This window comes from Thamnophis sirtalis, unplaced genomic scaffold, assembly GCF_051295495.1.
Source record: "Thamnophis sirtalis isolate CommonGarterSnake01/CBP01778 unplaced genomic scaffold, rThaSir2_p1.2 scaffold_2, whole genome shotgun sequence".
NCBI lineage: Eukaryota > Metazoa > Chordata > Lepidosauria > Squamata > Natricidae > Thamnophis > Thamnophis sirtalis.
The window spans coordinates 151,954,474-152,242,831 of NW_028261382.1; the positions used below are offsets into that span (position 1 = coordinate 151,954,474).

Consider the following 288,358-nt stretch of genomic DNA (forward strand, 5'->3'; position numbering starts at 1 on the left):
ATGAAAAAACTTCCACACAGCTTCTTCTTACATGCCCCCGGAAGTGCCCTTCCACTAGTTATCCAATATCTTAATGAGTTGACAACGATCCCTACAGTCTGCAAATTGGGAAGCCCATAAAGTAGCACTTCAGTCAGCACCTCACATGCACCTCCATATTTCAGATTCACTGTACAAGAAAATTCTGCCAGTGTTTCTGAGCTTTTACTGCTGAAAGATAATTTGTCAAATGTCTTACCTTGGAAAGGTCAAATTTAATAATATTTTTTAAACCCTGATTTCTCTTGCATTGCAATTATATTATGAAAAAGATTACTGGTTTGACTTCTCTGAAGGTATAATTTTCAAATACTAACATTATCCTAAATTAAAGAACTTAATAGTGGGAAATTACAGCTCCACTTAGTGATTCTGAGAAGTATATTGATTTTCAGTGATACAATGGTGTACCACTGTAAAGTGGTATAGAATTGAGGTAAAACGACTAGATTCAGTGCTACATTGGGTCAAAGTATTAAGTGTGCGTTTATATTAAATTAGGAAAAATGCATTGACAATAGTCCTGGAAATCAGCAACGGTATTCTGCTCTAGATGTGCCTAAATTCTTTTAGATTGATCTTTCCAATCCATTCTGATTTAATGATTGATGAAAATAGCTCTGAGGCTGTCTACAGAAATTTACACCTATGAATAAGCACAGACTGGGCACTTTCTTTCAGGAGGAAGCCAACAGTATGGGAGAAGACATAAAGGAAGTGGCCTATAGTCACCAAGATTGCTTTGGCAAAGCAATTTTAGTGATTCTACTTCAATGAAAAAAAGTTATCTCCCATGTTCTGAATTACTCTATCAAACCAAATCTGTATTGCTTCTCACACACCTACTAGAGCAGGGTGTCAAACTATTTCATTGAGGGCCGCATCAGAGTTTGTGTTTGACCTTGGGGGGGGGGGGCGGGATGGGCATGGCCAGATTGACGTCACTCCTGTTGGGAGCGCCTGTGGTGGCCCAAGTGCTCTGACAGCGAAAACGGGCTCCTGAGCTCCTTTTTTAGCTGCCACCGCCTCCTGCAACCCTCTGCCAGTGAAAACGGAACTCGTGTGCGGCCCATCCCGAGCTCCATTTTTACTAGCAGAGGGTTGTAGGAGACTGAGGCAGCCGTAAAAGGAGCTCGGGGGCCCATTTTAGTTGGCAGAAGCATCTCTGGTCAGTCCTTCACTGTTTCTAGGGTGACCCTGCAAGCCATATCTATACCCCATGGGCTAGGCCCCACCCACGGGCCTTGAGTTTGACACCCCTTACTAGAGACTGAAATCCCCTACTGGAAACTTAAATTTGCATTCCTACACTGAGCAGGAAGATGTCTAAATTATCCCTTCCAACTCTATGAATCTTTGAGTCCATAAATAATTGAAATAAATGTTCATTTGTTTCATAAAATATTTGCTATTTTATATAAACAGAATGATTATAATTGTAAAAAAAAAACCTAAAGATACATATACATATACATATATACATATATATATACATACATACATACATACATACATACATACATACATACATCATACATACATACTACTAAATAATCATAAAACAGTTCACAAAATCTGGTTGTGAAGCATTCTCATCACAGAATCTTATGTGAAGAAGTTATCTTTTTACCATCTGTTACCAAAAAAGGAAACTGCTCTTAAAAGTTGCAGCTGTTTTATTTAAAGGCTGAAATTGCAGTATTAAACAAAAAAACCCCGCTTAATTACATACTTTTTGTTGTCTGTTTGTTTACTCTATGAAGACTACCTTTGGGCCATGCTTGTTATTTCATTTTTTTTTTTCATTTTTCCTTTATTTGTATGCCGCCCTTTTCCCTGGGGGGACTCAGGGCAGCTCACAGTTCAGAAAAGGGGGGGGGGAGGACAAACAATTTCCAACATACAGACAATACAACATATTAAAAAAACACAACAGCCACACAAATTCAAGTGGGGTTAGAGTCTTAACCCCAGGCCAGCCGGGACAGCCAGATCTTTAGGGCGGCACGGAAGGACTGGAGGGTGGTGAGGGTCCAAATCTCCATGGGGAGTTCGTTCCAGAGGGTCGGAGCAGCCACCGAGAAGGCTCTCCTCCGGGTAGTTGCCAGTCTACACTGGCTAGATGATGGAATTCGGAGGAGGCCTAATCTATGCGATCGTATCGGTCTCGTGGAGGTAATTGGCAGTAGGCAGTCTCTCAAGTACCCAGGTCCACTACCATGAAGGGCTTTGTAGGTGATAAGTAGCACCTTGAATCGCACCCGGAGATCAACAGGTAGCCAGTGCAGCTCGCGGAGGATAGGTATTACGTGGGTGAACCGAGGTGCACCCACGATCGCTCGCGCGGCCGCATTCTGGACCAGCTGAAGTCGCCGAATGCTCTTCAAGGGCAGCCCCATGTAGAGCACATTGCAGTATTCCAGCCTAGAGGTCACAAGGGCATGAGTGACTGTTGTGAGGGCCTACCGGTTCAGGTAGGGATGCAACTGGTGCACCAGGCGAACCTGGGCAAATGCCCCCCTGGTCACAGCTGACAAATGATGTTCGAAAGTCAGCTGTGGGTCCAGGAGGACTCCCAAGTTGCGAACCCTGTCTGAGGGGCGTACAATTTGACCCCCCAGCCTGAGAGATGGAACACTTGGCCAATTCGCGGGAGGGAAACACAGCAGCCACTCGGTCTTTTCTGGATTGAGCACAAGTTTGTTGACCCCCATCCAGTCTTTAACAGCCTCAAGACCCTGGCTCATCACATCCATCGCTTCGTTGAGTTGGCACGGGGCGGACAGATACAACTGTGTATCGTCCGCATACTGGTGGTATTTTATCCCGTGCCGTCGAATGATCTCACCCAGCGGTTTCATGTAGATGTTGAAAAGAAGGGGGGACAGGACCGAACCCTGCGGCACCCCATACGTTAGGGGCCTAGGGGTCGATCTCTGTCCCCCGACTAACACCGACTGCGACCTGTCCGAGAGGTAAGAGGAGAACCACTGTAAAACAGCGCCTCCCACCCCCACCTCCCGCAGTCGTCGCAGAAGGATACCATGGTCGATGGTATCGAAAGCCGCCGAGAGGTCAAGGAGCACCAGGATGGAGGCGTGGCCTCCATCCCTGGCTCTCCAGAGATCATCGGTCAACGCGACCAAAGCGGTTTCTGTGCTGCAGCCGGGTCTGAAGCCTGACTGGAATGGATCGAGATAGTTGGCTTCCTCCAAGGACCGCTGGAGCTGAAAGGCCACTACCTTCTCTTACATGCCATCCTTCTCATTAAGGCAACAGCTTAAGATTATTATTTTTTACATCAAGGAAGGATTCTGGTTTAATTTAAAGGAAGAATGAATTTATATCATTCACCTGGCTGCATTCTGCAATAAAATCTTTTATAGTTTTACAGTTTGTGGCCTGGCATTATGCACTTAAAATGGCAGAATATATGAGTGCGCACGCAGAAAGTGTGGTATGAGTTTTGACTTTGAAATAATTTTTATCCTACCAAGACCATCTATCTAGAATCGTGTCTTTGAATTCAAGGGATCTTATTTTTTAGGCTTGTGAACTATGATCCATTAAGTATGCTAGAATCAAGCAAAGATTATAGGTCAGTGATGGCTAACATTTTGTCCTCACGTGCTGACCACACGTGCATGCCCACACCCAATGCACCCACGTGTATGCACACGCAACCCCCTGCATTCCCCTGCCCCCCTTGTGTGTGTGTGTGTGTGACCCTCCTCTGCGGCCGTTTTGAAGCCTCTCTGAAGCCTCCAGGGACCAAAAATGGGTCATACCCCCCTGTGCTCCCCCCACCCCCTGTGCATGCACATGCAACCCCCGACCCCCACATGCACATCTCCTGCATGTGCGGCAGGGACCTGAAAATCAACTGCCTGTCAGATGACACCTGCACATGTGCGGTGGAGCTGAGCTGGGGCGATGGCTCACGTGTCCATAGAGAGGGTTCCGTGTGCCACCTGTGGCACGCCTGCCATAGGTTAGCTATCACGATTATAGGTTAATCATTTCTACTGCCAAATCAGAGATTACAGGAAAGGACCAATTTTACTGGAAAACTCTTTAAGAGGGAACTATTTATACATATTAGTTTTCTATCTATAATATTGCATTGTAATTATTCCTCATGAAATGTATTTAATTTTTTTAGACAGGCATGTTAAATGTGAATTTAGAGGGACATTTCTCAAAAGGAAAAACCTAAAGAATTCTGAACACTCATACATTTCAATGTGTTGAGTAATGAAGTCCATATGATTGTCTTCCAAAGATAGTTTGCCATTTAAGGCTGCAATCCACACTTCAGACTTCTACCCAATAAGACATAATTATTTTAGCCTTGCTACTGCCAATGGATGCATTTTCCTTTACAATGCAGTTAGAAATTTTGCAGCTACATAAATATGTAGGCCACTCTCAAAGAGACTCAGGGCGGCTTACAAGTAAAAAAAGGGAAAGGGAAGGACATACAAAAACAAGACATTAAAAGATCCACAATATTCACAACTTAGGATGGGGCTGGACAAAGTCAACAGCCCCAGGCCTGCCGGAACAGCCAGGTCTTGGTCACTTTGCGGAAGGCCGGAAGGGTAGTAAGGGTCCGGATCTCCATGGGGAGATTGTTCCATAGGGCCGGAGCAGCAACAGAGAAGGCCCTCCCCCGGGGAGTCGCCAGCCGACATTGACCGGCAGATGGAATCCGGAGGACGCCTAATCTGTGCGATCTTACAGGCCTCAGGGAGGTAATTGGCAGGAGGCGGTCTCTCAAGTAGCCAGGAAACTTAGAATGTTTGGGTAAATACATCACATTAAGTCATAATATGATTTGTTTGTTTAGCACATTGTGTCAACCCAATCATTCTGATTTGTAAGTAACAGGCAATGGCTTAAAAATTGCACAAGCAGATAATAGGTTTAATAAAAGTTTAAAACAATGTTTTAGCGTTATGACAAAGTGGCAAGATGCAACGCAACCATCTTATTTTTTTATTATTATTTCACAGAAAATGGAGGCTGTAGCTAATATAACCCAAAAAGCAAGAGAACCATTTTCTGCACACATCAGTCATTCTGCTGCAACTAGTTACATATTGGTTTTGTATTCTGGGAACTACACTAGCAATCTATTCTGCAACTTAACAAAGTTATGAAGAGTGCTCTATTAAAGTGTTTAACAGAACAACAAAGTTGGAAGGGACCTAGGAGATCTTCTAGTCCAATCCCCATTTAAGCAGGAAATTTCGGACAAATGGTTATCTTCTCTTCTTAAAAAGCTCCAGTGTTGGAGCATTCACAACTTCTGGAAGCAAGTCATTCCACTGATTAATTATTCTAACTGTCAGGAAATTTCTCCTTAGTTCTAGTTTCCATCCATTGCTTCTTGTCCTGCCTTTAGGTGCGTTTTAAACTTTTTCTTTCAAAACCACTTCTCATTTTAAAAAATTATGGAGGTTCCCCTCCAAAGAGGTTATATTTATCAATATTTACCCTATTTAAAATTAAAATTCTGGCATTTGCTATTACTACTGCTTCTCACAGGATTGTTGTTGAGGGGAAAATAGGAGGAGGAAGTAGAATTGTGTGCATTCATCATGCTGAGTTATTTATATTAAAAAATGGCAGTATAAAACAAAATTGTGATCATGTGATTACAGGATGCCGCAATCGTGTGAGCCAATTCCCAAGTGCCCAGATGGTGATCATGTGACTGCAAGGGAGCTGGTATGGCCAGATCTTGAGGACTGGTGATAACTATCACTCCTTCATCACCATTGTAACGTTGAACAATGGCTGAACAAATATTTTAAGAAAATGCTTATTCAAGCTAGTAACATCAGCATTAACTCCTCATTCCTTTCCTCCTCCTTCATATTTATTAAAGATATATAATTTTAAAAACATATTTATACTATAATGCAGTTCTATTCTTGCCATCAAGTAAGCTCCATTGAAAAATGTACTGGATTGTATTATTAATTATATACATGCCATTCAATTTACCAGACTTCACACATTTGTGCTTTTTTTTAAATTTCAAAACAAAAACACATGCACATTCTGCAATTTGTTATAGCCTGTGCTGCCACTATTTTTCTCATCAAAACGTCTAGCTCTGTTAAAGGCATACACATGCCTTTCAAATGATTTGGTAGAACTCTCAAGTTCTTTCTTCAAGGTGGATAAAAAGTAGCTTTTAAATTACTAATATAAACAAGTAACTATTGAGATGGAGCCTACTTGTAATTGCTATTCATGGAATAAATATTTCCTTACTTTACAAATGTGTCCTAATTTTTGTTCAAAATATCTTCTGCATCTGAAAGAGTAATTTTCATGCCACCAAGGACATTGTTATACTTGAAATTATGACTTATTTCAAGTTCTGAACAGCTGTGGTGGCACAGTGGTTAGGAATGCAGTATTTCAGGCTAATTCTGCCAACCACCAGGAGTTCAATTCTCATCAGCTCAAGGTTGACCCATCTTTCCAAGGTCGGTAAAATAAGGATCCCAGATTGTTGGGGTCAATATGCTCTCTTGTGAGCCACTTAGAGAGGGCTGCAAAGCACTATGAAGCAGTATATCAATCTAAGTGCTATTGCTATTGAAAATTATTGTCAACAAGCATATATTGTAAGCTTTTTCAGCTAGACAAGTTTGTTTGCTTTTGTGCATAACTTTGTATTTGTTGTAAAAGCAGATTAATGAGATTTCTTCAAGCGAGAGGTCTTGTGACTGCAAATGTTTGCAGATTATTACAATTAGACTTTTTTTAAAAAAAGAAATGTGTCCTACTCAGATCTCAAAAATGAACCATGATGTATCTTCAAGGTATGACAATAAAATAAATTGTGCAGTGCATGCATGCCTTTAAAGGATAAAGAATTTTCTTGACCTGCCTATTTACTTCCAAAACTGTTATTGTCCTGATCTTTAAATGGGAAAACAGGGCATCACAGGGCAACAATTTTTGAAGCCAGGTTTCTCGATTGCCTTTCTTACAGCATATGCCCAACATCCTAAAACCATGTCCCAAGGAGGCAGGGGTTGTTTAGTTGCTTACTAAAGTGCCTAACAATACTGAGCGCTTGTTTTGGATGTGCTTGCTGCGTTGTGTAAGAGCATTCTTGGAAAAGAAAAAGGTTCAACCAGTCCCCAGTTGAATGGAAAGAAATGGGCCAGGGAGGGGACGGTTTGGAAGCTAAAACTCCTTCTGGTCGGAAACTCGCGAAGCCTTGCCCAGCAGAGAGAGAGGGGGAGATTAAAGAGGCCTCCGGATAAAGGCTCCGTGAGCGAGGGGATGAAGGCGAAAACACCCGAGGCGCTTGCATGAGTGCTCGCAGAGCCAGGAATACCAGTCTCAAGCCCTTCACTGCCACTTAGTTTCTAACGGCCACCACATGCTGTTTCTCCTCAATTCTCCGCACGCTCTCCCCGAGGAATGCCGAGAGCAATTTGTGCCTTGCTCCTTAGCAAGAATGAGAAAGGGTTGCACGCTGCTTGGTCAGAGAAGAAAAGCGGGGGAGGAGAGGGGGAGGAGGAGGCTAGCCACCCTTCGGGTAGGATGCGCGAACCGGAGGGCGGAAACTTTGGAAGAAGAAGGAAAGAAGCGAGCGAGCCGGAGGGAGAGTCGGTGGGATTTCTTGCGCCGGTGGAAAAACTCAGCGGGAGAACTCTAGGGAAGGCAACCCGAAGGGAAGCAAAAAATTAAAAATAAAAATTGGCGGGAGAAGAGAAAAGGCGTGTAAGAAGCGGCGAAGCAACGAGTAGAGTAGCCAGCGGGCAGGCGAATCCCATCGCAGCGGCTCTTCGTCTTCACGCCTCGCCGCTTCCCACGCGAGTCAAGTGAGCTGGTGGCGCGCCACTTCGGGCGGAAATGGAGCTGCTCGCGAAGCCCTTCGGCTGCGTGGTGGCGCTGGTCCTGTCTCTCGGGGGCTGCCTCAGCCTGGTCTCCCCCTACTCGGGTCCGGGTCGTTCGGGCGCCAGAAACAAGTAAGGCTCTCTCCACCCGCGCGACTCAGCTTCTCTCCAAAGCCACCTTTCTTTCTCCGGGCCTTTGGGGAGGGAGGGTTATTTGAGCATTTCAGCTCTCTCTCAGAGCACCGTACAGAGAGTTTCGTGGTGTGTGTGTGTGTGTGTGTGTGTGTGTGTGTGTACCAATTTCGTTGTATTTAAGTACAATGACAATAAAGATTATACTTATATATATTATTCTGCCATTTGTTAATGTTGCCGTGTGAACAATTTAAAAACCCCAAATCGCCTGGGTGGAGTCCCCATCTCTTGGATAGGCGACGGATGCCGGCTTTCCTTCCCTGGTGTTGACAGCTGGGAAGAGACGAAGGTTTGAAATACTCAAACTCCGATTCTCAAACCGGCCATTTGGAGCAAACGGCGGTCTGGAGGCAAAACGGGGCATGGGTGGACTCGAGGGCCTTGGGAAGCTCTTCCCTGATCCGTGGGGTCAATTTACACCTTCAGGGCTGGGAAGCCGGGCTTGCTGGAGTTGCCACCTTCTGAAAGAACCGAGGCAGAGTTCACGGGTGCCGGATTTTTTTCCTTCCAGGAGTCTCTCAGCGCCAACTAAATAGAAACGTGTGCGACTTGAATTGGTGGGTTCCTTCTAGTCTATTTTGTGATTCATTTCTTCCTTTTGAATGTTGTTAGGGCATCCTGCCTTTGAATTACTTTAGAGCTCTTGTTCTTTTTTAGCCAGAACAAAACAGTTTGCCTACCAGTTAACTCCAGTCCCAGTCTGGAATTTGCTTATTTTGATAGGGTTGTAATTCCCCCCCCCCCGCATTTGTTAAGTCTAACAAATGACTTAAAGTTAGGGATATTGATTGACCGCTGACAGTTAGTCCAATGAATTTGTGTATAATTTAATCCCAATAAGAGTTTTATACCAATATATGGCAGGTAAAAACTTTTTCGATAAATGATTTTAGCCCTAGTGGCTAACAACTTGGGAGTCCTCCTGGATCCACAGCTGACTTTCGAACACCATTTGTCAGCTGTGACCAGGGGGGCATTTGCCCAGGTTCGCCTGGTGCACCAGTTGCGCCACTACCTGAACCGGGAGGCTCTCACAACAGTCACTCGTGCCCTTGTGACCTCTAGGCTGGAGTACTGCAATGTGCTCTACATGGGGCTGCTCTTGAAGAGTATTCGGCGACTTCAGCTAGTCCAGAATGCGGCCGTGCGAACGATTGTGGGTGCACCTCGCTTCACCCACATAACACCTATCTTCCGCGAGCTGCACTGGCTACCTGTCGATCTCCGGGTACGCTTCAAGGTGCTACTTGTCACCCATAAAGCCCTACATGGTAGTGGATCTGGGTACTTGAGAGACCGCCTACTGCCAATTACCTCCACGTGACCTATTAGATCTCATCGATTAGGCCTCCTCCGAGTTCCATCTGCCGGTCAATGCCGACTGGCAACTACGCGGAGGAGAGCCTTCTCGGTGGTAGCTCCGACCCTATGGAACGATCTCCCCGTGGAGATTCGTACCCTTACCACCCTCCAGACCTTCCGCACAGCCCTCAGAATCTGGCTATCCCGTCAGGCCTGGGGCTAAGACTGTAACCCGCCCGAATGGTATGAATGTTGTGTTTTTAATTATGTATTGTCTTATATGTTAAAAGTTTGTCTCCCCCTCCCTTTTGGGTTGTGAGCTGCCCTGAGTCCCCCCAGGGAAAAGGGCGGCATACAAATAAATTTCTACATTCTACATTCTACAAAAAAAGAACAGGACTTGAACCAATTGCAATGAATGTAGTGTATGCACCTTGAGCACACAATCTGCTAGTTATTAATTTTCTACGGGATATCTAAGTCCAGGTTGTGCTTCTTTATAGTTGGAGATTATTATTTCTGACAGCAAAAGAATATTCTCTGCTGTTTCCATAGCCTATGAATACTACCAGGCTGGTCTTAACTATTTCTGCCTTTAGTCCATTCCTCAGCTGCAAGACAGCATTGCAATGCTGAGGGGGCACTTAATATCATAGTTGTTTTCTGATAAACACATATGGAGTGGGTGATGGTCTGGAACATGAGAGGTCACTTGCCCTCCGCAGTGGCTGAGGAATGTTCCCCATGCTCAGACTGCGGTGCTATCCATTCATCTTTGAATTGGTAGAAAACTACCAACATTAAGTCTGATGCACTCCCTTATGATCCCTATCTCCCTAAGGTATAAGGGTAGAGGGAGGTGGCCGAGGGATGGTGCAGGTGCTGCCCTGCCACAGACAGCAAAGGCCCGGCGGGAGGGGAGGGGAGGGGGAGGCCGAAGGGCTTCGGCTCCCCTTGGCGGAAATGGCTAAAGCTCGTCGGAAAGGGGAATGGGTGCAGACGCAGCCCAGCCACACATATAAAGGGACTGTTGGGACGAAGGTGGAGAGTGGCCGAACTGTTCCAAATATACTATACTCACAAAATGAATGCTATGGTAAATGACACAATTCAATTCCAATGCAATGTCACACGAAATAATTAAAATGAAAATAAATCAAAATCTATGAACATTCAATATAACAATGCAATCAGAAACATTGAAATGGAATCGTGAAATATTTAGTATAGCGTGTGTTGCTTTTACGTCCAACAGATGGCGCTGGTTTTCAAAAAAGCATGTTTTTACCTGTCACAGGTGTGACATCTATATAATATAGGTATATAAAAACACATGTGTATTCGAATGTAATGTTGTGTCAAAATTTCAAAGCAATCGGTGAAGAACTTTCATAGATTTAAGATTTTGAACAAAAGAACATCAATTGATACCAGTAATACTTGAGTTCTTTTGAACATGATTTTAGTGCTATTCCCAAACAGCACTAAACTTGCATTCCAAACTAGGATGAGCACCCTTGATGAAATATTTATCACACTTGGAATATTGCAGCCAGTTTGGTCACCACAATAGAAAAAAGATGTTGACACTCTAGAAAGAGTGCAGAGAAGAGCAACAAAGATGAGGGGACTGGATGATAAAACAACAGTTGCAGGAATTGGGTAAGAGTAGTTTAATGAAAAGAAGAACTAGGGGTGATACAATATTTGAGAGGCTGTCAAAAAGAGGGAGTCAGGCTACTCTCCAAAACACCTGAAGGCAGGACAAGAACCAATGGATGGAAACTAATCAAGGAGAGGATCAACCTAGAACTAAGGAGAAATTTCCAATAGTTAGAACAGTTAATCAGTGGGACAACTTGTGTCCAGAGGTTGTGGGTGCTCCAACACTGGAGGTTTTTAAGAAGAGATTGGACAACCATTTGTCTGAAATGGTATAGGGTATCCTGCTTGAGCAGTCAGTTGGATTAGAAGACCTCCAAGGTCCCTACAAACTCTGTTATTCTGTTATTCCCTCTTTGCAGTCTGAACTGGAAACAATCATGGAACAAGAATCCAAGAGCTCTAATAGTATTCATTATAAATAATATAAAAGTTAAAATACAATTCCAGCAAGTACCATATCTATTCTCAGATGAAACAAGTATAGGTAGTTTTAGGGCAGCAAAGTTCTTGTCTGCTTCCTTCCACTCTTTCTATGCAGAGTGCTAGACACAGTCTTACCATTTAGCAACAACAATAGCATTTAGGCTTATATACCACTCCATAGCACTTTGTAGCACTTTCTGAGCAGTTAATCAAGTCATCATATTGCCTCTAACAATATGGGTCGTATTTTTTATCAATCTCAGAAGGATGGAAGTGCTGAGTATCCATCAGGATTGAACTCCAGATGGTGGACAGAGTTTGCCTGTAATACTGCATTATAACCACTGCACCACCAGGGCTCTTCTTTTGTAATAGGCAAAAAAATAGCAGAATAAAGAGTGTCAGAACATGTTTTTGCTATGGTTACATGCAAACGGGGAATAGTCCTGAGTACAGTAGAATACCTCTTGCTGGTGGGAGTTGTAGAATGAGGATAAAGCAGTTGAAAATGACACTGTGCAATTGTATAAAATAAAAAAAATACACAGATACACTGTACACTAAGATATCTTTTATCTATCCATGCTTACATGAAGAAGCCATGATTTATTGGGTTCCTCTGTTTTGCTAATATCCCACAGTTTCATGAAAAATTATATGTTCCACATTTTGGTATTCTCCAGATATGAAACTCTAGCTTCCATAATCCTCATCTTGTTTGGCTAAGAATTCAAGTAATTTTTAGGCATATAGAGACCACCTTAGATCACTTTATTAAGTGTTCTGTTCACTTTCATTTTATCACATTTTTGTCATTCCATCTGGATAGTGTTGACATCTGAAGTTTTGATTTCAATAGAAACCATTGATGATCAGCTATAGCTTATAAAACATAAAATTTTGGATTACATAATACATTAGACCTTAAGTAAAACCATATTACGATTTAGCGATTTTGGAATGAGGATTTCTGTCTCCAGATCTCAAAATACAAAAACACAAATCCTGTATCTACTTATCTTGAAGTATGGCCTTGCATCTGAGTAGATATACATTGAAATGAGCTGTTACCCTCATACATTCTCTTATTCTCTACACCGCTGCATTTTATTTAACTTCTTTATTTGCATCTATAAAGAACACATGTGCTAGAGCTTCTGCTACAAGATCTTCTGTGTTCTTCATGTGTTGGGCCAGTGGTAGGAAGTGGAAGAAAATAATTGCTTCTCTGCTTTAAATCTCTCTTGGGTAAAACATTGGACCAATATTCCATATTTGTTCCGACCAACAGCTTAATAATATTAAACTATTTTAATATTATTGTTTATTACAATATTATGATTGTAACACATGCCTTTTGTTTTCTCACCCTCTCTACAGAAACTGGTGTGCCTATGTAGTGAACAAAAATGTGAGTTGCTCTGTGCTGGGTGGCACTGAAAGCTTTGTTGAAGTTCAGTATATATGCCTTTGGAACCAAGAACCCTGCCCACATGTTCCCATGTAAGTAAGAATACTTCAATCTAGAATGGGAAAATATTTGTTTATCTTTTTCAGCAAAGCAGCATGGCCATGTGCAGCATATCCTGTGGATCTGTACCATTTTTTAAAGTAAAGCTACAGCGTAAAATATTTATATTATAGTCCAAGACAGCTGAAGCTAATTAGAAAAGTTGACTCTTCTTCAATAAATCATGCAACAATTTATTGTTATGTTATTCAAACCAGAGAAGGAAATTGCAAAAATATTATAATTACATAACTAATTTAAGACTAATATCAGATAAGAGGTTTTTTTTATAATACTTTATTAGTGTTAGCACAATTAGTACCTGGAGTTTTGTTCAATCTACTGTTCAATCTGTGTGTATGCTTGCTGGTTAATTCTTTGTTAATTCTTTGGCTTAGTTGTTTTTCATTTCAAAGTTGCAGGCATCCTGAGCAATCGTAAAGTTTGCTGTAAATCAGCAGCGGTCTTTGAAATAATTGGAGTGAAGCCAAAATGTACTCCTAATTTTGAATCTCTGTGTTTGAAATGTGTGTTGTCCTGACATCTAGAATACACATTTTGGAATGTAAAGAGTTACACTTTTATTAAATACAAACCAGAAAATCATTGAAGGAGTTGTTAAAATAGAAATCTTAGCTAACCATTTAGTGGTAGAGGCAGGGAAGGGGTATCTGACTGATGTGAACAGCATAATAACACAAGCCTCACCCCCTTTTTTGCATGTGTCACAGCATATGCTCAAAACCGGAAGAACGTATAGTGAAACTTCATGGTATTGTTTTCATCAGAATATTCCTGTGGGTGCCATTGCATCTGTTCAAGTGGATCTTCCTTGAAATATGGCATCAGAAGCCATTCCATTACTTTGTTCTCAAACTGAGAAGTACCGAGAAGATACTTTATTCCCATATTTGAGAAAGTCTAGCAAGTAAATCTCACTGTTTCAATGCCAAGAGCAATTTACATAGTCTTGGTCTGCCTCTCAATCTATCAAACCCAATTTTTGTAATATTCTGAATTTCAAATATAAAATTATATCTAAAATGACAGCAAAACTGCAAATGTGATTGTAACTAGCTTGTTGCTGACAAGGGAAATGGCAATATGAAGAATGGAGGGCACAGGATTCCTCTGTCTTTTCTTTATGTCAGTTGTCTTTCTTCTAATTAGGGATGTGGGGATTTGTTTGCCAAATAAGGCAAAGTGTCTTGAGTTGTTCCTGGGAAAAGATAGGATGGAAAGGTTAACTGTCCTCTCTCTGCTTCTCTTCTGCAAGTGTCTTCTCTAACTGCCTCCTGGCACAACAGTGTCAGCTATGTTTGATGAATCCCATGAACTTACCATAGGTGCATTTTCACCCTGAGTTCTTACGAAAATATGTGTCCAACTACGGCTTGAGTATTCTAAAGGAATGTAAGAAGAGTATATATTAGCCAGCAGTGTGCAGCAGCTGCCAAAAAAGCCAACATAGTTCTAGGCTGCATAAAAATAGGAATAGAATCAAGATCACATGAAGTGTTAATAACACTTTATAAAGCCTTAATAAGGCTGCACTTGGAATACTGCATCCAGTTTGGTCACCACGATGTAAAAAAGACTCTGCAGAGAAGAGCAACAAAGATGATTAGGGGACTGCAGGCTAAAACATATGGAGAATGTTTGCAGGAACTGGATATGTCTAGTTTAATGGAAAGGAGGACTAGGGGAGACATGATAGCAGTGTTCCAATATCTCAGGGGTTGCCACAAAGAAGAAGGAGTCAAGCTATTCTCCAAAGCATCTGAGGACAGGACAAGAAGCAATGGGTGGAAACTAATTAAGAAGAGAAGCAACCTAGAACTAAGGAGAAATTTCCTGACAGTTAGAACAATTAATCAGTGGAACAACTTGCCTCCAGAAGTTGTGAATTATCCAACACTGGAAGTTTTTAAGAAGATGTTGGATAACCATTTGTCTGAAGTGGTGTAGGGTTTCCTGCCTAAGCAGGGGGTTGCACTAGAAGACCTCCAAGATCCCTTCCAACTCTGTTATTCTATTCTATTCTATATTATACATTCTTTCCCTAAAGGCTCTGTGGTTTTTTTCCCCTTTGTGCCTTTTTCTCTGTAGATTATATTTCCCATAATCAGTACCACTTAAAAGAAACTTTCTGTTGACTGGGTTGAAACAATGTAAAGCTAGATACTCAGAAGTGGAAATAAAACTCTTCTGTTTCCTTTTAGCTTATAAAAGGGAAAGAAGGGGAGGGAGAAATAAATTAGGCTAAGATGTTACCTTACATGAACAAACTTGGATAATTCCTCACTTAGGGTTACATCTGAACAAACAATATTATATATGTATCAATCTCTAACCTATGTCTGCCTTTTTAGGTGAAGTATTATATCATTTTAATAATGTATTCAAATGGCCCAATATTTAAAATAAATACAAGAAAATATTGTTGGATGAAGTACCAGAATGAACCAGGAATAGATTTTTAAAAATATATTCTAGCTTATTAGTTGCATTGGGTATGTAACTAAGATATAAAGATATTGAAAAGACAGAAAATGTTAAGTGTTTAAAACTTTATTTAAATAAAGTTTAAATAAAATATTTTATTTCAGTCTTTTGGCATGTTTGTTTGTAAATCCCAGATTGCTGGGTGGAATGAACTTTTTGATTTTACATCCTATGACCTAATATTACTTATCTCTGTCAAAAAAAAGAACAATACATTCCTTTTATCGTATTTGCACAGATGTTTATTCTCTCATGCATCATTCACAACTTCCTGGAAGTTCACACTAGCTTCCTCTTTATCCAAATGAAATATAGACATCTGTATTCGAGCTTTATTTGATGTTTTAAAGAAGAGGCTAATGCTCTATTAATGTTTAAAACGATAATGGAATACAATGAAAAACTTCATGTAGCAGTATAATTGAATGAGTGTTGCTGGCTTAATATTCTCTCCATCATAGTGACCCATAATCTTTTTATATGACTTTATATGCTGCACAGTCATTGTGATCAGCTTTGAAAAATGGACCATACTTGCTAGATGTAATATATACCAGACCCTGCTTTGTTATAGCATATTTATGACTTTCTTGCTATGGTCCCTCTTTCTCATGTAGTAGATGGTGTCCTTTTGAGTAATGGGTTAACTTGCCCAAAAGAACTTCGGTGCATGCAAAGAAGAGGAAGAGGTTCATTGCTCTGCTTCTAATTCATGATTATTTTGGAAGAAAGAAAGAATAATTCACTAACAGACAGCATTACTTGCACAGGCAGAAAGTTGGTTGAACACATTGCATGCAGCTGGAAGAGAGAATAACATCACATTCAGTTTTACTTTGCTCACTTCCTGCTTTAAAATTATAAGCTAAGAATTGTAGTTTAGAAATTAGCTGGGAGAAGCCACTTATAAATCTGACATTATTTAATTGGCTTATTTAACTATTTTGCAGAAAGAATAGAAAAAATTGAGCCCAGTTTTTTCCCCCCATAAGTTCTTTTTGTTCGGGCACATGTATTTTACTAACAATACTGTGCAATGTGGTAAACACCATCTGAAAAATTTAAAGGTACATTTTTCTGCGAAGAAGGTTTATACAGTATAATTTATAATACTGTACTATCAAAATTGGGACACGGTGGCTCAGTGGCTAAGACGCTGAACTTGTTGATCAGAAGGTTGGCAGTTCAGCGGTTTGAATCCCTAGTGCTGTGTAACGAAGTGAGCTCCCGTTACTTGTCCCAGCTTCTGCCAACCTAGCAGTTGGAAAGCATGTAAAAATGCGAGTAGAAAAAATAGGAACCACTTTTGTTGAGAAGGTAACAACATTCCATGTGCCTTCGGCATTTAGGCATGCCAGCCATATGACCACGGAGACTTCTTTGGACAGCACTGGCTCTTTAAACGGAGATGAGCACCATCCCCTAGAGCCGGGAATGACTAGCACATATGTGCAAGGGGAATCTTTAACTTTACCTAGTATCAAAATTAATAAAAATAGAGAATACAAATTCATTATACTACAGAATGGCTGGAAAGCCAATTTGGTGTAGTGATTAAGGTACCAGGCTAGAAACTGAAGAACTGCATTCTAGTTCTGCCTTAAGCACAAAGCCAACTGGGTGACTTTAGGCCAGTCACTCTCTCTCAGCTCTAGGAAAGAGACAATGGCAAGCCACTTTTCAAAAATCTTGGTAAGAAAACTTCAGGGACCATCCCACAAACTGATTTCCACCAACAACTTGATTTCTAGCAATTCTCTGCTAGTGTATATATTGCAATTTTTTAAAAAATGAACAAAGAAAGCAATACATTAGAAAACAAAGCCAGAACTTTCTGTTCATATGGTAAGTTCTAAAGATAAGTAATGTATTATCACACATCTTGATGTGACTAGGAGTTTGTTCGTATATTTGATTTCAGGAAGGCAGTGCATCATTTCAAAACAAACTTTAGATCTCAATGAAAAACACAGGTGGTAGATTTTATAACTTCAAACACTCCTGTGAGCTCTCACAGTATGTTTCTAAAGGAAATTAATAATTAAGAAGCCACAATATGTTTCTAAAGGAAACAGTTAGGAAATCCCCAATAGACTTTAAAGGCAATTTTTTAACTCTTGTGAAAAAAAAAGCTTTGGGAAGTACCCCTGATCCTCTGGATAATTGGAACATTTTAAATAGTACAATGTTTGCCTTTGTGTGATTTTAGTTTCTCATGACTTATAGTTAAAAACACAGTGAGTTTGTTAAATCTCATGGGAAATATGATTCCATGGTTTGGGAATGTTTAACTGCTGTGGATTCAGCAATAAGGGAGTGGTTCTGTTTTCAGCAGTTATATAACACTTCACATTTCTGTTCTGCAATAAGCCCTTTTGTGAAAAAAACTCTCTTCTCTATAAAGCGTAGAACTCTTTGGCTGAATGCAAGAAAATAATGTTTGTGTGTGTGTACACTAGAAAGCACATGGCTCATTGGGTCATTCTTCTTTCCAATATAATAGAGGCACCATTTCCCCTCCCCTCATGACCTCCAAGAGAGTCCCAGTGAAGCCGCCGCCTCTGCCTTCTCCTCAACTGACTTGTAGAACTGCCTGCCACTTTGCTGGGTCAAGGGGGAACAGAAGACTGAGGAAAACTGACCCTTACTCCCCATTTCAATGTATCCCAAGGACACCCTCTCTCCACTAAGGAAGAGAGTCTTCCCATTATCGGCACCCCTAGCCAGCCCTGCCTCATAACAAAAGAGGAACAGCCATTCCTTTTTTCACATAAAATATAGGCTTTGCCATTTTCTCTCCCATCACAACCCACAGGAGAGCCCCAGGTGAAGTTTCTGTCTCTTCCTCCTCCTGACACCGCATGCCGCTTTCTGGTGAGAGGGGGAACCAAGGGAGCTGCGTACCATGAGGAAAACTGTACCACTACTCCCCATTCCAGCATGTTCCCAAGGGGTCCCTCCTTCCATGGAAAAATAGATTTCGCCCTTTGATCCCCAGAGCCCCCCCCCCCAGCTATGGCTACCTCTCTAGTAGACATCTGAATTTATCTTTCATTCTTCCTTTTTCCACATATAATATAGGCTTATGCAGTTTTCCCTCCCCTAACGGCTTTCATGAGAGCCCAGGAAGCTGCCTCCTCCTCCTCCATTTCAGCTGACCTGTGGAACTGCCTACCACTTTCTTGTGGGAATGAGATACAAAGGGAGGTGCAGACTCTTGAGAAAACACACACTAAGCTTACGTTGGGGGAATAATGTTTCAGCCAATGAAGGCTAAAGCAGAAAAGGCATGTTATATGGATCCTGCCAGGTGGAACTTCACTGGGGACAGGACCTGCAGCATACCCCTCCTGCCTGACCTGGTGAGATAAGTAGATATAATTGGGAAGAGACAGTCCCTCAATAACCTGACCCCATGCCATGTTAAAGGTCAGCTTGAATTGTGCCCAGAAAAAAATCGGCAACCAATTGGCAATCGATGCAGTTTATGGAACAGACATGTAACACCTACCCTCTACATCACTGCAGCATTCTAATCAGCTGCAGTCTTTTCAAAGGCAGCCCTATATACCATGTAGAGGTGTTAAAGTAATTCCCTCTGGGAGTGTGATTTGGAATGATGGATTTTAAAGTTCAAAACCAGAACTTTGAATTGCACTCAGAAACAGATAGAAAACCAAAACATGGGTCTGGAATACTGGTGTTAATGCTCAGACCACCATATCCTACCTAACAACTAAGCTGCTACATCCTTGACTAATTGAAGCTTTCAAAGCAGGGGTGGGTTCCTGCCAGTTCTAACCTCTTCTATAGGAGAGGTTCCACAAATCTACAGTGCCGTTTAGAACCAGTTCCAGCTCCTTCCCGCTGCCCGTCCGCACATCAAGATGAAGAGCGAGATGAGGAATTCTGGGAGTTGAAGTTCACAAGTCTTAAAGCTGTCAAATTTGAACACCCCTGGGATTTTTTTCTAAAGGGTTGGGGGTGCAAGGGTCTTGTAACTTGACAGCTTTAAGACTTGCGTGCTTCAAATGCCAGAGTTTCTGAGCCAACATTTTGGTTGCTAAGCAAAAGTGTTGTTAAGTGAGTTTCACCACATTTTACAAGTTGGCCATGCCCACCCAGTCACATGGCTGGCAAGCCACTTCTACTCGGTCACATGGCTGGCAAGCCACTCCCACCCGGTCACATGGCTGGCAAGCCACTCCCACAAAGCAGGCCACACCTACAGAAGAGGTTCTAAAAAAATTTGAAACCCACCACTGTTTCAAACATAGCCCCAGATGCAGCACAATGAAGTAGGTTGAAAACATGTGTCATTGTTGTGCAATCCTCGTATTCTAGGTAAGACTACAATTAGATCAAAACAAAAATAGCAGGGAATGTCTAGAAGTCTAACACCCTGATAAATTAGCCATCAATAGACACACAGACATAAACAATATCTATAGACTACAATATCTAGAGAGACAATCGATGAACCAAAGAGGGAACAAAAAGACCTAAGCACCTTTTCCACCAGTAATCAGTATCCAGATGAGAATAGATTAAATCCAAGATTAACATCAGACTAACAACCAATATATCCCAATTAAGAAACTGCCAAATAAACCAATAGTAAACAGCCTAACCAAAAGACCACCCCAACCAATTTTGATGGGGCAAGCCACTAGAACATAAACTGAGAGAGAAGCCCCACTCTTTAGTAGCACTGATGATATTACATATTTTGAAATGTCTGCAAGAAAACAACTAAGCTCAGAAAGCAAAAGGACCCTTTAGAGCCGTGATGGTGAACCAATGGCATGCGTGCCACAGGTGGCACACAGAGCCCTCTCTGTGAGCCATCTACCAGCTCAGCTCCACTCCCACCGGCCAGCTGGTTTTCGGGTCTCTGTCATGTATGCATGGGGGGGTGCATGTGGGGAGGGTACATGGGGCGCATGTGGGAGGCACACGCACATGCACAGGGGTGTACGGTGAACATGCGGGGATCTCACATGCACATGCAGGGGGAAGGGCGCATGCGGTGGTTGGGTATTATATGCTAAAACTGCAGTATAAATGCTGCAGTTGTAAAAACAATAACACCCATGTGGGTGCTATAGAGCTAATTTTTGAGTGTTTACAATTACATATTGAAACTAGATATGATTTTTAAAATATATGATCAGTCATAATTTTTCAGATATATATTTAAAACATTCCTTTTTTATTTCAGTTTGAAAATAGTGGCATTGGGCACCAGGCTTAACACTGAATTATATTTTCCTTGTACTGTAGATATGATTTTCTTCATGATCAAATAATTTTCTATACCTTTTAATGCCACAATCTATTTTTATCAAGAAATGATTCAGAAAGGTCAGACTTCAATATCTTGCAGATGATTCATCAAATTAATGATGAACATGGGTAATAAGTTAGGAATGAAATTTTCACTTCTGTGGTATAATAAAATTTGTAGTTCTAATATTAAGTAACTATTTTTACTATGTATAAATTGGTAGACTAAGTATTGAGTGAAGCATTGTCCTTAAGAAAAATAAGCTGAGATTGTTTTGTTAGGATAGTGATTTTCATGTAGTTGTGTGTTAAGGACATAAAAAGACAGACTTTAAAATCATCATAGTTTTACTGCTATTTTTAAACTTGGATCAAAATATAAGTGTTTGGGAAACATTATATTTACTTTCCACTGCTAAAGCAAGTTGTACAGTGGATTTCATAGCATTTTAATCATGTAAAGTTCAATTTCCATCATCTGCTTTAACTGATATAGCATATTAAAAGGAAATTCCTAATACTATTAAGACATCAATTTTCGATAGATGCTTGTATAGTCATGTCAAAAATAGAAATCATTTAAAGCAATTGCAAATATACATTTTTTTTAATTTTGTAAAAGCCTTATTTAAAATTTTACTCAATTTTCTCATCCCTTATATTGAAGTCTTAATATAGAAACAGGTTTATGTATATGAAGCCCATGAAGTTTGATGCAAGCTTAAACAGTGTTATGGTAGAGATATCCTTCTAAACCTCTAAATCAAACATCATATTCCATTTACTTCAGAGAGTTTTAAAGAGAGCCTAAACTACTTGTGCAATAATAAGTGGGTATATGTTGTGGGTAAGAACAGAACACAGGGAAAGCTGTGGGTGGTCAGGATATTAGGTTTTCTACCATCGCAAGTATTGTTTACATATTTCTACATTTCAGCTAAAAGTTAGTCCTTTATGTATCAGACACTGGAATTTATTTCTGAATGAAAGTACTCTATACATAATTGCCCCCATCTGTTTATTTAATTAATAATACATTTGTTTTTCAGATGTCTTAGCGATGATTATAACATAATATTTTATATAATTGGAATTTATTTTTGTTTTATGCACTAAAGACTTGTGCTTAGTGTACATAAACAGAATTTCCCTGTTTTCAAATAATATAGAAAAGTCAGGAAAAAATGATGCAACTTTCAAAACTAGAAATCACATCGTTTCAAAGCTGTTTCTAAAATGGTGCAAAGATTTGTGTAGGATCCTTTAGTTTTCAAAAGGAATTGCAGCTTCATTTGATTTTGAAGGAAACTTTAAATATTATATTTTAGAAGATAACATGCATAGGTCATGTAAACATTAACATTTGTGAGACAGTATACAGGTAGTCCTCAGCTTACAACAGTTTGTTTAGTCACCGTTCAAAGTTAAACAGCACTGAAAAAGTGACTTATGATTGTTTTTCACAGTTATGACCATTGCAGGATTCCCATGGTCACATGATCAAAATTCAGATTCGTGGCAACTGACTCATACTTATAATGGCTGCAATGCCTGGGGGTGGTGGTGGTCATGTGATCACTTTTTATGACCTTCTGACAAGCAAAGTCAATGGAAATGGCAGATTCACTTAACAACGGTGTAACTAGCTTAACAACTGTAGTGATTCACTTAAGAACTGAAGCAGGAAAGGTTGCAGAAAGAGGCAAAACTCACTTAACAAATGTTTCACTTAGCAACAGAAATGTTGGGCTCAATTCTGGTCATAAGTCAAGGACTACCTGTATGTGCAAGTGTGTGCTAGTCTGATAATCCAGCTATGAATTCAGTATTCTGAGAACAACTGTGTGATTTAATTCCATACAAATAATTCAAACAGGTGCTTTGCAACATGTGGGGACATGAATGAAGCAACTCTTTTAACAATCAAGGTAGTTATACCCTTTGAAAGGTTCACATTGCTGTTTCCAGATATCCCTGTAAGCTTGTTCATGCACAATATGTGATGTATTATCAGCATCCCAATGTATTTGCTATTTTCTATTGTGAGTCACTTCAAATATTTTGGAATGCTGCTGCTACTATCTCTAATCTAATTAGCACATCTATGAATCTGTGTATGTGTCTTTCTCTGTGTACCATTGCGTCTGAAGAAAACCAATATTTTATTATGTTCCCCATGTTCTTCATACATACTGTATCTGTGGTAAAATTCAAATTTTCATTTCACTCAAAGAAAGAAAGAATGGATTTATTATTGTTATAGGCCAGAGTTCACCTGAAATAATTATAGAGATTGAAGAGCCATTTAGTTCAGAGCTGTCAAACTGGCGGCCCGTGGGCTGGATGTGTCATGTGCAGGCCACGCCCATCCCAGCTCCGCGAATGAGAAAAACGTCACGTGATGGCAATGTGATGCCACGAGCTTGATACTTGTGATTTAGATAATCAAGTCCAACATCTGATGAATAAAGGGATCCAGATTAAAGCATCCTTGACAGATGGCTATAAGGGCCTTGCATGAACACAGTCAGCAAAGGATAATCCATCAGCTCTCTGGTACAGTAGTTGGTTCCATAATCAATCTACATTAAGGAATGATAGATACATCTTGGTATGCCTAAAAGATAATTAATTTTAATTATTATATTTGTTCTACTTACATGGTTTGCTGAAAGGATAAAACAATAAAATAGTTCAATGTGCTACTTTTAATTCATTACAGGTATCGAACAAGTTTGAGGCCTAAATATATTTTGACATACAAGATGGTAACCGAATTAGAGTGGAGGTGTTGTCCTGGATACATGGGTGTAGATTGCAAAGAGGCTGTAGCAGAAAAGCCAAGATCAATAGCTTACCCAGCAGAACTTCCACCCAATGATATGAAGCCACGCTTGGGTAAATGTTTCTTTAGCTCTTCATATGCATGGTCTTTTTTGCTTAATTTTACACCACCCTTTTATTGTTTAATGTTCTTTGCTTTGCTAGCTAGATTTCTTAGTCCTGTTAACTCTGAGAAGTAGGTTATTCCTACATTATTTTATGTGTTATTTTCTACATCATTTCTACTTTATGTGTAAGAAAATTATTTCCCATGGCAATTCACCTGAAGTTTTGTAGCTATGTGTTTAAATCTATAGCGAACAATGAAATTGGTTCATAATTAGCACTTGGCATATAATTTTTACGATTTTGGCATAACTGCAATATATGTTTCATTAAATGAAGAAGATAAAAATTCATTTTCAAAGTTCATATTATAGAGTTTGATTATAGAGCTTATAGAGTTTAGGAGCATGTGTATTAATATATATTTTACACCATTCCACAGAAAAGCCATTCCATTACTCATATTCAAAAGCATCTTTTGATCTTATTCATAGTCAAAAGAAAGAGTAATAACTGTTGTGAGTTATCAATAGTGAAAGGTCATTTTCAGCTTTTAAAATCTCTAGAATTTTCATCAATTTACTATATAAATATGAGTAATATTTTAAAAATGGAAAGTATATGTCCTTTGGGGATTATACATAGGTAGTTTCAGGTTAATGACTGCAACATTCAGCAACTGTTTTAATTTGTGGCAATGCTAGAACAATAGTTTTATGACCAATTTTTAAACTTATAACAGTTGCAAGATACCCACTGTCAATTGATTGTCATTTGCGGCTTCCTACAGGCAAGCCAGCAGTAATTTGCAAGTCACAAGCACATGATGTCACACTTAATGACTGCAGGTGCTTTACATAATGACTAGCACAGCTAATGTAAGTTGAATAGGGTCAATGATCTTTCACTTTATAATGTAGCATTTAGTGACGGAGCTGCTTATCCTAATTGTAGTCATAAAGTCAGGAGTATAAGAAGCACCTTTTTCCCTCAAAAAGGAGGCTGAAAATCTGGGTGCGTCTTATACACAGAACACAGCATTTTTGCCTCCCGAAACCCCGCCCCCTTCACCAAAATGGCCATGCAGAGCCTCTAGGAAGCTTTTAGAGAGTCCCTGGGGGCTGGGGAGGGCAGAAATGAGCAAAAAACGGTCCATTGTTTGCTCAGTTTTACCCCCCTCCAAGCACTCTATAAGCTTCCTAAAGGCTATGCATGCCTGTTTTTAAAAAACAAAAAAACGGGCCATTTTTTGCTCATTTTGCACCTTGCCCCTTAGGAGCACTCTGCAAGCTCCCTAAAGACTATTTATCCCTTTTTTGGGGGAAAATCGGGCCCGTGTTTGCGAAAAACAAGCCATTTTGGGGAGGTTTGCAGAGTGCAAAAACTTTTTTAAAAAATTTTCCTCTTCAAAACCTTGGTGTGTCTTATACTCTGGTGCGTCTTATACTCTGAAAAATATGGTATATCTTAGTGTTCTTATTTTTAATGGCTATAACTATTTTGCCTTTTTTATTTCAGTCAGTCTGCTAAAATTCTACTGGGTCTTTTATAATTATAACCATCTTACAAAAATTCCATTTGCTATGATAAGACATTATTCAACGTATATTTTTCCATATCTCCATTAATAAGCTGTTAGTCAGTTTATCTGGCCATCTGGTCTAGAAAATTTCCCTTTTGCCTTTTGAATTAGTCTCTTAGTTGGTTTTGAGTTTTTTACATGATAGGTATTTATGTATTCTATGACTCCTTTCTTTATGTGTTTTCTTAGTAATGAAATGTTTCAAGCTGCAAAAATGTGACTAAGTCATTTTTTTTCATGTGCTCATTTTTTATTGTTTAGTACTGAAAAAGATAATTAAAAGAGTGCCACACTTTTCCTCTACAGATTCTAGACCAAAGCAAAAACAAGAAGATTCACAAGATAAAAAAATACAGTTTCTGGAGGATGAATTATTCCGGCTTACACAGACTGTGCTAGAACTTCAGTCTGCTATAACCAATGTGGATAAAAATCCAAAAGTTACTGTGCAAGAAGATGCAAGTCAGAGAGAAATATCTTGGTTGAACAACCTTCATGATCATCCAGGATTGGACAGTACTTCGGAGGAAAAAACAGAGAATAAATATCCATTGAACACTAATGACTCATACAAACCTGAAACAGAAAGACTAACATCTGAAGAAGATAAAATAGAGGATGGCCTGAAAGCCAAAATTAATAGGTTGGAACAACTGAATGGGAAAGTAAATGACTATGAAGGGCAATTAAAGCAGCTCCAAGAAGCAGCCCAAGGACCAACAATAACAATGCCCAACAGTCAGTTGTACCAGGAATACATAGATGCTAAATTTGAAGCCCTGAGACAGGATATGTTGGAAGGATTTGAAAAGAAAATGGCAGATGTGAAAAATTCCTGTGAATATAAGTTGACAGATATTCAACAATATTGTAATGATCATGAGGCCAATTTCTTAGGACTTAGAGAATCTGTTGCAGAAAAAGAAAATGACCTAAGAAAACAAATTCAAAATCTACAGAATGTTATCGAAGTACCATTAAACCATTCATGTTGCAGTGACGATATTAGAGAACAGATGAGTACTTTGGATAAAAAGATAGAGAAAATTGCAGAAGCAAATAAAATTTTAAATGCCAGGATAGATAATGAAATAAAACATATTTCCACTCCATATTCAGAAGACAACTTTGATGAAAAATGGGAGGAAATAGAAGCAAGGATTAATGTTACTGAGAAAAATGCTGAAGAACATTGCTTTTACATTGAGGAAACTCTCCGTAATGTTATAGCTACTAAAACAGATGAAGTAAGGGACTTATTTGACAAAAAGTTCCAAGTAATAGAAAGCAAACTAGGTTCTACTATTCTTGATATTGCTAATGTTACCAGTCCAGATGATATATATATTACTCAAGGATCAACACTGCAGAACAACTCAGAATCTGAAAATAAGCGCATTGTATTGGAGATTAATCTTATGAAGAACAAATTACAACACACTGAAGAAGTTTGCCAATCTTTATCACAGTATTTGGAAAGTCTTCAGAAAGGAATAGAAAACACTAACAGTAAATATGATCAATTATTTTTGAAAACAAAAGACAATTCTGATATTTTAAAATCTTTCAATAGCTCTTTGAGTGAAAAGTTCAGTTTAATTAAAGGCACTCAGCGTGACATTCATAAACTTCATAAGGATCTGAGAATAGTTCGGTTTGGTCTGCATGCTATTGATAAAGATGTAAAACTCCTTCAGAATGATTTAAACGGCTGTAAAGAACAACTTTTAGGTATTAATTCTACGTGTGGAAAGACACAGCTTGAGTTACTCAGAAAAACAGATGAAATACAGAAAATGATGAACAATCAAACAATTCACCAAAACAATAATTGTTGCAATCACTTGAACAAAAAGATAAATCAACTGAATAGGGAAGAATTGTTTAACTTGACCAAATGTAAGGATAAAATATCTGGCATCTCAGACTTGGAAGATAAAGTATCAAATGTTGAGAAAACTTGCAATAAACTAGATTCTGTCTCTAGCAGCCTTCAAAAGATAAAGGAGGGAGTAAACAGACACATCTCCAGTCTCTGGAACTGTTTTGATCAGATGAACATAACTGTAATATCCCATTCAAAAGATATTCTTAGCCTCAAAAATTTTACCCAACAGTTTAATAGCCAGTTTCACAAATTTGCCATTGATCTTCAGAACCCGAAGAAAATTCAGCCTTCTATATGTAAGTTGCCTTGCCTTTTCTATAGATTATTTTTAAAATTAAAAATACAATTAATAGTGTTAAATAAAGTAGCAGTTTTATTAGACAACAAGGGAAATAGAACAAAATGTCAAATTTTCCCTTATGTTTTGCACTAATGCTCTTTACTTAAGTCCAGACATTCAATGTTGTGTCAGTTTGTGCCAGATATCATATTATTGCTTTACATGCACTATTAACGTAAAAGTAGTCACCATTGAGTCAAGCTGGACTGTTGCATTGACAAGTAGTTTGCCATTGGCTTCTTGGAGACTTTTATGTTCCCCACACCCGCAACTTTGGCTTCCTGAGTAGTTCAAATAATCCAGTAATGACTCTGCTTAATCAGCCAATATTAGGTGAATGCAGTCACTATGTTTTCATAACTTTAAATGTATTACAAAATGCAAATATCTGGAGCTGCAAAATCCCAGTTGACTTTGATATGGCAGCAGAGATACAGAATACTCTTTGCTGCCATCTAATAGCTTCACAGATTTTTGCAACCCAGAATTATAAATATTCTTTAAAATTTAGAAAAAACTTGGAAAAGCAGTAGCAGTTAGCTGTTCAGTCAGGTAAATATCAATACCATTGTGCAGATTTCTCACAAAAATTATTGTGAGCACTAAAGAAGAAAATAATATCTATTTAGGCATTTGCCACATGTAATTTTTTTGGTGCTTTCAAATTGATCTTGAGCATGATGACTACATAAAGAGATGTATGCAATTTTCTTGCTAATATTTTAATAACATTTTTGAAAGAGGTTTACCATTGCCTTCTTGCTAGGGCTGATAGCATGATACTGGCCTAAAATCACTCTGTTGGCTTTCATACGTAAGGCAGGACTAGAACTCAGTGTCCTGGCTTTTATCAAGTGCTTTGAATCACTAAAACAAACTGACTCTCACCACATAATATACTCAATATAAAAAAAATTGTATTTCAGAAATCTACCATGTTTTCCTGAAAATAAGACTGGGTCTTACATTAATTTTTGCTCCAAAAGACATATTAGAGCTTATTTTCCTGCTAAGTCTTATTTGGGGGAAAATATGGTACTAAATGTGTCTGTCTGGCTGACGATCTTAACTGGGGCTTATTTGGGGGGTAGGACTTATATTATGAGCATCCTGAAAAATGCTAGGGCTTATTTTACGGTTGGGTCTTATTTTTGGGGAAACACAGTACATATACTTTTTATATTATAGCAGAAGTTATCTTACTCAAAACTGAGCATACAACATTTTAAATTTTATTTGTTGTCTTTATTAAACATTTCTATCACTTGCTTCTTTGCCCGGATTTTTTGCAGTGCTTTTCTCTAGGCTGCAAAATATATTGATTTCATGTAATAGTTTATTTTATTTACTTCAAGCACAATGGAGCCAAGGACATTTTAAATGACTCAACTCAAATATATGTTGACAGCTTAATGAATATTGTTGAATAGACTGTATGTATGAAACATGAACCAAAGTCTTATTTGGTTGCTTAATCAACACTTCCATTTAAGGTAGTAAGATGCTTGGTCACATAAAGATGATTCAGCTATTATGGAGATCATCCTTAAAATGACAAAAACTGCTCAAAATGTGAAAATGTAGATTGAGAGCAAATTTATTTTCCATGAAAATGGAATATCAGGTCAAAAGTGCTAGGCAAACCACTAAAATAGGATTAATTAATGGCAAGGATTCACAGTACCATACATGCCTATTTTGTACATGGAAACTCATGTTCAATATATCAGAAGAAAAGGATTAAATAATGTCAGTTTTCAACTAAACAATATTAGAAAATATAGAATAGAGATGTAGATAAAAATGGTTATTTTGCCAATCGCTCCCATTGTAGACAAATATACAAAACAGCTCTATAAATATAAATTCCCTGCCTAGAAAAACAAGTGCAGCTCAATATTTATTTCTGTCAGTAAGAATCTGTATCAGAGCTTATATACAAGCTGTGTTCACACAGTACATTTACAGATACTTAAGTGTTCTGACCCCCTTCCTCCGTCCAGGCATGAAAGCCGAAACCAACGTAAATGAGAAGGTTTCTTTTAATCAGTCAAGACGCTCGTTGGCTGCAAGCCACATAAACAAAGAGATAAGCACTCTGGCAGCAAGTCCTACAAAACTTGGCAGCAATGCAAACAAACTCTGGCAGCAATCCAGCCTGCCAAGTTTGTTTCTTGTTAGTCCTTAACGTTGACTTCTGCAGAACGGCGTGGCACAAGCAGTCTCTTTTATAATCAGGAGAGGATCTTAATGAGCATCAGCTGAGCGTAATCACCTCTTGTAATTATGCCGTTGTTCTTGACAGCGAGTAGCCCTTCGATGGTGTGCATCCCAGAACAACTCACAGGTGTTTTCTGGATCACTCACTCTTGTCTCCTCCCCACTGATCCAAGGCTCCGGCATCACCTGGTGTCCAACCAGTCTCTCCTCGCCCTGCTCGGAGTCGGAACCCTGTCCAGGGTCCTCCCCCTCCTCCAGGGCCGACTTATAAGATCCCTCGCTGTTGGAGTCTGGTGGCAGCTCCAACGGCTCCTGCCGGGCCACAACACTTAAGTATGATTTATTGAATTATTTCAGTTCCCAGTTCCTAACAAATACCTTGCATTTAAATTATCAGTCACTTTATGAGATAGCATATCCTGATAGTTGATAAGATTTTTCAGAATTGCGGTCACAAATCAGGCTTTTCTATATTTTGTATAAATAGAATTGCTAACTGTTTAGTCAATGTTATTTTGCATTAATTGGCAAAGGATGACAGCTATTAATCAACTTATCAGTGAAAACAAAGCATTTTGTGTTGTGACTCAGCAGCAGTCTTCTGTGAGTCTTTTTGGAATGCAAGATTAGCGATGCAGCTGGGGCTTGTTAGTGGGGTTTTGGAGATAAAAGGACGGATGCTGCCACACCTTAGTTGCAGGAGTCAACGTTCCTTTGTGCGTTCCTTGGTTCGTACAACATTGCTTGATCGTGGTTTATGTAAGATACACTTGGATAAGTGCTTTGTGTTTCCTGTAACCCGGATTCAAGGCTACACTTGGAGAAGTGCATTACGTTTAAGAGTTTTTGTTTGGTATTTGGTTATCTCGTTAGAGACTTTATTTATGTTATTTTTGGGCTCGCAGCCAGTTTGAGCCGAGAACTGATAAAAAGACTTCCTTTTAAGTTTGTCTGCTTGCTGTTTGTTAAGAGCTGTGAAGGGGGGACAGAACAATTTTGTATATAAGTACTGCTTACCTTTCTAGCTTTACATAGAGATGTGTGCTTGTTTATAGACCGTTTAACACCACACAAGAATGAGGTTGATATGAATATGGTTTGAAATAAGTTTTGGCCTGTTTAGATTATTAACCATTTTTTTGTCTATAAATGGTGACCTGCTTTACCATTTGGCCTTTCAATGGAGCTGTGTGTGATATCAGCGATCCAAAAGGCCAAAATAGCATTTAGTGCAGTGTTATCACATGGATGGGTGTATATATACCTGTTTTTCAATGTTGTTTGGTAGTAGCAATCTTTGCTGGAGAGGTAAATATATATTTAAATTTAATCTCTAAATATAATATTTGATCTTTACATTTCTGCATATTTGTGCTTATTTGGTAAGAGTTGTTATTACTGACCAGAGAACATGATTCATGGTGTTTTGTCATTATCCTTGGAACAAAAGAATGTGCAGTTCCTTTTACTTATTTTCTTATTTCTCCCTTGCTGAAGAAAATATATTTCAAAAATTCATAAAAAGGATTTAATACAAACCAGAAAACATAATGTACATGCTAAGTAAAAAAGCAAAATGGAAATCTGGGTAACTTTGGGCCAGTCACTCTCCATTAACCCACCTCATAGGGCTGTTGTTTTTAAGGAGAAAATAGGAGGGGGAAGAAATGTAATGTATGTTTGTATCTTGGGTTACTTATAAAATAATAATATAGGGATAAAAATTAATAATGTTAAGAAGTACTTTAACCTCCAGGATTATATATTTTTATCACTTAAAAAGAAACCAGTTTTCTTTAGTTTCCTTTCCTGGCATCACATGTGTCTTTTCTTTCCATCCTCTTATCAGTAACATGCATCTCTCTTTTATTCTAGACTCTGGGAGGTTTTCTCCCTACTTCAATAAGTCTTACATTTCTTTTCAGAAACTGTACTGGGGGAAGCAGGATTTGACCTCTTGTTCTTGTACACAGCTATGAATTACATCATTCCTTCCATCAGATGTGAAAGTAACATGGATGCATTATTTTTCTTGGCACATTAAATAGCAACTCATCCCATTACTATCCCTTTCTTATATTAGACAAATAAGAACTAATTTCCAATCATAACTTCCAACACAAAAGACGCACGTACAGTTTTAAATTTGTATCTCTTTCAAAGTGTGCAGTGGAAGTATATAGTGAAGATTGAAGTAGATCTTTAGAATTACTACTTAAAAGTTGTCCTTCAATTCGGTGCAAATATAATCAAATAAAAATATGTGACAGAGACAGAATAGAGGCACAGATCTATAAAATTTTCCTTGATGTCTCTTCCTTTTAAAAATCATTTAAATGGAGGCAGGACAAACAGTAATTTAAAAAGGAAATAATTTGTAATTATGTGTTGCCTTAATAATTAATGCATCTTCATTCTTGGTGGAACTACAAGATTTGGGCTGTCAAAATTTGGATGATCAATCGATGACAGCAGAGAGACCGAGAAACTAATTAATTTCTGCCATCTAGTGTTAATTTTGCCACTCTGATCCAGTAGACCTGCTCATTCATACCCTTTATGAACTTTTGGTCATTACCCAAATGCTATTTAGGAAGGTTTCTCCAGTCCTCAGAGAAGATTTGATGGATGATTGTAAGATGAGTTCAGGAACCATTCTGCTAAAGATACTTTTCTGTTAGCATTTTGACAGTGTATAGGTCTGGGATGGCGAACTGGCGAACCTATGGCACCCGTGCCACAAGTGGCACGTGGAGCCATTTGTCAGGGCATGCAAGGTGTTGCCCTGTAAACTGGCCAGCGCGCATGCACGCACTGGCCAACTGAGTTCAGCCTTTTTTAAAGCCATTTTCCCCCTCCCCAGGCTCCAGAGGCTTTATAGGAGCCTGGGGAGGGCGAAAACAGCCCCCCCTATCCCCCAGAGGTCCTCCGGAGGCTTCAGGACCTTCCCTAAAGCCTTCAGAGCACAAAAAAACAGCTCTATGGGCAAACTGGAAGTTTGGGAATGGACTTCCGGTTTGCTCATAGGGCCAGTTTAAGCCCTCCAGAGCCTTCAGGGTCCTTCCGTAGGCTTCCTTGAATGCTCCAGAGGACTAAAAATGGCCCAACGGACAAACCAGAATGGGGGGGGGGAGTTCCTGTCATGCGCGCATGCATGCATGCACACTGGGAGGGGTGTCGCATGTTGCATTATGGGTGCGGCACGCCCATGCACGACCCCCCCCTGCGCTCCCCCCACTTATGGCACATGAGCCAAAAAGGTTTGCCATCGCTGGTATAGGTAGTCCTTGCTCAGAACAATAATTCACATGACCACAACTGGACTTGCAACCTTACTTCTACTTTAGTCATTAAGTAAAGTGACATAGTTAAGTGAAAAATCATGTGACTACCATTTATGATTTTATTTACATATAGTACAATATTAACTTCATTGCAAGTAAAAATGTGCCCCAGTTATAAAGCATCTGGATGATCTTGTGATTGACAGATTTCCTACACCTGCATTCCTACCATGCACCCATTCACCTCCACTTACTAGCATCCACTAACTCACTAGCATCTGCCTTTGGCATCCATCTGCCCATTCACATTCCTTGCCATCTGCCCTTAGCTCTCACCCACAAGACTGTTTGTCTGCGACTCCTGCCTTTTCTCATATCATGGCCATGGAGTGCCCTTGCATAAAGACAAGCATGGTCCTGGGATTATGATGGCAACCAAGACTGCCAGAATTGCTGTTGGTGTAGTCATGTGTCATCTTGCTTTACCAGTGTATCACCTACTGATATAAATTCTGCCCCCAGTTGTCATCATAAGCCGAGGACTACTTGTATCTGGTTTCTCTTTTGAAAAGAATTTAGGTCTCTTGCTTAATAACTATGGTTCATTGGTTGCTTGATGTGATCCTTTCATTATAAAAGAGAAGCATATGATCATCAGCCTTGCACTTCGGTGTTATATTTTTAATGTTACAGATGTCATAAATATGTTAATTCTGATATTTTATTGTATCTAACTGGAGGATTTTCTATTCTCTATATATCTTTAGATGAAAAACCATCAGTGCTGTTAGCAAAGGAACAGGAGAAAGAACAAGGAGAAATTCCTCAGCCACATTCAGATCCAACAAAACCATTACAGTCATCTCAGCCAGGCAAATTTCCAGCACCATCACAGCCAAGGATTCCTGCACAGTCACAAACAGAAGTGCATCTGCATCCCTCCCGAGTTCAAACACCTGTACAAATTCCAGAATTAAGAATACCTCTGCAGCCATCGCGTCCACAAATAATTATACAGCCCCCATTGCAAGGAATACCTCTTCAGTCATCAGATTCCAGAATCCCGATGGAGCCATCAAAACCAGGGGTCTCTTCTTTGCCTGGATCTAGTGGGTTACTGATGGAAGCTGGACAGGCAGGCCCTCCTGGTACTCTTCTAAGGTCAAGAAAAGGACTGCCAAAAAGAATAAATGGGAAGGACGGCCAGAATAATATGCTTATATCTGAAGGATACGCAGGGGCACCAGGTGAGGAAATCAGCATTTTGAACTGTGATCAGTTCTTTTAAGTCACTGATGAAATCAAGTTAATGCTCATTCTGCATTGAATGTCATCAGTGTTGATTAGGCATAGGTAAATATGAACAATATCATCATGAAAAAGATGTCAAATGGGAAGCCATATTTGGTGTGTGTGTGTGTGTGTGTGTGTGTGTGTGAGTGAGAGAGAGAGAGAGAGAGAGAGAGAGAGAGAGAGAGAGAGAGAGAGAGAGAGAGAGAGAGATTGATTCCCAGTATAAGTGCTTTTACTCAGGTTTTCAGCCAGCTCGCTTTGCATTCTTTTTTATTTTTATATATATCAAATTATTTTTAACATTCCATAGCTCAGCCCTCATGATATTTTGAATAAATTTACCTTATTATTTTAAAGAATTTGTCTTTGAATATATATGAAAATCTCAAGATCCTTAAGGGCAATTATATCCTCCCTTTAGTTTTCCAGTGATCATTTGGGAGCCCAGTTCTGTAAGCTTTACCTGCTAAGTTCACTGTCAGAGAAGATTGTCACTGCAGTCCATTGTTGGAATGAATCATAGATGCAAATGGAATACAGAGGAAGTGGGACTAAATATTATTAAGGTTTTTGAAATACCACTTTGGAGCTTGTCTAAATCCATTAAGAAGGAAGTTAATTCTTCCGGTACATCAAAAGGGATGGTTACTTGGGGTTAATCAACAGTAAGAAGAAGTGCTGTGTGATTTCAGCACAATCTACTATTAACTGCTGCTAGTTCAGGATAAATACAAGTCTCTAATGATGATATTAATGTTTTATAATTTATTTATTTTTCCATTCATGACTGAAACCCGCTAAATTTAACCAGCTTTCACAGAGTATCAAATATTATTATCTGAATTCCTTAACAAAATGACCAGACTTGAAACTCAGTACTCAGAAGTCAACCCCTCCTTGGAAATTTCTCCAACAGTTCAGCATCCGTTTCTCTTGGAATTATAGTGAGAGGTGTTAAGATAGTAGCTGCTAACTATATCCTTAATTGTTTTTTTTGCTGAGAAACAATGTAACTTTTCTTACTCTGTCTCCATGCTTGACTTCTCTTAGTCTTTGTCTCTCACTTTAGAGCAAGAATGTCCAAGCTTGGCAACTTTAATGGCTGGGTGGAGAATTCTGGGAGTTGAAGTCCACAGGTCTTAAAATTGCCATGATTGGCAATTGGCACCTCTGCTCTAGAGCAAAAGGGAAAGTTCTTGCTACACTATACAAATTCTTCATTTCAGATAGCAGTTCTCAAATCACTGAGCTTGAAAAGACCACTCCACAAAATTATTTGAAGGCTGCACTTGTAAAAAGGGACAGAGAGATGAGAATAATTATTTTTAAAATATGTTTTCCATATATGTTCTTACAGGTTATCCAAACCCACCCAAATCGCCATCTCCACAAGGTAATGCTATTGCTTCTCTTAATTTCTTGAAGCTAATTTCCACATTATACTTGCTGATAATTTGAAACAATTTATACCATAAATACTATTTCTAGAAATCTTATCTGATGAAATCTTGTTCAGAAAATACATCTCTTAACATAATTTCAAAATATGAAATGATCTCAAACTGTACTTAAGGATAATGGAAGCAAGTCGAGAGAGAAATAAATACCCATTTATTGCTTTCTTTTTGTTTACAAAGAAAGTTTGTGATTTTCTTTTTTATCCTGTAGTTCAGTGAGTAATGCTAAAAATGGATATATGGCACAGTGGCATAGGAAATAATGAATGAAAAAAACGAAATGTGATTTTTTTTGTATGGGTAAAATATGTATGTCATATATTTTGCACATGGATAAAATGGTGAATGTGAGTTTAAGCAAGCAAAAATGGTGAGTAGGATTTTTAAAAGAAGAGAAACATAAAATCAGTATCTTGAAAGTATTCAAGTACTCAAGTTTCATATAGTTAAGGACTTTCTAATTTAAGGAGAAAAATAGGTATAAGATTTATAAATAAATAAATTCAGCACTCTTTGTATAGTATTAATATTTTAATACCATACAATATTTTAACGATATTAATATTTGTCTTAAACACATTTAAATACAATTAAACACACTTAAACCAATTTTGTTGTATTTAAGTACAATAACAATAAAGATTATACTTATACTTAAATTATATATTTTTTCTCCAATTTAGTAGGAGCTTTTACTTCTTTGGTGTCTTTTTCTGCTGGCCTTACAAAGAAGCCTTTCCCTGAAGATGTGGGTGTGATACATTTTAACAAAGTCCTTGTGAATGATGGAAATTATTATAACCCTAACACAGGTAAGGTGCAAGGTGGGGCTATAACTTGAAATTTGCTTGAGAATATTAATAAATTACAACAGCAGACTTCAATTACTCAGATTAAAGATTCACATTTAATTTTCTGATACTTTATATTTTCCCATCTTTCTAAATGCTACTCAAAATAGAAAGAAACAAGGCAGTCTAGTTGCAGCCTGAATCTGACTTGGTTTCATTGTCAGTTGACTCTGAAAACCATCTCATTATCTGCTCTGACTGCAGTTTTTTTATATCATTACACACAGAATTTATCCTGTTGCAAATGGCGGGTACAGATTGAAGGATAGGGAGGTGTAGCTATTCCATAAATTGATATAACTTTGCTCCATGGAAAAAGATCAATAGCAGACCTTGGGCAGGTTTGCAAAAATATTTCCTGGGGGGAGGGGAGAATAGCTTTTTGCGTTTTCTGTTCTCATTTTATTTGTGCTATTAAAATGCAATCGGTTATTGTACAGACTTTCAACTGCTTCAGTTTCTTCAAGCTGTATATTTTCTATTTCTGTCTGCAGTTTATATAGTATAACACAAGCAAGTAATGCAGAAATAGCTTGATTTAAACCAGTTCATTTGAATGAAGTATGAGAAACAGTGCAGTATGGAGATTTCTTTTTGCCTCATCAGATTGATACGTATGGTATTGTTTCATTGGCTTAAATTGTTTAAACCATAAACAAATCAAGTTAATTTAGAGCAGAGGTGGGTTACTCCTGGTTCGGCCTGGATCGGGCGAACCAGTAGTGGTGGTGGTGGGAGGCACTGCCCACCCACCCGGATGCTTCTGCACATGCGTGTGAACACAAGTGAACTGGTAGCACCGGGATTTGCAACCCACCTCTGATTTAGAGCCTATAAATCCTGTAAATTAAGTCAAGGTTATAATTTTAAATTCTGGAGTAGCCAGAATGTCCAATATTCAGGACTTGTGGTTCTGTTTAGTACGTGGGTGACCATTTTCCACCCTGCATCTCTAAGGAAGGGTCCTTGGTGCTCTCTGAGCTTAGTTATTTTCTTGCCTTAGCATTTTGTTAGCTAAACTAGGTAACATCATCAGTGCACATCGTCTTTCAACTTTCAGAGATGCCGCGCTGCAGGACACTGTATGTGAGACCTGTTCATTCAGAGTTTGAATGGTGAACAATAGACTTTAACTGAATCCTGACAAGACTGAATGGCTTTGGTTTGGGGGCAATCTGGTTTTAAGATTAGATCATATCTGATGCTGAATGGAATCACATTGCCCCAAATATAACCTGTGTGCAATCAGGAGGACTTCTGGACTCACAATTCCTGCTCACGAAACAGGTGGCTATCATGGTTAAGAGGACTCTTACACTTTTGCATTATACATCAGGCATATATATTCCTGGATTAAGGGGCCCTACTCACAATCATTCATGCCAAGTCAACTCTCAGTTTGACAGTTGCAATATGTTGCACATGGGGCTACCCTTAAAGTGGGCACCTGGTGTGAGAAGTTATGTGAATTTCTGGTAGATTGCATGTTATACCTCTGCTGTGCAAACTGTATTGGTTATCAGTTTGTGTCTGGGTCTGGTATTTTAAAGATTTAAATAGCATGAGATCAGTTTTTGAGAGACCACTTCTTCCCAATTTTATCTGCCCATCCCGTCGGATGCAACAGGTTCTGTTATCTAAGGAGTTACATTTTGTGAGCTCTAGGCAAGAGCAACTTTTTGGTGCCTGCATCATGGAATCTTTTCACCTCAGAGTTGAGGTCAGCCTCACCCATCCCTTTGAAGGTCTCTCAAGACCTGATTATGTCAGCAGGCATGGGGACACCAGGGGATGGATGAACTTGTGAGACGGCTCATCATTTTTAACATCCCTCCATTTTATTATTTTGTTATTCTTAGTTCTTCTTTTAGAGTTTTTAGTGTTGTTTTAATAATAATTATATCATGTTTTAAGTAATGATTGTTTTATATATCTACTCTTTTATTGGACTGTTGCATTCCACCCAATCATTTCTGTGAGAGAGAGACAATAAATAAATAATAAATAAGAAAGGAAAGAAAGAAAGAAAGAAAGAAAGAAAGAAAGAAAGAAAGAAAGGAACCAACCTGTTGTTGCCCAGCAGGTGCTGTTGGAGCTGCCATCAGACTCCAACAGCGAGGGGCCCTCTGAGTCGGCTCTGGAGGATGTGGAGGACCCTGGACAGGGTTCCGACTCCGAGCAGGGCGCAGAGAGGCTGGTTGGCCACCAGGAGGCACCTGAGCTTTGGACCAGTGGGGAGGAGACAAGTGAGTTGTTCCTGGATGCATGCCATCGAAGAGCTACTAGGCGTCAGGAACAACTACGCAATAACAGGAGGTGATTGTACTCAGCTGGTGGTCATTAGGCTCCTCTCCAGACTATAAAAAGCTATTTGTGCACATGGCCCTCTTTGGAGAAGTCAACGCAGGATTGAATGTTGGAGGACAGTAGTAGGAGCTTGGCAGGCTGGATTGCTGCCAAGCCTTATCTGTGTTTATTGCTGCCTGGGTTTGTCTGAGTTGCTACCAAGGTCCTTATCTGTTTGTTTTGCTTGGGTTTCAGCCACCAAGGTTTTGGTGTTTTGCTATTAGCAATAGCAATAGCAGTTAGACTTATATACCGCTTCATAGGGCTTTCAGCCCTCTCTAAGCGGTTTACAGAGTCAGCATATCGCCCCCACAGTCTGGGTCCTCATTTCACCCACCTCGGAAGGATGGAAGGCTGGTGTCAACCTTGAGCCGGTGAGATTAGAACTGCTGAACTGCAGATAACAGTCAGCTGAAGTGGCCTGCAGTACTGCACCCTAACCACTGCGCCACCTCGGCTCATGGGTTTCAGCCACCAAGGTTTTGCTTGAGTTTCAGCCAAGCCTTATCTGTGTTTATTGCTGCCTGAGTTTGTCTGAGTTGCTGCCAAGATCCTTATCTGTTTGTTTCGCTTGGGTTTCAGCCGCCAAGGTTTTGGTGTTTTGCTATTAAAGGACATTCCAGTTAAACTTGTGTCAGCATTCGTTACTGAACGGAGGAGGGGGTCAGAACAGAAACCCTAACTATTCTGTGAAGAATTCTGCTTTACTAGTTCTAATAAAATAGAAAACTTTCACAGTAAAACTGTAATGTTTCATCTCTTCGTCTGGAAACCCCCCCCCTCAAATATGCACTTGTCCTGTTGTAAGAATTAGAGGGTATGTGTTATTTACTGATACATCTTTTTTGCAGGTTTCTTTACAACTCCATATGAAGGTCGTTACCTAATCACAGCTGTTCTAGTTCCTGAGAGAGGTGAATATATTGAAGCAATGCTGTCAGTCTCCAATTCAAGTGTTGCTCAGCTTCACACAGCTGGCTATAAGAAAGACCAACCTGAACATCGCAAGCCAAGATCAGGGAAACGGATTTGTGGTGGAACTGGGGCTTTTCAACTTGTTCTCCATCTCAAAACAGGTGCAGAAGTAGGTGTCGTAGTTACTGGGGGCAAGCTAGCCTATGCAGACTCTGATGAAATATATTCTACATTCAGCGGAGTATTTCTGTATCCTGAGCAGAAAATAAAACCTGAATTAAATATCTAGAAATTGAACCTGAACAAATAATGAATGAATTGGAAAGTGTTAATGTTCCTTTTTCCATTTTTCTACATTTTGATAATTTGGCTTAAATGCTGCTCTTATCTGTTTCTTCTCCTATTTGCCTTTTATTTATAAAGTATGGTTATTTATGTATAGACCTAATTTGGTATAGTAATTAAGGCATCTGGCTAGAAATCAGAAGACCATGAGTTCTAGTCCTACCTTAGACCCAAAGCCAGCTGGATGACCTTGGGCCAGTCACTTTCTCTCAATCCTAGGAAAGAGGAAATGGCAAACCACTTTTGAAAAATCTTATCAAGAAAACTGCAGGGACTTGTCCAAGCAATCTCTGAGAACTAGACACAACTGAATGTAAGAAAAGCAATATGCATACCAAGAAAAGCTATGGTTGCATTATAAAATGTTCAAAATATGTTTTGCAACATTTGCGAATATCTAAGAGAGCTGCGATGATATATAATGGGACTTTATTCAGATTTCTATATACAATATATTTGATATCTTTTTATTGTCTCAATCAACTCATGCATTCTTTTTATTAGCTTCCTTTAGCTAGAGGGAGTTCACACTAGTAATATTGATCACAGGGATACTTTGCATGTGATTTAAAAGGTATTTCATTCCCAAACAGATATCATGGCCCTTGATTATCTCACAAAAGCTGAAAATCTAGTGAAGAAGCACTATCTTCCAAAATTAAAAGTGGTTGAGATTTTGAGTGATAGCCACATTTCATGAAATCTTTATGTATGCACCTGAACTCTCATGAAGGTTTGGTCATTTGCATATTAAAATGTATGAGCATTCTGTTGCTTGAAGGCTGCTTATTTCATTCAAGGATGGGAACTTCATTTCTGTTCCAAGGACAACACTTCATCTTGAGTAATTTGTCATGGTCCATAGTCCAATGCTGAACACTGTAAGAGCTAGAACTGCACAAGGCTGTCTTTTTTTCTACCTCTTATCTCTTTTTAAATATATTTTGTCAGAAAGTGAACAGAATACTTCCAGATGGCTTTTAAAATTCAGCTTACACCCATTTTAGTTAGCTGTTGAGATCATTGCAACAACTATGTAATGAGTCTTATTGTCCCTCATGCGAGACTAAAATTGAGAAGTTGGCATGCATGACTTCATAAGTCATACAATTTGCAAATTATAGTTTACAGCTATGTAATGTGAAAATCGCCATTATTAGGTGATGGCAACTGGCTTACTAGCTTGTCTGACTCTGATCAATTGTGCTTTATTTAACACACAACATTAAATAAAACAACACAATTTTGAATCTTACATGTATATTGCCTATATCTAGTGTGTGTAACACAAGAAAGAATAAAATTAATTCATAGCTTTATCAGCTCTATAATAGTTATTTTCTACAGAATTGTTTTAATTTTTTCAAAATTCTCATTTCCTTCTGTCAATTTTCTACTAATTCTACATTATCTGAATCCATTTTTTAAAAAAAACCACATATCCAATATTTGCACCAGCTTATACAATTATTATAGCAATGTTTTATTTTTTTCCAGAACTTATTTAATGTTTTAGTAATTTACAAGTTCACAAGAGAACACTAAACTGTATTATTCGTTCATATGAATTACTTTTAGAGCAGACTATAAGAGAAGCCTGCCAAATAACACTTTTCTTCTACTTTGTAAGTTACAAATAATGCTAAGAGCTAGATTTATTAAGTATTTCTCATTAATCTTTTCTCTTGGGGTCTCAGAAATAGTTATGTCTTTCATTGTTCCATGAGCCATCCCTGAAGGATTGTTCCTAAGCAACATAAAGCAAACTTCCTCCTGAAAGATGAGCTCATTTTTAAACTGATACATATGTAGAAAAATGTTTTCTGTCTTCAAACTAGAAGCATTATTTTCTTCAGAATTTTATGAAAACGTGCAAGTATGAAATTGTTCATTTGTTGCAGTTCACTCAAATGAAGCAAAATTATCACCACCCCATAATCAGTAAGTTTATTGCTTTCTGTTTTATCATTTCACCTGGATCTACTTGAATGCAAAACTGGTAATTTTAATTTCTAAAAAAAAATGTTAATCTATTCAGATATATTGAAAAATAACACAATGCTGTGAGATAATCATAAGGGCTGAAGAGGGCCACAGAGCTATATTTTAGAAATATTTGTGTTACAATTAATCATTGTGAACAGCTGCTTTAACATTTGAAAGCAATAAGCAGCTTTTAGAATTAGAAAAAATCCTCTGGGAATCACAACATTTAGAAACAATATTATATTTCAAGCATTTTAGGACTAGTTGAATAAAACTCAAAAGTATATTGTTTGTCCAGACTGCTAATATCATTGCTTTCAATAGCAGGGTCTATACACACCCTGTAGAAGGGATGGCAGAACCTGGGACGGAGTGAAAAGGGCAATTAGCCTAGAAACTCTAGATAGCCACAAGAAAAGTCCACCCCACTCCCCCTAAATGCTGTTGAACCTTAACTAACTAAACAGGTGTCAACCCTTAGTTGACAAGATTCTTGTGCACTGGCTTTTTGCACTAAATCAGTTTAATTGAACCTTCATGTATGGACTTGGTCTTTCATGCCTGATATATTGCTATTCACCACATACTATATATCATTTTCAAATTTGGTTTTGCATGTTTTCAAATTGTATAAGCTATTTCAGAAAAATGGGTACATATCCATTTTAACTTGTCTTTATTTTGCATACGATTGTTCAGTTCTTCCTTTACAATGAGCGTATTCAAAAGTACAACGATGTCTTAAGTATTTAATGGTATCAAGTGTGTATTTTCAACTGGAAATTTGCTGCTGGTTAGACAACATACTTTAATAAAGAAATAGTTCCCATCTCCTTTCACCATCTACTTTTGTCCAGTTCAGTCGCTTCACATTTTCTCCATTAACTGGCTTCATCTTTGAGTTTATCTTCATATTATAGGGGATTTATGCAGTTCACATTCCATATTTCTAGGAAATGTCAAAGGCAAATCACTTTATATTGTTTCCTTCATACTTTTCAAACATTTGCATATAATAGCTGAATTCTTACTGATCCTTGTTGGACTCATTCCTTGGCTAGCCAAAAACATTCTAAATATTTATTGCACATGCAATAAGACAATCCAAGTGGGAGAACAGTAGAAATAGTGGAGTATTTTTGTTCCAATTTCTAGTCCTTCCATCCTATTTTATATCCTGAGTATGCACCATACTGTTTGGATTCTTCTCAGTACCCCCCCCCCCCCCCCGCAATGCCTTCTTCCAGTAGTTTTACTATCAAAGGATTAAATTACTTTAATTTATCCTGAGTTTCCAGTGTTTCTATTTCCATTGCACTGACAAATTTGATGATGCTACTATAACTGCCGAATAACTACAGCACCCAGCCATAAGTGCAACCACTACAATGTGAACTATTTGTATACAATGGCAGTAGCTGTATTGTTCTTATTTGGTTCTTATTTGGTTCTTCAGCAGAACAAAATTAACATGAAATTGGGTTTTAACACATTCATTTTTCATTCTCTTGTCTTGTCCAAAATACATGGTACTATAGAGTTCTTCCTCCTGAATTAAATTTTAATTCTATAATATCTATAAATATTTATTATGCTATAAACATTTCTATGGAAACAGACACAGGTGTAATTTTACTATAAATTTTATTAAACAATATGATATGACATTTTTCCAAATACATCCAGTTTGTACCAAAAATCACTGTTCTGGAATGTTGTTTGATTAATAAGTAAACAAAGTTATATCAAAGGAAAAATCCAATCACAGTTAACAATGTTTCAAGAGTTTTCTTCTTTCTCACAATCTGAACTATTCAAGTGTAAAGCTTGTTTTTAAGGTTTCAAAATTTTGCTGCTTACGAAACCAACTTTATTAGTTGCAAGGTGAGAAAAGACATATTTCATGTATTTTGATTGTAATTGGCATTTTAAGACCTCTTAGCAATACTTTACACATTCTAATAGTCTATATATGATATAGCATACTAATTGAATACATTTAGAGTTAACCAATTCTGAGTCATGAAATTTAGTGAAATATTAATTTTCCAAATGAAGATATATTTTTCAACCAATATATTAACAGTAACTTTTTTTTAAAAAAAGAATATATATTCATTTTTTACTGAAATATATTCTATCTTCTGGACAACTTGAACAGAAAGAAATAAGAAATCTGAACTTTGGCAATACAAAACACCAATATTTTGGGTCCTGTTTTATGTTTTTTTTAAAAATCTGCAGATTCAGATCAAGATTTTCAGCTCATTTAGATTGCAGTATTTATTTATTCCAATTAAATAATTTAACCGGTACAGCAATTCATTATATTTCTAAAGTAAAAGTAACTATACTTTGAAAAAAGAGACTGACATAGTAAATAAACATAAATGTCCATTTCTTTCACAGAAAGAATTAGCTTACATTTACCTCTCCAAAACAGGTATAGTACAAGCATTGTTTTCCAACTTATCAGTATTTGCTACCAGGAAATAGGTTAAAGGTGAGCTCTATCAGAAAGTGAATACTGAGACAAAGTTCATCACTGGCCAGCTCTAGAGTTACTGAAGCAAAATCCAAACTTAATATATAATTACCCAATAACAGTATCCAGAAAGATTTAAATAGATAATAAACAATCCCCAGGTTAAGACTTGTATATTTGTTGCAATGAAAAGTAATGTTTGGATCAGGATGACTCAAGCACTTTTCCAATTTAGCAAAGAACAGAATTCTGAGTGCATACAAGTGTGTAATGGAATTCTTCCTTGGAAAGCAATTTGGAAATTCTCAACATTCAAAAAATAAGCCATAGGTTTTCTCAATTCCAACCACTTTATCACAAAACAAATTAACTCCAGATGACTTCATGGTGTTAGGGATTCAATTTATCGAAATAAAAGCATAAAGCATTACTAAAATGCAAACTAAATAACACTGCAATATAGAACAAATATCACAACTTTTGAGGATGCTAATGGATTTTTTTTTACTAAATTTTAATCTATGAAAGTGCTTTATCAAATATCAACATAATTACATAATACACTAATGAATTTGATACAGTACAATTGGCAGTGACTAATCAAAATTGTATACTTTGAGCGTACAGAGAATATTGGTTGGGATGTAGATTTGTTTCAAATGTACTACATTGCAGCCCAAACACTGTTTATTTCATTGGTGTTAAGAATCTGTACACTTAAAATAGTGTAAAGAATTTCTAAATTTTCTCAGATATATTTTCTATACAAATTCAATAGAAAATAGGCCATTCTTCCTAACACTCTGAAACATTCTTTCTAAACACTACTGCAACATGAACTCAAATCAATAGCTGACCTTATCTTTTGATATATTTACAGCCATTCACAAGTGTTGCCTGCATTTATGCCTATCCATTCTTAAAATTTGAGATAAAATTTAAGATAATCTTTAAAATTATTTTGTTAGGACATAAGGGTAAAAACCTGCTAAATTTGCTGCATTATCTATAATTTCCATTAACAGATTGTGCAGCAGTGGAAAACAAATGAAATAATGTGGGACAACTGCTACTTAATCCAGAACTTTCATTATTTTTTTAGAGTTACTGTGCAGCTAATACAAAATATTTAATCAGAACTGACATTTATAGCTGTTTCAAAATAATTCACTGACCTGCACCTTTTTTTATCAAATTGATAAACCAATTCAGAGGTCCTGAAAAGCAAAACAGTTGTCCCAGTTTTAAAAATTGGCTATATGCATTGCCATTTACTTAGAAAGTAAGTTTATCCCTGAATATTTTCTGCGTATGTTGCTAGTAACTTTCCCATCATATATAAACTAAATGTAATTAGGAAACGGCAACAATCTCCTGTTTTGCAGCAAAGAAGTTCTTATCATTCTGTGGACTTTCAATTTCACCTAGTAGTTTACCAAAGAAAAAAGGGTGCTGCAAGTAAAAAGCTCAGGAAAGTCTATCATACTGGGTAGGATTTAAACTACTAAAGGCAAACCTGAATAAATGCATAATTTAAAATAGCATTTTTACTTTGATTTCATTATTCTAGATTTACCCATTAACCACTACATTCTTAAGACACACATAGAGAATTGCATGTTTTCAGTTGTTGCATCTAAAACACCTTAAAAGCTATTTTGATTACCATCCAGAATAGCAGACCAAACAGAAATGCTCTACGAGTTCCACACTTTTTTTCATATACTGTACACTTGAAGATGAAAAGCTAAATTCATCCATTTTCCTTCATTTGAAAATTTGCTACTTCAGAAGATTATTTTTCCAGTATCTTTAAAAAAAAAACAGGCTTGAGTAAAGAACAAAGGAAATAGTTTTGCATTTCATTGGTTTGTATCAACGAATGGTTCTTCCTGCGTTTAATAAGACATATGGTACCAAAACAGTAAATGACCTCTCCAGAAAGAAGCTCTGTGTGTGAGTAATGCTATTAAGCTAAATCTTCCATATTCACTTCAGGAAGCAGTTTTCTCCAGTAGCAAAAGGAACTGAATTCTGGGCACACAAAAGCAGAACTCTGTTCTTTATTAATTAGTGGAAACAAATGTTCCACTAGTTCATTTAATCTGTAATACCTGTATAGAAAATAAATTAGAAAAAACATTAATGCATTATCCTTATTTTATAGCACAATATTACATATACTTACTCTAAAGAAGCATGTCCTACTGTTTAATTGTACTTATGCAAAGGTTAATAGTGACGTTCAAGTCTTAACAAATGCTAAATTCATAAATATATATTTGAAGATTTTAATTACAATTGTAAAAATATACAAAACTCAGAAAAAGAAAAAAAGTGCAAAGAAAAGAAGAGAACAGTAAGCAAAGAAATATATAGAAAAAAAACAAAAACAGAAAAAGTTGCAAAGAACTGCTTGCAATCTTCTTAACAGAAGTTTTAAATGCATATATATTTATCTGTCTCTAAGGGTACAAAATTTCTTTCTTTCCATATCACAAGTCTGCAACTAAAAAGCTGTTTGATTATTTTCATCTAATTTCCATGTATTTTGGTGTGCTGAAAACAAATAAAATATTGAAAAAACTCCTAGAATATTGAAAAAACTCCATGATTTGCCACAACATGCAAAATTGTCTTCAAATTTATCATTTTTTTTAATTTTTGGTATTCTTTTTATATTATGGGTTTTTAATCAAATTTAAAGTCCAAATTACTATTAATTAATTCACGTAAGTGCATTTAAGATATAAAATGCCAAAAAAACCTTAAAGGATTTGTTCGAGTTATGTAAAAAAAATATAGCACTGTAAATCTGATGGTCAGCAATATATACATAAGCTAAGCAAATTTTACGTCTGTGCTTCTAATGGTAGAAAGGGTTAATCTTTCCTGAAGAATCCAGTGGGAGTTCGTTCCTTACTTCGCCCAGGAAGACAAGTTGGTTTATTGCACCAATGTCGAAGGTCTGATGGGTCAATTTAAAATCCAATATGATTCAGAGCAATGGCATCTTTTTATAGATTCTTCAAAAAGCAGTTTTACCTCACAACGGTTTTTACGTTTCCATACCTGTAGATCGTTTGGTACACTTGAAAGAAACCTACGAGAACTTGGAATTGGTTCTTTGTAAACTTAAATATGAAGACCATGGTTGGCAAGTGTGTGGGGACTTGAAGGTCTTGTGCATGCTGCTCGAGCAACAAGCTGGGTATACCAAATACCCTTGTTTTCTGTGTCTATGGGACAGTCGAGACCGACAAAATCACTGGACCAAGAAGAGTTGGCAGCCGAGGGTGCTAACAGTCGGTGAAAAAAATATCCTCTGAGAAACTTTGGTACCTTCCCATAAAGTTCTTCTATCACCTCTCCACATAAAATTGGGATTGATGAAGCAGTTCGTAAAATTACTTCCAAGAGATGGAGAATGCTTCAAATACTTGGTCACCAAGTTTCCATGCCTGTTGGAGGCAAAATTGAAGGAAGGTGTGTTCGTCGGACCAGATCAAGACTTTGTCAATACCATGACGGATCCTCAAAAAGTCATACAGAAATTTTTAGGCAATAACAAAGATCCTCACTACAAAAAGATAGTCGGAAGAATGCTGAAAGCATTTCAAGCTTTAGGTTGCCTGATGAGTTTGAAAGTGCATTTCGTCCAGTCCCACCTTGACTACTTTCCTGAAAATTTGGGAGCTGTGAATGAGGAACAAGGTGGACGATTCCACCAAGACATTAAAGAGATGGAAAGGAGATACCAGGGAAAATGGAGCATTACAATGATGGCAGACTACTATTGAATGCTTCAGAGAGACATTCCAGGTGCTACTCACAAGCGTAAATGCACCAAGAGGAGCCTCACAAAGAAGAAGAATTGAGTTTAGTGTTTGTAGGTGAGCCCATTTCAGTTCAAAAAAGGATTTTCATGAAAATATTGTAATAAAACTTTAATTTTATAAGTCTATTTCCATTTATTTTGAGGTATTGCCTTATTTAACATAGTTACGTAAATTGTCAGGAAACGTGATGTCCTATGACAAAATGGAGGTCATTTTCAGATTCAGCACACCAAAAAACATAAAGATTATGTGGAATAACCAAAACAGCTCTTGAAAAAAATTTTTTTGCAGACCTGTGAATTTACTCTTTCTAATCATCAAATCCAAAAATCACAAATTTGTTTTTTTCTTTTTGTCAGCAAAAAGCCCATATTAGCCATTTGCTAATAAAAATAGTAGTTGATTTTCTCTAACCAAGTTTCTTTTGCCTTATCTGCTAGTTCCATTATTTAGCCAACCATTTCTCCACTGTAGGTATAGCTAGTCCTCAACTTATGATTAATCGTTTAGCGATTGTTCAAAGTTACAACAGGTGTACCTTGGGGATACTTATGATGTGGATTCAAAGTTCTGACAGTCTGACCCCCTCCTGCAGACATGTGACCAAACTTCAGGTGCTCAGTAATACAGCCACTATCTGCAGCATCACATGATCATGTGACCATGTTTTACAATGGTTTTTCTAAAAACCAGCAATTATTTCCAGTTTTTGGCAAAACCATGCCCATAGCAAACCAATGGTTTGCTTTATCAACCGTAACATTCTCTTAACCAACACAAAATAGGTCATAGACCAACCAGTTTTATGACAGAACCTTGATGGGCAAATTAGTTGTAAGTTGAAGACTGCCTATATTTCAAATCATTTCATTTTTGTGCATGTATGGACTTATAGCAGTACTCATATAAAATAATATTCTCTAATATTCTCTAGTTGTTTGTCTAGTTGTTAATCCCAGCAAAAATAGTTCTGATTTCAATTTGTAAAATTCTTGTATCATCATCAATCCTACATTTTCTGTTTTTTTACAAGACTTACCGGGCATAATAAAATGAGACTAACAAATGTTAAATTTTATTGTCTGTTTGCACATATGTGAACACAGGATGACAAATCCAAAGTTGGAAATGCTCACAATCACACAGCTCAAGCTAGGTTCCCCAGTGCTCCATGAGGTACATATATACAAATTTATCACAGGTACTTGTGAATTTAGAGAAAACATCTGAAAAAGTTCTGACATGAGTTAAGGGAAAGCAATATTCTAAGTGGTGGGCAGAGAGAATAAAAACCCTGGAAAAAACAGACACCAAAGCCATCAGAAGCAAGAAAATCCTTCTTTCCTCGGCTATTGAAAAGGGAGAGGGTTAAATCTAATTTGTCTTTGGTCTGAACTTTTCTCTCACTGGTGAAAGCATGTCTTTTGGTTCAAAGTCATGTAGGCAATATCCTAATTTTCACCAATCTGGGATTTCGAAATCCAGGAAATATTAACCAATTTAGGAACCATTAGATGATTCATGCAAATTAGAATATTTATACTAAGCAATGTGAACGGAGTTAACAGATGCAAAGACTATTAAAATTAACGTCTGGGTCCACTGTTCAGAAATATCCTTCAACATATTCAATGATAGAATATTTTCTTCACTCTTTAATTGTAGGTCAAATTTAAGAGTTCTTCTCCTTTAATTGTAATCTTTTAATTCCCTGTAGTGACTGGTTTTTAAAATCTCATCTTATTTTTCAAAATAAAATCATTTCCCCAGGAGATAATAATTGTAGTATTTAATTCTAAAATCATTTTTAAAATACACCTGGACAATTAGTCTGTTTGTAATTTTCCAAAATTAAAATTATAATCCTTCCTTTTGCACTACATTAAAGAAATGCAGTTCTTTGACTATTAGTCAATTTACAGTTACACATTTTAAATTAATAACAACCATGACTTCACACAATATTGTAATCTTTCCCAATCTATTTTAAAAATCCCATACTTACGAAGATTTGTTTCCTTTTGTTTGTTCCTGGATAAGTTCACCCTTTGGGTTAACTGTGAATATTCTGCAGGCTGGAACGCCAACTTGCATATAGGCATAGACATCCTGCAGAAAAACAAAACTTAATTGTATGTCAGTCTATAGAGATGATGCCAATTTTACTATTTATCAATATATTTATCAATCACAGAGGCACTCAAATAATTTTGACATAGTTCTAAATTTGATTAATTTAGAAAAGTTAGTTATATAATTAAATTAAAGCTTCCTAAGGATATCTCAGAAAATACTGGATAGATATTAACTTCTAACATTTCTATTCTTCCTAATCTTCTGACAATAGATTAAATATTATTGCTCAGCCTTGAAAAAATGAGTTGACTGGGAAAGCAACCTTCAGCTAAAGACCTGAACCCAAGCAAGGAAGTGATTAGAAAAATTTACTTTTATTTGGCAGAGGGAGGAATTTGAGCTAAAAACCCAAATTAAATCTAATAAATTTCTCAATTTTTGGAGGAGATCATTAACTGCACATCCAGTCCTGGATCGACTGAGTCTAAAGCTGGGAGGAGCTACACAAGGGGTGTGGACAGTCCCATTGGATGCTTGACAGAATTAACCCACTCTGACTGCTAGCTTCACCAATTGTGGAGAAACTAAATGTAATGATTGAAATAAAATAAGCATGACAAAAGGGAAATGTATTTAACAGGGAAAAAAAACCATATAGTACTATAGATTTAAAATATCTGAAGATTCTTCAGCTCATATGATTAGGTTTTGTTTTTAAAGCCATTTTTCACCCACCCCAGGGTCCTTTTTAGTCCTCAGGAGGCTTCAGGGAAGCCTCTTGAAGGTTACTGAAGTCTCTGGAGGGCCTTCCGGGGAGGGGAGGCTGTTTTTGCCCTCCCCAGGCTCCTATAAAGCCTCTGGAACCTGGGGAGAGCGAAAAAAGCATGGGAAAATGGGGGCGAGTGCCTCTCATGCGTGCATGCACATGGGGGGGCGGGGGTGTCGCGTGTTGCATTATGGGTGCAGCATGCTTATACACCCCCCCTGCGCTTCCCCCCTTATGGCCCGTGAGCCAAAAATGGTTCGCCATCTCTAACATATACCATTACATTTTTGGAAGGAAATAATATATTTAAGGAATTCACTGTGATGTTGAATTATATTTTCAAGCATGGAATTTGTCAGATTAGAAAAACCTTTTGCTCTATTAAGCTTACGTAACTTACAGCAAAGAATAATTTTACGTAACTGAGAATACATTTATGCTCGGTCTTCAGAAATGGATCCAGGATATGAGTTTGTTATGTACTTTTTTTAAAAAAGACTGTTCCAATTCATTGCTATAGAATTTAGATTTAATGGTAAAATTAAGACCAAATTAACTTCACGCGTAGTCTTCACTTAATAAGTCTAATTGTGACCGGCAACGCATTAAATGAAGCAGTTGTTAAGCAAAACATCACAGTAAGCCCCACTTAGCAACAGCCATCCTGACAGCAATCCCCAAACAAATACACCCATCTGACTGAGACTTGTGACATTCTGCTAGCTTTCCCATTGATTTTTCTTGTCAGTAGCTGGCTGGGAAAGTCTCAAATAACAGTCTTAAGATCATGGAAAGCTGTGATAGTCATAAGTACAAAAAGTCATAAATCAGTTTTTTCAACACCGCCGTAATTTCAAAGAATTTTTAAACAATGGTTGTTAAGTGAGAACTATTTCTCTATTATTTGTAGAATGGAGGAAAGTCACTGGATACAGAATGGAAATTGACCAACTTTGCTAGGTATTTATATGGATCCTTCGATAGTAGGCTTGTAACATACTGTCTTGTAACAATAATTTCATTTCAATCATAGAGTTCAGAAAAAAAGGAAACAAATGGTAAATTCATTGTAGGATGATGCAACTTACATTAGATCTGTTCCCAAAGGCTGCATAAAAAGGCTGTTCACATGGCCCAAATAAGTTCTTAATATCATTTAAACATTCAATTTTGAATTTCTCTGGCTTTTTTTCTATAACTTCCCTGCAAGGAGAAATACGAATTGCTGTCAGAATTTCTTGTGAAATGTAGAAACAATTTTCTTTATTTTAAATAAGTTATACATATTCTGTTGGTGATATTAGGACCACTTTACATTTTTGAAAATTTAGAAAAAAAATAATGTAACCTAAAAAGATGGCAAATGAACAGGCATGTTTTTCACATGTAATAGCCAACAGCATTAAACATATGGCAGAAACAATGGAAACGTTGGTAGAATTGCTATCCATCAAAACAGTTCAGGTTGATACTGTTTTAAGTTTATATTATTTATAAGCTGCTCAGAGCTTCTAGAAATAGAGTGGCATACAAATGAATTAATAAATATGTACACTGAGTATGCCTCTGAATAAATTTTATTCTGTCTTACCAATATATTCTCTAGTTTAGATATGTGAGCTTGGAGAGACTACTTACAAGCATGTTTAGCATTGAACTTTGATCCTTGTTTGTGCATACTGGCTAAAAGTGATTGGTACTGTTATTAGAATGAAATGTTACAAGTAGCAACGTGAGGATTAAGCCTTGAAATCTATTCTACATCTAATTAATATCAATATTAACCATAATGCAAAAAACTGAAACCATGGTAATCAGTGGAACTCAAAACATCTGTGGTAACACCCATAACATATGAACAGCTGCAAAGCTTCTATTACGTCAGCTACTGGCAAGAATTAGAAGGAAGGTAGCTTGGTTCACAAATTAAGAGAAAAGAGAAAGGATGTAACTGATCTGATAAATGGTGATTTGGTCTTGTAGAATGGAATTGATGGGTCATGGAATTACAAAACAAAGAGCTAAAATTACATCAGAAATTATGAACTTATGTCAGTGGGATAGCCTACTGAATGTTATTTTCCTTTGAATGGTAATAAGGGAAGAATTAGTCACATGTTTAGGAAAAACCATGGAACATTCTAAATAAATGCAATTCATGAAAAAAATTGTAAGTAAAATAAATAGATATGGGAATAAAATAAAAGTATATGGAAAAAGCTATTGAGCCATTCAAAGACCCTGGAATGAATGAGAACGGTGATTGCTGAAAAAAATAAGTATGTTTCAAGCACATGATTTAAAACATACATTTTTATAAGACATCAATTGTAAGTAAGTGAGGCAAAGGAATGAATATATAGGTAGTCCCTAACTTCCACTTGGACTGGAATCTTGATCACTGAGTGAAGCAATAATTAAGAGAGATCATGTGATTGTTTTACACAACGACTGCAATCCTGGCATTTCCAGTTTTTCAGGTTGTTAAGTAGACAGAGTCCCAGATAAAGAATGTTGGGTACCTCAGGGGGTGGGGGAACCCCTAGGAGGCCTGGCAGAGGTCACATGTAAATTGAGGGGCTGCTGCAGTACAGTGCAAAGCTGAAGCCAGTCCTGGAAGCCTCAGTCATCCCAACCTGGACCTTCAGCGTGGTAATCTGTGGTGGCTTTGGGGTGCGCAGCTTGGAAAAAGTACAGAACCTACAGCTTGGACAAAGATGCAAGGCTGAAAAGGTCAGTGATATGGGGTGGGCACTTCTCAGGAATAGCAGTGGTGCTCAATGTTCCCTCTAATTTTTTTTCAGTGTGGGCGGAAAAGTATAGTGTTTGAGCGGCACATTTTCATGCCTGAGTCCCAACCATTGTAGTTTAAACTTCCAGCTGCACTTTTTCTTCGTAACATCATTTACTCCAGCTTTACGTTTTGACATCAGCACTGACTGATGATGTACCTATAGGATTAGGGTTTATCAATTATTACAATTATCTTTTCAAATTCATTTTGGATTAAATAAAAAAGAGCTTTGAAATGAATATATAAATGGCACTTAATACCACTAATATTAAAATAGTAAATGTTTGATATACTTCATTTTAATGAATTTCACTTGATATACTTCATTTTAATGAGTTAACATTCAATTGCAAAAGTTGTCTATACACTGTATGCTTCTGTGAATGTATTATATGCAATTTGCTATTTTAAATGAGTAAAATTATTAAAATCACCATAATTAAAGTCTCATTCACATCTAAGAGTTTTCTTCCATCATTAATTTGTAAACTCAAGGATTTATTGCCTGCATGTTCAACAATGCTTGCTGATTGTTTAAAAATTTGTGGGAATTTGCTCCTCTCTGTACAGAGGGTTTCAGTAACCTACTACTACTGCAAAACTAATTTCTAAACTGCATACTACTTGCAAATATAAATAGATTGTTAAAATGGCTCTACCATAACCAAATAAGAGAAAAAAACACCTTCCTTTTGTTTATAAAGTAGTGATTTTAGTTTGCTCTATGGAAGTCACTATTTTAAACTGACAGATAGGAAGTTTAATTAGATTAAAAGCAAAAATATTCTCAATGACTTTGAAAATCCCAATGAGTTATCAAATATAGGTACTCCTTCGTTACAACGTGGGACTGGAATTTTTATTACTCAGCAATGTGGTCACAAAGCTGATGTCGTGTTATGACTCATGTGACCGGGCTCTCTCACCTCTTTCCGAGGGCAGCAATCATGTTAGCCAAGGGATCTGCAAAGTTGGCTCTTTTAAGACTGGTGGACTTCAACTTCCAGAATTTTGAGAGTTGAAGTCCACCAGTCTTAAAACAGCCAACTTTGCAGACCCCTGTGTTAGCCCAAAGCCTGGCGCTGGGCTTTGCTCCCCCATTGGTGGAGCCCCGAGAAGCGAGGAGGGAGAAAAAGAGCTCAAAAGAGCTACATTGTTGCTAAATGTAACCGGGGAGAGCCAGCCAGCTCAGGCAATAGCAAATTAGCCGATCTCGCAGCAGGTCTGAAGTGGGGGGGGGGGAGCAAAACTCCAGGCAGGGCTCTCTGACTGTTCTAATTCCCCGTGAAAACTGTTGCCTCTGAAGCATTTGCTCCAGTGTTTAAAATCTTTAAGCTTCCCTTTCCCTTTTTTCTTTTCAACCTACACTGATTAGAGAATCCTGAAGTCGGGCGGCAAAGTACTGCAGTAGAAAAGGTTTAGCTGGAGGAGGTTTTGATTGCAATCGCTCTGTAGTTCGTGTCCAGATACCTGCCCCACGTGCCTCTGCGCGGCAATTAGAAACTACTGCGCGCGGTATTGCAGCCATGTGAGCGGCCGCGCAGGCGCGCACCTTAGAGGAAACAGTGGTGGTGCTGGGGCTGAAGTCCAGGCCTGAGGGGCAGTGGCAGCTGGTTGAGGCTGCTGAAGATCCCAGATCTCCAGCTGCCAATTAGTGATGTGCTACACTGCAGGATGGGAAAATGGCATAGAAATGGGAAAGCCCTATGGCCATAAATGCAGGAGCTGCCATGCAGCTTACTTTTGATAGCAGGGGTGATGCAATAGCTGTAACTTCAAGCACAGATTGTAAGTCTCTTCATACAGTGCTGTTATAATTTCAAACAGTCACTGAATGAATAAGTCAAGGACTACCTGTAAACCTTAAAAGCATGATTGACTAAATGGTTTTTAATATACAGTATATGTAACTGAAACCACAGATTAAAATAATGCCCCTATGATCATGCCATGATAAATGAGAAAAGCAATTCTTGCAGTTCCTGAAGTTGTATTGCACAACACACTAAATGATCAAAAATAAGATGTACCTATGGAAGGCAGAAAACAGGCTGCTGGGTGACAACATCAAAGGACCTTTGGGTAAAATTGTTCCTTTATCGTTAACCCAATGTAAGTATCCTCTTGTCATATCTGCCATTCCAATTGCACGAGCAGAACAATACAGAAACTTGTAGCCATTCCTAGAAAAAAGGGGTGGTTAATAATATGGCCATCTGCCTGATTAAGTAGACCAGAAAACAATGATGAGTAATGATTGTGCAGTTGCAACACTAAAGCAAACTTTTTTTTAATCCTTTAAATACCTTTGAATAACTTGTATGCTTTATTTTACTCTAAAATAACATGTTTATTCTGAAATGCTGCAAGACACTGAGCCCGTTATTGTTCAGGTTGCCTTTTCTTTCAAATTTCTACAGAAGGCACTTTCTCATCAAACATCATGTTGCTTCTCAGTTAACTCAAAAAGAAAAAGGAATTTAAAAGTCTTCTCTTTTTCATTTTTGCTATAAATTCTTGCATACAGAATTCATAGCAAGGCTACATAACGCAGTTCTTGAAACTCTACAATATGCATTCAAAACATACTGATAATCCCAACTTAGAATTTTGGGGTGAGGAAAGAATAAATTGAATGAGACTGCATGCTGAAGTCTGGATCAGAAAAGTCTGATAACCTCAGCATATAGCGATACTGTTGTGATATATGATATTCATAGCAGCATTTACTTGTTCATATATTATAAATGTATCATATGTAATCTTCAGATTCCATGTTAGCACACAGAAATTGAATAGAAATGGTTATAAACACAACTCAAACATACAAATTATTTTGCAAAGAATGATAACTTACTCATTAATAGAATGATAGAGTTTTGCAATACCCTGATGAGTCCAATCTTTGCCAAGCTGTGGTAAAATCTGCCCTAAAGCATCAGACCTATCCAGAAACAAATACAAACAATTAATGGTCTTAACTCATATATTACCAATTCTTAACAGAATTTATTTTTGATTAAATCAGCAGGTCAAGTAACTTCAAATGCTTGAATAGAACTAAAAAAATGAGGGCATGCAAAATAGGTTTTAGGGAAAGTTCTTTTCAGTAACAATTATTCAAAGCATATCTATTGGAAACAATTGAATTTTAACATCATTGTAGAATTTCATTTAAAAAAGTGTATTTTAGCATACTTAGTTATTGTCCCATCAATATCAGAAATGATTATTTTGTCATTCCAGTTCCATAAATATATTGTCCCAGCACAACGGCAAGTTCCTTGATACTGAGTTGTAATGCTGAACACAACATCATTTGGTCCATCTCTAAGCTTCAGTTTCTCCTTTAACATGAAAAGATGTAAAAATAATAAGTAATAATAACTAAAAATAAGTTTCTTTCTAAATTATTTTACATTTCAGGTAGTCCTCAACTTATGACCACAACTGAGCTCAAAATCTTTTGCTAAACAAGGAAGTTTGTTAAGCGAGCTTTGCCCCATTTTATGACTTTTTTTGCCATAGTTAAGGACTACATGTACCCAACATTTAAAGATCTTAGAGTTATGTTAACATTATTTTTCAAACAGTGCAGGCCTTAATAATAGAACAACAATTAAATGTAAGGCAGTCTTAACTCTAAAAAAAGCATTAAAAGTGGATTGATGTGCAAGGAATGTTTTTTAAAGTCTGTTTCTAGTTATGTACTTGTTTCACTCATCATAACATTGAGATAAAATTGAGATACTAGTACAACTTACAGTACTAATTAAGTAATTATTAATAGCATTAAAATATTGTAAAATAATCCATAATAAAGGTTTCCCCTATCTAGTTGTTTCTGACTCTAGGGGGCGATGTTCATCTGCATTCCTTAGCCAAGAAAGACAGTATTATTCGAAGAATTTCCATGGCCAGCATGACTATATACCGAAAAGTATGGAACGTTGTTAACTTCCCACTGAAGTGGTTCCTATTTATTTACTCGCATTTGCATGTGTTCAAATTGCTAGGTGGGCAGGAGGTGGGGCAAGTAATGGGAGCTTACCCCATCATGTGGTGCTTGGATCTCAAACCTAGCTGTCAGCTTTTCAGATGACAAACTCAGTGTCTTTAGCCATTAAGCCATTGCACCCCTTAAAATAATCCATACATTATGTATTAATATCCCAAATACATTTAAATTCTTATCAATGTTATTATTATTAATTTTCCAATTAAAAACAAATTGGGAGATGCTTGAAATATACTTCCTATAAAATCTTTCTAAGGACAAAAACCCAAATAGATCTTAATACTCTCAATTGCATTCTGAGAAAAACAATAACCTCTTCACTGATCTGATTGTTTAATCAAAAATACATTAGCTAAGTTTATACTAGGTTCGTAAGTATTTAATGTTGGAATAAAATAACACTTACAATTTGATCTGAAGACAATCTAAGTGACTTTCTATAAGAAGTTGTGTTCCCAGAGCTTGAATGTTCACGTGGAGCAGGATCTGTCATTAAGGATTGTTTCAATTCCTGTGAAGTTTCATCATCACTAGAAGATTCATCATCTGGAGGCCTGAAATGACATAGACATACCAAGATGTATCGGACTTTCAGAGATTTATTTAAATATAGCATCTGGTAGCTTGTAATATGTAACAGCATATTTGGATCAAATATTGCAAAAGGAAGACTATTTTTTACTAATTCAAAGCTGGTTTTATAACATTGATTGAATTAAGCCTAGTTAAGATATCGTATAGTCACAAGTATTCTAGAACTAGTGCAGCTATTTAAGCTGCTTGACTAGGACCCAAGAGATCCAAATTCAAGTTATCTTTAGTCATGGAAGTTAACCTCTGGTAACTGTTTCTCAACCAGTTTTTTTTACATTCTGAATTTTAGAAAAATAAAAAATGCCACAGTGGTCATAGCATTCTAGCACTTTTTTTGAAATGAAAAAATTAAAATGGAATATTATGATGATTTTTTCTTACTTTATGCAGCTCAGAATTGAATACTGCATTTCAGAGTTCAGGCCAGGGATTTTAAAAGTGTTACCAAGAGATTCCACAGAGGGAGGGTAAAATCTTTTTTATGAAAGGTTCTATCAATGGTGTACAATACTTCCAAAAACTTCAAAACATTATGTATTTTAAAAAATTCAATTTTCTAGAAAGGCATACATTGATTTTTAAAGTAACATACCGGCTTTCAACTTGTTCTTTTATAGTTGTTGATTGGTCATTTTTTGGAGCCTCAAATTTCCCATCCTTTGTTTCTGGAAGCTACCATCAGAACAATATGTTAAGACCACCTAATTTTGCATTCCTCAACAAAAAGATAACTATTGCATTCCAGAATTACATATCAATCTAGCTGCAAAAATTTGTAATAGCATCAATATTATATTTAATCATTTTTTAACATCACTACTAAACCAAGAACAGGATGCAACTTTATTCAGCAGACTCCAAAGTTATAAATAACATACATGTGAATACAGCAAAATTCTAATTACACTTACACATACAAAAAAGTTTTTGATACGAAAAATAGAGCAATATGGGAGACTAAATTTCATTACTAAAACCGAATTATTACCAACATCATTCTTACAGTATTGGTTGTAGGGCTAATAATTACATTTAAATAAAATGTTCTAATCAAAATCAAAGCCATGTGATTGATGAATAAGACCAAGCTAGAAACTTTAGAAAATAATGCCTGCAATTGCTTATGCATTTTCAAAATATATTACTTTTTGTGGTATTGTGTTGAAAGTTTCCTTCTTCACAGTTTTAGACTGTTTATAACATCAAAGGAAAAAATTCAAGATGTGAAATGTGGAGTGAAGATGTGGAGTAAACAGTGTTGATAACAAATGGGAGAATATGATAAAGATGCATTGTAGCATTTCTGATGTTGAGTTAATTTGCAATTGTCAGCTTTAGTTAAACCTGACATAGATTTTAACATTGTCAGACACATTGTCAGCAGTTTGAAGTGACTAATAAAATCACTATCTTCTAACTCCTCCCCAAACCCAGCACAGATCTTTGCAGCCAATATAGTTAATGACAAATAGTTTAACATTAAATATAAACTGCATTAAATATTAGAGTATGTGATGCAAGTGACACAAAGTGAATTATATAAATAAAAATTCATTTCATACCTGAATGTGTTTAACCCACATTTCTGAACTATGAACTATAAAGCTTAGGATATGACCTCTAAACTAGTCCAGATTTACAGCTGATGTGTTGTTTTTCTTACCTGTTTAATCAAGCTGTCCTTTTTTCGCCAGAACCACCACCTTCCAGATTTCTTTGGCATCTTATCTTTAATCCAGGATTCAATTGTTGTCTAAAGAGTTAATTTTGAATGTATATTTGCAATGTCATCTTTTTTGCAACATAAATAACATGGTACCATGCAGATATATATTTTAATGTCATTATTTGATTATATTAAACTTCCTACTTCCCATGTTTAAATTTGGAGACAATTGCATAACCTTCATGGACTTCTCCTCCCTAAAAAAAGAGAAACAGCTCCCTCTGCCTGACTAACATTTCAGTATTACATATTGCAGGATTCTGCCAAATCAATCCACCCTAATTTCTCATGTTTTCTGACTTGCAGGTTATTCTTGCAGCTCACTGGAAAAAATGAAAATAAAAAATTCTTCCACAAATAAGAAATTTTAATCATTTTGGAAAAAATGATTCAACCACATAAAAATAATGGGCAAAGATATATCAATGAACATAGCAATACCAAAACTGGTTCTCATTTAAATATATCATACACCGTCCACAACTTATCCCTTAATGTGTGCGCATATACAAACACAATTCCAATTTACAAGTAAAGCTGTTTTCTAAATTAACTATTATATCAGAGAAGAAATTGGCAATTTTGAGGATGATAATATTTCAGTGGCAACAGCAGCTCAAAGCAGGTTAGATGAGGCCACCTTATATTTTTATACTCACAACACTGTCTCAAGTGGTCCAGACTGAGAACAACTCATATTGTGGGTTTCACAGATAAATATGGATCTGAACATGGGTCTCTTGGTAATCTTTCATATATTGTTTGCATGGGCAGTCAATGCAAACTGCATTGTTGAACAATGACAAAATGTGCAGGACAATGTCATGATGCAAACCCTTGCCTTTGCCTTTGCATCTCAACATTTCATCCCCACCTTGTCTATCTCTAATCACATCATGCACACCAGTAACTACTCAGTTGGCATTTTTACATTCACAGAATATCTATTTGAGTGTGTTTTCTGTCAGAGATTATCCCTCCTGAACACTTTCTTGTCACAGAACTTTGATATGTCTCCGCACCTATGGCTTAATGTGAATAGTCATAGAATATTTACTGTTGTTTAATTACCTGTGGTAAGCTTTTCTGGAACACCTGCAAGCTGAGAATCATGGGAGCAGCCAATGCCCAATTATAATACCTATTGTAAACATAACAGTTTATCATTATGAATATAGTACACATTCTTTGTTGCAAACAAAATGTTTTATTTCTTTTAGACTGTTCTCAGATTCCCGGCACGTATAATAAAGACTGCTGCAATTCCTCATTATCTTTTCAGAATAAAGTTAAACTTTAATTTTGAGTAATTTTAAGTATCAAATAAAATGACAGACACATTATTTGTCAATACAGAAAAAGTAGAATAAAATAATTAGGAACAGAAGACTTAGATACCATTACCTGTTGTATATCTTTATTACCAAGTTAGGATTATCTATAAGACTTGGATTTTCAGCAAATTCATGATAAGTAATTATATGTTCCATGAATTTTTCTGCAATGCAAAGATATTTCATCAGTTGACTGAAACATGTTTCATCATCTTTACAAACAATATATTCATTTGACTCCTTTTATATAATTATGCTCTGCTTGCCATAATTTTGCTGTTGAATATATTTCCAATCATTTATTATGCTCTGTCTATACCTGCTGCATGCACTTTCTAAGACAGGGAGAAGCATGCATGTTCATATATTATAGCATACATTATAGCATTATATATTTCAACTACTCAAAGGAGGTAGTAGGGAATACGTGCATATAAATCTAAAAAGTGCCTAAAATAATTTAATAATATTTTTAAAATCTATGCCATGCTTTTAAAACATTAATAAATAAAAATAATGAAGACAGTTATAAGAAAAAGAAAGGCTGATAGATGGTATATTACAGAAGTGAGTACACATTTTGTAAATATTTAAGTATATTTTTTCATATGTGTGTTGCGTTATTTTGAGAAAACAGTACATTTACACTCTTATACAAGTTGAATACCTCACTACTTTACATTGTAGCCAAGTGTCATTTCTTCCATGTTATCACATGAAAAGATATACTTAAATATTTACAAAATGTGAGGGGGTGTACTCAGTTCTGTAATATACTGTATCTGTTGCAACTGTATGCAACTATTTACATTAGGTGTTCGCAAACACCGGTCCATGGACTGGTACTGGTCCACGGCCCGTTGGGAACCAGGCCATGCAAGTGGCAGGCGAGCATGCAAAGCTCCATTTGCACAAATATCATGCGTGCACATGAAAACATCTCCTCCCCCCACTGGTCCACAGAGTTGGAAAGGCTGGGGACTGCTGATTTACATGGCCTTACTATGTTTCAAAATTAGGCAGCAAACAGACACAACTTTTGTCCATGTATGGCAAAGCCTGTTTATATTAATCCACCAATTCATTGCACTAACTATAGGAAAATAAATCCATAAGACATTAATTTCTATTATAAAGATTAAAACATTCAAGTTAAAAGAACAAGGATAATGTGTTAGGAGGATTCTCCTGAACATTAGTGATAAACATATTATTAAACTGAATAAAAGTAAATGTGATGCCTATTTCTATATACTGTATGTTTCTATCACAGAAAATGAACAATACAAAAAACTTCCAATGGTAGATACAATTAGACATTTTACACATTGTGCATCTACATAGAACTTATCTTCAGAAAGAAAGTTTCTATCTTACACGTAGCACACTTTTGTAGCTTCATACTGCAGATTCTTGTATTCATTTCACCCTGCCAAGTTATATAAGTAGTAATAGGATAAAAATATACCTTTCGATATCTCTCCATTTTCACTAAGACCTCCACAAAGAGATAATGTAACATCAGGCAAGTCCATGGCAGAATCAGACATACAGTCAGTACCACTGTCTGCAGCAGCACTTCCAACTGATTGTGGAGACTGGGACCCAGAGAAAGTGTCAGACTCCAACCACTGTCTAGTACCCGGATCAGAATCACTAAAGAGCATAAAAGAAGCCTTTTACAACAATAACAATGGTAATAATAATTCATTAAACTTTCATACTGCCTGACTCTCAACAATGAAAGTAATTAAAATAAAATCAATGAAAGATAAAATTAAAATTAAAATTATTTATATATAAATGTACAAAACAGTCATAAAAATACGGGCTCTAAAACGAAAAATTTAAATATTATTTATACAGCCATTTTAGATCATTTAGATGTTCATTACATTGTAAGTTTGTAGAAATTATTTTATACAATTAAATCAAAGGCTGATCTGTTCAAACTCTTCTTGCAATGAGTAACATTCACTTATCAAGTATGGTACAAAGACTGCCATTGCATTTTATTTTCTGTTACTTGAGTTGTATATTATAAATAATCTTAATTGGGACTGAAGCATTAGCAGTGTTGCTAACTGATGTGATTCTAAGGCATGACATGTGTCAACTTGTCATCATGACAATCCCAGCATCCCAGTTGCCACTGTTAACAGAATCCTGCATGGTTTCAGCCTCTCAGCTATGTGATTACCATTAGCAACCTCTTCCAGCTTCCCCATTGACTTTTCTTGTTGAAATCCAGCAATGAAGGTCATAAATGGTGGTCTTGTGACCAACACACGACACTGGAATGTTGTAATTGCAGGCTTGTTGCCTAGTGGCCAAATCATAATCATCTGACCACAGGGAAGCTGCAATGAATACAACTACAAGGATCCATCATAAGTCTTCCTCATTTATCACCAACCTAACTATGGACAGTCACTGAACAAGTGGATGTGTAAGATCACTTATATCTGAACAGGAGAGTCTCATAGTCAGCTATGCAATTATTAAAAAGTCAGGGAGGATATTTCTATCCTTCATATCTGAGGAACTTTGATGAATTAAAAACTTATTTTTCAAAGTAGCCTAAGGTTTATTCATCTGTATCAGGGTAATTATAAAAAGGATGTATATTATTGAAAAGAAAATAATATGGTAAAATATGCAGCTGTTACTTAAAGAGAGCAGTTAAGCAGTTTAAGATAAGACATCAGAGTTCAAGAATGCTTTTGGCAGCTTCTCTTTGATTCCATACATATTCTTAAAACAGATATTAAACATACAACATTTCCGAAATGTTTGCTGCAATATTTAAATTTTTGTTAAATACCTTTTGGGAAAATAAAGAGCAGCAACCTCAGGTTCTAGAGCTTTCAGATCATCCAAATATATGTCATCAGGTCCTTGGTGCTGACTTCTTTTATGTATCCCTAAAAAGTAAAAGTGTTATATTGATCAAGTGAGGAATCTAAAAAATACAGTAGGAAAAGAAACTTCAAGGGAAATGCTTCTGTATGGGGGGAAAAAGCCCTTTACCATTACATTTTGCCAATAAAATGTAAACCAGCAAGCTAAACAACATAGTTCTATGTGATCTGGGGTATTTTCTCTCTGAAAATCCTCTTATATGGAATTCTTTGAGTTTGATTATTTGCTTGCAGATATTTAAAGATGTCCCGTAATGAAACAACTGCAAGCAAAAGACCGTTGGCTTACCTGAATGGTCGTTCTCTAGGCGCTGAGGAGTGTCCAAGCAAGGGTTAACTTCAGCTTGCTGCCCAAGGAACTGAATTTTAAAATTGATTCTAGCTCCGCCTCTTGGTTGCCTCAGAGGCTCAGTTTCGAAAAAACAAAGAAGATCAATAGTCCATAAGTCAAACCAGTCAAAGCCCAAGTTCAGACACCTAAAAACACACCTCGCGGCCCCACCTTAAGGGTGGGTTTGGACACTCCGCAGCGTCTAGAGAACGACTATTCAGGTAAGCCAACGGTCTTTCTCCTAGGCGCTGATTGGAGTGTCGAAGCACGGGACATGCCAAAGCTATGTCGAAGTCGGGAGGGAAGAATTGTCTGGGGGCACGGTGCTTGCCACGACTCTCTGCAAGACCCTTCTCCCAAATGACCCCTCAGCGGAGGCGAACGTGTCAAGTCTGTAGTTACGGATGAATGGAGACGGCCCACACCACGTTGCAGCACGGCAAATTTCTTCAATTGGCGCTTGAGTAGCCCAAGCGGCCGAAGTCGCTGCACTCCTCGTAGAGTGTGAGGTAATACGAGGAGGAACTGGTCTGGCCTGAGTCTCGTAGGCCATCTTGATGCTTGCCCTAAGCCAGCATCCGATGGTGGAGGACGTGACCTTCTTTCCCATAGAAGCAGGTTGGAAAGAAACAAATAAGGCTTCCGACTTACGGAAAGGAGCAGTCTGCTTTATGTAAATGCGCACTGCCCACCGCACGTCCAACTTGTGCCATGTTACTTCTCTCTGGTGCCTGGGACGAGGACAAAAGTCCAGAAGTATCACCTCATGCGCCCTGTGGAAGACGGTGTTAATCTTCGGGACGAAGGCGGGATCCAACCGTAAGATGACTCTATCGGAGTGGAAGATGCAGAGGTCACCTCTAACTGACAAGGTGGCCAACTCCTATATCCTGCAGGCCGAGGTGATGGCAACCAGAAAGGCAGTCTTAAGGGTCAGGTGGCGTAGGCCCACTGTCCGCAATGGTTCAAAGGGTGGCGCGGCAAGCGCCTGCAGTACAACAGCCAAGTCCCAGGTAGGGTACCTATGGATGGGGGGGCGGACAGATGTTGGACGCCCCTTTTAGGAAACCCTTGACCTGGGGATGTCTGAAAAGCCGTAGCTGAGAGTCAGAAGACAGAATGGTGCTCAGGGCAGCCACTTGTCTACGAAGTGTGTTGGGCGCAAGCCCTTTGTCCAAACCATTCTGCAGAAAGTCGAGGACCTGCGGGATGGTCGCGGATGAGGCCACTAGGTGACAGTTGAGGCACCAACGGGAGAAGGCCGACCAGGTTGCCTCATAAATTCTGACGGTGGAAGTTCGTCTAGAAGCTTGAATCATCTGGATGACTCTGTCAGAAAAACAGTGAAGCCTCAGGAGGTCCCTCTCAAGTGCCAGACGGCCAACTGCAGCCACTGGGGGTTCGGATGTTGGACAGCCCCCTGACTGAGGGAGATTTGCTCCTGAGGTATGCGCCATGGCCAGGATACCGACAGGCTGACCAGGTCGGCGAACCAAGTCCTCCTCGGCCAGTGAGAAGCTACCAGAAGCACCTCCGCCCCCTCCTCCAGTATTTTCCAGATGACTTGCGGAATCAGAGGAAGAGGAGGGAAGGCGTACAGCCGACCCGGAGGCCAGCGGGATCTTAAAGCGTCTGTGCCTTCCGCCCCGGGGCAGTGGAACCAGGTGAAAAACCGGGGGAGGTGCGTGTTGGCTGGCGAGGTGAACAGGTCGACCACTAGGTGGCCGAACCTCTGGGACAGCTGGTAGAACAGTCTCGGGTGCAGCCACCATTCCAAGTTCTGGATGGTGGTCCTGCTGAGTCAGTCCACCGTCACATTGTCCACGCCGGAGATGTGGTTTGCTCAAATTGAGGCCAGATGTCTCTCTGCCCAGCGACCCAGGGCCTCTGCTTCCGACATCAGGGCCAGGGACCGCATGCCGCCCTGGTGGTTGATGTAGGCTTTGGAGGCTATGTTGTCCATCAGAATCAGTACATCATGGCCCCTGACCTGACCGAGGAAGTGGCGCAGGGTGAGTTTTGCCACCCGGAGCTCCAGCCAGTTGATGTTGTGGGCAAGCTCCGCCTGCGACCATCTGCCCTGGACCACCGAGGTCCCTAGATGAGCGCCCCAGCCGAAGAGACTGGTGTCTGTGGTTATTATCAGGCGCTCCGGTTCCCTGAAATGACTGCCCATGAGGAGGGCATCCGACAGCCACCACCGGAGGGATTGGAGGACCTTCGAGGGGACCCGTATCATGCATCTGGAGTTGCTGGCCTTCCTCCTTTGGAGAGGGAGCAGGAACCACTGCAGTTCTCGCATGTGCAACCGCGCCCACGGGATCACCGAGATGCACGATACCATCTTCCCCATCAGCTGCGAGAGGGAGACGACTGATGCAGACCCAGTCGAGCGGATGCTCCTCACCAGGGTCCAGATGCTGTCTACTCTCTCCTGAGTGAGGAAGACCTGGCAGGTCTCGGAATCGATGATCGTTCTGAGGTGCTGGATTCTGCAGGTCGGGTTCAGGTGGCTCTTGGCGAGGTTGACTGAGAACCTGTGGAGCTGCAGGACCTTGATGGTGGTGGTTAGGTCTGCGCAGGCCTGCCCCCTGGACGACGAGTGGATAAGGGTATCATCCAGGTAGCATTCCAATCTCACGGGAAGAGACCAGAGCCGTGCAGCCACAGCGGCCAGCAGCTTGGTGAACGTCCGCAGGGCCAACTAGAGTCCGAAGGGGAGGGCCTTGTACTGGTAATGGCGATCGGCGAACTGGAACCTCAAGAACTTGCCATGCGCCAGGTGGATCGGAACATGCAGGTATGCTTATTTCAGGTCGATCGAAGTCAGCCGATTGCCCCGTCTGACGCAGCCCAGGATGGTCTGGAGGGACTGCATCTTGAAGCGCTTGTACACTAGATGTTTGTTCAGCTTCTTGAGGTCCAGGATCGCCCTCACCCCCCTGATGACTTGGGGACCAGGAAGAGGATGGAATAAAAAACCCTGCCTTCTTGACCCCTGGGGACCTCCTCTATGGCCGCTATCTCCAGGAGGTGGTCTATCTCCGCCCTCATCAGTTGGAGCTTGTGGGCGGACCTGGGGATGGGGCAACGGAGGAAGGTTCTCGGGGGAAAGGACAGGAACTCCAGAGTCAGCCCGTGGCGGACCGTGTTCCTGACCCAACTGTCCATCGTTGTTTCCTCCCACAGGGCGGCATAGAGCTGGGGCCGGCCGCCTATGGGGGGAGACCTGTGACGGTCACTTGGATTTCCAAAAGGGTTTATTTGAATAACCCCCTCGGAAAGGCTTGCGGAACCCTTGCTGCCTGCCTCTGTCCCTAAACGAGGACCTATCCTGGGAGAGATCCTGAAGGGGGACGTAGGCACGACTGGGTCCGCCGGAGGAGGTGGAGGGCTTGCTGTTCCGAAAGAAATTCTTACGAAAGGGCTGGCCCTTCCGTTCCTGCTTGTTGGTGACTGGAGGGAGCACTTTGTGTTTGTCCTTGGACTCAGTTAGGAATGGGTCCAAGGCCTCCCCAAAGAGCTTATCCCCTTTGAAGGGAGCGGAAGCCATCTTCCATTTCACCTTCACGTCAGCCTGCCAGTGGCGAAGCCACAGCAGGCGCCTCGAGGTGACATTCGAGGCCAGGGCCCTGGAGGAAAATTTTGTGGCCACAAGGGAGGCGTCGGCAGAGTATTTCACGGCAGCAATAATCTTAGTGATGTCCTGCCTAGTTCTGGAGTTCCGGCCAGAAGCCCCTCCCGCAACTTGTGACGCCAGAACAGGGCTGCCCTGCCAAAATAAGAGGAGCTGGCGGAAGCGCGCATGGCCCAGGCAGTAGCCTGGTGGGTCTTAAGAGCCGCTGATTCTGCCCTCTTGTCCTCTGCCTTAAGCCCTTCCAGTAATTCCGCGGGAAGAGGGGGAGGTTAGGGTCATGATAGGGTCGTCCACCTGGGGAAGCTTTAGGAGCTCCTCCAGTGGGGCCTGAGGTATTAGGCCTTGAATGACAGATGAGGCCTTAGTGGAGCTGGCTGCTGAATCAGCCAAGCGCCTGCAGATACCTTGAGGAAGGTAGTAAGGCTGGCTAGGCCCAAGTTCCCAGCGGCCGCTGGTCCAAGATAGAGGAGGGCAAGAGTCTGTCTGGCCACCCAGTGCAAGACCCTAGGCTTAGGACGGCCCTCCGTGGCGATCCGCAAGATGGGACAGGCTGCGCAGCAAGGCAGAGAGCCAAAAGGAACAGAATGCGCCAAATTCGGCAATCCAAAATGGCAGCTGTTCTCGCACGCGCGAATTGAGCGGCGACGGGGCTTTGGGGAGCCTAGTGCTCCTCATGAGGGGATCTCTGGCTGCCTAGCTCGCCCCTCAGGCTCAAGGGGCTGCTGCCCCGAGCACCCCGACCTTACATTCACCCAGAACAGCGCCTGGGCTGTCAGTGCTGCAAATAGCCTGTCCTGGTTCTGCGGAGGCAATCAGATCGATCGGAGGCTTGATAAGCAACAGAAGAACTGCAAAGTAAATACAGCTAAATACTAAGCTAAAAATGAAGAAATAAAATAAAAGGAGCTACACTAACTCTAGGATCAGGGGTCCAGCTTGCTGTACAAGGACTGGAGACTCAGAAATACGTCCTATAGGGCGACTGAGTTTTTTGAAACTGAGCCTCTGAGGCAACCAAGAGGTAGAGCTACAATCAATTTTAAAACTCAGTTCCTTGGGCAGCAAGCTGAAGTTAATCCGTGCTTGGACACTCCAAGCAGCGCCTAGGAGAACAACCAAATTCAAACAATAGCATCAACTGCAGTTCAAACATGAACTGTATATATTTTATTCTATTGGCAAAACTGTTATATTAAGTGGTGGTATCCTCCCGGTTTAACAACCGGTTTGGTGATCGTGCAATTTGCACACGCAGTATGAAGAAATCTTCACTTCCAGGGTTCTTCGGAGGAGTAACACAGCTGATTTGCATGGCTATCCACTTTGCCGCGCTAATCAGTTGAGAAAAAAAAGGTAGGAAAATGGCACAGGCGGGCAGGTGGGCCAATCTGATCGTCAGAGCTACTGGTTCACCCAAACCGGTAGAATCCCACCCTTGGTTACATTCTATCCAATACTGTTCAAAAAGAACATGACTTCCTTCTATTTAGGCTTCTTAAGAAGGGGGAAAAGAGGAGATAAGGCAAATAAAGAAAATTCTAAAATTTGTAGTTTTAAGCGCACATATTATATAAGTAGTCCTTGATTTATGACCCTTCATTTAACAACCATCTTATGAGTTATTTATGAACAATCTTCACACTGTTGCAGTATCTCTGCAGTGACATTTAAAATTCAGGCACTTAGCAACTGGAATGTATTTATGATGCTTGCAGCATCCTGGGGTCATATGATCACCATTTACAACATTCCCAGGGAGTTTCCGACAAAGTAAATGGGGAAAACCAGATTTACTTAATGACTCTGGCAAAAAGTTGTAAAATCTGGCATGATTAACTTGACAATTGCATTGTTAGCAGTTCCAGTTCCAATTTTGATCGTAAGTTGAGGATTACCTATACTACTAAAATCGGTATAGTGGTAACTAAAAAATGGCTGCCATTACCAGTCACAAAAGGTTCATTTACTGAAAAGCAAAACAGCTTGTTATGATTTTCTCTACCATCCCAATCAGAACTTTGAGGCTCATAGGCATTACTCTAAAGATAATATTATCTACTAGGTGGAGCTTTGTAGTAGGTTTGCTTCCTATTTGGATTTTTATAATTACAAATATGTTAAAACATATGTACAGGGCCACTAATGAATATTTGTGAGGACAATAGTGCAACTAGCACTAAGCTGGCTACCAGGATTAAGGAGATGAATATTTTCTTCTGTAATTTTTATAGAAAAACAATTACACTATGTAAAATCAAAACGCTCATGTCTGAGATACAAATTATTCTTTATCCTAGATTAAAAGAATGGTTGCGAGCAAAACTACTGTATACATTTGTTGCTTACCTCTCAAAACTGGTTAAATATCTGAAAGCTAGTAAAAACAGAAAAGTATTTCAAAATGTAACTAAGAAATTAGATTAGAAGTGTATACCTTTTTTCTTCGATGGAGAATCAAGTTTTGTTGGTGGCTTAATTTCTGATGATGACTCCACTAGCGGGCTGGGGAGTATATCCGAATCCAAGACAGGAGAATGTTCAAGAATGTCCAGAATAGGCTCTGTTACTGCAGAAGCAAGTCTGTCTTTGATATCTAGCTCTTTAAGTAGCGGGTGTGTTCTTGGTTCCGGTTTTAAAACTGTACAGACTGAATCATTCATCAGAACATCATCTTCAATTGTATCACAGCTAGATATAACCCTAAAATGAGTCTTCTCTGATGGAGTGATGGTAGCTGTTCTAAGATGTTCCAGTTTTTCCTTCTTGCTTATCTAAAAAGGAAAGCATCCTTTTTCTAAAAGTCATTCATCATCTGTGTTGTTCAGTTCAGATCTGTGTGAACTGATCAAGCCTATATATTAGCAAACACTGAAAGATGTTTGACAATGATGATCTATCATAAATTAAATTATAGAAAATATACTTTGTTTGTCCCAGTTTGGATATGATTTTTATTCCCACACTCCTTCAATGTATTTTTCAGTAAAGTTTTCTCCCTCTTCATGATTCTGAAATAGGTCCTATAGAAATAGATGTATTGGCTCAATCAGAAAAAAACTCATATTAAGAATCAAATCACTGATAAAAGTATAGCTGTTTTTCCCATACTGTCAATTTAGTCAGTGGAAAACTTAATACACAAGTTCCTTGTCATTTAACTCAGCCTCATGAATCTTACAAGCCATTATTTCTTTCATCTATAATCTATATTCATATTTTAAAAAGATTGTTCCTAATCAAGCTTAAAGATTGTTTTAATCAATATTAATTAAAATATTAATTTTATTTCAATATTAATTTAATAATGAATTAAAATATTTAATATTGGTTACATAAGTCAGTTTGAATTTTAAAAACCCTTTCTATAATTTGAATTAGAAAAGGCCAAATGCAAGAAAAGTTCAACAATTATGGGTCTATGCAGTTAGCCCAAACTTAAATGGTTAAATTTATCCTTACTAATCCCATATAAATATTTTAATGTTTACATGAATGTTTTATTGTTTTTATATAATATCTATATATCATCAATTTACATGAGAAAAAAATCAATTTCACAAAACAAAAAATGATTTAGTCATTAATATTCACATCAAAAATATGAAGTAAAATATTGAATCTTGGTCCTTTACTGATTTATAAACTATTCTGTACCTTAAAATTCACTATTTCTATATGATGCTCAAATATGTTTATTGTTTATACCACATGCAACAAATTTTCATGATCCCAAATTTCTTTCTATTTTCACAAAACTTTAATTATGAAAACATAGTGAGAGAAAATGTGTGGCCCAAGACCATCTTGTTACACTATAGTTGGTTACCTTTTATCCTATCCTTCCTGTAAGAAGGCCATGGTACATTATCAACAAGTAAGTAATAAAACAGAGAAGCAGCTGCATGCAATATATTTTAAGTAAGATGTAAAATACAGATAAATAATGTAGAATTATCTAGGTGGCTCACACTTGTGTACTGTAGCATTCTAATTCAAGATAAACTCAAGCCTTTCCTAATGCTTGCTGCATAGGCTTTAATGTTGACAGTACTTCAATAACTTTTAAACCACTGTTTAGAGCTTCACTAAGCAAAATAATTCCTGCAAGCATAAATAAAATTCTCAAATTTGAAACCTGCATATATTATGTCTGTACAAAAGTGGGAGCTAAACAAATCAGCCCAACTTTTAGCACTATTTTACTTGCTGAGCTTATGCCAATTTATTTTAAACATTTGCAAAGTTTACTTACAAACATAGATCAGTGATATCAAATGTCAAGGTTCAAATCAACGAGAGTCATTACAATAGCCAGTAGAATTTCCCAAATTGCTCACAAAGGCAAAAGTTGGGGAGGGGGTGGTTTTGTTGCATTGACCTTAACTAATATTTTTTAGATGCTTCCTTTAAATGTTTTGACTATTGTATAAAATGACCTATACTGAACCACAAGAGGCAGCTCCTTTCATTTATTTCTTTAGAAAATGATTCATAACATACTGATAAACACATGCCTACTGTATTATCAAAAGTTTTCTGAAAACAGAATGATTTGCAAAGAGGTTTACCTTGGTAGATGCAGGAAAGCCTCCCCAGGTCCATTCTATGTGAGATTCTCCTCTAATAAGTAAGTTCTCTGTAGGCTTAACTTCCAGTTCTGAATCACTTTTAGGGCAAGTGGGCTGGCTAAAAGGACTGTTAAAACAAAGGAAAGTCATTTCTTGTACAAGGTTACACAAAGAATGTTCTCTAATTAACATTCAGTGGTAAAGCAGAAAGCCAAGCTGGTGTTCAGACTGATCTAGAAATTAAAATAAAACCATAGCAGTGTGAACATTTATCTTCTCCAATTTTTGTTATGTTTTCCTGCTTTTCAGATTAAATGCTATAAAAGTATGCTACAATTCCAAAACAGGTTTACCTACAATCTCTTGCCAATATCGTTGTGTAACAGATTTAAATAGAAACAAAGCAGTATATTCAAAAGAAATTTAGCAAAATCTGCAGAAGCCAAAATTCTCTCAAACCAAGCGCTACTGTACTATTAATTCAATTAAGGGAAATCAATGTTAAATGAAATGTTAAAAACCAGTATGCATCTTTTTATCAGCACAACTAATATGTCTGGCCAGATAAGCCTCATTTCAGTTTACAGGTAGTTACTTCCGATGCATGTAGAACTCTCTTTTCATACATAAAACAGATTCAAAAGCTATGAAAAAACCCCCACTGATTTGATTGCTGTGACTGAAGATTACACATAATTTACACTGAAATATAATTTATTTTGGGAAAAAGAGATGAGATTGCCTAAATTCCTTTATTCTTCTGATCACTTTCTCTTTCAGTCTCAACACTAATATTTTTTTGCTTTTACTACTGTAAAAGCAAATACTTGGAATATACTTGGAAAAGGCAGTAAAAAGAGATCAATGGGTCTTGAGATGTGCCCTACACTACCAATTTTGAATATAATCATATTCAAAAATAATGATCTTGACATCACAACACATGCTCTGTCCTTTCATATTTGCATTGCAATATAACACATACGGAGCAGAATTTGCATCACAATGTTACCATATATGTTTTCTCCTATTTCTCCACATCCCCAGACACCTATGCTGCTTTCTGAGTTAACAAGAAAGGGGAAGTTGAATTGAAAGAGAATTTAAGGATATATGAAAAGTGCCCACCCACATTTTTTAAAAAACAATCCTACGCTTAAAAGAGCTGCTCTGTCAGAGAAGTTTGTTTCAAAATGCATGATCCCTAACAATACCAAAAAGTAGAGGCAGCCCACAGTTGCTAACCTAATGATTTTCCTTCTGCAGACTTTATGTGAAAAATACTGATAATGATACATGAAGATGACTTACTTCTCTGAAACAGACCAGTCTCCATCTGATAAAGGGTAATCATCCTTTGAAGGGTAAATCAACATATCTTTATATTCTTCAACCTTTGGTGGAGAATCCGCAGGGCTTCTGTAACATAGAATTGATATATTAAATGAACTTTAATTTAATATTAAATGACAGCATTGAAGTAACAAAGAATTCACATGGGAAAAAGGGTAAGCTGGTAGGCACTTTCATCCCAATATCAGCAATTCAGTTAACAATTCTATGTTTTAGCTACATTTTTTAATAGATCAAAGTTTGAAAGATCAGTAATTATCTTTGTTCCTTGATACACTTTTAAGTCTATACAGCAAAGATCTCTATAGAATGATGCATATTTGGGGCTTTATAATACTTGTGTTTAACCATGTGTTTTGTTAGTAGATCTTGAAAAATAGCCTATATATACACCTACTTTTAAGTATGTATTAATATACCCTAACATTTCTTCAGAAAAGATCTACCTTAATTGTTGTAAATATAACGATCTTTATAGAAATTTTTGATTTCAATTGCAATTCTTACAAAGTTCCACAAATGGTTACTTAATATTAACTAGATATTTAAAATTGTATCCCTATGGGAAGATTACTTTTTCATTTTTCTAATTTGCTAGTAAAAATCATAAATTTTTACTTGTTATAGCACTTACAAGATCTGTTTTTGTAGCAAACATACCTATTGTATCTAATCTTGCTCATTACTTATTCCATTAGCTACTTTTAAAGTTATTATTACATAACTTTGAATATGAATTTTGAAAGATAAATTAAACTTATTTTTCTAATGAGTTGAATTAATAAAATAAAAACTATACTTTTAATTTAGGACTTTATATAATATAAATGAAATATTCTTACTGAACTTTTTACAATGTGACAGTCTAACCAAACAGAACTTTAAAAAATATTACCTCAAAGGCTGAATACACCTGTCATCATCTGAACTTATTTCCATTTCAAAGATTTCCTCAGCTCCAAGAGAAGAGAATTGTTCTTCTTTTTTCACATCTTGTTTACATTTTCTTTTTCTTCGTTTTTTTTTCTTCACTGACCCAGTGGGGAAAAAAGGCTCTGTTTCTACAATTTGTGGAATTTCTGAGCTTAAATCTATTGTTTCATTTTCACCTGACTCCATCAAATTGTCATCATTTCCTTTGAAGAACTGATCGTCTGTTGGTATCGGTGATGTTGCCAAATAGGCTGGAACTTTTTCCTAAAAATCATTTAGGTGATCATGAATTTTACATGTTACATATATTTTATGAAATTATTACATTATTTAACCCAGAAATTAACACTAATGACAATAGAAACAGAAATAGAAGAATACATTATGATGTCCAGAAAAAAAAGTATGTTTGAGCTGTGATATTCATTTAAAATTATTATTCACATATATAAATAGATGGAAAAGTTAACTTTTCATGCCCACATTCAAATGAAGATGTTTGTATTGACATTCACTAAGATTTGGACACCAACTGCCTTTTTTCTCACCATGAAAGGCATACTTGCCTAATAGACCTACGGGACATGTTTTTCTAACCACTGTTTAGTTTTATATACAAATCCTCAATAATTGGTAATTATTATGGTCTGGTAAAACAAGCCAGTTTTATAACATTTGGACTGAAATAGGTTTGTTAAAAACAAAGGATAAAAATTAGAATATGGAATTCACAATAAAAAATTAATGAAAACAGAAGAAATATTTTCAAAATTCTTACCTCAATTCCACAACAGGAAAATGGTTGATAATGCATATACCACATCTATATACACTGTCACATTTCATACTCTATCACCCTTATTTACTTAAGACAATTACAAAGTCAGCAATTTTGCATCCCCACAACTATAATTAGCTTTGATGATCCAAAGAGATCCTTTTTGTTTTATTTGGAAGTGCATTTTTTTTAAAAAATGCACTTTAAAATTTTTTTTGTCAGTCCAAAATTATTTGTAAATTGTAATTTGTAATTATAAGTAAATCAGAAATACTTGAAAAAAGCTGTAGTGTTTAATAGATAAATGCTGATAAAAAGATTTGAAAAAGTGGAAAGACTGAAATAATTGTAAACAAGTTTATAAATCTCTTAATGAGGGTCATATGGAAGTTAAGGAGCTCAGAACTGAGGGCTGGTGGTTTTACTAAGATTGTCACCTGTGTAGAGTGAGATGATATTTTTCATCTGCAATCCAATTAATGTTGAGAAACAGATACTGAGACAGATTTATCCCTATGTGATAAAAACAAGGACTCCTTAGCTTCGATGGTCTCATTTTTGGCAAAAAGCTAAAGCATTCCAAAATAAGACATACTAGTTTTTCTTTTTTTGTAAATCTCCAGTGAGATGACACCATTGAAAAGCAGATGTACTTAACCAGGGTTCAAAATTTATGTAAGCTAGTAAAAAACCTCCATAGGATGGAACTTCAATGCAGACCTAATTGGGAATGTTTACTAGCTTTGAAGGGATATATCTACTATTATCTCATAAGGTTCCCTAAATAGCAAAAGCGACATAATGTCTTTCTTCATTATATTGTTTACTTGTATTCATGAATATTTTAAGTTGCTGTCTCATGTTAATATTTTAATTACTGTTTTGAGTTACATTCTTTAGTATTCCTGAATAGTCTTTGATTGGTATTTCCTGTTATGTGTGAAAGAGAGGGAATGTATAGGAGAACAAAAGTATCCAGGAACAAAAATAAATAAGAGAAAGGGAAAATAAAATAAAAGTTGTGAGAGATGGAATTAAAAGGAAAGAAAATGATAAAATATAAAAACTATTTGCAAAAAAACTATTTTTTCTAAATAAAAAGCAAACATCTGCCCAAATATTAAAATTGGAATAAAGTTACATTTGTTAGATGACTTACAAATTTTTCTTCTGTTTCCTGTACAAAGAAGGCCTCTCCATTATCACCCAGTTTCATGTGAAGATCAACTGCTTCTCCATTGATTTCAATATCAATCTGTAAAAAAAATACAACAGAACACTTGCTGCAATAAAAATATAGCTGAAAATGTATGTTTATATTTAATCAATATATTATTCTTTTAACCCAAACCATTGAAACAAAAGAATTACCAATATACTATGTTTGTTTGTTTGTTTGTTTGGTAATTTTATAGAACTGCTCAATTCACTCTGTGTGGTGCACAAAGTTAAAACACAAATAATACAACAAAAATAACCAAAACTAACCACAATAGTGATTTTAAAATATTAAAATAAAAAAAAACTATTTGTAAATGAACACAAAGAAAAGGAGCATTAAAAGCCCCCTCTTGGAAGAAGGGAAGAAGTTGCAATAAGGCAGGCCAAATGAAAGAATAAAGAAAATATTTTGTATTTGGCGACTAGTTAATTAATGTTTTTATCTTAATGGCAAAATGTGATGTCATATACTCTAGGAACCACACTAAGATCTGATTTTTGCAAGTTGTTCATAAATAACCTGTGATGCATGCATAAAGATCAAACAAATAAATAAAAGTTGTCAAGGATTCCTAACAATTTAACAGATCTATTTTTGCTCTTAAAATGATTCCTCTTAAATCAGTGTCCATTTAATTAAGAAAACAGTGATTCCAACACAATATATAAATTCTAATATTGGGAAAATGCTAAAAATTGTACATGCATTGTTTCTACTTTCCACATGATTCTACAAATTTCTATATTTCTTTATAATTGCTATCGCTCACATGAATCTCTGACTTTCTTTCTTAAGGATTTTTTTTTTTTTAGGATTTTATTGAGGATTTATATGCCGCCCTTTTCCCTGAGGGGACTCAGGGCGGCTTACAACAATGAGGGGAAGGGAGTGCAAGACAAGACTTAAAAAGAAAAAGAATCGTGAATAAAAGAAAATTATCCATAAAAACACAACATTCACTCAACATTCGGGCGGGGTGAGAGTAATCCTATCCCCAGGCCTGACGGGATAGCCAGATCTTGAGGGCTTAAGAAAGTGTTTCAGTTCCTAAATCACTTTATTCTATTCTTGATTCTTTCTAGAGTTTTTTGATGAAATGAAAGAATCAGAACTGTATACATCTCAGAATGGTGGCTTTGTTATATATTTATATTAGTATGTTATTGCAGCAATGGCAAACCTTTTTTGGCTCGCGTGCCATAAGTGAGTGGAGTGCAAGGAGGGTCGTGTGCAGGCTTGCCGCACCCAAAATGCAATGCGCGATTCTCCCGGTGTGCATGCGCGCACTAAAAACGTGACACCCCCCTATTTTGGCATGCTTTTTTCACCCTCCCCAGGCTCTATAGGCTTTATAAGAGCCTGGGGAGGGCAAAAACAGCCCCCCCCACCCCCACAGAAGGCCTCTGGAGGCTTCTGGAACCTTCAGGAGGCTTCCCTGAAGCCTCGGGAGCAGTCAAAACGACCCTCTGAGGAAACCGGAAGTCCATTCCTGAACTTCCGGTTTGCCCATAGGGCCGGGTTTTTTTGCACTCCGGAGGCTTCAGGGAAGCTCCTGAAGCCTCTGGAGGGCCTCTGGTGGGCGGGGGAGGCTCTTTTCGCCTTCCCCAGGCTCCTATAAAACCTCTGGAACCTGGGGAGGGCGAAAAATGGCTTTTAAAAAGGGTTAACTGAGCTGGCCAGCGTGCGTGCCATATGTTCGCCATCACTGTGCTATTGCATTCCCCACTTGTACCTATGCTTACTTGCATTTAATATCATATCTCATTATTTATTCTTATGATGAAATTGTTAATAGTTATGATTGTGGAATGCACCGTTATACAGCTGATGTTTATGCCCTTTATTGTTATGCTTTCTATGGCCAGACTTTTAAAGACCTCTATATAGCCATACTGGGTAACTGAACAGAACTTTGCTATTTTATAACAAGGCCTATCCTACTTTACAAGTATTTATTGAATCTGGAAAAATGATGTGGCCCAATAACAGCATAATTTACATTGTACATACAACTGGCAAAAAAGAAAGGTATTTTGTTTTCCTAGTCTCTAACATTCATGGTACTCACCACTTTCTCTTTTGAACGTAAGACACCGAGTTTTCCAAATCGGACATGGAATGGTGAACATAGGTATGTACCATCTTGCTGCCGAACTACAATTACATCAATACATCCTGAAAGTGTAGCTTGATTAATCCCTTTATACAACTCCTTCATAGTACCCAGAAGTCCAGCAAGCTGTCCAACATAATTCATATTTTAAAGCTAAAAAGAAATGTTATTTGAAAATATTAGTCCAAATACAAAGAACTTTAAATTAAAAAAGCACAGAGACAATCATGTTATCATAAATTTTAATTTATAATCCATCTGATAATTGTGGTCTGGGATTATATGTGTAAGATACTGAAGTAAAAGGTTAATCATAACTTCAGAATAAAAGAGGTAATTTGTATTGTCAAAAATGTCAAAAGTACACTTTCAATTATTTAAGAACTTTGAAAAATCTTATGAGACTAAAGTTCAAGCCCATTTATTATAATGAATTGCAAAATAATCTTAGTAATACATGTATGGGGTCTAAACCAGGGTGTCAAGCTCGCATTGTCATGGTGTTGTCATGTGACATATCAGGACTTTTTCCTCTTTGCTAAATTGGGCATGGGAGTGGCCAGTGAATGACGCATCCAGCCCGCGGGTCGCGAGTTTGACAGCCCTGGTCTAAACAAATCAAAGGTTATAGTTACACAAAACATATGTTATATGTATCTTACTTAAATGGAAACTCAGAATTAACACTCAGTTTATAAACTTAAGAAACTACAGATGATCATTGTATTCTGCTCGTGCACTGGTTACATTTTCCCTTAGTATTCACAGGTGTATAATCACTATGTACATCTTTTTAGGCAAGGATCAACCAAAGGACTTAATATTAAATATTCATTTGGTCGTTCATGGAATTGACTGACTGGCTTTTCATCTGAGCCTGACTCTGACTCTGTGGCTAAGAAAGTGAGTGGCCCAAAGCCAGTCAGTTGGCTTTCTTGTTTACAGTGGGATTAGAACTCACAATCTCCTGGTTTCTAGCCTGGTGCCTTAATCACTAGACCAAACTGGTTCTATTTTAAGTTATATCAAATCTAACATGTAGCCTCCAGTACAGACCCAGCACAACCCTGATTTAATGAAACCTTTTCTAAGTCCTCAACTCCACTCATGCTGTCATTCTTGTGGTCTACTAAGAACAGTGGTTCACAACCTGTGGTCCATGGACCCCTGCGGGGCCCCAATGTCATCACAGAGGGTCTATGAGGGCTTAAGGAAATGTTATGATTTAAATCTTGAGTTAAGTCTTGGTGGTTCACAAAAGGTATTTAAAGAGGACCCATAGTGAAGAAAAGGTTGAGAACCACTGGCTTAGAGGAAAGTGCTCTCTTACTTCTCTTCTCTCTTCTCTTCTCCATCACCATCCTCTCTTATTTTCAGTCACCTCCAACCATTTACTGGCTGTTCTTTCCAATTTGGATGATTTTGCAGCCACCATGCCGTCCTAAATGCAAACCCCACCACTCAAATACCCCCCCTCTTCAAACTCCACTCCCACCAAACACAGAATCTAGACTCTCAGCATCCCACCCCCACATCCCAGACTCTGCTCTCACCAAGATTTTCTTAAAGTTTTATTTCAGTGATAGTTAAAAACAAATGGTAGTCTCAGCATGGCCAAAATTTCCCCTCCTTTTAGTTAATATTTAAAAGCATACAATATTGAAATACATGATAAATTGTTCTATGTTTTCACAACATATCTATTATTCAAGATATTGTTTAAAAAAGCATATCTTTACTATATTATGTAGATCTAATAAATGATTCTGTTGCCACTAGTTATGCTATATTATAAAGGAGAAAAATGTGTGAAAGGTAGGACAACAAAAACAAAGTAAAACATCCCCCGTTCCTTATAACCTACTCAGGGATTTACAAAGCTTGAACTCTATCAGCTCAGCCATAAAACAAGGTCAAGGAATGTACATAAAGCCGGAAGGAAGATACTGGGAACAAACATAAACTCAGGAAAGCAAGGTTATTATAAGATAAACTCACAAAAATATTTCCTAAAGAGATCTATGTCCATGAACTGCCTATCTATTCTCTCAAAAATACCATTGTCTTGGTAGTACTGCCCCTATTATATCACAGTATTACCTTATTTTTTTTTAATCTAACTAAGCACATGATGTGTTGCTATATCCAATCCAATAAATTGCAGCTATCTACAACGATCTACAACTAAATTGGACCATAGGTATTGGTAGCTGCTCTACTTTTTCTCCCAAATAATCTCAATTTCCTGAAGTGGTTTGCCATTGCCACCTTCCTATGGCTGAAAAAAGTGATTGGCCCAAGGTCACACAACTGGATTTGTACATAAAGTGAAACTGAAACTCATAATCTCCTGACTTCTAACCTGATGTGTTAACCACTATACTAAACTGACTTTCATTAGCAATAGCAACAGCACTTACATACTGCTTTACAGTGCTTTACAGCCCTTTCTAAGCAATTTACGAGTCAGCATATTGCCCCCAACAATCTGGTTCCTCATTTTACTGATCTTGGAAGGATGGAAGGCTGAGTCAACCTTGATCTAGTGACTGATACCAAAAATAATTAAAGCAATACGAATAATAACAGTTGCCAACCATTTCATTTATCACAAAAACTAGATTAACAAAACAGTAAAAACCAAAAAACAGAAATGAAAAGGGAAAGAAATAAAAGAGAATAAAAAACTACTTTTCTTACAGTTTTAAAATAATAATAATATAGTTGTTTTTTTATCCATAAATTAGTCTAGGCCATATGGAATAAGGTAGTACTTGGATTATGACAGTAACTGGGACCTGAAGTTCTATTGCTAAGCAATATGGTTGTAAAGCACATCACATGTCTGCATTGCTTAGTGACAGAAATCTCAGCAGTCCCTTTGCTATTATTAAACAAATCCCACCAGGTATTACCTAAGGATCCACTCTGATGCAAGACATTCTTGGCTTGGTCTCTTCCAAGGCCCAAACCTTGATAAAGAGAATGTATTTTCTTGAAATTGGCCCACTAACCAATCTGTCCTCCATATCTGCCATTTTGGCCATCCTGCACAGCAGCACTCATTGACAGCATTAGAAGCCCTGGGATTGAAGCAGAGGTCTAGAGACATTAGAAGTCTTAGGCAGCTACTGGTACCCCAAGTTTCTTTTTCATCCCCTGAGCCACTGGTCCATTGAGGAATACTACCTCAAGACTGTCCTGTCCTGCAACCAGCTACCTCAGTGCAAAGCCCCAACTATCCTCAATTGTCCTGCACTCCACTGTCCCTGCCATCCCACATGACCTTCACTGTCTTCTTCCCACTGCTGGTGAGCAGCACCAGTCCTGGCTCTATATGAAGCAGCTGCTGGCCATTTCAGGCTTTCTTCCCAAGACCGTGTAAACCATTCTTCAAATCAAGTGTGCCCTTTTCATGATGCTTTGGAAGAATTCTTGGACCTTCTGAAAACTCACAAGAATGCCATGCCCACCATTCTCCAAATCACACGAATCCTCCCAAAGCATCGCAACGATGCACACAATTTTGAAAACCTGCACAGCTTGGGGAGTAGGTCTGGCATGGCCAGCAGCTGCCTCATACAGGCAAAGGTCATTTGGGCACAGCAAGATCAATGGAGGTGGCTGGTGCTATGTACTGGATTGTGGAGGCACTGAAGCTAAAGTACAGACCAAAGGGTGGCAGCAGCTGACTGAGACTGCTGAAGGCATATATATCATTTGTTTAGTGCTGCTATATCGTTCAGTCAGTCAGACAGTGAACAAATGGTTAGTAAGCAAGCATTACCTGTAATAGGATTCTTACTGTATTTCTAGCACTAAAGGCAGTACAAAATATTTGAGCCTTACTGGAAAGGAAAAGATTTTATATCTCATGCCAAATGAATATAGCAGTAGACTTATATACCGCTTCATAGGGCTTTCAGCCCTCTCTAAGCGGTTTACAGAGAGTCAGCATATTGCCCCCAACAATCTGGGTCCTCATTTTACCCACCTCGGAAGGATGGAAGGCTGAGTCAACCCTGAGCCGGTGAGATTTGAACCGCTGAACTGCTGATCTAGCAGTAGCCTGAAGTGCTGCATTTAACCACTGCGCCACCTTGGCTCTTATATAAATATAATAAATATAAGAATATAAATAATTCTTATTTTAAAATAGCAGGAAAAGCTTTGATTTTTTTTAAATCATACACTGAAAAGGCATCACTATTAATCAGTTAATGGGCACAAATATAGTATTTATAAAATGTTTGAAATTTATGAAAGGAATATAATTTATCAAAAACAGCTGACTGACAGTGTAGTAAATCATATGTTACATTCCTTTTTTGACAATAGAGCAGCCTTTCTCAACTGGGGTTTCATGAGTGATCATCACTGATGAGGATTTCATGAGTGGTCACAATTCACAAGATTGTGATGGAAAAACATTGTGTTTTAATTTTGCTCAATGCTAGCAACAGCAATGGTGGAAATTTTTACATGCCAGTTTATGAATCACATTAACAGTGTGAACTGTAGTTATTTTTTTTATGCAGGAGTACCCTGAGACCTGTTTCAGAGATTCCTCCAGGGTAACAAGGTTGAGAAAGTCTAGTCTTTTTTTAAAAAAATGACCCTGTAATCCCCTTGCATCAGGATGGAATCAAGGTGACTGAATGGAGTTTACTGGCCGGATGCCCTTCCCGACGCTTACGCTGAGTTTGCAGCAGATACTTTTTCTTTGCGCCCAGAGAGAGAATTATCTGCTCCTCTAGAGTTGAATTCACAGCCTCCTGAGGCAAGAGCTCCACCTCTAGGTCACCGTGCTGCTCCCTGACAAAGTCTGGTATAACCCTCTGAAATTCATTTTTTAAAATCTGTACTGGAACAGGTTTTACTTAACAGTCTATTAGTGAAGTCTGAAAAAAATACTGAGAAACATTTACATTTTTGGTAATTGGAATGAAGCTTGAAAATGTTTCCAAAGGTATGGCCCAGCAATAGCATACATTTGCTGAATGATGGTCCTATTAGAAGGTAAAACATTATGATCTATTTCAAATATTAGTCTACCACTTTCAGACTTTATATTAATCCGATGCAAACTACTTAAATGTTCTAGAAATATCTTACAAAAACTGGTCCAATCTCAATAAATTCCTTAGCAGGTTGGTCTTATAAAACTTTCTAGTTAGATATTTGCCCATTTCTACATTTCCAAATTTACCTGAGAATTTTAATTCCAACTATCACAATGAAATATAACTGTTCTCAAGCACAAGCTCTATTGTCATTGTTTTAATGAAAGACTGAGCTATCAAGAAGCTAGGTTGGCAAAGCCAGAGTGACAATAAGGAAAGCAAAAGTAATAAACCCTCAAAATGTAACCATTGTACTGAGGGACTTCAATAATCCTGTTTGAAACCAAGATTACACCAAAGGTTGCTACAAATAAAAAAAGCCATAGTTCCTTTTAACTTTAATAACAATTTTAACAATAACAAGATAGCCATTGTTCTGGTGACAATAAGGAACTAATTATGGCAACTGCATTGTATACAGTACTGCTATAAAACAGGTGAGACGTCTCCATGTGCCCAAAGCATCTTTCTGTTTGTTTTAAAACTGCAGTTCAACTATTTTAAACCTTTTAGTTCTATCAACTGTTCCTCTACCTCCTCTTTCTCCATTATGGTTGTTGTTGTTGTTGTTACGGATATTATAGTTATTATGGTTATGATGATGATGCTCTCAGAATCAGGCACTTAGTAAGTACCAGTTTTCCCAGTTGGCTTATGGAGAGAGGAGAATCAATAAGGGAGAATCAATAAAGGAGAATATTTGTAGCTTAGGGTTGACAAGAGGGTCCTCGGTGCTCTCGAGCTCGCTTGTTTTCTTGCAGACGTTTCATTACCCAAACTAGGTAACATCATCCGTGCTGATGAGGGAAGAATCCCCCTCCCTATAGGAAAAAAATCTCACCCAAGTCTTTCTCCTTCTGCTCGGGCTTTGAAAAATCAACGCTTGGCCTGGGGGTGGCGAGTGGCGGAGGTGGCTCGGGAGACTTGCCGGGATGACTTCTCCCGGGCAAGAAGACACGCAAAGGATCGAAGCAACACAAACACATCTAAATTAAGGCTTCACGGTCGCCTGGGTGAGCAATCCAAGCTCACAGAAATGCCGGCACAAGAAAGGGACCAAGAGGCAGCCGATAAGGAAAAGGAAGGAAGGATGAAGGATGGGAGAGGACAGGACCTAGAGCGGCGGGGAGGGACGGAAAAGAAAGGATGCGGCCACTCCAGCCCTCTCAGCTAAACCAGCCATCTGACACAAGGCTGCGTTCCCGTCGAAGGGCAGCGGGATCTCCCCATTCCTTACCTTTTCCCCCCTCTCAACCGGATGAAACCGGGAAAGATGCAAGCAGCAGCTGCCAGCGACCGTTGGCGGCGGCGGTTAAATGAACTGAATGGGCTGGCTAGGCAGCCAGCGCGGGACTCACGGAGGGGGGGGGGAGGAGGCGGAGGGAGGGCGGGCAAGAGGGAGAAGCAGCAGTGACGCACGAGATCGCTGCGGAAATTCTCGCTCCTCCCTCTTCTGTTGGGCTAAGTTAAAACGGCAACAGGGCAGCGCGGAGTGGCGGGGGGGAGGTGAATCACACGTGACGGTGGGGGGAGGGAAAGGCCACGTTACTCGCCCTACCCACCATGGCACTTTGAGGCGACGTCTGGCGATACGTTTTAATGAGTGGGTGTGGCAGCGGCCAGGAGGAGGCGCTTCCTTTTTTTCTTTCTCGAGAAAAAAAAAGCTTCCTTTGAGTCATGATCTCTTGATTATAGAGGGTTTGGTAGGTGGCACCGAGCTTGGCATGAGTTCAAGGATGCTTTCCGCTCGAATATATCGTTACAAACATTACATGTAAATGAACATTCCTGCTATCTTACTAATGGGCCTCTGCCTATGGAGATTTTCAGTCATCCAGGTCATCATTATCCCAAAGGTGCTTTTTCAAAAAGCAACTGGATTTTCTTTTTCCAAAACTGGTTCTCTGTCATACATATCAAAAAATTCCTTGTGGATAAGGTCCTTCAGCTCTGATACTGAAATGTGGTTATTGTATTAGATTATGGTGCGATCTGCCTCAAGGAGATGCTTCCTCATCACAGAGATCTATTCTACCTTGACAGAGAGTCAAGTCTGTACATTCCACCATAGTACTTCTGATTAAATTTGGCACATGCTAAGCAGGGAAGAATTGTCAGTATCATACAATTATTTCCTTACAATCAGCTCTGGGTGTTTTGCTCCATTACCAGTTTGCACACAAGTGGAGCGGTATGGGCTGAGGTCAAAAGAGAGGGGAGGAATTAAGCATTTCCCCAGATAACTGATTACATTAAGGAACATAACATGGATAGAAATTGGGTTTTCCAAATAGGGATATGACTGTGAAAGTTGGCTAAAATGATTTTTGTTGTGGGAGAAAATTGTTGAGAATACCTTAGACCATGAGAAGAACAAATACTTCAGATGAAACAAACCCAAACTGCTTACTGGGACAGAGGAAATACTACTATGAAAGCTAATGCTTTTGAAAACTTTGAAAACAATGTGAAGATGAGATTTAAAAAATAATAATTTTAGTAGACAGTAGAAGATGAAACAACTAGATACTGTAATATCTTCTAACAGACAGTAGAAGATGAAACAACTAGATACTGTATTGCTACTGTAAAAATAAATTTACAAGAACTCAGAAAGCAGTTACTGTATTGATGGCAGATAATCCTGTCAACATAATATTAAAAGTAATTGAACCACAACAAAAACATGAAATTTTTAAAAACAGACTTTCTGTAGGAATAAATCCTCCCAATATATTTCATTCATTGTTTTATTGCAGCCTGAGAATCCCCTGATCATAAGACATTCCAATTATTTTTCTATGGTCACTATTGATTGCAGTTTCATGCCAACTTTCAAAGGTATTGGGACCAAATTCCAAATTCCTAAGGACCCAATGTGAATAATGCTGTTTATACTCTCTGGTGGGTACTCTACTCTTTCTGTATTCTGATTTCCCTCCAACTTTAAAATTCTTGAATAAGGAAACTGTAAAAGGAAACATGCAATAAAGCATTGAGTTGATAATAAACAACGTTTTCATGCTATTCAGTGTCCTAAATGTCACACAGTGATATAAAACACTGTTTAATTGCTGTGTATTCAGTCTGTTTAAACAGTGGGGAGAAGAACCTTGCTTTACAAATAAGCTAAAGGAAGATTCTCTCTTGTGTTATTTATCACCATGGTGTAGTGCAACTAAATTGTTCTGCCTAACAATTGGAGGAAGAAAAATCTATCTCTTTCAGTTCCAAGCTGGGAGAAAGGTGCTGAAAATAAAATAGAGGCTGATTGGAAAGAAAGTTTATTGATGAACAGAACCACAGCGTGCAGTTCTGGGATAGCTGACCAATTGACTTGATGACTACAAGGATTTTTATACAGTTTCTGAAATGCTGCAGGGATTTGCAATATAGTGAGCCTGGTGTTTTTTTTTGCTATTCTAATGGTGGTGGGTCAATTCCATTATGTCCTAAAAAGTCAGATCCTGTTCTTAGAATGGAAGGGGGATATAAATTTTAATCTTACCATTGGAAGTGAAGGTGTATTGTTTGTGAATAGGCTTGGGCCAAGATTTCTTAACGGGCATCTGCTGTAGGCTATTAAGAAAGACTGGGGGCTGCTTTCTGCCTCTAAGAACATGTTTTCCATTTATCTGGGAAAATTTAATATTCTACCTCTTTTAATATCCCCCAAAATATTTTTTCATTCTCTAGGAGAGGGGACTTCCTACACCATTTTAGTAGTGATATTGTCAAGTAGGTACAGGAATTAAGACTAAATACTTATTATGAATCTTAACTAGAGATGCATTATATATCTTGCCATAAAACAATATCCATCTGTGCATATAAAAAGATAAAAACATACTTTCACACACACAGCTTGCAACATCTTGATGTACAAGCTGGCTTCATAACACTAGATCAATGCATATTAATAATGTTTGCATTGTTACACCCACACTAATATCAGGAGAGAGGGGTAGTTAAATGGAATTTAGTTTCTATTCTGCTTGTACATTCATAAAGTAATCAGAAACTGAACTGGGCTGAAAGAAACTAAACATCCCTAGGACCACATATGCCTTTGATTCATTCATCTTGAGAAAAGTGCAAATCAAAACAATATGCTGATTTTTTAAAATTTCTAGTGAAATACATTTATTTCCATAGAAAACCTAAAGGTAAAGGTTTCTCCTGTCCAGTTGTGTCCGACTCTAGGGGGCGCTCATCTTTGTTTCTTAGCCGAGGGAGCCAGCACAGTGGGCGCATGCACATCTGGGCATGCACAGAACCTTTTGCACATGCGCAGAAGGTCTGTGATGACATCTGGGTCAGTGGGCGGAGCCTCGCATCACTGCCACTACTAGTTTGTTTGAACCAATGTGAACTGGCAGAACACCACCTCTGGTGCTTAGGTCTCAAACCCGGGCTGCCAGATTCCCAGCTGACAAGCTCAGTGTCTTTAACCATTGAACCCACACACCCTCTTATAGAAAACCTAGAAGCTGGTAAGAGGTTGAGCTGGAGATATCATCACATGGGCTTTCTTCTTTAGGTGAAGTGAGATATTCTAGCAGAATGTATATTCCATATATACATTGTTTAATGATCTCGTAGAATGATGAGATACCATCTTCTTCTATAGACTACATATATTACAAGTTATAGTGACTTCATCTGATGTGAGAAAAATTTCAATATCCTGATGGACAAATGCAATTACATGTTTCAGAGATATTTTAAATGTATTAGCTGTGTTTACAGATGGCCAAACAGATTTCAAGGAGACAAAATAAGAATTGATACTCTGAAGAGCAACATGACTCACGATTAGGAAAGTGAAAGGAGAAAGTTCAGTGATTGGTGTGTAGGTATAGTAGCAGTGACCAACTCTTTGTAGATTCCTTGTGAACAGTAACGTAAGTTGTAAATTATCACTCATATATTGCATTCATTTCAAATGGATTCAAAACATTTTAAATCATGAAATGTTTTTTCCTCTAGCAGGCTGTTCATATTACTGATATTTTGAAAAAAATAATGGGGTGATTTAAGGAAAATGGCTTGCTTGAGACATTCTGAGAAAGTTTCCAAAGCACTATTCATCAGATAATATTCATGTTTGTGGCAAAAAAAAATAGTACAATAGTTTAAAACCACAGAGAGTTCCCAAAGTATGAGATCTCTTGCTTGTGTGCTTTTTGAAAATGAGAAAGAATGGTAGGGAATATTTTGGTCTCTGATTCCTGTCAATCCAGATACTCCAATTGCAAATACTGCGGTAAATATAAGTATGCATTATGAATACAGCATTTAGTCTCTTAGATGCAGTCATTGTTTATTGACATAGGGCAGACACGAAAAGATACCAGTTCTGAGACTGACTGAACTGCTGCCTTAATGCCTTTTTTATGGATCTGGGTCTGATGCCAGTAAAGCACTTCACATATTATTGCATAAGTTTGTAGCTCTCATACATTTAGAAAACTATTTTGAAAGAGTCCTTCTTCAATGGCTGAACCACGTATATGCCAAAGCTGGATATTTAAAGCTATGATTTATGCTGTTTCCCAGGATTTTAGCTTTCACTCGTGAAATTTTAATACATGTACTTTCTGCTTTAGGAAAATGAAAAGAATGGTGATTAGATGTGCAATTTATCTCAAGACACTTCTTTAAAAAATGAAAATACACTGTGGTACACAAGACCTGCATTAGTATTTTTTTTAGTATTATTACATCCTTGACATTCAATAAAAACAACAACCATAATGCTTGAAACAGTATTCTGCACTGGTGAAATCTGCTAACTTGTTAGTACTGTTTGTGCAAAGATGTTGTACATGCAGATGCATTTATATTTCCTCAAAACCTCTAATTTCTTGCTGTTTGCTATTTTATGTACAGCATCCTTTTTAAAAAAACAAGCATAGGCAGTATATAAGAATTTTCATTGTATTGTAGACACTTCCACACATGGTTTTGGTGGTTAGCTCTACAGTCTAATACCATCAATGAGCCTCTTTATTTCCAGCTCAAGTTCAACTGTGGCGTGGTTGGCAAGGAATGTGCTGCTGTTGAAACTAGGAGTTCTGCAGAAATTAAGGATATATTATTTCCTGTGTGCTTTGACTGCCAGTTCTGGGCTTTCCCTCCCGCTGCAGACTGCCATTCATAAAGCTATCCTTTCATAAGTTCATCTGAAAGAGGTCATAGAGGCATAGGTTGCTCTTGTTGGTAATCTCTGACAAGAGCATCATGGAGATAGTGCAACCATTCTCACTTTCCTTGACCTCTCGTCAGTCTTCATTACCATCAATTATAGTATCCTTTAAACCAGCTATGGAAATGGGCATCACATGTTTTTGCTGGTTTGGCTCCTTTCTCCATGGCCAATTCCAAACAATGCTAATAGGGAAGGAAAAGTCTAGCCATCAGCCACTATTTTCTGGAATTCAACAGGGCTCTCCACTCCCTTTTAATATCTACATGAAGTCGCTGAATAAGATCATCCATCACCATCGATTGAGGTATCTGCAGTATGCTGACAAGATCAAATGCTATATTTCCACGCCTGGTGACCCAAGTGATGCTATTACTGCCCTTTTGCAGTAAAAAGTTAAAGACTCTGTCATGCAACCTTAGTTTTAGAGGTTTATTGTTGAATTAAGAGTTTTTATCTGTAGTTGGTCTAGTGGTTAAGACACCAGGTTAGAAATGAGAGACCACGCGTTTGAGTGCTGCCTTAGATATGAAAGTCAGTGATGACTTTGGGCCAGTAACTCTCAGTCAATCCACTTCACGGGGCTGTGGTTGTGGGGAAAATAGGAGGAGGAAGCATTAGGTATGTTCGCTGCCTTGAGTTATTTATAAAAATAATAAAGGTGGGATTAAAAACAAATAAATTAAATGTAATATTCATGTGATAATAATATTTCCTGGATGCCAAGTGCTAATTGGAGAGAATTTTGTCAAACTAACTTGAAACAACCAATTTTCACAAATTTGTCAAACCTACCGTATTTTCACGACCATAAGGCGCACCGGATTATAAGCCGCACTATCAGTTAACATTAATTTTTCAAACTTTTTTCACATATAAAGCGCACCGGGTTATAAGCCGCACGGTTTTTTTGCAACATTCATCCGCGCGCAACTTTCGCAAACAAACAAATTACTAACGAAATCACAACATCTGCCACTCCTCGGACTACGCACTACATGATACACCCCCCCTGCACCATTCGTCCAGTAAGGTCGGGGAGGCGTTGGGCAGAATTGGGAGGGAGATTTTCAAAGAAGCGCACCAAATATCTCCCGCGAACTGAATCGGCTTTAATAAAGCAATTACCTGCTCAGCTTTAGTTCCCTTTGTGAAAGTTAGAATCCGCAGCTTGAACCCGAGAAACTATTAATCCTTCTCCCATTAAGCGCTATTCCATCGGACCTCCCCATTAAAACCAATCGGAGGAGAAAGCCTGGGCAAGCTGGGGAGGGAAACTGCTCAGATGGTGGAAGGGACGGGAGGCAGGAACGGAGGAGAAAGCCTGGGCGCTGGGGAGGGAAACTGCTCAGATGGTGGAAGGGACGGGAGGCAGGAACGGAGGAGAAAGCCTGGGCGCTGGGGAGGGAAACTGCTCAGATGGTGGAAGGGACGGGAGGCAGGAACGGAGGAGAAAGCCTGGGCGCTGGGGAGGGAAACTGCTCCATATATAAAGCGCACCGGGTTATAAGCCGCACTGCCGGTTTTTGATCAAATTTTAGGATTTTCAGTGCGCCTTATGGTCGTGAAAATACGGTACTTAAAAGTATCTTTCACAATAGCTCTCTATAAATACTTCTGAATTAACTTCTCTATTGAGTTGAATTTGAGGTGCGGTATATTCATGGATACATCCATATAGGGTTGTTTTGGAAACAATATCAGAGTTGGGGTGGCAGTGGTGTTTTTACTTTTTTACTTTATTTTTATTTTTTTACTTTTTTGGGGGGGGAAATGTTTGTTCAATTCCCAGACTAGACTATAGACTAAATATTCTTTCCAACTCCAATCAAGGTCAACTTGATTGTGTTGTTGACTGTAGCAGTCTACATCCTCTGGAGGGGAAAGGCCAGAGTAGGGATGTAAATAAATAGCAATCAAAATGTTTGGCTTTTTAAGTATGTGTTTCAGGTGGCGAACTGAAAATATTACATTCTTTAAATTTTGTGCTAACAAAAATAATCACTTAAATGGTTTTGCTAACAATTATTATGCTGATAAATGCTCCAGTTGGAACAGAGTACCAAAATAAATAAACAAATAATAAAACTCTAGTAGTTTGGATTCAACAAGAAGATAGATATTTGCTTAATCATTATGTTAGTCTTTGCACTTTTGCTAAGTACATAATAATGGAATTCAGATCATAAGGTCCAATTTATTTATTTATTTATTTGTTAAATTTGTTTGCCACCGATCTCACTGCGAGGGATATATAATAATTCAGGGATTCTATTCCTTCAGTTCAGAGATATATCTTCGTGTTTGCATTCAGAATTAGAGAGAGAACATTCTCCACAATTCACACATACAGATATGTACATAATAAAGCCCTACTCAACATCCACACTCATATATATGTGTAACACTCACTCATTAATCAACCCTTTGAAATTATGACAGTACTGAGGGCAACTTACAATGGGTCCTCATAGTTGTGACCATCACAGGGTACTGCACTCACATGATTGCAAGTCAGACATTTGGCAGCTGGCTCACAATTACAACATTCCAGTGTCTGTGGACAATTTGTAATTTTTACTGCTGGCTTCTGACAAAATCAGTGGGAAAGCCCAGAAGAAGTTGGATTCAAATCAGACAGCATTTGCTTAACAATAGTAACTGGAACTGCCAGAATTGCTTAAGTCAGCACATGGTGTTGTATAACTTAGTGACAGAGTTCCCAGTCCCAGTTATGGTTGGTAAGTGAGGATTATCTATAACCATATAAAGAAATATATTTCTGCCCAAATGGTTTTCTTTGCTATATTCTAATGATGATCCAAGTTTTTGCAACAGAAACTGGTGGTGTCATTTTTTCTTCCAGAGAAGAGAAAATCACTGCATCTTTGCAACCACTGGCAATGAAAATACATCCATTCTGCTCAGAGGAGTGGATAATCAGTTAAATTTACCCCTTTCCCCCTCAATAAAGAATGAGAAATTGTTGCTTATTTGTCCCTAGAAAATAATACCGAAAAGCTTTCTGTTCCACTTAAAAATATTAACAAACATAAAGTCACTGGAATGTTTAAGTAGATTTATAGTGGAGACCAAAGTGCCAGAAATTAGTAGAAAAATAAAATATCAGAATTTCCTTTATAATTGCTGTAGTGAAGACTGGAAAAAAAGGTTATCACAAGCAAAATAAACTTAGAAGAACACTGATCTTAAATGAAAAGAATAGTAAAGTATCAGGAGGTGAATAAAAAATAAAGACAAGCTGACACCCACATGGTGAAAGAAATAAGTTTCCTATATTTATTTGTGAATAACAAGGAATATCCAGAACTGAAATTTCCGCTGACAACAATATTAATATAGTTAATATTAATTTTCTACTACTGTGCTATAGTAAATTCAAAGATTACCAGTATAACAATTTCTAGATTCTGAATTACTAGAATTTCACTACAGTAAACCATTCTGAGTCTTTCATTTCCTTGTAGATTTATATGCAGTATACTTTTTACTCATAAACACCTGGACATTGGAGAATAGCCAACTATTTGTCACATGCACTAACTGATGATTTTGCCTCATTATGGACTGGTGAGAGGGAAAAAAATTAAGAAACCTTTGAATGGTCAGAATGGGAAGATGGTGGAAGAGATATGCAACTGCTTTTGTCTAACATAGTTCAAGTTTTAATATCTCAAATGAAATTAATGGAAGAATCTAGATGCAACTTATATACAGGTAAAACACAGGTAGTTCTCAACCTACAACTATTCGTTTAGCTACGGCTTGAAGTTACGATGGCCTCAGAAAAAGTGACTTACAATTGTCCTCAAAGTTGCGACTGTCACATCACCCACACAATCAACAGTTGGCCTTGCAGTGTCTCGCAGTCACATGATTGCAATTTGCAACCAGGCAGCTTTCAACAAGCAGTCTCAATTGGAAAAACCAGATTGGCTAAAAAAAACACATGGCTCAGTTGATCTTGTGATTCATTTAACGACCATGGTAAAATGGTTGTAAAATTGGGTCTGGTCATGTGATGACTCACTTAATGACCATATCGCTTAACAACCAAAATTCTGGTCCCAATTGTGATTGTAAGTCAAGAACTACCTGTAGTTTACACACATTATTAAGGTAGGGATAAACATGTGCCCTTAAGTTATGCTTCATGCTTTCTTTTTCTTATCTCCTTTACCAAGTTCCGGGTGTGGGATTTCAACCCCTTCCTCAGGTATGAACACGCTGACAGTGAAATCACTTGTCTCTGTACCATACTGGTTTTTTACTACAAGGCTATATTTGCCCGAATCAATCGTACTGACAGCTGTAATAGTGAAGCAGGCTTGTTTTCCTGATTCATATTTCAAGATGATATTGTCATCTGCTTTCAGGAGTCTTTCATTCTTGAGCCATGAAATCTCCGGGACAGGATTTCCCCAGACACTGCATGTAAGATTAAGTGCCTGCAGAAAACATACAAAGGATGCAAATATAAATAAATATTAAGAACTCAACAAATGCTGTCATTACCATACTTCTATTACTATCTCTTCCTCCCTCCTCCTCCTCTTCCTTTCCACTATTACTGGTGTACTAGAAACATTTTGTGTTTGTGACTATTTTCTCTTCCTTGAGATAATCATAAACTATATACTTGTTTTATTATAAATGTAAACACTGGAAATGCTTGGATAATTAGTCTCTTAATAGGCAACCAGCCTTGTTTATGCTCAAAGAAAGATACAGTGTCGGTAACAAAATGATTGCAAAACAGGTTTTTAATTTAAATAATATGTTTAAACTACATAAAACAACTTTTTGTAGATTGTGATAATAATGTATGCTTTATTGGTTTACTGTTAATTTGAAATTATATACATATATATATATATATATATATATATATATATATATATATATATATATATATATATATATATATATATATATATATTTTCCAAGTCACATTGATCCTAGGAGGTTTTATGAAAAAAATGTGTGACAAATATATTGTGGCTTAGGTAACTAATTTTCAATTTTATTACTGAAAATAATTTTGAGCCAGGTCATAAACCAAACTTTAAAGACTGTTATTAGTTAATATAGTATTATCTAGATTCTCACATATACAATGTTTAAAATCTAAATAATATTAGAAGCATTCTAAACTTTTCTATAATACGAATAGCATGATCACTAAACTGAACAACAAAATATAAATTGCCTCCCCATTCTGTTCCAGTTTCTGATTTTTTTGTTAGTTATTTATAGGTTTAATAGTATACACTAGATTGACACCTCTATTGATGGGAAGAGGAAAATCTCAACAGACATGGGCATAATGATTTTAAACTCCATAGGAGTTCAATTTAAAGGCATTTAAATTGAGAAGTTTTATTTACACCCAGTCCTTCATGTAAGACATTATTAATACAAAAAAGAAAAAAGGTGAAAAGCTAGGATTACATGCCATGATTCTTAATCTCAATTGAATAATCTATGACTGTTTTTAATTTTTTTTAAAAAATTAAAGACCTGTATCTTGAATCCCGTTCATTAGTAAAAATGCAGATAATGAACAATATTTTAAAATTATTTATGAAGTTGTAAGAAGTTAGCACCCACCCCTCTCCTAGAAGAATGGAATATTCTAGGAAATATTAAAAAGGCAGAATATTATATTTCCCTGGATGAAAAATGGAGAAACATGGTTTTTTTTAAAGGCAGAAAGTACACTTAATACCCCCACCCTCCTCAATAGCCCACAGCAGAAGTCAGCACTTAAGAGATAAAGAGATGGCTAGGTCTATTCATAAGCAAATACCCTCATTCAAGATCCAAACCAGGACAAAGCCATTAAGCCATAATAGGAATTGTCCAAAGTCCCTTCATTGCATCACTCAGCAAGGTTCAACCAAGCCTGGGACACAGGCAAACTCAGCTAGGACTGCATAGCCCCATGGGAGTCTGACTGCAACCAATAGGATAAGCTCAAATTCAAAGGCCAAGACAGGGTATAAATCCCCCCCCCCTCTCTTCCATGTGCTCGATTGCCCACAACCTCAAACCATGTGGTCCTATCCATCATTAAAACCATATTTCCAAACAGCCTCCATGTTTTCAGTGTCTTTTTTCCCCACTTGGAATTGTACTCAGATGGACATTTCAACCAGTTATATATTACTGGTTGACTGAGGAGAAAAAAAAGTTCAAATTATAAGTAGTCCTTTATTGACTGCCTCAGACAGTGACAATTTGCAATTATAGTGGTGATAAAAAAATAACTTTGTAACCAATGAAGGCATTTATGACAACAAAAGCCTTTAGTGTGAAACTAATGAAAATCTGGTCAATTTCAGGCAGCAAATGCTAGACCTTGGTAGTGTTCTAAGCAGCTAATTAAGCTCATAGAACTAAGCTTATTAACTTGTGCTTAGCACTTTTTAGAGAAGCTCCGTGCTGCAGAGAAAAGAAGTTTTAGGCAATCTTTCTGCCCTGCAAGGGAACCAAAATAGAGGGAGGAAAAAGGTCAGACACAGGACACATAGAATGGAATTTTATCTGAATAAAAGGGCAGCAACCATTGTGGTTTTCAATCTCTCTCTTACATGTAGTTCGTTTAATAACATTTCATTGGAACCAATTTCAATCACTAAATAAGGACTACACTATAATACCTGAGATTTTGTGGGGTATCTTGTACCAGCACATACTTTTTTATGAAGCATCGATGGAAAATTCATTTATATTGAACTAAAATTCAAGATTTCTGAAAATCAATGAGATTAGCAGCAAATGCTATGCCATAATCCTTTCTAGTGGATTATGATCTGAATTTTGTGTCCCTCCCTCTTCACTCTTTCATGAAGGTGGCTGCCTAACAAATTGAAATTATGTTCTCCATATAAAAGATGACTAGGAAATCTATTTCTTTATCAAAGTCAGGGCTTTTGGAAAATTGGAAACCTTCTTCTCTGAGAATTAAGAAAACTGCAGAATTACTTCTTTTAAATATTTCAGCTACTTTTTTTATACCTTGCCTTCCTGAATAGTGACAACATCTGGCAGACCTCCAAGTACACGAGCACGATCTGCAAAAATAAATAAATAAATAAAATGTAACATTTCTTAGAAGTTAATCTGCGTCTATGGTTTTATTTTCCCTGTAATAAGTGTTCTATCTGGCAGATAGATAAATAGTGTATTATTTTTTTTGCAAGCTGCCAATTCTTCATACAATCAGATAGTGGCTCCTAGTATTTCTGCCCTATTCTGCCTAAACATAATAACTGTTATAAAATTGCTGTTATGAGTCACATGTTGTTCATCTCATTAAGTGGTCAGGAATAATGGACTGTAATAGACACTCAAGGTTAACAACAAGTGCAAATCATATTCCAAATTGTTAATTGGTGGTGGTGGGGATTTGGGGTTGTTGAAGTTAATTAAATAATATTGCACTATAGCCATTAGATTATTTTAAGCTTGTTTGCATCACCCTGCCTCTTTATGAGTCAATTTATATATTTGTAAATATTTGAGTGGACTGATTTAAATAATAAACTTTACCAAAACAAGATCTCTATGAGGTAACTGCTTTGAAAAACCCTAGCACCAGAAATAAATAGGAAGCGTTACATCCTATTGACAAAACAGGGACCAAATAAAAAGACAATTCACTTACTTTTTTCTGCAATAGCAGCTGTTCTGTAATGGAGAAAGACAGAAAGAAATCTCAGTTTTATTAAGGCACAGTGATGGAAAAGCTATACTATGTGCAACTTTAAATAGCTGAAGAAAATCATTATGTATAATATCTCACTTTGTTAATTATTATTTTTCTACAATATTTCAGCATCAGCCCTCAAAATAATAATGAAACTATTTTCAATAAACAAAGCACTAGTTTTTCATCTTTTGAATATATAATGATAATAGCTAGATATTTTGTGTCATATGGTGGGTTGCTGGAGGAAAAGTCATCTTCCATTTGTTCTGGATGTAGATTTCCATTCAACTAAGTATTCAGTAGGAAATAGTACTGAACTACTATTTGGAAAAAGGAGAAGAGATAAATTCCCACTATGTTTTGAACTTATCTATTGTATTTCAATTAAAACAGGTAGTGTTTAAATTACAAAAATATTGAAAGTAACCTACCATTAGAACAAAGTTTCACAAATTGATAGTTAAGCTAGATAATAAGAAGGTTTAAGGCAGGGGTGTCAAACTCAAGGCCCATGGGCCAGATCTGGCCCATGGAGTGCTTAGATCTGGCCCACGGGGCCAGCCTGGAAATATCAAATGACCAGCTTGCGGTGCCTCTCCTGGCCAAAATGGGCCATGGGGTCCCCACGGGGGGGGGGGGACGGGACATGAGGCTCCCATACAGTCCATTTTCAGTCTTCATTGCCTCCTGCAGCACTCTGCCAACCAAAAATGGGCCATGAGGGGACATCATCTGTTCCCCCAACACCTGATAATGGCCGGCAGGGTGCTGCAGGAGGCATCCACGCAGACTTTTCCCCCCTCTCCCTTCCCCCCACTGGCCAGTGGAAGAGATGCTGATCTGGCCCTCGAAGATATCCAGTTTGACACCCCTGGTTTAAGGTTACCAGGTCTGGATTGCTGTCATTTGGATTATTCCTGGATGAAAACAGATGTGGAAAACTCTATATATTGTCAAAGATTTGCAATCCAGATATGGTAGCCTAATTAAAACAGAAAAATATATTTTACTTAAACTATATACTTACTTTAATCTTTGGAATTCAGCAAAGGCATCATCAAATGCTTAATAAAAGAAGAAAAAAGGTTATATTGATAGTATCCTTTATAAAGTCAATTTATGCTATTATTCAGCTTTTTCTGTAATGTATTGGAACATAAAGTCATGCTATACAAGTGATACAAATTATATTCCTATATTAAGTGTCTTATTAATTATATTTATTATATAATTATATTTATAATTATATTTATAATTATTAATTATAAATGGTATATATATATATATATATATATATATATATATATATATATATATATATATATATATATATATATATATATATATGTGTGTGTGTGTGTGTTTTCTGGGGTTTTCGCGGGTGTTAGTATGTAGGTCTCTAGTTGTTCGGGTTTTCTCCCGCGTAAAATTGGAGATGTCTTGGCGACGTTTCGACGAAGTCTCATTCGTCATCTTCAGGCTGCTTCAGACTACTTCAGGCTTGGTGTTTCCAGGAGTAGTGTGAGATCTCGGCTGTTTATTCCTTTTAACTGCCAGTAGGGGATTAAATTTAACTGCCAGTAGGGGATTAAACTGATAGGGTGGGGGTTTGGCTGTGTCTTGATTGGGTGGAGGTGTGTCCTTATTTGGTGGAGGAGTGTTCTGTTCTGATTGTTTGGGGGGTTGTGTTTCATGTGAGGGTAGGTTTTTTTTTTTAAAGAGGCTAATTGTGCTTTTGCACGACCCAGAACAAGAAGCCAGACCATATATATATATGCAGTATATCATATACTATATGTATATTCTAAATTCTAAAGAATTTTAGGACAGTGGTACCCTCTAACGTTGATAAGAGGTTTTTTTAGGTAATAATAGATGTCTGGCCTAGGGACTGCTAAAAATCAAGCAGTGTGCAAGTACATGAATCAACTATCAGAATGTATTTTTTCTTTAACAAGAAGAAATAAATGCTGCACTACATACTGTTTAAATTCAAGGTGACATTAACTTTATGGTTTACAAACTGAATTCCAATGCTCATAAATCACTCGGAGTTATTGCTTCACAAATACCATATGTAGAAGTTTGATCTGCAAGATATGTTCAGATCTTTCACACAGAGATGATCAAAACATGAAAACAAATCAATACGTGAGGCATAATCTTTTCTCTCTTTTATTCATATACTGTATTCAGTACAATGAATGTGCACAATTAGTCTTAAAGGAATTTGTGAGATAAATCCTTGTGGCAAACATCTAAGGAAGTATCCTTAATCTATTTGTTAAGTACAGACTAATAACATTAGTATTCTATTATTATTAATAATAATACTATTATTATTGGTATTCTAAGCTAAGACTGCTATCAATAACTATGTTCTAGTTATGTTAAATAGGGTGAATCTAAAACAGTAAATTTGCACATATTTTAATCAGTTGTTTTAATATGTTTGCATACTGATGTTTAACATAACATTAAAAACAGTAAACTAAGGCATTAAGTTTAAATGTAAGACACAAACTGCCAACCACAAACTCAGCAGTTCTTCATAAACCTCACCTGAGGAGCAACAGTTACTGAGGTCATCTTACAGTTCAAAATTTAAATTATAACAACCCTGGCCAGCCTCTCAGAGCTGAAAGTTATTGTAAAATCATAAAACTAGAAGAGCAAGAGATGCTATCACTCATAGTTTTCTATTAACATTCTGGTGATTTTTTCCCCTGAATTATGTTGATGTAGTAGTAAAAGCCTCTGAGAGGGAATCTCCTGCAGTAGGGAACACATTTTGGTGTTTTGAACATAATATACATCTAGAATACCAGAATAATTTCCTGTTGCATGTGATTTTGTCCAGAATGTTTTCAGACCATTCCCACAAAGACCCAGAACACTGTGGTTTGAAATAAAAAGGAAGAAGCTGGAGTCTTATTGAACACTGTATTCCTGGAACTCTATACACTGTATATCCCAAATTAAAACTTAGTTATTTCATATCACTAATTAAAATGTAATTATTTACCTTGTCCAGAAAGATCCACCATTTTTGTATGTGTAGTTTTACCATCAAACAGCTCCAATATATATTTGCCCTTATCATTTGTTGTTGGTTCATTAATTTGCAACCAGATTTGGTTTCCTGTAACACCAGTCTTAACTCTTTCTGTGTACTTAATTTTGACTTCACTAAAAATAAAAATGCAATATAGACTTTATATATAAATAACACAAATAATAACTCATATGCATTTATATAATTGAAACAAATGTATGAATAAAGAAGAAAATTTGTAGCTCAGGGTCAAAATGAGGAGTCTGCATGAAAACAACCAAGCTCAGAGAACATCAAAGACTGCTAAAATGAATGTATATAATTATTACAAGTTTTATTACAGAGATAATATAAATAATAATTTTGCATGCATTGGGATCCGAATAGATGTTTTATAATTATGTGAGAATTGGATATTTCTATTCTACATATATTTTCTTTCACTTAATTATGTTCCAGAAGAGTTTTTCCAAGTGTACTTGAACTTCAGCTTCTACTATACTGCACATGAACATTAAAATAAAAATGATTATGGAAAGTGTCTTTTTAGATCATTGTAGTGCTATTGTTAGGGTTTCCATGAAAGTTTCTCTTAAACCTTCTCTCATTGATATCACACAGAGAATTTGCAACTCTATTTCCAGAACAGTTATTGTGTAGGCAAAATAGTCATTAGAACTGCAATGCATAGAATAAGAGTTAGTCCTCCATGGTTCCAGTTCCAAATTTGAAGAATGAAGGATATTGTTAAAGCTTAAAAATATGTTAAGTACATGTGCATATATGAAATAAGTTTGCTCAACTTCCCCAAGAACTGGGGTATTTTAAGAGTGTAGCCCTTATCAACAATTGGTTGTCTTTGGGAGAAGAAGGTCCACACCATTTTTATACCTTTCCCAAACTTTAAGGGAAGTTTTCTGTCCCTCATTTTTTGAACCTGAAAATGAATCAGTATAAACATGCCCTACATTTCAACATGTATAGAATTATTCCTGTTGAATGAGGTAAGCAACACTGGCAAGGTTTCTTCACTTACTTGTGTGACCAACCCACTCTCAGATCTTCCAAGTAGTAGTTAACAAAGGAGTATAGTCTGATGCCCTCTGCTGTGCTTTGAATTTTCAGATCAGTTGCAGATAAAGCTGAAAAACAACATAAGTTTTTAAAGACTTACAGTCATTCATATAGTATACAAATGAATCATTCATTAGGAGGAATTAATACTCACCAATCTTTCTGCAAACTTCTGTCATCAAATCTGTAAAAGCTGTGGAAACAAATCCAGAGAAATACTCAGTGCTCTGAGAACATATATTCCTGGTTACCATTGAATATTGCCCTGAGATCCATTGATTGAGGTAGGAAATTTAAATTTGTTTTTGAAATATGTTAGCATGTGTTTGATTGAATACAGGCTTGCTTTAATGGCATTTAAATCCCTCTATTTTTTATTTGACCTCAAATCTTTTAAAAACATTTTATTTTTTTCTCTCTCTTCCCCTTTCTGTTTCTTCAATAATCAAGGATGACTTTGAAAGCAGGATATAAAATAAATCAATATCAGAGTTAAAATTGTTGTTGCTGCTACTATAAATAGCTGGATGGATTTATACTGAGAAAGGCCATGATGTACATATAGGGATCAAGGCCTCTGTCTGCTAATGGCTTTATAGGTCAAGGTGAACACTTTGAATTGTGCCCAGAAGATTGGTAGCCAATACAGAATATGCAGTTTAGGCATTACATAATCTTTATATCTTGAAGCTTCCAGCAGTTTAGCTATTTCATTTTACACCCAATTGGAATTTCAGGACACTTTTCAAATAAAGCCCATATCCCAGAAATCTGGGAGTTGAAGTCCACATATCTTAAAGTTGCCAAGCTTGAAAAACACTATTCTATACTAAGTGAACTAATACTGAATGTTAAGTTAACTTGAAATATCATTCAATTTTGCAAATAGCTGCTTGGGAGAATAGCACTGTGACATGATTATGAAGTTTTAGGGCTATGACTGAAGATCTTCTGTATTGTTGTAAACTGGATTAATAGTGCTAGCAGTATCCAGTGCAATAATAGATTTAAATCTGAATATCCTCATCAAAACACAGGTTATCGAGACCGTTTCTTGAAGCCACTGGTGGCATCAGCATTATTTTCCTACTATTGTAACAGAATTCAAAACAAAAAATATTTTGCTTAGACATTAACAGTTTTATAGTAAGTGATCATTAATCCATACACAAAGCAATTTTAGTGTTCGCAGTCTATTCAGTGACTTTAGATAAGAAAAACAAACTCTCTTTTAATAGGTACATCTACGCTAATCTCAGTCTTAATTCTAGCTATCATGAGGCACCAGGTCTTTGGAACAGGGATAATCTATCTTTCTTATTCTATCACTCAGAAGTGCTGATCTAGATTGAACTAGAATACAGTAGTGATGTCTATTCAGAAAATTTCCCACTAAGCAAGGAATAAGTCATTGAGGATTATATTCATATGTGCATTTGCAGGATTAGCCTACATATTATTTTTCAGAGCACTCTTACCTCCTTCCACAAGCTTCAATATACTTTTGTCCTTTCCTCTTTCATCTTTCAGTATCACTTCGTATATACCAGCATCCTTCTTAGAAAACTGAACAAAATAAAATTCATCAAAATATTTGAAACATTTTGTATTTCCTACAAGTAATTTCTACAGCATGAAGGTGTGGAATCTTGAGACTGAGAGGTAAGGGCAAAAGGGGAAAAGCTGCAAATTTTAAAAGGAACGCCGAAGCTTAAATTTAAAAAAAGTTATGTTCTCTGTAGAAGAGACATTATGTATAAGGGCCTGAACATAGAAAATAGAAATTAATCTTCTAGCTTTTATCTGTATTACATTTTATTGTAGCTACAGGAGTTAATGCAGGGGTGAAGTCTGTTACTGATTTGTTTCACATGTGCATGTGCACAGTTGATTGTCAGAACGTAAAAAAATGCTACCAGTTCTGTTAGGTTGGGTAACGGATAGGCACACACAGGCTAACAGTAACAACAGCTCTTTATTGCATACAACAAGTGAGAACAATCCAGCGAAGGTTGAGTCTGACAGCAATCCTTTTAAACCTCTGTTCCCGTTGGACCGGTGCCAAAGATGTCCTTAAAGATGGCCTCAGCGCCGTCGCCCTTCAAGGAGTTGATCCCAGTCACTTCCAGGCCCAGGGCTTGGAACCAATCAAGCCCTAGCAGGCTTGCAGGTTGCCGCTGAGCACTGTCACGGGGAGTTTTCCACTGAATTGCTTGAAATTCACCTGGAAGGTGCCTTGGCCCATGATGGGGACCCGGTTCCCCTGGTAATCACGCAGGCGGATGTCGGGGGTGTGTAAGTGCTGCTTCTGTAGGCTCGGGATACCCTGCTTAAGGGCCCACTATGGTATGATAGTTAGTGACCCAGTGTTGATCTCCATCTCACATGTCCTTGATGAGGACAGTGATCTTCAGCTTTTTTGGCTGCCTAGAGCAGACTTGTCCTATTGACGTATGGTAGGTGACTCTATTGTCCCCCTCTGAGCGCTGTGATGGCTTCTGCCAGGCCCCTGTTGGTGGCTAGGTTGGGCCTCTGTTGGCGGCTAGGTGTATTTTTAGGCTGCCAGGTGGTGGCAGGGAATTTGCTCCAGCACACCTTGGCGATGTGCCCCATTCACCTGCAATGCTGGCAGGTTGCGTCGTGGAAACAGCAAGCCAATCTTGCATGGTCTCCTCCACAGCTAGCACAGAGCGGGAGACATGGTTTGAATCTGTGCACCAGCTGGGCGCAGCTACTGTGCATGTGGCAGCTGTCATCTTCCTCACCTTCTGAGCTCTTGGGTTCTGCCGCCTCGTGATGTACGTGTGTATTTTTCCGCCAGTCCTGTGGTGTGCTTTGGCGCTGCAGTGCCTCAGTCAATTTGGCGGCTGATTCGGACGCCCTGGCTCATCTAATGCGATCTGCAGAGTGAGGTTAGATTTAGCGAGTAACCTTCTCTGCAGGGTAATGTCCCGTACGCCGCAAATTATGCGGTCCAGAATCAGCTTGTCCATGTCTCGGAGTTCACAGTACACGACTGCCTTGCGAAGTGCCACCACGTATTCGTTAATTGACTCGCCCTCCTTCTGGTTCCATATGTTGAACTCATGCCGGCGAACGTGCTTGGATGATTTGGGCGCATAGTGGGTCTTAAGTGTTTGCTGTAGCGCGGACCAGGGAACTGCTTGAAGCGGTGTTGGCTCAGAAAGGTTTTTCGTTGTCTCGAACACTTCCCGGCCACAATATCTGAGGAACATGTTTTTCTTACAGCCTTCAGGAATGCCCATGAGGTCATTTGCCTCGAGGAAGCAGTGAAATCGTAGCATGTACAATTCCCAGTGCTCGGTGACTGGATCATACGGAGCTGGTGGGGCGTGCATAGCCATTTTGCGTACAGAGGGTGATGCAAGTTTGCCACTCAAAAATGGCTGCTTGATGCCGCGCCGAGGCTCCAGGCTGGATGTACTTGCTGGAGTTCTACACTCTTTTTGGTTTGCCTAGCTGCCTTCCAATCCCACCTTCGTCGCCAGTGTTAGGTTGGGTAATGGATAGGCACACACAGGCTAACAGTAACAACAGCTCTTTATTGCATACAACAAGTGAGAACAATACAGCGAAGGTTGAGTCTGACAGCAGCCCTTTTATAGGGAGCTGTCAGCCCCTTCGACCAATAGGATTAAACCTATGTTCCCACTGGAACAGAGGACCCTGGTGGAAACCACTGTAGATAGGGTGAATATCTAACAAGTTCGGATGAATTGGTAGCATTTTTTTTACTATCAGTTTGGGCGAACTGGTAGCATTTTTTACTACCGGTTCGGGCGAACCAGATGGACCGGTAATATTTCTCCCCTGAGTAAATGACATATCAATCTGTTAAGCAAACAGATAAATCACTTTCTCAAAAGAGCTTTCCATATTTTTCTAGAGGAAAATGAGAGTGTGTTAAAACACACAACTATTCATATGGTCGTAACAAACACATTTTGTTATACTTTCTTTCTACCATCTTATTTGTTCTATGTTTCAGACATGGAATTGTCTTTCGTAACTAAGCTTGTATTAGCCGCAGCATCTGAAAAACAAGGCCTTTATGCAAAAAGGAGACGGCTAAAGTAAAGAAAGAACTAGAGATCATCGGTTATCTAAAATGTCTGCAAGTTTAGAAATGTTGTCACCTGTAAAGCAGCTCTCAAGGGAGCTCACTCACCTCTGTTATCAGCAGAGTACATACACCATCCTGAAAATCATGCTTTTCATCAACCATTATCTCTCTGTCATCTTTGTACCAAATAACGTGTGTTTCTTTTTTAATGTTAGCAACCTAGAAAGAAAGTATTATTTGTATTGATAACGAACTCCAATAATCTGGGTAGGAAAGAATCATCTTAGTAAACTATGCGTTGGGTAAAGAAGAAACATTCAAGTTTGCTTAATCAGTTTTTTGCATTTTTCCCCTCAAGGAAGCATCTTCTATTCTTTTTGTAAAAGGAAAGATCACGGCTCAAATAGTAACTTTTTTATAATGAAGTAAAGAGCTACAGTACTCAAACTTTGAGGCCATTTCAGGTCTGGAACAACACAATGTATAAATAATGTTTGTGAAGATTGATTCTGTGGTTATTATTTACCATTAGATCTCAAAATAAGCAATTCAAGACAGTAGAATACTTGAAATGTATTTTATCATTAAGAAGGCTTTCCCCTCACAACACTAACAAAGCCAAAATCTTTGCTGTTCTTTACCTTGCATTTCAATAATACATTACATTCAGGGGTAACTTCCCATCCAAGATATTCAACAAAATGTGGACCTGTTTAAAATAATATGCAAAATAAATACCTTCAAAAATAAAAATTCAGTCAAATGAATTAAGTTTAAAATATTTTTCTCCATTTTGTATTATGTAATATGTTACCTTGCTTCCTGAACCATTCTTGCCTTTGAAAATCTGCTTCTTTCTGTAATTTCTGGAACACTAGCAATTAAAAAGAATAAATACACCCAAATCAAAACAATTGAACGATTTAATCATATAAAGTCAAAACAAATACTTTCACAAATGTATAGATAAGTACAGAGAACAATATAGTTTATGAAAGACTACTGCATATATATGAAATGAAAAGATAATGTTCCATTAAGTTACACTGTAGGGCTAACCAGACTTCTTCATATTCATCAGAAGAAATTAAAATAGAGGTAGCCATCTTTTAGCAAGTCCCTCATTTAATAAGAGGGATAAAAAAGTAACTTTAAGGTCAATTCTCACATTTATTACTTCAAAGGCGTGTAAAGCAAAGGAAAATTGAAATATCATAAGCACAATTGCAGTTTCATTTAGTGACTTAATAACTGAGTTGCTGGCCCAGAATTGTGATTGCTAAATGAAGAGTATCTGTACACCTTGAATCTTTCTTTTTTAAAGCTTATCATCAAAATATTGTTTTTAACACAGCACCTAATCCAGATTCTGATGGAAATGATTTTAAAACTTTTAATGTGCAACTGAAATGCTTCCTCCTCCTGCAAACACTAGACAATTATGTTTTGGTCTCTTAAATTTCCTGTTCATAACTTGTTTTGTAATATGGGAAGCTACTGTTTGAACAGATCCAACTGAAAATGAGGAACTAGATGTAAATATCTTTTGATCCTAACCTATAAATACATTTTCAGCATTTATGGATTACTTTCTATAAGTATTTATTAGTAAATGATCATCATTATATAGATTAGAATCATTATTAACATATATGTGTTGTTTTTTGAATTCAGCTAAAGTCAATCTAATTTGGATGGATTTCATAGATTTATGAAAAGAAATTTAACTCTTCTAAAATAGACTGAATCCAGATATATAATCCTTATAAAACTTTACTACTATTGACACATTTGATGGGACATTGAAATGATGAGAGCAGAAATTTGTGATAACTATTACAATGAATGAATTTTAGCAGGCCTATCAAACACAGTTCTTTTTAGGAAGAATATTAAATAATATCAAATGAGTGTGTTCTAACATTTAAAGTTCCCATATTTTTTTTAACTTTCAGGAACAAAAGAAGAAAAAGATTTCTGAGATTTGAGAAGTTATACGATTGGTTGAGAGATATTTGCTGGTGGATTCTTTCCACTTTTGCAATACATCAATTGCTTTCTGCTCATTTAGAAACAGCACATTTATGCAATAGCACAATTGCATAAATGTGTTATTTCTAAATGAGCAGAAAACAAAAGAAACAAGTTGTTTTTATTGATCAATTTCTGGAAGTTGAATTGGCTAAAAAGGAGTTCATATTCCTGTAAATTGAATGTAATTATATATATAAAAAACAAATATAAAGATGTTGCTGCTTCTTGATCTTAAATGCCATTTAGTGGGAGAGTTATATTTTTGAACCAAGATTCAGATCTTGAATAAAATAAAGAATAAAAAAGGTTGGATGAAAGTGGCTCTAAATCTCTTTGAGTTAAAGCAGACTGTTTTCTGAATCACTCTGAATACAAACTAAATCTTGTAGACTGTATACATTCCTTCAATAATAATTATTTTTTATGGAGCGTCTCAGTGATCCGGGTCATGGTTGTCCCAAAGGTGCTTTTTAAAGAGGCAACTGGACTTTCTGTTTTTTCTTTGAAGACGTTTCGCTTCTCATCCAAGAAACTTCTCAGCTGAGGATGAGAAACGAAATGTTTTCAAAGAAAAGCGAAATGTTTTCAAAGAAAAATCAGAAAGTCCAGTCGTCTCTTGAAAAAATACTTTTGAGACAATTATTTTTCTTATTTATTCCTCTAATTAAACACAGAATGAATTAACTAAATAAGGATCCGAAAAGATAGGACATCAACATTATTCCAAGTTTATCAAGTATTTCAGTGTTTTCAACTAATAAACTTTAGACTATAGTCTTTTTTAAAAGAAAAATAAATTAGAGGGTCTTACCATCACCAATTAGCACCAAACTGGATTGATTGGTTGCTTTTCCATCTTGAAGTTGAAAGGTATACGTACCTTCATCCGCATCATCAAGTTTATCCATAAACATTTCAATCATACCAGAATTATGATCAATCTTCATCTTGTATTTCTTTAATAACAAAGTTTAAAAGAGAAATTTCATTTTCCAATCTGGAAATATATTTTTTTCTGAGCCTTCAACCAGTTTGATAGCAATTTCCAAAGATGTTAAAACGTAATGTAATTGCTCCATTTCATAACCACATTGACTTGGCTTTGGGCACATGTGCACATTTCTCCTGAATGAAACTCAGGAAAAACAAATTGGTAAATAAACACAAGTATGCGTAGCACTAAGTGACCAGCTATCATGCCAACCTGAAAGCAACTCTCCTTATAAAACTTAAAATAAAAGGTTGAGTAAATAAGCATAAAGGACATTGAAACAGAGGAAAACAATCTATTTAAAATGCAGGAGGAGGAGCAGGAAGAGATTCTGAATTTGATCCAGTGGCAAGGGAGCATTTGTGTTACTCCTTCAGATATTCTTGGGTATATGAACCACAGTGCATGATCCTGGTTACCCTCAATTTCAAAGTCCCTCTCTCCTAACCATTTCTCTTAACTACTCTTGCAGTGCTATCCATCACCACAAAAATTAAAAACAAAACCAGTTTAACAATAAAAAACTATAATATAAAAAGCTTTTCTGACTAGAAAAGCAATTTACTGTCAAACAATGGGATATAAATTTAGAAATAAAAAGTTTAGTGGTGTATGAAGAATAAGTAATAACTGTTTGCCAGTAATATCTGATAGAAGAGATAGGAAATGGTTATAGTAAAGAACTGCGGAAAGAAGGAAAAGAAAAAAATGCATCTTGAGCCTGTGTCAAACACCCACCATGGCCACACCCACCATGGCCACACCCACCTCGGGCCGCCAAGGTCAAACACAACCCTGATGTGGCCCTCAGTGAAATCGAGTTTGACAGCCCTAAGGCTGTCTTCCCCTAAACCTTCCCCATGACCTTTGTCCTCTGTGATTGCAGTGGATGAAAAAGAAATGAGCATAGCAGTTTCCAGTTGTTTTGGGAACAATTCCACTTTGTACTTGGCTCTGGATATGGAGGACAGAATAGGAAATCAGGTGTCTCTAGTTCAAACACAGTATCAGACTAAATGGTATCACCCAAATTAGATTTATAGATGTATCAACAGCGGGTCCAATGCTGATATTGTGTGTGGTGGAAAAAGTATGAAAGACAAACCTCACAATGTCACAGTAAAATCCAAACTGATATATTTTCATATATTTGTGTTTTTGATTTTATTTATGATAATAGCTGATAACCAGGCGTTGCCCGGGTATTTATTTATAGGAGGGAAATGTCCAGATCAAACGTAATTCCTAATGTTGGATTATCCTCCTTACCGGAGGGAGCCCCCTTGTAGAGTAATGTAAAGCCATTACCATGGCAACTCCACTGCACTGTACAATAGAAGCCATTTTATGGCAGTATGGTAGAAGCCATTTTAAGGCACAACAGACTGTATCTTAACAGAACACTTACTCTGAGGGGTGTTAAGGGTGTCTTACCCCCACAGTTTTTTTTTCCAGAGAGTAAGTCATCTGTGTACCAAGTTTGCTTGAAATTGCTTGAGGCGTTCCAGAGTTATGCTGGAACATACACACACACATACGAACAGCCATATATATATATGATTAAAGGCCATAATTATAGCCTATTCTTCTAATATTGTACCTAGCCTATCATGAATCACAAGTATAAAAATATAGGGTAAAATAAAATATACACTACAATAAAATATACAATATTCAACAATATAGGTAGTCCTGAACATATGACCACAATTAAGTCCAAAATTTCTGTTGTTAAGTTAAACATTTGTTAAGTGAGTTTTGCCACGTTTTACAGCCTTTTTTGCCACAGATAACTTAGTAACCCGGTTGTTAAGTGAATCTGACTTTCACATTAACTTTGCTTGTGAGAAGGTTGCAAAAAGGGATCATATGACCTTGGGACACAGGAATAGTCAAAATATGAAACAGTTTCCAAGGGTCTGGATTTTGATCACATGATCATGGGAATGTTGCAAAAGTGGTAAGTGTGAAAAATGGTCATAAGTTACATTTTTCAGTGCCGCTGTAATTTTGAAAGGTCACTAAATGAAGTGTTGTAAGTTAAGGACTACCTGTATGTTTGAATTTTTAATTTTAATATTCAGTAATAGCAAGCAATCATTTTCTGATAGGAGCAATCATTAGCTTACCTCTCCATTGAAAATTTCCTTATCATTAAATACAAAGTTGACTTTGGCATTACTAGACAATTTCTCAGCTTGCAGCCAGAATCGCACCTGACCCTTCTCCAAAATTTCAACTGCCAATTCAGACTTAAGAGGAACAACTGCAATAAAGAAAAATAATGTCAAAAAGAATTTTCATTGTGTTTATAAACATGCTGTTTCCCAATACATGCTTGGACAATTTCCTATTGAATGGCTATCTGAAAATGTATGCTTTTTTTCCTGTATATCTTCTTTGGTGCAATGATTTAATTGCACTAAATAGTTCTGTTTGAGAGATAGAATTTTTTCATCGGCTATGATTTATCTGCAGATAGTTCTTGAAATAGATGATGCTTGATTCTAACATACAATATAACGTAATTCAAATAAGTGGGTAAACAAGTATACTATTTGGAATCCATATACTTGTTTTATAAGTAAAAGATGGCAATTACATATCTTGCAGAACTAACAGATGTTTCTTTCCTGAATTTTGTATACTCTAATTTTATTAGATATGTGAGATTTGCTTTTGCTATTAGTGTCAGAATTATTTTTGCAATCCTGTAAAAATTATAGGTTTAGTAAATTAACAAGATTGTATGGTAATAAGTCTCTAATAAATATGTGTATGCCTTTGCATGTTTCCCCTATACCTAGATACATCATGCAAACAATATACTGTATATTTCACAAATATGAGATATATGTGAAGTTATCTATATTGTTCATATATTGTTTGTAAGATTCCCAGTTAGACCTGCAAACCCACAGTTTATACATAGAAGGATGTGCACTGCCCTTCAATCATGATTTTGTTGCTTCTACTCTTATTTGTTGCAAGCAGAGCCAAATCAAACAGCTCTTTCAGACACATTTCCCCCTTTTCTATTCACAACGATAGTAATGTTGCTGAATTTGCTATTGCAGAACTTTCCTGTGCAAATTATCTCCCTGGTAAAATATGCAGAGGCTAACAGAGATGATGAAACATGCATGGGAATGTCACAACAAAAGTTCTGCTTAAATCACAACAGGATTGGGCACATTTTACCAATTCTCTCCTGTTGTTCACCTCTCTCTGGAAGCCCATGCTATATATGTCAATATCAGTAACTATTATTGATCTATACCAGTGATAATGTCTTCAGGATTACATACTGCACTTTCTGAATTCACAGCTGCTGCTACTTCCTTCTCTTACACTCTACTGACCATTATTACTCTGTAGCTCCTCCTTGTAAGCAGGGTTAAAAATGACATCTGCCATGTTCTTCATAAACTAGGAGTAATGCAGGTACTAAAGGACTATGACACTTGTAATGTGTTATTTTGAGGAAGGACCTTTTTTCTAAAGCAACACTGATGGGAAAAAATAATCCTGAAAAACTACATGGAAGCATCGTGACTACTCTTCTCTGGTAGGAAATGAAATTTGAGGTTTGCATGGAGAACTGATGGAATTGGTGCAGGAGCAATGATCTGTGGTTCTTCCCAATTCACCATTTGAATAACTCTGTTATTCTGGTCTTGCTGAAGAAAGTCTTGTAGTTGTTGATAACTTATTCTCAAAAATAAATCCTCCATGCTCACTTTATCAAACATCCCAGATGATAGCTTAAAATAGATCTATACTAGTCTCCCTTTATTTCTTTGTTGGTAAAATATCAATTCAACACAAAAAGCGACTGCCTCAGTGGTGGGTTGCAAAGTGAAAGCGACTGCCTCAGTGGTGGGTTGCAGGCGGTACACCCCGGTAAGGGCGTACCGGAGCCTGCCCGAAGCATCGGGTACAGTTCCAGTACGGTGCTTCGGTGGGCCCACCTGCCAGCCCGAGCTCCTTACCTGTCTTTTAAAGCCTTTGGCACTTCTGCGCCGAGCAGCTGGAGCATTGCAAAGGCTTGCATAAGTGTTGCTGGCAGGTATGACGCATGTGCACACTGTGCGCATGTGCACATGTGCTGCGTGCGTCCATGTGGGTGACGCTGGGCCCATTCCAACCGTACTGGTTGGAACAGGATCTGGAACCCACCACTGGACTGCCTGCGAAGGCTCCTGGATTGGGGCTGAAAGGCGAAAGCGGAAGCAGTATGCTCCATCCCATATTTGGATAGACCAGGTTTCCCTGACAGACTGGTCTCAATAGAAAAAAAAAACATTTCATCCCAGATAAGTTTAAATTAATGTTGAAATACATATAGTCTGAGACATAATGAAACCTATTTACTTTATAGTCAATTACATTATGGTACAGCAATGTAAATTGTATAAACTTGTTTAATCTGTAACATTATTTTACATCCCCAGCAGGATATAAGAAGAGGGGTATTTTGCAGAAGTAGAACAGCATAAACAGTCCCCAAATTTAGATTCTGTCTGGCATCACATCTCCTTGGAAACTGCAGCACAGCCCAAGGAATCTGCTGCAATAGCTCTGTTGCAAAAGGATCCAAATACTGAGGAAATAGGACAGATAATCACTTAATTTTGGTTTTCTGTTCCTTGTGATCCTTTAGAGCAGGAATACAAACTACAACGGCAAATGGTAACCTAACATGTTCTTTCCTTTGCATAAGAACCATGGGAAGAATGGGAGAGCCTGAAAAATTCATTGCAAGAAAACAAGGTACTTTGCATCTATTCTGAAATCTACTTATGAAAGAAGATTCAATCCTATCATCTCATGTAACTTCTAAATCCAATCAACTGTAAAGCCACGTGTGCTAGTACTTACATCAGTCCATACTATAAAAAAGACTGTTATTTTACTTGTCGTTTACTGTCAGAACTGTGGCAATTTTAAGCTCTTATATATAATTAGCTCTGAATATTTTAGGCTAAAATAGAACAGAAAGGAAGCCTAAAATCCAGAATTAGAATGGAAAACAAAACTACTGAAAGTGGCAACCTGTTCTACCATAAAGCATAAAATAAACAAGATACAAATTCAAAATATATTAAACATTATTTTAAAATGGTAAGACAAAGAAGGTTGATTCTTAATACTCTTTGGGACATCTAAATATATTTGCTAAAAACATCTGAAGGCATTCTGAGTAATCAAAGTACCAGTCTCCAAGGTTCAGAAAAGGCATTGCTATCTGTGGGATCAGACATTCAGAACATAAGAATCTGTCAGCAACAGGACCTCCACTTTTTCTCTCAGGGGTGGTTTTCATTTCACTATTTTATAAACTGCCAACTACAAATGCCAGTTCTAAGATACTCATAGCAAACAGCAGCACCTAGCTGACCTTGATTGATCTTGGAAAACTAAGCAGGGTTAGATTTTTGTTGTTGTTGAATACTTGGAAGTACCTGGGAGACCTTCTGGGAATACTGGGTCTGTAGACTAGATTAGGAAGTTGAAAATACTTCCTCAAAAAAGACAATAGCAAATTACCTGCATACAGTATCAGTGTCAAGAAATCCCATGGGCAATCAAACTCAGAGAGCACCAAGAACTTCACTTTCCTATTGTAACCAGTGCAAGGGAGACTGACATTATTTTGCTGAAATATGTCAGAAATACAAATGCTGTATAGAGTTTATCTTCATTTTTCTTTACTTACCAGGAAACTTGTGGTCATGACTGAGTGCAAGCAGACGCTTCATTTCTGCAAAGCAATATAGTATCGGGGTAAGAAAAGCCATATTTTGGTGCATACATACAGAGATAGATGATAGATAGATGATAGATGGATGGATGGATGGATGGATGGATGGATGGATGGATGGATGGTAGATTGAGAGAGTGAGGGAGAGAGAGTTTGATCTAGTGGTTACGACACCAGGTTACAAATCAGGAGACCCACCTTAAGTATGATAGTTGACTAGGCCAATGGGCCAGTCACACTCTCACAACCCAACCTACCTCACAGGCTTGTTGTTGTATGGGAAATAAGAGGATGAAGGAGTATTAAGTATGCTGTCTACATTGAATTATTTATAAAAATAACAAAGAATATAAATATATAAATAGTCTCACATTTTATTTTTATGATTGTTCATAGTCTCATGTTTATTTTGAAATGTATCTTGATTTGTATTTATTATCAGAGACAAAGATCAAGACTGACATGTAGAAAAAGCATTTTGTTCTTACCTTCCTCATCTATTGTATAACTTGATGACACACCGTCTGTCTCAGTTACAGCACAGGAATATATACCTAAATCTTCTTCATTGAGATCTTTAAATATTGCTTTTGACCTTTAAGACAAAAAAAAAATTGTTGAAAGAAGAGACAGGGGTTTCAAAAAATATAAAAGAAACTCCGGTTACATTTACTATAGTTTACGTTTCCTAACTCAATGCTCTGTTGTTATGTTGGGTTTCAGAACACAAATTCTCCACCAGCATGGCCCATCCTGACAATTTGAAGAGTTAAACCCAATATACTCGGAAAGCACTAGGCTGGTGAATATTGCTGCGTTTAATAGGCATGTGCCGAGGAACTGCTAACACAGGCTTTACAATCTATTTTTCAAATGGACAGAGCAAATAATTGAAAGGTAACCTCATGTAAGTAATGTTTTAAAAAACACACCACCGATTGATAACCAGAGATAGCAAGCATAAGAAGAGGCTATATGGAAGATCTGTAGATGTTTTTTCTCACTGATCCAGCCAAACCTAGTATAAGCCACAAAGAGAAAAACAAATAGCCATAATATGGATGGAATCCATTAGATTTTCATCTGAGAGGAATCTGTAACAGCTGTGGTGGCCTAGAGGTGGAGCTCTTGCCTCACAATCAGGAGGTTGTGAGTTCGATTCTAGGTAGAGGCAGATGTAGGGTCTTCTGCTTGGGGAGGGGGTTGGACTAGATGACCTGCAAGATCCCTTCCAACTCTGTTAATCTGTTACTTCTGTTTCCTTTGAATGAAATACAGATTTAGAGCAATCATTCTACTGAATTATACCTCATATATTGAATCAGAATGTGCAAAGCTGGCAGATTTATTTCTTTTTTTTCTCAGCACCCATCTCAATTCTCCTGAAGGTTGGGGGCTTATAATGCAGGGAAAAGGAGGTGAGAGAAAACTTTCTTGGTACAACAGGTAAAGTTCCCTTACATGAATCAAAATTGCAAATAAAATAACACATAACATACAAGTATAAATATTTATAGTAATTCTTACTTTCCACCTTTGGTGTCAATGGCTAATCGAGAGTCATCATCAATTGGTTCATAATTTTTGGACCAAATAAATTTGGAGTCTGGAGTCCCCTCATCACAGTCAAAATTCAATGAAATTACTCCATCATCATCAACGTCAGCCACAATTTCTTTTGTACCTGAAATGTGAAAAAAAACATAAAGGCAGGGAGGAAGAAAGGGAGGGAGGGAGGGAGGGAAGGAAGGAAGGAAGGAAGGAAGGAAGGAAGGAAGGAAGGAAGGAAGGAAGGAAGGAAGGAAAGATATCAAATGATTAAGTTTCCATCAGACTGTGAATCTGTAGACTATCCATGCATAATTTAATACTGTAAATTATTCACTAATATAATAACAGACAACAACCAATATTATTTAGAAGATCGTAGTATCCTTCAATAAAATAAAAATAAAAGGACAAAATAAAAGGCACAAAAATCAACTTTAATAAAATGGTTTTGCAAAATTGCAAAAGCTAAAAAACCAATTCGCGTGTAATATGGACTGATCACAAAAAGGCATTTGATTCATTACAACATAGTTGGATCATCTAATGTTTGGAAGCAACTGGTGTCAATAAAAACAATACAAACAAGTGTATAGAAAAAATAATGAAGGCAGAATTGGTGGTTGGTATGAAAAATATGGACTTGTTAACATTAGGAGTGGCATGTTTCATGGCAATTCATTATCACCCTTATTATTTGCCATTGCTGTGATCCCACTTTCAGTAATTTTGAAGAAAACAAATCTTGCTATCAAATAGCAAAATATGCTAATAAAATCTCCACATATGCTTTATATAAATGTTCCAAAGCTTTATGGAAAATCAGAAATTGAAATCTAATCATGGATAACTACCAAAACAATTTTAGCACAGATATAATAATGGAATTTGGTCTAAAGAAATATGCTAATATAGGAGTAAAGCAAAATAGTAATGACATTGAAATGGCAAATGGCCAAACCATTGTGAACCACCAGAATGAAGCCTATATGTATTTTGTATATATTAGTATATGCAAGTATATTTGACAGCCAGTTTGCTGGTGGTTAAGGCATCAGGCTAGAAACCAGGAGAGTGTGAGTTCTAGTCCCACCTTAGGCATGAAAGCTGGCTGGGTAACCTTTGGCCACTCATTCTGTCTCAGCCCAACTCACGTCACAAGTTTGTTGTTGTGGGGAAAATAGCAGGAGGAAGGAGTATTGTGTTTGTTCACCACCCTGAGTTGTTAACAACAACAACAACAACAACAACAATGGCAGCATATAAATAAATAAAAATAAAATAAAAAACTGACATTTCAATAACTGACAGTTTACTAATATCAAACATTGAAAAATTAAAAAATGCAATTATTAAGAATACACCCAGTGAATGAGAAAACTAAGGAAAAAAAGGAATGGAGGAAACATCACTAAAGCCATCAATATATGGATCGTATCTGTGATATAATATGATAAACTGCTGGAATTATCAATTGGACACAAGCAGAATTGGACAGTTTAGACCAAAAAAGAAGAAGAAAATCTGTATCTACATCCCCACATTGATATTGATTAATTATTTCTGACTCGCAGAAATGGATCAAGTCTAACAAACTGTTTTAGGGAAGAAAAGCATATATTGGCTGATTATGTAAAAGACAGCCAAGAACAAGCATTGACCAAGTTTAAAAGCACAGTGAGACATGGACATTGAAATAATATAATAAAATCATGAACAAAACGCTGGCAAGGAAAAGTACCACATGACCAATTTCTACAAAAGATCAGGAGAAAGGTCGATAAAGATAAAATCTGATAATGGCTTACAACTGAAACATTTAAAAAGGGAAATAGAAGGCTTGATTTTTGCCACTCAAGAGCAAGCCATTCAAACTAATGTAATCAAGATCAAAATGGAAAGATCATCAAATGATTCAAAGTGCAGATTGTGCAAAGAAGCTGAAAAATCATACACTCAATTCATGCATGAAGATTGCATTAACTGATTATAAACTATGATATAACATAGTCCCCAAAATGATTCACTGGAGTATCTGTCAAAATTATTGTGTGCCAGTAATGAAAAATTAGTGGGAATATATTTGGATTTTGGATTTGGAAGTTTATTTATATGCCGCCCTTTTCCCTGGGGGGACTCAGGGCGGCTCACAATCCAAAAGGAAAGGGGGGAAAACAGACTTTTTACATATAAGACAATACATAATTAAAACACAACATTAATACCATTCGGGCGGGTTACAATCTTAGCCCCAGGCCTGACGGGATAGCCAGATTCTGAGGGCTGTGCGGAAGGTCTGGAGGGTGGTGAGGGTACGAATCTCCACGGGGAGATCGTTCCATAGGGTCGGAGCTACCACCGAGAAGGCTCTCCTCTGCGTGGTATATATATATACTTTATATATATATAAAGTAGTAAATAATAAACATGTTAAAATATTATGGGATTTCCGAATACAAACTGATAAAGTTTTGGCTCACAACCCACCAGAGTTAAACTGATTGAAAGGAGGAAGTTGTAGATAACTGATCTAGCAATACTAGAAGACATAGAATTGGAGATCACAAAGTGTCAAGATCTGAAAATCAAAAGGGAAAGTTTATGGCAGTGGTTCTCAAACTTTTTCAGTCCACCGCTCCCTTGGTGCTATAAACGGATCCTTAGTGTCCCCCACCCAGTGGTGGAATTCAATTTTTTCCCCACTACTTCTGTGGCCGTGGCTTGGTGGGCGTGCCTGGGTGGGTCATGTGACTGGGCTGTTTGCACGAAGGAAGGAAGATAGTAACAGTAAAATTCAAAACTGTAACAATTAATTGCACATTTATTCAAAATCCAATTTAAAAACTTTTTAGCTAATGTTAATTCAACAAAATTGTTGAACATGATCCAGTGATACCAGGTTTTTAAAGTCTGATAGTCATTGATCAAGAACCTTAGTGACTAGTAACTTAGTAAACTCAGTAAAATTTAGTAACTACTTCACTGTTCAGTAAATTCTTAATGTGATGGATGGCTTGATGAAGTGATACCAGTTTCCCAATGTCTGGTTTTAAGTCACTTAGCAGGAGTCTTAAATCACCACGTTCAGTAATCTGGAGTGGATTTCTTTGCTTGGAGAGAAGTTGGATGACCACACTGAAGCCACGTTCCACCAAATATGATGTTGGAAATGCAACAAGGAACTTCTTAACCACTGTCCATAGTGCAGGATAGCAATCAGAAATTTCTTTCTGTAACCAAAACTCTTGGTACGATTTCTTAAACTTTGGCTTCAGCTCAGTGTCATTGTGCAACTTTATGAGTTGTTCCTCCACTACCCCATCTTCCTCAGTATCTGAAAATGGATTTATCACCCAATCTGGAATTTCCATCAAAAGAAGATCCTGATATCGCTCAGACATATCTTTATGCAGCATGTCCAAATCATCATCTTGTATCTAACCTTTCTCTTCTAGCTCAAAGAAGCTCGGAAATTGGTATAGCTCGCGATGGCCTATATTGCACTTGAATGGAGTTAACTTTGAAATAAACGTAGAGATGACAGATTTGGCCTTAATAACAATTGACCTAATTTCCTTGCAACTGCAAATTCACTTCATTGAACTTTGCAAATAGTTCTGACAAATAAGCAATGTCATGCCTGATCTCTTTGAGTTCACCACTGAGCAAGGCATTCTTGTCTTCAAAAAAACTCCACAAGCGTCAAAAAGATTGTAAAAGCATGTCACACAGTTGCCTTTTGATAGCCAATGAACTTCTATATGAAGCAGCAAACGATCAAAATCTTCATCATTGAAAAGGTATTGAAAAAGTGACTTATGACCATTTTTGACAGTTATGACCATTGTAGCATCTCCATGGTCGTAAGATCAAAAATTGGATGCTTGGCAACTGACTCATACTGTATTTATGATGGTTGCAGTGTCCCGAGGTCATATGATCATCTTTTGCAACCTTCTGACAAGGCAAAGTCAATGGAGAAGCCAGATTCACTTAACAACGTTAGTAACAAGTGCAGTGATTCATTTAACAAGTGGCAAGAAAGATAATAAAATAGGGCAAAATTCACTTAACAAAAGAAATTTTGGACTCAATTATAGTTATAATCTGAGGACTACCTGTAGTCGGCAGCAGGAGGAAAAGGCTTTTCAGAGAGCAAAGAGATAGCAGAATTTGGAATGTAGGCAGGAAGAGAGCAAGTTTGTATCTTCCCTAGCAATTTGTGAAATACAGGTGGTCCTTATTTTACAACTATTAGTTTAGTGACAGTATAAAGTTACAATGGCACTGAAAGAATTGAGTTATGACTGTTTTTCACACTTATAACCATTGCACCATTCCCATGCCCATGTGATGAAAATTCAGACTTGGCAACTTACTCATATTTATAATGGTTGCAGTGTCCCGGGGTCATGTTGATCACTTTTGTGACCTTATGACAAGCAAAGCCAATAGGAAAGGAGGAAAAATGCCACTTTATAGCTAGTACAACTAATGATTAAAGATATTTCACTCATTACTGGGAATGAGATCAGGGCAATGACAATTCATTTTGGGGGGAAACACAAGGATGTAGTCAGGACATGATGTTAAAGTGCACTGTAAACTACTTTTATTAGGTATGTCAATACTTGAGAACCACTTGTCTCAATTCCACAAACTATTCTGAACAAAATGTGCCTCCCTCTTTCAGCAGATCAGCCAGCCAGCTAATGCTATAAAAATTATTACTAATTTAAAACACATTTTCTGGAGTATTTCCAGCAGTGGGCAAGATTAAGATTGTTTATTAATCCAGATGATTTTAAAAAGAAACAATACCAATGCTATAGAAAAAAACGTGCATCTATGAAGTAGTTGTAAAATCACGCCCTGTCCCAGCATGAAAGGGTTACAATCCACAACCTCTTTTGTACACTGTTCAATCCTTATTTACATAAGAAAGTCGCTCTTCCCCTTAAGAATCACATTCCAAAATTTCAGCTTCCCCTGCAATTTTTTACGGAGGCAGCAGTTCAGTTTCTACACAGCATGACAGACCAGCCAAGGATCTCTGTGCACTCATGTTGGGTGGGACAGGAATTTCGGCTCTTGTGAAGCTGTTCACCCACACGCCCATTTGTTAAATAAAAGCGGGCCGTGGAGAAGGAAGGTGGCAAAGCCAGGGAGAAACAGGGAAGACAACTCCATTGCTATGTTTAGGGGTTCAGGCCCCCCTGCAGCTGGAGGAGCAGTTTTAACTGCCAGTCTCGCACGACGAAGAACCCAGCCCTTCCACCCATTGACGCGGTGTCGCCAGTTCCTGATGAGGCGAGACTGAGCCGCCACCTCCATAAAAGCCGTGCGGGGAAGGACTCTCGCTTTCAGTCCTATCACATTCCCTTCCATGCCTGCGCGCTAAGCTAGGCGAGTCGGGAGTACAGTACAGCAGAACACCTCCAGCACTCCTCTGCCACATCCCTTGCCTCTTAGCGCCCCCCCTGCCGCCACCACTTGCCTCTTAGCCCCCCAAGTCATCCCACCGCTCCCCAGGGGGTGGTACCGCCCACTTTGGGAACCACTGGTTTATAGCATAAACCAAGGAGGAACCTAGTGGTTTTTAGCACACTAGATGTTATAACAAAAATGTTGGATGGCACTTAGAAAATCTGCACATTGACAAAATTTCTGTCAGTTACAAAAGGTCATGCTTCAAGGAGCAGTTTCCAAAAGAGAGATTCCTTGGTTATGTTTCCATAATATTGACAATGTTATGAAAAGCTGGTAAGTAATCTATGTTTCCTCCCTATCATCTTTGCTTTTGTTTTGCTTGAAAGAACCATACAAAAAGAAACTTATTTATATGGTCTTTCTATAGGAGGTCAATGGCCTTTATATTACTCTACAATTCCTCTGAAGCTTGCTTGCTTATACAGCATATATTCCAGGAATTGACAAATATGAGGCCTTCATCTAGAAGAGGAAAGGAAATAGTAGTTACAATCTACTTATATGAAACATGTTAGTTTTCTTTTAATAACTATAATAAATTAAATTAAATTTGTGCCACTGTATGTTGTCAATCGGGAAATGTGGTGGCTCAGTAGCTAAGACTTGTCGATCAGAAAGGTCGGCAGTTCGGCGGTTCGAATCCCTAGCGCCGCATAATGGAGTGAGCTCCCATTATTTGTCCCAGTTTCTGCTAACCTAGCAGTTTGAAATCATGTAAAAATGCAAGTAGTAAAATAGGAACCACCTTTGGTGGGAAGGTAATAGTGTTCTGTGTGCTAGAGTCAGGAATGGCTAGCACATATGTATGAGGGGAACCTTTATCTTTATGTTGGCAATCACTCTAATATATATTTAAACTCTTATTTTTATCAAGCAAAATCAACAAACCTGGTCGGGTTTCTGCTGTTACAGGATCAGTAAGATCTGATGGTTTCCCAACTCCAGCTTTATTTGCTGCTCGTACACGGAACACATAACTGGTGCCTTCTTTGAGGCCACTTATCTAGAAGACATCAATATAGAGAAATCACCTATGAAAATGTTTCTTACGCATATGAAAATGATACAGAATTAATTAAAGTCACTTGAGTCAATAAGTAAATATAGTAATAAGGTTTACTTAGGATACCAGATAATTTCTACAAACCTAATCAAACTTCATGCTTTTCCTACTTATAGGTATATTCTCCACTGGACTGGAATAGGAATTTACAATTAAACCAGACATCACTGGGAAAAACTGTTCATGAAATAAAGAACTACAAATGCCACAAGCAGTAAATATATATTTATTTTAAAATCAAACATTAATGTAACCAGTAATAAAATATATACATGATTGATCCAAGAAAAGACCATATATACATGATTGATCCAAGAAAAGACCACAGTGGCAATCACTGTAATATTGCCATGAATATGCCATGAATAAGTATAGTTTATATATATATATTAATTTGCCCATTTCTTAAATAATATTTCTGGTTTTAATGTAGTAGATCAAATTTTTTCAAGTCCAAGTGTAATAATTTAACTTTTATGGAAAGGCCAAATAAATTTAAACCCAAAAGTAATACAAAATAAAATATTAGTATAAGTATGTAGAGAAGTATAGATTTTTTAAAATCTACATCAGTATACCTTTAAGAATTTGTTTGTAATAGGTTTTGTATTCACACTCTTCCAACAATCATCTGATGCTTTTGTTGGTTTCACATCAACATAAAAACCAATTACAGGACTTCGGCCAACATAAATTGGTGGTTTCCATAATAAAACTATGGAGTCTTTCCTAACTTCATTACATGACAAATCATGGGGTGGTCCTGAAAGTTAGGAAAAACAACAATACAGAGAAAACTACAATAATTATCAGTGTATAGTTAAAATAGTTATCATCTAGAAAAAATGTAACTAAATTGATTTTAGCTGTGTCTTTGGAAGATTTCTGAAAAAAGGGGTAATAGAAAATAGACACATGAAGCCTATCAGAAAGGGAAGGAAAAAAGAAGTATTAATTTTAATAACAAGCTTTGAGGATTTGGAGTTTATGCAAAAGTGATTAGAACCAGGGGTTACCCCCCCCCCCAACTTCCAGGGTCAAATTTTTCTAATCAATTCAGAAAGAGGTTAGCAAAGAATTTACTAATATCAGCAACAGTCCTTCCCTCCCTCCCTTATTTCCTTCCTATGAAGCTCCACTCCTGGTTCTAACCTGGAACAGCAATGGTCCATTCTTCACATTTAAAGGATTGGGTAGCAGGAGAAGGTACGCCAACCCCAGCTATGTTAGCTGCAGCCACTTGAAACTGGTATATCATGTTCTCCTTCAAATCATTTATCTGCCACATAATTGGAACAATACATCATGTTAATACATTGTCCTTTAATGGAATGAACAAAATATTCCAAGTTTTTATTGTTTTAAAACTAAATATTGCTGACATTAAATACTTTGAATAATTGACATAGAAAAAATAATAATGCTTAAGATCCTATGTTCATTTTTTGATTAATGTTTGTTTGTTTGTATGTATGTATGTATGTATGTATGTATGTATGTATGTAATTATGTTTGTAGATAGTGAATATTATATTACCCATGAAAATTACTGGAAGTCTCAATTTTGCTTTACTTGATTAGTCAATGTGTTTGTCTGTCTGTCTGTCTGTCTGTCTGTCCATCCATCCAGAGTCAAAAATAGCAGTGCATTTGAAAATTACAGATCTTAGAACATGACAATTGTAAGAGCAATGTCTTGAAAAGAAGAATTAGTAGATTACATTAGCATCCTATTTGAAAATCATGAATAACAATCCAGTTATAAGTTTGGATTCTAACATAAATCAACTTGATATTAATAAAAGGAAAAATTTAATCTGTTGCTGGTGGCACTGTGGAATACCCCAAATTAGGTAGCAGTCATAAGCCTAGAAACATCAAACTCTCTTACCCTATATGCCCTTTCACTAATGGCTTTAATGTTCGCTTCCTTCCATTCTCCAGGTACTCCACCAATCACTTCCCGGTAATTCACATAATAGCCAGTGACCTCAGCTCCACCAATAGCTTTTGGCTGTTTCCATCCAAGAACCATTGAATCACGAACACTTTCAAGCACTGTGATGTCATATGGTGGTGATGGAGGTGCTGTTTTATGATGAATAATTTATTATTAGGATAGAAATATTCTGTTATTCAATCAAACTTTTGTACAGCATTATTCATAGCTTAATCCTGGAGTTTCCTTTCTTCAAACAAAAATCATGTAGCTAATTGAAACACTTCTGGATAAGAAATATGGGCTTCTCTAAACTCCATATTCTGAAAGTAAAAATATTAAGACAGGTGTTTAAAAAGTAATATATTATGGAATGAATGTTATAGCACAAAATGACTTTAGCTCTACTTCAAACAATGACATTAAAAAAAAAAAAGACATACCAGTGGTATGCAGGTATATGTGTGTATGTATATATAATGTTTGGGCGTGTGTATACAAATACACTTTTGCTGAATCCAAGCATATTGTTTCACAGATGTTTTGTCTCTTTTCCTCTTTTTCCCACTCTTAATTTTTAGTATTCATAATGCTCTAATATCACATCTGCATTACTGCCTACCTTGTACACAGTAAGCGCCCATCATACGTCACCGCAATCCAACTCACATACAAATGAAAATATTTGGAGCTATCTTTTTGAGGACAAGCAAGGAGAGAAAAAGTAAATCCACCTCCGTTGACATCTAATGTTCCATCTCTTTCCTGCAATGCCTTGATCTTGAAAATGCATGAAAATGCCATAGGCCATCATAACTTGGACATAGTTTACTCAGAAACCTGTTTTTCAGTTGTTACATCTTTTTGCAAAAATACTTTCTTATTTTTTAACTAGAAAAAAGAATTACCCAAAGACTCAGATGATTTCACAGTAAGATCTATGAAAGAGACTTGCTTAGAATAACATTAGGAAAGAGTTAAAAAAAAATACAGTGCCACCTAGCGCAAAGATTTTTCAGCACATGCCAGATTAACACATGGATTGTTTCTTCTTTAGTCATACCTTTCTGTTTGTCTGTGACATTTGCAACACAAGGCAAAATCCATTAGTTTCTATTAACTTTCTAAATACTTTTAATATACATCATTTATTTAGGTTTTAAGTATGGTTTCTAGCTATAGTACTGGAAGCTGTACATAATCTGTAAAAATAAGAACAGGAATGTTTTTTTTAAATAAATACAAATCTAATCAAGAACACTGGTTTTGAGATTGTTTTTCCATAAAAAAGGTAACATTAAATAAATAGTCATCTCATGTAAAGTATATGACTATTTTCAATTGTTTGGTAATTAGAAACTAAACCAGCTAGAGAAAAAAAATACTAAATGTTCATAAATCACTTCCATAGAATTACTTAAGTGAATATACTTTATTTCTACTCACTCGTACACTGACTCATTTGCTAAATAGTTACGCTGTTGGGCAACTTTCCCTTGGTTTTTTATTTATATATTGTTGTGTATTATCCTGTGGCTTGCATTCTCTTTTATAAATAGTGAACTGATAAATAAATTTAGATTAGATGTACTTGTGGTATGTTCCATGTATATAATTATACCAGTATGGTTCTAGTCACCATGGCCATTGATAAAATATTATGGTAGTTAGACGTCTAAATAGCAGCAACCTTCAAACATGTGGTATACAAAATATTTTGTCAATCTCTTTAATAATATATTCCTGATTATGGAAGGTTCATGACCAGTGCTAGATGGTGACTATCTTTAGTATATCCAAGTTTAAACATTTTGGATTTATTGTTTTCTGAATATGAAAGATAGTTATAATTGGAGTTCTTCTTCTCCTTAGATATTCTTTTACAAATGTTTTGGACAATGTCCTGATGATTTGAAATATGCAAATATGCAATGTATTCAATAGTTCATCAAAGAATGTTTACCCTGCTTTTCAGATAATAAGTTAACAGTGCACCATATGTTTCCAACTCAGAAAATGACTGATATTAAATTAATTAATAATTAAGTGTACAATTTTATTTTATTTTCTGTTGTGAAGAATTGGAAGAATTTTTTTAAAAATCTTGGAAATTTGATACTACTACAAAATAAGGCCATACGAACTGAATATTTAAACAGCATCAAATGTTACCACAATATTTTAGATGCAATATATATTGTTATCTCTTAATAATAATAATGTAGTAAACAGTAATCTAACCAAATTAGCAAATAAATGCAACATGCAAGCTTGATGTTAGATGCAACATATAAATGTGCCATAGACTTGGTGACCTCTACACTCTAAGTGTAATGAGCTTTGATGGTAGCTGAGCATTTATTAGATGGAGATGATCAAAATGTCGCATTGGCAAAGATGTCTATTTTCAACTTGGATGATAACAGGACTATAACTATTTGAAATAAATGAGCTTACAAGGTGAAATCACTACATATGACCAAAGCTCACCTATATCATTTTTCTTTTGAATTTTCTCCAGTGTTGAACGATCTCCGGGAACAGATTTACGTGGGTGCTTGGTAGTTGCCTTTTGTGATGAAGGAGTAGGAACTGGGTCACTCCCTTTACTGACTGATGGACTCCTCTGCTTACCAGAGCTACTGGGCATTGTTTGCCTATTGGGTTTAGCATTGCAATTTAACAAAGCATCTGTGTCAAAGATAGGCTGGGAGGACTCATGCATGCCTTCCCAGTTGAGAGTGCGGCCTGTTAGTCCACCAGCTTTATCACTTAGTCCAGGACATACACCATGAAGCAATCCTCCCCCTATAATTGCCAGAAAATAACAAAGACATTTGAAATTAGAGTTCATTCCCAATTCTCCGTTATTGAACAAAATGAAGAAATGGAGACAAAGCAGGACAACGAAGGAACATCAAAGCATTAGCTACAGACAACATGTGATATGGTGGGATTATATGAATTTTAATCTATAACATGTATTCATGCAGTTAATATTTCTATGAATGGTCCACCAAAAGATCTTCCATTATCTTCAAAATTAATTTCTATAATTTTTGAAATGAGGGCATACCATAGTTATACGATCTATTAAAGGAACCTCAGAATTATGAATCATTCAGTTGATGTTTAAAATGGAGTCAAACAATATATGATTATTGGCATTTTAATTATTTTAAATTAATTAATTATAATAAGTAAATTAATTATTTTATTTTGTTAAGCAGCATGCAGGATTTTTTAAAAATCAGATCATGACTATATGAGAAGAGTAGTTAACAAGGAAGTAAATTAGACAAATGAATTAATCAACTTAATCTCCCAAGATATAGCATGTTAGAAATTAGACAAGTACTTCATTATGAGATCAGTTTGCCAGATGATTTCCAAGTAATAAGAGGGTGAACGTACTGTTTATACAGAGTTACAAGGAACACACCCAAAGATGTCGGAGATGGTGAAGATGAGCAATCTACAAGTGCTTATTGCTTGGATGACTATGAAACGATGGAAGTGAAATATTAAACATTACCAATGCATATTTGGTGTGGAATATTGAAGTTAATCTAGATATAATTATAACATTGATTTATGTTTTTCCCATAGGAACAGTGCATCGCTTACCAATAGCTGCCTTGACTTCAATGGCTTCTGAGTCCTGTGAATATCCACTTAATCCAGCTGCATTAACAGCTCTGACACGGAAAATGTAGCGATCTCCAGTGGTAAGTCCATGACAAGTGAATCTTAAGTAAATCAATGTTTACATTAAATTAAACTAATTAAAACACTGTGAAACTATACAGTATTTCCTTCTTTACACAAATGATTTCTTTTATATGAAATACAGCACCCGTTTCTTAAGTAATACAGTAGGATTACAAAGAATGTAAAAATGGCAAGGTTCATTGCAAAATTACTTAATAATTATTTTCTTATCTTCCTTGTCTCCTTCTTCATCAAGAGGACAGGAGATAGTGGTACTGCAATGAAGGATCTTGATTCTGCATGAAGGCTTACATTTATGTAGGGACAATGAACAAATCCTTGATCATGCCTCTTATATAACAGGATATACATATATAGAAACTCTTGAACAGTAACCCTTTAAAAGTTCACAATGTCTATATCTTACCACAAAATTCCAAACTGGTCAATAAGTTGAATAATTTTTAATTGTTTACGTGAACTTAAGCACAATGCTCTTAAAATAATATACTCTGAAAAACTGACTTTCATTAGCAATAGCAACAGCACTTACATACCGCTTTACAGTGCTTTACAGCCCTTTCTAAGCAATTTATGAGTCAGCATATTGCCCCCAATAATCTGGTTCCTCATTTTACTGACCTCGGAAGGATGGAAGGCTGAGTCAACCTTGATCTAGTGACCGATACCAAAAATAATTAAAGCAATACAAATAATAACAGTTGCCAACCATTTCATTTATCACAAAAACTAGATTAACAAAACAGTAAAAACCAAGAAACAGAAATGAAGAGGAAAGGGAAAGAAATAAAAGAGAATAAAAAACTACTTTTCTTACAGTTTTAAAATAATAATAATATAGTTGTTTTTTAATCCATAAATTAGTCTAGGCCAGTGGTCCCCAACCTTTTTATCGCCGCGGACCAGTCAGCCTTTGATAATTTTACCGTGGCCCGCTGAGCGCGCGCAGGGGTGGGGGGGCGTTGTTTTAAATCCACCTTCCCAATTCAACACCTGAATCATATCCCACCTTCCATTTTGTATGTAGATTTTAAGGAATAAATAGCTGAATTAATCAAGGTCAAAGATAAAAAGAGCAAGGGCAAAATTAAATAAGCCAGAGGATAGCAATGTAAAAAGAATACAGTATTAAGGAGAGAAAGGAGAAGAAAAAACCTCGCTTCTGCTGAGGTCAGGGAAATGTTTAATACTGATCTGGCTGGGTAAGAGTCCAAGAGTCCATATCGCCAATAACTACGCGTGGGGGGAAAGGAAATGTGTTTTGTGAGGAAGAGAAAGAGCGTGCTTCACCGATGCCCGTTGGCAAAATTTTGGATCTCCCCTCAAAAGACCCCCCCGCCCTCGGCTGCCCGACGTTCTCTCTCTCTCTCTCTCTACCTCTCCCACCGTTCCTTCTCACAAGCCAAGGCCGGGCGGGGAAGCGCCGTCTCCGTCCCGGGCGCGCCGCCCCTCCCTGGGCAACTCGGAGACGACTGAGCCGAGAAGGACAGCGAGAAAAAGAAGAGAGCGGCCAGCAACGACCGCCGGGGAAGCCGCCAGGGCCTCCAAGGGCTCCGCTTCCAGCGCATAGTCCGCCCCCTCCTCGCCTCGCTTCCAGGCGAGCTGACTGAGGCGAGAAAGGAGAAAGAGGCGGAGGCGTTCACTGAGGGGACGGCTGACTCGGGGAGGGGTGGTGTAGTAGCGGGGGATTCTTCCTACTCACCTCACTTGCTCCTGTGCTTCTGCGCAGCTCCCCCCCTCCGGCGACGGCGCTGCATGAGTGAAGAGTCGGCCGTTGCATGGCCCCCGGCCGCTGCGCGGCCCGGTGCCAGGTACTCCACGGCCCGGCACCGGTCCGCGGACCGGGGGTTGGGGACCACTGGTTTAGATTATTTAAATCATTTGTGCTAAGATATACAAAACTAATAGAATGCAGGGAATAAGAAATTATGATGTCCAATACATCGGTGCCAAGAAAAAAAATTTGGCAACCAAAAGTCACATAATTTTACAGAATTACAACTCAACCAAATATTTCATTCATGCCACTTTTCAGGAGGGATCCAGTTACTGAACATTCATGCGATATTTTTCCTTTTTTGGCCCTTTTCAAATATTATTTCACAAATGATACTTAATTATCCAATTTATTACCTTGCACCTTTCACAGGATTATTGTTGCATGGCACCCAATCACCAGACCCTACTTTACTTGCTTCTATGTAGTATCCCACCAGTTCCTTTGCATCTTCAGATTCTGTCCAAGCGACAACTACTGACGTATCCGTATTTCGGGTGGGTATAATGTTGCTTGGTGGGCAAGGAATATCTACAGGGAAAGATAAACTATTAGAGCGTAGGATTCCTATGTTACTAGTGCACTAGTACTAGTCCGCTACTAGTACTGCAGTACTATTTATTTATTTGTTTGTTTGTTTATTTATTTATTTGAATTTATTTATTTGAATTTAGAATTCCAATGGCATACCATTTAAAGCAAACAACATACAAAATATAGTGTATGGTATAAAATATACATAAATGACATCCATATGGACAGTCTGTATTATTTAAAAGATTACACTTCTAACAGATGGACCATATCTACCCTACCTGAAGGCCAGAGGAACAACCAGTTTTTCAAGTTCTTCTACAACAGCATTAGGGTAGGAGCCATATGAGCTTATTCCATGAGGAAAGACACCATGACAGAGAAAGCATGCTTCCAGATCTTGAAAGATTACAATGTTTAATCAAGGGGACCCAGAGTTCTAGCTTTTATAAGATAGGCAGAAACCCTGAGAACTGAACAGTCCCTCAAATAGCACCGGAATAGTAATATGTAAGTCAATAATCAATATTATATTGGAGTGTCCTTCATTGTATACTTACCAAGTTTGTCACCAACCACAGTGGCTTCAGTGGCCTCAGAGGGCTCACCAATTCCAGCTGAATTACAACAGCGAACACGGAATTGATAGGATTTCCCTTCAGCTAAGTCAAAAAGCGCGAAGCGAGGAGACTTTACTGGGATCTCAGTATTCACTCGTTGCCAATTTTCTGTTCCTGCAACACACTAAAATAAAAATTTCAGGATTGGGAAAGACCAGTGTCTTTAGCCAAAAATCATAGCCTTTTTTCTAATATGAGCAAACAAGCCTCCACCTTTAAATAATGCTTAATTATTTAAAGTTTCATTATTAATCTGGAGCATGACTAATAATAGCCTAATTCTACTATGCATTTTAGATGCACTGTACCTACCCAGGATATCTCTATCTCTATCTCTATCTCTATCTCTATCTCTATCTCTATCTCTATCTCTATCTCTATCTCTATCTCTATCTATCTCTATCTCTATCTCTATCTCTATCTCTATCTCCCTATCTATCTATCTATCTATCTATCTATCTATCTATCTATCTATCTATCTATCTATCTATCTATCTATCTAATAGAATAGAATATATAAGAAAATGATGGGGATGTGAGGCTTCCATCTTTTCATCACTTTTAAATTAGGCAAAGAACAATGTGTTTCTCTCAAGCATTCTGAACAGTTTTAATCTTTTCTTTAAGTAACTCCATCTGTTTTCCAGCATTTCTGTCACAATCTAAAGTAAAATATGAATGTACAGGACTTTAATATTTTCCACAGATCTAATAGGATGAGATCATTGTTTTAAAAGTATTCAACAATGCTCATATCGCAAACAAGGTCTTGGGTACCGCTCAGAATATAGACAATCTATGTTTCTTTCTTGTTTAGTTTGATTAATTGACCAAATGTTCTAGGATGCTGTAATCTGAAGGAAGGACCTTAAAAAAGTTCATTATGCCCAGATCTAGCCATCTACTCATTCCTATGACACTTCAATTTTTAACATTCTTCCTTGATTTGATTAAATCAGGATTTCTCTGAGCATTTTAGGTAGAGGTAAAATGATACCCACAGTATTAAATTAAATAATTAAATTATTTTGAGACTTTATACCGTGACTCAAACTTACTTTTATTCTGCTCTCTTTGAAATTTCTTTTATATTTCAAATTACGCTCTTTGATGAATAAACCACCCTCCAACCCTCAAAATGCCCTTTTTGTTCTTGTACTAGAATTGGTCACATTGGATCACATTATCCTGGTTTGTTCCTTACATCAAGCTTCTGTTTTGCCTGCTATATCAATATTCCTGTGACCTAAGAGGTTATTTCACAATGGGATTGGGAAAGGGGATTGGGAAAGATCTTAGGGGATTGGGAAAGATCTTAGGGGATTGGGAAAGAGCTGCTATTCAGAATGTAAAATCAAGACAAATTACTGATAATCAGAGCAAGAAAGATTATTGAAATCTTAGGAATGACTTTAAAGTTACCAAGAACCACAATTAAAAGCAAGTATAAAATGTATAAAATGTAGTTTTCTTTCTTTCAACAATCTCAATATTCAATCCAATCAGTACTTCAACATTAGAGAACTAGTTAGTTCCCCAAGTATCACTTCATCTTGGCCATCCATCCATCCATCCATCCATCCATCCATCCATCCATCCATCCACCCAATTTCCGTTAAATGAAACTGAAGAAAGAAAAGGGGACAACTTTCTTTCCTTATTCCTTTGTCAGTGCTACTTATTCAATTATTTCATATATATTCATAGCTTTTTTTCTACATTTATTGTAAATACTACATTAAACACACAGAGAAAGACAGACATACCCAGGATAGCTGCAAAGTCTTAAAACAATTTCAAGTTTTTAAAGCACTAATACTGTTGAGACACTCTCTGTGCGTGTTTGATGTTAAATTAAATAATTTGAAATGAAAATGCATCAATTTAGTAGCTTGGAAAAAAAATCAATGAGAAAATAGTGCATGCTCATCTTGGTTTTACCTTTTCAACGAAGTACATGACACCTTCATGGCCTCGTTCATGTGGAGGTTTCCAGCTAAGTACTATATAGTTCTTAGTTGCCTCTGTAACACGGAGGTCTAATGGAGGTCCAGGAACAATACCTTCTGCTTGAAGAAGCCAAAGAAAAGAAGAAGAATCCGCAGAAGTTTATTTTAAAACGTTTGTTCACCTTTTTCTCCAATAAGAGCCCCTCTGCATGCTGCATCTTCATTGATCTAGCATTGGTATTATATTCTTGAGCATCTAAGAACTGGCTCTGCTGTGATGCAGCTCAAATTGCAACAATCCCACTTTGCTATACTGGTATTTCTTGGAGCTTGAGGTAAACAATTGCCCGCTTTCAGGGATTTTGCCTCACACTTGCACTCTGCAGTTTAGCTCAGAGATCTTTAGCAGATTTCACACACAATCAAACTTGATCTTGATCCTAGTACTTGAAACAGTTTTGTAATTCTTGTAAAACACTACTGATTTCTCTGTTTATGTAAGCAACATAAAGCCTCATCCTATTGTCTATCATCTGTAATTACATTTTCTCACCTTATAGGTAAAGATATGTTCTATACTACGATTTACAACTGTAACCACACCTAGGGGGAAAGCTCCTGGCTGCAATTCTGTAGCATCATAATATAGCATTATAGATTTCAATGAGAATTTGAGAAATTAAATCCATGTTTTGATGCTCAAATGAGATTTCCTTCAGAACAACAGTTCAAATTGTGGTTATTATTACGAAATAAATGAACAAAGCATGAAGATACCTGGCTATAACTGAAAACTAGTAATTATTTTTCTATTTTCTACACCAATTCTACAGACAATTTTTCCCTCTAGAAGCTTCTATCAATGTCTGCCTGACTTGCAATATTTACACTCTTCTATTGGTGAGATGGAGAAAAACACAGATTGGCTCATGATGATTTCTGCCTGTTTTCTGCAGTTATGCCAACTTCAAAATGCTTTGAGTGGCTTACGTAACCACTGAACAATAGAAAGTAAATGAGCCTGAAGAACAATTGAATGCCTTTATGTATCCAATCAACTTGAGACTAGAAAATTTCAATTTCAGAAATGTATTTTCTTGAACAAAAGAAAAGTAAATAAGCATTTTCTGTCCAATACAGCAAATCTACTTATGAGGCTGTGAAGAGTATATTTTAAAACTTAAAAATTAATAACTTGGTACGGGCAAAACTTGCTATTCCAGAAACAAAATATTTCTGACAAGTTTGGAACATTGCTTTTATCTTTCAAACAAAGCCAATGTGATCATTCTAGGAATGGTCTGATGACTTTCTGAATGATAATCCTTTGAACCAGAAATGATTTGTGGCAGTCGAGCCGAGGTGGCGCAGTGGTTAGAGTGCAGTACTGCAGGCCACTTCAGCTGACTGTAAGCTGCAGTTCAGTGGTTCAAATCTCACCGGCTTAAGGTTGACTCAGCCTTCCATCCTTCCGAGGTGGGTAAAATGACGACCCAGACTGTGGGGGCAATATGCTGACTCTGTAAACCGCTTAGAGAGGACTGAAAGTCCTATGAAGCTGTATATAAGTCTAACTGCTATTGCTATTGCTATAGTCCAGATAGTAGTCCAGCTCTCAGAACATGTCCACAATATCACAAACCATCTTTGGAACAATCAGATTGACCAACAAAAGAAACAGAATATTTTGAAGAATGATTTAAACATTTTAGACTGTTCTGAGTAAGGTTTTGCACCTCTTTTCTTCTGATTATTTTAAACAGCATAATCATATCTCCTGATTAAATTACAGTCCATGTATAAAGTCTCATGTGAGAAGCCAAGACAAAAGGGTGCGTAAGCTTCAATGCAGATATGATCTAAAAATAAAATATTAATTTCTGTACAAAAAAATGTGTTACCTGAAGGTTCCTCTTCAGTAACAATAATCTGTCCGGTCCAAGGGGCAGAAGGATGACCTAAACATATTGACAGTAATTAGCTGAGTTAAGCATTACCCCTTACTTGCCCAATTATTTAACTTTCCTTATTGTAACCAAATAATCTTAGTATTAATATTTCAATCTGGAAAACAGAAACCATTAAGGTAGTAAAGGCAGATCTCTACTGTCTTCCCTGACTCAGTTTATAACTACTATACATACAATAGTTGCATATAGTAGTTGGACTAGAGACATGAGTTATCTCTTTATATTAGTTACATTATGTTTTCCAAAACTGGACTTTTCCAAATGTATTGGACTACAGTTCCCATTGACTTCACTTATTTGGGCCATCTTCCATCTCATAGAAAGAATTCAGGTGCTTCAGGTCTTAATACAATGTTTTAGTGCAAATTTATTTTATTTTATTCATTTATCTTATTCAATTTCTATAGCCACACATTTTGATCCAAATTTTAAAACCATAATAACAATAACAGATTATACATATAAGCAACAAAAATTATAATTACATAAAAATGAGTACTCACAGACTTTTCTAACCTTGTGGTGTCCACATATCCTGTACTAGAAATACCATAACCACCTCTGGTCATAAGTGCTGGGGATCTACAGATCAATGCATCTGATAAGCATCAAGTTGGGAAATAGGTTGAAGACCCAGATCATTGGGGGCAATATGCTGACTCTGTAAACCACTTAGAGAGGACTATAAAGCACTATGAAGCGGTATGTAAGTCTAAGGGCTATTGCTATTCTCAAAGTGCTCATTCACACATCAGCTTTGCACTGGTTCTGAACAGACTACTGTTTCCTCACAAAAGAGCCTCCATCTTAATGCCAGCATGCTAAGACAGACTGAAGCTGGTCCAAGGTGATCCAGCAGAAAGAAGTGTCATGCCTCAGTAAATAGAACCATAACTGCTTTGTGGACATTTTATATCACAAGACAGGGAGTCTTTGGCGGCTGCCCACCTCTGGACTCCAAATGGCCTGTTGTGGGATCTAGTCCTCCCATCCAACTGTGGGACTGTGTACCTCAGTTTTCACTGCTGGAGAGTACAAATCTTTGACTGGTGACTATTTTCTTGTTATGTTTGTTTCTATTTCATCAGGGGAACATCAGCCTCACAGAAAACCTTTACTTTGGTGAGCTCCTTTCCAAATTGGATGAAAAAGGTAAGAAAAGAGGGACAAAGGACTAAAGGGAGGATAATTCTTAAGGGAAAACTGTATCACAGCATTTCTTTATGGATAGGATTATGGTTCTGGTTCTTGTACTGAGTATTTCAGATAATGATATATAAGCAGTGGTTGCAAAGAAATGTTATAAAAACACAAAGGGGTTTTGTTCAGCAAATCTTATTTTGAATAGTAAAAGTTTTGTTTATTATTGTTTCCTCTAGTGCAGTGGCTCTCAACCTTTCCAATGCCGTGACCCTTTAATACAGTTCCTCATGTTGTGGTGACCCCCCAACCATAAAATTGGTGTCTCGGTTCCTAACACCATCAAAAATATGTGTTTTCCGATGGTCTTAGGCGAACCCCTGTGAACCACTGCTCTAGTGGAAATGTTCTTTGTCTTCATTCATATCTTCTAAAAATGTAGATTTAAAACATCTTGTTGACATACATTAGGAAGTACCTTACTTTTAAGTCTGGCTCTATCAGCAGGATCTAATGCTGCCACAGATTCTGAGATGCGTGATGGAATGCTGATACCAACATTATTCACAGCACGGACACGGAATATATATGAGCGCCCTTCAATTAATCCTGTTACAGGGAAGCGAGCAAACTTCACTGGTGTTTCATTGCATTGGGACCAGTGAGTGGTACCAACTTCACATCTGGAGATGGAAAAAAAGCAAGAAAGGCAAAATGACATGGAAATAATAAATACATCTCAGGTCTTTCCAATATTTGCTTATCTTTGCTTTAAAGCACCTGTCTGCTTCCTCTTCCTCAAAAACTGCCTAAAGGCATAGGAATTCAATAACTATTTTTATGGCCACTGAGTGTAAACCTATTGTCCCTTCATAAAGTAAAATGAAATAAATACATTTCACAGATCTTTGTAAATTGAATACATTGGAAAAGATGCAGTCCTTAAAAATCCTTCGAGGCATTCTACAGGCCTATAAACATCTATGCCATCTAGGATGTTGGATTGTAAAGATCTGAACTAGCAAAGTCTTTCTTATGTTAATATACTAGGACTTATTAACCATAATGAAAATAGTTACAGTATTGTACTCAATTGTCATCCACTTTTAATCAGAGTTATTTAGATGAGCTTAGTCTACTTATTTTACTTGAGCTTCTTTTCAGGCTAATGTAAACATGAAGGACTGTATCAATGTATTGACCTGATCCCTGTATATCACTATAGCATGCTTAATTTTATGTACATAAAAATGTTTTGTTTCAGACATTAAAGTAGGGTTTTTTAAATTTGATGAGACCAAGTGAAAGCATTATCAAAACTAACTCCAGATTTTGTTTCTATTTTGTGTACGCAAACCTACAAAGGGCAGCTGTGACATTACAAAGTTTGAAAATTCCCATGATAAATAGATTAAAATTTAATTACTGTATTAAAACTATATGATGAATTTATTTTTTCTTGCTTTAATCTCAATTAAATTATTAGTTTTGTTCATAGGTGAAGAGGTATCATGTAAGTTCATTTATCATTTTATGTTTGTTTGAAGGTTAGAGTTACTGGGTTATCAACTGATGTGGTATTAGGTGAAATAGTGAAAATCCACATTGTAATCAGTGAAACAGAGATAAAAAGATATTAAAATACTTAAATGTATATATGTAGCATTATGATTACATGTATTATCAGTGTAGTAAGTCATATTCTAGAATATGTGTTAACTTAGTAACAAAATAAAAAATGAGTGGGGGAATTCAAAAATGTTTACTACCGGTTTTCTGTGGGTGTGGCTTTGTGGGCGAGGCAAGAGAAGGATACTGCAAAATCCCCATTCCCTTCCCACTCTCAAAATTTCTGTTGCTGGCTCTCCAAAACCTGTCAAAGCTGGCTAAATACCACCTCTTTAACAAATCCAATATTGTAATCAGATACACTGAAACTTCTTAATCCAAATTTTCCTTACAGTCATATTGTCAAAGAGATTACATATCCCGGTCTATCATAAATACTAACTTATCAATGAAATATCCTAAAATAGGATGTCCACCATCAACAGCTGGTTGTTTCCAAGAGATGATGACATAATCTTTGTTAGCATCCAAACACTTCACATCTAAGGGAGAACCAGGGACTCCTGCTATATCAGCATCAGCATCTACATGGAAGGAGACATGCTTTTAAGAATATGACTGTTAACAGAATAGGTTCTATTACCTTATTAGTACAGTTTTAATTTTTCACTAATTTATCTATAAGTGATGTCATAATAAAAACACAGTTATTAAGAATAATAAGAAACTATTTTTGATTACACTTTCTCTCCCTCAGTTCATCCAATCAATCACCCAATATCCATGCAAATACATTACATTGCTGACTGATAACATCTATTATTAAAATTTAGAATATCAATATTGCAAGCATGACATTATTTGGCTTTCATACAACCTTTATTATAAGATTAGAAAGAAGAAACTTTTTTCCATTTAGATCAAAATGTTTGTTATACAATGTAGGTTTTGGTCTTAAGCTGATTGCTTAATATTGAAGTCATACACAACACACACAAGCATGCTAATAAAATAAAGAAAAACAGATAAGTAGATTATATTTTACAAAAGTTAAAGTATTGGGAAAAAAGAGGGGAAGAAAAAAAATCTATTGATTTTTTAAGTTCCACTTTTATGTACCTATATCTGCTAATTTGCTGTACTATAAAACTTTAAAGCCTCCTTAGAAGCCAGGCTGTGGTTGTATTTGCAGGCTGTACAATATATGGTGTATTGTATGTGTGGGAATCATTCTTCCTTAAATTTGGTTAGTCTTTTGTCAAACATACACACACATTTTTCCATTACTGCATGGAATAGAATTCCATTTCTCCATGTCTGTTTCCAATCAGATATTGTTGGAATTTTAACTCTTTCACTGGCTCACGTTATTTGTGAAATTACAAATAGCTATCTCTTGGTAATATTCTATATTTATGATGATATATATTTTTGATCATGTTCAATAAGAGGAGTGCTATTTCCCAGGACCTGCTGACCTGGCGCCATTCTGGACTTGATCAAAGAGTCAAGAATTTGAAGGGTATCATTGAAAAGTTGGCATTACTCTCTTCAGCTGCTTTCAACAGCTGACACTGTGATATTGAGGCACTGCATGGACTAGTGAAATGTGATCAACCAACACTTGTGCAACAGAAATTCCAGAACTTGTTCAAAGTATGAGCTCCCTAGTGAAATGCATCATCTGTACAAAAATCTAAGAACAACCTGATGGAAAAGAACAACATGAATATCTATAGTTAGCAAAGTACAAAACTACTGTAAGTATGTATGTATGTATAAAATTTATAACTAGATAAAGTGATGCTTATAGAATTACAAGTGTTCGTTTAAAACAAAATCTGTGATTGGCCTTCATAAGAACACATTCCATAAAGATTCTGATAATTCTGAGCATAGTGTGGTTATTCATTTAGAAACCATAGATCTCAAGCATATGTTTATGTGATGACACAAAAAAAGGTGATAGGGCTTATTTGTTTGAAAGAATTATTGTTGGGAAAAGAGCATATGCAGACCAGGTAGTGACTACACACATAGCTATTCTTTTACCAGGTTCAATCAAACAAAAACAGCCTTTCTAAATCACAAAGACATTTTTTAATTTGAATTTGTGTATGTGAAAGATTGAAAGGAAAAGAGATTTTCCTTTTTGGTCTTTTTACATCAGATGTAAAGATTTGTTATTAAATGTTTTGGTATTTCTAATTTTTGCATTTTGGGATGGTGGCAGGATGCTCCCAAAGTACTTATATGTTTTGAGCAGGGGCTGAATTTGGGGAAATAAATCAGTTACATTTCCTCTTTTCAGCATATGCAATAGACTTTCACTCTCATACACAATCTGTGCTTTAGTTCAGAGATCAAACAGGCATGGCATCTGCTCCATCCTAAACTATTTTTGATCCTTGATTTATTTAACTGATTAAATTTTTATGCCACCCTTCTCCCTTACAAGATGATTATGGGTGGCTTTCCTACCCAATAGAAAATTGGAAAACAATTTTAAAAAGTGACCATTTTCTAATAAAGACTGAACTTGAAAATGAGCTGGATCAAGATGAATGTTGGCAAAAATAATAATAATCCCCAAGTCAGACCAATTGACCGACAGTTGTGCAGTGGTTAGGAATGTACCACCTCCTCGGTTCTTAACCTCTTCTCTGATTCCTCCTCATGAGCCAGACTGGAACTATTATTAAGAGGCTGTAAATAATTCTAAACACATGTTTTGCATGCTTTTCCTATTCTGTTTTAGTCCTAATAATACTACTCATTCCCTTTCTTCTTTTAACCATATGCGTATGTGTATGTATACTACATGTATGTGTGTACATGTACGTACACACACACACACACACACAGACACACACATATATATACCAGTGGTGAGTTCCGGATCCCGTTGCAACCAGTACAGTGCAACGGAGCCGGGTATCCACCACATGCATGCACGCAGCACACGCGCAGCACACGCGCAGCACACGCGCAGCACACGCGTCAATGAGATAGGGAGGGTTCAATGAGTCACATAAATTAGTGAGTGGGCTTCTGTAACCAAGGAGGAACATGAATATGGGTCTTTACAATCATAATTTAACACCTTAAACACTATATCACATTGGCTGAATTTCGGCTTTAATAAAGCCTAAAAGAATCAAACTGGATGCGACACAAGACAAAGGTAAACAATTTGGTTCCCTTTAGAAATTTGGGATCAAAGACTACATTTACAAGGGACGCAAGAATCACATTGCCCTCCTTTGACATAATATATCTTTAATAAGATCTCCTGGCAACATTTTGATTGGCACAATTATAGTAAGGAAGAAAATTCCTATATTAAATGACATTTTTTTGATAATTGACAGTATTATTATAATTAATGGTAATCAGAGCTATAAATCATAATCATATGAAATGTGTCTATATTAGAGAAGAGAATATAACACTGAAATGTCGCTGTCATTGGCGCCACCTGCATCACTGTCTTTACTTTATAATTACTATAATATATCTTACCTCCAACAAACACATAAGCACTGTACTCCTCATAATAGTCTCCCATTATCACACGAAGAGTATAAAGGCCTTCATCTTCTTTATTAGCATGAGTCAAGGTCAGTGAGGCTCTTTCTCCACTCCAATGCATCTGAACCCATTTTGATGGAGAAATCAAAACTCCTAAAAATTAAAAAAAAAATGTCATGAACAGATGCCACTCACAAATGGAATTATGTTTAAATAAACATCCTTTCCCAAGGAAATACCTAATAGTCCTTTCACAATGATACATTTGACTGAGTTTAATGCACTGAAGCCATCTTTTTCAAAACATTGCACAAAATTGTGTAAGTGGCTTTAGGTTTCTTTCAAACTTTAGATACTGTATATGGAAAAGTTCAATCAATGTGTTTGCTTAAGAGAATGAAAACATTTCCTTGCGTGATATTAAAAATGCACATTTTCTTCATTCATGAGTGTCAACTGGTTCAATAATTGTGGCTTGGCCTTATGGAATTAGTCTCACTCCCAAGTCTTCACATTGATTTCAGGGCTTTCCAAAAATGTTTTCATCCTCAAGGCAAAGAAAAGCTATTTCCAGTTTCACTCAACTTATTAAAATGGATTGGCTGTTAAATCTTATTTCAAGTCAGAAAATTATCTTCAAGTGAACCTATGAACACAGTGTATCTTAAAGAGTCAGGAGAGATTTTAAGGTGTATATAACACTAACCATTCTATATTTTAAGTATCTGTCTATTGAGAGGCTACTCTCCCATTCATGGCCAATCCTCAGTTTCAGCAAGAAGACAGAAGAGGCTTTCACTAACTAGTTAACATTGATATAGGTAGTTTTTTCTGTTATACAGTGAAAATAATTTATTAGTGTCTTTAATGAAGAAAAATATTTCTTAAACTGAATAATCAATAGTTTTACAGTTTATTGTGCTACAATAGCTTAAAAGGAAATCATAGTTAAATATCCTGGCTTATTGTAGTATGCAATTCAGCCACAATCTGAGAATAAAAGTAACATTAGAATAGGTAGCTTCCAGTTTATGTCCATTTCTTCAGTGACCATTCAAAATTACAGAGGTGCTGAAATAAAATAAATGTATAGTTGGTCCTTGAAACTCTGGCCATCACAGTACCCCTGTAGTCATATGATTACAATCTGGGTGCTCAGATGCTTGACTCGTGATTATGATGTTGCAGGAAGCTATGGTCACATGATTGCCATTTGTAACCTTCTCTGCCAGTTTCCCACAAACTGTGAGGAAGTGAGGGTTAGTGAGGAAGCCACCAGGGAATGTCAGAGGTTTTGCTCCAGTTTTTTTCTCCTACCTGCAACACATCTACCCTGCTGCATGCAACCTGCACCAGCCCTCTCATGGCCTCCTCTGACTCACATGTGGCCTGTCCAGCCATCCCAATGCTTCTCTAGGCCTTCCCTCCATGGTATTGTATGCTCCTTATGTGAGACTCCTGCTTCATCACTTAACAACCCATAAGTTCTGGTGCTATGGAGGGCAAAAGGAGCTGCCAGGATTTGTATTGCTAAGGGGTGTAGTCACAAATGCATCGCTTAGCGACAGCAAACCCAATCCCAATTGGCATCGTAACCCAAGGACTACCTCTTGCCACAACTTGCTTTCTATTGGGTGATCCACTTTTTCCCCTACAACTTCAAATGTATAGAAATATCCTAGACAGACATCATCTAACTGAAACAAAGAAGAACTTTATCTTTTAGTGCATGCTTACCATTCCTGTACCACTGGATTTCTGGGTGAAAACGCTTAATATCAGGATGAATGACAACTGTGCAGCCCAGACTCATTGTCTCACCTTCTCTTCCAAAAGAAACATCAAATGCATCCACAAAATGTATTTCAAACCTGGAAGCATAGCCGTATGGACTAACACCAAGGCCAACTGTAAGAAGAAAAACTAAGCTTATTCCTTTGTTAAAGCTGGATTATTTAAAGTCAGGTGCTAAGCCTCCTTTCTTCTTCTGAAAAGATAATTTTTCAGATCACCAACAGTGGAAGCAATTTTAAAGAGAGACATACCAATCTGGGAAGTATATCATATAAGTCAAAATTGGTCAGTTTTCTTTAGTATAAGATCAAAGTTCCCAGTTGAAAAGATATGCCTCAAATTCTCTTCACCATTCTCTTCATTATATTATTTAAGTGATGCTTAAGTGATATTTCATTGTTTCATAAATTAAGTTGATTTATTTTTATCCTTTTATCATGATTTAACATAAAAGTGGATGTTGTTTTCTGTAGGCTGGATATTACAAGTCTGAGTTATATAACTATGCTAAAAATGGGTTTGGCACTCAGTTCATTCAAGCTGCATGTTATTAGTTTAAGAATAGTCCTGACAAATTCAAACAGTGGCCCTTTGGTTAGAACATTAACCAGTGAGAGATTATATTGTTGTTTCTGTTGTTGTCTTTATTCTGAAATCAGCTGAACAATAACTTTAGAGAACCAGATAATCTTTCTGAAAGCAATACTGGCAAAAAAATGACATCAAAAGGCTGCATATGTTACTTGCTGCATTGGGCATTTTTCTTTCTATTATGGTAAATGGAAAACTCTGATTTCCACAATAATATACTTTAGAATCCTAATGATAGGAAATTAATGTTCCCTGAGTCAACCTATATTTTGTTCACCATATAACAACGTAATTCTTATAAAGGGCATTTAAAGTCATGGACTAACGAAAACTAGATAAAGCAGTGAATTCAGCAGGAGTGCCAGATCTGGGCAGCACAGAATACTGCATGGGTATTAAAGGATTTTGTACATGTTTACTAACATCTAGTGATCAAGTGGAATTTGCAGGCTCCAACTTTTAGAAGTCTAAAAGTTGGAGCTTGCAAATGGAGAGGGGGATATATCAAACTTGGTGATGCTGTGAGCCCATAAAATAATGATCTACTAATAGATCAGGGATGACAGAAAAAAATGTAACATTGGAATTGCATAGTATCAACATGATGTGGCTTTTCACCAGATACTTTATTATATGTTAATATATATGATACTTATCTTAATAAGATAAAGTGCTTAGAATCTTAAAATAAAATTCTATCACATATATTATCAAAGGCAATAGGAAGAACTAGGCAATATTCTCTGCCTCCAACTGCATCTGATATTGCAGTATAAGATAAATTATTATAAAATATTAATACTTCCAAAAAGAGTATATTTCTTTAAATAATCTTCTCAAAACATTATAAGGAACATTAAAAATTATACTAATACATTTCTGAATGACCTGCTATAATTTTCCTCATAATGAAGTTTATCAACAACTTACAGCTTAAGGGCAGTGTGACAGTTCCAGCATGGAAAAAACTTTCATCGAACTCTCCTTTCTTATATCCTATAGTGGAAAAAAAAGCAAAACAATATTTCTACTGTCATTTATCTGTAGGCCGCAAGACAAAATTTTAACAAAATTTTGCTAAAAAAATGCTAAGGAATGAATATTTGAACAAACCTACTTTTTACTACTACAGAAGCATAAGCTGAAAGTTCTCCTTTGACATTCATGGCAGAAGCACGATACTGAGCAGTATCATCAAAATCACATCTGTGAGGAATGAAGGATTTAGGAATAATATTAATGTCATAAAAAAGAATTATGCTCCTATATTTTGCAATAATGATCCTCTGGTCCCTTCCACACATGATGGCTGTGCTGATTTTAGAATGTTATCATTTTGGCATGTTCCCCATGTACATGAGTCTTCCAATGGGCTTTGCAGTTTCAGAAATGAATTGGTCAACTCCTGTTCCTGTCTTCAATGCTGTGACTACAGAAGATAGTCTTCCTTCATAAAAGCTGAATGGGCAGTTTCCCATTAGTGGAAATTACTGCCTTGTTCTTCCTTTTGGTTTCTTGTCTCCTGAAATGAAGCTGCTATGGTTGCATGGCTTATCCTGCATTAGTTTATGATCATAGTATTTTGCTATGACCATAAAAAGTCACCACTTTTTTGTGTGTGCTTACTTGTTTGCCTTGCCATGAAAAGCAAATAGGGAAGGAAGAAAAACAAAGGAATAAGGCAAGGCACCAGCCAGCTACCATTTTAGGCATCCTCTCTGGTCACCCAGGACTACCAGATGTCCAAAGGAAAGTGAGAGTCTTCATGGAATGGTAAGAGCCAAGCCAGTCACTGTGTGGAAGGGGCCTTTCTTCTATCTTGCTTAGGCAAATTTTGTTCAGATTTATTTATCATGTTCCCATCCCTCCAAAATTGCTCATTCAACCAGAAAATGTTAGCATAAGAAAAAAAAAGGTTACATTGCATGGTAGGATTCAGGGTGAGTATGAGTAAGTCATGATGATTTTAAAAGCAGATGTGATATAATACGGGCATTAAAAATAATAATTAAAGGAGCTTGTTATTGTTTTACCCCAATGTCCAATATCTCCAGTTTCCCACCAGAGCTATTATTTTCCAATATTATTTCACCTTCAGTGCACTATTTTTAAAGATTTATTTAATATATTAATTCCAGTAGCTAATTTGACTGTTCATATTTACTTAATGTTTATTTATTGATGCAATCTCTATAGCCACCCTTCTTAAACACATGACTTTCCAAGGCAAACTGTCATAAGAAGTTACACTATATATGAACATTTCCTACATCTCAAGAGCATTCTGATTCTTAAATATGAAAACAAATAGCTTTTATTCTATGAAATTCACCCATATTTTGTCAGTATGATGTTTTACCACTAGACAATAATTTAATTTCTCCATTGAATTCAGTTCTTGCACAGTATTTCCAAAATTCTGTTTAGTAAAGGATAGATCTCAGATAGAATTGTTTGTATGAATGAGGAGCAGGATGGGGATAGGAATATGCAATGTAGTTAGATGGGGAAAAGGGAAATATTACACATTATTGAAGGGTTCAACAAAAAGGAAAAATGAAAGAAGCGACTGTTAAAAGGTTTGGGAGTTTGGTTTGTTTTTTGTTTTGTTCTTTCAACCTTACCTCAGGTTCTCAATATTTCCTCTTGGGAACAAATCTCTCCACAAAAGTAGTTTCTTGTGGACTCCTTTTAATTCATGGAACAATTTGACTCAATTTTATAGAAAAGGATTGTTTTTTTGCCAATGAAGAAATAGGATAATGTGCTACATAGAACCAGGATCTTATATCCTATGCAGTTAAACTGTATTCTTAATTCTTAATAACATTTTGATTGTATTAAGACCCTAAATCTGATTAGCTCTATTTAGGATGTCAGCCTAAGCATGGTCATAGGACTAAGCTAGAGTTCATGGAAGATGAATGTTAATTCACTTCAACTGATATTTTGTACATCACTTGAGATGATGTGTAGGAAGTGAATCTTTATGACAGGCTGTGTGGTTTTCTCACACTTTATGGGCAAGAAATGAGCCAAAGTATCAATCATCAGAGTGGCTTGAATGCTAGTCAGGATAACATCAGCTGAACCATTTGCAGAATAAAGTGATATCCCAGCAGCAAGTTCTAAGCATCATGAAAAGAAAGCAAACAGTTAGTCATTTAATTTGTTTCTAATATATATTTTATTGCTAGTTATTAGGTGAAGGAATTGTGATACATTTTGTTTCATGTGCCAAAATAACTTGTCTGAATGCTGATATTATCCAAGATATTATCTGGCACCACATGCAGAAAAATATCTTAAGTCAGATTGACACACACAAGTGGAAGATGCTTCCATCCACACATTGAATGATGGGTGTGGGTCATAATGGTTTTATTACTCTCCATCTTCCATGACTTTTAGCCCTTTTACTAAGTAGCACATCATTCTGTGTGGGTCTCCTGCATTTCTGTAATTCAGAGAAGCTGCAGTACTTTAGGGTTCAAGTTAATACTTGTAGAAATAATACAGAAGATACCACAATGTTAAATTTCATTTTATATTCATTAGCTTATTACAGATGATCACACTAGGGCCGCTTTTTTAAAAAAAATAGGCAGTTTGCATTGCAGAGTTTTTCTAAAAAGTAAAATCTTCATCTTTCCACCAAAAGAAAAAAAAGTTATGGGCAATGAATTCTAGTTGTACCTAGAATTAAATTAATGGAAGAGTTTTTGACTGAAAAAAATATGATTCCGATAAAGGCCAGGGTCTGATAAAGAACTATTTGCTTTAAGAATGTAAACAGAGGCATGTTTTGTCTGGAAGCCATCTCTAGCCTTACTGTTAGTACTTATTAAGTGCTTAAAACTATATTCTAGTTAATAGAATAGAATATAATTTGAATAGAATTAGAAAATTGTTATTAATTTATTATTATTAAAACTATTAGAAAATTATTATTTTCTAATGGCTTTCAGAGTAGGATTAGAATCTATCATGAAGATAACAGCAAAAAGAAATGTAATTTAACAGACTCCTTTGCCAATAATGTTGTTATAGAAATTGCTGTAGATAATGGTGATGTGTTTTCAAAATATTATTTTATTTTATTGCTTGAATACAGTCTACATTATGTGTCAATATATTTAGTTGAAATTTTAGATACAGAATTGGAATCTAGGTATCATACGATATCACAATTATCTGGAAAACAGCTAATCTATAAATAATAGTTTCAGTTAAAATAATATCTCAGCAAGAAAACATCCCCCCCCAAGATGGCGGCATGTTTAGACGCTGTGGCTTTGAGCTCCTGGTGCCACAGTAGAGTTAGGCAAAAACTAGTCTATACCTGCAGGGAGTTATTAAAGATTTTTAACCAATTTCATTGTATTAACCAATTTTGTTGTACAATGACAATAAAGATTATACTTATATTTATTACTTCTTAATGATCTTTGATCACATTCCTTATACTATAATAACATTGTACAGGAATTAATGGAACATATCAATCAAAATGATGTTCATTCATAAATTTGTACCTGTTAAAAATCTATATTGTGATATATCCTGACATTACTTTGGGCAGCAAAAATACTATGCTAATGACTTTTGAGTTTAACTGCAGTTATAAAATAACTTACATAGGGTAATCATGAAGGCCATGATTACTTCTGACAAGATTTCAGTGTAGACATCAACATTTCTAGAAACAAGGCTGATATACTCTAACATCACATTTAAGAACACCTTGACAAGGTGAAAAGACAGTTGAGCACCAGGAAGCAAATTTACTGTTGTACTCTTCTGAAAACACAAACTTTAGAAACATAACTCAGAACCTGGTGTAGACTAGATGAAACAACTGGCAAGGAGCATTAACCAATGATCCTATACCAGCCCACCTTCATATCACCAAAGTCAGACCTGTTACTGAATAGGACAAATTCAACTAGATTCATCATCCTATGTTACTTGCATTGATCAGACAGTGTTACATTGATAAGATAATCAGATCCGGGATTACGTGTTTCTCTTATTGACTACCTGGCATTTAATAACAAATCTTTCAAGCTTTGGATAGTGATTTAAATTACACAAATTCTGCTTGCTGGATGGGCAAGCAACCAATACATATCTAGAATCTAGATAAATTTCCATTACAACAACACTATCATTTTCTCTCTAGTTTCTTCCACTGATAGCCATTTTTCAATCTTTAATTCTGACATTTCACATCCCTCAAGAAATGCTTTCATATTCCCATTTTTTTCTATTGACAGACAATAACTTGTTCAGGCATTCGATCTACCCTTGAAACTAACAGAGAAAGAAGACATGTTAGTTGATTCCCATGCTAAATCCTATCATCCTCTGTTCTCTGGGAGATAATATCTGCATTGACAAGCAGAGCCAGATCTAGGCTAAAGCCTGAGTAAGCAACAGCCTAGGGGCATCAAATCAAAGCCCAATATGTTAACTGTTTGCTGAAAATAGCTAATTATGCTTAATATACAAGGTGTAGAATAAAAGGAAGGGGAGTAAGGAAAAGAAGGCATTATATTAACCTGGTTTCCTTTGCATTTATTTCATACTGCCCAAAATTATGAAAAGGGTTATTTAAAATGCCTTATAAGCATAATTTATTTCTTAAAATGAGATGTCATGTATTGTATCCCCTTTTAGGAAATATATTTAGATTCATAGGCTATATAACTTATCTTTCTACATTGTACACATTTTCATTTATTGTATTACCTAAATGCAGAATTTTTAGTTTAAATCTTTTCTATATTAAAATAATTGATCTTCCGTATATTCTTAATTTTTGGGAGCACCGGGAAAGATAAATATAGGGAAAAGACAACAACATCTCTGAAAATCTCATCCCCCAAAACAACCCAATATTTCATAAAATGCTTTCACTACTTATTTTTACAATAATATAAGTTTATACCAGCATTTGAGCTGGACAAAAATGTAAAATCTGTATTAATATCAATAGGCATTTCCTACCCTAAAGAGTATTTAAGAATATAGTATAATAATGATGCTATATTATATAATTTATTACTACGAAAACACATACTAGGCATAAAATGTTATAAGGAACGTAACTAGTACAACAAACCCTGTTTGGATACAGTTTGCATTTTCCACAAACTATTAGATTTGAAAGTTAATTTTATGAACTTTCTGCTTTGTTGGCATACTTAGTCAATAAAAAAGATTAAATAATTTCTAATTTAATTAGTACTTTTTATTCTATATAGGGTCAAATCAGAAAATGATTATTATACATTCTTTCCTATAATAATTTAATCGAGATTTAATTTCTAAATAAAGGTACATTGAATTTGTTTTAAGATTGTCTGTCATGGTTTCCTATAACATATCCAGGTGTCAAGCTTCTCATTACTACACCATTTTCCTTATGCTAACATGTTTTCTTTTTTTTAAAAAACCAATTACATGCAATATAATAAAATAATCACAAATTCTTTTTTAGGGAATTCAAAGCACAGATATATTGGTAGCTTTCATAAATTGTTATTGTCCCAGTAGGCCAAGACAGCTTCCAATCATCCAGTTCTTCCTCCCATATTTTCCAGGGTTACACATCCCATAAACATATACACGTTTTGTTCTTCTAGCAACAGCATCCCAAAATATGAAGCTTGAGCAGGGCCAGCAGATTTCCTTGTGTGCCCTGCAGTCATGGGAAATTAAAATTTGTGAAAGCTCAACAGGATCTCTTGCTCGTTAATCATGAGTTTTTGTACTTGGTTCAATAAGAAATTGCAAAATTCTACTTAAATCAAGTTGGAGCCATTTATAACAGAGGGTCTTATGTAGAAAAGATATAAAAATATTTTGGTGTTGTTCAAGACCCAGATTATATTGAGAGTTTTAAAGGATCCTTGTAAGAGTAAGATTTGAATTTTTTATTTTAATTATGAATTTAAAAAAAGCCCAATATCACAGACATATTATGACTCTCTTTAAAGGCCAAATTCCCTTAAAGATTAAGAGCATTATCTGGCATTACTTTCAAACATTAGAAATTACCTAGAATTTCTTATATGCCTAGAATTCAGTAAATTATCTAAGTATATATCAAATATAAACATTAATGTATTAATTAATTAATTAATTAATTAATTAATTATGCTAGATAAGTAATCTTAATACAGTACTAGTGGAAATTTATCAAGAAGGACGTACAAAACATCAAATCAGCTTCAGGATGTCTTATATTGTTACAAGGAGTTTGAGAATATGTATAACTTTTCATAAAATGGTTCTGTCCCCAATAAATTAAAAACCAGTAGTTCCTATTTCAACATTCTTGCAGTATATTACTAGCACCATCTTCAAAAGACATACTCATATATATAGGGAATTATCACATACTGTAATTCTAAAGAAAAAGGAAAAAGATTACAAAAACTATATACTATTCCCTTACTTGTTAATCTCCAAAGAGTGCATCCCATATCGACTTTGGATTTCATATTTACCAGGATGAGTATGGATATTGATGGGAACATTGTTTTTATACCTATGAAATAAAAATGGTTTTATGATAAACACATCAAACATGAAGAAGAAATGAAAAAATATAAATTTCATAAAAAATAGATTTAGCAAAAAATAAAGAATGAGACTAAATTGAACTACTTGTTCACATATAAACTGATTGAAAATATCTAACTGGAATATTGCAGTGTAGAAAAATATGACTCATAAAGTGCAACACTTTTATGCATCTGATTTCATATTACATCATTTGTATATATTTATGGAAGGGTATATGTAGTAATAATAAAATAAACATGGCAAACTTCAGTAAGACTGCTGAGTTTTTATTTAGCTTTGAAAAGCATTTACGGAAAAAAAAATATCCAGAAGATGGCAGCAAATATTTCCATCAGCATGGAATACGAAGCATTTGTCAATAGTATTATTGAACTTGAAGTCTTAATTAACAAGTATTCAATTATGTACCCTACTGCATTCTCTTTTGTAAAACTGTTTTTAAAAATCTGATTTTGGTTTGTGTTTCAGTATTATTTGTTCAGGGACCATTTGAAGTTACTTATTACTGCTCCTTCAAGTTATGACCATTGCTGTGTTCTTGCAGTCATGTGATCACTATTTGAGTGCTTGGTAACTCATCCTTATGACACAAGGGGTGCTTCAGCTCCTCCACCTGCCTATCTCCACCCCTATCTGTGCCCTTTTGGTCCCTGGCACTCCATGGCCCCTGCTGCCTAGCTGATCTTTGCTTTCTTATTGCTCCTGCTGCTGACCAAGCATGCCCAGTCTGGCTCTTGGTAAGGCGGCTGTGGGCTGCATGACATGTTATTGCCAAGGTCGTGCCCAGCAGTTTCTTTGTGAGACCAGGGAAATATGATTACAGCTAGTCAGAAGCTGCCTAATGAACAGCCAGGGCATACACACCTCATCAGCACTAGGAGCAAGAAGTCAGCTGAGTTGGTGGAGCCCAGGGTGGCAGGGGTCTCAAGATATAGGGTGGAGAAGACTACTGTGGCTGCTACTCAGCTGGGGCCACTGAGACTGACTAGGATGATTGTGGCTTGGGCCATACTGCTGGGGTAGCCAGAGCTTCCTTGAGCAATTGTAGCTTTGTGTTACACTGCTGGGCAGACTAGAGTTTGCACTGTGTTGCTAGACCAAGTTGTGGCAGCTGAGACTTTCAGAGGTGGCAGTAATTTTTGGCTATGTTGCAAATCATGGGTTTCTTGGAGCTGCAGAGCTATATTGCACCAAGAAGTCCCTAAGCCTCAGCATGGCAAGCAGCCCCAAGACCACATGGCTCTCGAGCCAAGGGAGAGTGCAAGGTGGCCAAAAGAGACGAGATGAATAGGCAGTTGGAGAGAGTTGAAGGGGAGGCAATCCCTTACACCTTGGAAGAACTGAGGCTCGGAGTTAGGAGGGATCAAGGCTGGAATGGACTCTTAATTTTGAAACCAAAATCCCTCTTTATGTATTATTCTCCCTTATTCATTACAGCACTACATTTTTTCTAGTATAGGTATAACAACAGCAATTACAACAACATTTTTTTCCATGGAGTTTACCATTAAAATGGACCAATATATTTTAGATCAATAATTTTACTATTTTATTATTCTAAACAATTACCTTGTATAGATTGTATACCTGATTATATTAATTTTTATGCCCCAAATTCTTAAACTTTAACTTACAATTTACTTGTACAGTATTATTATGTGATTATACTAGCCTAATCCATGATTTTAGTTTATGACAAAAAAAATGTAATTTGTAGTACTGGTCTATGATCAGCATGGTTCCTTTTGATAAACAGCTGTGACATCTAGTTGGATCAGACTCCAAATTATTATATTTAGCTCTTCTAATGAAAGGCACAACAACAAAAATATTTCTTTTATCCCTCTTCACATTCAAAGGTGTTGCCTTTCAATAGCTTGTGTCATGGAAAATGCACAACTTGTTATATTAAATTTAAATGGAACCAAATTTTACCACAATTAACAGCCGAACTAAAGCAGTGGGTTAACTTAAGGATTATTTTGCTTAGCATATTAACAATTAGTGCACATGTACAGGAATCAAGAATGACCATTCTTAATAGATTTTTTATTTTAAAAACTGCTATATTTTTCATCACTTTCCAGCAAAAAACTTTGTTTCCTCACTTTTCAACTGCATGTTAATTTGCTGTATAATAATACTTTGTTAATCTTGTATATCTATATTATTGCTTATATTATATCATAGAAAGGAAGTTAAGCTGAAGATGACTTTGAACTACATTACTTAGACTAAAGATATGAGGTTATTAAATATAAACATCTATTCTGAATACTCTAAGTAGTCTAATATTCTGAAAATTCTAAATAGCAAAATACTAAACTGAATGAACCTTGTTTTTTTTTTTTTACATTAACAGAAATTTACCTGGTGCACACAAATACCAGAACAGATGTTCTTATTCTGTTCTTAGTTACATTCTTAATTACAATTACCTTAATAATTTAAACAAACATATGTGACTGACAGAGAACAGAGTAACTGGCTGGACTAGATTCAGGAGCTGTGAGATCAGATAATACGCTCAACAAACAAGAGACTTTAAAATGACTTCCCTTTGTCCCTCCCTCCCTCTCTTTCTATCTCTACATATGCATTTGTGTCTGTGTGTGTGTGTGTGTGGTGGGTTTCAAAATTTTTTAGAACCTCTTCAGTAGCTGTGGCCTACTTTGTGGGAGTGGCTTGCCGGCCATGTGACCGGGTGGGAGTGGCTTGCCGGCCATGAGACTGGGTGGCCAACTTATAAAATGTGGTGAAACTCACTTAACAATGCTCTTGCTTAGCAACAAAATGTTGCCTCAGAAACTCTGGCATTTGAAGCATGCAAGTCTTAAAGCTGTCAAGTTACAAGACCCTTGCACCCCTAACCCTTTAGAAAAAAAAACCCTAGGGGTGTTCAAACTTGACAGCGTTAAGATTTGTGGACTTCAACTCTCAGAATTCCTCCTCTTGCTCTTTATCTTGATGATGTGCGGATGGGCAGGGGAAGGGAGCTGGAACTGGTTCTAAACAGCAGTGTAGATTTATGGAACCTCTTCTATAGAAGAGGTTACACCTGGCAGGAACCCACCCCTGGTGTGTGTATTAATATGTGTACATTTTAAATGTTTGAAATGCAAAAACAATCTTTTTAATTATCTGATTTGTATAATATTTAGCTACCTATATCTTTTCAGAATGCTTTTATGAAAGCATGATTATACAATACCTACTCAGTGATGGGATTCAGCCAGTTTGCACCTATTCAGGAGAACTGGTTGTTAACTTTCTAAGCAGTTCGGAGAACCGGTTCTTGGAAAAAAAATCTAATTTCATTTTTTTCCACTTTACAGGGATAATCCTGTAAGGAAGGCAGGAAGGAAACATTCTGGTGTTGTTTCTAGCCTAGTTTACAGAAACTGTCTCTCCGGTTAACCCTTATTCCATTGTAATAGCTAAGACCAAGTGCCCATTGATGTGAGTGACATTGAGTTGGCCACATCCACCCAGTCACATGACCACTGAGCCACACCTACCCAGCTGGTCATTAGGGCAGAAAACCGGTTGTTAAATTATTTGAATTCCACTACTGTATGTACTTAAGCCCTAATTAAAAACTCCCCCGATACTTTGCTGAACTATAAATATAATGCAGCTATTTGTCTTGTTTTTTTCATCTTTAAATATGTGAATATAATATATCTTCTTCTCCAAAGGGGGTGGGGGGGTTGAGAGCTCTACAAGCAAGGAAATGTCCCAGAATAGTTGGGATACATCATAAACAAAATGACCTGTTATTGTTTGTTTATGTAGACAAGATCTGGCAACTTTCACATATATAAGAAACTTTGAGAATGTTTTACTTGAGCTGTTCTTAAAGACAGAGTACTAATTTTCAGAAGAATCAATATTTTTATTCAAAACTACTAAATTAAAATCTCTCCAAGTTTTGCTGTGTGGCCTTATCATGAAGTGGGAGGGTGTTCCTGGGCGGCATGGGTGAAGAATGTCAGGAGTGTAGGCCAAGATTATACATTCCAGCAGGGTCACCCAAAGTATGAAGGTCATTCCAGCTGCCCAATTAAAGCAAGCGGGCACCTATATTGGGAATCAGCTATCTAGAAACATGAGGAGGCAGATGATCACTTCAGAGACACTGGCAAAGATATCAATTCATACTGTATGCAAGTTAATTCTTTTAAGATTGTAGAAGTTTCAAATCATCTGTGTCTTGAAATCTCATTGTAGTAATTTGAGATCTTTGGCATTATTCTATAAATTGAGAATAGTATGCATATTCTCCTAATTTTCCCTCAATTCTGTCCAGTTTATCTCTTTAAATAAGGCTGTTTTACCACATTCCCACAATATTAGTCAAGCAGAATATGGTTCAGAAATCAGTGATTACAAGTTCACATCTTTTCTTGTTTTGAAAATCAGCAACAGCAGGATAATCTCTGGAAACTGGGAAATTATTAGGAAGATGGCATTTAAGTTTTTCCTCCCGTCTCTTTTTCTAATGTAAATTATTCTATTTCATTAAAATTATTTCAAGAGTGGGGAACGGAAATGGTCTGCAAAGTATCAATTCTAGAAGCAACCTGCAATTAAGAACTTACATATTAAATTAAAGTCAACACAACACAATAGCTGACTTAAATTTTGGATTTCTTTCTTCCTGCATCATTTTACACCATGAACAATTCTGGATGTAACACATTTCTTCTTCATCTTTAGCTTATTTTAAGGAATACAATTTTATTTATGGCATGAAATAAAAGTCACACACTTTTAGCATCTGGTGAGCAACATTCCAGAAGAGGGAAGTCATTTCCTAATTTGGAACCGCAGCACATTTACTCTTTTTATGGGTTAGCAGTTCAAACATACAGTTGAATTCCCCAAAGATATGAGTTTTCCATATTTTTCCTAGTAAAGCTAATAAGAGAACATGACTGAATGTAACATAATTCACTATGAAGTATAAGCATTTATTCAGCTGAAAACATTAAGGGTTCACAACTTTTATCACATTTCCATGTTGTATAAGTGCTGCTTGTTTCAAGCATGTGAATGACATCTACTTAACAAATGATAAGCAAGAGTTATCAGATTTCATTTCATATCCCAAAGCAAACACCTGTCTGATGCTCATTCTTTCCACTGATAGCTAAGTACTTAAAATGCAATTCTCTGCATGTTTCAGTCAATAGCAAATCACACTGAATTCCTAGATATATAGGACCAAAACTTAAATGTTCAGCGTTAGGACAATTTAAAGGGAAGTATTGCATCACATTCCATACAACAGCTAATTTAATTTAAAGTAAATTCAATTCTTGGATGTAGCTTCTATAACAATATTGGAGTGATGCAGTTTTAAATTACTCACATTGTCAAATTATATTTCAGGCAAGCTATCAAGTTGAAAACAACTTAGAAGAGTAATGGGACCAATATAACATCGTTATGCCAAAGTAATCATGTTATCATATTTCTGACTTTGAAAGGTTTTTTTTCTTATTTCTTAATCAGTTTGCATTCAGTTTAAAAATATATAATCTTTTTGTACATGTTCCTTTTTAAATATATAAATGTAATGCCTTTTTCTGTCAGATTTGCAAACTTTTCTTCATATAAACGTATTTGGAACACATCTTTTTCCAAAATAAATGCTTTTCAATTGACAAATTGTGCCACAAAATTCAATAGTGCCAACATCAAACTGTTAATGTGTTCAGTATACATATTGATTCAAGAAGTGTATATTATATTATATTATATTATTAATATTATTCCTAGTGTGATTTGGAAAATTCTCACTTAGAATTAATTGTTGTGTTGAAGCAAAAGTTACTTGTTGTGTTGTAGCACACTTAATGATAGCCATTATTCTCAAGCCCTCTGCAGGAATAAGATATACGGTATAAGCTCTATAGGATATAGCAGGCGTAAGATAGCCCACAATGAAATAAAGTACTGAATTAAAGTAAAAACATGAAACATATTTTAATTTATATAATAATGTGTGAATTACTTTAAGCATGCAAAAATTCGCTAGACAATGTTAAAAGTTGGATTTGATATCTTCTCAATACAGCATTTATAGTAAACGTTATGTTTATGTTAACCTATTCTAAGTGCATTACTTCAACTTACAATGCTGATAAAGAGACAAGCATACCATGTAACACGAGGTTCTGGCCAGCCTCTCACAGTGCAGTGCAACCTGGCATTCTGTTTTTCCCAGACAGTGTGTGAACGAGGTTTGATAACAAATTCAGGAGCATGTAGCAGGCTATCTTCATTTAACTTTCTGTGGAACTCCTGTGTCTCTGTTATCTGTAAGGACAAACATTTCACCTTAAAAATCATCCTGTAGACATGCACTAGCCTTAGCTTTATGGTAGACTACTACATAAAATATATTTGCTGTACAGCTCATAAATATAATAAAATATTATCATAATTTTCAACATGCCATTTAAGTACCTAATTATTTTCTTAAAGAAGATGACCACAGGATAAAATGAAAACATTATTATTTTCTCTAAATTCTAGACAGACTTAGAATCGACTGTCCATCACTTCCTCGGTGCAGAAACAGATGAGACCCTCCTCCCTGTCCTCTTCCTCCCACTTCCCCATCCCACTCCCAGTCTCAGGAAATTGCAAATGTTTCCCATATGCGTGTTTTCCAGCTTTGATTCAAGTGGATATTTTTTATTGTTTTAAGACCTTCAGAGTTGATGGTCTTTGGCATCTAGATGAAGACTTTTCTCCCAATGGCTGTGCTACCTGGCAACCTCCAGTGGCTAATTATTATACTGTGCAGCCGTTGGGTTACTATGTTCTCTCCTGATTGGTATCTCCCTTAAAAAAAAAATTCTTACTGTTTAAAAAGCAATGTTTACAGTTTACAATTAGCCATTCTTAACTCTGGAAGCTCATGATCCATTTTCCAGTGAGCACCCTTTCCTTTCCACAGTCTAGGGAAAGCAAAGCTTCCCTTTCCATTTTTCAAAGAATATTAAAGCTGCTTCTGTAGTTGCTGCTTTGCTTTTTGAAGCTAAGCTAGCATTTCTTCCTCATTACAAAGCTTCCGTGCATCTTCAGGAAGACGTAGGAATGAAAAAGAAACCTGTTTCCTGCTGCTTTCATTTTGTGGTGACAAAGTTAGGATAAGGGGATTAGGGCAAAAGAAGATAACGTGAGAAGAGAAGGTATCCAGGTACACAAACAACAGGGAGACGTAAGAAAAGGCACATGGAATTGCAACTAGTTAAAAAGGAACAATCTCTGAAAGGAAGAAGTGACACCAAATCAGTCAATGAGGTCCTTTCTTTGCATAGGTTGGAGGGGAAAGAAGCAGAGAAATGGCCATTCAGTCATGATCTGGACTGAACACATGACTCCATTGCCAACTCTCTGCATTTGGGTCAGGTATTTTTGAAGTTGGCTTAAGAAAGAGAACAGCATGGAAAACCTGCTGTTAAAGGAAGCAGTGAGGCCAAGTAAAAGGGGAATGTGACTTTTCCCATGTGAAATTATGGAAATATTAGTATCTAATTTGGAATTTTGTTTCTCCCAACATAATCTTTCCTTACATGAAGAGAAATGTAGAAGGGTCAGAAATTGGCCACAGCACGTGCCAGTTGAGACAATAGATCTGCTGGTTGCAAAATCCTTTTGGTATGCTCACTCATACTCCAAGCCAAAAAAACAGTCTACAGCAGTTCTGGAGCTGGCATTGATTTATTTATTGGCTTCAACAGGAGGGAATTCCTTTTATCCAAACAAAGAGAGTACTGGGGATGGGAAACTGATCCTTCTACATTCTTGCCCTTCAACAGGCGCCAAGAAAGATGTTGGAGTTTTTCTCAGAGGGAACAGATTCATACTCTGCCCAATCCTTATATACCCATAATTCTATCATTTTTATCTGTAGAGATACAGGAACATCGCCTGAAAAATCTATTCTACAGCATTTCATATTTAGATACTGAATCCTACCAAATGTTTAAGTCCTAATGGTTCAGAAATTATGTTTTTTCCCCACTTGAAATCAAACAGAAACATAATAACTAATAATGGCTTACTTATTTTTGTAACCATGTCCTCTATTTTGATATTTTTAACAACAGTAAACAACAACAAAGCCTCACATCATTAATGAATGAGTAATTTAATACCGTTTTCTTTAAAGCCAATCTTTCAGCTGTCTCCCGTATTGCTACTTTTCTTGATTTTTTCTCATGGTGTTCTTCTTCTACAGAAGAGGAAATTTTCTTTTTGGTTGTAGTGATCCCTTCCCCAGCAGCAAAAAGATTCCTTCTGGCAATATAAGCAGCACTTTCCTTAATTCTTTCTTCTTCTTTATCTGTAATTCCACTAATATAGTTTTCTCTGCAGTAATTAAAAAAGAATCCATTGCATATTGGAAAACAAGACATTTTATCTTAGCACTAGCCAATAACCTGGCATTGCCCGGATATTTATTTATAGGGGGGAAAATGTCCAGACTAAACGTAATTTCTAATGTTGGCTTTTCCCCCTTACCAAAGGGAGTCCCTCCTTGTGGAGTATTGTGAAGTCGTTACCTTGGCAACTCAACTCTGCTGTACAGTAGAAGCCAGTATGGCACAACAGGCTGTATCTTAACAGAACCCACACAGAGAGGGGTGTTAGGTGTGTCTTACCCCCCACAGTATTTTTTCCAGAGTCATTTGTGTACCAAGTTTGGTTGAAATTGCTCGAGGCGTTCCAGAGTTATGCTGGAACACACACACACAGACAGACAGACAGACAGACAGACAGACAGACAGATAGATAGATTTATAATAAGTTAAACATAGTCCACTGACTATATCAAGACGATGAAGTTGTCCAAAAGTTGTGAATGTTCCAACACTGGAAGTTTTTAAGATGTTGGATAACCATTTGTCTGAAGTGGTGTAGGACTTCCAGCCTAAGCAGGGGGTGGACTAGAAGACCTCCAAGGTCCCTTCCAACTCTTTAATTCTATATTCTAACAATGGACTTTCTATATCAGTTTCTCCTAATTTGTGCTGTAGATAAAGATTTAGGAATGAAAGTTGTGGATTACACAAAATTTAGCCCAATTTTCTGCATAATATGCTGTGTGGTGGACAAGCTGTTTTTCCTGATTTTCTTGAAAAATATTAGTTATCATCTTATTGTCTCTTTATCTTCAGGAAATAAAGGTAAATATGAAAATATACCAGTACTTGTACAAGATGTCGATGTTATGGAAATCTACTATATATCAAACTAGCTTAATTCTTTTAAAAAACATTATAGCTATTAGTCTTTACATCTGGTATACATATATTTCAGTATCAAAGTAGTATACTTCCACAATATACCGGTAAATCATAATGAAGACGAAATTTTGAATGCAGCAAACAGTTGTTTAGAAAGCTAGCACCTGGGATTGGAAAAGGCAACAGTAATGGGCTATTTATTTAGCTTTTCAGTTAGCAGCTGCAGTTATTGACTTTAAGCAAATCTTCACATGTATATCCAATGTTGTATTCTTTTCATACTTTACCAATATTTTTAACATAAATGCCAGTTCATTGAAATGTGCATGCGAGTATTATGGTCAAATCCATATATGTAATTTATCACTATATAGTTGACACATATACTCACTCTGAATATAAATTTGAATATAAAAGATATTAAAAGGCTATCCATACCATTCTGAACATTAATTCAAACATTGAGCAGTTAGAAGAGGTACCGAAAGCATTCTTGAGATGAAGTGCCAAATGTTTAGACTGATTCTGAATGAAATTCTTAAACATTTTAAACTTTAGCCAGAGTGTAGAATGGCAGATTTACATATAAAATCAGATGACTGAATGATACATTTGGAATATTAGCATAGTAATAGTTATATTTTAGATGATGACATTCAAGTAACTGTTGGCTTAGCTAGGGATTATGTACTCTTAAATCCAAAATATTTCTGAAGGTCATTAGTTTGGAAAAGGTTTCCTTCATAATACCATCAAATCAAAGTACACGTCAAATATTATTAAATTTGGAATGTTAATAATCTAGCCATAAGAGTGGGGGGAAATTGCAGTGGAAATAAGTAGAAATCAGAATTCATAAATTTGACTAACTGATGCCAAGGACTATTTTTATATCATGTCCAAAATGAAAAACTTTTAAAAATGTGTTTTGTGGCACCAATGCAAACAAAGTCTGTACAAGTCAGCAATCTAAAAGTGGTTGTCTTGCATCAGATCATTCTTATTAGAATATTCCTAAATTAGCTTTGGAATCCAATTATTTTAGGTTCAAATCTATCTTTATCAGTTGGCCAGCAATCAATACAAGCTATCAGCTTCCTAAAAGTAATTTGATTTTTTAAAATTACATTGGCTGTCTCAAACAATTATCTCACCATGACAAGGGGCAAATTGACCTAATTAATAATTTAGATATGGTTTACAACTATAACATGAATCTGAGTTGTAGCTTTCAGATAATAAATAGGTGGCAGTGGTATCACATAGTCCAGTACTTTCTGGCACAAAGAATGGTTAGACTTATTATGAATCAAATTAACTTTTTATTCCTTTAAGAAAGACTGGCAGAGGCTAAATTGACAAACAACAAAGTTATCATATTTGTTTTATAAGCAAAGGTTTAAAATAAATTTTCTAAATTTAAAAATACTTTGGAAACAGCAACAAATTACAAATAGGTATATCCAGACTGAAATCACATTGTCAGATAATTGTTGAAAAACATTATACTGACATTGTACAGAAATCAAAGATTAAAAGTTTTAAAAACTATTTCCCTATTTCTAACAATATGTACTGAACAAATTTAAATAATTTTGAAAAACATGTTAGTTGTTCTGGTAGCTCTAACTGTTAAAATAATTGTTTTATGTTCCAATAGTCATGGATACTATTGCAATAGATTCTTACTCAATTATACAATAAAAAATTAGAACAAATGAGACAGGAAAACAGTATATATGTGTGGCATGTATGAAAAAGTGAAAGATAGCTTTTCTTGTATTATAATAAATATACTGATTTTTAATATAATTGAATAGACAGAAGACTACTCTTTTCTGACCTAAATTAGAATTCTTAGCTATCTACTAAGATTAAGGTGACCAGATTTTAACATTGGTAAAGCGGGACACTATTGACCGGGGGGAGGGGTTCTTGATTAAAAATTTGGTCTATATGGTCCATGGATCCCTTCAAAGGGAGGGTTTCCAGCCCCTTTCACAAAGGGGAGCCAGTTCCGGAGAAGCAACTCAGAGCTCCTAATATCCTCCCTCAGTTCCCCTCCCCCTCCAGGCCCCGATTGAGCAATGGGGGATTATGGGGGGGTCTCCTCCCCAAATTCAGAAGCTGCCCCAGAAGAAACAGAAGCTCCGCTCTTGCCTGATCTTCAAAGCCTCGAATTTGAGATTCAGAAGAAAAGGTGAAGTTTCTGAAGAAGCAAAAATCCTTTTGCTCAAATGCCTTTTTCCTTCTGGGGATTCAGAGCTGAAAATGCCTCACTTTCCCTCTTTCGCTTTCGCTTTTCCTTCCCTTCCTCTTTCCAGGCAGCCCACTCCCACCCAGACACTGGGGGCAGGAGGAGAGAGGGGGGGGGTCTGGCTGCGGCTCCCCACCTCGGCTACCATCAGGGAAAGCGGTGGGGTCCCTCTCTGTCCTTCTGGGGGGGGGGAATTGTAGGAGTTGCAGATTACAGGACAATTTTTTCCTGAATCCAAACTGCTTGTTAGAAATAGCAATAGCAGTAGACTTATATACCGCTTCATAGGCCTTTCAGGCCTCTCTAAGCGGTTTACAGAGAGTCAGCATATTGCCCCCAACAATCTGGGTCCTCATTTTACCCACCTCGGAAGGATGGAAGGCTGAGTCAACCCTGAGCCGGTGAGATTTGAACCACTGACCTGCTGATCTAGCAGTAGCCTGCAGTGCTGCATTTAACCACTGCGCCACCTTGGCTCTTAAGAAAGCAGGTTGTTTGTTTCTAAGTGGAGGGTGAAGGGCTGGTTTATAATTGATTCTGTGACTTTAGAGGTGAGGCAACACAGCGAGATTGTTTTAAGGGTCTTTTTCTTTCCTCCCCGCATGAAAGAGGAAAAAAGAATGATAATAATCTGTGGGCTTCGTTATTTCTTTAAGCCCCTCAGTCATGTCTTTGATATGTTCCCCATACCTGAGAAACAGCTAAGCCCCCTGGTTTGATTATCTACGAATTGCTGGTTCAATTCACTGAGATTTCATGGCTCAGTGTTTTCTGTGGGAATAGGGTCTCTCTCTTCTCTCCCCCTCCCTCTCATTTCTGTTTTTCTCTATTTTTCCTCTGCCTTTCTCTTCTTCCTTTCTATCTTTCTTTCCTTCCATTTCCCTCTTTCTTTTTCTTTCTTTCTCATGGAATATGATAGCAAATCCAAAATAAAGTTATTAATTGTAGGAAATTGCTTCTCTGTAATCTTTTCATAGTGAACTCTACCTTGATAGAAGCTGGCAAGATTGTACTAACAGCAATAGGATATATATTTTGATTTCTTTTGAGTTTGACAATATAATACGTTATCCAAAATTATAAATAATCTTATTTTCAGATGCATTTTTTGGCCATCTGTTATTTTCTTTAAAAAAATCAGACATGCTTCCAATTTGTGCCTTCTGGCAAACTGCAGTTTTCTTGGCAAGAGATCTAGCTTGCCATTGCTTTTGTCATAGGTCTGAGAAAGTTTCTTTCTTTCTTTCTTTCTTTCTTTCTTTCTTTCTTTCTTTCTTTCTTTCTTTCCTTCTTTCCTCTTCCTTTCTTTCCCCCTGATTTGTTTCCCTCTCTTTTCCCTCTCTCTCATTCTCTCCCTTCAGCTCTCTTTCATTTCTTTCTCCCTCTCCCCCTTCTCCCTCTAATTTGTTTCCCTCTATTTTTCCTCTCTCCCATTCTCTGCTTCCAGCTCTCTTTCATTTCTCTCTCTATCTCTCCCTTATTCTCCCCTTTTTTCTTTCATCTCTTTCTTGCGCCTGCAAGCAAAATACCCTCCTGGGCCGGGATCACGGCGGTGGGGACAGCGACTCCTTCTGCTGCTGCTACTGAGAAGTGAGTATTTCATTTCATTTCATTTCATTTATTGAATTTCTAGGCCATCAAATCCCGAAGGACTCCAGGTGGCTTACAGAAATGAAAAATATTAAAAAAGAGTTAAAACAATAAGACACAACAAAATTAAGAAGAAGCACAACATGCACCCAATCAAAGGGGGGCTGGACCTCAATCAAGAGGTCAACAGCCCCAGGCCTGCCGGAAAAGCCAGGTTTTAATAGCTTTACGGAAGGCCATGAGAGTGGGTCTGGCCCGGATCTGTGGGGGTAGCTCATTCCATAGGGCCGGAGCGGCAACAGAGAAGGCCCTACTCCGAGGCGTCGCCAGCCAGCATTGTCCTGCTGAAGGCACCCGGAGAAGGCCCATCCTGTGCGATCTTATTGGTCTTAGGGAGGTATAAGGGAGTAGCTGGCTGCGCTGTGCAGGAGACTCATCAGCTCCAGACTCCGGTCGGTCCCCTTTGTGTTGGCTCAGGAAAGAGCTGGAGCAGCTGTCTCTGGATGCAGAGAGGGAAGAGCTCCAGAGCCCTGTGCAAGGAGAGCCCTGTGCAGTGCAGAAGAACCGGAGCTCTTCCCTACCTGCACCCAACCAGCTGCTGCTTCTGCTGCTCCCCATTCCCCTTCTTCCTGAGCCAACCCGAAGGGGACCGCGCCTCGCGCTGACTTGAGTCTGGCACTGAGGAGTCTCCTGCACAGTGTGGCTCCCCTGTGCTGCATCCCCAATTACTCCCCTCATTGCGTAGTGGCGACAGCGGGAGGAGAGTCATTGCCTCCTCCGCCTTGATCCTGGCCCAGGAGGGTATTTTGCTTGCATGTGCGCAAGAGATGAGCACAAAAAAAGGGCTGGAGCTTTTCCCGACACTGAGTTGCCTGCAAAGGACACGGAATGGCAAAAGCAGGCAAGAGGCTTGTGCCTTCTCGGGGTGGAGAGCAGATTGCACGATTGGGTCAGCAGGGAGCCTCTCTTTCCGCCCTCTTTGCCTCCGTTCTAGCTCCTACATTCCCCCCCCCCTCTCTCTGATCTTGGGTGCTGGGCCACCTTAGGCAAGAGGAGCAGCAGAAGCCCCTCCCCTACTGGTGCAAGGTTCCGTTCTTTCCTCCTCCGGCCGCTTGCGCGGTGATCCCACCTTGCAGACTTCCAACCAGTAACCCCCTCCTCCCGAAGCAGCATACCTGGGAAACAGCTAAGCCCCCTGGTTTGATTGTCTATGAATTGCTGGTTCAGTTCCCCTGAGCAATGAAGCCTCTGCCTTCCCATTCTCCCACCGTTCCCTAGCTTGTTGTGCATTATTTCCAAAAATTGGGACTTTTTAAAAACGCTGCGGGACGCGGGACAAATTGTTAAAAATCGGGACTGTCCTGCCAAAAGCGGGATGTCTGGTCACCTTGACTAAGATAACTTTTAAGTTATTTTAAGAATAACATTTTTCTTGAAAATGTCATTATAAAACAATGGAAATCTGATCATATTGCTTATTAAAGAATTCAAGATTTCCATAGCAATTTCAGACCCATCAATATTCTGTGTAAAAAGTCTTAAATTCAAATTCAAATACACTACAACTCAAATATATCTTCTAATACAGAGGTGTGAAACTCAAGACCTGGAGGCCAGATTTGGCCCAAGGGATGTTTAGATATTGCCCGTGGGGCTGGCCTGGAAACAGCAAAGGACTGGCTTCTGCCAATGAAAATGGAGGTCGCCCCCCTGCATCCCGTTTTTGGCCATGACGGTTTCCTGAGCTCCATTTTCACTGGCAGAGGGCTGCAGGAGGCCTCTCAAAACAAACTAAAAACAAAACAAAAGGAGAAATGTTTCCCCTTTTGCATTTGAGCATGAAAGAAGGAACAGAAAAGGAGAAAGGGAAAGAGGAAAGACAAAGAAAAAGAAGGAAAGATGAGAAGAGAGCAAGAAAGGAAAATTAAGGAAAGAAGGGAAGAAGAAAGCAGGAAGGAAGAGAGAAGGAAAAAGGAGAAAAGGGAAAAAAAGAGAAGGAAGGGAGGGAGGAAGGGACGGAGGGAGGTTATAATGAGAGGGAGGGAGGGTCTCAGGGAAGTTCTGCCTTAGCATTTGGCCACCACAGGTGCCCCCGACATGAGTCCTGTATCATGCCTATCATGGCCATGCTCACTTCTGGTCATGCCCATCCCTGCCATGCCCCCCCCCAAGGTCAAACACAACCCTGATGCAGCCCTCAATGAAGTTGAATTTGACACCACTATTCTAATATGTTTATATTAACAAAAGACTCAATTTTTCTATTAAAAATGTCACAGAAAATGCAAAACAGTAAGATACTTAAAAGGCAGCATTAAGTATTTAGTTCAATTTATCTTTCTGTTTTCTCTCCGTTATTGATTCTCTTGCTTTTCAATTACTCATTCTTAATTGAAATACCACAAATGAGTAAGCAGATTTTTAAGGATAAAAATTCAAAACTTCAGAGGAAACATAGATAGGAGTGCATTATTGATGGCTAATATCAAGCAGAATATATATTTTAATCAACCTCACCATTTGTGTACTTTTATGTGCAATAGAAAGACTCATTAGGAATGTATTGATGTGGTTAAATTTAGCACTGAAGCCATTATAAAACTGTAAAAAAATGTTTACTCTTTATCTCAATCATTTTTGTTTGTCCCATTCACAAAACAACAGTAAAGACACCTACCTTCCACTGAACACAGGGACAACATACTCAATAATGGTGTTTTCTTTTTCATCTGACAATACACTTTGTTTGGCTCTCTTTGCTTTAGGACTCAACTTTAGAGTATGATCTTCTGCCAGGCTTCTGAAAGAAATGTCATATTATTAGATTTTTAAAGACATCTTCCTTAATATTATCTACTATAATGCAAGTTGAACATAATGGAAGTAGGCTATCAGAAGGCATTGATAGTCTTCAATTTAGCAATATATATTTCAGTCCTATGCCCAGGTTGCTTTTTCCAGGTAGCTATAAAACATGAAAATAATCTTGAACTCAGAAATATCTCATGGAATTCAGTGTTCTTTATTTAAAAATAATTTTTATAGTATATGAGCTTCAAAATTTCTGATAACTACAGTATTTCTTTTGCTGTCACTTACAAGTCTGGACTTTTGTAGCTCAGATTTTATGCAATTACTATGTTAACACTGTATGGAATTTTCAGCCTTAATTACTGTCCTTCCTACTTACTAAATTCACTGTTACTCATTTTTTACCCACATTTCTATGTGCCACCTATTTCTTGTGCCTTTCTCTGACACATAATTTATTGATGTGTTCAAAAGCATGCTGCTACTTAAGACATTTCTTGTAACAATAAAATGCTGATACTAATAAATGAGAAGCAAACTATATAAAAGCCTAATTTGGGAGGCATATTGTGAAAGAGAAAAGGGAGTGTGCAAGCAGTTTATTCTATTTCTGTTTTACATGGAGTTGGGCAGGGAGGTGTTGTTCCTAGTGCAAGGCTTAGGTGAAGACTTGGAGGAAGGTAATGATTAAATTATACTTCTTGCAACCTATGCTCAGCATTTTAAGATCAATAGAAGTGAAGACTATCATAGTTTATACTGTTCTTGAAGGTTTTTGGAATAAAAATAGTGATATCAGCTTCAAGGTATATGGGCCCCAGTACATCTTCAGCATTTTAAGATTAATAGAAGTGAAGACTATCATAGATTACACTGTTCTTTAAGATTTTTGGAATAAAAACAGTCACAGTATCATAAGGTGACCAGATTTTCAGATTGGTAAAGAGGGACACCTTTGGGGGTGGGGGGGGAGATTAAAAAAAATTTTTTTCACTTAACAAATGTGGCAAGAAAAATTGTAAAATGGGGCAAAACTCAATAAATTTCTCACTTAACAACATAAATTTTGGGCTCAATTGTGGTCATGCATTGAGAACTACCTGCACTTATCTTCAGTGTTACTTCATTCTGTTGTAGCATTAAATTTCATATAGAACAAGCTTGTTCTTTCAGAATTGTGGAATTGTTATATAACTGTCTACCTTTAGAAAAGTTTCTCTTGAGTTAAACTCAGCTCCTATAATTTTATTGATGTGTCGTAATTTTCTTAGCAGTAGTATGGAAATTGTCATTGTTGCTTTTGGACAATTTTTAATATTTTCCTATTAAATATACAGTACTGAGATTCCCAGGTGGATTCCCCTCCAATTATTAGCCAGGTTCAACCCTGCTCATCTTTTTGAGAGCAGGCAAAAACAGCCAGGTTACATCCCTACAAATTGAAAGCTCTCTCCCTCCCTCTCTTTCTATCTCTCTCCCCTCCCTTCCTCTCTCTTTCTCTGTCACTCTGTGTGTGTGTGTGTGTGTGTGTGTGTGTGTCATTCACTCACTCACTCACTCACTCACTTTGTGTGTGTGTCTCTCTCTGTCTCTCTCCCTCCCCCTCTCTATCTCTCTATCTATCTCTCAATCTCTCTCCCCTCCCTTCCTCTCTCTCTGTCACTCTGTGTGTATGTGTGTGTGTGTGTGTGTGTGTGTGTCTCATTCAATCACTCACTCTCTGTGTGTCTCTCTCTGTTTCTCTCCCTCCCTCCCTCCCTCCCTCTCTATCTCTCAATCTCTCTCCCCTCCCTTCCTCTCTCTCTCTCTGTCACTCTGGGTGTATATGTGTGTGTGTGTGTCTGTCTGTCTTCTGTCACTCACTCACTCACTTAATCACTCACTCTGTGTGTGTGTGTCTCTCTGTATCTCTGTCTGTCTTTCTGTGTAGGTCTCTCCCTCCTTCACAACATGCAGATGGGCTCCGGACCAGCGGAGCCTCTTCCTTCTTTTTAACCAGGTGATCTTCTAAGACATAACAAAGAACCTTAATTACAGGCTGAACAAAAGAGCCCATCTGGGAAGACGAGTAACATGAGTCTCCCTGGATGTCGCAGCAGCAGCAGCCCCAAGTGCGCCGATCTCAGCGTTTTTCGCATCGGGGCATGCTGCAAGAAGAGGGAGTGAGTGAAGACCTTTTCTAGCCAATGCAAAGGACTTCCCAAGACTTGCTTTGCAGCAATCCAGACTCACTCCCTCCCTCTTGCAGCCCGCCCCATGCGAAAAACGCTGAGATGTTAAGCTTTGCTGCCCAGCGCTGGCAGAGGGGGCGGTTCCCCCTCTGCTCAGAGCACCTGAGCTGGGCACCGCGTTACCCCTTCCCTGCCCCCTCCTCCGCCGCCTTCCTACTGGCTCCCGTGGCCTCAAGGCTCCTCAAAAGCACGGCGGGAGCTTTGCCGGCTTCACCTCAGCCGCAGCGCCAGGCAGCAAATCCGGCAGTGCTGTTAGAGGAGGGGGAGGCAGCAGCAGTTAGTCCGGTGGTGGCGGGGGCTTTGAGGCTTCACAACTACCATCAGTCCAGTCGCCCCGTGCTCATCAAAAGAAATCACTGTGGCTGCGCGGGAGTTGAAAAGTGCTGCGCGGTGTTTTCTTGCTTAGAGGGAACAGTGCTGTGCTCGCCTCGCCTGCCGGCCCCCGAAGTGCGCGAGGGATGCTTTGGGGAAAGGCTCCGCTTCCAGACCCCGCCGAGGGCCACACACACAGGAGGCTTTTTTCGGAGAGGCGGAGGCTTTCCCATGGCTTGTCCAGGTGGAAGTGGGGCTGGAAAGGCGAGCTGATCCCCCGCCCATCCGCCCGCTCACTCGCTATACTACCCCGCCCATGTGAGCCGCAGCGGATGGGCAGGGGAACGAATGAGCGGCTCACTCGCTTCTGCCCATCTGCTTCCTCACTCGCTACACTACCCTGCCCATGCGAGCAGCAGCGGATGGGCGGGGGAGCGAGCGATCAAAGAAGGCACCAAAATTAAAGCGGGATCTTTTGAGAACGGCCCGGGATGCGGGAAAAATTATGAAGAAGCATGCCTGTCCTGCCAAATGCGGGACGTCTGGTCACCTTACAGTATCAGCTTCAAGGTATATGGGCCCCAGGACATAGTCTGCCAATACAAAGGTGTTTATTTTTATAATGATTCAGAAGGAGGCATAGCATTGTACCTCCTAGTTTTGATGGCCTGCACCAGTGTTTTTTCAGCATAAAGCCAGCTTTGAGCTTAGATGTGCTTTGAATCATTTATTAAGAGACACTCAAAATAAAGGTACAAGAAAAAATATGTAAAAATATATAAAACACGAATAACTTGCATTAGTAGGCACCATTTCTGTACCACAAAGCAGAGTTTGGGCAGAGAGTAAAATTTACAGGTTGAGAAACGATGGCTAAGCATAGATCTCCTGCCCTCTTTTAAAAAGTTTATTAATGGTTTGATAGATATTTGGTATACACTGTAATAAGCAATGCTTATTATATATTCATATTAAAGTATCTAGGGACATAATTCCAAATCTTTATATTAAGATGTTTATATTGCAATACTTCCTTTTCTAGGCCTTCAGTTAAGCATCACAGATGGAATGCCCACTCTACACATAAATTACATAGTTTAATTTGCAATACTGATGTTGAAATACTCAAAACAGAGCTGTGGTGGCACAGTGGTTAGAATGCAGTACTGCAGGCTAACTCACTACTCACTCCAGGAGTTCGATTTGGAAACGCTCAAGATTGACTCAGCGATCCATCCTTCTGAGATCGGTAAAATGAGGACGTAGATTGTTGGGGGCAATATGCAGACTCTTTAACTGCTTAGAGAGGGCTGTAAAGCACCATGAAATGGTATATGTCTAAGTGCAACTGCTAGTGCTAAAACAAGTATAGAGTCTTAAAAATACAAAGCTAAGTTTTTAATGAATTAATTCTTTTGCACTACAGAAGTATATTGACAAATTGGATGTAAACAAGTTATTTATAATCTTCTTTAATTTCCAGTATTTCTGAAGCCAAAAAATATATATATTAAAGTATACCACTGACACAAACTTGCATTTGCTTGTAATGAAAACCATGCCATTGTTCATATTTATATTTTAGTTTCCAATCTATCATTACCCTAGCTTCTGTTTGGTAATTACAATCATTGTAATAATTGTTATAGTTCTAATATTAAAAGAATTGATACTTTTAACAGATAAACTGGGAAAATTACTGAAATATGTTTACCAAGAAGTCCTACTTTTTCCAAGGATGCCCTAGTTAAATGTAATTTTACATCTTTTTCATTGTACACAGTCTAGCCATCATTTCTCCAGAGGAGAAGCATAAAAGTGCAACTATTTTAAAGCTGGTTTAAAAAAAAAGTTTTTCCAGACAAAGATAAAATGGTACCACTCCTGTCAATCCTTGAAAATCAGGTATCTACTTGAAAGAACTAGGTTTGGGCTGGAAAAATGCATAAATGAAAGCTATCCAAAGATTATAAAACAGCTCTCTTTGAAATGAGGTAACATTGAAACATGTATTTCCCTGGGAAAATACTATTTTAAAGAACCTTAGTTGCACATCCTTAGTTGATGAGTAAGAGTTTGAAATCTGTTTTTGAAAATTAAGAAACAATCATTTTTTTCACCTGTAATAATCAAGATATAAGGTATTATTAATATTTTCATAAATTTCCTGGTGAGTAGCCCTATCAATCTTCTGCAGTAAAACAAGAGACAAATTTGTAGGCCCTTTCCATTTATCACGCTATAACAAATGTTTATGTTTTTCATTAGTTTATAACATAATTTTAAAAAATAAGTAAATTATGGATCCCCGGTGATTTTCTTTGAAATTTTTGGAATTTTTACATTATGTTGTGTGTTATTTTTTTTAATTTAGATTCCTAACTTATAGTTAATCTTACTAAGAAATAGAAAGTCCCATTTATTTTAATAGTGAGCAAAGAATTGTCTTCCAGCTAACCTAAGGTGACCAGACATCCCGATTTTGGCAGGACGGTCACAATTTATAACAATTTGTCCCGTGTCCCGAGGCGTTTTAAAAAAGTCCCGATTTTCTGGCTTCATGTTGAAAGCCCAGTAGATTTGCTTAAGAAATCCTAACCGGGGCAAGACAAAAGACACTCTGTCTAAACCCTCTCTATGTCTCAGTACTTTCATTGAAGATAAAACGTTAAAGCAAGAAAACGGACCCCCCGTCCATTTTACTTACTTTTATAAGAAAAGATGACCCAGTACCATAGAGCTCCAGGAAATACTTGGCTAGAGAAGTAGCGAGTGTTCCTTCCTGGATTTCCCAGAAGGGAGGGGCACAGAAGTTGGAGGTCGGCTCATGTGGAAAAAATGGTGGCAAAGTTTCTTTGAAAAATATTTCCCTGACTAATTTCACCATTTTAATTTGCTCAGTTCTTTGTATTAACATCTACATTATTCTGGATTGACTTGGAGTGCCTGCCTGCTGGTAAGTGAGCTGGATTTTTTTCTTTTATTTTTTTAATGTATTTTAAAATAATATTTTATTTATTGTGCATAGGATTTTTTATAATAGTTTTATTCTGTGTGGATTCTTTTTTTAAATTGTCTTAGACTATTTAAAAAAAGATTCTATCCAAAATAAATTGAAGTGAAACCATTTTTAAAAATTCTATGCACAATACTTTGAAATATATTGTGCATAGAATTTTTAAAAATAGTTTTACTTCAATTTATTCTGTGTGGAATAGTTTGAAATGTTTTACTTCAATTTATTCTGTGTGGATTCTTTTTTTAAATTGTCTTAGACTATTTAAAAAAAGATTCTATCCAAAATACAAAATACCAGTTGCAGTTATTCACTTAAGAACTGTGACAAGAAAGGTGGTATAGTGACCAAAGTTACAATGGCATTGAAAAAAGTGACTGATGACCATTTTTCACACTTAGTGACCATTTTCACACTTAGCGACCGTTGCAGCATCCTCATGGTCACGCGATCAAAATTTTGATGTTTGGCAACAGATTCGTATTTATGATGTTTCAGTGTCCTGGGGTCACGTAATTGCCTTTTGTGACCTTTTGACAAAGTCAAATGGGGAAACCAGATTCACTTATGTTACTAACTTATCAGCTGCAGTTATTCACTTAAGAACTGTGGCAAGAAAGGTGATACAGTGACCAAAGTTACAATGGCATTGAAAAAAGTAACTGATGACCATTTTTCACACTTAGCGACCATTTTCACACGTAGCGACCGTTGCAGCATCCTCATGGTCACGTGATCAAAATTTTGATGTTTGGCAACAGTTACAATTTATATTTGTAAATTGTAGATATGTTGAAATAAAAAAAATACTACAATACTATTTTTGCTCCGTATAAATTTTTTAATCAAGCCCCCCCCCTCCCCCCCGCACGGTCAAAGGTGTCCCTCTTTACCAATCTGAAAATCTGGTCACCTTAAGCTAACCATCATCTTTCTAGCGTTGGGAAATCTCTGGGGCTGTAAACATACTAAGGAAAGGAATAGTATACTATACCTGGGCAAGCCAAATATTTAAATAATTTTTTTTAAAAAAAGAGGGGATCCTGTTACTCCTAAAAATTAAGCTCAGGTGTCTGGAAAGGCACTTGGAGCATGTTGTCATTCGGCATTTTGTTAAGTATGAATGTATTATTATTTGATTGCACTTTAGCAAGGCAAATAAGGCTTTTGAATTCTAAGCACACTTAGTCCTTCTTACCAAGCTTATCCTAAAGGTTATTTTCCTATTTGTGCTGAGCTCTCTTAGTATTAAATACGTACAGTATTTGGCAAAATTTGTTATTGTAGTGTAGGAAGCCAGCCCTCTCCCAGAAAAAATGAAATATCCTAGGAAATATTGAAAAGGCAGAATATTTCTCTGGATGTGAAAAGGAAGAAACATGTTTTAAAAGACAGAATAGCTTCCATCTTTCCAAGCAGCCTCCATGTCTCCAGTGTCTTTTTCTCCACTTGGAGCCAAACCCAGAAGGACATTTCTTCCAACAATAGGATATAACATTTTGGAGGGGAAACAACAGCCTCAACACCAACCTCTGCCTTGCACTGAACTTCTTGGAGATCTTTTGGGACTAGGCCCTTTTCCATGACAGCTACTTTTGGACAAGTCAGAAAGCAATGACAGCAGATGACTTACACCTGCAAGATAAGCCTTTAAATGGGGCCAAAGGCCCCTAAATGTTAGAAACAATTGCTTTACTCATCAGCTACTCACCACATTATAAAATCTATCAAGTTAAGCCATTTAAAACATTCACCATGAGGCAGCTAAAAAATGTAAACTGCTTCTAAGCTTGCAGGACAAGCTAATTAGGAATCAAATGTCTAAATTCCCTCCAAACCTCTTTCTCTACATCTCAGCTGATGACTAAAGACATAATTCATGATGTTCCAAAAGGAACTTCTTCAGGTTACATTAAGCCTGCTAAACTGGGCTTTCCCCTCTGGCCAAAGTACAGAAATATTATAATATTTGGCCATATGATCAAGAAATTATTCTAACAACCAAAAACTAACACTTTTTAAATGAATTTTTATATTACAGAAGAAAAGAAACAGTTTGACAAGATGGTATTAAAAAAAAAAAGACAGTAAGACCAAATTGTAATCATTGGACTTCAAGTAAGGAATTTATCTTCTTATCCTTTTCAGCCACATGCCTAAATCCACCTGATAAATTAATCACTTCAGAAAAACCCAACCTTTTCAGTGGTGGGATTCAAAGGTTTTTACTACCGTTTCTGTGGGCATGGTTTGGTGGGCATGGCATGGTGGGCGTGGCAAGGGAAGGATACTGTAAAATCTCCATGCCCACCCCCCTCCAGGGGAAGGTTACTGCAAAAGCCCTATTTCCTCTTGATCAGCTGGGATGGGAGGTAGAAAATAGATGGGGGCGGGGCCAGTTAGAGGTAGTATTTACTGGTTCTCCGAACTACTCAAAATTCTCCAGAACTGGTCAATACCACCTCTAATCCTTTTCTTTTAAATTTGCTGATAAATTACACTGTATTTACTTACTGTATTGGATTTCAACTGCCAGCACGAAATTATCTTTTCTATCTCTTTATCTTTTCTATCTCTTTATCTTTGAATAAGACGAATGTAGTCACTGACAGCTAATATAATTCAAACAATATAATTCAAACAGTAGCTAAGTTAAATAGGTTCTTTCTATTTATGTTTATTTGGTAACACCAATAGTTGAAATATCTTTAATTTCTTTGACTATAGTATAAACATCGTGTTAAACCTTATGAACTCAAAGCCAAAATAAGCATAACACTAGGGTGACCAGACGTCCCGCATTTGGCGGGACAGGAATGCCTTTTCATAAATTTTCCCGCGTCCCGCACGGTTCTTAAAAAAACACGGTTTTTTTGGCACTCGCAGCTCCCTCGCTCCCCCGCCCATCAGCTGCTAGCTCGCTGGGCTGGCTCATCATTCCATTCTATCCTACAAATTTAAGCCAGCCCAGCCTGCCGCTCACTGATTGGATTGGCCAGGACTCCAGCCAATCAGTGAGCTGGCTGGGATGGAAAATTTTCAGCACGCCGTGTGCTGAAAATTTTCCATCCCAACCAGCTCACTGATTGGCTGGACTACGCTTAGCTGAGCATGCCTGCACGAGTCTCCATTTCATTTCATCTTTTGGGGTTGCAGCTGCGCTTACTCACTGGTGAGTAATCATGTTATGAATTGGTACCGGTGGGAATCGGGAGGCGCTGGGGGGAGGAGACAGCCCTCCTCTCCTCCTTCTCCCCCTTTGCGGAGTTCATTTCACCTCCTCGCGTCACAGCCAGCCGCCACAGGCGGCAGAAGCTCCGGAACCGACTGGAAGTTCTCTGCGCGAGTGAAACAGCCGCCGCCGCTCGCGCAGAGAACTTCCACTCGGTCACGGACTCACGGAGCTTCTGCCGGCGTGGCGGCGCCTGTGCTGCGCGGTTCCCAGCGACCACGCCGCATCCGTGAGGTGTGGTCGCGTCCCGCCGCCCTCCCCTGCGGCGGCGGCTGTTCACCTTGCACAGAGAACTTCCACTCGGTCATGGAGCTTCTGCCGCCCGTGGCGGCGCAGCACAGGGGCCGCCACGGGTGGCAGAAGCTCTGGGGACCGAGTGGAAGTTCTCTGCGCGAGGTGAAAAACAGCCCCCACCGCCCTCCCCCGCCCATCAGCTGCTAGCTCGCTGGGCTGGCTCATCGTTCCGTTCTATCCTACAAATTTAAGCCAGCCCAGCCTGCCGCTCACTGATTGGAGTGGCCTGGACTCCAGCCAATAAATGAGCTGGCTGGGATGGAAAATTTTCAACACGCAGCGTGCTGAAAATTTTCCATCCCAACCAGCTCACTGATTGGCTGGACTCCGCTTAGCTGAGCACGCCTGCGCGAGTCTCCATTTCATTTCATCTTTTGGGGTTGCAGCTGCGCTTACTCACTGGTGAGTAATCATGTTATGAATTGGTACCGGTGGGAATCGAGAGGCACTGGGGGGAGGAAACAGCCCTCCTCTCCTCCTTCTCCCCCTTTGTGGAGTTCATTTCACCTCCTCGCGTCACAGCCAGCCCCTGTGCTGCGCCGCCACGAGCGGCAGAAGCTCCATGACTGAGTGGAAGTTCTCTGCATGAGTGAAACAGCTGCCGCCGCTCGCACAGAGAACTTCCACTCGGTCACGGACTCACGGAGCTTCTGCCGGTGTGGCGGCGCCTGTGCTGCGCTGTTCCCAGCGACCACACTGCGAGTCCGTGAGGCGTGGTTGCGTCCTGCCGCCTTCCCCTGCGCCTCTCCTGCCGCGGCGTCTGTTTCAGTCACGCAGAGAACTTCCACTCGCTTCCGGGGCTTGTGCCGCCCGGCAGAAGCCCCGGGACTGAGTGGAAGTTCTCTGCGCGAGGTGAAACGGCACGCCGCCGCCTCGCTCTCCTGCCGCGGCGTCTGTTTCAGTCGCGCAGAGAACTTCCACTCGCTTCCGGGGCTTGTGCCGCCCGGCAGAAGCCCCGGGACCGAGTGGAAGTTCTCTGTGCGAGGTGAAACGGCCGGCAGCCGCCTCGCTCTCCTGCGTCCAGCATCCGTTTCAGTCGCTTCCCTTGTCCGTCTCGATTGCTGGAAGCAGTAACAAACGGCGCGTCCGCTCCGCAGCGCCCTGACAGCCGCCCCAGCCGGCAGCTACCGGGCCTCGCTGGAGTCAATTGCAAAACCGCGTTCAGCGCTTTGAGGACCTGAGGCATCTTGGGAAATGCAGTTCCCTATCGGAAAGAATGGAGTAGCTGCGAATTTGTAACAACATAATATAACTTGGTGCTTCGCAGGTTATGAAAATCTCGTTTGATTTGCACACTGTTTTTTAAAAGTTAGATAAAGAAATTATGCTGTGAAAGCGACTAGAAAGCCCCCTCCCCTTCCTGTGTGCGAGAAAGGGAAGGAGAGGAAGGAAGGAGGGAGGGGGGGGAGGAAAAGAAGAAGGGAGGGGGGGAGAAGATGGAAGGAGAAAAGATTGATGGAAGGAGAAAGAATGGAAGGAGAAGGAGGAAGATGGAAGAAGAAAGGAAGAAAAAGAAGAAGGGAGGGAGAAAAGAGGGAAGGAGGTAGGAAGAAAAGGGGAAGAGAGGGAAAGAGCAGAAAGACAAAGAGGATGAAGTTGATAGGCAAGAGGAAGGGGGAAGGGAGGAAAAAAGAAAAAGAGGGAGAGAGGAAAGAAGAAAAGATGGAACTAGAAAGGAAAGAAGGGAGGGAGGGAGGAAAGGGGAAGACAGGGAAAGAGCAGAAGGACAGAGAAGGTGAAGGTAGATAGGCAGAAGGAAGGAAGAAGGAAGAAATAGGAAAGGAGGGAAGGAACAGAAGCGAAGAGGAAGAGAGAAATGGGAAGAGCAGAAAGACAGAGAAGGTAGGCAAAAGAAATGAAGCTGAAAGAATGGAAGGAGGAAGGAAGAGAAAAAAGGAGGAAGGGAGTGAGTGAGGAAAGAAGAGATGATGGAAGGAGAAAGGAAGGAAGAGAGGGAAAGAGCAGAAGACGGATAAGGTGAAGGTAGATAAGCAAGAGGAATGAAGGAAGAAGTGAGGAGTCTCGAGGAGGGGGAAAACATTTAGTGACCAAAGTTACAATGGCATTGAAAAAAGTGACTGATGACCATTTTTCACACTTAGCGACCATTGCGACCATTTTTCACACTTAGCGACTGTTGCAGCATCCTCATGGTCACGTGATCAAAATTTTGTTTGGCAACAGATTCGTATTTATGCTGGTTTCAGTGTCCTGGGGTGACCTTTTGACAAAAAATAAAATTTTTAATCAACCCCCCCCCCCCGGTCAATGGTGTCCCTCTTTACCAATCTGAAAATCTGGTCACCTTACATAACACAACTATATGCAACATTCCTGTAATACTTTTCTCCTCCAGAAAAACAGCATTGGGATTAGTAGCTAGAACACAGCAGAAAAACTAAGTAGAAAATTTCCCCTCCAGGTATTTTATTTGTAATCAAATATTTGATTAAATTACTTTTCCACCCAGAAGAGGATGTATAACCTTTCTTTCCATAGATAGAAAAACAGCTGTGCTGAATGCTCTGAAGGAAGGGAAATGGCTAAGAAGAGTTTGAGTAATGTTTCTCCATTTCCTCAGTCAAACCCACAAGCTACATAACTGGTTAAAGTGCTATCAACATATTGGTTTCTGATGATGTATCATCCATTGTAGTGTACAACATGGCACATAAATGGTTTCACAAGCCAAATATACAAAAATAGAAAGAAACATTTTGTTAAAAGGTAATCTGAGAAAGCTAGTTGTCTCCCAAAAAAATATTTATGGTCACAAAATTTGATACCCAGGAAATGAAAATGGATGGGAAGCTACCATACTACATAAAATTGCATTTTACTCTACCCGAGACTGTATGCATCATATCCAAGACCAAGACGATATGCTTCAGCTTTCTTATTGATCAGTTCAGATCCATGATGATATGCTTCAGCTTTCTTATTGACCAACTCAGATCCTAGAGTGTAAGCTGCAGAACGTTTACTGTGAGCTGCAGATTTGTGGGCATGTGCTTCTATTAATTCTTGGCTGGCTTCTGTGGACTTTTGGTCAGAAAAAGCTGATTCCTGACGGTAGGCTGATGCACCTCTGTGACTGTAGGCAGTAGAGCCATGTGTATAAATGGCAGATTTGCGCTTCTCTTCTTTCTGATATTGACTTAGTGTAGATTCTAGCTCTTTGTGACGATAAGCTCGGTCGAAATGCTGATGGTGCCTCTGATAGAATGGTAAAGACATTTTGGATTTCTCCTAACCCAATTCACACTTTGGATAAACTGTCAAAAGAAAAAAAAAGATAACTATTTAGTCATTATACTCAACTCATACAATATGTGTTATGTTTTTGTGAAAATAGAAAAACCACCAAATGAAATAAATATATATATATATATATATATATATATATATATATATATATATATATATATATATATATATATATATATATATATATATATATATATATGATTTTTTACAACCCCTGGTAAGCCCCAATTATGGGAGGAAGCTATATATCTGCCACCAAGATATAACATGAAAAACACTAGCAATATTATACAATATCAAATTTTAGGGATATAAATCAAACTTAGAATGTGCACAAATAATGTCAAGAATTCCAGTTACAAGAAAAATACTTTTTATGTCATGTTTATGACTAGTGGCATATTTTAAAAAATGCAAATTCTGAAATCTGAATGTGTTTCTGTGAAAAACACTGCTAATGGATACTAGTTAAAAATAAAACAAAATATCCATTTAATCTAATGTAAAATCCTATTAAATCAAAGCAGCTCCCATAAAAATAAGTTTTTCAATTATTAGCTCTTGCAAAAACAAAGAAGCAGAGGATGGGAATCTGTCATTGTTCTAATTCCTAATATAGGGAGAGTTTACATTTTAAAATATTCACCATTCTAAGTGTGATTTATTTATTATTTTTGTACCTATTGGTTCTCTTTTATGAGTATTAATCCAGAATGGAAACTAATAGTCTCTTCTTATTCATTGGCCTCTGGAGCTGAAGATTTATATAATTATAATTTTGTTCAAGAGCCATGTATAAAATGTCATCCCACACATTTTAAAACCTCTTGACCTTCATTTTCTCAGTCTTTCCTGCTTGTGGGCCATTGCTTAAAAACACTATTCACTCTACACATTGCCATCAGCTTTACGATATATAACAGGCTTGTGAGAAAGGATTTCAAAACATCTTTGTGCAATTTAATGGACATTAATTTTGCATATATGAAAAAAAACCAAATCCCAAATACTATTAATCTAATTCTTTAAACAATAGAAACTATCCAAGGAATAGCTTCTCTGATTATAAACCTATCAAGTTGGAGGAAGGCCTTATGAAGATGCTCTGCTGTCTTTTCTGGGGTGGCAATCTGGGTCCTTTTCTTACATTAATCCTGGTTTGTGAAACACACATTCTGGGGAATTTCTTTAGCCTATTCTATATCTCTTTCACCAGACTTTTACGTATTAGATGAATTTATTATCTACGCTGTTAATTTTAGTTTAGTAAAATTATTATTTTTATTTTTAAAAAGAGGTTTTTTTCAATAAACAACTCCTGGTTGACATAGTTACATTCACCAGAACATAGATAGAAAATATCATGCTAACCAGATATTATAAAACTTCTTATATTTGAATGGTTGAAAGTAAAATGCATTTAAAAAGTATACTGAAATCTCTGTGCAAGAGAATATTAGAACTTTGATAATCTGAAAAAAAATGAAATAAGTTCTCATAACACAAATCCAAGCATAAAGGATACTTGTTGTTCAGCTAATCTTTTTATTTTAGCCATTACATCAAATATGAAAAATATTTGAAAGATTTTTAATGCCTAAATTAGTAAACTACTAAGATTTTCTATTATTTAGCTTTAAGATTCCTTTGGTCAGTTACCACAATTACCAGATATTTCCCAGGCTACTGCTGAATGCATAATAATTGCGCAAAGGTAACAATGATCGGTGCAAGAATGAGAAATGAAAGAAAAAGTGGCATTTTATCCGCAATTTAACATACAAAGCAAAATACCTTTGAGCAATATTTATATAAACTTACCAGAAGCCAGGTTCAGTATTATAGTATTTCAATCTTGTGTGTGGATGAATGAGAGGAAGAGAGAAATCCAATTAAATATCAGTCTAGCAAAGTGGAAGACAGGACCTGTGTTGAGGATGGACTCCCAAGTCCAGAACAAAAATAATGCCAGCAGTCACTGGAATGTGAAAGCAACACTCGCAACCTTTTAAGGCTGCAGAGGCTGTTAAAAATAGCAATAGCAAAGAGGGAGCTAGAATGCTCACAATCTTTCTGAAAATATATGATGACAGCAGCTTTAAGCTACAACTTTTCTGTCTCGAAATCAAACTAAATCCTTTCTGACAGCTTGAAAACAATGTAAATGTGGTTGTGTTACTTTTTAAAAATAAAAAATAAATCTAATTTAGCAATGTGGTCGTACTAATACCATCCCTCTAGAATACGATTGGATTTAGGCTAAATCAATTTGTGATGACAAATATCTACATCGCCTTCCCCGTGCAATGTTGGGAAATTGTGTTTTCACAAAGTTGCGGGGTTCCTAGTTGTCTCAGAGAGCAGAACCAATTAACACTGAAGTTAAATCGATTTGACATGTGCAGGAGGGAAGCTGCTGTGATCATTGTTTTTTGCAGTGCTTCCTCAAGTTGACAGAGTGGATTCCCTCCTCATGCTGCTTCTTTTTTAAGATTTCCCCCTCCCTTTCTTGCCAAAAGCAAGATGTCTTAATGATTTGGTTTTCCCAATTCCTGCCAGCCAAACACATGAGCAGCTCTAACAGTGACCTTGGATTCTTTTTCTTTTTCTTTTCCCATTACTTTTTCTTTCTCCATCCCTTACTGTATACAGCTAAGCCTGCACAGAAAAGAGCAGGGATGGAAGTGGAGAGTTAGCTGCCTCCTGGTTTGGGCATTCTACTATTAGTTGGTTGGAGGAAAAGTTAGTCAGCACAAGAAGGAGAACAAAAGGACCATTGCTTGGTACTATGCAGTATGGCAGAAATGATAACTTCAGTGATGGGGCAAAGCCCTTCCTAGCATTTATTTATATATTTAAAGTCACAACCCCTGGTATGCCCAAATATGGGAGGAAGGTCACACTTCCACTCTCTGTCTTCGGCTCGTCACAAGAGACCATTCAGACAGAAACCCAATATTTTTTACTGTTGCCTTTTTGTTACATTTGTTATATTTATGCTGATAAATAAATAAAGGGAGACTAGTATAGATCTATTTCAAGCTATTTTGCTCTCATCAGCTAGCCATACTCTTGCTGGGAATCGAACCTGTGCTCTCTTGCCTCTTAGGCAGATGTGTTAACCATTGAGCTACAGGGCTCGACTCCTTATCAGCCAGGCCAGGGTGAAAGGTATATATTTAAAGTCACAACCCCTGGTATGCCCAAATATGGGAGGAAGGTCACACTTCCATTCTCTGTCCTTCGGCTCGTCACAAGAGACCATCCAGACAGAAACCCAATATTTTTTACTGTTGCCTCAGTTTGAAAGCTGAGGTTCACAGTATCTATTAAGATAAGGTTCCAAATTAAGAACATAGTGTCAAGTATAACAATTTATTTAGGAATAAAAACAAATTAGGAGCCTTAAATCAAAGGTTGGCCTGTTTATTTGTAATTAAGCAAATTTCAGCTATTTCCTGTTTTTTTTAACTATCTGATTAAATATGTCAGGGCACTATGCTGCAGTGATAACTACAGGTAGTCCTCAACTTATGACCACAACTGAGTCCAAAACTTAGGTTGCTAAGTGAGAAATTTATTAAGTGAGTTTTGCCCCCATTCTATGACCTTTCTCTTGGTGTCATTTGTTAAGTGAACCATTGCAGTTGTCAAGTTAGAAACATGGTTGTTAAACGAATCTGGCTTTCCCATTAAATTTGCTCATCAGAAGGTCGTAAAAGGGGATCACATGACACCGGGTCACTATGACTGTCATAAATATGAGTCAGTTATTAAGCATAAATTTTGATCAAGACTGGGGATGCTGCAACAGACATAAGTGTGAAAAAATGTCATAAGTTGATTTTTTCAATGCCATTGCAACTTTGGATGGTCACAAATACACTGTTGTAAGTTGAGGACTGCCTGTATTCCAGTGACTGGTCCAGCTAGTTTATCCTGCTTTTTCTCCATGATTTTTCCCCCCATGATTTTGCAGTTGATCCAACACTGTCTCATTAAATCAATGAACTATCCTAAGCCTAGAAGATTGTGTTTCATTCAACCCTTACATCTTCAAGTAGGCGTTCTTTCAGTTTCTGCTCACTTGGCAAAGCATAATCTTCTTCCTTTACTACCTCCTGCCCCCATAATTGCAAAGCTTCTCTTCTTTTTTATTTTGTTTTAGGATTAAACCAGGGACTCAGCTTCTCTTCCTTTATACTGTAAAATAGGAGCATTGCTATTTATGCGAAGCTGAACTATCAGTTCTTCTTTGTACTAATTTTCCATGGATCTACAGAGGAATTTGAGAAAACAAAGAAAAGTTTGCTCTGCTGTTGCTTTGATTATTACAGCATAAAACCAACAATGCTACATTAAGGGAAAAAGAGAAAGAGTTTGCTTTAATATTAATATGGGAAAGAGGTGAGAAAGCAAAGGAAAACACAGGGACCAATGAAGAAATAAACATCCCTAAAAAGGAGCCACTGGAAGATCATTGCTTGCCTTTCCTGCATGGATAGAAAAGATGGAAAGGACAAGATTCTTCCCATACCGCATCCACCCATGGTCCACAGCACACATGTCCCATAGCACTCACTGCCCAAAACATCCAACCGCACTCAGTAGTTCCCAGCTGCAGCACCCATACTCCAGAGCATCTCCCCTAAGCTCCTGCTTACCTCCCCTTAGTACCTGTGCACATGTACACATGTGTGACATACAGGTCTGGTTGCCTAGGATTTCACCTCCATCCACATTGCAGTCACATGAGGTTTTCACTTAATGACCCACATTGTCCTGGGATTATGATGGCAACCAGGAATGCTGAGTTTGCTATCACTAAGTGATTTATATGACATCATTTAGCAACAATGGAAATTCCAGTCCCAAATGTCATTGTAATCCAAGGATTACTTGTAGCTGAGTGTCATTATTGCACTTTTAAAAAACTAAACACTGATAAAACCTTGGGAATCCTGACCTAGCTAACAGTTTACATTTAAAAAAAACTTATTAAATTAAAAACAACAGTGGCATGACATAAACAAGGGTATTAACCTCTCATGTCATCTTTATTTCCATACAGTATACTTTCCATCTCTTTGTGTTTCTATTTATATAGCTGACTTCAGTTTAATGAAGTTTCTCTTCGACAAATACTGTAATGTCTATTGTAATCTACAAATGAATATTTAAAACTGGAGTCAAGCATCCTTGAAATTTAATTAAATAACTACATATTTGGTACTTCCTCTGTAATGGTAGAATACATATTAATAATCTCAGTATGAAATATTTGGGAAGGCCTTAAAATTTGTACTAACATGCAGCAGGAACATTTCTAAAATATAGCATTTCAAGCTATTGAAACATATTTTTTATATTTAGTAAAGACAAACATTTTGATCCAGGAAGGAGACTGTTCAAGTTCATTAACAAAAAAATTCCATTTCATTTAGGGCCCACTCTTAGCATATTCCATATATGATTATAATTACAGATGAGATTTATAAAGATTCCATCAATTGCTTTATTTGAATATTCTGTGAACCTATTTTCTTTTTAAAAGGTCATAGTTCCCTGTACACAAGTATAGCTCATCACATGAAATTCATTCCAACGTTTCTATACCCCCTCAGGGAATTACTGTTTCATATGATGCATCATTAATTAAATATCTACATTTGTGGTTTTCAATCAACCTTCTCTCTTGACTAAGAATTGTATTTGGGGAATATTACTGGTAGTTGTTAATGCTGCCATTAACTACAAGAGTTTTACATGTTTCAGTATATATTTTTTATTTTCACAGGGCAGAATCCTATCTACATTTAACTGGAAAATAATTCCATGTAAAGACATGACGAACTTACCTTCTAGATTGATGTATGTAAAATAATTGGGAACTGATCTGATTTTTAAAATAGATTTTTAAGAATCCCCTAATTTTCTTTCAAATAGTAAACAAAACAATTTCAAATATACTTTTTAAAATGGTTTTTTGCTCCCCAAAATTATTTAAAATGTCAACTGCTTCTTGTTGCCTGCCTCTTTGTTGTTTTTTAAAATCATAGTGTTTTGATGACAGACTATCCAAAAGAATCATGAAGTCAATACGCTTGCCAACATGTAATTTATCTACACAGTAAAATTATATTAATCATTATACACTTCAGAAAAATACTCATATAAAATTAGGTAATGATTTTATAGTGAAAAAAAAACAATTGAGATATTCACACTATCTCTGGATTTAAAGTTACTGATGATTTGATGATTAGTTTGGTGTGCTGGAATTTTGAGAGCAGACTACGACTATTCTTACAAAATAACTACTATGTAAGAGGGCTTTGTTGCATCAACATTGACTAATTGAATAAAGTCACATATTTAAAGCCTTATAAAAGGCTAGTAGGGTCAAGGCCACTCTGTTCTCCCCAGGATGATGTTCCAAAGGGCAAGACAAAAAGGGCTCTCTTCCTAGTCCATGACAAATGCCATTCCCTTGTAGACGGACCTGAAGCATGCCTCTCCTGCCAGATCTAATGGGAGATCTAACTGGGTAGGGGTGATTCCTCAAATGAATGTGGAGGAACTTGACTGAGGCATGGTGGAAATGCTTAGGAAAAGATTCCTCCAACCCCACCCTTTATCATGTGAAATGGAAGGCAGATCTTCCCGGGAAATACAATGTGTTTAAGCTAGTAAAATAGCTGAGGGGAAAAGCATTTAACAGTTATAAAGGTAAAGGTTTTCCCTTGCCCAGTCATGTTCGCCTCTAAGGGGTGATACTCATCTCTGTTTCTTAGACAAGGAGTCAGCACTGTCTGAAAACACTTTCTTAGTCATGTGGCCAGCAAAAATGTGTGCTGGTTAAAATCTTTGTTTATAATAACTATTGTATCTAAAGTTAACCGTCACTGTGGAAATTCAATATATTGTGTTTTGATGAGGATAGACAAAGCTTGGATCTGTCCCATGTTTACGGCCTCATAGCTTTTATGAGATTCTTTTAAGACCATGTCTATTATTTTATTAACACTGTTTTCTCATTACTTTTTTCCTTCATGTGAATGCCTCAGTTTAAAAAGTTTTTAAAGTTTTTAAACAGTATAATAAGAAATGGATAGTTGATGGGAAGAATCGCAGTAATCAAGATGAATGTCTTGCCAAAAATACTTTATTTATTTCAAACGGCACCGGTCAAATTAGGAGAAAATTTTTATAATGATTTGGATAAAACGGTACGAAACTTTGTGTGGAACAGCAAAAAGCCTAGGATTAAATATAAACATCTTCAAGATAAAAGAATACAAGGTGGAATGGGTCTACCGGAATGGAAAACATACCACCAAGCAGCAACAACAATGTGGATAAAGGAGTGGGTAATGTTAACCAACAAAAGAATCCTAACGATAGAGGGTCACGACTTGCAATGGGGGTGGCACAATTACTTATGGTGTGAGGGAAACAAAGTCCATAACTACTTTAAAAGACACCATCTAAGAGGGGTACTGATTAATGATTGGCTTGAAATTAGAAGGAAATTCTATATCCAACTACCCAAATGGATATCCCCGACGGAAGCCCTGATATACCCAAATCTGATAAATTTCGACAAAAATGTTATTTACAAACAACTGTTAGATAATCAAAATAGACTAAACTCCAGGGAAAATTTGGCGGAAATGGAATAAATATTGATTGGTGGCCATACTTTCAAATACAAAATAAGTACAAATCAGATCTAGCACAATTTGGCTTTCAGGACAAGGACCAGGAATTGGATAAAATTTTAATAGGACCAGACGAGAAATTAATCTCGAAAATGTATAACTGTTTGCTGATTCGAAAAATGGAAACAGAAAGAGTGAAAGAAGTTATGGTAACCTGGGCCCAGAATATCGGCCACACAATTGAGTTAGATGACTGGGAAAGGGTATGGGAGTGGAACCTGAAATTAACGAAGTCGACGGCCTACAAAGAAAATGTATACAAAATGTTCTCTCTCCGACAAGACTGGCAAAAATTTCCACAAAATTATCGGCCAAATGCTGGAAATGCAAAATAACACTGGGCACTTACTACCACATGTGGTGGACGTGTCCGGTGGCTAAGACATATTGGAAGCGAATGCTAAGGTGGCTGAATGAAATTATGTCAACTAAATTAAACCTCAATCCGGAAATGTTTCTATTAGGGATAATAGATCCAAAAATAATTAAAACTAATCAATATCTACTCATCCATATCTTGACGGCAGCAAGGATCGCATACGCACAGTGCTGGAAGAAAGAAAATGCCCCCACTAGTACAATGGTTATGAATAAAATCTTAGAAATAGCGGAAATGAATAGATTGACAATGCGGATTAACGAAAAAGAAGACACAGACTTCTACAAAGCCTGGGAGAAATTATACAAATGGTTTGATAACAAAGACAATGAGAATTAAGATATAAAAGGAGATAGTTGGCTAACTTAAAATGACTTAAGCAACAACTTAAATATACAATACGCAAAGACTAAGTGACAAATGAGAGTAGAAATGTATCAGAGGTGAGAATTCACCTACAAGTAATATTATTACACCACAGTGTTGGAAAAACTTGAAGATCTGACAGGGAAAATCCGTTATAAATACCTGCATGGGATTAGTAACCTAGTCTTATACTAGGCAAGGTGAGATGAACTATGCGAGATGAACAGCGCCGTTTGTGCTGTAAATATGTAAAGAGTTTTATCTCTTTTTTGTATCTTGTATTTTGTAAATCTTGCCTTTTTTTATAACCTTCAATTGGGGGGGGGGGAGAATCAGGTCACCCCCTGAAGAGGAAAATATGTAAACACAACAACGGATAGAGGGGATGGAGGGAGGAGTAGAAGGAAAGATAGGAAGGAGGGGAGGAGAGGAAAAGGAGACAGGGAAAAGCAGAGGAAGAATTGGAGGGAATGCAAGAGTAGGAGAAAGGGAAGAAGAGGGGAAGAGCAGAGGAGAGGAAGGGGAAGGAGGGAAGGGAAAGGAGAGGAGGAAGGAAGGAAGGAGAGAAGGAAGGGGGGAAGGAAGGAGAGAAGAAAGGAGGGAAAGGAAGGAGGAAGTGAAGGAGGGAAGGAAGGAGAGGAGAGAAGAAAGGAGGGAAGGAGAGAGGGAAGGAAGGAGAGAAGGAGAGAAGAAAGGAGGGAAGGAAGGAGAGAAGAAAGGGGGAAGGAAGGAGGGAAGGAACGAGGAAAGGAAGGAGAGGAGAGAAGAAAGGAGGGAAGGAAGGAGGGAAGGAAGGAAGGAGGGAAGGAGAGAAGAAAGGAGGGAGGGAAGGGGGAAGGAGGGAGGGAAGGAAGGGGGAAGGAAGGAGAGAAGGAGAGAAGAAAGGAGGGAAGGAAGGAGGGAGGGAAGGAAGAAGTAGTAGGATTGTTGTAAAATAAGATGGGTGTATGGGATGGTAAGAAAGCAATCTCAATTATATTGTCAATTGTAGGGGAGAAAAATTGTTACAAATACATATTATTAATAACAGTTATGAGATTATATAATTGTGAATGTATACATGAAAAATAAAAAAAGAAAAGAAATGGAAGGAAGAAATTCAGAGCCTAGCGTAAGAATGAAATCCTAAGGGGAAATCCTAAGGGGAAAATATGAAGATACAAATGAAATTATATGGATGAAGATAATCTAAGGCACCAAGTCAGAAATTAACTATAGGGCAGGGCTGTCAAACTCATGGCCTGCAGACCGAATGCATCACAGGGGCCATGACCACGCACAATTTAGCAAAGGGGCGCATGCATGGGGGTGCTCACATGGCCTTTTGGGGCTGCGCGCACACACACACACACTTTGGCCACTCGGCACCAAGGTTAGCCATCACTGCTCTAGACTCTTCTTAAAAACATCCAGTGATGAAGCGCCCACATTTCTGGAGGCAAGCTGTTCCATTGGTTAATTGTCTTCATTGTTAGGAAGTTTCTACTTAATTCCAGGTTGCTTCTCTCTTTGATTAGTTTCCAACCATTGTTTTTTGTCCTGCCCTCCAGTGCTTTGGAGAATAATTTGATCCCCCCTTTTTCGTGGCAGCCCCTCAAGTACTGGAACACTGCTATCACGAGGAGCGGTGGCACAGTGGTTAGAGTGCAGTACTGCAGGCTACTTCTGCTGACTGCCAGCTGCCTGCAATTTGACAGTCCAAATCTCACCAGGCTCAAGGTTGACTCAGCCTTCCTAGGTGGGTAAAATGAGGACCCAAATTGTTGGAGGCAATATGCTGACTCTGTAAACCGCTTAGAGAGGGCTGTGAAGCACTGTGAAGTGGTATATAAGTGTTATTGATATCATGTCGCCCCTAATTCTTCTTTTCTTTAGACTAGTCACTAACCAAATCTTGTTTATAGTCATTTTATGGGGCGTCCCTTGGATCAACCTTCCGGTACTCAAAAAATAACTGGGAAGAGCAGAGGGAACCTCTTAGTACCGAAGGAAGATCGCTAAAGAGCGGGAAAGCTTAAAACCCTGCAAGGGGAGCTTCCCGCTCCATTCAGATAAAGCTGCGCTCCCCTCTCCCTCTCCCCCTCCCCCTCTCAGGGAATGCGACTTCAACACGTCAGCTTGGCCCGCGCGAAACTCTTGACGTCACCAGCGCCCTACCCACTACGGCTGAACAGGAAAAGAGTTTCAATTCCCTTACAAGGTCATCAGGCGCACTCGCGCATGCGCCCCCAAGTTCTCCTTCCCATTTTAGCCACACCCCGTCTCCTGGAATGCGGCGAGCAGATAGGACTGTACCAAATCAATAGTAAAAAAAACCGGAGGGAAGTGTTTGGACCAGCCACTCCTTTCCTATTGGATTTTTGAGCTCCAGCACGTATCTAAATTTAGAAGAAAACAAATCTGTAGTTGCTGTGTGCCTTAGCACTAGGCAGTCTATGCTTTTTTTCACCGACTGCACCGTCTAATTCTATTTGGCTCCCCTTTCTCCTCCTCTAGCTACGGCAGTGGTTTCTACCTCCGTCGCGCTCTCCGGAAGTGTCGAGGCTGTTGGTTTCCTTGGTTCGAACGGCCGCTCGTCCTTTACCGCGATCCATCGGCACCGAATTTCTTCCGTTAGAGTCGAGGTGAGAGAAACCGGAGACGGTTGGGTTGGTGGGCAGACTCGTTTGCGAGAGGGAGCTGGAATGACGGATGCGGAGAGGGGAAGGCGGCAGGTTCCCCCTGTGGGTCTCTCCCCGCCCCTCCCGTTTCTCCGCTGCGGTTGTGAAGTTCGGCTTCGGTTACTTTTGAACGGCTGGGGAGATCTCGGCAGCCGGGAGTTCGGAGGTTGGTTTCTCTCGGCAGCGAGTCCTGGGACGGGGTGGCGGCTGGATTAGGGCATTGAGTCGAACAGGAAAGGGGGGGTTGGACGACCGATCTCCGGTCTTGGCGGGGTTATCTGGTCTTGACCGAAGTGGGGGGAGGCAAGTTGAAGCTGTTTCTGAATGCTTTGAAGAGCCTGCTTGGTCTTCGCTGGATGGATGGGGACTCCGCCCCCATCATCCGCAGCAGAGCAGAGCTTGTTGAGTGTGATGGGGGCGATGGTATCTGGATCGGGTAAAACTAGAAGCCTGGAAACAAGCTAACCACCTTAAAATACCCACGAAGGCTGATCTGGTGTTGTAAGGAAACGGTTGGAGTTGACCAAGAAGTTTATGGGATAATTTCCTGAACCAAATACTTTTCGGAGCGCTTTGACCCCCCCCCCCCCAAAGCAGACTCGGTGCTGCTGTTGCTTCTTTCTGCTTGACCGTATTTCCTAACAAAGGGTATTGTGTAAAAGTTGGTGGTTTCCTCAGACCTCTTGCTATGAGACGGTGCAGGTTTTTCTTTTCCTAGCGAAAAGCCACATTTCTGCTTTGGGTAAATCTGTCAAATGCATCTGAAAGGAGGCCTTTCGGATGCATGTTTTAGTTTCATTTACTCAAGGTATAGTTGCAGAAATCCACAGTGTAGTGTAGTAGTAGGTGGATCCAACCAAAGCACTGCATTTCAGAAAACTTCAAAAAGTCATCAATGCAGTGCAGAAGTTACAATATCAGAGGAGATCCACTTTCAGTTACACTTAATCTTTGGTTAATGATTGTTCTGCCTATTAACCATTCAAACTTACTGAAACAGTAAGTTTATGATTTAAGATGGTCAGAACATCCATGTTATCACAGTTTGGGATGCTTAAGAACCAACTGTCTGAATTTATTTAGCGCTCATAGCATCCTCTTTGCAATCTGGGGAACTGGCTTCTGACAAGCAGTGAGTGGGGAAACTACAGGAAGTTGCAAGTTGTGGGCATATAACTTTGTGCTTAATGAGCCCAGCAAGACTGACATGTTGGGCCTAGATATTGTAATGTTTTACTTAATTACTGCATTCAGTGTATTGTGGCTGTTACATGAGAACTATCTGTATTCTTTGAGCAATAAAAGTGTTCTGGATGTTTTTGGTTGCATCCTTTCACAGATCTTGAAAGAAAAATGAAAGTAGAAAATAGAAGTTTGCATATTGCCTTTATTTTGTTAATTGGATGTGGTTTTTTTTTTAAAAAAAGAAACCCTAATAGTGCTCTTACAACCTCAGGGGTTGGGGTTGAGAATAACACTACAAGTCCCAGATTCTCCTTCCAGTTTGGCTACTATTTATGCTGGCTGGGAACTGTGGAATTTGCCATCCCAATACATCTAGCAGGCATTAGGTGGAAGAAAAAGTACTCTATAAATTGCTATATAAATTAGTCTGTGTGTGCAGAACATACCACCCTGTATAGGTAGTCCTTGACTAACATCCACAATTGAGCCCAAAATTTCTGTTGCTAAGTGAAACAGTTGTTGAGTGAGTTTTTCCCCATTTTATTATCTTTCTTAATCATTGCAGTTGTTAAGCTAGCAACATGGTTGTAAAGCGAATCTGACTTCCCTATTGATTTTGCTTATCAGAAGGTTGCAAAAAGTGACCTTGGGGCACTGCAACTGTCATAAGTGTGAGTCAGTTGCCAAGTGTCTGAATTTTGATCACATGAACTACAACAGTAATAAGTGTGAAGAATGGTCATAAACCACTTTTTTAAAGGTTGTTGTAACTTCAAATGGTCACTAAACAAATTTGTGAATTGAGGACTACCTGCACACCTATTTTATGGAAGACGTTTCTCTGTTCTATTCTTTTAAGGAATGAATAATCAATAACACTTGAGAATCTGATTTGTTCTAAAATGACCTAAAATATGATTTTTGTATTCAAATTGGGCATAGATACATCTTTGTCACTCATTGTGAACGTACATGCATAGTATTTTCATGAAAACAAGCTCAGAATAATTATAAAACTGATCTGTATTAGAATTCATAGAATTTAACACAAGATGTTTGTTGTTTCTGTGTGAAAATAACTGGGGAAAAAATAAGTCTGGAAAACCTTAAGGCTCTAAAAATGTGCTGATGGTAGTGAGGAATTTGAAATATTTTCCCAGCTCTTTTAGCTCATTCTTCTTAGCACATTCCAAAGGAAGCCATGTTAAAGACAATGTGCACTCTGCTGGTTTCCAGTTACAGCATTGATTGCTATGGCAAGCCCAATTCTAAAAACATTTTTTTTTAAAATAGTTTCTAACAAAATAGGCTTATTCTATCTTCCGAGCCCTAATCTCAAATTCTGTATAGTGAACACAATCTGGAGAGATAGTAGGTAGTTTCATGCCTCTTGCATTCTGGAAAATAAAGTTTTAAATGAATGCAGGCGGTCCTCAACTTAACAACAGTTCGTGACCATTCAAAATTACAACAGCACTGAAAAAAAATACTTACGACTGTTTTTCACACTTTTAACCATTGCAGCATCCCTATGGTCACATGATCAAAATTCAGATGCTTGGCAACTGACTCATATTTATGACAGTTGCAGTGTCCAAGGGTCATGTAATCCCCTTTTGTGTCCTTACAGGCAAATTCAATGGGGAAACCAGATTCATTTAACAACCGTATTATTAACTTAATAACTGCAATGATTCACTTAACAACTGTTGCAAGAAAGGTCATAAAATGAGCAAAATTCACTTAACAAATGTTTCACTTAGCAACAGAAATCTGGGGCTCAATTGTGATCGTAAATCAAGGATTATCTGTACAGATTGATTGGGTATTGTTTTGTGCTATCGTGCAGCACATTTGAAATCTAATGGCAAGACACTTAATGTTCGTAGATTTACCTACACTCAGAAGTTCAAAATCATTAATGCTTCTCCTGTACCACCACTTTGAAAAAGAAAGCTTTTCTGATGATCACTTACAAAATGCTTTTTATAGAACTCCAAACAGAACAAATTGTAATCCAAGTCAGTTATAATTTGGAATAAAAGGCAATGAGGTTAAAAGTGGTTTATACTTTGACAGTCAGATGCAGTTCACATTTCATTACATTTTGATAAGAGTAATAATCTATTCTTTCTGTTTAATTGCAAAGCCAATGTTACTGAAATGCATAATCTATACACTATATGGCAGTATTAGCAGAGTCCCAGCATCCAAAGCTTTTTTTTTTAATATAAGAACTCACTTAAGATTTAAATGCACCCACTAGGCTTAAAATGCTGGTTGTTTTCAAGGAAGAGAAATCAGAAAACCATGTGGTAGAAATAGTATCATTTGATTATAAAGCCTCATATTTAGAAATCATATTTCAGTGCTTTTGACACTCAGCTGCTGAAAAGATGTTATTCACTCATAAGACGGAGGTATCAGTACTGTCGTTGGGATCTTGGGGTTTTCAGAAACACAAAAATAATTTAAAAGGGAAATACTGAGGAGAAAGGATATCACTAAAAGAGGCCAGCACGGACTGAGTATGCTCATTTAGTATAAGCTATAATGATTAAAGGAAAGGGGGGGGGGAGAGGTGGTGACTGATTAATGGACACTCCTGAATAGGAGTACACTTCATTACATTTACCTTCTAGAATTCTGATAATTTAAAATTGGCTAAAATATTTGATTATAAGAAGAGTTATTAATCCCCTGGCTATTAATAGATTAAGATACATCTTACATCTTTGGTCCAGTGCAGGGGTGTCAAATTCGATTTTATTGATGGCCGTATCAGAGTTGTGTTTGACCTCAGGCGGCTGGAATGGGCATGGCCAGCTCAATATCACTCGTGTTGGGGGCGCCTGTGGTGGCGTGAGTGCTCTGCTAGCGAAAACAGGTTCCTGAGCTCAGTTTTCAGCTGTGATGACCTCCTGCAACTCTCTGCCAGTGAAAATGGCCTTTCCAGAGCTGAATTTTTGCTGGCAGAGGCACTGCAGGCCAGTTTTAAGCACCCGTGGGCTGGATGTGGCCCATGGGCCTTGAGTTTGACACTCTGGTTTAGTGCATAAGGCATCAGACTAGAAAGCAGGAGTTTTAATCCCACCTTAGGAGGTATGAAAGCCAGCTGAGTGACTTTGGGCCAGTCACTCTCTTTCAGCCCACCCCACTTCACAGAGTTGAAGTGGGGAAAATAGGAAGAGAATAGTGTGTTACATAAGTTTGCTGCCTTGAATTATTTGTAAAATAATGAAGACGGGATACAAACAAATAAAAAAATGTTTTACTACATTCTTAGTTATAAAATATTTATGTTGGAGTTTTAGTTACTTTAAGTTATACAGACAAAATGTTCCTAAATTTCCTAAAAGAAAAATGTTCCTTAAGATTGTGTATATAAAAAAATAGGAATGTTTACTGCCAGCTTTCTAATTTTAATTAATTTATATAGTCCCAATCATTATAAGATATTTAGTGATCAGGATCCTCTGAAAATGGTGCCCTGAGTGACTGGAAGTTTTTTCTTTTGCTGACAAATAGTTGATTTTGCTGGCAAAACTGGTTTTTTTGCATATGCTGCCCAGATTTTAATGGAACCAACTAGGAACAACCCCAGATGACTCTCAGATGACACAATTATTTGCCTGTATTGAGAAAACCTAGTGGTTGCAATTCATGGTCAGAATGGCCAGAGAGTCGGAGTCTCCATCTTTTCCTATCACTTGTTCAGATTTTTAAATGCATTTTTTCTTTAACATCGCCTTTTGAAATTGTTTTCTTTTGATTTCTGACTTACATTTTAAATGCTAAACATCTGGTTGAATGCAGAAGCCAGGCCTTGCTGAATTATAAATGTGATTTTTAAAATGACTTTTACTTTGTTTTTGGAGTAGCAAATACTTTTGCTTTTGCCACATGAAAGTTGATTTCTTCTTTTCTGGTGAATGCAATCTGATGTACTCTAGACTCTTGCAGTAAGGAATTTGTATTTTACCAGTTTTTATGAGAGCTTTGCTGTTTTACTGTACTTTATTTCTTAATATCTCTCTGGTCCTTTTTTTTAAGAGATAGGAACTTTTCCCTTTGTCTCTTCTATTTGTTCTCTATAGCGGGGAAAATTATCTCAAACCTTCCTGCGGTTAGCCAGTAGTGGAACAGACTGTCCTTAAGAGGAAATGCCTATGTTCATGAACTACATTAAAAATGAAAATAACAAAAGCTTTCTTGAACTTCTTCAAAATAAGAATGCTTTTTAACGTATAAGCTCTCTCTGAAAATTTTTAGATAAATGGTTTAATAGCAACAGCTATTTGTTGCTATTAAATGAAGCAACAACAATTATAAATCTACTTAAAGAAGATACGCAGATATAGCCAATTTGATGGATTGGAAATTAATTTGTTGCTGACAGGGGGAGAAGGAACTTTATTGGAAACTTAAAGCTTTGGTAAAGAAGTCTGAAGGGGTGATGATGGATCAGTAATGAATTGGACTTTCTTAAGAAAATTCGTGCACTTTTTAAAAAAATGCATGCTGTGGAAATACTTACAACAGAGATCTATGACTTGGGGAATGAAATGAAATTATATGGAAATACCGTAGGTATAATTTTAAGGAAAAGTTTGATTATCAAGAATCAATCAAGGACTGATAAGAAACAATAACGGTAATGGATGAAGCTGTTGCAGACTTTTTGTGAGTTAAATTGCAATAATAGATTGTTAACAGAGGGTTTTGAAGTTAGTTCTTGGTGTTGGACTTACCTATTAACCTTTTTTTTTAAGAGTAGATAAATGATAGGTCAAATTGCTTCGGTAAACAGAGTTCTAGAAGCTTATATATTGTAGACCTATTTTGCAAGGGGGAAAACTAATGTTGAAACATATTTATTAGTATTCAACTGGGGGGGGGGATATGTGTTTTTTTTCTTTTTTTCTTTAATGCAATTTTTTGTTTGATTGTTTTTGTTCTGTTTAGCTTTGCCCTATTCTAGTTTGCATTTTTTTTAAATTTTACATAAAAAATAAAAATATTTGGAAGTTATAAATTTCTAAGATTAAATCTATCTTAATTATGGTAACCAGACTTTATATTTACATTTATGTTGAAAAGGAATTTTAATGATTTTCCAGAGTACTAGTTGTAGTTCTTTACACAGCTAGTCCTTAATGTACTACCACAATTGAGCCCAAAATGTCTGTTGCTTAGCAAAGCAGTTATTGAGTTTTGCCCCATTTTGTGTCATTTTTTTGCCACAGTTGCTAAGTGAATCGTGTGGTTGCTAAGCAACTCTGGCTTCTCTCATTGACTTTGTTGGAAGCCAGCTGGGAAGGTTACAAATGGTGACCACATGGCCCTGGAACAGTGCAACGGTTGCCAAGTAACTAAATTTTAATCATGTGATAATGGGGATACTGCCACAGTTGTAAATGTGGGAACCGGCCATGTCACTTTTTTCAGTGCCATTATTAACTTCCAACAGTCATTAAACAAACAGTTGTAAGCTGACGACAATCTATAGTTTGGTTATTTGTCATAATTTTAAATATTTTTTAAAAGTCTTGAATGATTTAAAAAAAAAATTGATGGTAGAGTGATTGTCCAGAGACAAGTTTAGCATGTGATTGGATTTCTAATGTCAGTTCTTGTAATAACATCCATTGCAGTAATTTTTTAAAATATTTTTTCACATCAGTTTTTCCTCAGCTATTTTGACATTTATTCAGAAAATGTAGAATACCAATGTTTCCTGTCTGCAGCATATGTTACTGTATGGTGCTGAATAAATAAGATTTTAGTGAAATAAAATAGTAGTCTCCCGAATAATATTGGAGCAGTAGGTGTATGCAATTACTCTTGAAGAAATTTTATATCTAACTGACTGCGGAAAAATATGAATCTTTTTAATTTTAGTAACTTCAACTTAGATCATTTAATATCTGAAAGAAAGTTGAAGATATTTGAATGGAAGATTCTAAACATTATGCTTGTTGGCTATTCTAGCTATGGAGTAATGAATGTTTGCTGGGTGACTTGTGCATGGGCTTATTTTTAGTCAGACAGTAATTTGTGTTCTTATATGTCAGGGGACTGTTGTAATAGATGGAACACAAGTTTAAATTTGTGAAGTTAATCAGTGGATGATATCAGGATTACCTATTTATAGTTCTTCCCTTTCAATATATAACCAGCAGTAGCATCTTTTCCTGCTGTCTGAAGTTTGACTAAACCATTGGGCTGTAATCTATTTTGAATCATGGTAAGGTTTTTCTCTAGTACATAAATTAAATCCAGAAATGTGATTTCAAAAAGTGTTTTAATTCTTAAATAGTTTTTAATACTTATTTTCTAATTCAGTTAAAAATTCAGCACTATTTGATTTAACAGCAAAGGAATCAAAACATTTTAGTGGTTAGCTGAAAACAGATTGATCTTCATTTATGAACTTGTTTTCAGTTGGTTCAGCATTCCCAAATCTATACCGTTATGAGCTATCGGGTCTGTAAAATTACACACTCTCTCCTACTTTATCCGTAAAGCATAAATAAAACAAGAATGTTACGGGGTATGAACGTCTATAAAGTTCAGGGAGTAACATGTTATTTAAATTTCATTTTTAAAATATTTTAATACAGCATGTTGGCTTTTTCTTCATACTATTTTTGTTTTTCCTAACATGCTTTACAGTGAAGACTTCTCTGTTTAGAACAAATTGTAACTGTGGTGATGATGAATTGTTAAATTAAGCTAAACAGCCTTGAAATTAGATTGTTGCTTCCTTTCTCTACTGTTCCTTACTTCAATGATTTTTTTGCCTCCTAGAGTCTAGCAGCCAACATGTCAAGCAAAAGAGCAAAGACAAAGACTACTAAGAAGCGCCCTCAGCGTGCTACGTCCAATGTATTTGCTATGTTTGATCAGTCACAGATTCAAGAATTTAAAGAGGCATTCAACATGATTGATCAAAACAGAGATGGTTTTATTGACAAAGAAGATCTGCATGATATGCTTGCTTCACTTGGTAATCACTTTTTCTATTTTATTTCAGTTATGTTTCTTCTAGCTAACTTACTCCCTGTTAAAGTGTAAGGAATTTTTATTTAATACTTTAGAGCTGCACCTTGAAATATAACCCTCCAACTATTGATGTGCTCAATTTTAAATGTTAATTGATTGTAGGGAAAAATCCAACTGATGAATATCTAGATGCCATGATGAACGAGGCTCCAGGACCCATAAACTTCACTATGTTTCTCACAATGTTTGGTGAAAAGTTAAATGGCACTGATCCAGAAGATGTAATCAGGAACGCCTTCGCATGTTTTGATGAAGAAGCAACAGGTAAGAAACCACACAGTATCACAAATAATTTCATAGCTTTTGAGTTTGATTATATAATCTTGGTTAGTTATGTGTAAAATTATACACAAGTTCAAGGCAAAGGAATGTAACACCTTCTGACACTATGGCAAAATATGTGGTTAAAAAGCAACGCTGTGACATTAAATTTTTAAAACTGCAAAAATTAGGGATATTTCCTGCAAAGGAATGGTTTGGTAGGGATGATTTTAAAAATGGAAACTCTTCTTGTTCAGGGAAGAAATCATTTGGTTTCGCAGTCAGAATTGGAAATTACTGATCCTTGCTTCTCTGATAAATTCAGCTGCTTGATAATGATATCACAGTATTATTCACATTTTACTTTATTGTTTCCAGTAACAAGGCCATTTACTAAAATAGTTTAAGATCTCAGTCATAACTTTAATTTGGTGACAGCCATAACTGACATAATCGAATTCTATAAGACTTCATACTTCTGCTCATGCAAACAGTGATTTTGAATCCACAGTTTATTTAGAATAGAAAAAAATGCTAATTATTTAGTAATAATTGCGTATTTAGTAGTAATTGCGTTTTCTAAATAACTACAAACATTTTATTTGTTCATGTCATTACTTATTTCCTAAAATATAAATAACTACTGAAACAGTAAAATTTTAAAAGCCCTTAAGAGCACTTTTAATAAAGCCTTTTGATTAATTTTGAATTTTTTGTGTATAATACGTTATACTAAAACTTCTTCTACTAAAATTCTCTCTTGAAATCTTTTCACATTTCTAGGCGTCATTCAAGAAGACTACTTGAGAGAATTGTTGACAACAATGGGAGACAGGTTTACAGATGAAGAAGTTGATGAGCTGTTTAGAGAGGCACCAATTGATAAAAAGGGCAATTTCAATTACATTGAGTTCACACGCATCCTGAAACATGGAGCAAAAGACAAAGATGACTAAAACAGAACTCTTGCTTCTGCATTGCTCTTTAGATCTCATGATTATCTTCAAGGGGATTTTTCCAGGTAGAACCTGTTGCATGCAGTTAGCTTTACAGCTTTTACCTATCTTAATGTATTTATCTATACAAGGCCATTCTGGCACATCTTGCACCAGTTTAAAAGGCCAGCAATGGAAATTGTAATTTTGGTGAATTTGGAAGATAAGACCAATGAGTTTGAAGGCCCAGGAAAAATAATCTGTGTTTTTCTGGTTTAGCTGGATTTTTACATTTTGTAATAATGCCATTTTGAAATAAGATTGCTATATCAATAAAATACCTCAAATGCTAGATTGCGAAGTATAAGATTTTATTAAGAGTTGACAGTCCAAACTTCATGATTTATATAAAGAAGAATAGGAAAATGATTTTGTGAAAGACTAATATCACTGTGTCACTACTTCCTATAGATTCAACTGTGTATCTATTGTAATTTTTTTTTTTCAGAGTAAACTTACTACCCTGAACATATATTTTCTGAGTAGATTGGTCTGGAGAACCATGGCATACTACTTCCACGGATCTCCTGGTTTTTTTTAATCTACCCTTGTTAAATTCATTATTCTTATGAAGCTTTTATTTTTTTGACATTGGTGACAATTTATAGATCATAGTATTTTGGATTCATGAACATAATATAGTTTTTCTCAGTTTAGAAATGCTTAAGTTTCTTCCCTAACTAGTTAACACTGCTTCTGTTATGCTGATCTTTCCCCTCATTTCCAGTATCAGCAATAGTAAAAAGTTTTTACTTTTAAGAATGTTGGTATGTGCTGATATCCAGCCGGAAATGGAGAAGCACTGCTATCTATCCTGTTTTATAACCTGCTTTAGAGTGCTGTTCCTAGAATAATGCACACAAAAATAATTTCCATTTTTTTCTAAGGACAAATATCCATTTCAGTGCCTCCTTGGAACTCTAATATCCGCGCAATCTTTTAGTTATTAGGCTTGGCATTAAGTGTTGGCTATAAGTTGGCTAGGAATCACAACACCTCAAATACTGTACAAATTGACAGGAAGTACAATTGAAAATATATGGTATACTGGTTCTCATTTCTCATACTTGCTCCACCTAAATATATCTTGAATAATACAGGGCCCTTTTGCTGGAGGAAAAAAAGCAGTGTGAATTTGGAAGATATTGTAGCTATAAATTCAAAGAAATAATGATTACTATATTTTTTATACTATAAGATACTCCAGACCATAAAACACACCTAGCTTTTGGGGAGGAAAACAAGAAAAAAAAATCTGCCTCTGTCTCCCAGCATCCATCAGTATTCATCTGGCTAGCGTCCTTGCAGCAAACAGCCTGGTCAGCTTCAGTACATGATTGCAGCCTGATTTAGCATGAGTAGCTGATTGATAGTTGAATTGGCCTCTCGGAATACCGCCAATCAGTTGTTCCAGGCTGCAGCGATCACAGCCTATGGTTGCATCCATAAGCCCTGTGTCTGGCCTCTGCACGCCCCATTTTTGGCCCATTCCAGGCAGGGATCGCTGCTGATCGCTGGCGATTCCTATTGGCAGCGATAGGCGATGGTGGTGATCCCTGATGCCTGGAAGAGGCCCAAAATGCACGGAGGCCCAAAATGGAGCTCACAGAGGCGGAAAATGGCTGGCGGGTGGGCAGGGCTTCAGTAACATTAGCTCTATAAGACGTATAGTCATTTTCACCCACTTTTTTGGGAGGGGGGAGTGTGTCCTATAGTGCGAAAAATATGGTAATTAAAGTGTTCAGATTAGCGATTAAGATATTGGGGTAGGAATGAGGAGACCTACATTTTAGTTTACCATTGACCATGGAAAATAGTGGCATTTAGCCAGTCATTCTCGACCCAGCCAACCTCCCAGGATCATCACTGAATAGAAAAATAAGAGTAAGGGTTGTACTCTCCTACAGCAATACTGTCAACCATGCTATCTCTGGCCACCCCCAGTAATCTTGATGGTGGCAGATCCTTTATTGCTTTTTCTACATGATTGTAAATCTCTTAAAAGTTTTTAAGATATTGAGAAACTATTGTGAAGCACAGTTAATTCCTGGATTTTAACAATTTCTCACACCAATACTTTTAAACTTGATAAATAAGGTACGTCCAGCTTCAGATCAGATCAGACTACATTTTGATTTGGTTAGAGGTTATCTAACCAAATCACATTCTTCATGGAATGATGTAGAACAAAGTTCAAATTTAACTTTTGCTCTGAAATTGTTACGGTTTCCCCTCCTCATGTATAGAGATGGTTTCCTTCCAAAATGGATCAAGTCTGAATCTAAAACATGTTAATATATCATACAGCTATTCCTCATAGAAAGCCCTGCATTGTGTTTTAAGAGCAGCGATCGATATCATGGCACACTTAAGATTAACACAAATATTTAATCACACATTTTTGCTTGTGAGATCCTAATTTGACAGTTGCATGAGGTAAAAACAGACATCAAACAATAGAGGTATCCCTGAGTACACAGAAGGCACAAATGAAACAAATGTACAAAGCTCTTAATATTTACAATGCACCTTTCAGGCCATCCAGATGAGAAGCTGATATTCTTAGAGTTTGATATCCTTCGAGTTGGCTCATGCTATAACATAATACCTAAAGAAATTCTTCAGAGGCAGTATGATTTGCATAGCCAAACAATGTGGATTAAGGAAAGTAATCATTTTTATTTCTAATGTTATCAGCTTCTCCAGAATTTTGGGTTCCTGTAGGAAAGAGAAGATTTGAATGCATGAAACATATAAAATATGTGCCCAGGGAGGCTTTTATAGCCAATCTTACTTCCTAACGCCATGGATATTACTTGATTCCAATTACAAGTCTCTCCTAATGCTTCATTGTTATTCAGCAGATAATTTTGAAGACTGGAAAGAGAAACTGCAGCTGAAAAATATCTCTTTGGGGAGATTTACAGTTTTATCACAAAAATTTGAAGTAGGCTGTTGCCACTCAAGAGAGACAGGAAACAAACTGCCTCAAAATGATAAGCTTCATTGCAACTGAATTGGTGAATTGGCTTTGCTTAGGAGAAGTTCCAGGAAAACACGGCTATTTTGTTGTAAAGCAGAGATTTCTGTTTGTTATTCTTCCAAAATGCATCAAGTCTTAATCTAAAATGGGTTAATATATTGTACAGTTATTCTTCATAATTTGAGAGTGAAAACGAGGCTCAAGTGATAGAAATCTCTGAGATCAGAAATATTCTATTCATTTCCCCTAAAACTAAAATTTCATGTAATTACTATGTAATATAACAAGAATGGTTATCTTCTTCCTGGTCTGTCTAGAATTCCATCTAGTCTACATTTATTGGGTATTGAGTTATATATAACACTTTAAACAGCCTATTTCCTTGCAAAAGTATTGCGCTATATCTTCCATAATTTCCAGCCAGTCAAGTGAGAGTTCTGGGAGGCATTGTTCAACATATCTGGCAGTCATTGTCAGTGATAACCTAGCATGTTCACAAACAAAGCCTAACTTTCACAAGGTTGTTAATCTGCAATCATTAGCCATCATCAAGCAGACAAAAGAAAACACATACTTGCTTTGTAATTCCCTTACAGCTTCCATTCAATTTGGTTAGGCAAGTCAGGCCCTGACAACAGTGCAGGCAGACAAGTTGTGTAGGCATGCATGAAGGATTACATATGAATAGGCTGACAGAATAAAGAGAAGCTATTTTTGAAAAGGAAATGCATGCTTGTCAGCACAAGTTATGACAATCTGTTTTTGGATTAAAGGTTGTTAGTCTAAGAGTTTATTCACTCAGAATCATTCCACCAGGTGGCACTGTATAAATACAGTGATATCAGAGGCTTAAGGCTCTTTCTGTAACCATCATCAAAGTATCAAAACAGGTCTTGTATTATTACTTTTCTCATCTATGTAGTTTTTTATATCAACTAGAGAACTGCTTCATTTGTATTTGAAAAGAGAAAAGAAAAGCTTGTTATCCTGAATATTGACCACATCCAGTATTAATGTATATCTATTCCCTAGGCAGCTGTGAAAAATAATTTGGATCCATGAGTCTTAGGAGATGAGATGTCCTAACTGTCCTTCAAGCTTTATGAGGAGCTTATCCTTAGCTTTGTCTAAATATGTGGTTTGTTGGGAAGGATTTGCCATAATACAGTATGTGCTGGGTTTCACCAGACAAAAATGTTTTTTCTCTCCGTATCATTGCCTTCAGGGCTATGGGAAAATAACACCTAAACATTTAAAGATTCCTTATTATCCAGGAATATTTTTCTACACATGTAAAAAAAAAGTTCATGATCTCAGTAAACTACACATTTTATACCAAATAGAATATTTTATTTCTGTAAATATCATCCAGTGTTATCACTTCTATTATACCTGTAGGATACAACAATAAATGTCATTTATAAAAATAAAGCATAAATATCAGTAAAAGTAAACTACCAAATTTAGGATATATGTTAAAAAAAAGGTCCAGAGCTTTAATTGTATTGTTGACCTTGGCTTTTTAATCTCATTGCTGATGCCCTTCCTTTAGATATGTTAGACTTGTGGATTTAGGCCTTAAACTTGTAGTATCTACATTTATTATTGGCATCTTGGAACAATTCTTTTTCATATTTAGTTAAGAATACCATTGAATTTCCTACTCTTGGTCAAGTTAAGTACTTTAGAATTCTATCTGGAACATACCCAGTATGAGGATAAAAGGTACACCAAAATAGTATTGATTTTCTTGAAGTATTTAGATTCTAAGCTATTTTCTTACATAATGTATCACAATAAACATATAGGCAGATTTCTCTCATCTTAAAAGAGAATCAGGACTCCAATTAAGTTAATGGAACTTAATTTTGAATAGGCTGAAAGTTTAACCCTATATATTTATTAATTTAATTAGTTTGGATTCTCTGTAAGATCCCATGAATGATACATTCATAGCCTTTCCATTAAACAAACAAATATAAACTCTGTTCAATGTTGTACTGATGTGCAAACATCTCAGAAATGGAGCACCTTTTTCATTAAAAGGACCGTTTCCACTTCCTAGGGTGTTGCGCTTTGTTGTGCTAGATATAAGTTTTTGATTCTCTGTCATTTACTTAAGCAATGCTCTGCATAAAATCTATTAAAAGGATTGAGAGGGAAGAAGGAGCTCAAGCAAGTCCTGCATTAACCTCCTCTCAGCCCTTTCCAGGAAAGCAGATCCTGCAAGTTCACACAACAGCAGTCTTTTGGGATTGGCTATTGTGTGGTGTCCAATGTTTGACTCTTGCCTTCAGACATACTTCCAAATGTCCGTGGCATGAAAGTGTTTTCAGAAGGATACAGTTCCAAACGTGTGTGCATATACTACTGTGCAACAACATTCCCCAGGGAGAGAGAGAGAAACTGCGTAGGATCCAACAGGCCAAACTCAAGCGAAGGGAAGTACAGGTAGTCCTCGAATTACAAGCACAATTGAGCCCCAAGTTTATGTTGCTGAGTGAGAAATTTGTTGAGTTTTACAACTTTTCTTGCCACAAGTGAATCACTGCAGTTATTAAATGAATCTGATTTCCCCAACTTTGCTAGTCAGAAAGCTGCAAAAGGTGATCACATGAGCCCAGGACACAGCAACCTTCCTTAATGTGAGTGAGTCAGTTGTCAAGCATCCAAATGTATATCACGTGACTGAGGATGCTGCAATGATCATAAGTGTGAAAAAACGGTCATTCTTTTTCAGTGCCGTTTTAATACTGAACCGTCATTAAGTGTAAGTCGAGGACCCATACTCAAGCACTATCTTCCGAGCCTCAAGCTGCGCCGTGCCAGCATTTAGGGCAACGGATCTGTGTAGTAGCTGACAGGCGATCCTCTGCTTCCCAAACAAGGAAGTGAGCCTCAGAGGAAGATGGAAAAAGTCGGAGGGGCAGGGATTTCCTCCAAGAGGCGCCTCGTCCGTATCGCCAGCCACCGCATCGGCTGCGAGCGAGACTGTCAGGATGGCAAAGCAACCGCTTGGCGACGCTTTGGTGCACTCAGCCCGGATGTGAGGTGTCCCTGACTCAGCTTCGGTCACCAGTTGCAGCTCATCGGCGAAAGCGACCCCCGGGCTGCAGGCGAGAAACTTCGGGGGTTTCTGCGATGCAAGGATCTAGCCACCTGGCAGCAGACCCTTACCGGGTGTGGGGGCAGAGAGAAGATGAGACGCGCAATGCAAGGCGCACAACGTGCGAGAAAAGCCTGGTGCTTTGTTAATAGTCTGACTTCAGAGGAATCAAACACAAGACTCGATAGTTGAAAGAAGGGATGTCGAAACACAGTTTTAGGTCTCTTCTGAAATGCAGAGGAGGACCGGGGCCATAGATACCGCCACCCTTACTATAGTATGCCTCCTCGGAACTCCGCTCAGTGTGTTGCGGATCAGCTGAGTGATTCCGTCATTAACGATGACACGGCAGATCCATAAAAGCTTCTCAAGAAACATTGAAGGGGAGGTGTATTTATTCCTTGGGCCCCATATGGCTTTCGGTCTGGATAATATGCAAAAGAACTTGAGAAGTTTTGTGTTGTTTAAATAGATCACCCTGCAGAAAACTAGCGTTTTAACGCGATTCTCCTGTCATAATGTAAACTACAAGAAATGGCGCGCTGCTAAGCCATTGAAAGAAAACGACGAGGCTTGGTTGTTCACCTTTGTATAGTGTGGACCCGAGATCAAGCATGTAAACAAGACTCTTCCCGGAGCGCCTATCCCCCCTCCCCTTCCGGAAGCAAACCACGTGACCTCTGAAGGCCCCGTTTGTCTGCAGCTCAGTCAGCTGGCGGTTCAGTGGCTGGAAGAGCTGGTGGGGAGGGCGCCTTTCTATTAAGACCTGGCTTATTTGACTGAATTACGCCGACGTATGCTTTTCGGTTGCGATAATTACTGCATGACACCCACATTTAGTCATGATGAATGTGCTCGTTAAAATTCAGGCTAGGTGACGGGCTATTAACGCTTGAGCAAGAGGGTGCTTTTCCATCCCAGATGAAAAGCGCCTTCTTACGGGAAGGAAAAGAAGCCGCCTCTGTCCCTCAGGGTTGGAGAGCAGCCCACGCAGCAGTGCCTAAATTGCAGCTCCGGTGACCCGAGACTCCGGTGGGTCTCATTCGGCTGCAGTTGGATCCGTCCCAGTAACGCTGCTAAGATAATACGGAGGAAAACAAACGCGCTGCACACGTTGTGTTTATTCAATGGTGTTGAATGAAAGCCGTGAGACTAAAAACAGGTCACGGGATTCGGACACCCCCCCCCCCAACAACCTTAAATGAGCATGTGTAAAATATATGGAACACATTTCATTAGTAGAAGCGGAGTGGTGGGAAAGTAGTGTAACTGCGGGACCGGCGACTTTCCCTACGTGTAAATTGGAACTGACGTAATGTTTTTTTTCTTCTCTCTCCAACTCCACATCTGAACAAACGGAAGAAACCGCACTGTTCGGCAACTCTCCTGATTCTCGCGTTACTTAAACACACAGACACACACACCCATGTCCCAAGTTAAGCCAACGCAACGGTTCATCTTGTAGCTGGGCTCTTTTTAAGTTAGCAGATCGCATGTATCCCAAAGCGCGGTGATGTAGATTCCGAGGGTGTGTGTGTGTTAAAACAGATTTGGAATATAGGATTCAGAAGGGGATGGTGGTAGGGTTTTTCTTTTAATAGGAATCCCCCCCCCAAAAAAGAGTAAATTCGCGCAAAGGGTTTGAGGGGTTTATTCAAGCCAGCAACGCTGTATTCAGCGATCTCGGAGGAAGCGGAAGAGGAACAAGAGTTGAGCCACCTGGCTTGCTACGTGCACGGCCAAGAAGGGGGGAAAACTTGGCTCTCTGGTGGGCCAGGCTCGTTGCGAGGACTCCTGGGATGGAAACCTGACTGTAGCAATCCAAGAAGTGGCGGAGAGACCTGCATCGATGCCTTCCACGCTGACCAAGCCGAAGACGGGCTTGTGGAGCGAGAGACTTGGGGGTTTGTCTCTGCCTGAGGAGATTCTCGAAGCGGAACGGGGCTGTTGACGTAAACTTTATAAACGGCGTTTACATCGCTTCAAGGCAGAGCTCCCGGGGCCTGAAGCATTCAAATTATCTCCCCCCCCCCCACGAGTTCCCCTTTGCCTACTTTTCCGTTTTTGTTAAAATAGCCTTTAAAAGGACAATTTAGGAAGCGAGGCTTCCCTCGCCTTGCCCATGTGTCTTGGGGACAGCTGCTCTCCCCCCTTCTTTCGGTTTAGCGCCGGTATTTTGACAGACTTGCCCTCTCCCCCCGCCCCAAAGCCGTTACCCAGCCGGCCAGCCTGCCGGAGGGGAGGGGAGGGGCAGTCCTGGCTCCTCTCCCGCTTAGTCAGGGCCGAGAGGTGGGGGAGGGCACACCTCGTGGCGTAGGCAGCAGCAGCAGCTTATGCCAAGCACCAGTTGAAGAACAAAGAAGGAAGAAGCGGCGAGAGGGCCACTCTCAAGTTACTTTCTGCACCAGCCAGCCCCGGCCGTCCCGCAAGCGTCAGACGCCGCCTTTGCAAAGGACCCCGCTGGAAGCCGCCTTCTCTTCTCCTCCGCTCTTTTCTCCCCCTCCCTTCTCCCCCCTTTCTTTTCCAAACTTTCTTTCTCCCTTCCTGGCGATAAAAGGAGGGGGATCTCCCACAAAAAGGCGGGAAGGGCACCGAAATGAAAGCTCAGAAAAGTAAGTAGTTTGTCCTGCTTGGAGCGTCTCTCTCTCTCTCTCTCTGGCTTCCAAGTGAAAGGAGCCCCCGTTGCCTACCTCGTGGCGTTGCTAAACAATTGTCAAGCAGTGCGTGCGTGTGGGGCTTGGGGTTTGGGCAACTCTCGAGTACAGGCTGTGGAAGAAATTGGGACTTCTTCGCCTCCGTTTTTTTTTAAAGGCTTCTTTGTACAGCGTTAACTCGAAGTTGAGGAGGGGGGCAGTTGAGGGGAGGTTCCCCATTCAGACATTTAAAAAAACACACACACATAAGCGCGGCGATGTCGGTTTGAAGGCTGCCGCCCCTTCAGCTGCTGGCGCCCTGTCAAACCCCTAAGTCTCCGCGGCCCGTTTTGTGTCCGAAACAAAAGTCCCCCCCTCCCTTTCCGACTCTTTTCTCTCCCCGACCCTCTCGTGGCTCTTTCTTTCCGAGCCCCGCTGTTTCGTTCGGCTGTTGAACACGCGACACGGAAAGCGAGGCGGCACCTGAAAACAAATTCTTAGACTAGCAACAGCGTGCTTGAAGTACTTTCTTTGTTTGCGCTTGTCGGGGAGGGAGGGGGCAGAGAGACGGGGGTGGAGCCTCTGCAAAAAATCAGTTAAAGAAAGCCCGGAGAGCGGATCTCCCACGCTTTAAGACTCGGGACGTGTAAGAAGAGAAAAATTCCATTTATTTTTTAAGTGGACGAAAAAGCAGGTTTATAGGCTACTGTCAGATGAAAGGCAAGATAACTTGAAAACCACTTTTTAAAACAAACAGGACCTGGTGAAATGTCTTGCAGGCACTGCTGTTTTTGTCAATGTCTTGTCCATGTTTATTCATAATTTGCCCTCTTGAGTTAGGGTTTCTTACCTGTCGTATACTACCAGTAGTAGCTCCACGAACACTGTGAAAAGCTAGTGAAAGGTTTAGAGTTAGGGAGTTAAATGGAAAGACACAATGTAACTCCTGTTTTAACAAGGAGTTGGGCTTTGTGGGTCCTCTGGAGACTTAATTTTTTGCTTTTGAAATGTATCTAAAATGTTCTTTTCCATGCAGCTGATCTTGTGTAGTGAGTGACATGTAACTATGAAATATAAAAAGGAAAGTGAGCTAACAAGTTAGAACCATGATTAAATGGTAATGTAAGCACACAGTAAAATAAGTGAGAGGTACAACCTTCTGTATGTAACAGTATGTGCTCCAACAATACCATGGCCTACCTCTGAAGCTAAAGACAAATATCATTGTTTTGGAACTTTGTACAAAAATATTTGTCACATTGAGCAAAAAATTCCACACTGGATAATTTGTATAATGTTTTTGTAACTGCTGATGTGCTCTCTTTATTTGAACAACAGTGGTGGTGAGCTGATTTCCTGCCTGCTGATCCATTGTTCCAAGATTTGGGGGAAGGGGAGGGGTGGGATGCTGTGTTTTGTGCATGCATGTTTAAACTCTGGAGTTCCTATCTTGTCAACTTTAAGCATGCTGCCTGTTCTGTCAGCCCAGACAATGTTTAATAAAACTTTAACACGTTAAGTGCATGAGAGAAAGTGGAAGGGAGTGGAGGAGTGGAGCATGAGGAAAAGTTTTCAGGTAGATGGAATGTAAAGGAGATCAGAATAAAAATATTTTGAAAAGTTGAATGGTTGATGATACATGTGATTTGGAAATCTGAAATTTTGTTTGTGCTTAATCTAAGATTATTTATACACTCCAATTTTATATGATTGTAATTTTTGATTGGTGTAGCTTTCTGTGGTCTGAGAAGTATACATAACATTAAAAATATTAAAGGTGGGATAAATGAGTAGACTTCAAATTTCACTGATCATATCAGGGAAAGTGTTCTTAAAACATCTGTTAACTTGCACAGTATACCTATGTATCCTTACACAAATCTGGCATTACCATTGTTTTGTAAAAAGCACACAATGAGTTACATATGACTAAGCTTTAGCATAATGATGACTGTGTGTATCTTTGTGATTTTATTTCCTCTTACTTCATGTCCAAAAATTTCTCCTTTGTCACCACAACCTGGGACCATACTTAGCTGTAATTTTTTTGCCTATGATAAAAGCTTTCTATTTTAAAATCTGGTGAGATTTCATTCTCTAATGAAAAACATGTTAATTTTTGAAGAGCTATATTCCTATTCAACTCTCTAATCTATCTTCTCTAACTTTTAAAGAGTTACAGATACACATCTTTTCTACAGTAAGCTCACAGGTAGGGTGCTGTAACTTGTTTCTGGCCAAAATGAACTTGGAAGGATTATATGCTTGTAATGATTAGAAAATCAGTTCTAGGAAAGTTCTTATTTTTTCAAGTAATATTTATTGTCTTAGCAGTTAATAACTTAGTGCTGCATCCATGTCTTTAATTTTGTGTCAGTCTCAAGTCTGCTATTTTTTTTTGTAAATTTGTCTTTCTTGCATATTGAAAGTCAATACCACATATGTAGAGTCTTAAGGTTTTCAAATTAAGAATTTGAATCCTGTATCTATAAATTCTGCAGGTGTTTTCTGGAAAATAACTGAGCTGTCCTGCAAAACAGCTTGATAAGAGTTTCACACACAAAAGATTTGTGGAGAAAGCAGTTTTGTACATTGCTCATGGTGCAAAGTGAACTTATTTGATATAAGGCATTTTATAAATTTATCAAAGCAGCTGGTATCTACCACTTTCCCAATATTATACTCCTCCCCCAACAGCAGTCCCACTATTTTATAAGGTTACATTTTCAGTAGGTTTGTTGTTTCCTTAATATGCAAAAATTAAGGAATTAATATTCTTACTATGCATGGCTTACAGATGTAGGCATGGCTTAAGAAATAATTTCATGTTAACTTTTTGGCCACAAAGAAGCAAACAGCTAAATAATTTGTACATAAAATGCATTTGTCCTTGTTTAAATATATTTATACAAGCTGTCATACTATGCATGTCTTTAGAAGAGTTTTTCAAACTCAGCCCTGAACTATGAAATGAAACTCAACTGTGCCCATAAACTCTGGACAAAGTGACCTTACAATGTACCTGCAAATTATAAATCTGGTTTTGAGTTTGTTTTGTTAGACAAAGAGTATTGTTGAAACTATTATCTTTAGAGGAGTAAATAACTATGGAACATTAAAGTTATTTTCAATAACACAAACTCTTGTATATGTATGTTAGTATGTAGTAGAATATTAAATTGCTGTTAGCTAAATATTTCTCAGTCCTCAGATGAGAATTTAAAATAAACTATTTTTTAAAATTGAAATAGGTGCTTTGGTTACATTATGACCAAGTAAGTCATGTGAAAATTGTAATCTGCTATGTCAAAATACCAAATTAAGAGTGCAAATATTTCTCCCTGCAAGAATTCCGTAGAGAACCGAATAACAAAGCAGTAGTGATCCTACTGAGACAGGCAGCCTAGTCAGGCCACCTTTTAACTGTTCCTTGTTAAAACAGGAAATGCAGAGCACAGACTGATTACAGGGTAGCTTTGGTTTTCCCTTGTTAGTAATCAGCACAAACTCTCCAATGTAAACACTGCCATGGCAGCACCAATATGGCCTTTGCTCTAATAAAAAAAATCAACTGGACTAGTTTGCATCTAATGCTCCCTGTGGTTTCCTGTAACTGCAGCTTCTGCACAAATACAGGGTCTCCTTCCTGGTAGTTAATGCTCCTTTATTGAAATCTGCTCATTATACCCCCCCCCCAAAGAATTGCTTAGCATTTGTCTCCTGTTTAGCCCAAACCTGTTTTGTATCATTAACCTCTTAGCAGAGGGAACATGTCACAATAAGTAAGCAGATCAAAGGGCACTCAGTGCTGCAGGTTTGTTCTTGCTTTAATTTTTATTTATACTGTCAGGAGCTTTATGGGTTCTCCTTTTTTTAATGTTTATGAGGTGAGGAAGAGATCAACCAATGTTTACATTTTGTTTTGAAGGGACCAGAATACATTTTATAGCCTTTGAACACTTTTTAGTTTCAAGTTTGTTTGTTTTTCTTTACTTTTTAAAGCAATCTTCTGTTCTAGCTAGCTGAAATAGTTTGGCTTGATCGTTTTTCTCAGCATTTAGGTGTAAATCTTGTGTAATGTGCTAGGATCCATTGATTTGTTTTTTTAATTACATCTCTGAATGAATTCCTGTTCTTTATCCGTGTATGAAGGGCACTAACGGAGAGAGCAAATGACCAAAGGTCCATGAATCAGACCATTATATGGAAAGGAGTGTCCCAAATGCATCCGGAGAGAAGGGAACTACTACAACAATAAGCTCCAAATATTATAAACTATCTGGTATCACAGTATGAAAGTATTCTTAAAAGGAATATTCCAGTCTATTGTCACATTTCTATGGCTTCTATAAGGCATAAAGTTACCTTTTTAGATTATGTTCTGCTATCAAAAGTTTTAGCAAATAGAAAGATACCATCAGACTGAAATCCAGGCTATTCATTGTTGGGAGAGCACTGATTTAAAAAAATCTGGCCTTGTATACAAGTAATCCTTAGCAGACCACAATGGTTCCCAAAATTTCTGTTGCTAAATGAGACATTTGTTAAGTGAGTTTTGTTCCATTTTACGATCTTTCTTGCCACAGTTGTAAAGTGAATCACTGCAGTTGTTAATCTAGTAATCTGTCTTCCCTGTTGACTTCGCTTGTCAGAAGGTCACCAAAAATTGATCACATGACCTTGGGACACAGCAGTGGTCATAAATATGAACCAGTTGCAAAGCATCTGAATGTTGATCATATGATCATGGGGATGCTGCAACAGTCATAACTGAAACTTTTTTCAGTGCCATTGTAACTTTGAACAGTCACTAAATGAACTGTTGTAAGTGGAGGACTACGTCAATATATATCAAATCCTGATATAATGCACCCTCTCTTTTTTATATTTGTTCCAGTGGTGAGTTGCAGGTGGTACGTCCTGGTACAGACGTACCGGAGCCAGTCCGGAGCACCGAATACCGTTCCGGTATGGTGCTCTGGAGGGCCCACCCGCCCGCCTGAGCTGCTTACCTGTGTTTTAAAGCTTCTGCACTGCTGCGTACACTCATGGCGTGTACAGCGTCTGCGTGACGCTCTGCGGAGCAGCTGGAGCATCGCAGAGGCACTAAGATGCATGTGCGTGCTGCGCACGTCCATGAGGATGCTGCTGGCCCCATTCCAACCAAAGCGGTTGGAATGGGATTTGAAACCCACCGATTTATTCCATTCATGGGAAGACCTCTACCACAAAATTTTCAATTTTTATTGAAAGATACCATAAGAATGTGTAACATTATAAATTATACCAAACACAATGAAAAGAGAACTCAGATTTCAGATATTATGGTCACATGATGCATTAGATCACAGACTGACTAACCACAAGCATGTTGGATGAAGCCAGATCTTGTGTCTAGCTAGGTTCAGTGTTTGTGTTACCTCAGAAATTTTGATTAGTTGATTAAACCAGGTTTAAATGCACCATGGTTAAGAAAGTTTTGTAAACAGTACCAGAGTCTGCTACTGAATATGCCAAATAAACATCTGGGAATGTAAATAAACCCATCTACAGTAAGTGCCTGAAACCTTGCACTTTGCTTTCTAGCTTGTCCCCACCATCCTTTTCAAATGGTGGTTCATTATTGTTACAGGACACCTTGTTAATTTCTGTTCTCTTCAGGCTAAATGGTCCAACAGTTAGCTTTTATCGTTATATTTGGAGAACACTGACGTATTGTATTCACCTGGTTTACTGACACACTAGTGACACAGCATGACCACAATTAGATCTTGAGCCATGATACAATTGAACACCAAATGTATTTCTTATTTACCTTGAAAAGTTTCAACTTTTATTGAACAGTATCTCGACTTAGAAGGTATAATAACAAGTTGGGTAGCAGTGTTTATGTTCATAAATAACCCTGGAAGTTGCTGGGAAAAAAGTATCCACTGATAAACAAAAGTGCAGTTTTCCCATCGATGTATTTTATGCTTGAGAAAGCTACAATTGTTATTCCTCACCATCATCACATCACACATTCTGCAAAGACACAGAACCATTGCTAGAACAAGCAAAGGAGAGAAAGCATGCAGAATGTGCCTTCAGGAACAATATCCAATCCTTTAATTGCAACTCCAGTCTAGGTCATGTGACTGGAATGGAGGATGGAAAGGATTTAGAATGAAGGAGGTGATAACAACCTAATTCATTCCCTAACTGTTTCTTCCATTAATGATGCATTGGAACCACAGGTCAGGCACAGGACAACACATAGTGATTGTAATAAATGACTTCACTGTGAAGTCATAAATGTGGACACTGATGTAAAGTTATTTTTTTAGCACCATTGTAACTCTGGATGGATGCTGAATGAGTCAGTTGGTAAGTGAGGACTATCTGTACTTTAATTACTCTGTTCGCTCATCTTTAACAGTGACAAACAGGTTTTATTGCAACAAGAATTCAATATATTTTGGCATTGGATAAAAGGGGGAAATGATTGTTACTTCTTATCATAACTCCACCTCCATGAACAGAGAGATTTTAATCCTATATATTGAAACAGGTCAGGAAAATAGTTCAGTTTCTTGACAAAGGCAGCCACACATCAAGACCTATTCTTTCCAATAGAATAACAGAGCAAAACAGCTCCTCTCTCTGAATACTGACTAGTGACGTTATTTTCTCAAACTAGTAAATACAAGTTTTACTAAAGGATTTAATTAATTCAACAATCTCTTGTGAGAAGGGCTTAATTGTTCTTCTTTTGTGCTGCTTTTATTCCTTCTTGTTCCAATGTAACATTGGAAATAAATTACGTAATTTATCTCCTAGTATAAATTTGAAATTAAGCAAAGTTGATCAAATTTGTTATAGAGTTGGCAAAAGAAAGATTACGTTTTAAAATGGACCCCATCAGGTTGAGAGTTGCGGATTAAAATAAATCCAGAAAACATATTCTCTCCCAATAATGCAGAATTGAAAGATTGGAGAGGAAGTGTTACAAGAAAGAAAGAAAGAAAGAAGGAAGGAAGGAAGGAAGGAAGGGAAAGAAAGAAAGAAAGAAAGAAAGAAAGAAAGAAAGAAAGAACACAATGGGGAATACAGCAGGCTGTTTGTGCAGTGTGCCCATGGTTGCCAAGGCCAGCATGTTGCTTTCTATGTGCATTCCCCATTGTGTGCCTGCTTACTCCCTTGTAATGCCTTCCTCTCCATTGAATGTAAATTTCATTCAGTGGAAATATCATTTTACTTCTTGCTCATTATGTCAGGGGTCAGCATTCCCAAAACTTGGGAAAGGGGTTAGGAGTCACAAAAACAGAAGCTTATCTTGTCAGTTTCAAGCCAGCTATCCCAGCACCAGTGCAGTGGGCATTTCAAAGGACTGGAGAGTTGGACTGCCTCACTTAGTGATATGGTTGCTGGTCCCAAATGTGGTTGCAAAATGAGAACCTATAGATACCATGTTTCCCCCAAAATACGACAGGGTCTTATTTTCTTTTGACCTCCGAAATAAGCACTTGGTCTTATTTTCAGGGAGGTCTTATTATTTTTGAGGTTCAAAAGGCGGTTGAGTATAGTCATCTCATGGCTGCTGCTGTGTTGCAATATTTTTGGGGAGGGCTTATTTTCAGGGGAGAGCTTATTTTAGTGCATGCGCTCAAAAGCCTGATTGGGCTTATTATCCGGGGAGGTCTTATTTTTGGGAAAACAGGGTACCTATAAGTAGTACTTATAGAAAGGCTGGAAGAAAAAAAACTTCATTCTAATATAGACAAACCACTTTTCTTGAGGACTTCAGGGAGAAGATGAAGGAAATATGGATATCATTCTGAGGCATAATTTACCATTTTCTCAAGATTTTCCCCCCTCAGCGTATTAGTGCTAAATGCTAATTTGCAAGAAACAGTTATAGAAGTAGGGTTGATATTTCTATTCATAAAAGATGTTGTGATACTTCATGCAAAATGTTAACTGTTTAGAATGAAGTCTCATATCTACTTGTTATTGGGCTTAATTTTAGTAAGTCTTCTAATTACCAAATTATTATTCTTAGATGACAATGTTAGAATGTTCATATAAAGTCAGTGTTATGATGGGTAGCAATTAAAAAAGGTCAACTGTGAATGGGAAACAGCTGATGCTCCAGAAAAAAAAAAGTGAATTTTTCATTCTGTGAGTTTATTTTTACTATTCTCATAGACAGCATTAATAATGAGAGTGGTTTGTGTGCCCCCAAAAGTATGCAGGGATCACACGTCTTGGGTGTGTCATTCTGGCTTTGAATGATGGATGTGGTTATCATAACCTAAACCCACCCCCGCTTATTGCTTAGCTTTTTGTGTTAGTTCAGCCTATTTGATTTCTCAACAAATCCTAATTAAATAACCACAATTTAGTGCTCTGAGTGAATTATTTCTGAACAACTATTCTAAGTTAGTAAAAAGTGGTAGAATTAATTTTGGAGAAAATTGCCCAGATGAATATACACATTGTTGGCCAATAAATGGTGTGGTTCTCCAAATAAAGCAGATCATTGCATGTGTACAGACAGATAACCAAGTTGCTCAGTTTTTCAGAATGAAAGATACTAGGATTTTCTAGTGCTCATTGGTGCATATTATTACAATTTTATTGCCTAGGATGGTGATAACGTGTTTGAGTAGAGAAATGCAGAATTAGGAAAGATAGTAGCATCATACCTTTTCATGTTCATCATAGGTGCTGCTGCAATATCAGGCAGTGAGACAGAAGACGATGACAGCATGGACGTCCCCTTGGATCTCTCTTCTTCTGCCTGCTCAATCAAGAGGAGGAGACGGGGTAACCTGCCCAAAGAATCGGTGCAGATTCTTCGGGACTGGCTGTATGAGCACCGTTATAATGCTTATCCTTCTGAACAAGAGAAAGCACTATTGTCAAGACAGACGCACCTTTCCACACTACAGGTATGTGTGTTCTAATGAAGCTAAGGCAATAGAGACCAGTTTGATTACCTGTTGAATACTATGTATTTTGCTCTTAAGTTAATAGACATTGGGTGATGTACCACAGTATTAATATTTAGCGTTTTCCAGAGGAAGGGAGGGAGTGGTCACATGTGGATATTCTCAAAGCCTGATTGGTCCAAAGACTGAGAGCAAACTCTTAAATACTGGTGCCTTCCAGTCCTATCCCAGTTTCCTCTCAGTCTTTCTTGGTCCAAGTACTGTTTGAGAATATTCCATAGGTAGGCTTTATTTTTATTGCGATCTGGCTTTCTATTTGGCTTAATTGGGCACTTTAAAAGTTTTCCTAAATTCTAAATTGTGCTAAATTCTGTTTGCATTTCCTCCCATCCCCCTCGTTCCGGGGCCCTTCTGGAAGGTGGTAGCGGAGATGGCTCCTGTCATTGTGGTGGCCTCTTGTTGGCCCAGGAGCCCTTGTTTCGCGGACCTGGTCCGGCTGTCATGGCCCCTCTGTGGAGGATCCCGCGGGAGGGGGTGGCCTTGCAGTGGGGGTTCTGATTTTCCCAGAGCCTGGTGGGTCCGGCTGACTGCCTGGCTCTTGGACAGCGGCTGCTGAAGGGGGTTAACCTGTCTGCTGGGGTAATTCGTACCTCGAGGCATCTCGGCGCCCTTCTACGACCCGCATCTACAATTCCACCTGTGTGGCCTTTGTCTGGTGGTGTTCTCCTCTTAGCATTTCTCCCATCAGGGCCACTATTCCTAGCATCTTGGATTTCCAGCAGAAGGGCCTTGACGACGGGCTTTCACGGACGTTGTGCCGCCAGGTGGGCTTTGTCTTCGGTCCTGGGGGGTGTGGGGTCTTCTTCCCTCTCTCAGGTTCCCCTGATCAAGCTTTTTCTGTGGGAGGGGCTAATCTCAGGCCTCCCTCCGTCCATGGGTTCCCCATGTGAGATATTCCCCTAGCTCTCAGGGCTTTGACGGGGGGCCCATTCGAACCTCTTCAGTCTGTTCATCTGCGGTTCTGGTCTTTGAAAGTGGTTTTCCTGGTGGCGGTTGCCTCCGCTGACGTATTTTGGAGTTGGGCGCCCTGTCTTCCAGGGTCGACCTTTGCCATCTTCTCCAGGACAGGGCGGTGCTTCGCCTTGATCCTACCTTCATTCCGACGGTGAACACTACCTTCCTTGGGGCTCAGGAGATAGTCCTGCCCGACCTTTGCCCAGGCCTGTTCCAATGATAGGGAGAGGCTCTGGCATCGGTTGGACATGCGCCGTGCTCTGCGGATTTACCTCCGGCGGACCAAGGGGGTCCGTAGGTCGGAAGCCTGGTTCGTTTTCGTTCCAGCCGGGAACGTTTGGTTCTGGGGTGTCCTTGGCCACCATTGGCCATTGGCTGCATCAGGCCATTGCAGGGCCTACGGAGCAGCTGGTCGTCCGGCCCCGTTGGGCACCATGGCCCATTTTACTAGCAGTGCCATGACCACGGCGGCGTGGGCCACGAGGGCCCCGTCTGCTGACGTTGGTCGTGCGGCCACTTGGGCTTCTCCAACGCCTTTCACCTGATATTATCATCTGGATGCCTTCGCTTCGGCGGATGCATCATTTGGTTGGAGGGTCTTGCAGTGGGTGGCGACTGATGCTCCCCTTGGGCCTTAGTGGTTTCCTGTTTTCCCTCCCTGGGACTGTAGCTTGGGTATGTCCCACATGTGACCACTCCCTCCCTTCCTCTGCAAAAAGAACGTTGGTCTTACCTGAACGTGTCTTTTAAGAGGAAGGGAGGGAGTGGTCACAGCCTGCCCTAGTGATTTTTCCTTTGGGGCCAAGGAGAGGTCCCGGGTGGTTCCCCGGGGGGTTGTTTTTTGTTGTTATTGTTGTTGTTTCAGTTCTACCGTTAGCCTTTGAGGAAACTGGGATAGGACTGGAAGGCACCAGTATTTAAGAGTTTGCTCTCAGTCTTTGGACCAATCAGGCTTTGAGAATACCCACATGTGACCACTCCCTCCCTTCCTCTTAAAAGACACGTTCAGGTAAGACCAATGTTCTTTCTATTGACCATTAGCTTCCACTTTACCTTAAAAAGTGTCTTGGTATTTGATTGACAAAGGTGGTATTTCAGCCTGGGTTTTTCTGTAGACACACAAAGTTCATAGCTTAAGTGGGATAGATGCCTGCTTACCAAGGACTAACCTTTTGCTCAGTGCCTAAAATAAGTATGAATGTTCAGTTTCCATCTGTGCTTTTTATTAGGACAATTAAAGCTTCCAGCCTAATGAGAAATTCTGATTTACATGAGGCAAGCTCACATAGTAACAGTGACAGAAAAAATGTGAATTTCAGTTTTTCTCAATCATCTAAATGCAGTAGCCTTGAAACTCAGTGGTTTTTCTTACTGAAATACTTCTTTCTGCGTATTTAAAAATCAATTCCTGTCTAATTGTCAGCACTCAGATTTGCCTAAGAATACAAATGATTGGTTTCTGTTCCAAATTCGGAAAAAGTGTACAATTCTGAATATGTAGTGATGCTTGTTCCTTTCTACCAAGGAGGTGAATGTGTAATAAGTTTTACTTGCTTTGTGAATATATATGTAGTTACATTTTCTAACATTTGAAATAAAGTTTGTAGCAGTATTTGAAATAACCTGCGTGTATTAATTTAAACACATGAAGCTTTTCCAAAAGCTTATAAAAATGGCTTTTATTATTAATATTAAAACCATATAGGGAAGGGGGAGAAAACACAAAAGGAGAAATTTCAACTATTCCTTTTGTTTGTGGGATTTTTAACATAATTTTCTTCCAATCCATTGACTGTCTTACTAATTTTTTTAAAATAATACATTGTGTGTGCAGAATTTGTAGCAGGTGATGAGTATATTTGTGTTTTTGGAGTGTGTCAGTTCAGTTTATTTCATAGACTTTATTGTAAATATGGTTTTGCCATGTTGGCTCAGAGTAATTGTCTCTTTATAGGTATCCCACACATTTTCTTTGTAAGAAGTAACAGTTCTTGTACAGTAAACAAAAAAAGACTGTTGGACTTTCTTTTATTGCCCAGGAAACTGGCTTGATACTCAAACAAGGGCAAACTTGGTGAGGTAATCCTTCTTTTGCCTGTTGACATAGTCAGTTGAACAAGGCAAATCAGTAACTCCTTTAGGGAGGAGTTACTGTTTCAGAGGAAAATGTTTTCCTGTTGTTAATTAACCTAGCTGTAATGATTTCGATTACTCTTTGTTTGTTACATATATGCAGACTCAGAACCAAATTTAGGGCTTTACCCATTACAATCTTTGGGTTTTCTGCTGAGAGGAGGGGCTGTTGAACCAGGAACGTCTCTCTCTCTTGGGTGTGTCAGAACTTGTTTGCCAGCCTTTTTTTTTTTTTTTTGGGTCAGGTCCAGGAATCTAGCTTGAAGGTATTGAGACATTTAGCTGAACTGCTTTCATGCAATACATAATTGGAATTGAATGATGGTAAGAATGAACATGTCATTGTATTCTCAGGTCTGCAACTGGTTCATCAATGCACGGCGCAGGCTTTTGCCTGACATGTTGAGGAAGGATGGGAAGGACCCAAATCAATTTACTATCTCACGAAGAGGGACCAAGGTAATTGATGGCCATCCGGTGGAATTTTCCAGCTCAAAAAACTGCATTCCCCTGATTGAGAGCTCCTTCCTCTCTGGTAGCCCAAGACCAAACAAGACTTGCAATGCTCCTTCTCCAGGATCTCTTTTGGCTCGTCCCTCAGTAATTTGTCATACTACCGTAACCGCACTGAAAGATGTCCCTTTCCATTTCAATCAGCCTGCCGGTACAGGTCAGACCACAGATGACCTTCAGTGGGCTTCGCCTACCAACTTTACAGACAACTCTCTCCTATTCCACGAGGATAAGTTGGGACCTAGCTCAAATGCACAAAGTGGGCTTTTCAACACTCCTCCTCCAACTCCCCCAGATCTCAATCAGGACTTCAGTGGATTTCAACTCCTGGTGGATGTTGCACTGAAACAGGCAGCAGAGATGGAACTGCAGGCAAAACTCATGGCATAAATTGTTCTTCATATTTTCTCTTCCCCCAACAGGAATGTAACAGAAATATGTGGCAATTGTTTCAATGATATCAAGGATTTAACTGCATTATTTGTTCTAATTAATCTTATTTGCACAAGGGATTGCTGAAATGAAGCTTCCTATCCCTGTTATGGTCTTCAGTGGATTCCAGTCATTCCAAGAATTATAAACTTAAAGCTACTGTAGAAGCAACCCCCCCGCCTTTTAAAAGTTTCTTAGTAGGGTTTCTCCCCCCCCCCCCATAATGTGAGATGGTACCCAAGATCATGTGATTTTGTTTTGTTTTCATTATTTGTCTCTTTCAGACTGTGCAATATTTAGTAACAAGATTAGTATTCCTATCATTCCCATGTGGAACAAAATGTACCAACAGGCTATCTTTAAAAAATTCAGATTTTAAAACAAGTTTGGATTTGAATGATTATACTTTTTCATGATATAATAAAATATTTTCTTTAATAGTTGATTTACCCTGAGTATTTTGTTGAACTAGTGTTTCAAAAGATGGCAAATTTGCATTGTAACATGGAGACAATCAGTTCTTCTAACACTATATATATTTTTAAAAAGAAACACTTAAAAGAGTTTGATTTAAATTTGTACTGCTACTGATTATAAGTTGATGGCAATGAAACGTGCTGTTAGAGAGCTATATGAACTTAATATATTTTCTTTAGTACATTTTATGGCATGGGTGTCAAACTCGCTGTGTCACATTGCCGTCACATGATGTTTTGTGTAATTTTTCCTCTGTGGAACTGGGGTGTACCTGGCCTCTGCATGACACATCCAGCTGGAGAGCTGCCAGTTTGACACCCCTGCTTTATGGTGTATTCTTGATTGTAGACAGTTCTGCTTAAACAACAAAACATTTAAATGCAAGTTCCTTGTTTATTTTCAAAAATAAGTGATTGCGTTGTCTTATTGATTAATCACTGGTTATTTTAGTATGGTTTGTTAAGATTCTTTTTTCCAAAGTGTCTTATAGCAAATCCATATTTATCTGAAAACTGAATTTAAAATGACCCTGCCCAAGGGATTATTAAATACACACAAAAAAAACTTTTATTCTCTAGATATATTAGCCATTCTCTAGTGGAACATGAATTTTTTGACCTTCATGATGATGGTAGATGAGATTTTCACCCCTAAATATACACAATTGGTCACATGTGTTTTTTTTTTTAATGTAGCAATGTGATCTGAAAATGGACAACTTTCCTTTGCTGAGGTCAGGGCACTTTCTGGTTTTCATGCATCTCACCATCATGTTTAATCTCTGCAGAAATGTTGAAATAATCCACTCAAGGTCTATTTGGGCTTTTAGGGATTGCTTGAGGAATTCCCCAACCAGCTTTGTTGTATGTCTCACTAATCTCTGGAACATGAAAATGGTGAGGAAGCCAAATGAGTTTTTTCGAAATTTCTCTCCTTTCTTGCAGGACCTAGTAAGTTCCTGGGTTCTGCAGAGGAACTGCAGAAGATTAAACAAATGTAGACCCCTAAAGTGTAAACCTAACCAATCACAATTTTATCTCTGTTTTTAGGAGTATATCATAGCAATATGGACAGCAATTTCTCTGCCCTTAATGTATCTGCAACTTGCATCTATTTAAGGATACCTATTTTCTTTTGGGGGAAAATAATGAAGATGCTGTTGGTATCATGAAGCCACATTTACAATTTTTTAAATAGATAAAATATTTCACATTTTCTCCAAACTTAGTTCCATTTCAACAGGATCTGTCAAGAAGTCCAAGGCAATGTCTTGCAAGAAGATCTGTTGGAATATTGGATTGAACAAGTTCAATTAATGTGTATTGGGCCCTTTGTGACATGGGTTTAGCCACTTGTAACATTAATCTATGTTTGTGGTTGGAATCGGGAAGCGATCATTGCTTTTTTAAGGGAATGGGAAATTGTAGTTATCTTGAGGAAAGTAATGGTATACCTTCTTCTAAAGCCGTTTTCAACCCAACCACTTATAACAACTATTAATTAATTTCCCATCTTTTTTAAGGAAAATTTTGAAAAAGGCAGCTGGAATCTAAAAAAAATTATAAAGAGAGAGATTTTCTCGACTTCTTCCAGGTGGAATTCAGGCCTGGGCCTGGGATAGAAATTACATTAGTTGCCATTATGAATGACCTTTGTTTGGTCAGGGTGCAATGTGTCCCTCCTGATATTTTAGACTTCTTGGTGGCTTTTGGTACCATCAACTATGGCATCATTCTGGCATCTAGATATGGGCCAAAACAACCTTAAATCACATCTCTTCAAGACTGGGTACTCTGTGTTGATGTTTCGTTGATCTGAACCCAATTCCAATTTTGATTCTTAATAGGGTCACACTCCTCTATTGAAGCAAATCCATGTTTTGAAGGTCCTTCTGGATTCAAGACACTTGCTGGAACATAAGATATTCGCTGTGCCCAGGAAGGTCTTTGCATTAATTTCAGGCCTTTTTGAACTGGGACTCCCTGGCAAAAGTTAATAATGCTTTTGGCACACTCCATTTTAAGACAGTTTATGCAGGTCTTGGGGCTGCTTTTAAGATGGCTTGGAAATTTCAACTGATCTAATAACCAGAAGCCCATGAGGTAAACAAGGGTAGCAATTTCAGTGGTGTTACTCTGGTGTTTTTGGTTATGTTTTCTTTGGGTTAAAAGCAAAGTTCTGAATGTAAGGCTGTGACAGCGCATGATAAAAGTACTCAGTTTACAGGAGATAAAGAAAAAGAACACTGAACAGCAACATTTCTCAGAATGTGGTCACGGCACTCCTAGTAAAACGGTGCTCCTTTACTTGCAGAGGTGAGGAATGCATCCTATTAAGGAAGCTTTGAAAATTTTCCTGTTATACAAAGCATATAGGCACCGATGTTCTTGGGGCTGCCTTATATTACCTAGATTCATTACTTTTTTATTGGCCGTTGTTACTTGTAAGCTTCTGTAAATCATTGTATAAGTAGGCAGTCTACAAACGATTCAGCTATGTAAATGTTAACATTTGAATGAAGACATCATTATGTATGCTGCATCTCTTGCTTCTTTTCCTCTTCCCCTATTAATGAATATAATGGGAATCTTTTGTACATGTTCTCATATATAGACACTAACATCATTTATATTCCTGATTTAGGAGCTTAAATATAGGATTCTAATATCTTTGTAGCAATCAGATGTTAAAGCATGTAGATAACTTCACATAGCCAGCTAATAAACATATAAACACATGGCTAGATGTTCAGTGATACCTGAGTATCACCAAACTTAATTTACAATATTTACAAATGCTGTTTCTTTCCCAGAAAATAAAACGTTTGTGATCTAATTGAAAATAACAAGTTATCATCCACAACTATATTGATTTAAATTCTGAATAATTTATACAGAATTATATAATTTAATTTCTTTAAAGAGTATTTCCCACTCAAATTAAATTTAAAAGCAATATTACAATGTAGGCTAGTGTCATCTCACTGGGTTCATGCACTTTAATTTAAAGCACCTCTTTAATGGGCAGCAGTTTAGATAGCTGGAAGGAAGAAGGACAATACTAACTTTCTCCTAATGTTCTCCCACTAGAAATGTTTTCCACCAAAATATTTCTCTACAGGTATTTCAAATGCATTTTTTTCTGACAGAAATGCCTTTATTATAAACATACAATTGTAGTGAAAAGCACAAGTTTCCAAGTTTCACCAAAATTCTTCATAATATAAGTATAAGTATAATCTTTATTGTCATTGTACTTAAATACAATGAAATTGGTTAAGAATTAAGAATATCTAGAATATTGATTTCAATACGCTGTGAAATCAACTGTTTTGCTTATCTTGCACCTGAATTTAAGATGATATGCCAGGCAGCCTACATCAAAATCTAATATAACTAGCTGAAATTGTTTTAAATCTGAGGTGGATTTGCTGTCAATATGACTAAAGGTTTTGTGAATTTTTCAGATTTATTGGCTGCTGTAATGTTTACTTTCCTAATGTCCTTGCATATTTTAAATTGTTTCAACCTTTATCTATCTTGATTTCAACAGTTTCCCTAAAAATATCTGTCTTCTATCCGAAACCTTAATATGAAGTTTGTTTAGTTGACACACAAGATGTATTTGGTTAGATTGAATTACTTTCATGTGGCAGTAATCATGATTCTAAGTGAACAAAAACCGAATTAATAAAACTTTGTTCCAGTGAGATACAGTGAAAGCACTTGTGTTCCACCAAGTGCAACTGCATTTGGCTTAACACCACTGCAGTGAGAGAACAAGGGAATATATCTTGGAGGAGGAAAAATCCATAATAAAAATCCATTTATTTTGGGTCTAAACCAGGAATGGATTATATTTAATTCAAGGATTAATTAAAAAGTTTTTATGAAAGGACGAGTGATATTTTTAGGTTTTCTTTCTTAGGATTTAACCTACAATGTTCCCATTTCAAAATGGTAAGAAATGACTATGACTATTAATTTAAACAGAATCAAACAGAGGAGATTCTGAGAGATATTTTGTCCCTCTTGATTGATCATCAAGATTATGAAAGGGTGATTAAAAAGTATCTGATAGTGGACATTTGAAATTATCAGATCATATTTCTGTCACTTATTTTAAAGAGCAGATGTTATAGTAATTGATATAAATTATTACTGTTCAAATATATTTATTGTTTCTTGTTCCAGAAAATTACAAATTCAGAAAATTCCTTATTTAGAAAAGATAGACCACACAGCTAAGGCCACATTGTTGCAGAAGAGCAATAAATAGCTATAACATTTATATCTATATAGACTCTATAAACTCTGGTTTACATTGGATGCTCCAAAATGATGAATTATAAGTTAATTTCATTTTTTCCAGATGAAGGGAGGGAGTGGTCACATGTGGGTATTCTCAAAGCCTGATTGGTCCAAAGACAGAGCAAACACTTAAATACTGGTGCCTTCCAATTCCTATCAGTCTTTTTTGGTCCAAGTACTGTTGAGAGTATTCCATGGTAAGATTCTGTTTATTTCAATCTGGTCTTTCATTTCGCTTAATTGGGCACTCTAAAAGTTTTCCTAAATTCTAAATTGTGCAGCTGCGGCCCCAAGGGACAGTTCTCTGCCTTGGGCGGTTGGGGAGGGCCCTGTGGGGCGTTTTAGCCTCCCCCCCCCCGTGGGCCCGGAGCCTCAGCCCTATCCCTGGGATTGCGGGGGTGCCAGCTCCAGGTTTCAACTGCAAAAGGAGCAGGTCTGCCTTTCAGAGTCGGGGTGAAAGCGGCTTCGGCGCCACTTGGAGCACACAAACCACCTGCGGAACCGCTGATCACTCCGGGCGGTTGCCGCTCTGCCAGTTTTTGCCTTGCTGTTGAGGGGGACAAGCGGGGGTGAGGAGAGTGTGCTTGGGTGCCACGTACTGTACTTGGCTCTCCCCGACTGTACTTTGTGCAGTGCCGGCCCCTGGAAGCCCAGCTGAGCCGCTTGGGTCGTTTGTGACCTCTCTCCCACGCACGGAGCTTCGGCGGCCATTTTGGCTGCCACCACGTGCACGGGGCCTCTGCTTCGGCCTGCAATGAGGGTGAGGCCTGGCAAGGGGAGTTTGGCCTAGTTCCCCCACAGGCTTTTAGACCCTGGTCCCGGTGGGGCCTACGGAGGCCCGTGTTCCTGCTTCCCTCGTCTGGCACGTGAGTAAGCTATGGACAAGGGAGTGGAGATTCCCCAGGGCCAGGTGGTGGGCTCGATCAGGAGTGATGAAGCCCTGGAGCCAGGAGGTGGGGCAGGGGGTTCCCCCCCTGGGATCCTTGGCTAACCAGCGCCCATCTAGGTCCTCCACCAGGGAGGAGGCCAGGCAGCATAGGGCAATTGAGAAGATGTTTGCCAGGGCAGAGAGGCAGGCCAAGTCAGCCAGGCCCTCATTCCGAGACAGGTCCCGGTCTCCTCTCAGGCCTATTTCTAGCCGGTCTTCCCCAGGGGGTTTAGCCCTTCTTCTTCCTCGAGCTCTCCCAACAGGCCTCAGGCCTATTCCAGGAGGAGGGGTTACCCCTCTCCTTCAGGTGATCCTTTGGAGGGTATGTCTAGGGGCCCCTACTCCTCTCGCAGGTTGGCGCCTCAGGGGCCTAGTTCTTCTTATGGTGATGCAGAGGATTTGGATAACCCCCCTGAGGGTCTTAAAAGGCTTATTTCTGCAGCCATTTCACGGGGCATTGCCCAGTGGGACAAGAGCTCCCTTTCTTCCAGGCATGGGGGGCTAGGCAGGGCCCAGTATCGTGCTTCCTCTCCTTCCATGGTTAGCGAAGCTTCGTTCTTGGGGGTGGAGAACCTCCAGGACATGGGCTTCTTGGATGATGGGAATGTGGGTCTCCCAGATGAGCCCTCTTCTGCGGGACTCTTTGTTCCAGCCATGTTCAAAATCCTCTTGGACAAGGCAAGGCAGACCACCAAGGTAGGGATGGGGGATACTTCGGTGCCCCCTCCTAGGGATCCTGACATGACCATGTTTTCTGCCATGGCCACAAACAAGGAGATGATTCCGGCTCCTCCCCTGTTTCTGGAGGTCTTGACCAACCAGTGAGCTCGGCCCTCCAATTTCTCAGCTCCTGGGAGTAATGACCGCCGGCACTATAACATGGAGCAAACCTTTGCTCAAGCCATTCAGCTGCCGGCCATTGACACCCCAGTGGCTGCCCTTGTTTCCTCCTCGCCGGTGGTATCAGGTGATGCGGTGGATAAATTGAAGCCGGAGGATAAGCGCATGGAGCTTACCTTGCGGAAGAATTTTAATGCCACAGCATGGGCTATCAAGTCCACGGCCTCGGCCTCCTACTTTAACCGCACCACTGTCATGTGGCTTAAGAAGCTCCAGGAGCACATTCCCATCCAGGACGAGCGGCTCCACCAGGATCTCTTCAAGATCATGGCGGCCTGCCAGTTCTCCGCTGATGCGACCCTGGACATGGTCAAGTTTGCGTCCAGTGCCTTAGCCACTTCTGTCACTTCTCGCAGGCTCCTTTGGCTGCGTCACTGGCAGATGGATAACAAGGCAAAGTGGAACTTGGCAGCCTCCCCTTTCAAGGGTCCCAATCTTTTCAGGGAAGCCCTCGATCCCATTCTAGTCAAGGATAAGGACAAGAAGAAGGTTCTTCTTTCTAATGCTAAGAAGCCCAAAACTAAGTCTCACCCTTACCGTAGGCAAAGGTAGAGGGCTGCGGATTACGACTATAACCAGCGTTTTTCTTCTTTCTGCTCTGATAGGCAGTTCCCCAGGTCATCCTTTCAGGACAGAAATCTTTTCCAGCACCAGTCCAGGCGGCCCTTTCGTGGAGGAGGCAGCTGTCCCTACCGAAGGGGAAGTGACTCGAACCTGAGTCATCCCATCGGCGGCCGCCTTTCCCTCTATGCGGATCAATGGGACGAGATCACATTGGACGCTTGGGTCCAAGCCATGGTTCGTCACGGTCTCAGGTTAGAATTTCTCTCCACCCCTCTGAACCTCTTCAGGTCATTCCCTCCGTCTCGAAGCCTGGAGCGCCGCCGCCTGATGGATCAGGCGATCACCCACCTTCTTGACATTCGGGCGGTGGAGGCAGTTCCTCTAGAGGAACAGGCCTGGGCCACTACTCCAACCTGTTCGTGGTTCTGAAGAGCACGGGAGGCTGGAGGGCGATTCTAGACCTCAAGCGCCTGAACCGTTTCCTGGTGTACAGGCGTTTCAAAATGTCCTCCCTCAAATCTATCCTTCAGGGCATCAGGAAAGAGGACTTCCTGGCTTCTGTGGACCTCACGGAGGCCTATCTTCACATCCATATTCTGCCCGCTCACCCCAGGTTCCTGAGGTTCTCGCACGGAACCTGCCACTACCAATACGGGGCTCTTCCTTTCGGACTGGCCTCGGCTCCCCGGACTTTCACGAAGGTTCTGGTGGCCTTGGCAGCTCTTCTACGCTCCATCCCAGTGCGGCTCCAATGTTATTTGGACGATGTCTTGTTTCAGGTGGGGTCGCTTCCTCAGGCCATCTCGGACCTTCGGCTCACCATTCGGAGCCTTTAGAGCCTATGCTTTTCGGTGAACTTTTCCAAAAGCCATCTTTCCCCCTCCACGCGGATTCTCCACCTGGGGACGGTCATAGACTCCGTGTTGGGGGTGGTGCGTCTGTCCCAGGAACATCAGAGCAGCCTTTGTCAACTGGCAGAAAGCGTTCGCGAAAGTCAGTTAGCTTCAATCCTCTCTCTATCACAGTTATTGGGCAGGATGGTTTCTTGCATCAGGATTGTCCCGTGGGCCAGGCTTCACCTTCGGCCTCTCCAGTGGGAACTCATCCCCTTTCAGAGGGGGCGATTGAGCAATTATCTTCGGACTCTCCGTCTCCCGGCGGGGGTCCAGGTCTCTCTGGGGTGGTGGCTTTCCCCGGCCATTCAGCAGGGCTGCTGCTTCTGGGAGCCGGACAGGGTGACTGTCACCACAGACGTGAGTCTGTTCGGGTGGGGTACCCTGGTGGGTTCTCGGATGGCTCAGGGCAGGTGGATGGCCGCGGATCTCCGCCACAACATAAATTGACAAGCTGAAGGCAGCCCACCTGGCTCTGTGTCACTTTCAATCCTCGGTGGAAGGGCGTCACATGCTCCTCCTGACGGACAATGTGGCCACCAAGGCCCACATCAATTGTCAAGGGGGGACCCACTCTCAGGCTCTCTGGCTAGAGGCTCTGAGGCTGGGCGCCTGGGCAGAGAGGCACCTGTTGTCTTTGGTGTCGGAACACATCTCCGGGCTCTCCAACATCCAGGCGGATTGGCTGAGTCGGGCGACTCTGGACAATGGCGAGTGGCAGCTCCACCCGTCGTTTCGGAGGATCAGTCAGAGGTTCGGGACTCCTCTGGTGGATCTGTTCGCCTCACCCACAAACTCCCAACTTCCTCGGTTTTTCACAGGTTTTCAGTCCAGGTCTGCGATGAGCATGGACGTCCTAAGGAGCAGGTGGCCCTCGGGCCTTCTTTATGCATTCCCTCCCATTCCCCTCGTCCTGGAGACCATCAGGAAGGTGGTGGTGGAGAAGCCCTGGTCATTGTGGTGGTCCCTAATTGGCCCAGGAGGCCCTGGTTCGCAGATCTGGTCCAGCTGTCGGTGGCCCTTCCATGGAGGATTCCTCGGGGGGAGGTGGTCTTGCTGTAGGGGGGCCTGATTCACCCGGAGCCCCAGTAGTTCCATCTGACCACCTGGCTTTTGAACAGCGGCTTCTGAGGGGAGCTAACCTGTCCTCCGGGGTCATTCGTACCATTGAGGCGTCTCGGCATCCATCGACGACCCACATTTACAATTCCACCTGGGCGGCCTTTGTCCGGTGGTGTTCTCCTCTTGCTATTTCTCCCGATAGGGCCACTATTCCTAACGTCTTGGACTTCCTCCAGAAGGGCCTTGACGGCGGACTTTCACAGAATACATTGCGCCACCAGGGGTGGCTTTGTCTTCTGTCCTGTGGGAGGTCTTCTTCCCTCTCCCATGTTCCCCTGATCAAGCATTTTCTGAAGGGGGCGGCTAATCTAAGGCCTCCCCCCATCCACAAGTTCCCCACGTGGGATCTTCCCCTGGTGCTCAGGGCTTTGATGGGGGCCCCATTCGAAGCTCTCTGGTCTGTTCATCTGTGGTTCTTGTCGCTGAAAGTGGTTTTCCTGGTAGCGGTTACTTCCGCCCACCGTATTTCGGAACTGGGCGCCCTGTCGTCCAGGGACGACCTTTGCCATTTTCACCAGGACAAGGGTGGTGCTTCGCCTTGATCCTACCTTCATCCCGAAGTGAACTCTCCCTTCCATAGGGCTCAAGAGATCGTCCTGCCCAACTTTTGCCCAGGCCTGTCCAATGATAGGGAGAGGCTATGGCATCGGTTGGACGTGCGCCGCGCTCTGTGGATTTACCTCCGGTGGACCGAAGGGATTCGTAGGTCGGAGGCCTTGTTTGTTTCGTTCCATCCGGGAATGCTAGGTTCTAGGGTGTCCTTGGCCATCATTGGCCGGTGGCTGTGTCAGACCATTATGGAGGCCTACGGGGTGGCTGGTCGCCCGGCCCCGTAGGGCATCACGGCCCATTCTACCAGGAGTGCCGTGACCATGGCGGCGTGGGCCACGAGGGCCCCATTTGAGGACATTTGTTGTGCGGCCACTAGGGCTTCTCCGACACCTTTCATCCGACATTATCGTCTGGATGCCTTCGCGTCTGCGGATGCATCGTTTGGTCGGAGAGTCTTGCAGAGGGTGGTGGCTGATGCTCCCCTTGGGTCCTAGTAGTTTTCTTGTTCTCCCTTCCTGGGACTATAGCTTGGGTATGTCCCACATGTGACCACTCCCTCCCTTCCTCTGGAAAAAGAACGTTGGTCTTACCTGAACGTGTCTTTTAAGAGGAAGGGAAGGAGTGGTCACGACCTGCCCTGAGTGTTCCGTTGGGGCCAAGGGGAGGGCCCAGTTGGTCCCAGGGGGGTTTGTTGTTGTTGTGTTTTGTTGTTTCAGTTCTATCGTTCGCCTTCGAGGAAACTGGGCCAGGATTGGAAGGCACCAGTATTTAAGTGTTTGCTCTCAGTCTTTGGACCAATCAGGCTTTGAGAATACCCACATGTGACCACTCCCTCCTTCCTCTTAAAAGACACATTCAGGTAAGACCAACATTCTTTTCCCCAAAGTTGGATTCATTGTGCCTTTCCGTTTATTCCACTTAAGTAATGCATGAAAAAATGAATTTAAACCTAGTGTTATTTTGCTTATGGAAATGTAAATTCTGTAACTGTGATATTTTATATCACTGCATAAACGCTTCCATTACTACATTGTGCAGGCATTCACAGACCGGCATAAATAGTTGGTTTGCATTTCATTTATCATTCTCTGGATCCAAATAGTTCTTAAACACAAATATATTACTGTAGACTTTATTTCATGTCTTGAAATAAAATCTGACATGTTTTAAGTCAACAAGTCATTGTATATGTACATAAGCACTAATCACTATGCAAATTTTTAGATCTGAAGAGCAGAGGATGATTAAGAATTGTTGCTTGATACACTCCTTGAGAAACTCCTAAACAATGAAGTGGTCATAGAAACGAAACTTTTAACACTTGCTTTTGCTAGCGCTACACTGCAAATCAAGTTCAGAGTACAATCGGTGGAGAACAGGTATTACAAATGTAACCTGCCGTTCAGAGATTTTTTTTTGCAATTGTTGTTTTGCAAAAGATGCACTACAGTATAGCCTAGAACACTGTAGCTGCAGGATGATAGATTGTGATTGGTGGATGTTAAAAAAATCCAGATGTAATTTGGGAATAGGAGACATGAATTACTCCTTTTTTAATCATGATCAGAGCAGACTCTAATTATTTTGGAGATGCTGGGTGTCTATTTAGTTGATCTATTTGAGATGATCCCTCTAGTAGATTCTTTGAGTTTCTTGGAGAAATCCTGTGGGAATTTTCTAAAGGCCATGGTGGACTCTACTATTGGGGCTTAGTTGTAGTTTCAAGCCTAGAGATGGCTCTTGCCGTAGTTATGATTGCCCCAGAGCAGCCTACGTCTCTTCACTGACAAGCTCCAAGCACTTCTTCAGTTTATTGAGGAGTTTAAGGCAATGAAGTTGAGAGGACACATATGGGGCATAGCTGATGAGTGTGTGTGTGGGAGAGAGAGAGAGAGAGAGAAGTGAACCTGACTGAACATGGATAAGGGTTGACGTTCAAGCTTATCTGAGACAGTAAGAGGCCTTATTTCTCTGCTTTTATTGCATTCATAGAACATCATCTAGTGAGACAGATTGACGTTGTGAGTTCTGAAGGAATTGAGTTCTCTGGTATATCAGCCCTGCTACTTGTAGCTTTGATTCTGACATGAAAGCTTTCAGGGAGCTAACAGGAAGCTGGGTTCAAGCAGTGCAAATTCTTCTTTCCTTGAATGAATATTTCTGCATGTCTTGAAAAATAACAAGGTGACCTCTTCTCAAAAAGCCATTATTCAACTGCTCAAGCCTAAATAATCTTTGATTTTTTTTAACCTTTGATTTTTGGAGACACTGTAGTCGGTCTACAATAGCAAATAGGCTCAGACAATTCTTCTGGATTGGGTTTCAGGCCAATCATGAATGTCAGTCCTTCAAGATAAACCAGGTTCAAAACAGAGACACCACAAGGATTCCAGGAATGCCTCTTCATTGATGTAGTTGCTTATAGAATTGGAAAGCTGTTCAAAACCTTCACTACCCCGCTTTTAAGAATAACAAGGTCAAGGTGGGATTGTTCTGAATCCCTTTCTCACACTTTTTCCTTTCCTTCCCAGAGCTGAGCAACTGTTTTATCTCACTTCCTTCTCAAGCTCAGAGGTAGATTGTTTTACGTTGTGTGTTCATGCAATATAAAGCAATCCATGCAGAGATCAGGATACAAGAAATATGATCTTCCTAGTCCTGTTTATCTATTAGTGGCATTCGTTGTATTATTCTGAACTAGGTATGAGTGTTGGGATTAGGAATGACTTTTAAAAATATTTGTTTAAGTGGGTGAATCAGAGAGGCAAGAGGGAGTTTGAACCATAAGAAATTCCACTGAGGGTTGCCACAAGATTTGATGCTTTCCCCTTCCCATTCCTCATTGAGTGAAATCATAAGCCAGCATGGAGTCGGGCATTATCATCAGGCTGATGACATACAACTTTGCAGCTAAACTGATCAAACAGGAGATGCAGCCAGTGTTCCAGTCACTGAAGGCTGATTGTATCTGGATTGGGAAAACAGGTTTATGTCCAATTTGCAGGGAGAATTGATTCATAATCTTGGGATCTTCCTGAGTCCTCAACTCCTGCTCAAACATTTCTTAACTGCAGCTAGGAGGCAATTTACACAGATGCACCTTGTGTGTCAATTAATGACTTTTAGAGAAATGGAAGTCCCTCCTCATTGTCTCTCGTGCCTTGGTCATCTCTTATGCAGAAACTACCCAGAAGTTTCAGATTGTCTAGGCAAAGCACTTCTTTGAGAGCCACACTGGTGGCTAGTTGCTCCCAAGTGCAATTCAGAGTGCTGGTTTTCACCTTAAAAGCCCTTCAAGGATCAGAACCTCAGAATCTTCAAAATTGCTCACTGTTTTTTCCGAACTGTAAGATCTAAAAGAGAAGATTCCCTCTGGGTCCCTTCTCCAAGAGTATGTGATCTGCATAAACCATAGAGAAAGACTTTCTCAGTTCCTGGCTGCTCCTCTCCCCACAAATGTGGAATAGCTTTGCAATGAAGATCAGCTTGATCTCTGCCTGGCTGAATTCTGAAAAACTATAAAGAGGGTTTTCTGTCATGTCTGTGATATTTGATTTGGTGTCTTTGATCTATTCTCTGGCGGGAATGTTGCATGGAATTGATTGTTAGCAAGGCCTAGGATATTTTAACATTGGTGTATTGTGCTTTTAATCTGGTTATTGCATATATGTGCCAGCCAGTCACTTATGATTGGAATTACATATGAGCTCAATCAATAAATAAGCAAGTGAATTAATAATTTAGATTACATAAACATTGGTTCATTCATACATGAAGGCAGATTTCTTAAATTCACAATCAAAATTCGAATGACTTTTGAATAAATGATGTATGGAGAATGAAAATGTGAAAACTAATGAAAAAAATACAAGGCTGTACCACATGTTAAGAAAAACTTCTGTGTTTTGCTAATTATGATAACTTTTAACATACACAGATAGTACCCTGTTTCCCTGAAAATTAGACCTCCCCGGATAATAAGCCCAATTGGGCTTTTGAGCGTATGTGCTAAAATAAGCCCTTCCCCAAAATAAGCCCTCTCCAAAAATATTGCAACACAGCAGCAGCCATGAGTTGACCACGCTCTTGCACCTCAAAAATAATAAGACCCCCCCAAAAATAAGACCAAGTGCTTATTTCGGGGATCAAAAGAAAATAACCCTGTCTTATTTTCGAGGAAACGCGGTACTACCAGCAGCCAACCAACCAAGCTAAAAGAGAAGGATTCCTATTTGTATTAGACACCTTTACACTAGTATTTTTATGCTCAAAATGATCACATCACTACTAAAAAGTATCTGAAACATGTTTAAAGATCTTCATGTCAGAATATATTATATATATATGATATATAGCATCCTCCCAAGGATTAGAAGGCTAAGGGGAGAACAAATGTTCACATAAGCCTTTAAAAAGCTAATCTAACATTATATCCTGTAGATACCCAGAAGAGGCTGCTGTTTACTCCAGACATCATACAACCACATCAAAAGCAGGATTTTCTTTTCCAAAAGGGAATAAAAATTTATATTGAAAAGCCACAGCTCTTATAAGCAGTGCATTATTTATTTTATTAATTTGCTCTTTTTACATTACAGGAAACAATCTATTTACATGTTTGTGTGTCCACATATCAGATAGATAGATAATCCTATGAAAAACTAATTCAAAGTGCCATATAATGCTCTCCAGCCTTTCCTCTAGAGTTTTTCAAACTAGCAATTTTGCAAAAAAACAAAAAAAGGGGAGGGGGAACAAAAATGGATTATCCTGACTGGGAATACAGCTAGAATGCATCTATGTCACTGATTTTGATTCACATTCTAGTAAAACTATGCATTATAAATTTTAAAAAACAAACTGTAAATTCATAAATATAAAATCCAAATTAAAGTGACAGTACATAACAAAACATTAAGGGGACACCCAATAAATAAATGGAAATATATTATAAATAAGATACTAACATTTACTTTTTTATATTAAAACGTTTAATCTTTTTCTTTATCTCTCATTACAAAAGAACAACAGTGCATTCTTATGTGTGTCTACTTAGAAGTAAAGCACAGATTAAGTGAGATTACTCCCAGATTAATTACAGTCCAAACTTGTATCCTACCAGGCTTCTCCAATTTGGCATTATGGTGATGTATTTGCCTAATGTGCTTGGAATTACTAAAAGATTTAGAAGTAACGCCAAAGTATCTGAAGGCGCCAGCTTGGGTAAGAGTATTAAACCATAGTGAATGGAAATAAACTCTGTTTTATTCAGTGACACTTACATCTAAGTAGACTTGCATTGTATTGCACTGTTAAAGGTTATTTAATGAAAGGTCTGCAAAAATATATATAATAAATATTTTAAAACTTTTGGTTTAAGAGGTCAACCTCATTTTTTAAATATCCCCTAATCCCAATTGTACTTTAAAACACTGATTGCAGCTTTTTTGCAGATATACAGACATTTGAATTAAAATAAGCCCTACAAAACCAATTGAAAGAATAAGACACAATTTAGCCAATTAAAGTTTCTAATTCCCACTGATTTCAATTGAAGAAATCTGAGGATGATAAGGTTCCCTGCAAAAATAAATGATTTGATTTTTTTTTCTATTTGCTTTGTACTGTATAGATAAAAAGGTCCACAAGAGGCAATCAGAGTAAAGTAGCAGCTCGATTTATAGACCTGCAATACCAAAGAGTAATCTGGGTGGCACTATTGTCCATTGCAGGACTGCAGTTTCTCAAATCCTTCTGTTACATGCAGATGTTCAATGTCTTCATATCTTCTGCATTTTTCTAGGAATTTATTCGAAGATATAATTGTTATGCCTACATCAAACCCAAATGAATAATGAGGTATCATGTTAACAAATTCCTTTAAGTTATGATGTGCAAATATATCTTTCCGAAAATATAAAATTAAGTTGTGATCCTCACCATTTTCTTCCCAAGGGTAATCCAAATAAAACAATTGACTACTTTGTAGTACATCATTGTTTGTAATCATATGGTATATGACATTGCTAGATAAATTGCCTTATCTTAACACATTTTTTTCAACAGCATTTCAGCAAATTTTTATACCTTTTTTATGGGATTCAAATACCACAGAAATAATATTGTTGTGAAAATAGATCTGTATGACATGTTTTGCACATCTGTGTATGAAGAGTCCAATTTTTAAAAAACATTTCTATATATAAGGGTGGCTACTGATATTATATAGACTGCAAACAATATGCAAGCCTTCAAATATTAAAAAGAGGCTATAAAGTAAAGCAAAAAACATTCTCAACATAATACAATTCAAATGTTGCAAGTCAGATTTTCAGTTTTGAGTTAACACTGGATTTTTATCCTTGCCTTTAAAAGTCTTAAAATATGAAATTATTAGCCCTTTACTTGTAAAACACAGCAGTGATATTTTGTGCCCTGTTAATAAATGTATAGCTTGGATATATCAATGGCTTTGAGAGGTAGCAAATTTTCTAGTGATTTTACCTTTTTAAAAAAGATTTCTATATCTGTTACCTCTCCCAGATTCTTAAAAAAAAAAAAAGATAGAGCCTAAAAATGATGCTGTATCATTACAACATTTTCTGGCATGATCTGTTAATATATATTCTCAAAGAAAAAAGGCACAAAAGAAAAAGCCAGCTTTTGAATGGTAATTTCTATCACTGCGAAATTGAACTGTGTAATTTTACTATCCAATCAGTTAAGAGTTTCATATTTGAAAAGTTTTAACCGTAAGCTAATTGAAAGCCAGCTTTGATAATACAGATTATAAATCACTCATTCAGTGTATTTCATTAGCACTAGATCACTTCTTTCTTGATCTGTCAGAAAAGTATAATTTTTCCATACTCGACATGGATGCCAATATGGGTAAAGTTAAATATTCAAATAAGAAATGACCCACAATTCTTTGCCCATGTGACTTGAGAGGATACAACTAAAAATGACATATGGTCCAGATCGATAAACTGATTTTGGCAACAGAATATAGATCAAATCTTGCAACTGAAACCAACACCTCATTAGGACATGAACTGTTAATTCTCTAGTGCTTTAAACATGCACATTAGTGCATGTTAGATGTTTATCTTAAAATTGTGGTGCTTGTGAAATCATAATGCTTTCTGCTAGTGTGACAGTTTGGTCAGATTGCATTCTGTAGTCCCATGCCAGGGGTTCCTTATTAGGGTTAAGCAGTGTTTCATATTTGGTTCCAAAAAGGTTTTTTTGTTTTAGCAACTCTAGAGAGAGCCACCTAATCCAAAGAAAAGACATGGCTGCTTTAAAGAGTCACAAATAAGTTCTATGTTTGTCCTTCCAATTGCTCTGAAGCAGTTTTTTTTAATCATTTCTAAAACACTGCATAGCTCTGTTGCCTATCAGTCTTTTTACCAAACAATCTAGCACTATGTGTAGACTACTTACTTTAAAACAGTTTTGTAAAGAAAGGTGTTCTCTATTTTAAAGAAGAAAGGGGAGTATGAAACACTTGAGATCAATGGTCATGACTAGTATACAACATGTATTTCATTTACAGCATTTTAGAAACAAACAGCTAGTTTGGAGATGTTCAAAATCTGAAAGCTCATCAAAGTCAGGAAATCAACAAATGATTTTCCCATTTAAAATGCACTCATTGTAAAAGGAAATGACAATATAGTACAATGTTAAAAATTCTTACTAATTGATTGGATGAAAATATTCCTTTAATCCAATTTTCACTCATCTTTTGAATTCATCTAAGCTTTCTTGTTATTGCCTTAAAATATTACTACCTTGGAAGATAGATTTTACAGTCTTCTCCTGATCAAAAAGATTCTAAGTTGAGCTGGAGGAAATAAAGTGAGGCAGTTTGTGCAGCTGCTAGTCTTTTCATGGGATGACGGACATTTCATTCCCATGACTCATTTGAACTTTTACTGCAGTACACCTATCTCCCCAACTTCTTCTAGTATGACAGATGAAAAGGATTATCTTGAAAGATCAAAATCATATGGCTCTGTTTCTAAAAAAAAATTAAATTAAATTAAAAACTAGTCATACAAAGAAATGATTCTGAGCCCAAGCTCCATTCACTATAAATGAGGAGGACAACAGAATCCTAAAGGTATTACCCTGCAATACTGGATTTCCAAAGTACCAAATAATGGAATATTGCTGTACACTACATAACAGACTACCTTTAAGGAACAAGGATGAGTAAATCGGTGCATCTATTGTACAGATTTCTGTGTGTGTGTGTGTGTGTGTGTGCGCGCGCGCACATACATGTGTGTACATGAGACAGAAAGGAAGAGAGGTGTTATTTGTGGGTGTATGGGATTCTTTACAAGAGGCATGGTGGGCAGTATCAGTACATATGGCAAAGCACTAGGCTGAGATGGGCAAACCTTTAGAAAGCAAGGGATGTTTGCAAAACTTTCTTGGAGAATTGACAGTTACACCACAGAAGTGTTAATTCATTGGGAGAGAAGAGAGAGATAAAAGGAAGAGGAGAGAAATACAAATACATATTGGTATCTCTGAGCATGGACCTAGGGCAAATTATACAAGAGATATTTCTTGCCATTAACAGTCCTCCTGGTTGGATCCCTTCATAGCCTGGTCTGGGCTTCGGGGATGTAAATCTCAATGCTTTCGGCGCTTTCAGTGGCTGAGTTCTGACGAACCGATGCAGCTCGTTTGGCAGCCATCAGCCGTTTCCGGGCCTCCTGACGCTGTGAGCTCTCCAAAGAGCGTTCCCGAATGAGTGGCACCTGACCTTTCGATGGCTTCTTTGGCACTGGAGGAGGGGCCCTTCTCTCCTGATCAAAGCAGAAGGTTAATGACATTATACAGCTTCTCAGGGGAAAAATTTAAAGAAAGGGCGGGTGGGGGACACAAACAAACTAGGATAAGTCAGTGGTTAGAAGATACTTGTTTATCTAAAGTTAATTCACTTTCTCTTCACTGAACTGGCATTCAAAGACTTTAAAAAATACATAATCTTAAGGCAAAAAAGGACGGCATTGATAATAGCACTAGTTCTCCATAGACATGTGGTGTCTGAGGTTCAAAAGGATGAAGCTCCCACCATTAAATATTGTATGTAGCTCCTGCTGGGCAATCTAAATTCCTCTTCTGGACATTCAGAATTAGAAAGGAGAGCATCTTTAGTACTGCTGCTTTGTACGATGTCATAAATCTATAAAGTCAGATTGTAATCAAAATCACCTTACACCTAACTATTAGTAAAATTCTTGGATTTCTTAATACATTAACTCAGCGTAATAGAATAATATGTGGTAGGAATGAAAGACACAGATAATGAGCACCAACCCTTTTGTATACAATATACATACACAAGACTAAATGGGCTTACAACATTTAAGACTTATGGATAGATTTCACACAGTCATATGAACTAGCAGCCTGAGGTTAGTTGCAAAATTTAAAAACAAAAATGAAAAAGACATGTGGTTGGTGGTGACTGACTATGGAATGTTGCATACTTTGGGTGCAATGTGCTTCTTAAAAGTATAGTATCGGAGTCAACAACCTACAAACTGAATTCAATTGCAAATTCAGAAGTGGGTGGGGAAAACTTAAAAAAGGAATTCTGAGAATATACGTTAGTAATTAGTTTGGCATCCAAAGATATCATGGTTAATAAACAGGAAGAAATGTGTATATATCCACATGATATACTGTATATATTAATATATCATATACATATATAGAAAGAGACAGAATGAGAGGGGGAAGGGAGAGAAATGTGGATATGTTACTTCTGGAATTTACAACTAGGATCCAAATAGGGCTACACAGTAATCTGGATTTGAAGTGCAAAGGAGCGCAGGAGTCATACAGCATGTATCCAGCCTTCCATAAATTACATGCATCCTTTCTGGGATTGCATAGTGGCTATGGGAGCCCAATAATAATGCAGTTTCTTTAAGGAGTTGTCAACAGATGTTATATTAGTGCCTGATGCACTCCATTTCACCCTTTCCCTTTTAAATTTGGATCCACATGTATAACCCAAAATATATCTCTGGTTTACGCAGACTCTATTTTTCCAAAAATTATATGGTATCTATCTTAATAATAATTTCCTAAATTGAGAATTAATTTAATTATGCTCTATAAGTGTCCTTATAATTTATTATTTTCTCATTGTTGATCAAAACAGTTCCTCATTGCTTGTGTTAATGGAAATGGATTTGTTTGAAACACTGCATTCGATTTGCATGCAAAGAATGAACTATGGTAGTTACCCAAGTTTAGGATGAAGGATAACAAGCGCAAATATAAAAACAAATTCACAACTTTTTTCATATTTTGCTTAAATAAGGAAAACAAGCAATTTAATTTAAATATTAATGTAGCCACACTTGGTAACCATGATCCACAAATATTTTTTTTTCACTACAGATTGAAACATCCTGATTTTTTAGTTCTGTTTAATTTACTCCTTTTGTTGAGTTTATCATTAAAGTAGTATCAGTTTCTTACGCTGGGGGAAAAAAAAGCTTTGCCCTATTTAGGTATCATAACATCTAATAAAAATAGTGTGTTTTAGGATCACCAATTTTTTTTCCGCAGAAATGTTATCTTGTGGGACTTGAAGAGGTAATCATTTATTTGTATTTTGGTTTGGAACAAGCAAAGAATGCATTTGCATGATGTTCTAATGGAACATTCTACAGTGTAAATCAGATGACCATGCTTTTCCCTACTGAACATTTATAGGTAAACAATTCTTTTACTTGACTTAATCATGCAGTATTTATTTGGGGGAGGGGGTCAATATTCAAAACTGGTTAAGGTTCCAGCATGGTTAAGGCATAACAAATGCAAGAATGGGTTCAACAAGACCATTCTTTTCCCTGGACTTTTTTCATATTCCTATGGCTAACAAAACAAAGATTCTGAGAAGAGTGACATTATGGAATGAAATCCCAATTATTATTATTTTTAAAAAATATCTTTTGAAAAAAATGTGATATCTACAGCACTTATTCGCATACTATTATTCTTTGCTTTAAAAATAATACATGAAATAGGCAGAATAGGCCAGAGTATAAACAACATTACAAACAGCTTGAAATGTTCTAAACAAACAGGTGCAAGGGGAACACTTTGTCCCTCTTTTTCAATTTTCTTTTATATGTGTGAAACTGAGTTTGTGCTTTTCCCTATAAAGGCATGGGCCTTAAAAATATTTGACTACATCAGTTGTTACAACAACAATAGCAAATTTCTCTTTGCTATAGAAATGTAGGTTTTTTTACTCATTGAAATAAACTTCCTGTTGTTCCGCTAGCTCTCCATCTTAAGGCTCCATGTTAGTTTTTAAGGGTAGACATTATTAAGGGCAACAGGGTAAGAATATATTAAAGCACTTCATTTAAATAGTACATTTTTACATTTCATAGTGGGAGAAAATATTTCAGAAGACTTTCATTTTTTCCTCATAATAACCTTTCCTTTCCTCCCCCCAACCTTCCCCAATTTAGGCCCCTGGAAAAGAAAAAGGAAAATGTTTACATACATGTTTTCATATTTCCATTCTATCTGTCAATTTGTACTGATATTATTGATGGGATATATCTCAGCTTTAAAATGCTTACTGATCCCTAGAGAAACAATGACTCCTTCTGACACTACTACTGAGAACAATGTGACATCACATACTAAAATCACCTAACATCCAGGTAAGTCTAGGAAAGAAAATTGAGTCTTAATTTGCCATCCTATTTAGTGCTTGAGTCTGGGAGACAATGGAAGACAGGGCCATGCTATGTTCCATGGGGTCGCAAAGAGTTAGACAAAACTTAGTGACTGAACAACAACAACAAATTAGTGTTTTAGAGTTAGAATTTACTGAATGAAATAAAAGAGGTGAAACCACCTATGAGGTCTCCCTCAAAATAAAGTAATGACACAAGAGATTTTCCAGGTAATATTTATGATGGCTTGATTGGCAAATACCCATACATTTATCCATGGGAATGGGGCTGGTTACCAAGTAAGTGCTGATAACAGTACTCCCCTAGTTTACTTATACATTTCATAGTGCATTAGTAAACAAAACTCTTACACTAGGCAGCACTGTGTACTCCTGTACTCTCTATATAATTTATTTTAATTGTAAGAATCAATATATGAGGCAATTTCTTCTAACAGTTGATTATCTAATATGATTATACGTTAAGTATATAAGACAAATGAGCACATTCCCATTTTTCACATATACAAGTTTGCCTTAAAAATATGCCTGAACATATTACAGATAATATTCCAGGTGATTCCTAACGTAAACATTTTCTTTTCTTTTACAATGGAATTAATCTGATATAAAATCCATTTCATGTTTTTAACATCAGTGAAGTATGTAGAGACCTATTTAATCTGTCCAGTATTTGTGCAGGGTTTTAAATGAAGCATACAAAATCGACAATGTTCTACCTTCTTGTCATGTAGATCCAGATGTTTCCAATTATTGGCCTTTAACTGATGAAGTTCATCAAATTTCATACTAATATTTTCTATGGACAACTGCAGCATATCCCAAAACCCTGCTAAATCTTGGGAGGCTGGTCTCGGGTGTGCGTTGGGATTCTGTGTGAGAGAAAGGAATAGGAAATAGAAATAGGAAAAACACACACACAGTCCTTGAAAAACTCAGGTGGAATTTTGCTTTTTATTTTTAATGATGTTGGCTATCTTACTGCATCTGATTCATATGGAATGATAATACAAGTTGATTAAATTAACTAAGCCATCATGCACTGAGGCAATGGCGGAGTCTTACAACTGTAATAGTTTCAGCACAAACAGTATGGATAGCATATGCTATAAGTTGAGGAAACATATAAATTGGCTAAATGTTTGGGGGAAATTAATTAAAACAATTCGGGGTGGCTCAGTGGCTAAGACGCAGAGCTTGTCAATCAGAAAGGTCAGCAGTTTGGCAGTTCGAACCCCTAGTGCCGCATAACAGAGTGAGCTCCTGTTACTTGTCCCAGCTTCTGCCAACCTAGCAGTTTGAAAGGAAGTAAAAATGCAAGTAGAAAAATTGGAACCACCTTTGGTGGGAAGGTAACAGCATTCTGTGAGCCTTTGGTGTTTAGTCATGCTGGCCACATGACCAGAGAGAACGTCTTCGGACAGCGCTGGTTCTTTGGCTTTCAAACAGAGATGAGCACTGCCCCCTAGAGTCGGAAACAACTAGCACAAATGTACATGGGGAACCTTTACCTTTACCTTAGTTGAAACAATCTTACTTTGGAATGAATGTTTTGGCAGCAATATGTTGCAATAATGACTATTGATAGTTTATACTGGTCATGTTTCCATTAATGCATATACAATTAGTCCTTGACTTATGACCATTCCACAATAGTTTGAAGTTACAATGGCTTCGGACAAAGCGACTTGCAGCCTGTCTTTGGAGTTACTACTATTGCATCACCCTGTGGTCATGTGATTGCAGTTCAGATGTTTGGCAATCAGCTTGCATTTATTGTTGTTGCGGCATCTTGTGGTCATATGATCACAATCTGTAATCTTCGCAGTGGCTTCCAATAAGCAAAGCCAATTGGGGAAGCCAAATTCGCTTAACAACTGCAGGATTCACTTGCCCTTGTGATGTGTTTAACAACCATGGTAAAAATGGTCATAAAATTTGGTCCAGCTACATGAATACTTGCTTAACAATTGCATTACTTAGCAACTGAAATTTCAGTCCCAATTGTGGTCATATGTTGAGAACTACCAGTACCAGAAACAGAAGACTAAAATATTCTGGCACATTCCTGAGCTTTCAATAATTTTTCAAATCAGTATTTTCTTATATCCACTTTTTGATATAGTTCTAATATATTTGTGTCCTAGACAGCATACTTTTGGTTACAATTAATGTAATTTTTGTTCCATACTGTGATATATTAGAATTGGAAATAAATGTTATAAACTCACTTCTCTAATTTATTTTCTCTAATCTTACAACCACCTCTTGGGAGAGGTGGTTGAAAGATTTTCTTCTTCAAGTACCGAAATATTTTGGCCAGCCTTAAATTCTTGCATTTGAGTTATGGGAAGAGCAACAGTAGCATTATACACGATTCTGCTTCAGACACTAACATATTTTTTGCATGCAAGTAATAAAAACACTGATAATACATGTTACATACCAGATTTTCTTCACAGAGTTCTCTGAATTGGTAAAATTTCTGAGCCATGAGAAGCTGAGCACTACCAACTGCAGTTCGAATTTTACCTAAAACTTAAAAATAATCAAAGCATAAGACACCATTGTAAAATATTAATGTAAGCAAATATTGGAAATATCTCTATTGTTACAAAGCCAGCTACAGATCTAGTTCAGGAATAAGAAAAGTGCAATCATATGCAGCCTGTGGCCTATGGGCTAATTTCAAATGCTGTCTGCAAGCTATCCATATTAATATCTGTGGGAAGAACATTTTTTCCCTTCTTTCATATGAGAGTGAGTGAAAGACAGAAAAGAGAATGGAGTGTCAGAAGGAGAAAAGGAGGAAGAGAGGGAATTACAGAAAGTGAGTAATTGTGTACTGCTACCCACTCCTGATAGTTCCGTGTCCAATGATTGCTTAAACTCAGCTCACCATTGATAACAGATTTCAATTAAGAAAATGCAGCCCTCTACGAGAAAAGATTGCCAATCCTTTCCAAATGCTACTACTAAAAAACCCACAGTTCATTTTAAAAGTGAACACACATTCCCAATCACCGGAACTCTCTCCAACATACACCAATTAGCAAAAGGAGGAATGCAAAAACAACGAAAACTCTCACATCACAAAAATAACCAGCACTGTGTTTTAACTTGGCCTATATACCTTAAAAATAATTCTATGGATAACAATGCTCCCACCTATGCAGATTTTTTTCAGTTGTGTTGCTTGTTGAATGATGACGGATGATAGAAACTCAGATCAACAATGTCCAGAGAGTCATGTGTAATCCTTCTGCTGTTTGTCATTGAAACAATACAGTAATAGGCCCAAAGATGCAAAATATTTAATCAAAACTGAATCTGTGCTGAGTTCCCCACAGGCAACATATGTTTGACTTGGCCAGATGCATGGACTTCTGTAAAGTAGTAAGTTGTATAGTGCCAAGTTAAACAGTTCTCTAAGCCAATGAAAAGGCAAGCCTATCTAGGATACTATGAGTTGTGAACATATAGGAGGCCCAGTGGCTTGGATCCTAAATTGCTTCGTGCCATTTTATTCCTGGAACCTCTCCTCCATTTGTAGCCCCCTGCACCTTATCATAGATTTTCATGGTCATTCACAATTGAAAATAATTATGTCCTTGATTCTAAAATATTCTCCAAATTTAAATGAGGTTTGAAAGAAATCTCAAAAGCATCTGTATTCACTTCTGAGACTCTTGCACATTCAGCAAAAGTTATGTCTTAGCTGCAAATGTTATGGCATGATTCTAAAATTGCACACTTGTATTAGTGGCAACTGAGTGTGGGTTAATAGATAAACGTTAGAATTCCTCACTTAGAGGATGTTCTGAGATGTTTAAAACGATAAAATATTGGGGGATGATCTTTATCACAGATATGATCCCCACTCCATCTTTTTCTTTATGAGAGCCATTATAGCTACTGTTGATAAATTCTGAGCACTATCACATAAAACAGATTAGATATGAGGCACCTGTGGCACCATGACAAATACTCTAAACAATCCCAAAAGATCATAAAATACTAAGGTAGCAGTCTTACATATTCCAACTGGGGAGTAAGTTTCACTGAACAAAAATCAATGGACTTTATGTCTGAGCCGACAAATGCCCAGTATATACATGCTTAGTATTAATACACAGATTATTATATATCTTTTCCTATGGAGGTCCTGGAAGCAGATTTCTCTCCTTAGACAGACATTAACACAAAAAGGAAACAACTGTGAAGAGGGAAATGTAAATTCACACTACACAGTACAGGGAATTCTACACATAACTGCCATTTTCCCATTATTGTTTGCAAGGGTTGCGTGTCTAATTCCCTAGGCACTGTGCTGAAAATGTACCCCTTGGTGTGTCTAGTCTTTTATTCGTACTAATGTGCAAACCACTGAAGTGAAAGAAGCCTTCAATAGGGGGGGAGGAGTTAATCGGAGAGCTTTCATGTGGTCCCCATTGTTATGAGAACCCTTCCCATTGCATCGACTTCAGAACAGCTGCCTCAGCTGGAGCTGAGCCATCTAACATTTCACAAGGCATTTCAAGAATTGAAAGGAAGGGCGAGGGAAATAGAAGGGAGATGGTCTCCCAGCTGTGCATTAGAGGAGAATTTTGCACAAAGCCAAAAAATTGTTTGGGTGATTATACTGGTAAGAGAAGTTGCTTAAAAATTGTTTCATGATGCAATGTTAAAAAAATAGCCTGAATACTCCTTATTAAAACAGTACTCTATAATATCCCAATACTTTCTGGAGGAAAGAAGAGTGAGGAAAATAGAATGTGTTGAGTCTTCCCTTTCCAAATATTTAGTGATTTAAGACAAATTCTCAGATGGCTATGTGATGAATTTTGCATTGAGTTAGTTGAACAGAACAATACTGAATCCTTCCAGCTCAGTATGGCTTTCAGCACAGTACTGCCTTCATGCTTCCAGACTTCAAATCTATCCAGTGATTCTAGACAGTGAACCTTTGATGCTTGGTATGCAAAGTACATGCATTCACATTTCTTATACCTACTTCTTAAAGCAGTCTTTTCCAAATTTGAGTCTCCAGATGTGTCAGATTTAATTTCATTAATACCCATTCCCAAATGCCAAAAATATGTAACCAACTCCAAAACCAATGCTGATAGTTTATAAATGTCAGAAATGATATTGCCATGTCTTCCTGTTGGACATGCATCTAACCCAAAGCCTACTGCAGTTTTGCCTTATACCAATTTTATCTCTGATTTCTTTTACATCAGCCAAGTGAAGCATACACTTATGAGACAAAATGTTTATTATGTATAATGTTTAAGAATAAGCATTCTTGAACTATCTTTTTATCAATAATCAAAGCCCATTCTGGAGAGATGGCTCCCATTCTGAGGCTTCTGCTGGTAAACTTTGCTTGCCCATAGATAATTTCTTAATATGATGTAAAGAAAGTAAAATTAGAAGTAAAATTAAGCACATTTAATTCAGCTAAAATGTCACCTTATTTTTTTGCTAGGAAGAAAGAATGGACAGAAAAATATATTCCATTAAGCTGCACCTTCTTAGAAGTAAGTGTCCATATTCTAAAAGAAAATTGATGAATAAACATGTGCAACAAGCAGAAAACTAGTTGGAGGCCCAGGAGAAGATACCAAGGAAAAATCAACTCTAATCAGTTTATTATCCAGTACACTAGTTTCAGCTTCCTTGCTCTTGTTTATTCAATATTCTACTAACAACAGATATTTTTTAAAGGGGCATATCTATTTAACTACTGGCATTGTGTGCAAACTCTTGGTTCAAAATGTTTTTTTCTAAAACTTAAAGACACAGCTCCCATGGTACATGTGTGTTCCTATGCAGATTTGGCAATTTTATATTGATCATGAGCATTGATCTATGCTCAACAATTAATACAGACAGGCGTGGCTTTAATAAGTTAGTTATTACCACTATTACGAATAAGCAATTTCCGAGGAAACTAATAAAACTTTAATGCAATAAAACATGTGCAGAATTAACTAAATAACTTTTTCCAGATGTTTTTAACTCAGCCCCTGACTTATAACCTGTTTTTATATGCAACAGGAGGAGCAGCAGCAGCAGCAAACAACAAATTGCATTCATAACTGGAAACACTTTTTTCATTGTGACACTTTCTCTGAAAGATAATAACAAACATGTCCATGGAGCACACAAGACTCTGTCAAGCAGTCCTAAGCCATCTCCTCCAGACAGCTGTTGTACATAAAGAGGCATTGTCTGGAAAGGCTTGTATCATATTACTCCTAGCTTCGAGGTGGGATGGGAGAACATTCACTCTCAGCTGCCAAGATATTGAGAAAATTTCAGTCTTTGCAAGTTACAGTAAGCCTCAGTGTGGTGTAATGATTAAGATATAATGGACAAGCGCAGATCAGATAAAGGAGGAAGGGGGAGGAAGAGGAAGCTGTTTGAAGCCATTCTTAGCCATGGAAATTCCCTGTTGCTGTTGTGGGAAATCATTGAAAGGAAGAAGGCTCTGCATTAGGACTTTGCATTCAAAGTACAACATTTTATTCGGAATGTGCATGGACTAAAACCTTTGTAAATTCTGTTGGAAATGCAATGTATCTTTCTTGGTGTAAACTGCAAACTGCATCAGCCCCCCCACAGGGAACAGTTGCGTTAAGGTATTTCTAACATGTGCTACATTTTTCCCAATAATCTAATATTGGGAATATTAGCAAAGTAAAAAGAAGTAAATGCAAAGAAGTAATAACACATATGCAGGAAAGGAATTACAAAATGTATACAGATAGCCTTTGACTTACAACTGTTCATTTAGTGACTATTCAAAGTTACAGTGTCATTGAAAAAAGTGACATATGACCATTTTTCACACTTACGACCATTGCAGCATCCCCATGGTCACACGATCAAAATTCAGACACTTGGAAAACTGACTCATATTTATGATGGTTGCAATGTCCCAGGAATGTGTGACCACCTTTTGTGACTTTCTGACAAGCAAAGCCAATGGGGAAGCCAGATTCAGTTAGTCGTAAAATAGGACAAAATTCACAAATGTCTTGCTTAGCAACATAAATTTTGGCCTAAATTGTAGTCGTAGGTTGAGGACTACCTGCACAATGTCAGGCAAATGCTGTGTCAGATTTGGGTAAATGTTAGGATGCAAGAATGTAAAGGTGTCATTTGTAATGAAGTCAGCACACACTGGTTGTCACTTTGGTATCACTTCAATTTGGTATGGATGTTAGCGAAATGCACAGTGATTTTTGTGGGACTTTTCGCAACAGAGATATATTTTGAGAAGTTACATGCAGTATTGATTTTCCAATCTCTAGACTATTATTTAAAAGATAACAGAATAAAGACAACTTTTCTTGTTAGCACTGAAATTACTTACTTTCATCTGGAAGATGGTTTTCTTGTTCTTCTCTCTCCATTTGTTGGCACCAACCTTCCATACGTTCTCTTTCTGCTTGAAGAAGCTTCAGAAACCAGTGTCCATCTCTGTGGCACACGGACCTTTGTACAGCTTCAATTGGATCTTCAGTTATAGAATCAATCCAAGGATCCGGTGGAGGTAAAATGGAAGGATCAAAATCAGTGTCAAAGTCATCATCTACTGCGCATGCATGATAATGGTTTCCTGAGCCCTGTATGCTAACAGTGGAAGTGCTGATATCGCGGGAATATTGTCTCGACATTGGCCCAGAATATGATTGAACTTCTTGAGGGTCCATGGACATTTCAAAGTTCTCATGGAAATCCATGTCTGCTTGAACAGCTGTTGTAACACTATTTGATCGGGTAAACCTGCGGAAACTGAACAACACAAACAGAAAATTTAGCAATGCAGACATTCACAGGTGGGTATACTTTACAGACAACCAGATGCAACTGTACAATAGGGTAGCCTTAAATTCTACCAGATATTTTATAACATCAGCAATTGAAATAAACATATTTTCATTTTTGAAGGGGTCAAAAAGGCTTAGGTTTTGCAAGATTATGAATGAAAATATTATCACATTCATATTAATCCTTGATTTTGCATGTAATTCATTTTAGGTTTGAATCATAGTGATAATTCATTAGGATCTCCTTGAAAGTTTGATTTTTGTCTAATATCTAATGATATTCATTTTATGTAGGGAGTAGTAGTGATAGAAAAAACAATATTGAGAAAGAACAGAAATTAATATTTTCTCAGGTTACTCCCACCTTACTGCTACCCCCACATCTTGTAGACCAAAATCACAGGAATCTTTCCACAGGTGAATGACTGAGCCCAATTATTAGATTTCTATGCATGACAATATTTAGAATATTGTCCCTCTTTCATCATTCAAGGCACAGGAATTGCATAACACTGCCAGTTCTACCTCTTCTCATTTTCCCTTACATTTGATTATTTCTATATGTCTGTATTATCATAGAGCAGTATCTACTGTTACTGATTTCACTTGAATTTATATAAAATAGCTAGAAATTTCCATACAGTACAATTGAACTAAATTCAGTAATAGACATAGACACAAAGAGCAAGGTTTTCCCCAAGCCTAGCCTTTTGTTGCCCATGTCTAGAGGGTAACTGCAATGAAGACCTTTCTCTTCCCATAGAGTCTTTTCACAGGAAATGAGAACTCTGTAAATGGAGAGTCTCAAAAGATTAATAGGCTCTTCATTGTAGACATTAATTCTTTACAAGCAGAAGGGAAGAGACTGGGATAGGTTTAGCATATTGACTCAATGGCACTAGCAGCCTTAAGTATGTGTATCTCAGAATAACGGCCAATGAACTTAATGGGACTTCCTACAAAGTAAGCGCATGTAGTTTCCTTCAGTTATAGTCCAGAACAAAGGAGTCATCATTTCCTTTATGCAAACGGGGGAAAACAAAGCAGTCCAATAACAAATGCAGTTTTTCTGCAGCTTCCTTCCAATTTCCACAGAAGAGGCCCAGAAACGTTCACCTGAGACTAAGAAATTTAGCATTCTTAAACTCATTGGGATTTATAGCAGAGTAAGCATATATGGGTTTATACTTTTTCAGGCCAGTTTTTAAAAGTTTATAAGTGGTAGGAAGCTTTGTGGGAAGGACAATGATTTGGATAAATGTGTATGGTGGAATAATTGATATTAAAAGTGGGGTAAAATTAATTTCAATCAAAAGTCAATAATATTATGGTTTGACTTGTCTGTGTTTTTTTTAATGCATAGCTTTGATACACAATTGTGTCATATGCACAGAAAATCTTAAGACTGGTTTCATTGGGAAATGGTAACTTTAGATGATATATGCAGGCAGCTGGACAGTAAACAGAATTTGAGTGTACACATTTATAAATAGTATTTTATTTCACCTTAAATTCAGATAAGAAGATAAATGTGATAATTTTCTATGTTTAAATTAGGAAAATTAAAAAGACTGGTTATAATTAAAATAATAATGCTATTGGGAATGGCTGCACAACTTTCACATGGAACAGTGAGAAAAACATGCTGCATGAAAATACAACATTTATTCCTTTTGATCTTGAATTACAAATTTGCAACATGCAATTTATAACTCCATGGGGTTTGGAACAAAGTTAGTTTCTTATTAAAGCCCATCTCCATGACTTTGTAGCTTCCTCTTATTGGCAACCACTGTAAGACCTGGGATACCCATTGGGGAGTGGGAGGGTCAAAATGTCAAAATAAAGGTGTGACTGGATATTTACGTTTGTTGCATCTGTTAAAAGAGATGGAACTTCAATCATTTAGTTGCTACTGACGTTCCAATCCCTGAGGGATCATCAGACTGACCCTGGGTGTTTCAAAAGTAGCAGTGACAATGATGGTTACGTTGAAGTAAAGTTTACATGCAGTGGGTCAAATAGTTATGTGTAGAACTTGATTTGTTCATGTGACACGTCTACAGCGAGAGTTGCAGTGGCTTCTGGGTGCAATTCTAAGTGCTGGTTGCCACCTTTCAAGCTCTACATCACAGGTGTCAAAGTTGCTGCGTCACATTGCCATTACGTGACGTATTGCAACATTTTTTCCCACCGCAGAGCTGGGGTGGGCAGCTGCATGTGACATATCTGGCCTGCCTGGTTCCAGTTTGACACCCCAGAATCTACATGATTCCAAATTGATAGGGTATCTACAAGGCTGTCAGTTCAGAGTGGAATCTGTCATTTTGGAAGAGAATTAGAAGAGAAGGCTTCTCCAGAATCAGATCCCTGGGCATTGTTGTCATTGGAAACCAAAGGGAACAGCCCTTACCATTGTTGCCTCCTTCTTTGGAGCAACAAAGCCACAGAGATTAGGGTAGCTTTAACTCTTCTAGGATTCTGAAGGTCAACAAGATCTGGTTCTTCTAGATATTTTTTGTGGGATTGCTGTGAATTTCATTGCCTCTTAGGAAAGAGGTACCAGTTGACTATAGTATAATTGTTCTTGAATTCTGTTACTATATATGGGTGGGTGAAACCATGACTGTGTTTACAATCTTACTTCAGCCTTCCTTATTTTTACAGATCTGCAAAGGTTGTACATAGGAAGATTCTCACAAAGTTATTTTTTCATTACAATAGTAACTTCAATGGTTACTAAATGAGGCAGTCACTAAATGATGACCATCTGTATTGAGTTTTCTGCCATAGGGATTCATACATTCATTGGACAGATAATATATTCACACAACAGAATTTTGTGTTTTGATTTCCCATCAAACACAAAATACAAATTCTATGAACCTCTGTGAAGATATAGTATTGGAGACAGGCGTTGCATTTTAAAGCAAGGAATGTATCCCTCAGTTCTGAAGTTAAACTTGTATAACAAAAGTCAGGCTGTGTTGAACATGTAATAAGGAGTGCCCCAATTTTGTATGCCTTTGTATTTATTTATACAACACTGTGGCTAAGTCTTGCTGATTGGAATGTTCTTGGCACTGAAGCATGGAGCTACAATGGAGATTCATGTAATTCAATTTGATAAAAGAATAGAAAAATTCTTTCACTCATATTAACAAAATGTGAATCCTCAAAAATATCTATGATGACCTAGATTATTGTTGTTATTTTCATGAACAAAAAAGAAACAATAAGATGACGTATACAAATCTTTGTACAATAAAACTTCATTGCTGAGTTAGAGGTCTCACCGTTGTTAATAAACCAATATGAGTTTATTAGATATGGCTATATATGGCTCCAAACATATCAATGATTAGAAGTGAATATGCCTGCACAAACAAACTTCAAAAGTCAGGAATAACTTTCCAAGCCACTAGCAAACTTGGAAAACCCATAGTTGCTTTAATGATTTAAAGAGACCCCATTTGAATGCTTTTAACAATGCTACAGAGAGAGTGATCATTTTATGCAATTCTTTACAGAAGATCTCCATTCTAAATGTAGGAAAAGAACATGCAAAGACTAAACTGGAATTATTCGTCCATCGCTTTATCAATGAGGCGTGCACTCATTCATGTATTGCTACCTGTAATCCTTCTGGCTTAAATTAAATTTTCACAATTAAAAAAAATATTTGTTAAGAACTTGGCATGCTTAGCTTGATCCAGCTTAGTTATATCATTTGTGAAGATCTGGACTAGATATACAATACAATAGCAGAGTTGGAAGGGACCTTGGAGGTCTTCTAGTCCAACCCCCTGCCTCGGCAGGAAACCTAATACTGTTTCAGACAAATGGCTATTAACATCTTCTTAAAGACTTGGGGCATTCACAATTTCTGGAGGCAAGCTGTTCCACTGATTAATTGTTCTAACTGTCAGGAAATTTATCTTCAGTTCTAAGTTGCTTCTCTCCTTGATTAGTTTCAACCCATTGCTTCTTGTTCTACACACAGGTGCCTTGGAGAATAGTTTGACTCTCTCTTCTTTGTGGCAACCCCTGAGATATTGGAACACTGCTATCATGTCTCCCCTAGTCCTTCTTTTCATTAAACTAGACATACCCAGTTCCTGCAACCATTCTTCATATGTTTTAGTCTCCAGTCCCCTAATCATCTTTGTTGTTCTTCTCTGCACTCTTTCTAGAGTCTCCACATCTTTTCTACATCGTGGAGAAAACTGAAAGACCGTTGGCTTACCTGAATGGTCGTTCTCTAGGTGCTTCGGAGTGTCCAAGCACGGGTTAACTTCAGCTTGCTGCCCAAGGAACTGAGTTTAATTTTGATTGTAGCTCCGCCTCTTGGTTGCCTCAGAGGCTCCGTTTTAAAAAATGAAGAAGAACAATAGTCCATGACTCGAACTAGTCAGAGTCCAAGTCCAAGACATGAAGGTGCTAAAACACACCTCACGGCCCCACCTTAAGGGTGGGTTTGGACACTCTGCAGTGCCTAGAGAACAACCATTCAGGTAAGCCAATGGTCTTTCTCCTAGGCGCTGCTTGGAGTGTCCAAGCAAGGGACATGCCAAAGCTATGTCGAAGTCGGGAGGGAAGAACTGTCCGGGGCCGCGGTGTTTGCCACGACTCTCTGCAAAACTCTTCTCCCAAATGACGCCTCAGCGGAGGCGAAAGTGTCAAGTCTGTAGTTACGGATGAATGGAGACGGACCAGACCATGTCGCAGCATGGCAAATTTCTTCAATTGGTGCTTGAGTAGCCCAGGCGGCCGAAGTCGCTGCACTCCTCATAGAATGCGCTGTGATACGCGGAGGAATGGGTCTGGCCTGAGTTGTGTAAGCCATCTTGATGCTTGCTCTGAGCCAGCGTCCGATGGTGGAGGACGTGACTTTCTTTCCCATGGAGACCGGTTGGAAGGAAACAAATAAGGCCTCAGACTTACGGAAGGGAGCGGACAGCTTGATGTAGATACGCACCGCCCACCGCACGTCCAACTTATGCCATGTCACCTCTCTCTGGTGCCTGGGGTGAGGACAAAAGTCCGGAAGTATCACCTCCTGCGCCCTGTGGAAGACGGTGTTAATCTTCGGGACGAAGGCAGGATCCAATCTTAAGATGACCCTATCGGAGTGGAAGATGCAGAGGTTGCCTCTAACAGAAAAGGCGGCCAACTCCGATATCCTGCAGGCTGAGGTGATGGCGACCAGAAAGGCAGTCTTAAGTGTCAGGTGGCATAGACCCACCGTCCGCAATGGTTCAAATGGTGGTGCGGCAAGCTCCTGCAGTACAACAGTCAAGTCCCAGGTAGGGTACCTATGGATGGGGGGCGGACAGAGGTTGGATGCCCCTTTCAGGAAACCCTTTACCTGGGGATGCCTGGAAAGCGGTAGCTGAGTGTCAGAAGACAGAATGGTGCTCAGAGCAGCCACCTGTCTACAGAGCATGTTTGGCGCCAGCTGTTTGTCCAAACCGTCTTGTAGAAAGTCGAGGACCTGTGGGATGGTCGTGGACGAGGCCACTAGTTGATGGTTGATGCACCAACGGGAGAAGGCCAACCAGGTTGCCTCGTAGATTCTGACGGTGGAAGGTTGTCTAGAAGCTTGGATCGTCTGTATGACTCTGTCAGAAAAACAGGAAGCCTCAGGAGATCCCCCTCAAGTGCCAGACGAGTGCAGCCACTGGGGCTCTGGATGTTGGACGGCCCCCTGGCTGTGGGAGATTTGCTCCTGAGGTATGCGCCACGGCCGGGATACCGATACACTGACCAGGTCGGCGAACCAAGTCCTCCGTGGCCAGTGAGGCGTTACCAGAAGCACCTCCGCCCCCTCCTCCAGTAAATTCCGGATGACTTGTGGAATCAGAGGAAGAGGAGGGAAGGCGTACAGTCGGCCTGGAGGCCAGCGGGATCTTAAAGCGTCTGTGCCCTCCGCCCCGGGGCAGTAGAACCAGGTGAAAAACCGGGGCACCCATTGCTGTTGTATAATGTCAAGAAACAACTGGGGAGCCGGAACCAATTCCAGAGGCGGAGGCACCTCTTTAAATAGACCTGCGCCAGGATCTTGGGGCCCAATGGTAACACCAGCAGGCTGATCCGCGAGAACCTTGGCTACAGGGGCCGGGAGGCCCATCTGGGGCCCCACTGCCCGGGCCTTGGTGAGGATGGCCTTGAACATTGTGGGATTAAAGAGACCTGAACTGGTGGCTTGCTCAGTAACTGAGTCCTCATCATCTGAGAGAACCGGAATCTCTGGCTCAGTTTCCTCCAATTCCGAGACCTCGCTGATAGCCGTGGGCGCTGGAGAAGCTGCCCTGGCCTCAGCCACTTGGGGCCGTGCTGCAAGGCTCGAGGAAGGCGTGGCCGCCACAACGGGCAGTTTAGCTGCCAGCTGCTGCATGCCATCGGAAATGCCACGGGAAATGGCCCTAGATACCACATCCTCCATTGCCTTGGATAGCAAGGTCTCCTGGAGCTGAGGTGGGGGGGGGGGCTCTAATTCAGAAGGGGCTAGGGATTCCTCCTCAGCCCCAGAATCCATATCCCCCAGGGAATCCTCAGCCATGGAGTGTACTGGGGATCCCATGGATACCCTAGAAGGATTAGGGGAGAACCCAAATTCCTCAGTGGAAGGGCCTGGAGGAGGAGCTCCTTGCTGGGGAATGGCCAGGGAAGACTCACCCCCCTGCCTCAATGGAACTGGAGCCCCCGGAAAGTCTACGCTGTGCGCCCTGGGCTTTCTGGAACTGCTTTTCCAGGGCCTTCTGGCGTCACACAGCCATTTTCTCCTCAGCCTTGGAAGGTACCCCGGGTCTGGGCTGTTTCCCCTTAGAGGGAGCACCCACCCTATCACCCTTGGCTGCAGGGGCAGGCCTACTGCGTTTGTTGGGAGTAGGCCCTGTCAGGTTCTCCTCCTGTCTCTTCCCACTGCCACCCTGAGGGGCCTGTCTGCTGTTCCATTGGGGACTGGCTAGTATACAGGCCTGTAAGAGGGTGATGTAGGCTGGGATCAGGGCCTCTGATGGCTTCGGGCCTTCTGCTCTGGAGAGGAGAGACCGGGTAGGGCCGGCTAGAGAGTATAGCCGAGTGCCTGCAGATCTGTGCGAGCAGGTAGTTTGGCTTGGTGTGCCAAGGTTCCCTGCGGCCACAGCGAAAGAAGAGGATGGATAGTCCCTGTCTGGCCACCCAGAATGAGGTCCCATGCTTAGGGCTGCCCTCCGCGGCAATCTGCTGGGTGGACAAAGGCTGCACGGTGAATTTGGAGGCTCTGCAATGATTCGCGCCAAAACAAACCATCCCAAAATGGCGGCCGTTCGCACGTGCGCGCCTGGAGCAGCTTCGGGGCTTGCGGAGCCTAGCGCTCTTTGCAAGGGGAAGATCAGCTGTTTTAACTCACCCTCGCAGCGCGGGCGATGGCGTCGCGCTCCCCGACCCACAGCTCGACTCACGAAGGAGGTTAGGCTGGGAAAACTCCAGGCAGCCTGTCCGCGCTGCTAGCAATCACCCCCAATGCAAACGAACACAAAGGGAGAAGGCTAACCTAAACTACACTGTCTAAGCTAAAAACTCTAAGGGAATAACCCAAAGAAAAGAGAAAACTAAATTAAAAGGGAACTACAATCTCTCACAATAAAGGTCTGAGTCTAGCTTGATGCCCAAGAACTGGAGCCTCAGCAAAAAAAGTCCTATAGGGCGACTGAGTTTTTTGAAACTGAGCCTCTGAGGCAACCAAGAGGCGGAGCTACAATCAAAATTAAACTCAGTTCCTTGGGCAGCAAGCTGAAGTTAACCCGTGCTTGGACACTCCAAGCAGCGCCTAGGAGAATGCAGTATTCCAAGTATGGCCTTACCAAGGCATTATAAAGTGGTATTAACCCTTCACATGATCTTGATTCTATCCCTCTGTTTATGTAGCCTAGATTTGTGTTGGCTTTTTTGGCAGCTGCTGCACACTGCTGGCTCATATTTAAATAGTTGTCCACTAGAACTCCAAGATCCCTCTCACAGTTACTACTATTGAGCAAGGTACCACCTATACTATACCTGTGCATTTGATTTTTGTTGCCTAAATGTAGAACCTTACTCTTTTCACCATTGAATTTCATTTCATTAGATAGTGCCCAATGTTCAAGTTTGTCAAGATCCTTCTGTATCTTTAGCCTGTCTTCTGGAGTGTTGGCTATTCCTGCCAGCTTGGTGTCACCTGCAAATTTGATGAGTTCCCCATTTATTCCCTCATCCAAATCATTGATGAAGATGTTGAAGAGTACTGGACCTAAAATGGAGCCTTGGGGTACTCCACTGCATACTTCCCTCCATGTAGATGCAGTTCCATTGAGGACTACACATTGAGTTGCAGTTGGTCAGCCAGTTATGAATATAAAGACCTTGCTGTCAGTGGCATATTGCTTTACCAGCAGTGAGTTTTATCAATGTTCTTATATTGTTCTTAGAGTAAAATCCCAACAATTTCCTCATTTTGTTGTGTTTTGAACATATGTGCCTTTGCATTCATTTATGCCTCGCAGGCAGGATATTATATGGTATAATAATTGTAGCCTCTGATTACGATAACAGTTACGTGGCCTATGGTGCAGAAAATCATGAAATCATGGACTGCTAAATTCCTATACAACACAAAACAGACTATTCCAAATAGTAGCAGCAAACTTATGTTTCACACTCTTTTTTTACGCCCCTTAAAAAAGAAGTCAAATAAGATTCTTCTTTTGCACAACAGTGCCAAACAATTTACAGCTGTTTTTGATTATTATATACTTGTTTATCATGTCTTGAAATTTTAATCACAAAAATTTATATCAATTGGCTGACTTATAGCTGAAACAAATACACGTGTAACTGAGCTGACTGGAAGTTACAGATGGTAAATAGCAACAGTATTGATGATTTCAACCTGCCTCATTATTATCATTTAGAACAGGTGGTGGTTACTAGATAAGTCCCAGAAAATGATAGTGATATGAAGCAGGAAATGAAAAACTTTTCAGCTGATGAACCCACAGTTGATGAAAATTAGCGAGTTCTCTGCTTTGCTGTTTAGTTTTAAATTGCAGGCAACACTGTAGGCAACTTTTAAAGGAAAATCTTGTATGCAAGGACAAGATTGCAACTGCAATCTTGATGGGAATTATTGAAAATTGTCCTCCCTGTGAACATACATTATATCAAAGTTTATCTAAAAGATAACCCAGCTGTTATTCATGCCTTATATCAATCAACATCCAGGCTAATTACTCATAGGAAATATCTTTTCTACACCAGGTAGACAGTGACATTATTCTAAATTATTCAATGCTCTCATTTCACGGCACGCTGGTAGCTGTCAATTACTGATAGGTTGATTTTTCAAGATACAATTGGACCAGATAATACTTAGATGGAAGAATACTGGAAATCCAAGGCTAGGGTTGTACTGATAACTTCAAAATACATCCCAGCAGGTCACGGGCATCCTCCCAGTTTCATATGTCAATCAGAAACTGAGACTTAAGTCTGACTTGAATTGTGAGCAATATTTATTCAGAAATAAATCCTAGACTTCTTGGACTTGTTTCCATGTAAATAATGCAAAAAGCATATTTTGTCAGTAAAAGAAGGAAAACATTCTTGGCATTTCCAGTCTCTTGAAGAATCCATGCCATCTCCCATAGTGGCCTAATAAATAACCTTTATCCCACAAACTAGCACAATTTAGGTATCATCAGGGAGTCAAAAGGTCTTAATTAAATGTAGATTTGTAGATTTATTTATTTATAGGCCGCCCTTTTCCCTGAGGGGACTCAGGGCGGCTTACAATCAAAAAGGAAGGGGAGTGTAGGACAATACAAAAAAGAAATGTGCACAAAGTAAATTAGACAGTAAAACTCAACATTCACTCAGCATTCGGGAGGGGCAAAAATAAGATTATCCCCAGGCCTGACGGGCTAGCCAGTTCTTGAGGGCTGTGCAGAAGGCCTGGACGGTGGTGAGGGTACGAATCTCCACGGGGAGATTGTTCCATAGTGTCGGAGCCGCAACAGAGAAGGCTCTCCTCCGAGTAGTCGCCAGTCGGCACTGACTGGCGGATGGAATACGGAGGAGGCCAACTCTATGCGATCTGATGGGACGCAGGGAGGTAATTGGCAGAAGGCGGTCTCTCAAATAGCCAGATCCACTACCATGGAGCGCTTTATAGGTGGTGAGTAGGACCTAAATCACAAAACAGTGAAATAACACTAGCAAAATGCAAAAGTTGTTGAATTGGTGTGCCATATTATGACTTAGAAACTGGATGCCATTCTGCAATTCAAAATACCAATTGTTTGGGAGATGTCACACTAAAAGCAATGGTCACTGCTGGAAATTCTGCAATCTCCAAAGTAAGGGCTGGGTTTACACTATGTAGATGTTGATAATGTACTGAAATTTTATTGTGTGTTATGCTTTAAGATACTTTACTTATCTGAAAAAAGGCTCAAATTTACAATGATGTCTCCCCAGAAAAGGAAGATTACATAGAAATGTAATATTTTTTTAGTCCATGTTGCTAAATTTTCAGATATTTTGAGATTATTATAATTTAATTCATAGAGTTTTTTTTAGGTAAATCAATTAAAAATGACATGCTCAAGTTCTATTATGGCAATATTAGAAGGAATGGCTGAATCAGATAATCAGACAGAGTTAGCAGTTGGACAGATGCCTTGATAATCACCACTGCATATAGACATTTGTATTCTCTAACATTGGCCTTAAAATAAGAAAGATACCTCAAGAGAATTTCAGTTTATCTACATGGACTGCAGAAATGGAACCTGGACTTTTCAGTATTTCATGAAGGTTTTTTTAAACCATCATAAATGTAGCTGCAAATTATTGATACACTTAGGATACAAAATTAATACTTGCTTACCATTTTTCCTCCTCTACTTGAACACCTATGGATTGGAACTTACTGCACACTCTGGTTTCACCAGAGCTAGAGGATTCATCTCCACCATCAACCTGCAGAACAACCAAATTAAAATAGAATAAAAGGCAATGTGAAACTTTACTTGAAAATGTGTTCTTTAAAAACCGTATCTTACCACTTCATCTCTGTTTTACTGTTGTGTTTTGTTTAAAGCTCCTATATAAGACAGGATAAAATTTTCAGCAATATTTCAATATATTATTTAGAAAATGAAACAATTTGATTCCTGCACTAAATCTATCTTTAGAATAGAATAGAATAACAGAGTTAGAAAGGACCTTAGAAGTTTCTAGTCCAACCCCCTGCTTAGACAGGAAACTCCACACCACTTCAGACAAATGGTTATCCAACATCTTCTTAAAAACTTCCAGTGTTGTAGCATTCACAACTTCTGGAGGTTTTGTGAAATAGATGTACCTTATAGTTCATAACTTGCACCAAGAGCTTAAAAGTAAAGAAACGCTATTATCGTTAAAATGTACATAGAACCTCCTGTAACTGAATGTTCATTCTGTGCATTTGTTTAACTAATCTGTAAAGGTATTTAGAATATCAACTGTGGATAATGAAGCATTTTTATTTAAAGAAAATATACAATATACTATTATTTACCTTTCTGAAAGGGGTTTATCTCATGCAGTGATTTAGTTCCTAAAAATAACAAAATATGTCACAGGAGAAGAACATTTTTTTAGCTGTTCTTCAGATGCAGTTCTGTAGTTCCCTGTTCTTTACACAGTCGCACCTGAAGACTAGAAAGTGTTCTAGAATGGCAACCATATAGTAGGTGGATTTGATTCCTGGCTATAATCAACAGAAAATGGAAAGTGCTCTATTGTATATAAGCCACTATATCCAGGATGAGAAGAATGAGAATCAATATCATACAATAGCGGAGTGTTGGAGACCAGTTCAGGATCCTATTTTACCATGAAGCTTACTGGATTTTAAACCAACCACTACCTCTCAGCTTAACTCCTTGTAGATTTGCTATAGGAAATTAATATTAGTGCCTCTTTAAACTTTTTGGAGAAAGACAGCATATACATTAAAAAATAATGGGTAGTTTGCTTATCTGCTTATTCCCTTTTTTAAGGGTAAATGTATAACTAGCTTCATAGTAAGATCCATTTTTCAAATGCCAACTATGCTCATGTATCTATTGAATATTACATTTCTTAGAATTTGTTTGTTTCCTTGGACAAACCTATAGTTGAGGAGAAACACTGCTGGTATAACATCATCTTTTCTGGAAAACTTCACTGTAATATGAAATCCAAATTCCAAATAAGAAACAGGAGAAAATGTATAGATTAACAACACAAGGTATCAGAGAAAGAGTTGCAATGGGTTTTTTTATTGTACCTTCCAAGAAATTGCTACCTTTAGTGTAGCCTCCCTTCCTACTTTTGTGTAGGAAAATTTTGCAAATAATATATTGTTTGTTTTCTTCCTTTCTTTTCTTTCCACATAAATAAACTATAGCCTTAAGTGGCTTGATAGTTGTTTAAACAACATTCATAATTCTAAATGTTTGTACATCCCAGCTTAACAGCCTATTGACCACAAAGAAAAGAAAAGAGGTTACTTGAATTGTTAACAGCCTGCCCATCTGTGATTGGTAATTCATTTAAAAAGCAAAGTTCTGAAGAAAAATAGTAAGATAACAAAGAATAGTCTGCCTTAATTCTAAGCAGGGCAAATAATATTAACCGTAGCTCTGATATAATAAAGGAACTGTATCTCATTTATATTCTTTCTTGGCCTGGACTTTAGTTAAGTTTTATTTGTTGAATTTCTTGCTCTGCCAGTGTAATAAAAATCTAATCTATTTGTACAAGGAGTGACAACTGAGATAATTTGACAGGTGTTTTTAGGGAGCCAGATTAGAATCGGGAACTGGATGAAAACCTCTGCTCAGCCACTAAACTCACTTCGGCATAATCAGAAAGATGTGGAAAGAATGAAATTGGAGGGGGGGAAACTCATATGTGCCATCCTGCTTAGAGAAAGAGTGGATAAAATACAACATTAGAAACAAGATCAACTACCACTGTTTGCTAGGCTGTCTGTTTCACCTTGTTCAAAGACTTCCCTAAAGCCACTGCAACAGTTTGTCTGCTCTGTAGATTCCGGAACCTTTTGTAAGAGCAATAATTTCTTTTTTAATGTTTAGGATTGTTCCATTTGATCTTGTGCTTTCAACTGAAAAGGGCGCTTAGCTTCAAAATGCAAAGACAGAGGATCACCCAGGTAAATACTTCATCCCATGGTGAAGCTGGTCATTTTAGGGAGAAAGTTAGTTTCTCATCTGTTTGAATAAACTCAGAGTATAATTTATTTAAAAAAGGGTGAATCAGACAGACCATCCTTGGGCCCTCCCTGCTGATTTAAACAGCTAAATAGAACAAAGCTGCTGCACTGAAGTGAGTAACATGTGATGCATGAATAAGCAGTGACAATTCAGCTAAACTGGCAGAAAACATGTCTCTGGTGATAGTGCAGTGTAAATCACTGCTTTACACATTCCCTTTCAATGATTTCATTCATGATTTCCTCACTCCTGCAGGGTTATGAATCAGAGGTTTAGGTTCCTATGTGCTCATTCAAATAAGAATATATTAAACAGCTAGAAGCTTCAATAAATCCTTACATATAATGAATGAAAACTGAAGGCTTAAAGTGATTCTAATTGCCATGAGTTACCAAAACCAAAATAAAATAGGAGAACAACCAAAACCAAGAGTTTAATGATTGGCCTGTCCGAGTGGCTGAAAAATGACTCTCCACACCAGTTAAGACATAGAACTGTAAGATAGTTCCTTATTTTGTTTATACCTGAATTCCAATGGACAGACATCTGTTTTTCTTGAAATGATCTCTTTTTCTGTCATCTGCAGTTACTGTTGCAATGGTAGTAGTGGTGGTGACAGTAGCTGTGTTGTTGCCCATATGTTGACTGGCAGGACCATGGATCTGTGCGTTAGCTGCTTCAATAGCAGCAGTGAGTGCTTTCATACTGTCCAAGCTTTCAGTAGAATTGCTAAGTCCTGACTGACTGATATCGCCCCTTGGTCCATGTCCATCCATGTAGGCATCTTGGGCAGATTCTGTGCTGCTCTGGGCTGTGATGGAAATAAAAGGTTTGGTGGTGGTTCTTGGTGGGACAGGAGGTGGTGTCTTCTTATAGGTGGTAATGCAAGAGGAAACTACAATGCAAACACATATGGACATATGTAATTAGTATTTTTTTCATAAAAACATAATAACAATTTGTTTATACAGGAATGGAAAACCTTCTACCATAAAGTCACTAAACCTTTGTGACCAAGTTCAGAAACACAGAAATAAAATACTTTTTAAAAATTGCAACATTTAAATATGGTTAATATACAGATAGTTAGACTTTATTGGTAGTACATATTTGTTTATAATATTTATAATTACCATTAACAAATATGATAAACTACTAATCCCATTCAAATAATACATTATTTATTACTAACCATAATCAAGAGGCAGAAGCACTTTATCATATAATTTTAACTGTACATCTCTGTGCTGCCCTACTTGCGTAAAACTGAATTATAGAATTTTCTGTTTATTCTATTCTGTTTTATTCAAGGTCATTCTGGCATTACAGTAACACTTCAAATTCAAATAATCCTGCTTCTTGAAAATTTTGATATCAAGTGATAATTAAATTTATACATATTTAATTAGATTTGCATTCCCTTGAGCAACAATGGATATTGATTTTAATGTTCTATGAATCAGTTCAAAGTAAGTGAATGTTAATATGAGCACGCAAGTGAAATAATTTCTGCTTATATCTAAAAACATGATTTTCATTTCAGAACTCTTATACTTGTCATTAGGCATTAAAAAAACTTACACTCCCTTTTGGACAACATATTCTGATATATGTTAATATAATATATATTAATACAGTGCAAGTATTCCTAGGGTTATGACCCTTTGTTCAGTGACCATTCAAAGTTACAATAGTGCTGAATGAACTTATCCTTGTCTTTGGAGTTTCAGCCATCACAGCATTCCTGCAGCCACATGATCATGTTCTGGGCACTCAGTGCTTGGATGGTGATTAGGATGCAGCAGAAAATCAAGGACATGATTTCTATTGTTCCCTGCTGGCTTCCCACAAGTCAGCAGAAAGTTGGAAGTTGCAATCACAGGGGTACTTGCTTAATGACCCACGTGGTCCTTGCTTAATAATGGTGACTTGGATTGCCAGAATTGCCACTGCTGGGTGGCACACTCAAGTGACATTCTGCTTTGTACTTTATGATTGTTGCTTAATGATGGCAATTGCAGTTCTAATTGCCATTGTAAAATAAGGACTACAGTATATCTAATATATTATATATTGGTATAAAAATGTGTTATTGTCCGTAACATAATTTCATGCTATGGATGAAGTAAGTTATATATTAAAAATGCCAATGCAAATTGAATTAAGCAGGTATTACAAATATGAATTTGTTTTAATTTTCAGACATGAATTTGCTTATTTGTCACTGAAAGTACAAGCTCACAAGTTGATAAGAACTCATTTTTGTTTTCCACTGACCAATATTTTCTTTAGAATTTCCTTTCATTTCTAGTTTCATATTTGCTCAAATTCAAATGCTAAAAGAAAGTATTGAACTTTTTATAATTAGTATGTGGTCTCCTATCAGTCTTCCCATTATCTTTTTGCAGTACAAAGAAATAATTCACTTTCTCGTATGAAATACTATATACAGATACCCACATCCACCCCCAAATATTAAAGTGATTCTTGTAAATACTTTCTGAGTTTGTCAGAAATCCTTCAGTTAATACAACGCTCAAGTAATGTTATGTATTAAGACAAGAGGAACAGGAAGAGAAAGTTACAAAAGCAAGGCTGTTTGAATGCACTCCTTTAGATAATGCAATCTTTCAGTTCATATAAAGTTCAGAAGCAGACAGAAAGCAAATCATGTGGGTGGAGTGTGGGGGCAGAAAGGTGGGTAGAAAACTTCAGGCTTTTGTACTGGAAATGATGCGCATTATTTGCTGTTCCTGTGCTGGAACTACAAAACAAGCCAAAAGTTTCAGTGGAAGTTTCTAAAAGTCAGCACTGGCCAGAGTTCTTCAGGTGCCTAAGCTCCAAAAAGCAAATGGAGTACATGCCTTGGATTTATTTCCAAACAAGATCCTAGCAACTTAAATCATGGCAACATGCTGATTCTTTAAAAGGCATTTCATTTTATGTAAACGGCAACATTTTAAAAAAGGTTGGTTTTTTTTAGAGATGCAATAATTTTGTTGTTGTTATTCTGGAGCCAAGTGAAATTGGCAGGGCAAGGCAACTGCAAGGCAATGTGTGAAATCTTCAGAGAAAAGAAACAACTCCCTTTTTGGCTAGGGTGAATGATGGCCAGAACAAATGTCAGTCAGTTCAACTAAATGGAGAGAGGTGGCTAATAAACTGGCTGCTTTTAGAAAACTTGTACATTCTGGGGATAGAGTTACTTTCCTTCATCCTTCTCTTGCTTGCTCAAATGCAAAAATGGGAAAAGCAAGAGTTCATGTGTCATTTTCCCTTAATCTGGCATGTTCCACTATGTTGTGCATAACTTCAATCTTAATCTTCCCATAATTCTTAAAACAACTAAATGGGGATTTTTTTATTTCAGTTATGTTACCTAAAGGGCAAATATTTAGACCAAGAGGAAATTTCTTTAACAGTTAGTGTATTTAGATAACTTAGTCATGGGACAGGAATTTGAAACAAGGAGTGCCAGTCATTAATTACAAAAGAAAATAAAGTTAAAAGTACAAATATACACACATACTGTACAGCTGTTATGGACTGTGAAGCACAGGCTTGCACAATCCATGAATCACAAATGTAGGAGATATGGTGGGCACCTGACTGAGAAGTTTAGTTATGTTCTGAAGATGACAAAATGCTAAACAAATAAAAATGATGGAAGTGACCAGGAAGTTTATTCATAGAGGAGCCAGAGAAAAATAAAGACAATATTCCTATTATTCCATGAAAAACTCTCAGTTTTGCCTGGTTTCAGGAAATGAAACTTTATGCCAACTTCCATGACATAATAAAAAGTTTGGCTAACAGATATATAATAGACTAATATACAAAACAGCTCTGTTAACTCAAGAGTTCTGGCTGAACAGAAGGTTTGTGTTTAAGCTGACTGGGAAAGAAAGTAGCTCATGTTTAAAAAGGTGGAAGTTTATATACACAAATTTGAGAAACTGTGAAAAATTGACTATATTGATGAACTGGGTACTGATAGGAAATACTAAAATATTTATTTAGAAATGGCCAGAGTAGAAAATAACAGAAAGCATGTGGAAGTCACATACAAGAAATAAGAGAAGAGAAAAAGAGGCAAATTTGAAAAAAAATAATCTATTTTTTGTTTCAGTTGAGAGTTACTAACATGGAAAGGCTTAATAGATTGCAGTTCAAAGGCTTTGAATTTTAGGGCTCAGGTGGTTGCAAATTACTTTATACTTGGCAGAAAAAGAACAGTTTATTGCTGTCTTGATTTGTTTATTTTAGCAGCTGTGCAAATGGAGATGTTTGTCAGTTCTCAGCAAGAAAGAAGTGAAGATTGTTGAAAAGAAACAATACCTAACCAGACATTTTTTTTAATTATGTCATTTTATTACATTTGAACATGTACTCTCTCATTATAGAAAACTAGTTTGGTATAGTGGTTAAGACATCTGGCTGGTCTTGCCTTTGGCATAAAATCAACTGGGCGACCTTGGCCCAGGCGCTCTCTCTCAACTGAGGAAGAGGCAATTGCAAACCACTTCCAACTTTTGCCAAATCAGTCTCACTAACTTTTTCAGGCTGTCACTAGGAGTGAACCAAACTGATTCAAAAGCAAACTGTTTGTCTTTCATTATACCTACAGTATATGCAAATATTGTGGTGGAACGTAGTATGGCGTCTCAGTAGGGAAAGGCTGTCTCCCAGAGGGAAAAGAGGCAGCAGAGCCTCAAATGTCTAATAGGCAGAAAGAGGGCAAAGACAGTTCTGCTCTAGCAGGTCATAGAGTATATCTATAGTTATGCAGATAATTGTTTTAGTCTGGCAAGATTTCTATTTGTAGGCAAACAATAGAATGGAAACTACTCAGAAATTACATGTTGTCCTTCATTTTTAGGTATGACAATATACACAGCAGTTCAGAATGACATGCTGTGTCTCATAAATGGGCTCTGATTTAGAAAAACTATTTGTTGTCTTTGTGATGCAAGAAGAGCCTTGGTATTTAGATACATCAAACAGATTACCAATAGATCATTTTACAATCTAAAAAAGAAGAAACCAAGATATAAAGTTCAAGTTGTATCAATATTTTGTAAAAAACAACAACCACACATTTAGAGTACTGTGTTTTCCCGAAAATAAGACAGGGTCTTATTTCTTTTGACCACCAAAATAAGCACTTGGGGAGTATCTTATTATTTTTGAGGTGCAGGAGACAGCGAGCGTGGTCACCTCATGGCTGTTGCTGTATTGCAATATTTTTAGGGAGGGCTTATTTTGGTAGAGGGCTTATTTTAGCTCATACGCTCAAAAGCCCGATTAGGCTTATTATCCAGGGAGGTCTTATTTTTGGGGAAACAGGGTATGTACTTTGTAAGTACATTAATCTGCTACTTCTATTAATGATTGTAGTCAGTTTTAGTTTCCCCATGAAATACATTAAACACAAATTCAAGATTCTTAATGCCCAGAAATAACTTTCATACTGTTATCTAGGATAATAGATTCCTGGTTAAATCTGAATACCAACTACACAAAAAATGATCCCTATTGACAATTCAGTTGTGATCACCTCAGGACCTAGATAAAACCATTCTAATAAATCAGTGCTTCCAATAATCTATTGTACAATATCTTAGTTAATGCCAACTAAGTAACCCTCTCTATTGCTTCAGCAAGTAAAAGATTCAGTCAAAGTACTAGGAAACCTAGGTTACATGAAGGTTGCCAAGCCAACGTTGGCATTAACAATGAATGTGCTAAGAGAAGAGCTTTCCATTTGCTTTTTCTCTTAAGCCTATCTCTTGCCATAACAAAGGAGCTTGGCACATGTAAAGAAGTGTGAAGAGCTCTCTGAAGATAGACTCACTACATGTTAGATTTCCAAAGTGCTAATACCAATGGATGCTATAGGTAAGAGTACTGTTATGTAATGAAGAAGGAAGCCGACGATAATTTGCAAATATCAGAAGACAATCTCTTGACACACCAGAGTAGGAGGGAATTTGATTAAATCCATTCGCACCTGCCGCTATAAGGTCTTAGGGACACATCTTTAAAACAAATACAGCCTTCTATGAAGTTTCAGTCTTTCAAAATAGAACATGAAACCACAACACCCTGTTCAAGAAATCTTCTTAGATCCAGTTTATGATCTTTTACTCTCTCTTTCCCTACCAAGCAAATCTGAAATGCTAACCTTAGCTGAGTTTCATAGCCCATCCTTGCCACCTGACACTTGTGTTTGCTTGAAAAGCTCAATTCTCTGGTAGGAATATATTATTGCAAGGCAGAAATTACTCTTAGGAATTAGGAGACTTTTACTGAGTTAATTCCAGAAGTAGGTGCACACAGTTTAACAACCGATTCGCCAAAGACGTGAGCGTGCATGAACACATTTTGCGCTTGCGTGCAGCACCAAAAACAAAGCTTTTCCGATGGAGGAGGCTTCTTGCACATAGGTCAGCTATGGTTAGTAGAAAGCGTGAGGCACACAAATCAGCTGGGCTGCGGGTGGGGCAAGCAAGCCAGAAAGTGAGTTATCTAGGACCGGATAGCATCAGTGCAGGTGGGCAGGGCCAACTGGTGCTCCCAATTACTGTTCCAGGTGAACCCGTCGGAACCGGCAGCAGCCCACCACTGGCTAATTCTTATATTTTCTGAAACAAGTACGCATGGAATTATGAAGATTTTTGTATACCTGAAAAAGCAATGGTTTAGTTGCATCTGTATTTTTTTGAAGTTATCTGCAATTTCCATCATTGAAAACATAGCTTTACTATTATTAAAAACACATTCATAAGTGAGCAAATGCAAATCTTCTTGTATTAAACATGTAATTAATTGCCAGTTGCTTAAACTACTTTTCTGGTATTGTATTACGTGGTATTGTATTGCCACATTGTTCTTTGTTTAAGTTTAAAAAGGTGTGAAACTTGAAATCTGACCATTTATTCAAAACGCCTGTGAAGCAAAAGCTGTCACCTAATCTAGTCTTTGTCTCTGTCCTTTCAGAACTTTATAAGGATTTGTTTACTTTCATAAAGAAGTAAGATGTTACATATATCACTGAGTTTATAAATGTCATTAAATCATAATCTTTTTTCCTCAGTGACTGGAAAACAGTTGTGAGGATGACTTCCATAGTGTGTAGAATGTTCAACTGTCAAAGGCACTATTTCCTGTACACATGGTGTGACCATACTTGAAATATTATCATGTAAATCTAATTGTATTTCAAAAATGATGCTGGGTGGGGATGGGGCAGAAAAGATGCAGAAAATAGTAATCCAAAGTTATCAGTGGCTGGAGGAAAGTTAAAAGGCAAGCAAGACAGAGAGACATATCTCTATGACAGAGATATATAATATTATCTCATATGTTACATCATCTTAAGAAAGTTGATAGGGAGTTTTCTTCCTTGCTTCACTACCCTTAGGATCATTTGATGAAACTGAATAGTGCAGGGATATGAAACACATCCCTGCACTGCGGGGCTGTCCTGGAAAATGTAAGGGGCCGGCCTGCATTGTTTCAGCCCAGTCTACCCGCGTTGCTTCGGCCTGGTCTACCCAATGTGAAGAGGAACCATCAGGCCAGTGTGACCTTGGCCTGGTCTACCCAATGCGAAGAGGAAACATCAGGCCAGTGTGGCTTCGGCCTGGTCTATCCAATGTGAAGAGGAAAAATACCAGCAGTTTGGGGTGTGGTGTCAAGCTGGCCACACCCACCCAGTTGACCACATCCACCCAGTCAGCCACACCCAAGGTCAACCATAGCCCTGATGTGGCCCTCAATGAAATTGAGTTTGACACTCCTGGAATAGTTAAGGTGACCAGACGTCCCTATTTCAGCGTGACAATCACGCTTTATAACAATTTTTCCCGTGTCCTGGAGCATTTTTAAAAAGTCCCAATTTTCTGGCTTCATGTTGAAACCCCAGTGGATTTGCTTAAGAAATCCTAACCGGGGCAAGACAAAAGACACCCTGTCTAATCCCTCTCTCTCTCTGTCTCAGTACTTTCACTGAAGATATTAAAACGTTAAAGCAACAAAACGGACCCCCCCGTGCCCCTTTTTACCTCATTTTATAAGAAAAAAATGACCAAGTAGCATAGAGCTCCACGTGGCTAGAGAGGTCGGAGTGTTACTTCCTGGATTTTCCGGAGGGGAGGGACACGGAGGTTGGAGGTCTGCTCCAAAATGGTGGCAAAGTTTCTTTGAAAAATATTTCCCTGACTAATTTCACCATTTCAATTTGCTCAGTTCTTTGTATTAACATCTATATCATTCTGGGTTGACTTGTAGTGCAAGCCTGCTGGTAAGTGAGCTGGATTTTTTTCTTTTATTTTTTTAATGTATTTTAAAATAATGTAGGTTTTTAAAAATGTGCAGCTGCTGTTTTTTTTATTCAAAACAATATGTGTAACACTATGATGTGCCATGGGAAAATCATTGAATTGATATCTGCAAATATCTGTAGTAGCAAGAATGGTTTTTGTTCCCAAAGCAAGGTTAAAAAAAAACCCTGAAAGAACAAAAGGTTTTTTTTTAGGGTATTTTCCTGATCAAAACTATAATTGTTTCTGCATGATACCCTTAATCACAAATATCCAACTACACTTCATTCTAAATAGTTTTATTTCCTTTATTGTATGTGATTACTCAAGTCCAAAAACTGAGTTAATTGGATAAACTCAGCTCCACAATTTACTAAATATACAGTTACAGGAATTTCATGTATAGTATGCTGTCCCTTAGGGCGCAGTGGTTAAATGCAGCACTGCAGGCTACTTTAGCTGACTGCAGTTCTGCAGTTCGGCTGTTCAAATCTCACCGGCTCAGGGGTGACTCAGCCTTCCATCCTTCCGAGGTGGGTAAAATGAGGACCCGGATTGTTGTTGGGGGCAATATGCTGACTCTGTAAACCGCTTAGAGAGGGCTGCAAGCCCTATGAAGCGGTATATGTCTAACTGCTATTTATTGAACATAGGAGAATAATATGAGAGGGATTTGATGTAAAATAAGCTTTTTTAATGAATTCAAAATCAACGCAGCAGACAAGACATGGGAGTGAACATAATACACACTTTAACAATATTTTTTTTTCTTTTAGCCATCAAATACTGCAGCAAATGTGTCAGTAATAATAGCAAGACAGGCATAGGATTTTCCAGCCAGGTTAATTTTACTTTTTTATGGTTTTTATGTTGTATTTAATTTTATCTGTATTAGAAACTTATGAAGGCTGTGCAACATTTTGAGGTGGTATAGAGTATGTAAAGGCATGAATACAGTAGAACCTCTGGTCACAACCATAATTTGTTCCATAACTTTGGTCGCAAACTGATTTGGTCATGAATCAAACCTAATTTTGGAAATTTGGCACTTATAAAAAAAATGGTGCAGAAGGGGAAATCAGCAGCAGGGGGGGGCATTTTTTCTGATGCTTACTATATCCTTATTGTAATTATTATCATTAATTCTAATCTACTGATTATAGATAAGATCTTTTGGTCAACCTGCCAGAATTAGGTAATTAGATAATTCTGGTAGGTCTGTGAAGCAATATTTCAGGTTAAAAATAATATTCCTAGGAGTTTTACAGTCTGAACATTATATGTGCTTGCCTGCTGGTAAGTGAGCTGGTTTTTTTTCTTTTATTTTTTTAAATGTATTTTAAAATAATATTTTATTTATTGTGCATAGGATTTTTTAAAATACTTTTATTCTGTGTGGATTCTTTTTTTAAATTGTCTTAGACTATTTAAAAAAAGATTCTATCCAAAATACAAAATACCAGCTGCAGTTATTCTCTTAAGAACTGTGGCAAGAAAGGTGGTATAGTGACCAAAGTTATAATGGCATTGAAAAAAGTGACTAATGACCATTTTCACACTTAGCGACCATTTTCACACTTAGCAACCGTTGCAGCATCCTCATGGTCACGTGATCAAAATTTTGATGTTTGGCAACAGATTCGTATTTATGATGGTTTCAGTGTCCTGGGGTCATATAATCACCTTTTGACAAAGTCAAATGGGGAAACCAGATTCACTTATGCTACTAACTTATCAGCTGCAGTTATTCACTTAAGAACTGTGGCAAGAAAGGTGGTATAATGGGCTTAGTGACCAAAGTTACAATGGCATTGAAAAAAGTGACTGATGACCATTTTTCACACTTAGTGACCATTTTCAAACTTAGCGACCCTTGCAGCATCCTCATGGTCACGCGATCAAAATTTTGATGTTTGGCAACAGTTACAATTTATATTTTTAAATTGTAGTTATGTTGAAATAAAAAAAATTACAATACTATTTTTGCGTTGTATGAAAATTTTTGTTGCTCCGTGTAAAAATTTTAATCAAGCCCCCCCCCCCCCCCCCGGGTCAAAGGTGTCCCTCTTTACCAATCTGAAAATCTGGTCACCTTAGGAATAGTGGGATCCTTAGGAATCAAACCATGATTTTCAGTACTGGAAGATAATGAAAGCGAGTTTAAAGGAAAAGCTTATGAGACTCTGGCATAGACCCAGGAATGTGCTCATTGCCTATCAAACTGTGGGCCACACTGCTGACCTATATTTAATTCACAATCCTTCAGTATTTCGAAATATTTTCTCCAATTATTTGAATCAAGCCAAATATGTCCCATCATATGTCTGTGCACTGGATTTTTGTTTCCTATATATACATCTTTGCATTTAATACTATTCATTATTATTTTGATACGTTCATTTCATACATCTAATCTATTGAGATTGTTTTGATTGTTCATATCCTAGACATTCATCCAATTTTGTGTCATCTGCAAATTTGATAAGCATCTATCCACCTCTTCATTGAAGTTATTAATACAAATGCTGAAGAAAAATCTCTTTTATGTAACCTTACCCACTTCATAAGCTAAAAGATAGGGGCATAGCTACATTTTCGGAACTTATTTTTAATTCAAATCTGCAGTTGTATTTCTGTTTTCACACATATTTGTATAAACTGTAAAATCCACAGAACATTAGATTTCATTTTTGTTTAAAATTAAAAAAAATCACAGAAGTTGCTAATATGTACTTAGAGTTTAGGATATGTGCCACATTTGGCATGAAACAGCTTCAGACATAGCTTTTCAGCCTTCTCATTTGTCCCATGAGGACATGCAGGAAACAGCTGCTTATTTTACCCTGTTTTAGCCATCTTGAGTTCTGTTCTTTCCTGTCCTATAATATATTATGCTCCAGGAGAGTGACTGTAAAGTATATTTTGTTTAGAAGAGAACACACTAGCAACCTATGTAAGGAAAACAGATATTAACAATTTCTTTAACTTTTTATGTGACACACACACACACACACACACACACACACACACACACACACACTGTGCTGGTGACCAGTGTTGATGTGAATTAGCATTTTAGTAGCTGATCACCTTCTCTTAAAATGCAACAAAGATGTATTCTTCCCATATGTCATCTCTTATCGATAAACAAATTGTTAAAAACTTCATCATTTCAGTCCCAAATCAGCAAAAGTAGACTAAAGGTTACCAGAAATAACAACATATCTATTTTAATCTTAATTGAGTAAACCGATTTTTTGTTCCTTCCTTTTACTGAATAGTCTCAGGCTTGTCTGGTAAAACATGTTCCTTTTCCATAATATATTTAAATACAGTCTATCTATAAAGGCAGACACTCTTAAAATTAATTTCTGGATCCATTATTCAAAATTATCTTTCAATATGTCCAATGTCAAAACATTTTGTTCCATTCTATAAGAAGTCAAATCTAAGTATTCTTCTCCTTTAATTTTAATATTTAGTCGTTCTAGTTCCCTCTAGTGTCCAACCTTCAAAATTCCACCTTATTATTATTATTATTTTTAAAAGACTTTTAATAAAAGTATTTTCATCTGAAAAAAATACTTATAATTAATTCCAAAATCTTATTTCAAATCCCTCTGAATCCTTAGTCTTTTTGTAATTTTCCAAAATAAAAGTTCTAACAGCTCTTTTGCTATTTATTCAAAACACACACACAAAAAATCTTTAAACTTGCATATAATTCCCCCTGCCCCCTAAGATTCAAAGGTAACTCATATGCATGAATCCAAAGGTTCCTAATTGTTGTGAAGCAGTTAACAAACAATTTCTAAAAGTGATTAGAAAAGGAAGTATGTTTTTGAAGGCATCAACCAGGGTTTGAGCAAAATGGCTATTCCGTTACCTCTCCCAGCAGTAAACCCACAGGAGACTACAGTCTTGCTGTCACTAGAGTCAATAGTGATTTAGCAACATATACATTTGAAAAAAATAAACATTGGTTTCCAAAATCCAACCACCTTCTTGAGGAAACATACTACATTTTTGAATACGGCAATAACCTTTAATATGGTTAACAGTGACAATGCATCTATACACAGAGAAAGAATTCTGCAAGAAGTTGAAAAAGTGCCATCATTGATACTGTTGCTATTGCATTGGCAGAACAAAGCAGCAAGTCCTGGTGGAAGGAAGATGCTGACAGAACTGAATAGCTGATGTGGGAAGGGAAGAGAACCAGCTGGCTGCTGTCAAGAGGGAGGAGAGAGGGGAAGCGGGATGCTGACAAGCTACTGGGCAGCTGCTCTTCCAAGTGCTCCACAAGCTAAGCAAAAAGCCTTTGATCTCCTGAAAAAACCTGGGATTCCAGCCAGAACTCATATCCTTTCTATAGTAGTTTAAGCCCGTTTCCCCTTACCAATTCTGCTTGTTGATCACAGGACAGTCCTCTAGAGTAATTTTTTTCAATCAATGAAGAAAATGAGATTCTACAGCCTTTATGCCCAGATATTTATTTTCTCAGATCAGAAATATGACATGCTGCTCTGGTTTCCCATCTGGAAAGGAGCTGAATTAGCAAAGAAGCTCCAAATTATATGTTTTAAAAATCTGTACTGTTGTAACTAGAGAAACAGTGGAGCTGAGTGGAGGAGATATGAGAGGAGAAAAGGAAACTGATTTTTGATCATTTGCAGCTGGGGTTGTAGCTGAATCTGAAAACACAGGAATCTCAAATCCAGACAAAAATGTATATTATAAAGGCATTTTTCTTTTCAGAAAATTTGTAAATTTCAACAAATACATAAACCACTGGTGGCTGTTAATTGCACAGTACATTAAGAAAAAAAAATCAATGAATTGATTACATTCAGAGTTATAATTCCTAAGCAATATTGCCAAGGAAAGGAAGGTCATTATGTATGGATGTTATTAGGGTTCGCTTCAAAAACCACAAATCAATCAGGAACTTGATCTGGACTTACTGTACTGGAAAATGCAACAGGTATACATTGCTCATTAGATTGGGACAAAAGAAGAAATTCACACTGAATTCTATTATTTCTTTGAGAAGGTTTTGGGGCAGTAGGCTGCAACTTATTACAATCCACAAAATTGTCAAAGGGAAGCTCTATCATATATAAGAAGCTAATTTGCAATAAAACTGTAATTTACAAATCCATTTGATAAGCAATTATTTAAAAACTGTTTATTTCAAAATATTAAAACTTGCCATAAAATCATGACAATAATATATTCTACAGAAAAAAAATAACTGTAATATGCATATTGTATACTCACTCACTCACTCACACACTCACTCACTCTCACACAAACACACACACCAAAAACTACTCCTGTTTTGTTATATGAACTGTCTCAAGTAAGGGTAAATGGATTGTAGTGCATGCTTACTTGAGCATGTAAAGTAAGCATGTAATCCTGCATGCTTACTTGAAGGTAATCATACCCAGACAATTTTTTTTGCTTCTAATTAATTAATCAATTAAATATAATAAATCAAATGTAAAATTGGATTGTTACATTTTGAAAATATTATTAGATAATTCTTCAATTTAATACCTTCCCTTCCCTTAAGCAGACACTGAAATAGTGGCAAGAAAAAAAATCCTAAGTTATAAGAATTTAGAAAATCTTTTACCACTAAATATAAGAACAATTAACTTTTGTGATATTTCTAGTGGCAAGAAATTTAAAAATCGATATCGTCATGGTGAGATTGAAATGTTCTATGTGAGAAATGTATAACTGAATTTTCCTTTTTATTAGAGCATTTCACAGTTCTTGTAATGCTTTTGACTTTCAAGAAAACATATATGACTAAAAGAAGAAATAATCTCTAGGCAAATCCAGTTATTTTTCAATAGGTAACACTTTAATACAGTAACACTTAGTGTTAGTGGAACTGTTTTGGATTTTCAAAAGAAACAAACAGATTTTTAGATAAGGGCAAACTGCTTCATGCAGCTCATGCTACCATACCAGTTCAAATAATTGCAAATGCTATGTTTCATCATGTTTCTCAGAGGTCAGTCAAGGCACTGCTACTTCAAAATTAAATGCATGCATTCCAAGGCTTCAGGCTTGTTTGTTTCTTCCTTTGGTAAAACTATCTTTAGCTTAAAACACACAGAAAAATCAAGTAGAACTGAATATGATTCATATATACAGTGTCATTTTCTTAAGCATGGGTATTCTCTATAAAATTATATGTTACGTGCTAACTCCATTTTATGCTGCACTATTGCCATGGTACAAAAGAGATATTATTCAGAGTTATGTATCAGTCCCTAAACAGAAAGTATCCCTGGATTGTTCTTTATATCAATGAATCAATTTGTATAGAATTATTACAACCACAAATTTTCATGCCATTCTCTTTATCCAGGAATAGCCATCTCTGCTGTTCTCTATATTGTTTAGGCATGTTTTCAGCATAATTCCCAACCAATACCAATCTTTGGATAACTGAGAGATGCAAATCAGTCTAAATGATCTCTTTGGGAACACTGTAAGTGTAGCATCAAACATCTCCTTACATCCTCAGGATTCCACAAGTAGTGGGGAAAATATGAAGGTAGCATGGATAGGGTTCACTATTCAGAATGCTGAATAGTGAACTCAGATTTGTTTCTTGATATATTTTTTTGATAAATATTTTGAATATTTAAGTCCTGTTTTTCATTATCATCATACAGTCTATCAAAGGGGAAAAGACAGAGTTCTGCCTGAAAAACCCATGCCTTGGGATGGTGTTTAAGGTAGAAGAAATAGTTCAAAGCCTTCCAATATTTCAACTCAAACAACTCAAAATTCACATGGAATTCTAATAAGACTTGTTGTTATGCTAAAATGATAGTCGCAGAGTTATAAAATGTTTATTAGGATTTAAAGTTGTCAACATTTCTCCATAAAGTTGATTAAAAATCTTTAATTTGCATTTTACTCCAGAATAAACAAATTCAATAAATTCTGTGAAGTTCAAAGCTCTTCTGCTAAAGTCTTCAAAAGAACAGTATCTCCCTCTAGTGTTTAACTATAGTTATACGTTTATTATTTTATAGACATTGAAAATACTGTGATATCTGGATGCCATTCCACTCGTTAATCTAGAAACCAGGTCATTTTATTAAAACCCACAAGCATTCCTAATAGTAATGTAACATTGATTGACGAAGTCACTAAAAACTTACAGCACATTCAACAGCCTAAATGATTAAGATTCCTAAAAAGAACTACTATATTCAATTTACAGGACTTTGGCCAACTCATTATATGACAGCAAAAGGATTAAGCCAATGGGTTATTAAGAATTTACTGTTAGTCCTTCATCCTCTATTCAGTTTTATTGCCTAAAGAGGGAGCATAAAACTAAAGAAAGAAAAATATCACATTAAATGCACACACCTTAAAAAAAATATCCTGATACTGAAAAATTCCTTCAACTGAGGAAAGGGCACAACTAGTACACAAGATGAATCTGTGCAAAGGTCCTCCTGGCCACAGCTGCTATCTGCTCTTTGAGTTGTGCGCCAGTCTTGACTGGGGAAGTGCAGCCCTATCCAAGACCAAAGATGATGACATCCCCAGCTCAAGGGTTCCAAACAGCCACAGCCCAGTCTTTTTATGCCAAAGTCTGTTCTGCCTTGTCCAGACAGCTTCCAGACAGGGGTCAATACACTAACAGTTTCACCTGTGCATTTCAGGCTAGAGATATAAAGTTGGGTATCATCAACATACTGATAAGTATGTTAGTTTCATCCAAGTTGAGGATAATTTGTTTAAACAAATAAGAGATCAAAGCTTAATGCATATAAAGAGGATATATAATGTATTAATACAGATGGATTTGGAAACAGAATTAGTTAAAGATTGTATGATAAAGTGGGCTCAAAATATTGAAGAACCAATAATGTTGGATACATGGGAAAGAATCTGGGTAAGAAATATGAAATTTATACAAGCTCAAAACCTGAGAGAAAATTTTTATAAGATGTTCTATAGATGGCATTTAGATCCTAAAAAGCTGGCTTCTATGTATCCGAATTTACAGCCTAAATGTTGGAGATGTGGTTCTCTCGATGCTACATATTTTCATATATGGTGGACCTGCCAAAAGGTTAAAAATATGGTGGATTATGCAAAATATCTTTAAAAGAAGGATAAAGTTTACTCCTCAGTTATTTTTACTAGGTATAAGTACTGACTTTACAGTGGTAGAGACTAACTTGATTCTGCACCTAATAACGGCAGCAAGACTGTTGGTGGCGCAATACTGGAGGAAGGAAGACTTGCCTACAACTAAAGAATGGACATTGAAAGTTACAAATGTAGCCGAGATGGCTAAAATATCGGCATATCTTAAAGATCATTCAAATGAGAGATATAAACGAGACTGGAAAAAATGGATTGACTATATACAAAACAAATACGGGACTAAGAAATTCCAGATAGCCTATGCTTAAGATCAGGAATGGTTTAAATTGTTCAAAGTTAGCTTAGCAAGAAGAAGCTAAGATTAATGTAGATATGTTATTAACTTTTTTTTCATTTCTTTTTTCTCAACATATTTTAGACTCTGTTTGTTAAAAATCTATACCGTGTACGGGGGCTCTGGGAAGTCGGGGGGGGGAAGGAGGTGGGGGGTTGGGGGAGAGGGTGGGGGGAGGGAGGGATATATACTAGGTTAGATACAATGTTTTAGATTTCAATGTAATGTGATTTCACATGTATACTGTTTTTCTTTAATTTCTCTGTAAAAATAGGATAAGTTAAGTACATTGACATATAGTGGAAATACACCAAGGGGAGGAGGAGTGGGATAGAAAAAAGATGGGTAGAGAGGGATGGGAGAGAGGGTGGGAGAAAAGGTGAGACGGAAGAGAGGGTGTGGATCGGGAGAGAGGAGTGGTAGAGGGGGAGGGGAAGTAGGCTAGAGGGGGATGATGGAGGGAAGATAGAAAGTTGGAGGGCGGTGGAAGAAAGAGGTGTATGGAGAGTGGAAGAGGTATATTGGTTTCTATTTTTTGGGGTCTTGTTGACAAGAGGAATTGCTGCGATTATTGTTTAATGTTGTATGGCGTTGGCTATGCACAGTATATATGTGAGTGTATGAAAATGAAAAAATGGAAAATAAAAAGCATTATCTCCGGAAAAAACAACAACAACAACATACTGATAATACCACACCCCAAACTGGTAGGTGACCTCACCAATGGTTTAATGTAGATTTTGAACAGGAGCAAGAAGGGTGTTGAATCGTGAGGCACCCGACACATGAGGGATCCACAATTTCTTTTCCCGTCAGTACTGACAGGAACTGGTCACTGAGGAAGGAGATGAACCACTGGAGCACAATGCCGCCCACTCTTAACTTCTGCCACTGAGAAAACAAGGAGCAGTAGGAAGGATGCACCCCATCCCAACTCTGCCACAGGCCATCAGTGGATATGAGTAATACTGTCTCTTTAATGTATCCTGGCCTGAAGACAGACTTAAATGCATCCGAATAACTCTTTCCTCCAAGAACTTCTGTAGATGTCATCCAACCACCTTTTCCACAACACTTGCCACAGATTAGAACTCGGCCAACAAATTTCCAACAGGGAAAGGTTCAGGAATAACTATCTCTCAAGGCTAGACAACCCTCTCTATGAAAGGTCGAAATTGCCACATGAATCCATCCCATGGTCACCTCCCAGGCTGTTTAATAAGCAAAGAGGGAGCAGGATGTAACAAATAGTTGGCAGGTCTAACAGACAATTTTTGTCTGCCATGTCCTTGTACAGAACAGAATCAAACTCAGTCCAGATAACATTGCAAGATTGTTCCCTGAGCAACTCTTTCAGGACTTGTTCTCAGTCAATCTAAGCAACTTTGTCTATAGCCTGAATACTCTTCACCATTACCTGGAGATGATCCTGTGGTCCAAGCCCAACCAATTGGTTAGTCTAAATAAGGCTGTTTGGTGGCTATTGATAGATGCAATAAGGGTGGAGAAATGACAACATCTTGCCACTCTTATCCCTATGATATAGGCTCAAATATGGGCTCTTACTTGTGTTCTGGCATTCATTCTTTATATTTTTACAGTGGTGCATTAGTCATTGCTTCTGGCATTTCATCTGTCAGAGCTCTTAGAAAAAACAAGGAGTACCCTGAGATTGGCACACATAGACTGCATAGAAGCAATCCAATCCAGGACCTCCTTCAAATGAAGCTTAATTAAGTGATTTGATCATAATTTTAAAAACTATGTGACAGCGCTGCTTAGCAATGACAGTTCTGGAAATCCTGGTTGCCCTAATGCAGGAAATAGTATAGAACCTCTCAGTGTAATATATGAACTTGCTAAATTTTTACCAATAATAAACTGTCATTTAAATATCTTACTGAATATTTTTTAGTGTCCAGTCATATTTGTGAATAATTTAAAGGGCAACCCTAAAATTGGTAAAGCTGTGAATTGGGATTGTTAACCCTAACTTCAAAGAAAAGTTTTGAATATTGATGAATAAATTGAAAACAATTACAAAATGCAATGGTTTTAGTGTATAGCTGTAATGAAAATCAAGATAGGTCACATTTGCTTAAAAAAATATCACACCACACCCCAAAGCAAGTTGGATAAAGAGGAAATTAATTGGGTGACCTGCCTAGATTGCCTAATGTTAAAATCAAGATGGTAAAATAAGAACATAGACATGGACAAAGGAAATACAAGCATTAAAGAAATGTACCAGCAGAAGGGCAAAAGGGATTTTGAAGGGATTTGATAACTTTTATTCACCAATAAACAACCAATTTAAATAAAAAGTAACTGGAACTAAGAATCAGCTGGGTATATTCAGTCATATGGAAATTGATAACTGACCAATTCTTTGCATCTGCTTTTATTATAGAAAATATAGAGCAAGTGCTTGTTCAAAAATCAATAATTTTGGGCAGAGGCACCAAAAAATTAAGACAATAGTCTTTAATAATCCACCAAAATTTGTAAAGCATTCTTAAACGCCCTCTGTATTAGGAAATTGCTAAAAGACAAATTAAATTTCAGCTTTCAGATATTCATTTTCCAATGTTTGGTTAGTGTTCTAATTATACAGTTGTTGCAGAGTTCACAGGAAATTACAGAGCAGCTAACTTGATTCAGGAAATTGGTGGAAAGAAACAGTTAAAAATACTTATCCATCATATCGATATAAAAGGGCAAATCCTGCTAAAAAGAATCAATATAGCTTCTTAAATGGTGCAACCAGATTTACTAAACTATTGGAATTATTTGATAAGTGCTAATAAGAAGTGAAATAAAGCAGGTATAATTTATTGAGAATTTCAACAATGCTTGTAGCAACTATAAAAATGATTTTCTGTACTGAGCACTGATGATTTTCAGCATCAGAAAAATATGCAACTTAATACTAGGAAAATATGATAAAGGACAGACTAGAAGTGTGCCAAATTATAATATATATTTCCAAATTGCTAATTAGTCTTAAATGCTGCTATGATTCTGATTGCTCATAAGGCATGCTCCCTGAAACTACATTAAATCTGCATTAAAACTAGCTTTAGGTTATTCAGTTGTTAAGTGAGTTTTGCCCCATTTTATGATCTTTCTTGCCACAGTTGTTAAATGAATCACTGCAATTGGGTGACGCTTGCGCTGACAACGACAACGCTGCGCCGACAATGATGGTCTCAGCCCCACAGCCGTAGGGAGCCGTTAGATCTATGTCGGGCTGTGCCGATGAGATGGGTTGTGCTCTGTTTTGTGCTCGGTGAGTTTGCGGCGATGTGTGCTGGGACTGGGCGGCTGGCTTTCTCTGCCACCGCCGTAGCTCTTCCAAGCACCCCCCCTCTTCTCGTTGTGCCCCCGCTTCTGCCTTGCCATCGCCGCTGGAAGACTTCTCATTGCCCGACACTTTAATCTCGGCTCCTGGGTCCTTGCGCCTGGCCTCTTTTACTGCGGCTGCCATCATCCGCTGCTGCCCCAGGAGTGCCTCCTTAGATAGCGCCATTTTCTGGACCATCTTGTTTTTGGCGCCATCAGCTTGGGTAGGCGGGGCGCCTGGGGATTGGACGACTACCTCCCTCAGTGGCCACCATTCCTGGTACTGGCTGGAGCCTCTTTCCCCTCTTTTCTTCCATTTTATCCTTTGAACTACACCACCGCCGCAGCGATTATAAAGATCTTTTGGCGTGTTGGCAGCTTCTGCGGTTTGTTTTATGTTATGTTTATGTTCCCTTTACAGACGGAAACGACGGAAGACGGTGAAGATGCGGGCGGGGACCTAGCGCCCCTTCCAACTGGTGCCTACCCCTGCCTCAACCGCTTCAGTCACCCCAGACTCTGGACCACCTTTGCACCTTTTCCGGGCCTCGCAGGAGGGAAAAGAGAGCGAGGAACTCTCCCTCCTAAACCATTATTAGTGCCAGCTATTCAAATTTGCACGAACTGCTTGTACTGGATCAAGATCTGCATCTAATTCTGTTTGTGGAGTGTGTGATCGTGTGAATGAAGAAGAATGTACCCACTTTTAAACTAATTGATTTGTTATATTATTGTATTTTTAAATGATTATTGTGGGGTGTGTATGAGGAGAGTGCTTGTGTGGTATATATGAGAGGACCGAGAGCGCGGCCTGGAGCCCCCTCCACTGAGTGCAGAAGCAGAAGTGAATGGGGGCCCAGACCCGCCTCCCATCCTAGAATGAATGGTAGGTACGGCCTGCTGGGAAGAATGGGGGCCATGGGAGAAGGGAAGGGGTCTACAGGGATAGGGGCGGGCCGGAGCATTTCGGTTACGACCGGGAGGGGCAGGTACGACAGGAGCTGCTGGGCTAGCCATTACCAGGGAAGGAGGGCTCGCTACATTACAGCGATCCCTTGTTCCGGCCCTTCAAGCTCAACTCAAGGACCTGGTGACAAGGGAAGTCAGGGCCCTGGTCTCAGGTTGCTGTTGCTAAATGCCAGGTCTGTGATTCATAAAGCTCCCCTCATCCGGGACTTAATATTAGACGAGGGGGCAGACCTGGCGTGTATTACTGAAACCTGGCTGGGCCATGAGGGAGGAATCCCCCTCTCAGAAATGTGCCCAGAAGGGTTCCAGGTGTTCCACCAACCACGACACCAGAGAAAGGGGTGGGGGAGTGGCAGTTATTATCCGAAGGTCTTTAGTTCCTTGCAGGAGCCCTGCTCCAGAGATTGTGGTGTGTGAGTCTCTTCTCTTGAAGTTGGACCTAGGGATTCAAGTGGGCTTGTTCGTGACATACCTACCTCCCAGCTGCATCACAACAGCCCTGCCTGCGCTCCTAGAGGCGGTAGCCGGGTTGGCGGTCGAGTTCCCCAGACTAATTATACTGGGGGACTTCAACCTACCATCGCTAGGCGAACACTCAGATGGGGCTCAGGAGTTCATGGCTTCCATGACAACCATGGACTTGACCCAGGTAATTCAGGGTCCGACTCATAGACACACGCTCGACCTCGTATTTCTCTCGGGGCAGTGGAGACGTGATCTTGAATTAAGGGGAATAGAGATCTCGCCTTGTCATGGTCAGATCACTCCATGCTGAGGCTTGACTTTAGGAAGCTACTGCCCCATTGCAGGGAGGTGGAACCGATTAAATGGTTCCACCCCAGGCACCTTGGGATTTCAGAGTGAGCTTGGTGAGATACCTGATAACCATGGTATCCTTCTGCGACAGCTGGAAGAGGTGGGAGTGGGAGGCACCATTTTACGGTGGTTCTCCTCTTACCTCTCTGACAGGTCGCAGTCGGTGTTGGTTTGAGGGCAAAGGCCGACCCCTAGGCCCCTTAAATGTGGTGTGCCGCAGGGTTCGGTCTTGTCCCCCTCCTATTTAACATCTACATGAAGCCGCTGGGTGAGATCATTCGTCAGCACAGGATTAAATATCATCAATATGCGGACGATACACAACTGTATCTTTCCGCCCCGTGCCAGCTCAGTGTAGCAGTGGACGTGATGTGCCGGTGCCTGGAAGCTGTCAGGATCTGGATGGGAGTGAACAAGCTTGCACTCAATCCTGACAAGACCGAGTGGCTGTGGATGTTGCCCCCGAAGGACAGCCCAGATAGTCCATCCTTAATCCTGGGGGGTGAAAATCTATACCCCTCAGAGAGGGCCCGCAACTTGGGGGTCCTCCT

General features: G+C 38.1%; 6 protein-coding genes and 1 long non-coding RNA gene across 14 annotated transcripts in view; 4 read left to right on the forward strand and 3 right to left on the reverse strand.

Annotated features, from left to right (window-relative positions):
* The first annotated feature begins 7,667 nt into the window (after positions 1–7,667).
* EMILIN2 (elastin microfibril interfacer 2) lies at positions 7,668–43,023 on the forward strand. Of its 2 annotated transcripts, none has more exons than XM_087707214.1 (8): positions 7,668–8,042; positions 12,876–12,998; positions 23,519–23,694; positions 25,574–27,451; positions 33,767–34,246; positions 35,650–35,685; positions 36,433–36,561; positions 39,798–43,023. In XM_087707214.1, exons 1-8 carry the CDS (start codon positions 7,927–7,929, stop codon positions 40,148–40,150), a joined length of 3,291 nt encoding a protein of 1,096 aa, XP_087563340.1. In that variant the 5' UTR covers positions 7,668–7,926; the 3' UTR covers positions 40,151–43,023. The 2 variants fall into 2 exon arrangements, with proteins under 2 accessions (XP_087563340.1, XP_087563341.1); XM_087707215.1 differs by having other exon boundaries at positions 36,436–36,561.
* A 796-nt stretch (positions 43,024–43,819) lies between these two features.
* LPIN2 (lipin 2) lies at positions 43,820–86,164 on the reverse strand. The gene is made up of 20 exons (XM_014060980.2): positions 86,041–86,164; positions 79,636–79,833; positions 77,505–77,600; positions 75,530–75,831; positions 74,593–74,700; positions 73,282–73,408; positions 71,148–71,484; positions 64,649–64,748; positions 63,293–63,480; positions 61,895–61,988; positions 61,562–61,631; positions 60,428–60,517; positions 59,357–59,436; positions 58,577–58,724; positions 57,351–57,499; positions 57,010–57,096; positions 56,183–56,335; positions 52,447–52,561; positions 50,522–50,625; positions 43,820–46,791 (listed from the first exon to the last, which is right to left on the reverse strand). Exons 2-20 carry the CDS (start codon positions 79,822–79,824, stop codon positions 46,647–46,649), a joined length of 2,682 nt encoding a protein of 893 aa, XP_013916455.2. The 5' UTR covers positions 79,825–79,833; positions 86,041–86,164; the 3' UTR covers positions 43,820–46,646.
* Positions 86,165–94,285: 8,121 nt separating this feature from the next.
* Positions 94,286–182,849, reverse strand: MYOM1 (myomesin 1). Of its 4 annotated transcripts, XM_087707220.1 has the most exons (38): positions 182,686–182,849; positions 180,443–180,872; positions 168,379–168,501; positions 160,763–160,976; positions 158,755–158,912; positions 152,458–152,550; positions 146,113–146,201; positions 145,926–145,991; positions 144,348–144,518; positions 142,602–142,763; positions 139,522–139,663; positions 137,994–138,193; positions 136,302–136,358; positions 134,393–134,517; positions 132,392–132,575; positions 131,654–131,828; positions 129,416–129,537; positions 128,279–128,596; positions 125,741–125,937; positions 125,002–125,128; positions 124,428–124,612; positions 123,675–123,789; positions 117,276–117,432; positions 116,237–116,343; positions 115,704–115,748; positions 112,114–112,250; positions 109,805–109,949; positions 107,774–107,833; positions 107,601–107,668; positions 107,065–107,178; positions 104,354–104,441; positions 103,030–103,068; positions 102,838–102,943; positions 101,772–101,935; positions 99,774–99,810; positions 98,702–98,724; positions 98,053–98,108; positions 94,286–95,480 (listed from the first exon to the last, which is right to left on the reverse strand). In XM_087707220.1, exons 2-38 carry the CDS (start codon positions 180,832–180,834, stop codon positions 95,184–95,186), a joined length of 5,058 nt encoding a protein of 1,685 aa, XP_087563346.1. In that variant the 5' UTR covers positions 180,835–180,872; positions 182,686–182,849; the 3' UTR covers positions 94,286–95,183. The 4 variants fall into 4 exon arrangements, with proteins under 4 accessions (XP_087563346.1, XP_087563345.1, XP_087563344.1 ...); XM_087707219.1 differs by lacking the exon at positions 128,279–128,596 and having other exon boundaries at positions 134,393–134,520; positions 168,379–168,498; positions 182,686–182,848; XM_087707218.1 differs by lacking the exon at positions 128,279–128,596 and having other exon boundaries at positions 182,686–182,848.
* LOC148049232 (uncharacterized) lies at positions 116,504–138,176 on the forward strand. Its single transcript, XR_015695664.1, has 4 exons — positions 116,504–116,645; positions 129,398–129,516; positions 137,470–137,522; positions 138,015–138,176. It is a non-coding gene; the product is annotated as an uncharacterized LOC148049232 (long non-coding RNA).
* An 8,945-nt stretch (positions 182,850–191,794) lies between the features above and the next one.
* On the forward strand, positions 191,795–201,788 carry LOC106544631 (myosin regulatory light polypeptide 9). Of its 3 annotated transcripts, none has more exons than XM_014060968.2 (4): positions 191,795–191,954; positions 199,986–200,184; positions 200,343–200,504; positions 201,285–201,788. In XM_014060968.2, the coding sequence occupies exons 2-4, from the start codon at positions 200,001–200,003 to the stop codon at positions 201,455–201,457; spliced, it is 519 nt and encodes a 172-aa protein (XP_013916443.1). In that variant the 5' UTR covers positions 191,795–191,954; positions 199,986–200,000; the 3' UTR covers positions 201,458–201,788. The 3 variants fall into 3 exon arrangements, with proteins under 3 accessions (XP_013916443.1, XP_087563348.1, XP_087563347.1); XM_087707222.1 differs by lacking the exon at positions 191,795–191,954 and adding an exon at positions 192,134–192,156; XM_087707221.1 differs by lacking the exon at positions 191,795–191,954 and adding an exon at positions 199,286–199,422.
* Positions 201,789–209,138: 7,350 nt separating this feature from the next.
* TGIF1 (TGFB induced factor homeobox 1) lies at positions 209,139–223,686 on the forward strand. Its single transcript, XM_014060956.2, has 3 exons — positions 209,139–210,197; positions 218,925–219,151; positions 222,653–223,686. The coding sequence occupies exons 1-3, from the start codon at positions 210,182–210,184 to the stop codon at positions 223,199–223,201; spliced, it is 792 nt and encodes a 263-aa protein (XP_013916431.1). The 5' UTR covers positions 209,139–210,181; the 3' UTR covers positions 223,202–223,686.
* Positions 223,687–237,553: 13,867 nt separating this feature from the next.
* Positions 237,554–288,358, reverse strand: part of DLGAP1 (DLG associated protein 1) — a 296,685-nt gene continuing 245,880 nt past the window's right edge. For both annotated transcript variants that reach the window (XM_087707223.1, XM_087707224.1), the window contains 6 exons: positions 266,390–266,760; positions 263,492–263,583; positions 252,126–252,547; positions 247,188–247,279; positions 245,461–245,613; positions 237,554–241,814 (listed from right to left, as the gene is read on the reverse strand). In XM_087707223.1, the coding sequence (XP_087563349.1) occupies positions 241,605–241,814; positions 245,461–245,613; positions 247,188–247,279; positions 252,126–252,547; positions 263,492–263,583; positions 266,390–266,760 (1,340 nt within the window). In that variant the 3' untranslated portion in view covers positions 237,554–241,604. The remainder of the gene's footprint in view (positions 241,815–245,460; positions 245,614–247,187; positions 247,280–252,125; positions 252,548–263,491; positions 263,584–266,389; positions 266,761–288,358) is intronic.

Excerpts from the sequence above, each read along its gene's own strand:
- LOC106544631 (XM_087707221.1), top strand. Across the intron at positions 200,185-200,342 it reads TGATATGCTTGCTTCACTTG|GGAAAAATCCAACTGATGAA; the intron begins GTAATCACTTTT and ends AATTGATTGTAG. Across the intron at positions 200,505-201,284 it reads TTTTGATGAAGAAGCAACAG|GCGTCATTCAAGAAGACTAC; the intron begins GTAAGAAACCAC and ends TCACATTTCTAG.
- MYOM1 (XM_087707220.1), bottom strand. The coding sequence starts at position 180,834 with ATGTCTTTACCATTCTATCAGAGGCACCATCAGCATTTCGACCGAGCT. Across the intron at positions 138,194-139,521 it reads TTAGGATATTTCATTGATAA|ATGTGAAGTTGGTACCACTC; the intron begins GTTAGTATTTAT and ends TTCCATCTCCAG. Across the intron at positions 98,725-99,773 it reads GCTGAATTCCAAAGATTAAA|AACAGCTGCTATTGCAGAAA; the intron begins GTAAGTATATAG and ends TCTCCATTACAG.
- EMILIN2 (XM_087707214.1), top strand. The coding sequence starts at position 7,927 with ATGGAGCTGCTCGCGAAGCCCTTCGGCTGCGTGGTGGCGCTGGTCCTG. Across the intron at positions 12,999-23,518 it reads CCCTGCCCACATGTTCCCAT|GTATCGAACAAGTTTGAGGC; the intron begins GTAAGTAAGAAT and ends AATTCATTACAG. Across the intron at positions 23,695-25,573 it reads TGATATGAAGCCACGCTTGG|ATTCTAGACCAAAGCAAAAA; the intron begins GTAAATGTTTCT and ends TTTCCTCTACAG.
- TGIF1 (XM_014060956.2), top strand. Across the intron at positions 219,152-222,652 it reads CGCACCTTTCCACACTACAG|GTCTGCAACTGGTTCATCAA; the intron begins GTATGTGTGTTC and ends TTGTATTCTCAG.
- LPIN2 (XM_014060980.2), bottom strand. The coding sequence starts at position 79,824 with ATGAATTATGTTGGACAGCTTGCTGGACTTCTGGGTACTATGAAGGAG. Across the intron at positions 77,601-79,635 it reads TACGTTCAAAAGAGAAAGTG|ATTGATATTGAAATCAATGG; the intron begins GTGAGTACCATG and ends TTTTTTTTACAG. Across the intron at positions 64,749-71,147 it reads TTCTCCATCGAAGAAAAAAG|GGATACATAAAAGAAGTCAG; the intron begins GTATACACTTCT and ends TTTACTTTTTAG.